This window comes from Nerophis ophidion, linkage group LG03, assembly GCF_033978795.1.
Source record: "Nerophis ophidion isolate RoL-2023_Sa linkage group LG03, RoL_Noph_v1.0, whole genome shotgun sequence".
In the NCBI taxonomy this organism is placed as follows: Eukaryota; Metazoa; Chordata; class Actinopteri; order Syngnathiformes; family Syngnathidae; genus Nerophis; species Nerophis ophidion.
The window spans coordinates 35,239,542-35,527,899 of NC_084613.1; the positions used below are offsets into that span (position 1 = coordinate 35,239,542).

At 40.2% G+C, this 288,358-nt stretch overlaps 2 protein-coding genes and 1 long non-coding RNA gene across 13 annotated transcripts; 1 reads left to right on the top strand and 2 right to left on the bottom strand.

Moving 5' to 3' along the window:
- Positions 1-19,820: 19,820 nt before the first annotated feature.
- On the bottom strand, positions 19,821-162,787 carry disp1 (dispatched homolog 1 (Drosophila)). 5 transcript variants are annotated; one of them, XM_061895030.1, is made up of 12 exons: positions 161,274-162,787; positions 137,530-137,605; positions 82,686-82,782; positions 67,551-68,010; positions 65,407-65,436; positions 63,989-64,112; positions 54,199-54,326; positions 45,605-45,699; positions 34,230-34,327; positions 30,474-32,057; positions 30,019-30,282; positions 19,821-23,445 (listed from the first exon to the last, which is right to left on the bottom strand). In XM_061895030.1, the coding sequence occupies exons 4-12, from the start codon at positions 67,970-67,972 to the stop codon at positions 21,313-21,315; spliced, it is 4,878 nt and encodes a 1,625-aa protein (XP_061751014.1). In that variant the 5' UTR covers positions 67,973-68,010; positions 82,686-82,782; positions 137,530-137,605; positions 161,274-162,787; the 3' UTR covers positions 19,821-21,312. The 5 variants fall into 5 exon arrangements, with proteins under 5 accessions (XP_061751014.1, XP_061751009.1, XP_061751011.1 ...); XM_061895025.1 differs by having other exon boundaries at positions 45,605-45,711; XM_061895027.1 differs by lacking the exon at positions 161,274-162,787 and adding an exon at positions 151,921-152,048 and having other exon boundaries at positions 45,605-45,711.
- Positions 31,842-35,171, top strand: LOC133549532 (uncharacterized). The gene is made up of 3 exons (XR_009806101.1): positions 31,842-32,045; positions 33,915-34,183; positions 34,281-35,171. It is a non-coding gene; the product is annotated as an uncharacterized LOC133549532 (long non-coding RNA).
- Positions 162,788-167,577: 4,790 nt separating the features above from the next.
- Positions 167,578-283,314, bottom strand: LOC133549533 (uncharacterized). 7 transcript variants are annotated; one of them, XM_061895031.1, is made up of 64 exons: positions 283,151-283,314; positions 279,528-279,637; positions 278,865-278,944; positions 278,725-278,782; positions 275,359-275,511; positions 261,449-261,613; positions 261,338-261,376; positions 261,229-261,273; positions 260,977-261,129; positions 237,984-238,154; positions 237,863-237,907; positions 237,631-237,783; positions 236,979-237,149; positions 236,851-236,898; positions 236,619-236,771; positions 236,342-236,512; positions 236,219-236,263; positions 235,987-236,139; positions 235,337-235,507; positions 235,211-235,258; positions 234,976-235,128; positions 234,700-234,870; positions 234,577-234,621; positions 234,345-234,497; positions 234,068-234,238; positions 233,944-233,991; positions 233,712-233,864; positions 233,435-233,605; positions 233,313-233,357; positions 233,075-233,227; positions 232,798-232,968; positions 232,672-232,719; positions 232,440-232,592; positions 232,165-232,335; positions 232,042-232,086; positions 231,804-231,956; positions 231,157-231,327; positions 231,035-231,079; positions 230,797-230,949; positions 230,521-230,691; positions 230,395-230,442; positions 230,163-230,315; positions 229,888-230,058; positions 229,766-229,810; positions 229,528-229,680; positions 228,881-229,051; positions 226,984-227,025; positions 223,289-223,348; positions 216,948-216,989; positions 203,169-203,207; positions 202,565-202,594; positions 191,113-191,219; positions 190,992-191,050; positions 190,781-190,920; positions 190,497-190,712; positions 184,446-184,646; positions 184,231-184,383; positions 183,976-184,154; positions 177,767-177,931; positions 170,292-171,692; positions 170,172-170,213; positions 168,392-168,457; positions 167,841-167,904; positions 167,578-167,762 (listed from the first exon to the last, which is right to left on the bottom strand). In XM_061895031.1, the coding sequence occupies exons 3-64, from the start codon at positions 278,940-278,942 to the stop codon at positions 167,692-167,694; spliced, it is 8,382 nt and encodes a 2,793-aa protein (XP_061751015.1). In that variant the 5' UTR covers positions 278,943-278,944; positions 279,528-279,637; positions 283,151-283,314; the 3' UTR covers positions 167,578-167,691. The 7 variants fall into 7 exon arrangements, with proteins under 7 accessions (XP_061751015.1, XP_061751016.1, XP_061751017.1 ...); XM_061895032.1 differs by lacking the exon at positions 203,169-203,207; XM_061895033.1 differs by lacking the exons at positions 202,565-202,594; positions 203,169-203,207.
- Between the last annotated feature and the right edge of the window lie 5,044 nt (positions 283,315-288,358).

Genomic DNA, 288,358 nt, shown 5'->3' on the forward strand with positions numbered 1-288,358 from the left:
TGCAGGTTTATAATTCGAAGAAGGCGAAAAAATAATAGGCTTGGGCGGGGAATGAGGCTTATAAGGTGGAATAGAGGAAACAGATGAATGAGACTGACTAGAATAAAAAGAAAAAATGTTCTGATAATTCTGTATCTTGTCATAAATGTTATTGTTATTAGAAAATTAATGAGAATTTGAATTACTGTCCACAATATAAAAATCTTCAGAAAAAATTCAACAACAGGGGCCGGTGTTGCATCACCGGTGGGCGTTCCCCAAATGTCGTCATCGCTTGTGTCAGAGAAAGTGTCATGGCGGCTGAAGGAATGATTTGAAAAAAAACAAGCCGCATTACCGGTAGTGGAAGGTGAATCCTGAATGGAATGACGTTTGCTGTGTCCATGGGGAGGAATAAGTGGTGCTGGAACATTACTGCCGCTTACGGGACCTCTCCACTGGATCCCCCGCCTCTTCGGGGCAGCGCGAACGGCTTCGGAGGAGACTTCAGGCCCACAGCCGAGTCTTTCCTGCTCCCAAGCCATGAGCTCCAACCACAGACCTAAGTCGAAGGGTTCCTCCCGTGGTTTCGACGCGGAAAAACATTTTGATGCTCGGAACCTACTGTGAGGACTCTTCTTCGGAATGGTAATGCCGGTGTGGTTCTTCCAAGGATGCGTCGAAGCAGAACACAGCAAGGGTATGATATAAATGGATTTATTAAATAATAAAAAGGCTAGGAACAAAAACACTGATGTAAAGAAAAGGCAAACAAAAGACGGTAGCGTGAAAGCTAGGATAAAACACTAGGAAACTAAAACTTGGCTCGAGAGCACAAACGAGAAAACAAATCATCAGTATGAAAACTGGAATAAACAAGTGGCATAGCATGAGAGTTACCGAGAAAATGCATACAGTAGAAAGATAGGAGTCGTCACGGTTGCACGTAGGCAAATTAGGATCCGAGGAAGACTGAACAGAAAAGGCTGGCTTATAAAGGAGGGTGATTAGCTGAAGCAGGTGTGCGGGACCGAGTGTAGCAGGTGAACTAATGAGTAACCATAGTGATGGACAAAAGAGGAAATAAACGGGTCAGGCGGAGAACGAAACAAAGATGGAAAATCAAACAACATGATCCAAGTCACGGATCGCAACACTGAAGTTTGTTTGACTTTTCTACAACTTTCATCTTTTATTAACAAAAAAACAAGTTAATGTTGACGCTAAAAGAATAATTTTGATTATTAATCATGAGACAGGATAAAGGTTTTGATACGCAATGTGTTTGTGTGTGTGTGTTGGAAAAGTAGGACACATGCACGTGTGTGTGTTGAAATAGGACACATGCACGTGTGTGTGTTGAAATAGGACACATGGGTGTGTGTTGGAAAAGTAGGACATGCGTGTGTGTATGTGTGTGTTTTGGAATAGTAAGACACAACAATCATCAATCAATCAAAGTTTACTTACAGTATAGCCCTTAATCGCAAATGTCTCAAAGGGCTGCACAAGCCACAACAACATCCTTGGCTCAGATCCCACATCAGGGCAAGAAAAAACTCAGCCCAATGGGAACAATGAGAAACCTCGGAGGGGACCGCACATGTGGGGACCCGACCACTGGGTGACCGGTGCAATGAACATCAAGTGGATATGTTTAATAATGTGAGAGTCCAGTCCATAGTGGGGCCAGCAAGGGAATATCTTGGGTGGAGACAAGTCAGCAGCACAGAGACGTCCCCAACTGAAGCACAGATTCATCATATTTCACTCCTTGCTACGTTTCTGTAGCAAGGAGTTTTTATGGGTTTGGCTTGCTAGCTCTAAGCCTAACTATTCTTTCCTACGTGTCTGTGTCCATGACGTAAACAAGTTGACAGATAGTTAACATGAAGGTCCCAAGGAAAGGGAAGAAAGAGTCCAGGCCTTTTATCTTTAATAAGCTTTAGTGGTTTTCAAAGAGAACGCACTTTTCTGTTTTTCTTGTCTAATTGTTCATTTCATTCTTTGTTTTCTCTTTTCCTTCTATTTATTTGTTTTTTTGTTTGTTTGTAAAAAGACAATGTTTCAGAGGCACTTGTGGGAAGAAAAAACAATCTTATAGCGCTGAAACAAGTAAATATGTATTGTGTGTAAACAAGTGAGCGTCTGACTGTCACGCAGAGATTACCAGAAACCAGAGGAGGGAGCAACTCACCTTCGAAATAAATGTCCCTTCTTATCACCTGATAATGTTACATCACACTCCCCGCTATACCACTATTTTGAACTGAAGTAGGAACATGCTTGATACAAATTAGAGCAGGGGTCACCAACGCGGTGCCCGTGGGCACCAACTAGCCCGTAAGGACCAGATGAGTAGCCCACTGGCCTGTTCTAAATATAGCTCAAATAGCAGCACTTACCAGTGAGCTGCCTCTATTTTTTAAATTTTATTTATTTACCAGCAAGCTGGTCTCGCTTTGCTCGACATTTTTAATTCTAAGAGACAAAACTCAAATAGAATTTGAAAATCCAAGAAAATATTTTAAAGACTTGGTCTTCGCTTGTTTAAAAAAATTCATTTATTTTTTTTTACTTTGCTTCTTATACCTTTCAGAAAGACAATTTTAGAGAAAAATACAACCTTAGAAATGATTTTAGGATTTTTAATCACATATACCTTTTTACCTTTTAAATTCCTTCCTCTTCTTTCCTGACAATTTAAATCAATGTTCAAGTATTTTTTCTTTTTATTGTAAAGAATAATAAATACATCCATCCATCCATCATCTTCCGCTTATCCGAGGTCGGGTCGCGGGGGCAACAGCCTAAGCAGGGAAACCCAGACTTCCCTCTCCCCAGCCACTTCGTCTAGCTCTTCCCGGGGATCCCGAGGCGTTCCCAGGCCAGCCGGGAGACATAGTCTTCTCAACGTGTCCTGGGTCTTCCCCGTGGCCTCCTACCGGTTGGACGTGCCCTAAACACCTCCCTAGGGAGGCGTCCGGGTGGCATCCTGACCAGATGCCCGAACCACCTCATCTGGCTCCTCTCGATGTGAAGGAGCAGCGGCTTTACTTTGAGTCCCTCCCGGATGGCAGAGCTTCTCACCCTATCTCTAAGGGAGAGACCCGCCACACGGCGGAGAAAACTCATTTCGGCCGCTTGTACCCGTGATCTTATCCTTTCGGTCATGACCCAAAGCTCATGACCATAGGTGAGGATGGGAACGTAGATCGACCGGTAAATTGAGAGCTTTGCCTTCCGGCTCAGCTCCTTCATCACCACAACGGATCGGTACAACGTCCGCATTACTGAAGACGCCGCACCGATCCGCCTGTCGATCTCACGATCCACTCTTCCCTCACTCGTGAACAAGACTCCTAGGTACTTGAACTCCTCCACTTGGGGCAGGGTCTCCTCCCCAACCCGGAGATGGCACTCCACCCTTTTCCGGGAGAGAACCATGGACTCGGACTTGGAGGTGCTGATTCTCATTCCGGTCGCTTCACACTCGGCTGCGAACCGATCCAGTGAGAGCTGAAGATCCCGGTCAGATGAAGCCATCAGGACCACATCATCTGCAAAAAGCAGAGACCTAATCCTGCGGTTACCAAACCGGAACCCCTCAACGCCTTGACTGCGCCTAGAAATTCTGTCCATAAAAGTTATGAACAGAATCGGTGACAAAGGACAGCCTTGGCGGAGTCCAACCCTCACTGGAAATGTGTTCGACTTACTGCTGGCAATGCGGACCAAGCTCTGGCACTGATCGTACAGGGAACGGACCGCCACAATAAGACAGTCCGATACCCCATACTCTCTGAGCACTCCCTACAGGACTTCCCGAGGGACAAGGTCGAATGCCTTCTCCAAGTCCACAAAGCACAAACTCCCATGCACCTTCAAGAACCCTGCCGAGAGTATAGAGCTGGTCCACAGTTCCACGACCAGGACGAAAACCACACTGTTCCTCCTGAATCCGAGGTTCGACTATCCGACGTAGCCTCCTCTCCAGTACACCTGAATAAACCTTACCGGGAAGGCTGAGGAGTGTGATCCCACGATAGTTGGAACACACCCTCCGGTCCCCCTTCTTAAAGAGAGGAACCACCACCCCGGTCTGCCAATCCAGAGGTACCGCCGCCGATGTCCACACGATGCTGCAGAGTCTTGTCAACCAAGACAACCCCACAGCATCCAGAGTCTTAAGGAACTCTGGGCGGATCTCATCCACCCCTGGGGCCTTGCCACCGAGGAGCTTTTTAACTACCTCAGCGACCTCAGCCCCAGAAATAGGAGAGTCCACCACAGATTCCCCAGGCACTGCTTCCTCATAGGAAGACGTGTTGGTGGGATTGAGGAGGTCTTCGAAGTATTCCTTCCACCTATCCACAACATCCGCAGTCGAGGTCAGCAGAACACCATCCGCACCATACACGGTGTTGATAGTGCACTGCTTCCCCTTCCTGAGGCGGCGGACGGTGGTCCAGAATTGCTTCGAAGCCGTCCGGAAGTCGTTTTCCATGGCTTCCCCGAACTCTTCCCATGTCCGAGTTTTTGCCTCCGCGACCGCTGAAGCTGCACACCGCTTGGCCTGTCGGTACCCGTCCACTGCCTCCGGAGTCCTATGAGCCAAAATGACCCGATAGGACTCCTTCTTCAGGTCGACGGCATCCCTCACCGCTGGTGTCCACCAAGGGGTTTTAGGATTGCCGCCCCGACAGGCACCAACTACCTTGCGGCCACAGCTCAGATCTGCCGCCTCGACAATAGAGGTGCGGAACATGGTCCACTCGGACTCAATGTCCAGAATCTCCCTCGTGACATGTTCAAAGTTCTTCCGGAGGTGGGAATTGAAACTTTGTCTGACAGGAGACTCTGCCAGACGTTCCCAGCAGACCCTCACAATGCGTTTGGGACTCCCAGGTCTGTCCGGCATCCTCCCCCACCATCGCAGCCAACTCACCACCAGGTGGTGATCGGTAGAAAGCTCCGCCCCTCTCTTCACCCGAGTGTCCAAAACATGAGGCCGCAAATCCGATGACACAACTACAAAGTCGATCATGGAACTGCGGCCTAGGGTGTCCTGGTGCCAAGTGCACATATGGACACCCTTATGTTTGAACATGGTGTTTGTTATGGACAAACTGTGACGAGCACAAAAGTCCAATAACAAAACACCACTTCCCAATCACGCCTCTCCAGGTTTCATTGTCGTTGCCAACGTGAGCGTTGAAGTCTCCCAGTAGGACAAGGGAATCACCCGGGGGAGCACTTTCCAGTACTCCCTCGAGTGTTCCCAAAAAGGGTGGGTACTCTGAACTGCTGCTTGGTGCATAAGCACAAACAACAGTCAGGACCCGTCCCCCCACCCGAAGGCGGAGGGAGGCTACCCTTTCGTCCACCGGGTTGAACTCCAACGTACAGGCTTTGAGCCGGGGGGAAACAAGAATTGCCACCCCAGCCCGTCGCCTCTCACTGCCGGCAACGCCAGAGTGGAAGAGGGTCCAATCCCTCTCGAGAGAAGTGGTTTCAGAGCCCTTGCTGTGCGTCGAAGTGAGTCCGACTATATCCAGCCGGAATTTCTCGACTTCGCGCACTAGCTCAGGCTCTTTCCCCCCCAGTGACGTGACGTTCCACGTCCCAAGAGCTATCTTCTGTAGCCGAGGATCGGACCGCCAAGTGCCCTGCCTTCGGCTGTCGCCCAGCTCACAATGCACCCGACCTCTATGGCCCCTGCTATGAGTGGTGAGCTCATTGGAGGGGTGACCCAGGTTGCCTCTTCGGGCTGTGCCCGGCCGGGCCCCATGGGAACAGGCCCGGCCACAAGGCGCTCGCCATCGTGCACCACCTCCGGGCCTGGCTCCAGAAGGGGGCCCCGGTGACCCGCGTCCGGGCGAGGGAAATCTGGGTCCATGATTTTTCTTCTTCATAAAGGTCTTCGAGCTGCTCTTTGTCTGATCCCTCACCTAGAACCTGTTTTCCTTGGGAGACCCTACCAGGGGGCTTTATGCCCCCGGACAACATAGCTCCTAGGATCATTGGGACACGCAAACTCCTCTACCACGATAAGGTTGCAGCTCAGAGAGGAGATAATTAATCAATGTATTAATAAATACACTTTAATTTAATTCTTCATTTTAGTTTCTGTTTTTTTGATGAATAATATTTGTGAAAAAAAAATTCTGGCAAATCTAGAAAATCTGTAGAACCAAATTTAAATCTTATTTCAAAGTCTTTTGAATTTCTTTTAAATTTTTTGTTCTGGAAAATCTAGAAGAAGTAATATTCTAACAAAGTGCAGATTGGATTTTAACCTATTTAAAACATGTCATCAAAATTCTAAAATTAATCTTAATCAGGAAAAATTACTAATGATGTTCCATAAATTCCTTTTTAATTTTTTTCTGAAAGATTCGACTTAGCTATAGTTTTTCTATTCATTTTTTTCGGTTGAATTTAGAATTTCAAAGAGTCGAAATTGAAGATAAACTATGTTTCAACATTTTGTTTTCATTTTTTTTCGTGTTTTCTCCTCTTTTAAACCGTTCAATTAAGTGTTTTTTTCATCATTTATTCTCTACAAAAAACCTTCCGTAAAAGGAAAAAAAATGTACGACGGAATGACAGACAGAAATACCCATTACTTTATATATATAGATTTATTTATTAAAGGTAAATTGAGCAAATTGGCTATTTTTGGCAATTTATTTAAGTGTGTATCCAACTGGTAGCCCTTCGCATTAATCAGTACCCAAGAAGTAGCTATTGGTTTCAAAAAGGTTGGTGACCCCTGAATTAGAGAAACCTAACTTAACTTAGTCTGCATCATTAGCTGCCAAGAGAAGGACTGTCTCAGAGACAGGCCTCAGAAAAGTCTTTGCAGATCCAGATCTTGTGACCTTGAGTTCTAACTTCCTGACCTTCCCGTCCTGGTCGGGGAAAGTCTTTGTGACAATAGCCTCTTAGCTTGATTGTCTTTGAGCAACACGAGGCCGCCCTCCTTCAGATTAGGCTTGACATCTTGCCACTTGCTACGATTTTGAAGTGTGGGAAGGTATTCACGCCTCCATCCGTGCCAAAAGGTGTTGGCGAGATGCTGCACGTTCCTCCACTGCTGGCGGTAGAGATCCTTGTTGTCAAACGTTCCAGGAGGGGCAGAGAGAGTGCACAACTTCTGCGTCAACAGCGAAGCAGGGGTCAGAAGGAAAGGAGATTCCGGGTCTGAGGAAATCGGTGTGAGTGGTCTGGCGTTAATGATTGCTGATACTTCTGCCATTAGCGTAGACAACACTTCATGAGTGAGATGTGATCGGCTGGATTCTTGAAGCATGGAGTCAAGAATTCTTCTGGAGACTCCAATCATGCGTTCCCAGGCTCCCCCCATATGGGAGGAATGAGGCGGGTTGAAAATCCACATACACCTTTCCTCACCCAAATACTTCCTGACATTGGGCTCTTTGGGATCTGTAAGGATCATGTGCAACTCCTTGCAAGCACCAATGAAGTTTGTCCCACAGTCGGAACGAATCTGCTTTGCGAATCCTCTCAGTGCAAATAATCGACGTAAATCCATTGATTCGATGAGTTCTATATGCACGGCAGGCGTGCTCATGCACTTAAAGAGCACTGCCCACCTTTTGCTTTCAGCTTGACTTCCATGAGTTCGTCTCGTGGTGACAGACCAGGGACCGAAAACATCAATTAATTAATTAATTAATTAATGGATTAGATTTATTTCGCGCTTTTCTATTGTTAGATACTCAAAGCGCTCACAGAGAAGTGGGAACCCATCATTCATTCACACCTGGTGGTGGTAAGCTACATCTGTAACCACAGCTGCCCTGGGGTACACTGATGGAAGCGTGGCTGCCAGTTTGCGCCTACGGCCCCTCTGACCACCACCAATCATTCATTCATCATTCATTCACCAGTGTGAGCGGCACCGGGGGAAAGGGTGAAGTGTCCTGTCCAAGGACACAACGGCAGCGATTTGGATGTCAATAGGTGGGAAGCGAACCTGCAACCCTTAGGTTTCTGGCACGGCCGCTCTACCCACTACGCCATGCCGCCCCCTGACATCAAGTCCCACATAGGTAAAAGGTGGCTCTGTGCACAGACGGTCAGGGGGAAGAACACCATTTTCTTTTCAGCAGTCCTCCCACAAAGTTTGTTGCAAACCACACATTTGCGGAGAATGCTGTTGATGCACCGTTTGGCACCAACGATCCAGTATCCTGGATCCTTCTGTGAAGACACGACCCCGATGTTTGACCGTTAGGTGGTAGTGTCTCACAAGGAGCTTCCCAATTTGGTTGTCGGCTGGAGTGATGATAGGGAACTGTTCTCCAATGTCCAGTGTGGCATGCCTGAGCCCTTCTCCTATCCTTAAAAGTCCCTTTTCATTCATGTAAGGGTCCAGCTTGCTTAGGGGACTATCTTTTGGAATGTTTTTCCCAGCAACCAAGCAGTCAAGCTCAGTTCAGTAAGTCTCTTTTTGCACACAACTAATTATAAGAGTCTCTGCTTTTGATAGTTGTTGGGCTGTACAGGGTTTAGTGACATCGGTGGTTGTGACTGGTGCTCTTTTACGTTCCAGCAGGTTGGTGATGGAAGCGATAGCCCGTAGTAGTGACTTCCATGTGGAAAATTGCTCAAACCGATGAGATCCCAGCTTAGAGTGAGGATTGAAGAGTGCTGTAGCATGGGAACGTACCTCGCTGTCAGTGTCTGGGTCGACGAGCTCGTGATGTTCCATTTCAAAGCTGGGAACTTAATCAGGCAGGTACAGAATCAGAATCGGAATCAGAAAAGTTTTTATTGCCATTGTTTGAGGACGGGTTCACAAAGTAGGAATTTTACCTGGTGCAATCGTGCAATGTATAACACAGAATAGAATAACATGAGCTGTAACTGAGCTATCAGATCTTGTTATTGTTCACGTGTCTGATGGCCGAGGGGAAAAAACTGTTCTGGTGGCGGGAGGTGTGGGTCGGAAAGGTGGGTCCTGTGAGCCATGTAGTGTTAGCAAGCTCCGTTGCAGGAACTGATCGTGTAGCAGCTGCCGTTGGCCTCCCAGTTTGTTGTGCAGGAGCAGTAATTGTCAAGTCTTTGGGTAGTTGAGCTGCAGCTGGCAGTTGAGGAGCTCGCGGAGTATATGTTTTGAGTGCAGGAGGCGCTCCATAGCTAGATTGTCGCTTTGTGTGTTGTTCAACATAGTCGTGCGTGCGTTGGTTGCAATTGCTAGCCAATCCAAAGTGGCTCATTCTACTTCCTTCGCGGCTCTCAAGCTAAGCTCCTTCTTCGAGGAATTGGGTTTTATCTAATGCTGCTGCTATTTCCTTCTCATGCTGCAGTGTTGATAACTCGGCTGCTATTCTGGACTCTCTAGCCTTCAATTATGCTTGTTTTTTGTTTGTTTATAATATGACAAGGTTTCCAAGGCACTTTGTGGCAAGAAACAACAAACTTAGAGCGCTGAAACACGTAAATATGTCTCGTGTGTAAACGAGTGAGCGTCTGACTGTCACGCGGAGATTACCGGAAACTAGAGGAGGGAGCAACTCACCTTCAAAATAAAGGTCCCTTCTTATCACCTGATAATGTTACATCACACTAACCTTCCACCATTTCTGTTTTCGGAAAGTTTTGGAGTTGACTTGTTAGTCCCCTCGCCGAGACTATTGTGTTCAAGGTGAGGGGTTAGAGCAGACATGGGCAAACTACAGCCCGCAAAGATTTACGGGTCGTTGAACTTTTTTAATTCGGCCCGCGGAACGTGTCCAAACTATTGAAGGGAAAAAACATAATAATAATATTTTGTTTTTTTACAAAAAACTATTATCAATGGTAAGGCTTCTGCCTCCCGTATGCGTTTTCAGCGCTTGACTATCATTAAGGAGGAGCCACCAATTAAATTCTATTATTGAATTTATTAAATGACATTTCATATTATTATCATCGGTACACCTCTTTTGTTTCACCATATCCCTGTAATACCGGGTTTCCCCACTACATAGTGCTCATTGACCTTTTTGGTCTGTGGGATATTACTCCCTTCTTCTCGTAAGCTTTGTCCTGTGAGCAATGTTCCCTCTAATTTTTCATGTGTGTGAGCAAACGCACAAACTCCCTGAGCATTCAGTGGAGCACATGTGAGCAACATCAGACGTGCACACTGTGGCCACACCAACGTCACACCCATCCCAAACCTGACATCATAACGATTAAAATGTTTCATTAAAATCATTTTCTGATTTAACTGATTTTGCCCTCTTACAATGACAATAACAAAACAAACAAACATGTTTTTCATGAACTATGTGCTAGTATTGTATGTCTGGCTGTGGGTCCTGCCTTTAAAAGAAATGTTACCCCTTTCAGACATTACATTTAGTTCCTGTAACTTTCTGTCTGTAAAATAAATCTTTTTATTAGCATTTATGAAATCTAGTGACAATATTTCATGAATAATATCCTTAGATTAACATTCTTAATTAATCACAGTAAAATAAGCACACATCTGATTGAGGACTCAGTGTTACAACCTGGCATTTACACATTGTGTGGCGCTGGGACTGTCCGACTTTTTGTGTGGCCATAAACGCAACACTGGCTAACTGCCATGAGTGCTTGTATTGGTGCAGGTGAGAGAGCGAGCGGCTTCTTTTGAAACGACGGATGACAAAGTTGGTTTAAGCCTGGTTTGTATGGCAGAAAATTACCAGTTTTTAAAGATAAAAGTTTTTTTACTCATGTTTTTGGTGTGGTTACAAACAGTTTTTCTCAATAAAGTGATTGATGGAATTCCTGTCCGTAAAGTGTCTCGACAGACGATAATTGAACTGTGTTGATAAAGATTTTTTTATTCAGCGGGGCCACTCTTGTCACTCATGGAGTTGCATTGCAAAATCATACAGACTAAATTGTAATGTGTTTATTTTGTTTAAAGTTCAGATGTGATTTTTGATTTTCTGCATGGCATTCATTTGCTGTGCGCAGAAGACGCGTGAGCAGTGCGCAATTGCGCAGACGCGCACCCTAGAGGGAACGTTGCCTGTGAGCCCCTCTGTAAAAATGAGCTTATCAAAGCAAAGAAAAGTGGACAGTGAGTGCCGAGTGTTTAATGCAGAGTGGACAACGAAATATTATTTTAATGAAGTCCGATCAAAGGCTGTGTGTCTGATATGCCAAGAAACTGTCGCGGTTTACAAAGAGTACAATATCAGCCGCCACTTTGCTACCAAGCATGCTAACTAGGCCAGCAAGCAGTCAACGCAAGAGCGAACAGCCACGTCCCAGAGGTTGGTTGCTAATTTACAGGCTCAGCAACATCTTTTTCACCGACAAACTGCGATTAAGGAAGTCATCCACCAAAGCAAGCTTTTTGCTGTCATTCAAAGTAGCCAAAGCTAGCAAGCCTTTCTCCGAAGGCGAGTTTTTATACGAATGCATGGTAGAGGGGGCAGGTATTTTGTGTCCTGAGAGGCAAGGCAAGTTTGAAAAGATCAGCTTATCATGCAGGACTGTGACTCGCCGTGTGGAACTGTTTGAGGAAGATATAGCCAGCCAAATAAACAAAAAGGCGGTGTCCTTTAAGCTATATTCACTAGCATTGGATGAAAGCAACGATGTAAAAGACACTGCTCAACTCTTCATTTTTATCTGTGGGATTAATGACAATTTTGAAATAACGGAAGAGTTTTTTGCCATGGAGTCTCTGAAGGGAACAACGCGTGGAGAGGATCTGTACAACCATGTGTCTGCTGCCATTGAAAGACATAAGCTACTTTGGAGTGAACTGGCCAATGTCACAACGGATGGATCACCAAATTTGACTGGAAGACATGCTGGGCTGCTGAAAAGAATCCAGGATAAAGTGAAAGAGGAAAACCCTGACCAGGATGTTATCTTCCTACATTGTATCGTCCATCAGGAATCACTGTGTAAGTCTACAGGTGCTGTTCATAGTATTAGAATATCATGAAAAAGTTGATTTATTTCAGTAATTATATTCAGAACGTGCAACTTACATATTATATCAATTCATTACACACATAGTGATATATTTGAAATGTTTATTTCTTTAAATTTTGATGATTAGTACTGACAACTACTGAAAATCCCAAATTCAGCATCTCAGAAAATTAGAAAATTAGTTACGACTAGTACCAAAAAATATTTTTTAGAAATGTGGGCCAACTGAAAAGTATGAACATGGAAAGTTTCAGCATGTACGGCAATCAATACTTAGTTGCAGCTCCTTTTGCCTGAATTGCTGCAGCAATACGGCGTGGCATGGAGTCGACCAGTCTATTGCACTCCTCAGGTGTTATGAGAGCCCAGGTTGCTTTAATAGTGGCCTTCAGCTCTTCAGCATTGTTGGGTCTGGCATCTCGCATCTTCCGCTTCACAATACCCATAGGTTTTCTATGAAGTTAAGGTCAGGTGAGTTTGCAAGCCTGTCAAGAACAGGGATACCATGGTCCTTAAACCAGGTACTGGTAGATTTGGCACTGTGTGCAGGTGCCAACTCATGTTGGAAAATGAAATATTCACCTCCATAAAATTGGTCCGTGGCAGGCAGCATAAAGTGTTCTAAAACTTCCTGGTAGACTGCTGCATTGACCCTAGACCTCAGGAAACACAGTGGACCAACACCAGCAGATGACATGGCACCCCAGACCATTACCGATTGTGGAAATTTGACACTGGTCTTCAGGCAACGTGGATTCTGTGCCTCTCCTGTCTTCCTCCAGACTCTGGGACCTTGATTTCCAAAGGAGATACAAAATTTACTTTCATCTGAAAACATAACTTTGGACCATTCAGCAGCAGTCCAGTCCTTTTTGTCTTGAGCCCAGGCGAGACGCTTTTGATGTTGTCTCTTATTCAAGAGTTGCTTTACACAAGGAATGTGACAACTGAAGCCCATATCTTGCATACGTCGGTGCGTGTTGGTTCTTGAAGCACTGACTCCAGCTGCAGTCCACTCTTTGCGGATCTCCCCCACATTTTTGAATCGGTTTTGTTTGACAATCCTCTCCAGGGCGCGGTTATCCCTCTTGCTTGTACACTTTTTTCTACCACATCTTTGTCTTCTCTTCGCCTCTCTATTAATGTGCTTGGACACAGAGTTCTGGGAACATCCAACCTCTTTGGCAATGACCTTTTGTGTCTTGCCCTCCTTCTTTAAAGTACCAATGGTCATCTTTTGGACAGTTGTCAAGTCAGCAGTCTTCCCCATGATTGTGTGTCATACAGAATCAAAACGAGAGACCATAAAGGCTTTTCCAGGTGTTTTGAGTTAGTTAGCTAATTAGAGTGTGGCACCAGGTGTCTTCAATATCTGACCTTTTCACTAAATTCTAATTTTCTGAGATGTTGAATTTAGGGTTTTCATTGGTTGTCAGCTATAATCATCTCCTTTTTGGCAACAAACACTTGAAATGTATCAGTCTGTTTGGAATGAATGCATACATTCTACAAGTTTGACTTTCTAAATGGAATTAATGAAATAAATCAACTTTTTCATGATATTCTAATAATATGACCAGCACCTGTATATTGCAGCTTGATCACGTCATGAAACCAGTGGTAAAACTAGTCAACTTTATACGCGCAAAGGGACTTCAGCATTGTCAGTTTATCGCGTTCCTGGAAGAAACTGATGCGGAACATCACGACTTGCTGTACCACTCTCGTGGTGAGTACCTTTGTCTTTCCTATTGTCACGTTTGTAACCGAGTCTAATGACTGCATCACATGAGCCCTATTTAAATAGGCTCAGAAAAGTCAACAGGTGTCGTCAATCACATGAAGTAAAGAGGCCATGCTATGAAGCTAATTTGATTTGATTGTAACTTTTCTACATCACCAACATTGATAATATACGTTGCTCTTTGTATACTTTTGACCCAGCAGATTTGGTCAGATTTTCAGTAGACCCATAATAAATTCATAAAAGAACCAAACTTTATGCATGTCTTTTGTGACAAACAAGTATGTGCTCCAATCACTACGTCACAAAAAAAATAAGAGTTTTAGAAATTATTGGAAACTCAAGACAGCCATGACATTATGTTCTTCACAAGTGTATGTACACTTTTGACCACGACTGTATACATTGTTTATGATCCGTGCTGACAGAGTGAAAAACGGTAAAGGAGACATTTTACTCATTAACAAATAAAAAGCATATATCAATTTGCATGCGATTGCGTAAAAATAATATTTTATGGATCACATACTGTACTTGTTTCTCTCAATGACATCACATATACTGTGCAATGTATTTTTAGCCACATGAAATATTTGTAATTGTTACATCTTTATTACATTCATAGCAAACAAGCTGAACAATTATTGGCAACAAAATGGAATCTGTTTAAGTTGACGCCAAACGACTTGCTGACAACAACATAACCCTTCCCCTTCGAACTCTCCTGGATAAACTGAAATTCTTGTTTCCAATCGTTCTGAAACTTGCAAGCATATTTCTTCATTTTGCTCGTCGACGGTGTAATATATTGGGTTGGAGTCAATAACCAGGCGACGTGATGAAGTTACGTCTCTTTACTGTGGGTTTCAGAACAGACTCCCTAATGCATGTTCCTGGACTGCACTTAAATGTAGAATGTATGTAGAATATATCTGCATTCTATTCTATTCTATGTACAGTAGATGGCAGTATTGTTCTGTTTAAGAGGGTCACAACATTGCTGAGTCAGGTTCTCATGGACCTGGAGGGGGCGTGGCCTCCAGCTCCACCTGAATTTGGGGAGATTTTCGGGAGAGGCGCTGAATTTTGGGAGTCTCCTGGAAAATCCGGGAGGGTTGGCAAGTATGATTGTGACACATACTTTGCACTCAACTAATAGTCAGTGTGTACATGTTTGAATGCTTTTATTGTGACCCTTACTTTGCTCTCAACAGGAAATCAGTTTATGCATGTTTTAATGCTTTCATTACGATGCAGCACAGTGGAACAGGGCTTAGTGCATGTCCCTCACAATAAGAAGGTCCTGAGTAGTCCTGAGTTCAATCCCGGGTTCGGGATCTTTTTGTGTGGAGTTTGCATGTTCTCCTCGTGACTGTGGGTTCCCTCCGGGTACTTTGGCTTTCTCCCACCTCCAAAGACATGCACCTGGGGATAGGATGATTGGCAACACTAAATTGGCTCTAGTGTGTGAATGTGACTTAGGGCTGGGCGATATTGCCTTTTTTCAATATCGCAATATTTTTAGGCCATATCGCGATATACTATATATATATTATGATATTTTGCCTTGGTCTTGAATGAACACTTGATGCATATAATCACAGCAGTGTGATGATTCTATGTGTGTACATTAAAACATTCCTCTTCATACTGCATGAATATATGCTACTTTTAAACTTTCATGCAGAGAGGGAAATCACAACTAAGTCAAGTGACCAAAACTGTATTTATTAAAGTTATAAAGCAGTGGCACAAACATTCAAGTCATTTCCAAAACATAAATTGCAAGATTGTCAGAGACATTTTAAATGTCAAATAAAAATTAGTTGCATAATAGGAAATCAAATAGCATTCGTCCTTCACTATGTGGTATGTTACTAAGATTATGAAATTCTCTTCATTCTCTAGCGAGTGACTTTACAAATGATGCTACATATTAGCAGTAATGCTATTTTTATAGCAACGCTTTCCCCCCCCCCACACTTGACAAATTACGGCTGTCTGTTCGACATATTCCCACTTGAAGCCAGACGATTGATTGATGGATTGATACTTTTATTAGTAGATTGCACAGTTCAGTACATATTCCGTACAATTGACCAATAAATGCTAACACCCGAATAAGTTTTTCAATTTGTTTTCTTGGGAATGAAGTCTTCCTTCATTTGTTACCAGATCCGCACCATCTTTCTCTCGTACGGCTACGTTAGCAACTAACGTTAGCCACGCTGCTACCTCTCTGCTCTGCGAGGGCGTGTATGGGACATATTTTGGCGCTGCTGTAGTGACTGCTGTTGGCAGGAACTCTTGTGTCATCCTTTTGTGTTTCCCTCTTGTTTTCATTTGTTATTATATTTTTTTGCCTTTTGGTCCGGGACTCTTTGAGACTGTGTGACAAGGGGTGGCACTTTCGTGACATCTGCGGTGCTTTTTTGTGGACTTCTGGATCTGCCTCCCAGGAGCCTTTTGTCCATGGAGACCAGCTGCTGGGTCTCTGCCACACCGGAATTTGTGTTCTTTGATGTTTTTCCTCTAAGAGGGATGTGTACTTTGGCTATGTGTTGTTGTTTTTTTCCCTTGGCCTCAGTCTGGACCCCCTCTCCAGGGCCCAGGCTTAGACCGATTTTTTTATTTTTTTTTATCTTATTTTAATCTTCTATTTTTTTCTCCCATCACCCCACTTGTTTACCTGTATCTCATCTTTTTTGTAAGGGGCGCTGGAAGCCGGCAGACCCGTCAGCGATCCCGTTCTGTCTCCCTGTAATGTTTTGTCTGATCTTGAATGGGATTGTGCTGAAAATGTTTATTTTCCTGAAAGAACTCTCCTGAAGGAATAAATAAAGTGCTATTTAATCTAATCTAATCTGACGTGACAGTTTGTGACGTAGGTAAGAATGTGCGCCTGCTTGTCTGTGAGGAGACAGAAAAGAGCGAGGAGAGCCTGAAGTGTACGCCCGCAGCTAAAAGTCCTGCATGAGAACGTATACTCGAATATTACGATATAGTCCTTTTCTATATCACAAACAGACGCACCCATATATATAAGGGGTCGGCAACCTTTACCACTCAAAGAGCCATTTTGACCCGTTTCATAAAATACAGAAGACAATGGGAGCCGCAACCATTCTCGCGGATATCTGTTGATCGTCACCTAGATAACAATATTGAGGGCGTGCTATGAAGCCATTGGCCTTGACTCCTTCTACAACATGTACAAACAGCTTTCGCAGATACGCGTACACAACTGCAAGGCATAGTTGTTCAACAGCCATACAGGTTACACTGAAGGTTGTGATATAAACAACTTCAACACTCTTACTAATATGCGCTACCCTGTGAACCCACACCAAACAAAAATGACAAACACATTTCGGGAGAACATCCTCACAGTAACAAAACATAAACACAAGATAACAATTACCCAGAATCCCATGCATCCATGACTATTAATGGCTATATTACATCCCCCCTACGTGCGTCGGTTGAGGTGGGCAGGCTTGGGGGCGCGGGGGTTTTATAATATAGCCAGGAATAGTCATGGATGCAACGGATTCTGGGTATCGGTTATCTTGTGTCACTGTGACGATGTTCTCCCGAAATGTGTTTGTCATTCTTGTTTGGTGTGAGTTCTCAGGGTGGCGCATATTAGTAAGGGTGTTAAAGTTCTTTATATCACAACCTTCAGTGTAACCTGTATGGCTGTTGACTAAGTATGCCTTGCAATCTCGTAGTCGTACGTGTGTGTGACGATAGAAGCAATGCGTCCGGCTGGCACGCAGATCGCATGACATGTTGAAGAGGACGTTAAAAGTAAAGCCATCACGGCACACCCTCAATATTGTAGTTTGAGTGAAAATTGGAGAATGTTAGCCCCGGGTTAAGTCCAGAAGAGGCACCAAAATCTGGAAACCCCCTGAAACAATCGGGGGGTCGGCGATTATGCCGCTGAGCCACATCAGAGTGACCAAAAAGCTGCAAGGGTGTTTCAGGGACTATGTCCCTTGCAGACTGTGTTATATATGTTGTGGGAACCAGCATTTTGGTAGCAGAAAGAAACAACCCTTTTTTGTGTGAGTGGGTGTGGCTGGGTGTGAATGGGGGAGGGAGGGGTTTTCTTTGGGGGGTAGATGCACTGATGGAAAGTGTATTTTGTGTGTTTTTGTGTTGATTTAATAAAAAAAAAAAAAAAAAAAAAAAAAAAAAAAGCTGCAAGCGGCTCCGGAGCCAAGGGTTGCCGACCCCTGGTATATATCGATATATCGCCCAGCCCTAGTGTGAATGTTGTCTATCTGTGTTGGCCCTGCGATGAGTTGGTGACTTGTCCAGGGTGTACACCGCCTTCCGCCCGAATGCAGTTGAGATAGGCTCAAGCACCCCCCCGCGACCTCAAAAGGCACAAACGGTACACTGTAAAAAATATCCTATTTCAATGGTTAATTTACTCTAAATTGCTACTGTAATTTTTCTATTTTTTTAAAATAGGTTATAAAACTGTAGAATTGAAGACATTATCTGTAAATAAACAAACTTCCTGTTATTTTAAGTAAAATGCCAGTAATGACAATCTATGTATATTTCTATTTTTTTTACAGAAAAATACCAAATTAAATATAATTTATTAATTATACATATCATTTTCTGTTTTCTCAAATTACTTTCAAATTCATGTAAAATTACAGTAATTAACTTTCATTTTATATGTAGCTTGTTATATAAAAGTCTATGTCCATACTAACAATCCAACAGTTTTATATGTAATTTTAAGGAAAATCTTATTTTTTTAATATTTATGTTTATTTTTATATTCAAGTTGAAAAATATTTGTAGCCTGTTATATAAAGGTTTATGCTCATACTAACAATATAACATTTTTCTCTGTAATATGATACATGTTGGTGACTGTAAGACATACTTGATCACAGCCAACAGCCATACAGGTCACACTGACGATGGCCGTACAAACAAATTTAGCACTGTTACAAATATGCACCACACTGTGGAGCCACATCAAAAAAGAATGTCAAACACATTTCGGGAGAACATCTTCACCGTAACACAACGTAAACACAAAAGAACAAATACCCAGAATACCATGCAGCGCTACTCAACAGACGCACGGAGGGGGACGGTGATGTGGGTTGGTGGTGGGGGTGTAGCCCGGAAGAGTAGCGCTGCATGGAATTCTGGGTATTTGTTGTTTTGTGTTTATGTTGTGTTATAGTGCGGATGTTCTCCCAAAATGTGATTGTCTTTCTTGTTTTGTGTGGGTTCACAATGTGGCGCATATTTGTAACAGTGTTAAATTTGTTTGTACGGCCACCGTCAATGTGACTTGTATGGCTGTCAATCAAGTATGTCTTGCAGTCGATATAGTAATTCCAATGAATCCTCGTACAACATGCGACTCTGTCGGCACGCTGCTTGTATGATGAATGAGCGAATATGACGTAAGGTGGACGAGGAAGGCAGTGCTGTCACGACACCCCTTTAAAATGCTTGTCCGGGCGACAAATCGGGTCGGGATTATCCTTCGCGAGGGTCAGGGCCTGTCTCTCGGTAAAATCGGAGGATTGGTAAGTATGTTGCTAGGTCGGGATAGCCAAACAAAGAAGGTGAATACACTTTCATTAGTTTCTGCATTCAGTGGCCCCTAGGTAAATTGAGTTAACAATTCGGAAAAAATCTGTAAAATAATGGTATTTTTCTGTGGAACTGCCAGTATTGTCACTTCATTAAAGTTGGTTGATCGTAATAATTTGGAAAAACTCTGTAGAATAAAGGTATTTTTCTGCAGAACTGTTTGCATCGTCACTTTATTAAAGGTGGTTGATCTTAATAGTTTAGTAAAAATCTGTAAAATTACGGTATTATTCCACCAGACGTTTCATGAAAATTTCTGTAAACATAATGTTTTTGATCATTATTGGGTTTACAATGTTTTAATTTAATTTTATGGTTTTCGTTTGGCAGCCGTAGCTGCCAGTAGATGGCCGTTTTTTTGCTGAATTTTTTTTACAGTGTAGAAAATGGATGGATGGATTTTGATGCTTACTTCGCACTAACTAGAAAGTTAGTGTGTGCATGTCTTAATGCTTGTATTATGACGCATACATTGCACTCAACAGGAAGTCAGTATGTGTATGTTTTAAAACTTTTATTGTGACACATACTTTGCACCCAACAGGAAGTCAGTGTGTGCATGCTTTAATTGTGACGCTTACTTTGCACTCAACAGGAAGTTAGAATGTGCATATTTGAATGCTCATGAGGCTTACGTTGCACCAAACAGGAAGTCAGTATATTGGTGTTTTAATGCTTTATTATGACACCTACTTTGCACTGAACTGGAAGTCAGTGTGTGCATGTTTTAATGCCATTTATTATGACGCTTACTTTGTATTCAGCAAGAAGTCAGTATATTTGGGTTTTAATGCTTTTATTATGACACCTACTTTGCAGTGAACAGGGAAGTCAGTGTGCACATGTGAATTGCTTTAATCGTGATGCTTACTTTGCACTGAACAGGAAGTCAGCGTGTGCATGTGTTATCGATTTTATTGTGACGCCTACTTTGCACAAAACAGGAAGTCAGTGTGTGCATGTCTTAATGTTTTTTATTGTGACACTTTGCACTCAACAGGAAGTTATGTGCATGTTTGAATGTTTTTATTGTGACGCTTACTTTGCACTCAACCGGAAGTCGGTAAGTTCATGTATTAATTATTTTATTATGATGTGTATCATGGTGAAATACTATGAATGAAGTGTATTATGATGAAGTATTGTGAATGATGTCTATTATGACACCCTATGAAGGATGTGTATTATGATGAAATGGTGTGTATATTATGATGAAATACTATGAATGAGGTGTATTATGATGAAATACTATGAATAATGTGTATTATGATTAAACACTATGAATGTGTATTATGATGAATTATGAATGTGTAATCAGATGACATACTATGAATTATGTGTATTATGTTGAAGTATTATGAATGGTGTGTATTATGATGAAATACTATGAAATATGTGTTTTATGATGAAATACTATGAATAATTATTATGATTAAATACTACAAAGGATGTGTATTATGATGAAATGTGTGTATTATGTTGAAATACTATGATGTCTATCATGATGAAATACTATGAAGGATGTGTATTATGATGAAATTTGTGTATTATGAAATACCATGGATGATGTGTATTTTGATGAAATATTGTGTATATTATGATTAAATACTTTGAAGGTGTATTATGACACACTATGAATGATGTGTATTATGATGAAATATTATGAATAAGATAAGATGTAATAAGATGAAATACTATGAATTATGTATATTATGTTAAAGTATTATGATGAAATATGTATATTTTGATTAAATACTATGCATGATATGTATTATGATGAAATACCATTGTGTATTATGATGAAATATTGTGTGTATTAGGATGAAATATTGTGTGTATTAGGATGAAATACTTATGTGTATTATGATGAAAAATTGTGTGTATTAAGATGAAGTACTGTGTATTATGATGAAATACTATGATGTGTATTATTATGAAATAAGTGTGTACTATGATTAAATATTGTGATGAACTACTATGAATGATGTGTATTAGCATAAGCTCTGAGAAGAGCGACTATTTATTACAACTGGAGAAAAACTCCTTTCACTCTTTGGCAAATTCAAGTCTGAAACAGAGTTCACTTTCAAACAGGAACGTGTCTTTGGCAAGTTTTGCTTGTCCACACTTTCACTTTTACTTTCTTTGGCACTTTCCCAGCGTGTGTCCTCCTGTGCTGGTGTGTGTGTGTTACCGTGACAATGAGGTGCGCGAGTCATCGTTGGAGTCCTTGGATTTTCGAGCATCTGATCGGACCGTAAACCATGACAAGGTTGGACTTTGTGGTTGCTCAAAAGTTCTGAGGCAGCTGCCATGTTTGCAGCGAGTGCTTGTTCGGGGTGCATCTCTCCTTCTGGCAGGCTACAGCCGTGCACGTGAGGATGTGGGAGGAGCTCTTCCGTGCGAAAGTTCTCCTTCGTCCAATGCTGTCCTGCCTCTGGCACCAGTTGAGGGTTTGAGTCCAGGAGCGTCCACTGAGGAGGACGTTCCCCACATGAGCAGTTTGCCTCGTGTGTGTGCCGGGTCTGGTGTTCAGGACCCGACCAGCAGGTGCTCTCCTTCACCTGAGTGGGAGTACTTTGCTGCTGTGACAGTAATTTATTACAAGTCTGACTACTATGCTGATCTAAGTGTAATCCATTACAAGTCTGACTACTTTGCTGCTCTGAGAGTAATCTATTACAAGTATGACTATTTTGCTGCTCTGACAGTAATCTATTATACGTCTGACTACTTTGCTGCTCTAAGTGTAATCTATTACAAGTCTGACTACTTTGCTGCTCTAAGTGTAATCTATTAAAAGTCTGACTACTTTGCTGCTCTGACACTAATTCATTACAAGTGTGACTACAATTCTGCTCTGAGAGTAAACTATTACAAGTGGGACTACTTTGCTGCTCTGGGAGTAATCTATTACAAGTGTGACTACATTGCTGCTCTGAGAGTGATCTATTACAAGTGTGAATATATTGCTGCTGTGAAGATCTATTACAAGTGGGAGTACTTTGCTGCTGGGAAAGTATTCTATTACAAGTGTGACTACTTGGCTGCTGTGAAAGCAATCTATCATAAATGGGATTATTTTGCTGCTGGGAAAATAATCTATTACAAGTGAGACAACTTTGCTGCTGGGAAAGTAATCTATCACAAGTGTGACTACTTGGCTGCTGTGAAAGCAATCTATCATAAATGGGATTACTTTGCTGCTGGGAAATTAATCTATTACAAGTGTGACTACTTGGCTGCTGTGAAAGTAATCTGTTACAAGCTGGAATACTTTGCTGCTGTGACAGTAATCTATTACAAGTGTGGCTACTTGGTTGCTGTGAAAGTAATCTATCACAAGCGGGAGTACTTTGCTGCTGGGAACGTAATCTATTCCAAAGTTCTTCATCCTCTTCAGCGTTCCGACTGGACGCCAGCGGCGCCAGCTCATAATTTTGTGCAGCCGCGAGACCGACGTCCGGACGATACTTCCCTCGGGCACCCGCCTCGGTGCCCCGGTTGAAAGGCCGGCACTTGGGGGGCAGCGGGATCTGCCCCCAGGCGCCCTGAGGTCCCAGGCAGCGACACAAAGACTGAAAGAAGAAGGTGGCGAAGGCCCAGCTGATGCACATGATGAGCATCATGAAGGTGCCCAGCTGCGTGTACGCCAGGACGGTGGAGGGCATCATCATGGCGCCCGCGATGAAGGTGGTGAGGGCGGCCATGGCAATGGCGGAGCCCATTCGGCTCAGGGAGAAGATCACCTTTCCCTCGCGCTCTGACTCCGGCGCCAGCCTGTAGGCCACACCGTAATGGACGGCGAAGTCCACTGCTAGTCCCACGGCCACAGAAATGGTGACCGACTCCAAGACATTTAACTCCCAGCCAAGGAGCACCAAGGAGCCCACGGTGACGAAGATGGTGCCGGCGATGGACAAGATGGCGTACAGACTGATGATGACATTCCAGGTGGTCAGCAGCATCACGCTAAAGGCCACGCCCACAGACAGTGCCATGGCGACCAAGGTGCCATCGGACAGACTGTCCTGCAGGTCGAAGAAGTCCAAGTTGCTGACAAACCAGCCGTGACTGAGGCCGGCCGGGGCGTGACGCAACTCCTCGCTGATCCAGGCGTCCACCTGCAGTTGCAACAAATCATGAGTCATCACCAAGGGAGTGTGTGCCACACTCAATAATTGAATTGACACACCAGCTGGAGACCATCAGGGATTCTTCAGTGCCGTGATTACAACCAAATATTATTTCAATTGAAATAATTAGTCATCAACATGCGATTGTGTGCCACACTCACTAACTCTAGAGATACACCAGCTGGAGAACATCAGGGATTCTTCAGTGTCGTGACCCAATATTGATCACAATATAAATAATCAATGATGTACACACGGAGGAGCAAACAAAAATGTCCTATCTAAAAGCAGCACCTGATTTTGAAAGAGCTCATTAGTTGGCCTAGACCATGTTGACGGAGGTATTTAAGTCTTAGGTTTTAACAACATTGGTTGTGACCTTGTAAAAGCTTTTTAACAGCGGATGATGTAACCCGGTATAAGACATTTTTTGCAGATGACCTGGCAAAAGATGTTTTTAGCAGATGGCCTGGTAGAAGAAGGTTTTTATCAGATTGCCTGGTAGAAGAGGTTTTTAGCAGCTGGCCTGGTAGAAGAGGTTTTTAGCAGATGGCCTGGTAGAAGAAGTTTTTAGCAGCTGGCCTGGTAGAAGAGGTTTTAAGCAGCTGGCCTGGTAGAAGAGGTTTTTAGCAGATGACCTGGTAGAAGAGGTTTTTAGCAGCTGGCCTGGTAGAAGAGGTTTTTATCAGATGGCCTGGTAGAAGAAGGTTTTTATCAGATTGCCTGGTAGAAGAGGTTTTTAGCAGCTGGCCTGGTAGAATAGGTTTTTAGCAGATGGCCTGGTAGAATAAGTTTTTAGCAGCTGGCCTGGTAGAAGAGGTTTTAGCAGATGGCCTGGTAGCAGAGGTTTTTATCAGATGGCCTGGTAGAAGAAGTTTTTAGCAGCTGGCCTGGTAGAAGAGGTTTTTATCAGATTGCCTGGTAGAAGAGGTTTATAGCAGCTGGCCTGGTAGAAGAGGTTTTTAGCATCTGGCCTGGTAGAAGAAGTTTTTAGCAGCTGGCCTGGTAGAAGAAGTTTTAGCAGATGGCCTGGTAGAAGAGTTTTTTTATCAGATTGTCTGGTAGAAGAGGTTTTTAGCAGCTGGCCTGGTAGAAGAGGTTTTTAGCAGCTGGCCTGGTAGAAGAGGTTTTTAGCAGCTGGCCTGGTAGAATAGGTTTTTATCAGATGGCCTGGTAGAAGAAAGTTTTTATCAGATTGCCTGGTAGAAGAAGGTTTTTATCAGATTGCCTGGTAGAAGAGGTTTTTAGCAGATGGCCCGGTAGAAGAGGTTTTTAGCAGATGGCCCGGTAGAAGAAGTTTTTAGCAGCTGGCCTGGTAGAAGAAGTTTTTAGCAGCTGGCCTGGTAGAAGAAGTTTTAGCAGATGGCCTGGTAGAAGAGTTTTTTATCAGATTGTCTGGTAGAAGAGGTTTTTAGCAGCTGGCCTGGTAGAAGAGGTTTTTAGCAGCTGGCCTGGTAGAAGAGGTTTTTAGCAGCTGGCCTGGTAGAAGAGGTTTTTATCAGATGGCCTGGTAGAAGAAAGTTTTTATCAGATTGCCTGGTAGAAGAAGGTTTTTATCAGATTGCCTGGTAGAAGAGGTTTTTAGCAGATGGCCCGGTAGAAGAGGTTTTTAGCAGATGGCCCGGTAGAAGAAGTTTTTAGCAGCTGGCCTGGTAGAAGAGGTTTTAGCAGATGGCCTGGTAGCAGAGGTTTTTATCAGATGGCCTGGTAGAAGAGGTTTTTAGCAGCTGGCCTGGTAGAAGAGGTTTTTAGCAGGTGGCCTGGTAGAAGAGGTTTTTAGCAGATGGCCTGGTAGAAGAAGTTTTTAGCAGCTGGCCTGGTAGAAGAGGTTTTAGCAGATGGCCTGGTAGAAGAGGTTTTAGCAGATGGCCTGGTAGAAGAGGTTTTTATCAGATTGCCTGGTAGAAGAGGTTTTTAGCAGCTGGCCTGGTAGAAGAGGTTTTTAGCAGCTGGCCTTGTAGAAGAGGTTTTTAGCAGATGGGCTGGTAGAAGAAGTTTTTAGCAGCTGGCCTGGTAGAAGAGGTTTTAGCAGATGGCCTGGTAGAAGAGGTTTTTATCAGATTGCCTGGTAGAAGAGGTTTTTAGCAGCTGGCCTGGTAGAAGAGGTTTTTAGCAGCTGGCCTGGTAGAAGAGGTTTTTAGCAGCTGGCCTGGTAGAAGAGGTTTTTAGCAGCTGGCCTGGTAGAAGAGGTTTTTAGCAGCTGGCCTGGTAGAAGAGGTTTTTAGCAGATGGCCTGGTAGAAGAGGTTTTTAGCAGATGGCCTGGTAGAAGAAGTTTTTAGCAGCTGGCCTGGTAGAAGAGGTTTAGCAGATGGCCTGGTAGAAGAAGTTTTTATCAGATTGCCTGGTAGAAGAGGTTTTTAGCAGCTGGCCTGGTAGAAGAGGTTTTTAGCAGATGGCCTGGTAGAAGAGGTTTTTAGCAGCTGGCCTGGTAGAAGACGTTTTTAGCAGCTCGCCTGGTAGAAGAGGTTTTTAGCAGATGGCCTGGTAGAAGAGGTTTTTAGTAGCTGGCCTGGTAGAAGAGGTTTTTAGCAGCTGGCCTGGTAGAAGAGGTTTTTAGCAGCTGGCCTGGTACAAGAAGTTTTTAGCAGATGGCCTGGTAGAAGAAGTTTTTAGCAGCTGGCCTGGTAGAAGAGGTTTTAGCAAATGGCCTGGTAGAAGAGGTTTTTTATCAGGTTGCCTGGTAGAAGAGGTTTTTAGCAGATGGCCTGGTAGAAGAGGTTTTTAGCAGCTGGCCTGGTAGAAGAGGTTTTTAGCAGCTGGCCTGGTAGAAGAGGTTTTTAGCAGATGGCCTGGTACAAGAAGTTTTTAGCAGATGGCCTGGTAGAAGAAGTTTTTAGCAGCTGGCCTGGTAGAAGAGGTTTTAGCAAATGGCCTGGTAGAAGAGGTTTTTATCAGATTGCCTGGTAGAAGAGGTTTTTAGCAGCTGGCCTGGTAGAAGAGGTTTTTAGCAGCTGGCCTGGTAGAAGAGGTTTTTAGCAGCTGGCCTGGTAGAAGAGGTTTTTAGCAGCTGGCCTGGTAGAAGAGGTTTTTAGCAGCTGGCCTGGTAGAAGAGGTTTTTAGCAGATGGCCTGGTAGAAGACGTTTTTAGCAGCTGGCCTGGTAGAAGAGGTTTTTAGCAGCTCGCCTGGTAGAAGAGGTTTTTAGCAGATGGCCTGGTAGAAGAGGTTTTTAGCAGCTGGCCTGGTAGAAGAGGTTTTTAGCAGCTGGCCTGGTAGAAGAGGTTTTTAGCAGATGGCCTGGTAGAAGAGGTTTTTAGCAGATGGCCTGGTAGAAGAAGTTTTTAGCAGATGGCCTGGTAGAAGAAGTTTTTAGCAGCTGGCCTGGTAGAAGAGGTTTTAGCAGATGGCCTGGTAGAAGAGGTTTTTTATCAGATTGCCTGGTAGAAGAGGTTTTTAGCAGCTGGCCTGGTAGAAGAGGTTTTTAGCAGCTGGCCTGGTAGAAGAGGTTTTTAGCAGCTGGCCTGGTAGAAGAGGTTTTTAGCAGCTGGCCTGGTAGAAGAGGTTTTTAGCAGCTGGCCTGGTAGAAGAGTTTTTTTTTCAGATTGCCTGGTAGAAGAGGTTTTTATCAGATTGCCTGGTAGAAGAGGTTTTTATCAGATTGCCTGGTAGAAGAGGTTTTTAGCAGATTGCCTCGTAAAAGAGGTTTTTAGCAGATGGTCGGGTAGAAGAGATTGTTACTAGGTTGCCTGGTAGAAGAGGTTCTTAGCAGTTGACCTGGTAAAATAGGTTTTTAGCAGATTACTTGGTAAAAAAGGTTTATAGCAATGGATGATGTGACCTGGTGAAACATTTCAACAGCGGATGACGTGACTTGGTAAAAGGTTTTTAGCAGCGGATGATGTGACCCGGATGGCAAGGTAGAATAATATTTAAGCAGATGATCTGGTAAAAAAATGTTTTAGCAGATGGCCTGATACAAATCCCAAAACCAGTGAAGTTGACACGTTGTGTAATTAGTAAATAAATACAGAAGACAATGATTTGCAAATCCTTTTCAACTTATATTCAACTGGATGCACTGCAAACACAAGATACTTAATGTTCAAACTGAGAAACTTGATTTTGTTTTGCAAATAATCATTAACTTAGAATTTAATGGCAGCAACACATTGTAAAAAAAGTTGGCACAGGGGCATGTTTACCACTGTGTTACATGGCCTTTTCTTTTAACAACACTCAGTAAACGTTTGGGAACTGAGGAGACTATTTTTTAAAGCTTTTCAGGTGGAATTCTTTCCTATTCTTGCTTGATGTACAGCTTAAATTGTTCAAAAGTCCGGGTTCTCCGTTGTCGTATTTTACGCTTCATAATGCACCACACATTTTCAAAGGGAGACAGGTCTGGACTATAGGCAGGCCAGTCTAGTACCCACACTCTTTTACTATGAAGCCACGCTGTTGTTACACGTGGCTTGGGATTGCCTTGCTGAAATTAGCAGGAGCCCATCCCATCCATCCATTTTCTACCGCTTATTCCCTTTCGGGGTCGCGGAGGGGCGCTGTCGCCTATCTCAGCTACAATCGGGCGTCCATGATAACGTTGCTTGGATGGCAACATATGTTGCTCCAAAACCTGTATGTACCTTTCAGCATTAATGGTGCCTTCACATCCCTACACCATACAATATAGACCACCATGCCATCACAGATGCTGGCTTTTAAACTTTGCGCCGTCTGTAAAACAATACAGATGGCTCTTTTCACCTTTGTTCAGGTATAAACAACTTCCAGTTTCCAAAAAGAATTTGAAATGTGGACTCGTCAGACCACAGAACATCAGTCCATCTTAGATGAGCTTGGGCCCAGTGAAACCGGTGGCGTATCTGGGTGTTCTTGATAAATGGCTTTCGCTTTGCATGGTAGAGTTTTAACTTGCACTTACCACTGTCATTAACTTGTAGTTACTGACAGTGGTGATATCCTTTACACAGTGATGTCGGTTTTTGATGCAGTATTGTCTGAGGGATTTAAGGTCACGGGCATTCAATGTTACGTGCAGTGATTTCTCCAGATTCTGTGAACCTTTTGATGATATTACAGACCGTAGATGGTGAAATCCCTAAATTCCTTGCAATAGCACGTTGAGAAATGTTGTTCTTAAACTGTTTGACAATTTGCTCACGCATGTGTTCACTAAGTGGTGACCTTCGCCCCGTCCTCGTTTGTGAATGGCTGAGAATTTCATGGAAGCTGCTTTTATACCCAATCATGGCACCCACCTGTTCCCAAATAGCCTGTTCACCTGTGGGATTTTCCAAATAAGTGTTTGATGAGCATTCCTCAACTTTCTCAGCCTTTTCTGCGACGTGTGCCAGCTTTTTTGAAACATGTTGCAGGCATCAAATTCCAAACAAGCTAATATTGGCAAAAAAAAAAGTTTTCCAGTTAGAACGTTAAGCATTTTGTCCTTGCAGTCAATTCAATTGATTATAGGTTGAAAGGGATTGGCAATTCATTTTATTCTGTGCTAACTTCACTGGTTTTGGGGTTTGTAAAAGAGATGACCTGGTAGAAGAAGTTTTTAGCAGATGACCTGGTAGAAGAAGTATTCAGCGGATGGCTTAGTAAAATAGGTTGTTAGCAATGACCTGGTAAAAGAGGTTTTTAGCAGATGGCCTGGTAAAAATGGTTGTAAGCAGATGACCTGGTAGAAGAAGTATTTAGCAGATGACCTGATAAAAGAGGTTTTTAGCAGATGACCTAGTAAAAGAGGTTTTTACCAGATGACCTGGTAGAAGAGGTTTTTAGCAGATGGCCTGGTAGAAGATGTTTTTAGCAGATGGCCTGGTAGAAGAGGTTTTTAGCAGATGGCCTGGTAGAAGAGGTTTTTAGCAGATGGCCTGGTAGAAGAGGTTTTTAGCAGATAAACTGGTAGAAGAGGTTTTTAGCAGATAAACTGGTAGTAGAGATTTTTAGCAGATGACCTGCTAGGAAAGGTTGTTAGCAGATGCCCTGGTAAAAGAGGTTGTTAGCAGATGCCCTGGTAAAAGAGGTTGTTAGCAGATGCCCTGGTAAAAGAGGTTGTTAGCAGATGACTTGGTAAAAGAGGTTGTTAGCAGATGCCCTGGTAAAAGAGGTTGTTAGCAGATGACTTGGTAAAAGAGGTTGTTAGCAGATGCCCTGGTAAAAGAGGTTGTTAGCAGATGACTTGGTAAAAGAGGTTGTTAGCAGATGCCCTGGTAAAAGAGGTTGTTAGCAGATGACTTGGTAAAAGAGGTTGTTAGCAGATGCCCTGGTAAAAGAGGTTGTTAGCAGATGCCCTGGTAAAAGAGGTTGTTAGCAGATGCCCTGGTAAAAGAGGTTGTTAGCAGATGACTTGGTAAAAGAGGTTGTTAGCAGATGACCTGGTAAAAGAGTTTTTTAGCAGATGACCTGGTAAAAGAGGTTTTCAGCAGATGGCCTGGTAAGAGTTTGTTAGCAGATGACCTGGTAAAAGAGGTTGTTAGCAGATGGCCTGGTAAAAGAGGTTAGCAGATGACCTGGTAAAAGAGGTTGTTAGCAGATGGCCTGGTGAAAGAGGTACGCAGATGACCTGGTAAAAGAGGTTGTTAGCAGGTGACCTGGTAGAAGAAGCGGTGCATGTTGTCGTAGGCCAGCGTGAAGAGGAAGGTGCTGTGGAACTGCAGCACGATGGCCCTGATGGTGTCGTTGATGTCAAAGCGAGGTCCAGGAGTCTTGCTGTCCAGGTGGTAGTTGGTGCTGCGGTCCAACTCCATGATGGCTCTCTTGATGCACAACTCAAACACGTCCTGTTTGTAGGGGAACACGGACTGACTGCAACACGGGAACACAGAAGCCTCCTCACAGTCTTGGTTGTCCATCCACTGTTGGAAACAAAAACCTTCACTTATCATTTCTCTATCACTATTAGTACTGTTAATATTTGTCATCATGTGTCCGTCTCATGGTTCTTGCTCATAGAGGAGGGGACGCTTTGTTTTAACTCATGCAACTTTCAGGATTTAGTTTGAAATATGTTTGAGAAAAAAACTAACAAATGTGAAGAAGAACTGACCTGTTTGAAGGTCTCCATGAAGCAGCTGGTGAAGTCTTGCTCGTCTGACTGAAAAATAAAAGTCTGGTTTCGAAGCTTCTGGCAGAAGTTGAGGATCCACAGCTGAGAATCTGGGCTGGCAATGTTGAAACTGCTGTCCAACATCAACTTGCCTTTGTTTTTGGGATTGAGGGGGTCCCCGTTATCCACATTGTTGATGCCCCAGATAATGGTGATTGGCATATGCAGGTCCTCTCCATGATGCACTCTTTCGAACATGAAAACTTTTTTGTACTCAGCATCGTAGCGCTCGAAAGGGTGTGAGGAACGAAACACTTGGAACTCCGCCAGCTCCAACGACGGGAGCTTCATCTTGGGATTGACGCAAACCACGTAGGCGCCGCCCACCGCGAGACCGAAGAACCAAAGGAGCCACAGGTAGCGCAGCTTGATGACAAGGCAGGGGAGAACTTTCTCAAAGAAGATTCTAGAGGCTTCAGAGACTCTAAACAGAAAAGTGTTGGCCTTCTGGCAAAGTCCCGCCAGAAACATCTGGATGCAAAAACCCCCGCGCTGGCGCGAGGGCTTTGGGCAAGGCAGCACATTTGGCAGGTAGCGCTCGTGCAGCACCACCACCGCCGGGAGCCACGTCACCATGAGGATGTAGTTGACTAAGATAGCCGTCCCTGCGTAGATGCCGAAGCAGCGGATGGCAGTGATGTTACTGACATAGTTGACGTAGAAGGCAGCGGCAGTGGTAAAGCTGGTGACAAACATGGACGAGGCGGCGTGCTGCAGAGTCACACTGACTGTCTCTGCCAGCTCAGCGTTGGGCTTGTCCACTTTAGTGTAATTCCACACGTCGCAAAGCACAAAAGCGTCATCTGCTCCAATCCCCACCAGGATGATGAGCGCCGTCAGGTTCATGAAGGGAAAGAAGTGGAAGTTGAACACCAGGCGGTAAAGGAAGTAGGACACTATGAGGGAGCTGATGATGGCGATGATGGTCATCAGGGTGATGAAGACGGAGCGCGTGTACAGACACATGACCAGAAGGACGATCGCCATGGCGATTGCCGGGTACACCGTGTCCGTCAAAAGGTAGTCCTGGAAGAGCTCGTGTTTGATGCCAAACTCTATGCCGGTCACTGTAGTGATGCCGTCTGAAGAGTTCCATTTCTCAAAGTTGTCCAGATAAATGTCCATCATAGACTCTCCTTTCTCCGTGGGCGAGAAGAGCATGCTGTACCTGAGCACAGGTGCTTCCATGCTCTTCGGGCTCAGGAAGTCCTTATCGACCAGGAAGTGCAGTATTTGGTAGACAGCATTGTACTTGGTGCACTTGCGAGGCACATTGCCACACTTAAGCTGATCTTTGCGTTTCAGCGCCACGTCCCAGCAGTCCGGCGCCAGAGTGCCGTTGTGGTAGTACTTGGCGCACGAGCGCAGGATCTTGAGTGTGTGCGACACGTCGCGCTCGGTGATCATCTGGCAGGAGGACCTGTTGGCGAGGACGGCGATGTAATTACCCAGAGTCCAACTGGGACAACAGGAAGCGTCGTTGGTGCGCTGACATAAGCTCCAATAGTCGCGGTGAGAGCGAACCTGTGGACACACGGAAACATTTCATCATTTCACAGATGTACCAATCATGGAAGTGCACTATTTGTGTTGTCCGACTACATATTGACCTTTGTATTCTCAGGGTATTTGATCCATCACAACTGAACTGTTTGGTTCGTCTTAGAAGATGAGACTGACTAGATGTCACCAATCTAAGTCTAAGACTAGATATGACCAATCTAAATCTATGACTAGATGTGAGCAATCTAATTCTAACAGTAGATGTGACCAATTTAAGTCTAAGACTATAGATGTGACCAATCTAAGTCTAAGACTAAATGTGACAAATCTAAGTCCAAGACTAAGTGTGACTAATCTAAGTCTAAGACCAGATGTGACCAATTTGATACTAGATGTGACCAATCCAGGTCTAAGACCAGATGTGGCCAATGTAAGTCTAAGACCAGATGTTACCAATCTAAATCTGACAATATGTGAGCAAACTAATTTTAACAGTAGATGTGACCAATGTAAGTCTAAGACTATAGATGTGCCCAATCTAAGTCTAAGACTAGATGTGACCAATCTAAGTCCAAGACTAGATGTGACCAATCTAAGTCCAAGACTAGATGTGACCAATCTAAGTCCACGACTAGGTGTGACTAATCTAAGTCTAAGACCAGATGTGACCAATTTAATACTAGATGTGACCAATCTAAGTCTAAAACTAGATGTGACTAATCTAAGTCTAAGACCACATGTGACTAATCTAAGTCTAAGACCACATGTGCCCAATCTAAGTCTAAGACTAAATGTGACCAATCTAAAACTAGATGTGACCAATGGAAGACTAGATTTGACAATATAAGTCTAAAACTATAGATGTGACCAATCTAAGTCTAAGACTAGATGTTACCAATCTAAGCTTAAAACTAGATGTGACCAATGTAAGTCTAATACTAGATATGACCAATCTAAATCCAAGACTAGGTGTGACTAATCTAAGTCTAAGACCAGATGTGATCAATTTAATACAAGATGTGAGGAATCTAAGTCTAAGACTAGATGTGGCCAATCTATGTCTAAGACTAAAGATGTGACCAATCTTAGTCTAAAACTAGATGTGAGGAATCTAAGTCTAAGACTAGATGTGACCAATCTAAGTCTTAGACTAGATGTGACCAATCTAAGTCTTAGACTAGATGTGACCAATCTAAGTCTAAGACCAGATATGACCAATTTAATACTAGATATGACCCACTAAAATATGAAGATTGAATTAGTCATTTAACTCTTGATTTTGATTGTATTCATTAATCATATCTAAAGTACTTACTGTTTACATGATATGACAGTATATTAATCACAAAGATTATTATTTATTGACCATAAAACTTAGTAAGGTCAGGCTGATTAGGAAAAGACGTACTACCCAAATATACTGCATTAGAATACTGCAATTTCTTACCTAAATTGTCAATAAAGTGAAAGTTCAACTAAAAATACAGCTTTTCCACTTTAGTCAAACAAATTGTGCTTAAGAAACTTCTCAATGACATTAGTGCCAGACCTCTTCTGTTAGTTTGATATTGTCATTACTGCCACAAGTGGTGGAACATTGTATCACCCCCGCGTACCATACGGACCATAGCTGAGAAACACATTTTTGGCGGCCTAAAAATGGGCCTTGGACCTATGGCTAAGAACCACTGTTCTAAGACATAAGACAGACCAAATAGTTTAGTTGTGATGGATTGATGAATGAGAACATCCACAGACTTCAGCTTTTGTTACAAGTCCTGTCTTGCATTTTAGCTTCATAGTCTCCCTCATCAGTCCCAAAGCAAGATTTCATCATGTCATGATCTCAAAATTCTTGGTTTGGTTGTTCGCTTGCAGGACGTGTATGGGGTCCATGAGGCGCAGTGACAACGTTCACCCACCGGAGGGAGCCAGTTTGGTCTGCATTAGAGCTTGCTGCCAAAGTGATTTTCTTCCTATGCAGTAAACACATTTTGTCTAAAAGCAGAAAAGATTTAACATGTTGTAATTCACTGACTTCATGTGAGCAACATGTCAAACCTTCAAGAGGAACTGGAGGACCACATCTTCGAGTCTGTCTTGGTCCAATCATCTTCGACTCCGCCAATAATTCAAAGTCCCTCCAGGTGACTAATTCATTATTTTAAATATGATTATGACTAGCCCACAAACCCGAGTGTTGTCCAGGTTGCACATGGATTTGATGGCCTGGATACTCCACAGGTTCTTGCCCTCGGCTGATGAGAAGACTAGCCTGGAGTAGCTGGAACCTGCAAAATGTTGAAGACTTTTAGTCAATGATGACAAGCAAGAGATGTTTATGAAAGGTTAGACACTATAAAATGTTGAAAGAGAGCAAACACATCAAGAGTGGAAAACATTCTGCCATACGTTAAAGTCAGACTGACTGGCTAGTGTCGACAACAGTGGTTGTCAACAGAAGCAAAGACAGCAAATATCATTGCATAATCCATCCATCCATTTTCAACCGCTTATTCCCATTTGCGGTCGCGGGGGGCGTTGGCGCCTATCTCAGCTACAATCGGGCAGAAGGCGGGGTACACCCTGGACAAGTCGCCACCTCATCGCAGGGCCAACACAGATGACAAGACAACATTCACACTCACATTCACACACTAGGGCCAATTTAGATATAATAATCAAAATAGATTTTATACAGCATTTTTTTAATGACTTAAAATACGTTGATTATTGACATGATACAAATACTGATAAATTTTTTTTAGAAGACACAATTTTTGTTTATTTGTGCACAAACTCAATGAATGCAGGTTGTTGCTCATGAAACCCTGTGTGAGAGGATCATCGTGACATTAGAAAGGATCGTCGGCCTTATCAGAAGCTTTGAAAATGTGTGAGAGCATCATCGTGACAGAAGAAAGGATCTTTGGTCCTATTAGATGCTTTAAAAACAAGGGAAAGGATCATAGACTTAAGCAGTTTGAAAGTTAAAAGAAGAACATGAAGGACCAGGACTAAGTTGGTCAACATAAACGGGTTATCATCATAAACATGTTGTCGACAAACGGGTTGTTGACACAAGCAGTTTGACGCCACAAACCGGTTGTCAACAAACAGGTTGTTGGCGTAAACGTGTTGTCGAAAAACGGGTTGTCAAAACAAGCAGGTTGACGGCGTAAACAAATTGTTCATATAAATGGGTTGTAAACATACACAAGTTGTCAACATCAACATGATATTGACAGACGGATTGTCGACATGAGCGGGTTGCTGACAACTACATGTTGACAGAAATGGGTTGTTGACATAAAGAGGTTGTTGACAGGGAGAGGTTTTCACCATAACAATGTTGTCACCATTAACATGTTATTGAAATAAACATCTGGTCGACATTAGCGGGTTGTCAACCTAAACATGTTAACGAAAACTAGTTGTCGACGTGCACGGGTTGTTGACGTGCATGGGTTGTCAACATCCATAAGTTATTGACATGAACCGGTTGTCAACATAAACATGTCAATATGAAAACATTTTCAACATAAATATGTTATTAACATAAGCGGGATGTTGACATACACAAGTTGTCGATATAGACATGTTGACAAACAGATTGTGGACATACACAAGTCCATCAATCCATCTTCTTACGCTTATTCGAGGTCGGGTCGTGGGTGCAGTAGCCAAAGCAGGTAAGCCCAGACTTCCCTCTCCCCAGCCACTTCGCCCAGCTCCTCCCGGGGGATCCCGACATTCCCAGGCCAACCAGGAGACATAGTCTTCCCAACGTGTCCTGGGTCTTCCCTTTGGCATCCTACCTCTCGATGTGGAGGAGCAGCGGCTTTAGTTTGAGCTCCTCCCGGATGACAGAGCTTCTCACCCTCTTTCTAAGGGAGAGCCCCGCTACCCGGCAGAGGAAGCTCATTTCGACCGCTTGTACCCGTGATCTTGTCCTTTCGGTCATAACCCAAAGCTCATGACCATAGCTGAGAATGGGAACGTAGATCAACTGGTAAATTGAGAACTTTGCCTTCCAGCTCAGCTCCTTCTTCACCACAACGGAATGATACAGCACCTGCATTACTGAAGACGCTGCACTGATCCGCCTGTTGACCTCACAATCCACTCTTCCCTCACTCGTGAACAAGATTCCGAGGTACTTGACCTCCTCCACTTGGGGCAAGATCTTCTCCCCAACCCGGAGATGGCACTCCACCCTTTTCTGGGCGAAAACCATGGACTCGGACTTGGAGGTACGGATTCTCATCCCAGTCGCTTCACACTCTGCTGCGAACCGATCCAGTGAGAGCTGAAGATTTTGGCCAGATGAAGCCATATGGACCACATCATCTGCCAGAAGCAGAAACTTAATCCTGCAGCCACCAAACCAGATACCCTAAACGCCCTGACTGTGCCTAGAAATTCTGTCCATAAAAGTTATGAAAAAGGTGACAAAAGAAGAAGTAATCAAAATTGTAAAAAATTGTAAATCAACCGACTGTCATGGAATCGATATGGTAACGATAAAAAAGGTTATAGAAGACAGGACAGAACCTCTTAAATATATCAGTAACGTATCATTTCTAACCCGCAAATTCCCTGACAAAATGAAAACTGCAAAAGTTGTACCAATTCATAAGAATGGAAACATACACCAGTTCACTAACTACAGACCAGTTTCATTACTTCCACAATTCTCCAAAATCATGGAAAAACTATTCAATAGCCGATTAAATAAATTTATCAACAAAAATGGGACGCGCGTGGAGAACCAATTTAGATTTAGAGCAAATATCTCAACATCCATCCATCCATTTTATACCGCTTATTCCCTTTTGGGGTTGCGGGGGGCGCTGGCGCCTATCTCAGCTACAATCGGGCGGAAGGCAGGGTACACCGTGGACAAGTCGCCACCTCATCGCAGGGCCAACACAGATAGACAGACAACATTCACACTCACATTCACACACTAGGGCCCATTTAGTGTTGCTAATCAACCTATCCCCAGGTGCATGTCTTTGGAAGTGGGAGGAAGCCGGAGTACCCGGAGGGAACCCACGCATTCACGGGGAGAACATGCAAACTCCACACAGAAAGATCCCGAGCCTGGATTTGAACCCAGGACTGCAGGACCTTCGTATTGTGAGGCAGACGCACTAACCCCTCTGCCACCGTGAAGCCCACGATATGGCATCAGAGGTTTGGTATTGAACTGGGTAAGAAGATATTTAACCAACAGGAAGGATGGGTGAAAATATGTCAACACGGTTGGATATATCGTGTGGTGTACCCCAGGGAAAAATACTGGGACCAAGATGGTTTAATCTTTACATAAACGACATTTGTAAAGTTGCAAAGTTGAAGTCAGTTTTATTTATTTTATTTATTAAAATGGGCTGCGCCTACAGACGCTCATGGTAGAAAGAGAACATTTGGCAAAAAATAACGGACAATTTTGCAAATTTCATGGCTGGCTTACAGCGTGGACACTCCTTGATCACTTACGACCGACAGACAATTCTGGATGTGCATAGATCGTGCCGTTTTAGACTGAAAGATGCGTGTACGTTGGACCACCTCGCTAGCGTGGGAATACTTCGCCGGCTACATCCAGCGACCTTTGACGCAGCGGAGTATAGTAACAGCGGGGACCGTCCGGAAGACACGTAAGCGGTGTGATACGGAAGCAAAAGCGCAGATGCCGAGCGGGGCTAACAACAAAGCAAAAGGCTAATCCCCACAGACAACCGCTTCCTTCCATCCTGAAGCTGGATTTAAATGGAAGACGCGAGCCTGCTAGTCTGGGTGGGGAGTCAGTTACGTTAGAACAAGTTTTTTCTGTTATGACTGTGTCAGAGTTGGACATTCGTTCTACAGAGATGGAAAATTATGATGCGTTAAGTTTATCGCAGCACCAAGCAAACAATCGGAAAATTCCCGTCATATCAATTCCTAGATATGGTCGTAATTATTTTAAGTGCACTACGCATAATAAACGCAACATTATTAATATTGCTACTACGGATAATTTGATCAAAAACTCCTCAAAACAGCCCACTACCTATAATATGGGCTTTTTAAACATAAGATCATTGTCTCCCAAAACGTTATTAGTTAATGAGGTCATTAGAGACAACAATCTTAACGTCATCGGTCTCAGCGAAACCTGGCTTAAACCAGATGACTTTTTTGCACTAAATGAGGCATCTCCTCCTAACTATACGAATATTGCTCGTCCCCTTAAAAGGGGTGGGGGGCCGCACTAATATGCAACGAAAACTTTAACCTTAGTCCTAACCTAAATAATAAATATAAATCGTTTGAGGTGCTTACTATGAGGTCTCTATACCTGGCTGTTATCTACCGCCCCCCAGGGCCTTATTCGGACTTTATAAATGAATTATCAGAGTTCGTTGCTGATCTAGTGACACACGCCGATAATATAATTATAATGGGGGACTTTAATATCCATATGAATACCCCATCGGTTCCACCGTGCGTGGCGCTCCAGACTATAATTGATAGCTGTGGTCTTACACAAATAATACATTAACCCACACATCGCAACAATAATACGTTAGACCTAGTGCTTGTCAGGGGTATCACCGTTTCCAAAGTTATGAGACTCCCGTATACTAAAGTAATGTCCGATCATTACCTTATAAAATTTGAGGTTCAGACTCATGTTCGGCAAGCTAATAATAATAATAACTACTAAAGTAGCCGCAACATTAATGCTGCCATAACAACAACTTTTGCTGGCCTACTGCCCTCGGTAATGGCACCATTCCCAAAGTACGTGGGCTCTATTGATTACCTCACAAACAACTTTAACTACGCCCTGCGCGAAACCATTGATACTATAGCACCGCTGAAGTTAAAAAAGGCCCCAAAAAGGAATACCCCATGGTTTACGGAAGAAACTAGAGCTCAGAAATTATCATGTAGAACGCTGGAACGCAAATGGCGCGCGACTAAACTTGAGGTTTACCATCAAGCATGGAGTGATAGTTTAATAACTTATAAACTCATGCTTACCTTAGCTAAAGCTAAATATTACTAAAATCTCATCCGCCTTAATAAAAACGATCCTAAATTTGTGTTTAGTACGGTAGCATCGCTAACCCAACAAGGGACTCCTTGCAGTAGCTCCACCCACTGGCAGATGACTTTTTGAATTTCTTTAATAAGAAAATTGAACTCATTTGTTGGACACTTTGTTCACCCAAGTGTCCAAAAACATGAGACCGCAAATCCGATGACACAACTACAAAGTCGATCATGGAACTGCGGCCTAGGGTGTCCTGGTGCCAAGTGCACATATGGACACCCTTATGTTTGAACATGGTGTTTGTTATGGACAATCTGTGATGAGCACAAAAGTCTAATAACAAAACACCACTTTGGATCAGATCCGGGCGGCCAATTTTTCCCAATCACGCTTCTCAAGGTTTCACTGTCGTTGCCAACATGAGTGTTGAAGTCCCCCAGTAGAAAGAGGGGATTACCCGGGCGAGCCCTCTCCAGTACTCGCTCGAGTGAATCCAAAAAGGGTGGGTACTCTGAGCTGCCATTTGGCGCAAAAGCACAAACAGTCAGGACCCGTCCCCCTTCCCGAAGGCGGAGGGAAGCTACCGTCTCATTTACTGGGTTGAACTCCAACGTGCAGGCTTTGAGCCGGGGGCAACCAGAATTGCCACCTCAGGCCGTCGCCTCTCACTGCTGGCAACGCCAGAGTGGAAGAGAGTCCATACCCTCTCGAGAGAACTGGTTTCAGAGCTCTTGCTGTGCGTCGAAGTGAGTCCGACTATATCTAGCCGGAACTTCTCCACCTCGCGCACTAGCTAAGGCTCCTTCCCCCTCAGCGAGGTGGCGTTCCACATCCAAAGAGCTAGCTTATGTAGCCGAGGATCGGACCGCCAAGTGCCCTGCCTTCGGCTTCCGCCCAGGTCACATTGCACCCGACCTCCATGGCCCCTGCTAAAGGTGGTGAGCCCATTGGAGTGGGGAGCCACGTTGCCTCTTCGGGCTGTGCCCGGCTGGGCCCCATGGGAACAGGCTCGGCCATCAAGCTCTCGCCATCGTGCCCCGTCACCGGGCCTGGCTCCAGAGGGGGGCCCCGGTGACCCGTGTCTGGGAGAGGGAAATCTGGGTCTTTCATTCGTATTCTTCATAGAGGTCATCGTTTATACACAAGTTGTCAACATACACAAGTTGTCGATTTGAACAGGTTGTTGACATACACAGGTTGTCAACATACACAAGTTGTTGATTTGAACAGGTTGTTGACATACACAGGTTGTCAACATACACAAGTTGTCGATTTGAACAGGTTGTTGACATACACAGGTTGTCAACATACACAAGTTGTTGATATAAACATATCGTTGACACAAACAGGTTGTCGACATACACAAGTTGTCAACATACGCAAGTGGTCGATATAAACATGTTGACATAAACAGGTTGTAAACATACAAGTTGGTGACGTACACAAGTTGTCGATATAAAAATGTTGGTGACAAATAAGTTGTCAATATAAACATGTTGACATATACAAGTTGTTGACATACACAAGTTGTCTATTAGGGCTGCAACTAACAACTAATTTGACAATTGATTAATCTGTTGATAATTACTTTGATTAATCGATTCATAGTTGGATAAAAGAGACAAACTTCATTTCTATCCTTTCCAGTATTTTATTTAAAAAAAACAAAACAGCATACTGGCACCATGTTCTTTCAATTTGCCAAATAAAACAAAGCAAATGTTACAAAAATGTTGTTTTTTGTAAATTGCACCATTGTCTTGCACAATAGCAATAATATTGCTTGGGGGAATTTCAAAACCTGGCTATTACCTATGCCAACCATTCTGCAATTTTGGATGCTAAATGTCTTTCCTCTAGTTACATGGTCGTAAGGGAGATTGACTTCATGTTCCATTCGTGTCCAATGTAATGGCAGACTCAAAACCTCCTTTGTCCCACACGCCATTAGACTGTACAACTCCTCTCTGGGGCGGGGGGTACTAGGATGACAGGGGATGCAAAACAATAACAGTGCAATTCGTTTTCATAACATGGTCACTACTGCCTACTTTGTCTTGTTATATTCTTATTTTACTGTTATAATTTTATTCCCATTGTTGCTTTTTATTTTTTATTCTTATTGTAATATTTCTCTATTTTGTTTCCATTTAAAGCCCCATTATTTACATTTTACTTTTTTTTAATTGATCTCAACACTGTACACTGTGGCTGGAATTTTAATTTTCCTGAAGGAACTCTCCTGAAGGAATCAATAAAGTACTATCTATCTATCTATCTATCTATCTATGTATTGCCAAGGTAGGCTTCCGTGGCTACACTTGTCCACACATCAGTAGTGAGAGCAATTTTGCCCTTGGTGGCTTTTATGTCAGTCTACACTGCTTGGAATGTCTGCTTGTACTTCCTCTCCATCACTTCAGTAAAATGGGTCCTCAAGGGTAGAGTTTAACCAGGGTCGAGGATGTGAATAATTTGTCTAAAACCTTCATCCTCCACCATTGATAGTGACCTCATGTCAGTTAGCAACATATTCAGGATACCATCACTCAATGCAGCCGTTGTATGTGGTGTGCAGACCTTCCTTTGTACCAAGTCGCTAATGCTGTCTTTTTTCTTTCTGAAATGAGAGAAACCATATACTGAACGTACAAAGTAGCATCATTTACATGTAACTTAATACATACAGTACCTAGTTGATTTAATTAATAATTTCTGACGTAAAAGGCAAATGCACCACCAAATTAAAAAAAAGCTAAATTAAATTATTGGACATTGGGGATGCAGCATACATCAATAATAACACAGAATTGTAACTCATTAGATATTGTACACGTTTCTGTTGTGAATAATAAAGGATTCATTTTCGGCTGCCTCTGAATAATAGCATGAAATATTCCAGCATCTTCATAACATTTAGTTATGAAGGTGGGAAGGCGTGGCGCATTGGGAGAGTGGCCGTGCGCAACCCGAGGGTCCCTGGTTCAATCCCCACCTAGTACCAACTTCGTCACGTCCGTTGTGTCCTGAGCAAGACACTTCACCCTTGCTCCTGATGGGTGCTGGTTAGCGCTTTGCATGGCAGCTCCCTCCATCAGTGTGTGAATGTGAGTGTGAATGGGTAAATGTGGAAGTAGTGTCAAAGCGCTTTGAGTACCTTGAAGGTAGAAAAGCGCTATACCCGTTTATCATTTATTTATATTATACAAAAGAGTCACTCAAATATAAATAGATAGCTTTATTGGGCCCAGCTATTTTGATCCATTATGAAAAAACCTTCGATATTTCTGTCAGCTACGTTTATTTCCAAATTGGTAACCGTGCGTTTTCTCTCTCAAAATGGAGTCAAATCTGCCGGAGACACATTATCAGCCCCGCGTTGCAACAAAGGGATAAAGTCCACGTTACTCACAAAAAAGCTGAACTCATGAATACCTGTTGCGACTCAGAACAACACAGAAAATGAAGTCGTCGCACTCTCTAAAACGTTCGTAACACTCTGAAGGTTAATACACAACAGGGGCTGTTGCGCTTCCTTAAAAAAAATCTTCTTGTTTACAAAAGATTAAAAACACAAAAAGACGGACACAGCGGATCACTATACCCGGACTATGGACTTAAAAATTTACGTACCCTGAGTTTTTCCCTTCATCCATGGCTTCCACATGTTTCCTTTTCAGGTGCTCCCGAAGCAATGTTGTACTTCCATGCCATACGAGGCAAAGGAGACAGCGTCGTCACGTGAGCTGGACATGACACATCATTGGCTGGCTTACCGGCACCTAATGAGACGTGGCCGCAGCACATAGCATAGATCCAACGAATCAATGACTAAATTAATCGCCAACTATTTTTATAATCGATTTTAATCGATTAGTTGTTGCAGCCCTATTGTCTATATAAACATGTTGCTGAAATACACAGACATAAACAAGTTGTCGACATAAAAACGTTGTCAACATGAACAAGTTTTCTACATACACAAGTTGTCAATATGAATATGTTGTTGACAAACAAGTTGTCGGTATAAAAATGTTGACATACACAAGTTGTTGACACACACGTGTTGTCGACATACATATGTTGAGCTACACAAGTTGACCACATAAACACGTTGTTGACAAACAAGTTGTCGACATAACCAGGTTGTCTATACAAACAAGTTGTCCATATAAAAAAGTTGTCGACATAAACAAGTTGTCTATACAAACAAGTTGACATACACAAGCTGTCGACATACACAAGTTGTGGACATAAACAGGTCGTCGACATAAACAAGTTGTCCACATACACAAGGTGTCGACATAAACAAGGTGTCTATATCAAAACAAGATGTCCGTATAAACAAAATGTCGACATAAACATGTCAGTATAAACATGTTGATACGGCTGGGCGATATATCGTATATGCGATATATTGCGGGTTTGTCTCTGCGCGATATAGAAAATGACTATCGTAATATTCGAGTAGACGTTATCACACAGTTGTTTTTAACTGCGGGCATTACACTACAGGCTCTCCTCGCTCTTTCATGTGTCTCCTCACAGACAAGCAGGCGCACATTCTTACATACGTCACATACTGTTACGTCATACGTCACATACGTATACGCCCTCGCCCAGCAGAGAGGTAGTGGCGTGGCTAACGTTAGCTGTGATGCTAGCGGGTTGTTGAGAGAGAAAGAAGGTGCGAATCTCGTAACAAATGAAGGAATAATTAATTCCCAAGAAAAACAGCACGGGGTCCATCGTCTGGCGGTGGTTCGGCTTCAAGCGGGAATATGTCAAATAGACAACTTTATGATGAACAAGAATGTTTTAAAGGGGAACATTATCACCAGACCTACGGTGGTTCGGCTTCAAGCGGGAATATGTCAAATAGACAACTTTATGATGAACAAGAATGTTTTAAAGGGGAACATTATCACCAGACCTATGTAAGCGTCAATATACACATTGATGTTGCAGAAAAAAAGACCATATGTTTTTTTAACCGATTTCCGACCTTTAAAAGGGTGAATTTGGCGATTGAAACGCCTTTCAATTGTTCGCTGTCGGAGCAATGACCTTTCACCCGTGACGTCACAACAGGAAGCAATCCGGCATTTTCTCAAACACATTACACACACCACGTCAAATCAACTCTGTTATTTTCCGTTTTTTCGACTGTTTTCCGTACCTTGGAGACATTATGCCTCGTCGGTGTGTTGTCGGAGGGTGTAACAACACAATCAGGGACGGATTCAAGTTGGCTTGCTGTATGTACATATTGCATCATTATGCCTCATTTGTAGCTATATTTGCATCCAGCCTTTCCCTCCACCCACGTTTAATGCAAAACAAACACATACCAATCGACGGATTCAAGTTGCACCGCACCAGTGGTCAAAAGATGCGAAAGTCCCTCGCACACTTTACCGGCGATAGCGATGCTACGACAGAGATGGCGAAGAGCTGAGTGGATATCCTGCGACACTCAAAGCAGATGCATTTCCAACGATAAAGTCAACGAAATCACAAAGGTGAGTTTTGTTGATGTTATTGACTTATGTGCTAATTATGTGCTAATCAGACATATTTGGTCATGGCATGACTGCCAGCTAATCCATGCTAACATGCTATTTAGGCTAGCTGTATGTACATATTGCAACATTATGCCTCATTTTTAGCTATATTTGCATCCAGCCTTTCCCTCCACCCACATTTAATGCCAAACAAACACATACCAATCGACGGATTCAAGTTGCACCAGTTGTCAAAAGATGCAATCGTTGGTTAGAAGGCGATCGCCGAATTCCACCTCGTTGCCGCAGTCTGTCGTGATATGGCTCAATAGCTCCAGTTACTTCTTCAATTTTGTTTTCGCTATCTGCCTCCACACTCCAACCATCCGTTTCAATACATGCGTCATCTGTTGAATCGCTTAAGCCGCTGAAATCAGAGTCTGAATCCGAGCTAATGTCGCTATATCTTTCTGTTCTATCTGCCATGTTGGTTTGTATTGGCATCACGCAGTGACGTCACATGAAAATGGACGGGTGGATATACCAATCGTGAAAATCAGGCACTTTGAAGCTTTTTTTCGGGGTATTGCGTGATGGGTAAAATTTTGAAAAAAACTTCGAAAAATTAAATAAGCCACTGGGAACTGATTTTCATTGGTTTTAACCCTTCTGAAATTGTGATTATGTTCCCCTTTAAGAATCACCATACTGCTGTGATTATATGTATCCAGTGTTCATTCAAGGCTAAGGCAAAATACCGAGAAATATATCGTATATCGCGATATGGCCTAAAATATCGCGGTATTATAAAAAGGCAATATCGCCCAGCCCTAGTTGCTGACATAAATAATTTGTCCATATAAACATGTTGACATAAACAAGTTGTCGATATAAACATGTTGACATAAAGAAGTTGTCGATATAAAGAAGTTGTCGATATAAACATGTTGTTGACATTAACAAGTTGTCGACATGATCATGTTGCGACCTGAGAAAAGCAAACAAATAATTACCAGGCACGTCACAGAAGAAGTCTTTCCTAAAGTCCCACTGAGCTTGTCGTCTCTCTCGCTCCACATGATCTTCACTCCACTTTGCTTCTTGGTGACTGCAAGCAAAACTATTATTATTGTTATTATTACTTGAAGGACAATATTTATATTCATATTTGTGTCAATGCAACAAAACAAATATTGTTATTATACCTTGCAGGACAATATTCATATTCATATTTGTTTCAATGCAGCAAAACTATTATTATTATTACTTGAAGGACAATATTCATATTCATATTTGTGTCAATGCAGCAAAACAAGTATTATTATTATTACTTGAAGGACAATATTCATATTTGTGTCAATACATCAAAACTTATTAAAATTGGTTAAACAACAATATTCATATTTGTGTCAATGCAGCCAAAAAAATATTACTTGAAGGACAATATTCAGAATCATAATTGTGTCAATGCAACACAATTATTATTATTATTATTACTTGAAGGACAATATTCATATTTGTGTCAATGTAACAAAACAGTTATTACTTTAAGGAAAATATTCATATTTGTGTCAATAAATCAATAATAATATTATTACTTGGAGGTCAATATTCATATTTATATTTGTATAAATGCCTAAAAACTATTATTACTTGAAGGACAATATTCATATTCATATTTGTGTCAATGCATGAAAACCATTATTATTATTATTAGTATTATTATTATTACTACTACTTGAAGGACAATATTCATATTCATATTTGTGTCAATCCAACAGAACAAGTATTGTTAATATTACTTGAAGGACAAAAATCATATTCATATTTGTGTCGAATAAACAAAACAATTATTATTACTTAAAGGAAAATATTCATATTTGTGTCAATGCAACACAACAATTGTTATTATTACTACTTGAAGGACAATATTCATATTCATATTTGTGTCAATGCAACAAAAAAAGGATTATTATTATTTGAAAGACACAATTGATATTTATATTTATGTCAATGCAGCAAAACAAATATTATTACCTGAAAGACAATATTAATATTTGTGTCAAATCCGTAAAACAATTATTATTATTACTCCTTGAAGGACAATATTCATATTCATATTTGTGTCAATGCAACAAAACTACTATTATTATTTGAAGGATGATATTCATATTTATATTTGCGTCAAAGCAGCAAAACAATTATTATTATTACTCAAACGACAATATTCATATTCATATTTGTGTCAAAGCAGCAAAACAATTATTATTATTACCGCAAGGACAATATTCATATTCATATTTGTGTCAATGCATCAAAACTACCATTATTATTATTTTTAGCTGAAGGATAATATTCGTATTCATATTTGAGTCAATCCAACAGAACAAGTTTTATTATTATTATTACTTGCAGGTCAACATTCATATTTATATTTGTGTCACTGCAACAAAAAAATTCTTCTTATCAATATTACTTGAAGGATAATATTTATTTGTGTCAATGCAGCAAAACTATTATTATTATTATTACTAGAAGGACAATAATCATATTCATATTTGTGTCAATCCAACAGAATAAGTATTATTATTATTACTTGAAGGACAAAATTCATATTTGCATTTGTGTCAACGCAACAAAACAATTATTATTACTTGAAGGACAATATTCATAATCATATTTGAGTCAATGCAACAAACAGCTATCATTATTATTACTTGAAGGAAAATATTCATATACATATTTGTGTCAATACATCAAAACTATTATTACTATTATTATTACCTGAAGGAAAATATTCATATATGTGTCAATGCACCAAAACGTTTATTATTATTACTTGAAGGATAATATTTATTTGTGTCAATGCATCAAAACTATTATTATTATTATTATAACTTGAAGGACAATATTCATATTCACATTTGTGTCAATCCAACAGAATAAGTATTATTATTATTATTATTACTTGAAGGACAAAATTCATATTTACATTTGTGTCAACGCAACAAAACAATTATTATTACTTCAGTGTTTCCCACAGGTCAGGCATCTATTTGTGGTGGTGTGGTCGAGCGGCGGGGGTATGGGGGGTGGCAGTGGCGGCGGCGATGACCAAGAAGAACGCGGAGTTGGAATATAATTACAACACTTTATGAACATATTTATATACATATTTATATAATATTTACATATTTATATACTATGTAACTACAAGCTTCATTCACAGACAGAGTCCCATTGCTTTTATGAAGCGGTCAAGCAAGTCAAAAGCCGAGAAAAAAAAAAAGAAAAAAAAATGTATATTTAAATACATATTTTTATTCTTTTTTATTTTTTTTGTGGCGGCTGTAATTCTTTCGTGGTGGGCTGCAACAAATAAATGAATGTGTGGGAAACCCTGTTACTTGAAGGACAATGTTCATAATCATATTTGAGTCAATGCAACAAAACAGTTTTCAATTTTATTACTTGAAAAAAAATGTTCATATACATATTTGTGCCAATGCAACAAAACAATTATTATTACTTGAACGACAATATTCATATTCATATTTGTGTCAGAGGAGCAAAACAATTATTATTATTATCATTACCTGAAAGACAATATTCATATTCATATTTGTGGTAATGCATTACAACTATTAATATTATTACTTGCAGGACAATATTCATGTTTATATTTGTGTCAGTGCAACAAAACAATTATTCTTATTATTACAAACCCCATTTCCGTATGAGTTGTGAAAGTGTTAGATGTAAATATAAACGGAATACAATGATTTGCAAATCATTTTCAACCCATATTCAGTTGACTGCACTACAAAGACAACATATTTGATGTTCAAACTGATAAACATTTTTTTTTTTGCAAATAATCATTAACTTTTGAATTTGATGCCAGCAACACTGACAAAGAAGTTGGGAAAGGTGGCAATAAATACTGATAAAGTTGAGGAATGCTCATCAAACACTTATTTGGAACATCCCTCAGGTGTTCGGGCTAATTGGGAACAGTTGGGTGCCATGATTGGGTATAAAAGCAGCTTCCATGAAATGCTCAATAATTCACAAACAAGGATGGGGACAGGGTCACCACTTTGTAAGAAAATTGTCGATCAGTTTAAGAACAACATTTCTCTACCAGCTATTGCAAGGAATTTAGGGATTTAACCATCTATGGTCCGTAAAATCATCAAAAAGTTCAGAGAATCTGGAGAAATCACTGCACGTAAACGACGATATTACGGACTTTTCATCCCTCAGGCGGTACTGCATCAAAAACCGACATCAGTGTGTAAAGGATATCACCACATGGGCTCAGGAACATTCCATAAAACCACTGTCAGTAACTACAGTTGTTCGCTACATCTGCAAGTGCAAGTTAAAACTCTAATATACAAAGCAAAACACATTTATCAACAACACCCAGAAACACCGCCGGCTTCGCTGGACCGAGATCATCAAAGATGGACTGATGCAAAGTGGAAAAGTGTTCTATGATCTGATGAGTCCACATTTCAAATTATACTAGGAAAGTGTGGACGTGGTGTCCTCCGGAGCAGAGAGGAAAATAACCATCCGGATTGTTACATAAGTTCAAAAGCCACCATCTGTGATGGTATGGGGATGCATTCGTGCCCAAGGCATGGGTAACATACACATCTGTGAAGGCACCATTAATGCTAAATGGTCCATACAGGTTTGGAGCAACATATGTTGTCATCCAAGCAACGTTATCGTGGACGCCCCTGCTTATTTCAGCAAGACAATGCCAAGCCACATGTTACAATAGCTTGGCTTCATAGTAAAAAAGTGTGGGTACTTTCCTGGCCCGCCTGCAGTCCAGACCTGTCTCCCATCGAAAATGTGTGGCGCATCATGAAGCGTAAAATACGACAGCGGAGAACCCAGACTGTTGAACGACTGAAGCTCTACATAAAACAAGAATGGAAAAGAATTCCACTTTCAAAGCTTCAACAATTAGTTTCATCAGTTCCCAAAAGTTTATTGAGTGTTGTTGAAAGAAAAGGTGATGTAACACAGTGGTGAACATGCACTTTCCCAACTACTTTGGCACGTGTTGCAGCCATGAAATTGTAAGATAATTATTATTTGCAAAAAAAAATAAAGTTTATGAGTTTGAACATCAAATAGCTTGTCTTTGTAGTGCATTTAATTGAATATGAATTGAAAATGATTTGCAAATCATTGTATTCCGTTTATATTTACATCTAACACAATTTCCCAACTCATATGGGAACGGGGTTTGTATTACCTGAAGGACAATATTCATTATTTTGTGTCAATGCATCAAAACTTTTATTATTAATACTTGAAGGACAATATTCATATTCATATGTGTTTCAATGCATCAAAATTATTAGTATTATTATTACATGAAAGACAATATTCATATTCATATTTGCGTCAATCCAACAGAATAAATTGGATCAAATAATTATTATTATTATTACATGAAGGACAATATTCATATTTGCGTCAATCCAACAGAATAAGTATTATTATTATTACCTGAAGGAAACATTTATATTTATAATTGTGTCAGTGCAACAAAACAATTCTTCTTATTTTAATTACCTGAAGGACAATATTCATATTTTCTGTCAATGCATCAAAACTTGTACTATTATTACTTGAAAGACAATATCCATATTTGTGTCATAACATCAAAACTATTATTATCATTATTATTATTACTTGAAGGACAAAATTCATATTCATATTGGTGTCAATCCAAGACAACACGTACTGTTATTATTACTTGAAGGACACAAATAATATACATATCTGTGTCAATGCAACAAAACAATTATTATTACTTGAAGGACAATATTCATAACCATATTTGAGTCAATGCAACAAAACAGTTATTATTATTATTACTTGAACGACAATATTGATTTTAATATTTGTGTCAATGCAACAAAACTACTATTATTATTATCATTATTATTACTTGAAGGACAATATTCACACTAAAATTTGTGTCAATGCAGCAAAACTAATATTACCTGAAGGACAATATTAATATTTATATTTACTTTAAAAAAAATATTCATATTTATAATCGTGTCAATGCAAAAAACAATTATTATTATTATTGTTAGTTGAAGGACAATATTATTCATATTTGTGTCAATGCAGCAAAACAATTATTATTATTGTTACTTGAAGGACAAAATCCATATTTATATCTGTGTCAATGCAACAAACTAAATTATTATTATTAATTGAAGGACAATATTAATATTTGTGTCAATGCAACAAATAATATTAATTATTATTATTTCCTGAAGGACAACATTCATACTCATATTTGTGTCAATGCAGCAAAACAAGTATTATTATGACTTGAAGGACAATATTCATATTTATATTTGTGTAAATAGATCAAAAAAAGTATTATTATTATCCATCCATCCATTTTCTACCGCTTATTTCCTTTCGGGGTCGCGGGGGGCGCTGGCGCCTATCTCAGCTACAATCGGACGGAAGGCAGGGTACACCCTGGACAAGTCGCCACCTCATCGCAGGGCCTATTATTATTATTATTATTATTACTTGGAGAACAATATTAATATTCATATTTGTGTAAATGCAGCAAAACTATTATGATTATTATTACTTGAGAGGCAATGTTAATGTTAATATTAATATTTGTTTCAAATCAACAATACAATTATTATTACTTGAAAGACAATATTCATATTTGTGTCAATGCAACAACACAATTATTAGTACTACTTGAAGGACAATATTGATATTCATAATTGTGTCAATGCAACAAAACAATTATTATTATTACTTGAAGGACACTATTCATACTTATATTTGTGTCAATGCAGCAAAACAATTAGTAATACTTGAAGGACAATTATTATTAAGACAATATTTATATTCACATTTGTGTCCATCCATCCATTTTCTACCGCTTATTCCCTTTTGGGGTCGCGGGGGGCGCTGGCGCCTATCTCAGCTACAATCGGGCGGAAGTGTCAATGCAGCAAAACCATGGTTATAATGATTATTTCAAAGACAATATTCATATTCATATTTATGTCAATGTAACGAAACAGTTATTATTATGACTTGAAGGACAATATTCCCATTTATAATTGTGTTAATGCATCAAAACACGCATTATTATTTGAAGGACATTATTTATATTTATATTTGTGTCAAAGCAGCAAAACAATTATTATTATTACTTGAATGACAATATTCATATTTATACGTATGTCAATGCAACAAAACAATTAGTAATACTTGAAGGACAATATTCATATTAATTTTTGTGCTAATGCATCAAAACTATTATTATTATTACTTGCAGGACAATATTCATATTTATATTTGTATCAGTGACAACATTCATGTGTATATGTATGTCAATGCAACAAAACAATTATTCTTACTTGAAGGACAATATTCATATACATTTTTGTGCTAAAGCATCAAAACGATTATTATTATTACTTCCAGGACAATATTCATATTTATATTTGTGTCAGTGCAATACAACAATTATTCTTCTTATTATTACCTGAAGGACAATATTCATGTTTGTGTCAATGAATTAAAACTTCTATTATTATTACTTAAAGCAGTGGTCCCCAACCTTTTTGTAGCTGCTTGATAATTTGTCCCGTGGCCCGGCGGGGGGGAATTTTTTTTGTCATGAAAAAGGGAGGTTTTTTGGGTTGCACTATTAATAAGTGTATTTTGTGTTTTTAATGTTGATTTAATTTAAAAAAATAATTAAAAAATCATTCTGCGGCCAGGTACCAATCGAGCAGCGGCCCGGTACCTCGGTGGTTGGGGACCACTGACTTAAAGGACAATATACATTTCCGTGTCAATGCATCAAAACTTGTATTATTATTACTTGAAGGACAATATTCATATTAGGGCTGGGCGATATAGCCTTTTATTAATATCTCGATATTTTTAGGCCATGTCATGATATACGATATATATCTCGATATTTTGCCTTGGCCTTGAATGAACACTTGATGCATATAATCACAACGTATGATGATTCTATGTGTCGACATTAAAACATTCTCCTTCATACTGCATTAATATATGCTCATTTTAAACTTTCATGCAGAGAGGGAAATCACAACTAAGTCAATTTACCAAAACTATATTTATTAAACCGTTATTAAGCAGTGGCACAAACATTCATGTAATTTCCGAAACAGAAAGTGCAAGATTGTCAGAGACATATTAAAACAAGCTATTAATGAACTTTTGTGAATGATGTCACTAAGATGACATATCCAAACAACACTAAATTAAAGTGTCCTTTTTGTACAGAACAACAATAGTTCAAAAGAAATAAAGTGCACTTCTGTGCATGATGTCAAACAAGATATTTCAATAACTGTCAAATAAAAATGAGCTGCATAATAGGTTCCTTCCGACGTTATCTCCTTCTGTCCTTCTTTCATACGGTGTTGATCTGGAAATAGTTGCTTCGGAATTGTGTTGGTGTGGCACTGAACGGAGATGTTGACAGGCAGAGTTTCAAGCATTTCTCATTCTCTAGCGGGATTACTTTTCAAATGATGCTACACATTAGCAGTGCTGCTACACATTAGCAGTGCTGCTACTTTTTGTAGCAACGCTTTGGCCGCATAAATGTTGAACATATTACCGCTTGTAGCCAAACCACCTCCGGACGATGGATCCCGTGCTGTTTTTTTGGGGTAATTAATTCTTCCTCCATTTGTTACCAAATTCGCACCTTCTCTCTCTCGTATTACCACCCGCACCTCACTGTTAGCATCACAGCTAACGTTACCATGTCACCACCTCTCTGCTCCGCGGGAGCTTGTGACGCTGCACACGTGACGTGGGTAAGAAGGTGCGCTTTTTTTAAGTCTCTGTGAGTTTATCGATATATCGCCCTGCCCTAATTCATATTCATATTTGTGTCAATGTAACAAAACAATTATTATTACTCGAAGGACAATATTCATATTCATATTTGTGTCAATGCAACAAAACAAGAATTATTACTTGAAGGACAATATTCAAATTCAGATTTGTGTCAATGCAGCAAAACAAGTATTATTATTATTATTACTTGAATGGCAATATCCATATTCATAATTATTCAGAAGTTGACATTTCTAACAAGCCACAAGCAGAAGATGGAAGCCGTATGAGGCTAAAATAGAAAAAGATAATGCCATTTATGAAAGAAACTTTAATTTTATGCTATTTCATCACAATTGTGTCCCAGGTATCAAATAATAATTTCTCTTTTCAACCTTTCAACTTGAAGAGGTGTTTTTTACAGCGTACAGTGAGACAGGTATCAATGTGTTTGTAAATATTGTTATTATTATTAAAAATATCGTATTGCCAACAATGTGTCTACTATTATTATTAATGTGTTAACCAATATTATTAATAAATATATGCTAATTATGTTACCTTTTGTCCTGCTGGTCAGCACATTTGAAGGGATAGTTGGCAAGTATTGGTTTGTATCCCATGTTCTTCACCATGTGTTATTATTATTATTATCATTATTATTATCATTAGTAGTAGTGGTACATGATAATTATGTTACCTTTTGGCCTGCTGGTCAGCATATTTAAAGGGATAGTTGGCGAGTGTTGCTTTGTATCCCGTGTTCTTCACCATGTTGTTCCATGTGACCAAGCGTTGACCAATAGGAGTCCCTCGAGGCTCGAAACCCTTTCAAAGAAAACAAGACCACACTTATGACTACAATTATTAATATTAATGTCCATATTAATGCTTAAATCAGCTCAAACATGTCTATGGTTATTTATGCGGTATGAATATTTAATCATATTAAAGTTATTGTGAAAATGTGATTTAAAAACTTTTGTACCTTTAAAAATTGTTATACCTTAAATATCCAACATGACGATTTAATTTAAATAATAATGATTACATTTTATTTCTATCGAAGCTTATTTATGTGATAATAATTCATACATTTAATACTTAATGCGTGTTAATCATTAAAAAATAATTCATATTTTGTGTTGTACAAAGAACCTGCCATGGTCAAAGTGACTTGTCCGTCTCTTGCTCAATGGGCTTCTGCACGTAAATTTAAAACTTTTTCAGACTTTTTTCAGAGCATAATGAATATAATTTAAGATTATTTCATAACCATTCGGACAAAAAAGTACAACAACAAAGAAAGATCAGAGGGCTCGTATGAATTGAAAATATATAAATTATTCAATGTTCTTTCGCATGATAAAAACTTAACGGTTAAAAACAACTAAATACAGCAGAGAACTATTGTAAACTCATTGAAAAATGTTTTATCATAACATACTACTACTGTCTCTATAGCAAACAGATAAAACATTTACAACAGAAGTACTGTATCTGTAGTAAACTGATAAAAACATGTACAGTATAACTACTGTATCTATAGTAAACAGATCAAAACATGTACAGTATAACTACTGTATCTATAGTAAACAGATCAAAAAAGATACGGTACTACTACTGTCTCTGTAGCAAACAGATAAAACATGTACAGTAGAAGTATTGTATCTGTAGTAAACAGATCAAATCATGTACAGTACTACTACTTTATCTATAGTAAACAGATCAAAACAGGTACAGTACTACTACTATCGCTGTAGCAAACAGATAAAACATGTACAGTAGAAATATTGTATCTGTAGTAAACAGATCAAAACATGTACAGTATAACTACTGTATCTATAGTAAACAGATCAAAACAGGTACAGTACTACTACTGTCGCTGGAGCAAACAGATAAAACATGTACAGTAGAAGTATTGTATCAGTAGTAAACAGATCAAAACATGTACAGTATTACTACTGTATCTGTAGTAAACAAATCAAAATATGTACAGTACTACTACTGTATCTATAGTAAACAGATACAAACATGTACAGCACTACTACTTTATCCGTAGTAAACAGATACAGTACTACTATTGTATCCTATTGTATCTCTAGTAAAGAGATCAAAACATGTGCAGTAGAAGTACTGTATCTGTAGTAAAAAGATCAAAACATGTACAGTACAAATACTATATATGTAGTAAACAAATCAAAACATGTACAGTACAAATACTGTATACGGAAAAAACTTGTACTTTTACTACTACTGTATTTGTAGTAAACAGATGAAACATTTACAGTACTACTACTATTGTATCTGTAGTAAACAGATCAAAACCTGTATAGTACAAATACTGTATCTGTAATAAACAGTTAAAACATGTACGGTACTAATACTGTATCACTAGTAAACAGATAAAACATGTACAGTACTACTACTACTACTGTATCTATAGTAAACAAACAAACAAACATGTACAGTACTCCTACTCTATCTGTAGTAAACATATGAAACATGTATAGTACTACTACTGTATATGTAGTAAAAAGATCAAAACATGTACAGTACAAATACTGTATATGTAGTAGACAAATCAAAACATGTACAGTACAAATACTGTATACAGAAAAAACTTGTACTTGTACTACTACTGTATATGTAGTAAACAGATTAAACATTTACAGTACTACTACTATTGTATCTGTAGTAAACAGATCAAAACCTGTATAGTACAAATACTGTATCTGTAATAAACAGTTAAAACATGTACAGTACTAATACTGTATCACTAGTAAACAGATAAAACATGTACAGTACTACTACTACTGTATCTATAGTAAACAGATCAAAAAAGATACGGTACTACTACTGTCTCTGTAGCAAACAGATAAAACATGTACAGTAGAAGTATTGTATCTGTAGTAAACAGATCAAATCATGTACAGTACTACTACTTTATCTATAGTAAACAGATCAAAACAGGTACAGTACTACTACTATCGCTGTAGCAAACAGATAAAACATGTACAGTAGAAATATTGTATCTGTAGTAAACAGATCAAAACATGTACAGTATAACTACTGTATCTATAGTAAACAGATCAAAACAGGTACAGTACTACTACTGTCGCTGGAGCAAACAGATAAAACATGTACAGTAGAAGTATTGTATCAGTAGTAAACAGATCAAAACATGTACAGTATTACTACTGTATCTGTAGTAAACAAATCAAAATATGTACAGTACTACTACTGTATCTATAGTAAACAGATACAAACATGTACAGCACTACTACTTTATCCGTAGTAAACAGATACAGTACTACTATTGTATCCTATTGTATCTCTAGTAAAGAGATCAAAACATGTGCAGTAGAAGTACTGTATCTGTAGTAAAAAGATCAAAACATGTACAGTACAAATACTATATATGTAGTAAACAAATCAAAACATGTACAGTACAAATACTGTATACGGAAAAAACTTGTACTTTTACTACTACTGTATTTGTAGTAAACAGATGAAACATTTACAGTACTACTACTATTGTATCTGTAGTAAACAGATCAAAACCTGTATAGTACAAATACTGTATCTGTAATAAACAGTTAAAACATGTACGGTACTAATACTGTATCACTAGTAAACAGATAAAACATGTACAGTACTACTACTACTATTGTATCTATAGTAAACAAACAAACAAACATGTACAGTACTCCTACTCTATCTGTAGTAAACATATGAAACATGTATAGTACTACTACTGTATATGTAGTAAAAAGATCAAAACATGTACAGTACAAATACTGTATATGTAGTAGACAAATCAAAACATGTACAGTACAAATACTGTATACAGAAAAAACTTGTACTTGTACTACTACTGTATATGTAGTAAACAGATTAAACATTTACAGTACTACTACTATTGTATCTGTAGTAAACAGATCAAAACCTGTATAGTACAAATACTGTATCTGTAATAAACAGTTAAAACATGTACAGTACTAATACTGTATCACTAGTAAACAGATAAAACATGTACAGTACTACTACTACTGTATCTATAGTAAACAAACAAACATGTTAAGTACTACTACTCTATCTGTAGTAAACATATGAAACATGTACAGTACTACTACTGTATATGTAGTAGACAGATCAGAACATGTACAGTACAACTACTGAATCTGTAGTAAACATGTTCGGTACTACTACTGTCTCTGTAGAAAACAGATAAAACAAAGATAAAACAGTACTACTACTGTATCTGAAATAAACAGATCAAAACATGTACAGTGCTACTACTGTATCTGTAGTAAACGGATAAAACATGTACATTACTACAACTGATTATGTAGTAGTAAACAGACCAAAACTTGTACAGTACTACAACTGTATCTTTGGTAAACAGATACAGTACTACCACTTTTTCTGTAGTAAACAGATCAAAACATGTACACTACTACTACTGTATCTGTACTAAACAGATCAAAACATGTACAGTACCACTACTTAGTGTTGGCGCTAGGAATCTTCAAAATGGGGCCTAGGGACCCCATAAAGTCATTAAAATGGGGTCCCACTTTTTTGTAACATATGAAAACAAACGATGAATGTATGCATTATCCTGTTACATCTCACGTTTTATATATTGTTTTGGAAAAAGGTTGTCATAAACGTTACTTAATTTATAAAAAAAAATATATAACACAAAAGATAAAAAATGCAGTATTTGTGATCGATAAAACTTTGGGCTAATCAAAATTTAAGAAACTGTACCGGAAAGTTCATTTCTTTGAAGTCGACCAATAATAAATAATTTGTAATATGACCCAGCAATTATACCGTATTTTCCGGAAGACAGGGCAACCGGATTATAAGGCGCACTGCCGATAAATGGTCTATTTATAATCTTTTTTCGTACATTAGGCGCACCGGATTATGAAGCGCATTAAAGGAGTCTTTCTTTTTTTAATTTTCTAAATGTAAAACACTTCCTTGTGGTCTACATAACATGTAATGGTGGTTCTTTGATCAAAATGTTGCATAGTTTATGTTTCACAGATTATCTTCAAGCCGCTTTCTGTCAGTCACTTCAGGATGCACCGTTTTGTGACGGTCTTATTTACGTGGCTCACCTCCGACAGAGTCTTCTCCCCCTCATTTTTGTTGTAGCTGTGTAGCGTGCAAGAAGTGTCAAAAGATGGAGCTAACTATTTTAATGACATTCAGACTTTACTTAAATCAACAACAGAGCAGCATCTCCTCATCCGGAAACAACCACACCGGAAATGTGTCCTGTGAAAAACCGTCCGACTGGGAGCTCTAATAACTAAAGTTCCTAAAGTTGTACTACAGATACAGTACTACCACTGCACATGTTTATCTACATGTAGTAAACAGATCAAAATATGTACAGTAATACTACTGCTTCTCTAATAAACATATAAAAGATGTACAGTCCTAGTACAGTATCTGTAGTAATCAGATCAAAACATGTACAGTACTACTACTGTATCTGTAGTAAACAGATCCAAACATGTACAGTATCACTACAAGATAAAACAAGTAGAGTAGTAGTACTGTGTCTGTAGTTAACAGATACAAACATGTACAGTACTACTACTGAATCTGTACTAAACATGTACAGTAGTAGTACAGTATCTGTAGTAAACAGATATGTAGTAAACAGATCAAAACATGTACACATCCCGTTTCCATATGAGTTGGGAAATTGTGTTAGATGTAAATATAAACGGAATACAATGACTTGCAAATCCTTTTCAACCTATATTGAGTTGAATGCACTACAAAGACAAGATATTTGATGTTCAAACTCATAAACTTTATATTTTTTTTTTGCAAATAACAATTAACTTAGAATTTCATGGCTGCAACACATGCCAAAGTAGTTGGGAAAGGGCATGTTCACCACTGTTTTACATCACCTTTTCTTTTAACAACACTCAGTAAACGTTTGGGAACTGAGGAAACTAATTGTTGAAACTTTGAATGTGGAATTCTTTCCCATTTTTGTTTTATGTAGAGCTTTAGTCGTTCAACAGTCCGGGGTCTCCGCTGTCGTACTTTAGGCTTCATAATGTGCCACACATTTTCCATGGGTGATAAGTCTGGACTGCAGGCGGGCAAGGAAAGTACCCACACTCTTTTGCTACGAAACCATGCTGTTGTAACACGTGGCTTGGCATTGTCTTGCTGAAATAAGCAGGGGTGTCCATGATAACGTTGCTTGGATGACAACTTATGTTGCTCCAAAACCGGTATGGACCCTTAAGCATTAATGGTTCCTTCACAGATGTGTAAGTTACCCATGCCTTGGGCACTAATACACCCCCATACCATCACAGATGCTGGCTTTTGAACTTTGCGCCTATAACAATCCGGATGGTTATTTTCCTCTTGGTTCCGGAGGACACCACGTCCACAGTTTCCAAATATAATTTGAAATGTGGACTTGTCAGACCACAGAACACTTTTCCAATTTGCATCAGTCCATCTTAGATGAGCTCAGGCCCAGCGAAGCCATCGGCATTCCTGGGTGTTGTTGATGAATGGCTTTTGCTTTGCATAGCAGAGTTTTAACTTGCACTCTGATGTAGCAACCAACCGTAGTTACTGACAGTGGTTTTATGAAGTGTTCCTGAGCCCATGTGGTGATATCCTTTACACACTGATGTCGGTTTTTGATGCAGTACCGCCTGAGGGATGAAAAGTCCGTAATATCGTCGTTTACGTGCAGTGATTTCTCCAGATTCTCTGAACCTTTTGATGATTTTACGGACCGTAGATGGTAAAATCCCTAAATTCCTTGCAATAGCTCGTTTAGGAAATGTTCTAAAACTGTTCGACAATTTGCTTACAAATTGTTGACCCTCGCCCCATCCTTGTTTGTTAATTACTTAGCATTTCATGGAAGCTGCTTTTATACCCAAACATGGCACCCACCTGTTCCCAATTAGCCTTCACACCTGCGGGATGTTTCAAATAAGTGTTTGATGAGAATTTCTCAACTTTATCAGTATTTATTGCCACGTTTCCCAACTTCTTTGTCACGTGTTGCTGGCATCAAATTCTAAAATTAATGATTTGCACAAAAAAAAATGTTTATCAGTTCGAACATCAAATATGTTGTCTTTGTAGCATATTCAACTGAATTTGGGTTGAAAATGATTTGCAAATCATTGTATTCCGTTTATATGTACATCTAACACAATTTCCCAACTCAGATGGAAACAAAGTTTGTACAATACTACTGTGTCTGTAGTAAACAGATACAGTAGTACTACTGTATTTGTAGTAAACAGATCAGATCAAACATGTACAGTGCCACTACTGTATCTGTAGTAAAGAGATACAGTACTACTACTGTGTCTGTAGTAAACAGATAAACAATGTACAGTACTACTACTCTATCCGTAGTAAACAGACAAAACATGTACAGTACTACTACTACTGTATCCGTAGTAAACGGATACAAACACATACAGTACTACTACTGCATCTGTAGTAAACAGATCAAAACATGCACCGTACTACTACTGTATCTGTACTAAACAGATACATACTACTGTATCTGTAGTAACCATGTAAAGTAATAAAACTGTATCTGCACAAAGTTAGAGCCATTGTCTATTAAAAAATATTCAGATTATGTCCTGCAAGCCTCAAAGACAATTAAAGGCCTACTGAAACCCACTACTACCAACAATGCAGTCTGATACTTTATATATCAATGATGAAATATTAACATTGCAACACATGCCAATACGGCCGGTTTAGTTTGCTAAATTGCAAATTTAAATTTCCCGCGGAGTTTATTGTTGAAAACGTCGCAGAATGATGACGCATGTGCGTGACGTCACGGACTGTAAGGAAATATTAGCACTGCACGACTCGCGGCTAAAAGTTGTCTGCTTTAACCGCATAATTAAACAGTATTTTGGACATCTGTGTTGCTGAATCTTTTGCAATTTGTTAAATTAATAATGGAGACGTCAAAGTAGAAAGATGGAGTTGGGAAGCTGTAGCCTTTAGCCACACAAACACACGGTAATTCCTTGTTTAAAATTCCCGGAGGTGAAACTTTACTATGGATCAGAGCGGTCAAGCGAACATGGATCCCGACCAAATGTCAACCGGCTGGTTTCGGTGAGAAAATTGTGTTAAAAAGTCGCCTCTTACCGGAGATCTGTGGAGTTTGCGCTGTCCTTGTATCTGCCGTCGACTTCCCTCAGACACTGGCCTCAAGACACCCGTGGACACACCCCTCCGACTATTAGGTACTATTAAACTCACTAAAACACTAGCAACACAATAGAAAGATAAGGGATTTCCCAGAATGATCCTAGTAAATGTGTCTAAAAACATCTGAACCCGTCCCAATGCAATCGCGTTTTTTTTTTTCTAGTCCTTCGATATCAATATCCTCAAACACGAATCTTTCATCCTAGCTCAAATTAATGGGGAAATTGTCGTTTTCTCGGTCCGAATAGCTCTTACTGCTGGTGGCTCCCATTAAAAACAATGTGAATATGTGTGGAGCCCTGCAACTCGTGACGTCACGCGCACATACTTCCGGTAAAGGCAGGGCTTTTCTATTAGCGACTAAAAGTTGCAAACTTTATCGTCGATGTTCTAAATCCTTTCAGCAAAAATATGGCAATATCGCGAAATGATCAGGTACGACACATAGAATGGACCTGCTATCCCCGTTTAAATAAGAAAATCTCATTTCAGTAGGCCTTTAAGATGTCAATCATGTGGATAACACACACATGTGATACTTTTCTATATTTGGAATAAATCATACGAAATAATAGAAGAGAATACACAATAAGAGGGTCTGGGTCCGATCCCCGGGCTCCGGGTCTATCTGTGTGGAGTATGTTCCCCGTGATTGCATAGGTACCCTACGAGTACTCCAGCTTCCTCCCACCTCCAAAAACATGCACCTGGGGGTAAGCCCCTCCCACCTCCAAAGACATGCGCCTGGGGTAGACACTTGTCTAGCTCGCCTCACATCCAAGTGCAGCTGGGATAGACTTCAACAAAAAATAATTGTTATAGTTTTACTGCTGTGAGTACACTACTAGCACAGAGAAATGTAATTGTGCAAGGGTTTTTGACACAGACTTATCCCAGATTTTTGACTTTTACATTTTCATTCCCGAGTGTCTACTTACTGTATGTTATATTATGATTTCACTAACAAACATCTCATATTGATCTCCTTGGACAGTTGGCGCCACATGCCCACTTACCCACAATGCACTCATTTGGGGGTTGACTTGATCCTTGTACAGTTGTGCAAATGTTTTTGAAACAGACTTATCCCAGATTTTTAACTTTTACATTTTCATTCCATTCAGTGCAATGTTTACAAACGCTTCTCTTTGGGTCTGAAACACTTTATACGTTTCCATCCATGCATGCAACAAATTGATGATTCTGGAGCCACAAATGGTCGGACTTGCACTTACTCAACTTATGCAAGTCATTGGACTTTGCTGTGGGTTGTGGGTAAGTTTTATCCGCTGCTATGCTAAGCTGTAAAAACACACCTGTGCGAGCACAGTAGTTGATTAATTCTGAATAGGCAGCACAAGTAGCCTCTTTTAGTTCCATTTTGTTTATTATTATTACTTGAAGGACAATATTCATATACATATTTGTGTCAATGCAAATTGATGTTGTCCTAAAAAATAAATTTAAAAGCAAGACTTGATTTTATGGAGTTTTTTGTTTTGTTTTTTGTTTTTTAACTAACGTTAATAGACCTTTCAAAACCGTATTTAAGATCTTTTATGACATTTTAGCATAAATTGTTTTACATTTTAAGGCCTTAAATTCAAATTGCTGGATTTAAGACTTTTAAAAACATGGCGGAAATCGCAAGTACGTCGTATTTGGAACTCAATTTTACTTACTAAAATTCACTTTCTATATGTGTACATATAATTATTACACATGAATTAACAGACATCACCATAATGCAAACACAAATATCACATTCACCAAGTCTGTTATCAATAAATGTTGTGTTATGTTCAAAACTTTTATGTTCCTAATAACTTTTCTGTTAGGTTCACAACTCTTGGTTAATAATAATGTTTGTTTTATGTTTAGAACTTTTGTATTGTTAATAACTTTTGTGTAATGTTCAGAACTTTTGTGTCATTAATAACTTTTGTGTTATGTTAATGTTGGTGTTGTTGATAACTTTTGTGTTTTGGATAAAACTTTTGTTTTGATAACTTTTGTTTTATGTTTAGAACTTTTGTGTTGTGTTCATAATCTTTGTGCTGTTAACTTTTGTGTTGGTGATATCTTTTGTGTTACAGTATGTTAATAATGTTGGTGTTGTTCATAACGTTTGTGTTGTGTTGATAACTTTTGTGTTATGTAGATAATATTTGTGTTGTGTTGAAAACTTTTGTGAGCGTATTAATACCGTGAGTGAGGTGTGGACTCACCAGAAGAGGGTCCGAGAAATCGGGCAGGTCAGGAACCAGAACTCCGACCAGCGCGCACACGACAATCAAAAGTGTGCACACGCCCAGAACCACCACCGGCCAATCAGCTATCAGCTCAGAATAACTGCAAACACCAATATTAAATCCATTTTTGTCATTTGTATTACAATAATGTGTGAGTAATGTAAAAATACTGTACACAATAATGTAAGAAATATTTTGCCTTTATTAATCCTGAATATATAATGTATGACTCATGTACAAATACTGTACAAAATGTAAGAATATTTTTGTCTTTATTCTGTACAAATAATGTCTGGATGATTTTGTCATTATTTCTGTGTGAATGAATACTGTACAAAAAAATGTATGAACTATTTTGTCTTTATTAATTTTGTATGAATGATGTAGGAATTGTTCTGTCATAATTGATTTTGTATGAATAATGTATGGAGAGGTGGCGCAAGAGAGGCCATTTTGAATTTTCATTTTCAGGACCCCAAAATACAATTTTTTTTCCATACTTGACATACCTGCAAAATATGGAGATTTTTGTGCATGTTAAGGAACTAAAAAAGGCATCCCAACGTATAGAAGAAAACAAACAGCAATTTCAATAGGGCACCTGCGGGGCTCTGCATCATCCCTGCGCTATTCGGGCCCAAATGATATATTAATATATTACATAATATTAAGTTAAAATTCTGCAAAGTAGGAGGAGCCTATTTGAAGTATTCTGTACTTTGGTGATTAAGAATTTTTTTTTAGCTTTGCTGCTCGACTTTTTATTAATAATCAGAATTAATAATAAAAACATAATACATCCCAGTAACTATTTTCTGTTGCCAACAACGAACTGATTATTAACATATTATAACCTAATAATAAATAATTTATGTTGCAATGTTTACAACATTGACAACATAAAAGCTGCAACAACACTGATTATTAACATTTCATAATAAATATATAAATGATTTCTGTTGCCATGTCAACAACTTTGATAACACAAAAGCTTCAACAACACAAATTGATTATTAATATTTAATAATGAATAATAAATATCCATCCATTCATCCATTTTCTACCGTTTGCCCCTCTTGTTTTTCTGTTGCAACGTCTACAACTTTGACAAAATAAAGCTTCAACAACACAACCTGATTTTTAATACAAATAAATAACAAAAAACTGTTAGATCATACAAACAGTTTGGTATTTTTTTCATTAGTTGTTCCATCTTTAGTGCACATTGTCTTTCATTAAAAAAGATAAATAATATGCGCAAAAAAAAGCTAAATACTGCCCAGATAGCAACAAATAACAAGGATGGATGTAAGACAGACTCATGAAGAAATAAAGCATTTTATATATTCCATAATATTAATATCAATATCGAGACACTTTGTGACAGGACTTACCTTTTTGGGAATCGAAAAGGCCGAGTGGGGCTGGAAAAACAAAAACAGACAAAAGTTACATTTTGATGTCAAAGTAGAAGCCGAATATTAAATACTTAGCTAAAAACTGTATAGTATATTAACAATTTACTAGTTTAGCCACAACTATTTCTAAGTGTGATTTAAAAGACAATTTCTCATCAATAACAATTCACACGTACTTAAATTTCAAGTTCAACCTTATGAGCACCTGATATTTTCTGGAATGTTCAATGGCAGTCATTTACCATTTAAAAATAACATTATTTTAAAATTCTCTGCTTTTAACACTAATTTCAGCTGAGTCCGCTTGGATTGAACAACATTGAAAGCTGACTGCAGGAGCTCAAAGGTTTGCACAACAGAGGTGGATGAAAAATATATGACTGCATCCTCTACATAAACGTGGAACGCAGCATCCGACACGTTATCACAGAGTAGAAAACAACAACGGACCTGATATGGAGCCCTGCGGTACACCCTTTAATACAGTGAGGAAAGACAAGGAGTAGCCAGCAAACTGGACGTATTGGGTTATATCAGATAGGTAATCAGAAAACCCCATTACAGCCTCAAGAGATGGATCAAATCTGTGTAGTCTGTCTGCCAAAACGATATAGTCGACTGTATCAAATGGTCGATAAAGAGAGCTTCACAATATTTTTTACTATTCAAAGCTTCAATAATATTCTTCACAACTTTGATAGCAGCAGTTACGGTGCTATGTTTAGGTTTAGCCCAGACCCTCACTGGGTCCAGTTTAGGAAGTTGACTTCTAAAATGTAGGTGAATAATCCAAGCCCAGATACATCTTTAAAATCACAAGTACTTCAAATCTGGACCAAGGTTAGATTGAACATTTCCTGACAAAAGGAGCAAACAACAATAAAACATTTCTTTTTCAGCAGCACTAATGAAGGTGGTGATTGAATATGTCCAACCCAAGGTTGAATTGCTGGATGACAACAGAGAGCTAACCACCAACCATGAGGACTAAAAGGTCAAATAAGGTAACGTCAATTCTTCAGTTAGGACAGTATCAGTCATGTTCCCCGTTTGTGTCTTTTTAAAGGGACTTAAGGATCATGATGCACATAAGAGGTTCCATGGCTCTGCAACGGGTGGAGCAAAGCCAAAAAGAAAAAAAAAACATGTTGATTCACATGAAGCAAAGAGCAGGAATATCCGAGTTTTTATTTTTTACCCTGTAGTAGATAATGACGTTGCATCACGTCACCTGTAATCAAGAACTTAACTGAGGTTCGACGAAGCAGCACAGTGAAAATCCACATCAAAATCAGAACGAGTCACGGTCCAAGACAGCAGGAAAAACAATTCCCAGAACCAGAAGAAAGAAGCGCCTTTCTTACTTGCCGGGCCTGGCAGATGTAGCAACACGGGGGCCCCAGCAGACAGTCACGCAGGAACATCTAGGTACTGAAGAAAACAGACTTGGATTCAGGACACCAGAGCAGCACTCAGCTCTAGCGTTCCCAGGCCAGGCAGATGGATCAACGCCATGGTCCCCAACAGATTGGCAGGAGACGCAGGTCACGACACTGGACCAAACCAGGGATCATGGCTGCATCAGCAGGCCTTGGCAAATGGTCAAGTGACCCCCGGACGGAAAAGTTCCAACCTGGATGGACAGGCCACCCCCGCCAGTTGGCAAATGCAGTAGCATGCCTCAGTGAGCTAAACACCGGACTCACAAAGCAACCCCACTCTTTCGAGCAAAATGTTTGTAAAATGACTAAAAAAGAAAGTAAAGCCTAAATATTTGTTTAATAAAAAGACTCACACACGCTGCCATCTTGGATTTGACGTCATGTGTCAAACTCAAGGACCAAAAATAATGCTGAAAAACGCCCTACTCAGTAAACTCGTGCAGGCCATGAAGAAAAGTCCAAAGAAAGTCAACTCAGTCCTGCCATTGCTCCAGCCGATGAACGCAAGCCGTCAGCAGGCAGAACCAGGGCAGCGGAGCAAAAACGCTCTGGCAGAGCCAGAAGGAGGTGGTGGGCGCCATGGCAATGTCCTTAAGTCCAATTTTAGCGGTTGTTTGGGAGTCCAGGTGGACGTGAATGAAGACTTTGACCATGAAAAAGTGAAAAACCAGAACTTACGTGAGTCCAGCGGGACGTGGTGGACACTGCACGTGTTGATGGTGGTGCAGATCACGGCGGGAGTAAGTACAAAATGAGCAGCTGGGCGTACCAGGTGCATGAGTCGCCAGGAGGGGGCAGCACAAGTTACACTGCTGGCAGCAGATGTGTGACGGACAGACACACTTGGAGGTCGTGCTTAAGGACACCGTCACAGGAAGTTGCTGTCCTTTGGTGGGGGGAGCGAGCGGACATGTCCTGTGGGGGCCGTTGTGTTGGCCAACTCCACCATTTTGGATTAGTCCGTTGGTTTTGTGGACAGGAAGGTCTTCTCCACAGGAAGCCGCTGAGACAACTTCCTGCTTCTTGCTGCGTGTTGAAGGTGCGTTGGTGTCGGCGCTGACAGGAGTGCGTCCTTCATGGCTGGCGTCGCTTAGGGCCATTGTCCTCAACAGTGGACCTACCTGGAACACTCACTTCTCTGAGGTGGAAGAAAAAAAGACAAAAACACAAGTTATCCATGTTCCTGAGATATTTGACTTTCATTTCTGTCAAGCATAAAGATGTGTACACTGCATCTGAATCTATTTAAATTGAGGACAGCTTTGACAAGCACTGTGGTTAGTATTTATGAGTATTGAAATATTGTAAACACTCTCTTATTGATCCAACTCAACAGATCCTACAAATGAAACTTATACAGTATGTAGGAATGTATAGTTAGAGTTTTATTGATAGCAATATCGATATCGGTATCAGTTGTATTCGGTCACGTGACTTTTGAACGGAAGTAAAAAAACGAGGTGGGGCACCAAACCAACATGGTGACTGTGTGAACTGAGTAGCTTATCACTAAAAGCAGATACCAGTAAAAAATTAAAAACATGTGTTTTAGGAACTTCTAGACAAGATAAAAAAATACCAACAAAAAAATTATAATAAATAACAAACAATACCAAGATAATACTTCAATGTAGGCCTGGGCGATATATCCTGAAAATAAAATCTACAATTTCTTTTCATAAAAAAATTGTGTTATGATTTTTTCCCCCTACATTTTAAAGAAACCAATCAATACAAATGACAGACAATATTCCAAGCAAGTTTTTTTTTGATTAAAAACTAGTAATTTCAATTTTACGCTGCATACAACACAATCTTACGCTTATTGTACTTTGCATTATGTTGTTCTTTTTAGACCAAATATAAATAGTGCTTTTTCTGCGATCAATTGCAAATAACAAAATTAAGAGCTTCCCCTGTGAAGCAATACTTCTGTCTTGAATTAAATACTTAAAAAGTAGCACTGCACATTTCATAAAAATACAGTAAATAATCATCTCCAACATTGAGATGAATACTTTAATTACCAGTAGAGTGTAAAAAAAAGTTGCCTCCATATTTAAGCTATTATCATATGTATCTGATTTATGACAACAAAACACTTCCAAAATTGGTGAGTTAATAGATATGATGAAATTAGGATCAATATCACGGATATTCCTGAGACATTCTGAGAGTTACTGCGGAAGCCAGTCACGTGATTTGTGACCTAGGAAGAGGAACCACAGATCCCTTCCCCATCAACAACAATGCTAATACAGCAGACATTGTGAGAGACAATTACTTTGAGAACAACTATGATCAAGAACTCGGAATGTATACAGAGTAGGGGTGTAACGGTACGTGTATTTGTATTGAACCGTTTCGGTACGGGGGTTTCGGTTGGGTTCGGGGGTGTACCGAACGAGTTTCTAAGCCAAAGTCTTAACAAGCTGCTTTGCTTCTTCTGCCTCTGTCTCAGCACCTAGCATTGTCCCACCCACACAACCATCTGATTGGTTACATATACAGCGGTAACAACCATTCAGCAGTGCGTATTCAGAGTGCATGTAGTAAATGCTTCTGCGTCGAGCAGATAGGTGTTTAGCACCTATGAGCATAAGGCAGCGTACTCTCCCCAAATGATAATAAAAACCTCCCAGTCAACTACTACTAACATCACAATGAGCCCGTTGACCTTCTAGAAACTTAAACTGCAGCTCAGCTCGCTCACAGTTCTGGCTTGAGGTGAAGGCTAATTAGCTTTTAGCGTAACGTTAGCTCAAATATTGCGGTGTGTGTGTTTGTTTTACGGACAGAAAAGCTTTGAATGGCAGGGTCCCTGTTATCACATGTTGATAAAAATATAACATTTACATAATAAAAAATCAGCTACAGGCTTCCCAAATGCTGTGATAAATTATACATGATTATCTGACTTGAAACTGTTTAATGTTGCACTTTTTATATGTAGAACAAAAGTTTTGTCATTTTATTTAATCTGAGCAACAATTTGAGGCAGTTTAATGTCGATTAACGTGGGCAGAAATATTATAGTGTTCCCAATGTTAAAAGGATAAAGCCATTGTTTACAAATTTGGAATATAAATAACCAAAAAAGTTTATAGTTTGTTGTTTTCTTACTGTACCGAAAATGAACCGAACCGTGACCTCTAAACCCAGGTACGTACCGAACCAACATTTTTGTGTACCGTTACACCCCTAATACGGAGTACAGGTATTTTTTAGTACTGGTTCCTAATTGGGTCAGTCCTCGTGGACCATCAAGCTTCTGGACTAACGGTACTGCCATCTGTATTTTTTTATCCAGCGAAGCATGGTTATTTTGACAAATCAGCTTGTAATAATTAAAAAGAGGAAGCAACACCTCCTCGTAGCCAACCATGAATCCACAGACTCATAATAATAACCCAACAATCCCAAGTAATACAATAATCCCTGAAGTTGCTTTGACGCAATATCAAGTCCGTTGACAGATGATGATGATACTCCATCGCGGCGCGTTTGCGACGTGGCATTGATCACACCTTGCTAAAATGTGTTGCAGTTCAGTGTGTCTCTTTACGCAAAAATCGGACCACTGAGGCTTTTTATTTGTATTGTCCGCGCGCACACACACGCACACACACAACACAATAATATGAACAATATGAATGTCATAATTACAAGTGAATGTGACTTATTACAATGATAAATGGACGTGGTTTATAATAAATACAAGTGAATATGATTTATCATAACTACGATTGAATGTGATTTATAATATGTTGTGTCCTTGGGCAAGACACTTCACCCTTGCTTCTGATGGGTCCGTGTGACCACCTTGCATGGCAGCTCCCGCCGTCAGTGTGTGAATGTATGTGTGAATGGGCTAATGTGGAAATACTGTCAAAGCGCTTTGGGCTCCTTAAAAAGGGGTACAAAAGCGCTCTACAATTACAACCCATTTACCATTTACAAGTGGATGTGATTTATCATAATTACAAGTGAATTTGATTTATCATATATAAAGTGGATGTGATGTATCATAATTACAAGTGAATATGATCCATCATAATTACAAGTGAATATGATTTATCATTATTACAAGTGAATATGATTTATCATAATTACAAGTGGATGTGATTTATCATAATTACAAGTGGATGTGATTTATCATAATTACATGCGGATGTGATGTATCATAATTAAAAGTGAACATAATTTATCATAATTACAACTCACTTGTAATTATGATAAACCAAGTCCACTTGTATTTATGATACATCACATCCACTATTTATAATTATAATCCACTTGTAATTATGATAAATCACATCCGCTTGTAATTATGTTCATATATGATAAATAGACCTGCGGTACCCAATAAAAAGTTGCCGCAAACAACCTCAACGACTATCGCCCAGTATAACTCACACCTGTCATCATTATGTGCTTTGAGAGGCTGGTCCTACACCACATCCAAACCTGCCTCCCCCCACCCTAGATCCACAGCAATTTGCCTACCGGGCAAACAGATCCACAGACGACGCCATAACCATGGCTCTCCACTATGCACTGAGTCACCTGGAACACCAGGGGAACTATGTCAGGATGCTTTTCATCGACTATATCTCCGCCTTCAATAACATCATACCAGACATCCTGGTCAACAAACTGCTGGACTTAGTATTGCACATCCACACCCACCTGTCTTTAGATTAAGGACTTCCTGACCAACCAACCCCGGACAGTGAAACTCGGCCTCCATCTCTCCTCCTCCCAAACACTCAGCATCGGCTTTCCACAGGCCTGTGTGCTGAGCCCTTTGTTGTATTCCCTCTACACCCATGACTGTAGTCCAGCCTACCGTGACGTATCATAATTACAAGTGGATGTGATTTAACATAATTACATGGGAATGTGATTTATCATAATTAAAAGTGAACGTGATTTATCATAATTAAAGGTGAACGTGATTTATCATAATTACAAGTGGATGTGATTTATCATAATTAAAAGTGGATGTGATTTATCATAATTACAAGTGAACGTGATTTATCCTAATTACAAGTGGATGTGATTTATCATAACTACAAGTGGATGTGATTCATCATAATTACAAGTGGATGTGATTTATCTCATAATAAGTGGATGTGATTTATCATAATTACAAGTGGATTTAAATTATCATAATTTCATTTGAATATGATTTATTATAATTGCAGGTGGATGAGATTGATCATACTTACAAGTAAATGTGATTTATCATAATTACATGGGAATGTTATTTATCAAAATTACAAGTGAATATGATTCATCATAATTTCAAGTGGAGGTGTTTTATCAATTACAAGTGGATGTAATGTATCATAATTACAAGTGGGTGTGATTTATCATAATTACATGTGATTATGAGTTATTGAAGTTGCAAGTGGATGTGCTTTATCATAATTACACGGGAATGTGATTTATCTCAATTACAAGTGGATGTGGTTTATCATAATTACAAGTGAATGTGATTTATCATAATTACAAGTGATCGTGATTTATCATAATTACAAGTGGATGTGATTTATCACAATTACAGGTGAACGTGATTTATCATAGTTACAAGTGGATGTGATTTATCATAATTACATGTGGATGTGATTTATCATGATTACAAGTGAATGTGATTCACCATCAATACAAGTGGATGTGATTCATCATAATTACAAGTGAACGTGATTTACTTTCTTACTGGCACTCATCGAGGGCGGACGCTCCCCTTTCCTCTCCTGCTTGCTTCTTTGTCTTGTCTTAACTTTCTTGTTGCCTATTTTTGCATTGCTCTCCAAATCTAAACATTGGAACTGTTTAACTGGCCTCAACGAAATTGACAAAATCTTGGGTTTGGAGGAACCTGCTTTTCTTGACGGAGCGGTTGTTGCTGGACACACAACGGACTCTTGGGAGAAAGAGTGCCACGTGCCTGACGACCCTTTCATTCGAGGACGTGAACATACCCACCTATTAGGAATTATGACAACAAGACATCTGCTGATTGGAGTAAGCGTTGCTCTGGTTTGTCGACAAATTGGAAGTTGCTGGCAGTCTTCAAAGTACCCCAAAGCGGCCACAAATGGTTGGAAGATGCGGGAAGAACTGTGGAAAGTTTTGTGATTTGGATAATATTGGACTGTCTGCCCTGTAGGATGAATTTTGCATTTTGAAGATTAGGCAAAGACAATTTAGAGTGAAAAGCAAATTTTATTTTCACTCGCATACAAAACCTTCTAACTTGGATTGTTTCCCTGGTTTTAAGACTCTCCCGAAGGACAGTGCGTCAAAGACACAAAAAACTACCTTCTTGTCTCTCATGGACACACCTGTTGTTGTTGACTTTGGACAAGACTATCGGCTGTAGGACACCAAGGCCGCCTAACAGAGAAACGCGGCAGGCTTACTCACACATATACATCCACAAAAATATACGACACACACACACACCCCACCCCACCCTCTATCCAACGGCCTTGACGCGAATGACTTAGGAGTGATGGACGGATGGGCAGAGCCTGAAGAGCTTCAGCCTGCTACCGTGACCCCACTCCCTCCCTTCTGTTGCTTGATATTCCGAGATGTATGTTGTAATATGTATATGTGCTTTGCTATGGAGGTTTTTTTCCCCACTCCAGACTGGGCCCCATTAGGAGCCCAGTCAAGGTTGTAGTTTTTTTATTCTTCCTTCTCCAACATTTACCTTTTTCCCAACTTTTACAGGCCGCCTTGTTGCGACCCATCAGCATTACTGTTGTGTAACCCTGTATACCGTTTGTTTGTCTAATCTTGAATGGGTTTGTGCTGAACAAATAAAGTGTTGTTGTTCTTGTGCAATGACAATGAAGACCTACCTTTATCATAATTACAAGTAGGGCTGGGCGATATGGCCTTTTATTAATATCTCGATATTTTAAGGCTATGTCACGATACACAATATTTATCTCGATATTTTGCCTTAGCCTTGAATTAACACTTGATGCATATCATCACACCAGTATGATGATTCTATGTGTCTACATTAAATCATTTTTGTTTATACTGCATTAATATATGCAAATTTTAAATTTTTATGCAGAAAGGGAAATCACAACTAAGTCAATTGACCAAAATTGTATTTATTAAACAGTTATTAAGCAGTGGCACAAACATTTATGTACTTTCAAAACAGAAAGTGCAAAATTGTCGGAGACATTTTAAAACCTGCTATTAGTGCACTTTTGTGCATGTCACTAAGATGACATATCAAAACAACCTAAGTTAAAGTGCACTTTTTCTACAGAACGCCACTACAATTGTTTAAAACAAATAAAGTGCACCTTTGTGCATGATGTCACACAAAATATTTCAATAACTGTCAAATAAAAATTAGCTGCATAATAGGAAATCAAATAGTGTATGTCCTTCGCTATGTGGTAGGTTCCTGCGGACGTTATCTGCTTCTGTTGTTGACTGTTTTTTTCATACGGTGTTGATGTGGAAATGGTTGATGTGGGTGTGGCACCAGCCGAGATGTTGACATGCAGAGTTTCAAGCATTCCTTACTCTCTAGAGAGTGACTTTTCAAATGATGCTACACATTAGCAGTGCTGCAACTTTTTGTAGCAACGCTTCTGCTGCATACTTGACATATTTCGGTTGTCTGTTCAACATCTTCCCGCTTGAAACCAAACCACCGCCAGTGTTGGAATTAATTCTTCCTTGATTTGCTACCAGATTGGCACCTTCTTTTACTCGTATTACCACTTGCACTGCTCCGCTAGTATTACAGCTAACATTACCCATGCCGCTCCCTCACTGCTCTGCGAGAGCGTATGACATTGCACACGCGACAGTATGTGACGTATGTAAGAAGTTGCGCTTGTTTTATGTCTCTGTGAGAAGGAGAGATAAGAAAGTGTAAGAAATGCCTGTAGTAGAATGCCCGCAACTAAAAGCAACTGCGTGAGAATGTATACTCGAATATCACGATATAGTCATTTTCTATATCGCACAGACAAACCCGCGATATATCGAGTATATTCGCTATATCACCCATCCCTAATTACAAGTGGATGTGATCTATCATAACTACAAGTGAACAGGATTTATCATAACTACAAGTGGACGTGATTTATTATAATTACAAGTGGACATGGATTATCATAATTACAAGAGGACGTGATTTATCCTAATTACAAGTGGAAATACCAAGATGGCGGGGCCCCGACGGGCTGCGGCTTGCAGAAACTCTTGGTAGAAATGGAACATTTGGCAAGAAAATACCGGACAATTCTGCAAATTTCATGACTGGCTTACAGCTTGGACCCTCCCTGATCACCTACGACCGCCAGACAATTTTGGATGTGGATAGATCGGGCCGTTTTGGACTAAAAGATGTGTGTACGTTGGACAACCTCGCTAGCATGGGACGACTTTGGCGGCTACATCCAGCGGCCTTTGACGCAGCGGAGTATAGTACTAGCGGAGACCGTCAAAGGAAGACACGCAAGCGGAGTGATCGGAAGCAGAAACGCGGATGCCGCGCGGGGCTAACAACTCAGCAAACGGCAAATCCCCACAGAACACCGCTTCCTTCCATCCTGAAGCTGGATTTAAATGGAAGACGCGAGCCTGCTAGTCTGGGTGAGTAGTCAGTTAAGTTAGAACAAGTTTTTTCTGCTATGACTGTGTCAGAGTTGGACATGCGTTCTACTGAGGTGGCAAATTATGAAGCGTTAAGTTTATCGCAGGACCAAGCAAACAATCGGAAAATATTGTCGTATCAATTCCTAGATATGGTCGTAATTATTTTAATTGCACTACGCATAATAAACGCAACATTAATAATATTGCTACTACGGATAATTTGATCAAAAACTCCTTAAAAAAGCCCACTACCTATAATATGGGCTTTTTAAACATAAGATCATTGTCTCACAAAACGTTATTAGTTAATGAGGTCATTAGAGACAGCAATCTTAACGTCAGCGGTCTCAGTGAAGCCTGGCTTAAACCAGACAACTATTTTGCACTAAAAGACGCATCTCCTCCTAACTATAAAATGCACATATTGCCCGTCCCCGTAAAAGGCGTGGGGTAGGGGTGGGGGGGGGGGGGGTGTCGGCGCACTAATATACAACGAAAACTTTAACCTTAGTCCTAACCTAGATAATAAATATAAATTGTTTGAGGTGCTTACTATGAGGTTTGTCACACCGTTGCCTCTATATCTGGCTGTTATCTACCGCCCCCCAGGGCCCTATCCGGACTTTATCAATGAATTCTCAGAGTTCGTTGCTTAGCTAGTGACGCACGACGATAATTAAATTATAATGGGGGACTTTAATATCCATATGAATACCCCATCGGACCCACCGTGCGTGGCGCTCCAGACTATAATTGATAGCTGTGGTCTTACACAAATAATAAATGAACCCACGCATCGCAATGGTAATACGTTAGACCTAGTGCTTGTCAGGGGTATCACCGTTTCCAAAGTGATGATACTCCCGTATACTAAAGTAATGTCCGATCATTACATTATAAAATTCGAGGTTCAGCTAATAATAATAATAACTGCTAATGCAGCCGCAACATTAATGCTACCACAACAACAACCCTTGCTGGCCTACTGCCAACCGTAATGTCGCCATTCCCAAATTATGTCGGCTCTATTGATAACCTCACTAACAACTTTAACTACCCCCTGCGCGAAACCATTAATAGTATAGCACCGCTGAAGTTAAAAAAAGGCTCCAAAAAGCCGTACCCCATGGTTTACAGAAGAAACTAGAGCTCAGGAATTATCATGTAGAAAGCTGGAACGCAAATGGCGCGCGACTAAATTTGAGGTTAGCCATCAAGCATGGAGTGGTAGTTTAATAATTTATAAACGCATGCTTACCTTACCTAAAGCTAAATATTACTCAAATCTCATCCGCCTTAATAAAAACGATCCTAAATTTTTGTTTAGTACGGTAGCATCGCTAACCCAACAAAGGACTCCTTCCAGTAGCTCCACCCACTCGGCAGATGACTTTATGAAATTCTTCAATAAGAAAATTGAACTCATTAGAAAGGAGATTACAGACAATGCGTCCCAGCTACAACTGAGTTCTATTAACACAGATACGATCGTATATACGGCGGATACTGCCCTCCAAAATAGTTTCTCTCGTTTTGATGAAATAACATTAGAAGAATTGTTACAAAGTGTAAATGGAATAAAACAAACAACTTGTTTACTTGACCCACTTCCTGGGAAACTTATCAAGGAGCTCTTTGTATTATTAAGTCCATCAGTGCTACATATTATAAACTTATCACTTTCCTCTGGCACTGTTCCCCTAGCATTAAAAAAAGCGGTTATTCATCCTTTCCTTAAAAGACCTAACCTCGATCCAGACCTCATGGTAAATTACCTTCCCTTATTTTGAAAATCCTCGAAAAAAGTGTTGCAAGGCAGTTAAATGAACACTTAGCATTTAACAATCTATGTGAAATGGCGTGGCGAAGTTGGCAGAGGGGCTGTGCCAGCAATCTGAGGGTTGCTGGTTCAATCCCCACCTACTACCATCCAAGTCACGTCCGTTGTGTCCTTGGGCAAGACACTTCACCCTTGCTCCTGATGGGTCCTGGTGAGCGCCTTGCATGGCAGCTCCCGCCATCAGTGTGTGAATGTGTGTGTGAATGGGCGAATCTGGAAATACTGTCAACGCGCTTTGGGCTCCTTAAAAAGGGGTAGAAAAGCGCTAAACAAGTACAACCCATTTTACCAAACCTTTCAATCCGGTTTCAGGGCAAATCACTCTACAGAGACAGCCCTCGCAAAAATGACTGATGATCTATTGCTAACGATGAATTTTGATGAGTCATCTATGTTGCTGCTCCTCGATCTTAGCGCTGCTTTCGATACGTCGATCATAATATTTTATTAGAGCGTATCAAAACACGAATTGGTATGACAGACTAAGTCCCGTCTTGGTTTAACTCTTATCTTACTGACAGGATGCAGTGTGTCTCCCATTACAATGTGACCTCGGACGACTATGTTAAGGAAACGTGTGGAGTTCCCCAGGGTTCGGTCCTTGCCCCTGCACTCTTCAGCATCTACATGCTGCCGCTAGGTGACATCATACGCAAATACGGTGTTAGCTTTCACTGTTATGCTGCTGACACCCAACTCTACATGCCCCTAAAGCTGACCAACACGCTGGATTGTAGTCAGCTGGAGGCGTGTCTTAATGAAATTAAACAATGGATGTCCGCTAACTTTTTGCAACTCAACGCCCAAAAAACGGAAATGCTGATTATCGGTCCTGCTAGACACCGACCTCTATTTAATAATACAACTTTAACATTTGACAACCAAACAATTAAACAAGGCGACTCGGTAAAGAATCTGTGTATTATCTTCAACCCAACTCTCTCGTTTGAGTCACACATTAAGAATGTTACTAAAACGGCCTTCTTTGATCTCCGTAATATTGCTAAAATTTGCTCCATTTCTTCCACTAGTGACACCGAGATCATTATCCATGCGTTTGTTACGTCTCTTCTCGATTACTGTAACGTATTATTTTTGGGTCTCCCCATGTCTAGCATTAAAAGATTACAGTTGCTACAAAATGCGGCTGCTAGACTTTTGACAAGAACAAGACAGTTTGATCATATTACGTCTATACTGGCTCACCTGCACTGACTTCCTGTGCACTTAAGATGTGACTTTAAGGTTTTACTACTTACGTATAAAATACTACACGGTCTAGCTCCAGCCTATCTTGCCGATTGTATTGTACCATATGTCCCGGCAAGAAATCTGCGTTCAAAGGACTCCGGCTTATTAGTGATTCCCAGAGCCCAAAAAAAGTCCGCGGGCTATAGAGCGTTTTCTGTTCGGGCTCCAGTACTCTGGAATGCCCTCCAGGTAACAGTTCGAGATTCCACCTCAGTAGAAGCATTTAAGTCTCACTTTAAAACTCATTTGTATACTCTAGCCTTTAAATAGACCCCCTTTTTAGACCAGTTTATCTGCCGTGTCTTTTCTTTTTCTCCTATGTCCCACTCTCCTTTGTGGAGGGGGTCCGGTCCGGTGGCCATGGATGAAGTACTGGCTGTCCAGATTCGGAACCCAGGATGGACCGCTCGTCCAGAGTCGGGACCCAGGATGGACCGCTCGCCTGTGTATCGGTTGGGGACATTTCTGCGCTGCTGATCCGCCTCCGCTTGGGATGGTTTCCTGTTGGCTCCACTATGGACGGGACTCTCGCTACTGTGTTGGATCCACTTTGGACTGGACTCTAACGGTTGTTTTGGATCCACTATGGATTGAACTTTCACAGTATGGTATTAAACCTGCTCGACATCCAATGCTTTTGGTCCCCTAGGGAGGGGGGGTTGCCCATATATACGGTCCTCTCCAAGGTTTCTCATAGTCATCATTGTCACTGTCACCGACGTCCCACTGGGGTGAGTTTTCCTTGCCCTTATGTGGCCTCTACCGAGGATGTCGTTGTGGTTTGTGCAGCCCTTTGACACACTAGTGATTTAGGGCTATATAAAAAAACATTGATTGATTGATGTGATTTATCATAATTACACGTGGATGTGATTAATAATCATTAAAAGTGGATGTGATTTTTCATAATTACAAGTGTATGTGATTCATCATAATTACAATTGGATGTGATTTATCATAATTACAAGTGAACGTGATTTATCAAAATTACAAGTGGATGTGATATGGATGTCATAAAGACCACAGCTGCTGGAGGAAAATAAATACTGATAGCTGAATAATTTTTCCAGAATCTTTACATTCCTCCTGAGACCTTTTTTTATGATACAGTAGCAGAGACCAAAACGTACTCACACTTTAACATGAAAGTACACACTCTGTACTATCATTTAGTAGAAGTACACACAATTTACCATGAAAGTATGTACCGTATTTTTCGAACTATAAGTCGCTCCGGAGTATACGTCGCACCGGCCGAAAATGCACGATTAAGAAGGAAAAAAACATATATACGTCGCACTGGAGTATAAGTCGCATTTTTGGGGGAAATTTATTTGATAAAGCCCAACACCAAGAATAGAAATTTGAATGGCAATTTAAAAAAAAAAAGAATAGTGAACAACTGGCTGTTATATGACATACAAATAACGAACTGAGAACGTGCCTGGTATGTTAACGCAACACATCATGGCAAGAGTCATTCAAATAACTATAACATATAGAACATGCTATACGTTTACCAAACAATCCGTCACTCCCGATCGCTAAATCCGATGAAATCTTCTTCCTCTGTGTCGCCTCTGGTATGCGCCCCGCTAGCGTCCTTTCTTTCTGATGCTCGATTGCTGTTCTCTGCAGCATATTTCACTACGTCCAGCTTGTAATCTGCAGTATATGATTTCCTTTTCGGTGCCATTTTAGTTCAGTCCTTCTCAGTTTTTATAAGTTACCGCCAATGTTGATGTGATCCATTTTATTAGCTCCGGCAGTAGCGTATAGCATATAGCAGTTAGCATATCATGACCCACAATGCACTTCTGCCATGACCCGCCCCCGCCGAATTCTTATTGGTTGGCGTGTGAGTGACGATTGCTGACGTGTGTGTGATGATTGCGGACATTGTCTTCGTCGCTCACGCGAATGAGATAAATAATATTATTTGATATTTTACGGTAATGTGTTAATAATTTCACACATAAGTCGCTCCGGAGTATACGTCGCACCCACGGCCAAACTATTAAAAAAACGTTAACTTATAATTCGAAAAATACGGTACACTGTACATAAAAAGTATGCACACTGTACCATAAAGGTACACACACTGTAACATGCAATACACATACTGTACCATCATGTCTTAAAAGTACACACTGTACCATAAAACTACATGCAGGGTACCATCAGGTCTTAAAGATACACACAGTGTCCCATCTTGTCTTAAAGATACACAAACACTGCATCATTAAAGTAAACACATTGTACCATCATGTCTTAAAAGTACACACACTGTACAATAAAACTACACGCAGGGTACCATCAGGTCTTAAAGATACACACAGTGTACCATCTTGTCTTAAAGATACACAAACACTGCACCATAAAAGTACACACACAGTACCATCATGTCTTACAGATACACATACTGTACCATAAAAGTATGTAACACACTGTACCATAAAACTACACACACTGCATCATAAAAGTAAACACATTATACCATCATGTACCATAAAATTATGCACAAAGTAGCATCAGGTTTTAAAGATACACACACTGTACCATCCTGTCTTAAAGACACACACACACACACACACACACACACACACACACACACACACACATTACATCATGTCTGCAAAGTGCACATACTGTACCATAAAACTACACACAAAGTACCATCAGGTTGTAAAATACACACAATGTACCATCCTGTCTTAAAGATACACACTGCACCAACGGATCTTATAAGTACACACACAGTACCATAAAACTACCCACAAAGTACCATCAGGTTTTAAAGATACACACACTGTACCATAAAAGTACACACACTGCACCATCATGTCATAAAAGTACACACACAGTACCACCATGTCTTACAGATACACAAACTGTACAATTAAAGTTCACACACTGTACCATAAAACTCCACACTGCATCCTCATGCCTTACAGACACACACTGTACCATAAAGTATACACACTGTACCATAAACTACACACAGCGCTATCATATCTTACAGATACACACACTGTGCCACAAATGTACATTCATCATAAGGATACACACTATGTACCATAAAACTACACACACTGTACCAACATGTCCTAAATATACACACACTCAACCACAAAAGTACACGTGCTGTACCATTAAACTACACACAATGTACCATAAAACTACACACACTGCACCATCATGCCACACACAGATTGCACCATTAAACTACACACCGCACCATCATGTCTTAAAAGTACATACACTGCACCATCATGTCCTAAAGATACGCACACTGAACCACAAAAGTACACGCGCTGTACCATAAAACTACACACAGTGCACCATAATGTCTTAAATATACACACACTGTGCCATCCTGTCTTAAAGACACACACACACCATAAAAGTACAGACACAGTACCATCATGACTTACAGATACACACACTTACCATAAAAGTACACACACGGTACACAGTACACACACAGTACCTCCATGTCTTAAACGTGCACGCACTGTACCATAAAACTACACACACAGCACCATCATGTCTTACGGATACACACATTGTACCATAAAAGTACTTACACAGCACGACCATGTCTTAATTGTACACACACTGTACCATAATACTACACACAGAGCACCATCACGTCTTAAAAGTACACACATTGCACCATAAAACTACACACACTGCACCATGCCTTAAAAGTACACACACCGTACCATCATGTCTTAGAGATACACACACTGTACCATAAAACTACACACACTGTACCACTATGTCTTAAACATACACACACTGTACCATATAAACTACACACAAAGTGCCATCCTGTCTTAAAGATACACACCCACACACACAGTACCACTATGTCCTAAACGTACACACACTGTACCATTAAAGTACATACAGAGCACCATCATGTCTTCCAGATACTAGCACAGTACCATGAAGGTACACAGAGTATAGCATACAAGTACAGCGAGTGTGGCATTTAAGTGCACATATTTTTTCATTGAAGCAGGCAAAGTAGAAAAAAAGAGGAAGAAACAAAAGCAACCGTTTCTTACCGTGCGTGGTTACGTTGTGTGTTCGGTGTTCGAATAACACGCGGCGTCCGAACGCAGACTCACAGCAAACCCAAGAAGGACAGCAAGAACTAGTCCTCTGTAGCACAAAGCACAGAATCAAACAAACAACTGAGAAAGTCCCAAGCATGTCCGTCACTGAATGTTTCTTTTCTGTGCAGGAAGGAGGCGGGCTGTACCTGCCAGGACCACAACTCACTGGCAGGACATGACGTCAAGCGTCGGCTTTAACCCTCTCACTGCCAAACAGCAGTTTACCGCTTACTCATGATGCATGTATTAGTATTACAATTATTATTATTATATTCTAATAGCGGCGACACCAGCCCTGTAATGTATCTACTGTAGGGACATGGTATCAGATTACTCTCTTTATTTAATGTAATGACATGGTATCAGATTACTTTCTGTATTCACTGTAAGTACATGGTATCAGATTACTTTCTGTATTTACTGTAAGTACATGGTATCAGATTACTTTCTGTATTTACTGTAAGGACATGATGTCAGATCACTTTCAGGGTAGAGTGTAGCAACACAACAACCACATTCATTGTAATTGTATATTTCAAAGAGCTGACATTGATAGGAATTTATTTATGATTGACAGACCTCCATGAAAAATAAAAACGAAAGACCCAGATTTCCCTCGCCTGAACACGGGTCACCCGGGACTGTCTCCAGAGGGACGTGGGGCACGATGGCGAGCGCCTGGTGGCCGGGCCTGTCCCCATGGGGCCCGGCCTGGCACAGCCCGAAGAGGCAATGTGGGTCCCCCCTCCAATAGGCTCACAACCCATAGCAGGGGCCATAGAGGTCGGGTGCAATGTGAGCTGGGCGGCTGCCGAAGGCTGGGCACTTGGCGGTCCGATCCTCAGCTACATAAGCTAGTTCTTGGGACGTGAAAGGGCTCCGGAACCAGTTCTCTCGAGAGGGGCTAGACTCTCTTCCACTCTGTCGTTGCCAGCAGTGAAAGGCGACGGGCCAGGGTGAAAATTCTTGTTTCCCCCCCCGGCTCAGAGCCTGCACATTGGAGTTCAACCCAGTGGGAGAGAGGATAGCTTCCCTCTGCCTTTGGTTGGGGAGACGGGTCCTGACTGTTGTTTGCGCTTACGCGCCAAACAGCAGCTCAGAGTACCCACCCTTTTTGGATTCACACGAGGGAGTACTTGAGAGTGCCCCCCGGGTGATTCTCTTGTTCTACTGAGGGACTTCAACGCTCATATTGGCAACGATAGTGAAACCTGGAGAGGCGTGATTGGGAAGAATGGCCCCCTGGATCTGAACCCGAGTGGTGTTGTGTAATTGCACTTTTGTGCTCGTCACAGATTGTCCATAACAAACACCATGTTCAAACATAAGGGTGTCCATATGTGCACTTGGCACCAGGACACCCTAGACCGCAGTTCCATGATCAACTTTGGAAATGTGTTATCAGATTTGCGGTCTGATGTTTTGGTACACGGGTGAAGAGATCACCTGGTGGTGAGTGGGCTGTGATGGTGGGGAAGGATTCTGGACGGACTTAGCAGGCCCAAACGCATTGTGAGGGTCTCCTGGTAACGTCTAGCAGAGTCTCCTGTCAGAGAGAGTATCAATTCCCGCTTCCGGAAGAACTTTGAACATGTCACGGGGAGGGGCTGGACATTGAGTCCGAGTGGACGATGTTCCGTACCTCTATTGTCAAGGCGGCCGATTGGAGCTGTGGCCGCAAGGTGCCTGTCGTGACGGTTATCCTAGAATTCGCTGGTGGACACCAGCGGTGAGGGATGCCGTCAAGCTCAAGAAAGAGTCCTATCAGGTTTTTTTGGCTCATAGGACTCCGGAGTCAGCAGACAGGTACTGACAGACTAAGCGATGTGCGGCTTCAGCGGTCGCGAAGGCAAAAACTGGGACATGGGAGGAGTTCAGGGAAGCCATGGAAAACGACTTCCGCCGCCTCAGTAAAGGGAAGCAATGCAATGTCAACTCCTTGTATGGTGGGGATGGTGTTCTGCTGACCTCGACTGCGGATGTTGTGCATCGGTGGAGGGAATACTTCGATTCCTGGGGACTCTGTGGTGGGCTCTCCTATTTCTGGGGTTGAGGTCGCTGAGGTAGTTAAAAAGCTCCTCGGTGGCAAGGCCCCAGGGTTGGGTGAGATCCGCCCGGAGTTCCTTAAGGCCCCGGATTCTGTGAGGCTGTCTTGGTTGACAAGACTCTGCAACATCGTGTGGACATCGGGGGCGGTACCTATGGATTGGCAGACTAGGGTGGTGGTTCCTCTCTTTAAAAAGGGGTGTGTTCCAACTATCGTGGGATCACACTCCTCAGCCTTCCTGGTAAGGTCTATTCAGGTGTACTGGAGAGGAGGCTACGATGGATAGTCGAACATCGGATTCAGGAGAAACAGTGTGGTTTTCGTCCTGGTTGTGAAACTGTGGACCAGCTCTATACTCTCGGCAGGGTCCGTGAAGGTGCATGGGAGTTTGCCCAACCAGTCTACATGTGCTTTGGCATCTGGTCAGGATGCCAACTAAACGCCTCCCTAGAGAGGTGTTTCGGGCATGTCTGACCAGAAGGGGGCCACGGAGAAGACCTAGGACATGTTGGGAAGACTATGTCTCCCGACTGGCCTGGGAACGCCTCGGGATCCCCCGGGAGGAGCTGGACAAAATGGCTGGAGAGAGGAAAGTCTGGGTTTCCCTGCTTAGGCTGCTGCCCCCACGACCGGACCTCGGATAAGTGGAAGAAGATGAATGGATGGATGATTTTGGGATTTGCTTGTAAATGTGATCGTTTTGTAAAGAAATTCAAGGCAAAACCACAACATGTCTACTAAAGATACTGTAATACAAAGTGTTGGTAACAGTATCAGTTATTTGCCCTGTCTTGACTTGTATCAAATAGACAACAAAATGTGTATCGGCCACACTTTTTGGCCCCCCTCAATGAAAATCAATAAAAAATAAAAAGCTTGATGTGGAAGAATGTTGTCCCTTCCAAGGTTTCTGGTTGTTCCCATTGGGTTAAGTTTTTTCTTGCCCTGATATGAGATCTGAGCTGAGGATGTCGTTGACCTAAATACATTTTGGTTGATTGATTAAGGGTAATATAAATAAACTTTGGTTGATTGATTAAGGGTTGTATAAATAAACTTTTGTGGAATAAGGGTAATATAAATAAACTTTGATCGCTTGATTAATGATTATATAAATACACTTTTGTTGATTAAGGGTTATATAAAACACTTTGTTGGATTGATTAAGGACTTGATAAATAAACTTTGGTTGTTTAGGTGTTACATAAATAAACTTTGGTTGTTTAGGGGTTACATAAATAAACTTTGGTTGATTGATTTAGGACTATAAAAAAAAACTTTGGTTGATTAAGGGTTATATAAATAAACTTTGGTTGATTGATTAATAGTTATATAAATAAACTTTGGTTGATTAAGGGTTATATAAATAAAATACACTTTGTTTGATTGATTAAGGGTTATGTAAATAAACGTCGGTTGTTTAAGGGTTGTATAAATAAACTTTGGTTGATTGATTAAGGGCTATATAAACCAACTTTGGTTCATTAAGGGTTATATAACTACACTTTGAATGATAGATTAAGGGTTATATAAATAAACTTTGGTTGATTATTGGTTGTATACATACACTTTGGTTGATTGATTCAGGGTTGTATTAATAAACTTGGGTTATGTTTAAGGGTTATATAAATACACTTTGGTTGATTGATTAAGGGTTATATAAATACACTTTTGTTGAATGTTTAAGGGTTATATAAATAACATTTGTCAAATTTAAATCAAAAGAAGGCTTGAAATATCTCGAGTTGCATGTCATGAGTCGATGACATACATGACTTTCAACTTGTAAATATAAACAAACCTTTGCCCCGTATTCGATTTTTTGGAGTTTCACCTGTATATATCATTGGGAGATGACTGGGCTGATAACAAATTTTACTCGACAAAATATTGATCTACACATAATTGCCGATAAACAATACTATTGCCATTATTATTTAAAGACCAAATTAACCACTCATGTAATGACAATACACAGTAATAATGGAAGTATTCCATTTCTAATGCAATTAACTTGTACGTCTTGTATATCTGAACGTTTTAACTAAGAATGTAAACTCTTTTAAATGCCAAGTTAAAAACAACAAACAATACAAATAAAATGTACTTGAAAATCTTGCACTTGAATAAAAATCACAACCACATCAATAAATAGATTCTGTACCTGCTAAAGAGGGGGCAGGACACCTTCAAATATGCACAACCAAACAATTAAATATAATGGCTAAATAAAGTTATTTTTGGCCAAAATGATCATTGTAATCATTATTATAGTGGTATTGTGCTGAAAAAGTATTATACACGCACTAAAATCTTTTAACAAAGTTTCTTAAAATAACTTAAATAAATAGACACAATATACTTTCAGGGCAGATGGAACATTAAATATTGTTCTGATTTCATTATAGCCATACGATTTTTATTTGTTTGTTTGAATAGGCTTATCTTTTATTTTCAATTGTAAAGGGTGATCAGTTGTTTCATTTCCGGTTTAGGTGACGTCACCTGAGTTCAGTTCCTGTTGAACGGAGTCCGTGTCCATTTGTTTAGACTAGACATTGTGGAGTTTATATCAATAACTTTGTGCAAAAACATACTTTATGTTCAAAGTGAATACTGTAGCTCACTTGTTTAAACAGTTACGTGTTTGTACAAGTTTAGACATGGGAATGTTGTTTCTTAATGGGGAAATGCGAGCGAGCATTTAAGCTGACTCGCAAGTCCATCCGTATCAAAGTGTAGCTATGAATGATGGTTCTTTGATGATTTTAATTAAATATGGAAATACTAACCACCGGAAGTAATAAATCGGTTATTATTACGACCGTTTATTTGTATCATAAACGTCCATAGCCACAGAAACTGATGCAAAAGAGTGACCGCTCTTGCTCACCGAACACGCACATTAAAAACACAAACCTCGATATGAACGTAAGTGCTGCGACCACGCCTCGTCTCACAAAGAGTCAAATCACTCGATGAAGGACAAGGTGATTCACCCTTCTTTTCATTCATTCCGCAAATAGCACAAATGCATGCAGCTGCTGAAAGTGAAGGAAAGCGTGAATGCTTTTGAAGCATACAAATGGTTGTTTATCCACGCTTGAAACCTTACCGACTTCATTGTCATTTATCGACGCTTAGTTGATTTATCGAATATCGGTCCAGGCCTATTTTTAGGTTTTAAAAATGTTACTAAATATACATTCTTGTGTAATTTCCACAGGTTTTATTTTTGTTAAATTCTATAAAAGAATACATTGTTTATTTTTATTTTTTTAAAGTATTATTTATTTATTTTATTATTAAAAAAACGATTTTCACTATTGGGCGGCTAATGCACAATAACTCTTATACTGGATGGACAGAAGCTCTCAGACCCTGCCGGCCTGGGTATCCCTTGAAACGGCAATCCCACACTTTTCATTACGTTCTTGCTTATGCTCACCGCTCCCTTTTCCATTTAAACTTGAAGGCGCAAACACCGTTGCATCGATCTCCATGAAAATATGGAACCAGCTAAGGAAACACTTCGGTTTTCAGGGCCCATCTATATTGACCCCGCGACTTAAAAAACAGTTATTTGTTATCTACCGAGGATGTTGTTGTGGTTTGTGCAGCCCTTGGAGACACTTGTGATTTAGGGCTATATAAATAAACATTGATTGATTGATTATTTAAACCTTCCTGTACCGACCCCGCATTTATGACTTGGCATGATCACGGTATCACCACTGTGAAAGACCTCTATACAGACGGAGTGTTCTCATCCTTCGCTGAACTCTCTTCCAAATACGATTTGCCAAACTCCCACCTTTTTCGTTTTTTTCAGGTGAGGAACTTAGTAAAGAAGCAGTACCCACACTTTCCAAATTGTCCTCCGGAAAAAGATAAAAAAAACCCGTTTCCATATGAGTTGGGAAATTGTGTTGGATGTAAATATAAACGGAATACAATGATTTGCAAATCATTTTCAACCCATATTCAGTTGAATATGCTACAAAGACAACCTATTTGATGTTCAAACTGATAAACATTTTTTTTTTGCAAATAATTATTAACTTTAGAATTTGATTCCAGCAACACGTGACAAAGAAGTTGGGAAAGGTGGCAATAAATACTGATAAAGTTGAGGAATGCTCATCCAACACTTATTTGAACATCCCACAGGTGTGCAGGCTAATTGGGAACAGTTGGGTGCCATGATTGAGTATAAAAGCAGCTTCCATGAAATGCTAAGTAATTCACAAACAAAGAAGGGGTGAGGGTCACCACTTTGTAAGCAAATTGTCGAACAGTTTTAGAACAACATTTCTCAACAAGCTATTGCAAGGAGTTTAGGGATTTTAACATCCACGGTCTGTAAAATCATCACAAAATTCAGAGAATCTAGAGAAATCACTGCACGTAAGCGATGATATTGCGGACTTTAGATACCTCAGGCGTTACTGCATCGAAAACCGACATCAGTGTGTAGAGGATATCACCACATGGGCTCAGGAACACTTCATAAAACCACTGTCAGTAACTACAGTTGGTTGCTACATCTGTAAGTGCAAGTTAAAACTAATATGCAAAGCGAAAGCCATTTGTCAACAACACCCTGAAACGCCGCCGGTTTCGTTGGGCCCGTGCTTACCTAAGATGGACTGATGCAAAGTGGAAAGGTGTTCCCTGGTCTGACGAGTCCACATTTCAAATTATATTTGGAAACAGAGGACGTGGTGTCCTCCAGAACAAAGAGGAAAATAACCATTCGGATTGTTATAGGCACAAAGGTTGAAACCAAGCATCTGTGATGGTATGGGGGTGTATTAGTTCCCAAGGCATGGGTAACTTACACATCTGTGAAGGCACCATTAATGCTGAAAGGTCCATACAGGTTTTGGAGCAACATATGTTGTCATCCAAGCAACGTTATCATGGACGCCCCTGCTTATTTCAGCAAGACAAGTGTTACAACAGCGTGGCTTCTTAAAGAAAGAGTGCGGGTACTTTCCTGGCCTGCCTGCAGTCCAGACCTGTCTCCCATCGAAAATGTGTGGCGCATAATGAAGCGTAAAATACGGACTGTTGAATGACTGGAAGCTCTACATAAAACAAGAATGGGAAAGAATTCCACTTTCAAAGCTTCAACAATTATTTTCTTCAGTTCCCAAATGTTTATTGAGTGTTGTTAAAAGAAAAGGTGATGTAACACAGTGGTGAACATGTCCTTTCCCAACTACTTTGGCACGTGTTGCAGCCATGAAATTCTAAGTAAATTATTATTTCCAAAAAAAAATTAAGTTTATGAGTTTGAACATCAAATATCTTGTCTTTGTAGTGCATTCAATTGAATATGGGTTGAAAAGGATTTGCAAATCATTGTACTCCATATACATTTACATCCAACACAATTTCCCAACTCATATGGAAACGGGGTTTGTACATTGTTATCTCTGAGCCCAAATCATAAAAAATTTATCTGCGTGATATATACCGCTTTTTTTAATTTTATTTTAATCTTCTATTTTTTTCTCCCATTCCTCCCCCTTGTTTACCTGTATCTCATCTTTTTTGTAAGGGGTGCTGGAAGCCAGCAGACCCGTCAGCGATCCTGTTCTGTCTCCCTGTAATGTTTGTCTGATCTTGGATGGGATTGTGCTGAAAATTTAAATTTTCCTGAAGGAACTCTCCTGACGGAATAAATAAAGTACTATCTATCCATCCATCTATCTATCTATCTATCTATCTATCTATCTATCTATCTATCTATCTATCTATCTATCTATCTATCTATCTATCTATCTATCTATCTATCTATCTACTGTATCTAAGCTCAGTTGCTCCAAACTCCTTATCAGTAATAAGAGCCTCGTGGGAGAGCGATTTTAACACCAACATATCTGATCAACTGTGGAACTCTGCCCTGAAACTGGTCCACTCCTCCTCGATATGTGCCCGTCATAGTCTCATCCAATGCAAAGTAATCCATAAAATTCACTACACTAATTCAAAACTATCCAAAATCTACCCTACTGTTAGCAATACATGTAATAGATGCAAACAATCTCTGGCTGATCATGTCCATATGTTCTGGTCCTGCTCTAAATTATGTTCCTTTTGGGAGGACATTTTTGACACAATCGGAAAGGCATACGGTCAAGACTTTCCCTCCAACCCATTATCAGCCATCTTCGGCATATGCCCTAATAACACGTGCTCTGTACCACTAAAACGCGCTGTGGCTTTTACGAACTTGCTGGCCAGGCGACTGATCTTGTTCAATTGGAAGCTGGCTCACCCCCCATCACACGGCCGTTGGATTAGAGAGGTTCTCTACAATTTAAAACTGGAAAAACTTAGGTTTTCACTATATGGCTCTTCTCAAGTGTTTGAAAGTTCACGGAGTCCCTTCTTACTGTATGTCAACTCTCTTGACTTATGTCCAGACGCAGATGAGGAATAATATCCCTTTTATTTATTAGCATCTCTTTTTTTTATTTTTGTTTTTTTTTAAATCTTTGTATATCTTTTTTTTCTCTCTTTCTCCTTTTCTCTCTCCTTTCAGTCTCTGTCCGTCTCTGGCCTTGTACGGGTGTGTATGTGTACATGTGTCTGTTTTTGTCATCTTACTTGTTGTTTGTTTGTGCCATGTGTCCCTGGTTGGTTTGACCTGAGTGGGGTGGGAAGGTGGTTGGGTGGGTTGTTTTAAGGGTAAGGGTGTGAAGAATTCACTGACTTTAAAATTGTACTGTTTCGACTTGTACTTTTTTTTCTGTCTATTTGAATAAGTCAATAAAAAAAGTTGGATTAAAAAAATATATTTTTCTATGCTGCGTATGTGCCTCTTAAAGGCCTACTGAAATCCACTAATACCGACCACACAGTCTGAAATTTTATACATCAATGATGAAATATTAACATTGCAACACATGCCGATACGGCCGGTTTAGTTTACTAAATTGTAATTTTAAATTTCCCGCGGAGTTTCTTGTTGAAAACGTCGCGGAATGATGACGCGTGTGCGTGACGTCACGGACTGTAGAGGACATATTAGCGCAGCACCATTTGCGGCTAAAAGTCGTCTCTTTTCATCGCGCAATCAAACAATATTCTGGGCATCTGTGTTGCTGAATCTTCTGCAATTTGTTCAATTAATAATGGAGAAGTCAAAGTAGAAAGATGGCGTTGGGAAGCTTTAGCCTTCAGCCACACAAACACACGGTGATTCCTTGTTTAAAATTCCCGGAGGTGAAGCTTTACTATGGATCAGAGCGGTCAAGCGAACATGGTTCCCGGCCACTTGTCAACCGGCAGGTTTCGGTGAGAAAACTGTGGTAAAAAGTCGCCTCTTAACGGAGATCAGCTGAGCTTGCGCCGTCCATGCAGCTGCCGTCGACTTCCCTCAGAGACTGGCCTCAAGACACCCGTGGACACACTCCTCCGACTATCAGGTACTATTTAATCTCACTAAAACACTAGCAACACAATAGAAAGATAAGGGATTTCCCAGAATTATCTTAGTAAATGTGTCTAAAAACATCTGAATCCGTCCCAATGCAATCACCTTTTTTTTATTTTTTTTATTCTTTTGTAGTCTTTCGCTATCAATATCATCATCCACGAGTCTTTCATCCTCGCTCAAATTAATGGGGAAATTGTTGTTTTCTCGGTCCAAATAGCTCTTGCTGCTGGAAGCTCCCATTATAAACAATGTAAGGACATGAAGAGCCCTCACCCTTATGACGTCATCGTCTGCTACTTCCGGTAAAGGCAAGGCTTTTTTAGCAGGACCAAAAGTTGCGAACTTTATTGTCGATGTTCTCTTCTAAATACTTTCAGCAAAAATATGGCATTATCGCGAAATGATCAAGTATGACACAGAATGGACCTGCTATCCCCGTTTAAATAAGAAAATCTCATTTCAGTAGGCCTTTAAGACTTCACTGGAGCCGTTGCAAGGTCATGTTAGCTTTAAACCAATGCAATCGCCTTTTTTTTAATTAACTTTTTTTAACTTTGCGAACTTTATCGGCGATGTTCTCTACTAACTACTTTCAGCAAAAATATGGCACAAATGATCAAGTATGACACATAGAATGGACCTGCTGTCCCCGTTAAAATAAGAAAATCTCATTTCACTAGGCCTTTGAGCCGTTGCAAGGTCATGTTAGCTCTAAACCAATGCAATCGCCTTTTATTTTATTTTATTACTTTTTTTTGTTGAATTTTTTTTTTCCAGTCCTTCGCTATCAATATCCTCATCCACAAATCTTTCATCCTCGCTCAAATTAATGGGGAAATTGTCGTTTTCTCGGTCCGAATAGCTCCTGCTGCTGGAGGCTCCCATTATAAACAATGTGAGGACGTGAGGAGCCCTCACACATGTGACGTCATCGTCTGCGACTTCCGGTAAAGGCAGGGCTTTTTTATCAGCACCAAAAGATGCGAACTTTATCGTCGATGTTCTCTACTAAATCCTTTAAGCAAAAACATGGCAATGTCGCGAAATGATCAAGTATGACTCATGGAATGGACCTGCTATCCCCGTTTAAATAAAAAAATCTAATTTCAGTAGGCTTTAAGACTTCACTGGAGCCGTTGCAAGGTCATGTTAGCTCAAAACTAAACTAAATTGATGTCAATCTACCTTTTTGTTTTCTTTTTTTTCCAAATATGACAGAATAAGATTTAATTTATACTGAAGAATATATGAACATCTTATATTTCTTTTCAAAAGAGCTTGTTTTTCTTTGCTATGTATGTGCAGGAATTGATCAACTCTAAATTTTACAAAATAATATATTAATTTTTTCAATTTATTTGAAAAAAAGAAGGTTTTTTTTCTATGCTACGGTTGTGCGTCTTAGACCTCACTGGAGGCTTTGTAAGGTGATGTTACCTCGAGCTAAACTAAATGGATGCTAATCCACCTTTGTGTTCTCTTTTTTTCCAAATAAGAAACGTTAAAATAATCAATAATTAAACCAATTAATTAAGCAGAATTGAAAGTGGACTCAAAACCGGAAAAATGTCCAACCCTTTTCCTGACTACCGCTGAAGGTCCTTGAGCAAGTACAGTTTTCCTACGGCCTCAAACTTCAGTTGATTCTTTTACCAAGAACTTGGTCTTTCCTTATTACATTTGGCTCAGTTACCATGGTTATATTGCAACCCTTTTAAGTCGACGGCCCTCGGTTTGGCTAACTGCCGTGGACATAAGCGGCTGTCTACATAACAGAAAGAATTTTGGACCACGTGAAGCATGCGTTCATTAATGGGCCGTTCTTTCTTCCGCTGGCTAACAACTTCTGCATCATTTTAGTTCTGGCGAAGGAAACAAAAGTTTTACAAACTTTTAATTTTCCTGAGGGAACTCTCCTTAAGGAATCAATAAAGTACTATCAATCTAAAGAATGAGAGGAAAGTCTGTCGCAAAGAAAAGGATCTTCATCCTATTGAAGCTTTGAAGGAACAATAGGAAGGGGATTCATATAGCCCCACTCATTACGGTTTACCTGACACATGAAATGTGACAAATTGGGTGTTGCACTATCCACTGCAGCCGCCAAATGCCAGTACAGTGTTTTGTGACAATTCCGACTTTGACAACAGCGTCAATTGCTATGTAGAGTGGTGCTTTCTATCATTTTCAGCAAACTGCATTGTGAAATGCAGTCTCCTGAAACTCTGCTCTTCCTCTCACATGAGATCCACCGAGGAATGGGGCAATAGGAATCCCCTCTCTACTGTACGAAACATTTACACTCCTGACGCCTTCCCACTCTTCTCGTTTCCTTTGATGCATTTTATATAGCACAAATCTGCCTTTGCAAAAACATGAGAAAGTTAAAAATGCAAAACTGAATCAGGCATATTTTTCATCCAATTGACTCCTTAGGGCAGGGGTCGGGAACCTTTTTTGCTGAGAGAGCCATACAAGCCAAATATTTTTTAAAGTATTTTCATGAGAGTCATATAATTTATTTATTTTTTAACACTGAATACAACTATATACATGCATTTTTAAGAAAGACCAACATTTTTAGAGTATAATAAGTCTTATTCTTTTTAATAACATTGTTATTCTGAGGCTAACCAAAAATAAATAAAATACTTCTTACCATTAATGCGACTTCTTGAACAGGTGCGGTAGAAACCGGATGGATGGATGAAAATGCATGAGAATGTTTTATATTTTGAACGTTATTTTTGACACTTAGATTATCAGCGGAAGTATTCATTACTTATCGTGTTAAGCAATTTCAGCTAAGATTTATCTGAGAGCCAGGTGCAGTCATCAAAAGAGCCACATCTGGCTCTAGAGCCATAGGTTCCCTACCCCTGCCTTAGGGTCTCAAATTTTTTGTCAACAAAAGCCGTCCAGCGTGAATGTGGCACTTTTCATGACGAATAAGAAGATGGAGATACAGGACTTGATGAGTTGTTTCCAGTGGAGTTACAACAAATCAATCCACTGGTGAGGCCATGTTTGCACCTGTAACTACAAGGAATTATGATGATGACGATGATTATTATTAGTGAATGTTCTGATGTTTCAAACACAGAACAAGCAGGAACGTTGGCAAGCATTACAGCGCATGAACACACTTGAGAGATCACATCCGTGTGTCAAATGTCTCTGCGGGCCTCTCAGGGCGGACATCTTTCTTTATGAGATCACATCCTGCTGGCAGAAACCTTTGGAAGTCTGACATACAGTGCTGGGGACTAAGAGAAACCTTTTGGACAGAGGTGGGAACAAGTCATTGTTTTGCAAGTCATAAGTAAGTCTCAAGTCTTTGCCCTCAAGTCTTGAGTCAAGACAGGCAAGTCCCGAATCAAGTCTAAAGTCAAGACTGGAAAGTCTCAAGTCAAGTCCCAAGTCCTGCATTTTGAGTTTCGAGTCCTTTAAAGTCCTTTTAAACACAGACTAATATATTTACACGGATTGAATATGCTTTTAAAACGCTGTATTTATATATTAACACAAGTGGATTTGAAATTACAGGAAAAAAATAGTGCTGACATTGCACTTCATAATAGCACTTTTAACCAGTCATTTTAAACATTTAACTCATTCCTTTACAGAATAAACACATTTGAAAAAACAAGTGCAACTGTACTTATTTGCACAAAGTGTTAACATTATACAAAAAAGGTTTCCATATGAGTTGGGAAATTGTGTTGGATGTAAATATAAACAGAATAAAATGATTTGCAAATCCTTTTCAACCCATATTCAATTGAATGCAATACAAAGACAAGATATTTGATGTTCAAACTCAAAAATTTAATTTTTTTTTCCAAATAATAATTAACTTAGAATTTCATGGGTGCAACACATGCCAAAGTAGTTGGGAAAGAACATGATCACCACTGTGTTACATCACCTTTTCTTTTAACAACACTCAATAAACGTTTGGGAACAGAGGAAACTAATTGTTGAAGCTTTGAAAATATAATTCTTTACCATTATTGTTTTATGTAGAGCTTCAGTCGTTCAAAAGTCCGGGGTCTCTGCTGTTGTATTTTACGCTTCATAATGTGCCACACATTTTCGATGGGAGACAGGTCTGGACTGCAGACAGGCCAGGAAAGTACCCGCAGTCTTTTTTTTACGAAGCCACGCTGTTGTAACACTTGTATTGCTGAAATAAGCAGGGGTGTCCATGATAACATTGTTTGGATGACAACATACAGTGGGGCAAAAAAGTATTTAGTCAGCCACCGATTGTGAAAGTTCTCCCACTTAAAATGATGACAGAAGTCTGTAATTTTCATCATAGGTACACTTCAACTGTGAGAGACAGAATGTGAAAAAAAAATCCAGGAATTCACACTATAGGAATTTTAAATAATTTATTTGTAAATTATGGTGAAAAATAAGTATTTGGTAAACCATTCAAAGCTCTCACTGATGGAAGGAGGTTTTGGCTCAAAATCACACAATACAAGGCCCCATTCATTCTTTCCTTAACACGGATCAGTCATCCTGTCCCCTAAGCAGAAAACCAGCCCCAAAGTATGATGTTTCCACCCCCATGCTTCACAGTAGGTGTGGTGTTCTTGGGATGCAACTCAGTATTCTTTTTCCTCCAAACACGACGAGTTGAGTTCATACCAAAATGGATACATGGATGATACAGCAGAGGATTGGGAGAATGTCATGTGGCCAGATAAAACCAAAAGAGACCTTTTTGTGTTGAAAATGATTTGGAAATCATTGTATTCTGTTTATATTTACATCTAACACAATTTCCAAACTCATATAGAAAACCGGGTTTGTATTTTTGGCATAATTTTTCCTGACTGCCGCGTTGTTTGACAGTTCTTCTTTGTTGGTTGTCCTGCAATTTGATTGGATGAATGCTATGGGATTAAAACAACGTGGATCTAATTTGATTGGATGTTGTACTGATAGGCAGCACACACGCTGACAGGCACACATGCTGACAGACAAACACATACACAATGAAAGCTACGGAGCGCTCCTGAATAACTTTTTAATCTTTGGGTTTTGGGGAAAGTAGCAAGTCTTGTTAAGTCAAAAGGCACAAGTCCAAAATGAAGTCACAAGTCATTGATGTTAAAGTCTAAGTTGAGTTGCAAGTCTCTTTACATGTTGTCTAGCTGAGTCTACAGTCATCAAATTCATGATTCGAGTCTGACTCGAATCCAAGTCATGTGACTCGAGTCCACACCTCTGTTTTGGAGGTCTGACATGCAGGGCCAGGGACTAAGACAAACCTTTAGGAGGTCTAACATGCATGGCCAGGGACTAAGAGAAACCTTTCGGAGGTCTGACAAGCAGGGCCATGGACTAAGAGAACCGTTTAGGAGGTCTGATATGCATGGCCAAGGACTAAGAGAAACCTTTAGGAGGTCTGACAAGGGCCATGGACTAAGAGACATCTTTAGGAGGTCTGACATGCATAGCCAGGGACTAAGGCCATGTTTAACCCCTTAAACAAACAATTATTTAGCCTAAACCCCATTTCAGCCACACTAACCCCTCCTCGGACAAATTTTTACATGGGTAAGTCAGTCAAGTAATTCTTGAATCTCCGGCACTTAGCTTTGTAGGGATTCATTGATCGTTTACAAAGTGAGTTCGGGGAGGAAGTGACGCCAGAAAGGCCGCGCCCACACAGATATTTACATCAGAATGAACGCGTCACAGCCAGTTTCATAATAAGGCGGTTTCGTAGCTCGGTGGTAAACACTGTAAATATGAAGGCGAGTCATCCAGACATCTTCTACATGTACAGTAGCTTGTGGAAATCACACATGAACACCTTAAGAGAGAGCGATTGCAGCTGTTTCGGATACAACACCTCTCAGACGGCAAGAGAACTTTCCAATGTCTAGGTCAGCTGTGAATTTACTTAGCGAAAATCTTTGTCCATATGTCCAAGGAGAGTCAACGAGAACGCGAACTCCCGTGGATGTGAAAAAAAAAGGTAGCGTGTGCTTTGCATTACCTGGCCGACGAGGGAATACTAACTACGGAAAATGCAGAATGCATTTGGACTGACAAAGCAGACTGTATCAGTTATTGTCCGCCATGTATGTCGCGGACTCAACAAACTCACCATCTTAACAAACTCACCAAAAACTAATGGACAATGAAGGTGAAGGCAAAAGTGTGAGGAGTGTCCTGACCAGAAATCTAAATCCCAAGATTTATTGTTTTAAAATGTTCTTTATCACATTGTTTACTTTCGTGTCCAATAAAAATGTGATTCATATATGATGGCTTAGGTGTGATTCACTACAATAGGGCACACTGGATTCCAGTTTATTGAAATACCGCAGCACTGGATGTGACTATGACGTGCGCATTTTCCGCGCATGCGTACTAGGACACGCTGCGCCGGTGGACGGAAGGGGGTGGGGTTCTTAAACGGCGGCATTGTTGTGTGTGGACACGGAAAAGGTTAGGTGTAATTTACCCTGGATACCCCTTAAACAGGGCCTAAGAGAAACCCTTAGGAGGTCTGACATGCATGGCCATGGACTACAATAAACCTTTTGGAGGTCTGACATGCAGGGCCAGGGACTAAGAGAAACCTTTAGGAGGTCTGATATGTATGGCAATGGACTACAATAAACTTTTTGGAAGTCTGACATGAAGGGCCAGGGACTATAAGAAAGTTTTAGGAGGTCTGACATGCATGGCCAAGGACTAAGAGACACGTTTAGGAGGTCTGTAATGCAGGGCCATGGACCAAGAGAAAACATTTAGGACGTCTGACATGCAGGGGCAGGGACTAAGAGAAACCTTTTGGAGGTCTGACATGCAGGGCCAGGGACTAAGAGAAACCTTTGGAAGTCAGGCCTGCAGGGCCAGGGGCTAAGATAAATATTTGGAAGTCTGACATTCAGGGCCAGGGACTAAGAAGAACCTTTAGGAGCTCTGACATGCATGGTCATGGACTAAGAGAAACCTTTAGAAGGTCTGACATGCATGGCCAGGGACTAAGAGAAACCTGGAGGAGGTTTGACATGCATGGCCAGGGACTAAGAGAAACATTTAGGGGGTCTGACATGCAGGGCCATGGACTAAAAGAAACCTTTAGGAGGTCTGACATGCATGGCCAGTGACTAAGAGAAACTTTTAGGAGGTCTGACATGCAGGGCCATGAACAAAGAGAAATCTTTGGAAGTCTGACATGCAGGGCCAGGGACTAGCAGAAAACTTTGGAAGTCAGAAATGCAGGGCCAGAGACTAAGAGAAATCTTTGGAGGTTTGAAATGCAGGACCAGCTTCACATAACTTAGCCCATCATCACTTAGCTCAGAGCTTCTCAAATCAGCACCCCCAAGTCCGAGTCCATGGATCTCACCTGGAAATGGGTCGAGTGCCATCTCCAAGTTGGGAATCTTGCCCCAAGTGGAGGAGTTCAAGTACTTGGGAGTCTTGTTCACAAGTAAGGGAAGAATAAATTGTGAGATCGACAGGCGGATTGGTGCAGCGTCTGCAGTGATGCGGACCATTTATCGATCCATCGTGGTGAAGAATAAGCTGAGTCAGAAGGCAAAGCTCTCAATTTACCTGTCGATCTAGGTTTCCATCCTCACCTATGGTCATGAGCTTTGGGTTATGAACGCAAGGACAAGTGACCCAAATAAAATGGTGGCGGGGCTCTCCCTTAACGATAGAGTGAGAAGCTTTGTCAATCAAACAAACAAACAGCATCAACATCGTCAGTATCCAGTCGCCGAGATGAGACACATTTTTTTTCGCTCCTGCTCTAGAATCCAAACAAAGGCTCGGATGATCCCACACTTCCTCCTCTTTCTATTGTGGATGATGGATTTGTATTTTAACGCGAAAAGGATGATCACTGTGATTTCTACCTACTCAGTAAAACATCGACGAAGCACCCGGGTTTCGGTAGTAATGTGATTCACTCATGCATCACAGCGGATTGGAGCAGAAGAAACAAGACCCTGACTGGATGGATAGACCAAAGATCAATGATTTTACTATTACTGCTACTCTCAGGAGACACTGAACTAAACCCTGGACCAGTAACCACCCGGTTAATGTTGTCTCGCCTAGCGAAGCCTAGCAGGGTCGTTGCTAACGACACCAAGAAACCCAGCTTAGCTGCGGGACCTCGTCGGAGCTATACTAAAAACATTAGCTCTCCAACTCTGCCAGCCCTTACATGCTCTTCTCGGCGGCGGAGGAAGACAGCCCAGACAGCAGTGAGGACAGCGGCTCTGCGGCGGACGGCGAAATGGCGGTCAACGACCCCCACGTCACGAGTAGAGACGGCGGAGCGGAGGTCCTCGCAGCCAACCCCCCAATCCCTGATGGACAACAGCGCAGCGCCTGGACCCCCCCCCCGGCCTACACAGGATTCAGGGGATTCTTTGTCCAGCTCTGTTCGTTGTTCTCGGCCTCACCAAAGCTTGCGAAAACCACTCCCCCTCTCCTCTCCTACTCCGCCCCTCCCCAATACCTGGAACCCCCAACACCTTGCAGACGAACAATGGGCCTCTCTACCCCTCCCCCAAGACTCTCCTACCAAACAGTGAATTGGACTTCACTTCAATAACAACTAACATGGCCATCCCATCATTTTCTGGACAATACCTCTCCCCAGCGGACTGTGATGTTCTCTTTGGTTCCAGTGGGCTACACATCATCCACCTTAATGTGAACAGCCTCTTTAGAACCAAACTCTACCAAATCAGAGAAATGTTCCACAACAACAAGGTAAAAATCCTGTGTTTCTCTGACACTAAATTAGATTAAAGTGTTTATGAATCAGAGATAGAGATAGAAAACTTCTCGGTTATCAGAAAGGACAGGAATAAACATGGTGTGGGTGTTTGTATGTACACTCACTAGGATATAAAATACATAACTCGCACTGATCTTAACCACAATGCCCTTGAATCTGTGTGGGTGGAAATCATATTCAAAAACGCTAAGCCGGTACTGATAGGGACTGTATACAGACCCCCTGATCAAAGTGATTTCTATGGGGCTCTCGAGGAGTGCTTAGCTAAGTTAGACAACATGGAGAAAATTATCACTGGAGATCTGAACACAGATATTCAACGCAGAGATGCGCCTGTCTTCAATTCTTACACTAAGCTTTGTAATCTGCACGGTCTCACCCAGCTAATAACACTAGCCCCAAGGGTGTGTGATTCCATCCAATCAACCACAGATCTCATTCTCACATCAGACCGGCCTAACATGAAAAATAGTGGGGTCATGATCTGTGGTCTTAGCAACCACCATCTAACCTTCTGCACCCGCAAAAGTGCCAAAACCAAAAACCAACGGCCACATAACAGCTAAATCCTTATCCCTTAAAACAAACTCCAGTGATAATTTCAACAAAAAACTAGGTGAGTGGGACTGGTGCCTTGTGGTCACAAGCAACCTGGTTGATGATGCTTGGGATCGCTTTAAAACAATGTTCCCAGCGATATTAAATGATATAGCTCCCGTGAGAACAGTCAGGATCAAAGCCTGGTCTCAACACGGATGAATCTGGACCTATTAGCTGCCATAAAAGACAAAGACAGAAAATACTCCGAATACCAAAAGTGCGAAGCCGAAGTAGATAAACAACCCAATAATAACCTCAAATCACTCCTTACAACACTCAAAAAGCGATGCAATAAATTAAGAAATAAGGCAAACAACCTGACTAAATCCTTTGAAAAAAAATACATTAACAACAAAATAGAGGAAAACACAAATAAGCCACGTGAGCTCTGGAAAACCCTCAACAACCACCTTCATGGCTGCAGCCTGAAACTTAAAATCAGACTCACCAACATCAACATCAAGGAGAGCGACTCCCTCATTACAGAAAAACTGGAGGTAGCAAGCAGACTTAACACCTTTTTTTTTTTACCAGTATACACACAACTCTATTAAACAAGCTGTCCCATCACTCTGGTCATTTTAGTGTAGAACACATTAAAACCTACTACAGAAAGCTGGGAGTATTCAACAACAATTTCCAATTAGAAATGGTCTCAGCTGACGAGGTGCTCAAAAAATTGAGCGCGCTCCACCTAAACAAGGCCACTGGCCTTGACAAGATCCCCTCCAGGTTCTTCAGGGACTCTGCCACCCCCATTGCCCCAATCTTTACACACATAATAAACCTCTCGATTAAACAAGGCCGAGTACTAAAAATTTCAAGATAGCAAGAGAAACTCCCCTTTTTAAAAAAGGAAGCAAATTACAACCTGACGTAGGGGTTTTGTGAGAGCTGGTAGACTAGGTGAGAACTTGCCAACATATTTCACCATTCCCATGAACCGGCGGACTTCCTCCACATTGCGAGGTTCTGGCATGTTTTTAATGGCGCTGATTTTGTCTGGATCAGCCTCGATTCCTGATGCGCTTATGTTGTGTCCAAGGAATTTCACTTTTTCCACTGAAAATTCACATTTTTCATTGAGAGTGAGGCCCGCTTTTTCACACCTTTTCAGTACTTCCTGCAGCCTTTCATCGTGCTCTTTTTTGTCTTTTCCATAGACTAAGATGTCATCTGCATGGCACAGAGCGCCCTTTGCTCCTGCGATTATTTGTGAGATTCTCAGCTGAAAATGCTCAGGCGCGGAAGAGATGCCGAAGGGGAGCCTCTGAAAGCAATATCTTCCGAAGGGGGTAATAAAAGTTGTTAAAGGCTGTGATTCTTCATGTAGAGGAACTTGCCAGAAACCAGATGTTGCATCTAATTTCGAAAATACTCTTGCCCCCTCAAGCTGTGCCAGTGTCTCATCAACTGCAGGCAGTATGTGTCTCTCTCTGCACACGCTGTCGTTAAGTCGGGTGAGGTCCACACAAATACGAGGTTTCTTATTTGGCTTGGGGACCACTACCATTCAGTTGGCTCCTCAATTTTTCTTATGACCCCCATTGCTTCCATCCTGTCTAACTCTTCTTTAACTTGTTCTTTCATAGGTAATGGAACTCTGCGCGGGGCCGAGAGAGCATAAGGAACTGCTTCATTCTTAAGTTTTATCTGGTAACTTCCTTGTAGCTTTCCAAGCCCTAAAAAAACTTTTGGGAACATAGCTCTGTATTTATGGCTCGCTTCTTGTTTATCTTCCTGTACTGAAGCTACCTGTTGAACCAGGTTCAGCTTTATTAAAGCAGGAAGTCCCATTAGTGGCATCACCAAGTTTGTCACCACATATACATCCTGCCTTATTTCTCTTTTTTCTGTTTTAATGTGTGCTTTCATGATGCCCAAAACCTTCAATGGACCGTTATCTGGACCTTTAATCTTCTTAGGTGGTGTCTTCAGCCTGCCATCACGTGGTCTCAAGTACATAGCAGATGGAATAGCTGTAACTGAGGCTCCTGAGTCCAGTTTAAATGTTACCTTATTTCCATTGACGCTGATTTCTTTTAACCATTGCTCTTCAATTCCTTCTGTGTTAACTGTTCCCATGAAAGCTATGTCTTCTTCTGTGTTACTGTCCACTATAGCTTCCACTCTTTGAGATGATCTGCAGACCGCAGCGAAATGTCCCTTTTTTTTGCATTTTCGACACTCGGCCTCTTTGGCTGGGCACAGTTTCCAGGGGTGTTGTAGCGCTTTGCCGCACCTTGTACATTTCTCATTATAGTATGTCTTGTTTACAGTGCTTGGCTTGAACGTAGACTGCTCTGGTCTGCGTGGGGGAGCTTGTCTATATTGTGCTTTCCCTCTGTTTGTGTTTATGGCATCCACATTAGCACCTTTAATTTCTGTGTGTCCCCCTCGTAGCAGTTGCTGTTGTTTCTTTATATCTTCCTGCTGTCTGACCTGGGTTATTGTTTTTGCCAGTGTTAGGTCTGGGTCTAACTAAAGTCTCTCTGACAGCCTGGAGTCTCTTATCCCGACCACTATGCGGTCTCTTATCATTTCCTCCTTTAAAGCACCAAATTTGCAGTGTTCTGCCAGTTTATGCACATCTGTGATAAAGTTTTCTGCAGACTCACCTTGTTGTTGCTGTCTGCTATTAAACTTTGCACGCTCATAAAGGACATTGTGCTTACCCACAAAATGTTAATCAAATGCTTTTGTCACCTCGGAATAGACTGTCTTCTGTTGGTCGCTTAGTGGTAACGTAGTGAGAATGTCGTCACTTTTTTCACCCATCACATACAGTAGAGAGTTGACCTGATAGCCGTCCTCTTTTCCGCTCAATCCTGAAGCCATCCTGAACCTCTCGAACCGTCTCAACCATTGCGGCCACAAGCTGGGCTCCTCGAAGTTGAAGCTGCAAGGAGGCGCGATGGAGAATATTTGATCTGTCATCTCCCGTCCTTATCCAGGCTCCGATGCGGATCCACTGCTCTCCGTAGCCTAGCGTGGCTTAGCCTGCCGCCGGCTAGGTAAACAATGACAACCTCAGCTGGACTATTTCAGCCACACTTCTCCCGACTACACCTACTTTTTACCCACAGTAGGTTCGCCTACTTCTGACACCATGTTGTGGTAGTGTTTATATGCGTGAAAGCAGACTCCAGAGACTTCATGTAACCTTCACACAGCTTCCTTTACTCGTTCTTCTTCATCCCCCTTCTGACACCATGTTGTGGTAGTGTTTATATGCGTGAAAGCAGACTCCAGAGACTTCATGTAAACTTCACGCAGCTTCCGTTACTTGCTCTTCTTCATCCCTCTTAATCCCCACAATACACTCAACGGCGCCCCCTCTGGACGCTATCTGATATTGTACTGAACATCTCTACAACATCATGCAAAAAAGTGCAATAATAGGTTATTTTAAAATGTCTCTGACAATCCTGCACTTTCTGTTTTGGAAATGACATGGATGTTTGTGCCACTGCTCAATAACTGTTTAATAAATACAGTTTTGGTAAATTGACTTAATTGTGGTTTCCCTCTGTGGATGAAAGTTTAAAATGAGCATATATTAATGCGGTATGTACAAGAATGTTTTAATGTATACACAGAATCATCATACTGCTGTGATCATATGTATCAAGTGTTAATTCAAGGCTAAGGCAAAATATCGAGATATCTAATGTGTATTGCGATATGGCCAAAAAATATTGAGATATTAGGGACATTATTCAGAATTACCTCTACACTACTGAAATGCTCTCACATAAACAACTAAAATTTTTTCTCTCACACACACTACTGAAACACTCTTATACACACAACTGAAACACTCTTATACACACTACTGAAATGCTCTCACATGAACAACTGAAATGTTTTTCTCTCACACACTACTGAAATGCTCTTACATACACTACTAAAATGCTCTCACATAAACAACTAAAATGCTCTCACATAAACAACTGAAATGTTTTACTCTCACGCACACACACACACCACTTGCAGGTGAGATAAAACAATTTTAGTATTATGTGTGCAAGGATTTCAGCTATATGTATGAGAGCATCTTACCAGTGTGTGTGAGAGCATCTTATCAGTGTATGCAAGAGCATTTCAGTAGTGTGTGTAAGCGACATCGCATTCCGGTTCCGGTCACCAATAATGCCCGCCCCTTTTCAGTTTTTTTTAATTTCCTTTTTTTAAAGCCAAGTATTTTGTGAACAAAATGTCTGTCTAACTGCCGACAAGTAGCTTAACCGAGGCAGGAGCTCTACTTCATAATTTGAGAGCTTCAGCGGAGAATATAAGAACACTTTCAATGCAACAAGGGTCGGGCTGCCGCCGTGGGTTGCACCTGCGTGCCGCGACACCTGAGCGGCCACTTTCTCCTCCCGACAGCCAAGCAGCCTGGAGCACTCGTTCCGTTGAATAGTGCACCGTCCGCAGCATTATCAAGCGCAACCTTCTACCTCATGGACATCGGGTCAAGATGAAGAAAAGGTAATTAGACATTATTTATTTCTAAATAACTGTTGAATCCCACGGAATGTAAGGCAATATGGCACTGTAGCCATGAAGCAGTTAGCCTTGTGTGCCTCCACTACAAACAAGTTAGCAACTAGTGTTTCTGCGGCTCCTAAGAATCTGACATTTATTGCAAACTTGCCGTTTGTCTCGGAGGACACGGAAAAAATACACTGTCGAATCAGCTAATAATGTTTGCAGAGTTGTTGCTATGGTAACATGTCAAAATGTGAGTCACATCGTGGTACGTCGGTAGCTGATCGAATAGTAATAATAATAGATTACATTTATTTAGCGCTTTTCTTTGGACTGGATAAGTGGTCCCCAAACTACGGCCCCAGGCCCGATTACGGCCCGCCAACGTCCAACATCCGGCCCGCTGAAATTGTTATTTTTTGTATTATTATTTTAAATCTATCTTTTCTCATCCATTTTTTGATGTCCCCTAGCCGCTCAAGCAAATCATATTGTCTAAAAATGCATTTTCCCGTATGACTTATATTGTCTTAGCTGTTTTCATGTGATCTGATTGTTACATTCTTATTTCAGAGTCACCACTCGTCCTTGTTGATCATTTCAACAAGGACGGAATACACAACCTCTGGATTCATGGAACTTCTCTGCACACAAATAGATTAATTGGAATATTCAATACATTTTACATAAAATATGAATCATCTTTTTTTTTTTGCTCAAAAAATTTTCCTAATGACTTATTATCCATATACTTTTTAATGTTTTTTGTAGTCAGACAATAGATATTGTTTATCTAAAAGTATAGTTTAAGTTAATGTGTTAATTTTTACACTTAACCCCTAACATAAATACAATAATTATAAGACACAAAATTGTGTAACACAAACGTTTGGGACAAGTTTAGGGAGATTTTGACTAAGTGTGTGTGGTGGTGGGGGGCTGGATGACATCACTAGTCAGAACATGTGTTTTAAAATAACTTAAAAACCTCAATGGTAGAAACAAGTATTTACAGCACAAACATATTGCAGTGTTATTTTTATGTTTACAATAATAAAGTGGGCAACTTCGTACAGGTCTGTGTAACAGGTTGTTTTTTATTTATTTTTTTACAAAATGTTTAAACAAAACCTTAATTTGCAAAATACACTGGACAAGTGAAGAAAACATTTTAACAGACCATACAATTCCCATGTTGTTCATTGAATAATGTGCAGAATTGAAGTGAAAATGTCTATTCCACAATTGCCATCATTTTCAAGTGGGTTCACTTGTTGAAAAATGTTCATTATCGTCTCACTAATGTTTACATCAATGTTTGGAATTACAATGTTATTATTTGTCTGGAGTTCAGGTAGGGGACCTTCTTCATCAATGAATACCCCATCGGACCCACCGTGCGTGGCGCTCCAGACTATAATTGATAGCTGTGGTCTTACACATATAATAAATGAACCCACGCATTGCAACGGTAATATGATATACCTAGTGCTTGTCAGGGGTATCACCGTTTCCAAAGTTATGATACTCCCGTATACTTAAGTAATGTCCGATCATTACCTTATAAAATTCGAGGTTCAGACTCATGTTCGGCAAACTAATAATAATGATAACTGCTATAGCAGCCGCAACATTAATGCTGCCACAACGATAACTCTTGCTGACCTACTGCCCTCGGGGATGGCACCATTCCCAAAGTATGTGGGCTCTATTGATAACCTCACTAACAACTTTAATGACGCCCTGCGCGAAACCATTGATAACATAGCACCGCTGAAGTTAAAAAAGGCTCCAAAATACCCCATGGTTTACAGAAGAAACTAGAGCTCAGAAATTATTATGGAAAAAGCTGGAACGCAAATGGCGCACGACTAAACTTGAGGTGCACCATCAAGCATGGAGTGATGGTTTAATAACTTATAAACGCATGCTTACCTTAGCTAAAGCTAAATATTACTCAAATCTCATTCACCTTAATAAAAACGATCCTAAATTTTTTTTTAGTACGGTATCATCGCTAACCCAACAAGGGACTCCTTTCAGTAGCTCCACCCATCTGGTAGATGACTTTATGCAATTCTTTAATTAGAACATTGAAGTCATTAGAAAAGAGATTAAAAACAATGCGTCCCAGATACAACTGGGTTCTATTAACACGGACACGACTGTATATACGGCGGATACTGCCCTCCAAAATAATTTCTCTCGTTTTGAGGAAATATCATTAGAAGAATTGTTACAACGTGTAAATGGAATAAAACAGACAACATGTTTACTTGACCCACTTCCTGGGAAACTTATCAAGGAGTTCTTTGTATTATTAGGTCCATCAGTGCTAAATATTATAAACTTATCACTTTCCTCTGGCACTGTTCCCCTAGAATTAAAAAAAAGTGGCTATTCATCATCTCCTTAAATGACCTAACCTCGATCCTGACCTCATGGTAAACTACTGACCGGTATTTCACCTTCCCTTTATTTCAAAAATCCTCTAAAAATTGTTGCAGAGCAGCTAAATTAACACTTAGCGTCTAAAAATCTACGTGAAACCTTTCAATCCGGTTTCAGGGCAAATCACTCTACAGAGACAGCCCTCGCAAAAATGACTAATGATCTATTGCTAACGATGGATTCTGACGCGTAATCTATATTGCTGCTCCTCGATTTTAGTGCTGCTTTCGATACCGTCGATCATAATATTTTACCAGAGCGTATTAAAACACAAATTGGTATGTCAGACTTAGCCCTGTCTTGGTTTAACTCTTATCTTACTGAAGGGATGCAGTGCGTCTCCCATAACAATGTTACCTTGGACTATGTTAAGGTAACGTGTGGAGTTCCCCAGGGTTCGGTCCTTGGCCTTGCACTCTTCAGCAGGTACATGCTGCCGCTAGGTGACATCATACGCAAATATGGTGTTATCTTTCACTGTTACGCTGATGACACCCAACTCAACATGCCCCTAAAGCTGACCAACGAGCCGGATTGTAGTCAGCTGGAGGCGTGTCTTAATGAAATTAAACAATGGATGTCCGCTAACTTTTTGCAACCCAACACCAAAAAAATGGAAATGCTGATTAACAGTCTTGCTAGACACCGACCTCTATTTAATAATACAACTTTAACATTTGACAACCAAACAATTAAACAAGGCGACTCTGTAAAGAATCTGGGTATTATCTACGACCCAACTCTCTCCTTTGAGTCACACATTAAAAGCGTTACTAAAACGGTGACACGATGGCGAGGCATAATGGATGCGTGTTGCTACCCCAGGGATGCAAGAGGACCAGGACAGGCAGGAGTTGCAGGTAAGATTAGATTTAATACAAAAACAAAAATAATACTGGTACAAAATGCAAAGAAAAGGCGTGCCGAATGCACGGAGAGCTATGCTAATAATTAGCAACGAGAGCAGAGTACAGGAATAGAGGTGCAGAGCGCACGCAAAGCTAAGGCGAGACTTAGCAATAGTGATTACAAAAATAAGAACCAACGTGCGTGTTGCAAGTAGCAAACAAAACAGCCAGGAGGAACTAAGGTAGCAGGTGGTCTTAAATACAACACAAATAATTCAAAACAGGTGTGCGTAATGAGTCCGTGCAGGAGGCATACTTAGGTTGCCATGGTGACAATACAAAACAAGGAAGTGCGCTAACAAACGGGATCGGTAGAGTCCAAAACATGATCAAAACATAGTAGGACAATACAAAAAAAGACAAACATGCTAGAGATGTGTGATCCGGAAGCCGGATCACAACATTACCCCCCCCTTAAGGGGCAGATCCCAGATGCCCCCAAAAAACTGCAATAAAGAGAACCCCCTCCCAAAACCAGAAAGTTCACAAACGAAGGGAGGGCGGAAGGAGTCCACGGTGGAGGGTCGCCAGATCGCATGTCCCCGAATCCACCGAGGACACATCATGTGGCGGCGGCGGGTGGAACGCTGCTGCCGAAAAAGTTTTGGCGGGCGACCTCGAAAAGGCCACATTAGTGGCCGCCTCGCAGGATGAGGTGCCCGGCGAGGCGGACGACCCGGGCACGGCCACATCCGTGGCCGACATGGAGGAGGGAGTATCTGGCGAGGAGGATGACCTCGCAGAGGCCACGCCCGTGGTCGACGTGGTGGACGACGCCTCAGCACCGAAATCCCAGCAGGCTTGGAAGCAGCAGACGAGGGTGCGGGGACTGCAGCCAAAGCAGGCCCGAGTGCAGCTGGCGAGGATGATGCGGGTGCTGCAGCCGCAGGAGTCGTCGGAGGCGGCCTGGGAGCCGCAGGAGTCGTCGGAGGCGGCCTGGGAGCCGCAGGAGTCGTCGGAGGCGGCCTGGGAGCCGCAGGAGTCGTCGGAGGCGGCCTGGGAGCCGCAGGAGTCGTCGGAGGCGGCCTGGGAGCCGCAGGAGTCGTCGGAGGCGGCCTGGGAGCCGCAGGAGTCGTCGGTGGTGCTGGTGTGGGCTCCAGCCCCGTCGTCGACGCTGGTGTGGGCTCCAGCCCCGTCGTCGACGCTGGTGTGGGCTCCAGCCCCGTCGTCGACGCTGGTGTGGGCTCCAGCCCCGTCGTCGGCGCTGGTGTGGGCTCCAGCCCCGTCGTCGGCGCTGGTGTGGGCTCCAGCCCCGTCGTCGGCGGTGCTTGGCGGCACGGAGCTGGCACCGGTGCTTGGCGGCACGGAGCTGGCACCGGTACCTGTCGTGGTGCTGGTACCGGAGTGGGCTCCAGCCTTGGAGTTTGTGCTGGTGTGAGAACCAGACTGGGAGTTTGTGCTGGTGTGAGAACCAGACTGGGAGTTTGTGCTGGTGTGAGAACCAGACTGGGAGCTGGTGTGAGAACCAGACTGGGAGCTGGTGTGAGAACCAGACTGGGAGCTGGTGTGAGAACCAGACTGGGAGCTGGTGTGAGAACCAGACTGGGAGCTGGTGTGAGAACCAGACTGGGAGCTGGTGTGAGAACCAGACTGGGAGCTGGTGTGAGAACCAGACTGGGAGCTGGTGTGAGAACCAGACTGGGAGCAGGTGTGAGAACCAGACTGGGAGCAGGTGTCGGCTTCAGCCGAGGAGCAGGTGTCGGCTTCAGCCGAGGAGCAGGTGTCGGCTTCAGCCGAGGAGCAGGAGTCGGCTTCAGCCGAGGAGCAGGAGTCGGCTTCAGCCGAGGAGCAGGAGTCGGCGTCAGCCGAGGAGCAGGAGTCGGCGTCAGCCGAGGAGCAGGTGTCGGCGTCAGCCGAGGAGCACTAAGAGACTGGCAGAGAGGAGGACTAGGACTACTATGAGGATTTAGACTAACACTAGGACTTGGGCTAGGACTCGGACTACGACTCAGTCTACGAGTTGATCTACAATGTTGGCCAGAAGTCGGACCAGGACTGGGACTAGGCTTGAACACCGGTGGTGGAGGGCGCACTGGAGGTAGTGGACTAGCGAGTCGAAAAGTCGGTGGAGGAGGTCTAGGTGGCCTTAGTGGCTTGACCGGGGGAAACACAGGTGGAGGAGGTCTACTAGGAGGAGCTAAGCGGAATATCGGTGGAGGTGGCCTCATAGGAGGCTGCGGTTTGACAGTTAGCATCTGAGCTACTTCCCCACCAAAGCTATAGGCCTTAGCCCCTCCCTCCAGACGGGGATCCCAGACCCGTTCCCTATGGTCAGGGACTGACCTTAAGGGAGGGTGGTGTGAGGTTTGGAGGTGGGCAGACTCCTCCCCTTTAAGTTGACCAACATGTCCTTTTGAAAAAGGAGAAAAAAACCCAGACTTGGGCGGGGAACGGGGCTTAAGAGGTGGAGGAAGAAAAGTAGGTAGCTCATGTTGCCTTAGTTTGCATCTAGAAATAACATCTGTATAGAACTTAGTTGTGTCTATAGAGTCCAAAAAATCATAGTCAATATTTGAAACAGGTTGAGAATAAGACTCAACAATATAAAAATCCTCAGAAAAAATATCATCGACAGGGGGTGGTATTGAGTCACCAGGGGGCGTTGACAAAATGACGTCACCGTGATGGACCGGTGGGCCGGAGGTATGCCCTGGCCTTACAGCCCAGTCGGAAGAGTGGTTGGAATATGGAGAAAAAACAAAACTTCCAAACCTCAGGGAAGAGTACTGGGCTGTTGTCTGCGCGCTGCTGTCCGGGGAAAAAGTCTTCGCGGCTTGGCGAAGGGAAGACTTTTGGTGGTCCACTGCGAGGCGGCGTTGTGCTGGCTGTTTTCTGACACGATGGCGAGGCATAATGGATGCGTGTTGCTACCCCAGGGATGCAAGAGGACCAGGACAGGCAGGAGTTGCAGGTAAGATTAGATTTAATACAAAAACAAAAATAATACTGGTACAAAATGCAAAGAAAAGGCGTGCCGAATGCACGGAGAGCTATGCTAATAATTAGCAACGAGAGCAGAGTACAGGAATAGAGGTGCAGAGCGCACGCAAAGCTAAGGCGAGACTTAGCAATAGTGATTACAAAAATAAGAACCAACGTGCGTGTTGCAAGTAGCAAACAAAACAGCCAGGAGGAACTAAGGTAGCAGGTGGTCTTAAATACAACACAAATAATTCAAAACAGGTGTGCGTAATGAGTCCGTGCAGGAGGCATACTTAGGTTGCCATGGTGACAATACAAAACAAGGAAGTGCGCTAACAAACGGGATCGGTAGAGTCCAAAACATGATCAAAACATAGTAGGACAATACAAAAAAAGACAAACATGCTAGAGATGTGTGATCCGGAAGCCGGATCACAACAAACGGCCTTCTTTCATCTACGTAATATCGCCAAAATTCGCTCCATTTTGTCCACTAACGAAGTCGAGATCAATATCCATGCGTTTGTTACTTCTCGTCTCGATTACTGTAACATATTATTTTCGGGTCTCCCTATGTCTAGCATTAAAAGATTACAGTTGGCACAAAATGGGGCTGCTAGACTTTTGACAATAGCAAGAAAGTTTGATTATATTACGGCTGTACTGGCTCGCCTGCACTGGCTTCCTGTGCACTTAAGATGTGACTTTAAAGGCCTACTGAAATGAGATTTTCTTTTTTAAATGGGAATAGCAGGTCCATTCTATGTGTCATACTTGATCATTTCGCGATATTGCCATATTTTTGCTGAAAGGATTTAGTAGAGAACATTGACGATAAAGTTCGCCCATTTTGGTACTTCTTGAAAAAGCCCCGCCTTTACCAGAAGTCGCAGACGATGACGTCACATGTTGATGGCTTCTCATATATTACACATTGATTCTAATGGGAGTCTCCAACAAAAACAGTTATTCGGACCGAGAAAACGACAATTTCCTGATTAATTTGAGTGAGGATGAAAAATTCGTGTTTGAGGATATTGATAGCGACAGACTAGAAAAAAAAAAAAAAAAACGAGTTAAAAAAAAACGCAATAGCAGTGGGACGTATTCTTATGTTTTTGAAGACATTTACTAGGATAATTCTGGTAAATCCCATATCCTTCTATTGTGTTGCTAGTGTTTTAGTGAGTTAAATAGTATATAGTATATATATATATATATAGTATATATACCACGTCCGGGTATATATATATATACAGTATATTTGTATACATATATATATATATACATACATATATATATATATATATATATATGTATGTAGCTAGTAGCAGCGGGGGGCCGTCTACGGAGCAGACGCCAGCGGTGTGATCGGAAACGCGGATGCCGAGCGGGGCTTAAAACAAAGCAGAAGGCTAATCCCCACAGAACACCACTTTCCTCCATCCCGAAGACGGATTTAGATGGAAAATGCGAGACTACTGGTCTGGGTAAGGAGTCAGTTAAATTAGAACAAGTTTTTTCTGCTTTGAGTGTTTCAGAGTTGGACATGTGTTTTACCGAGGTGGCTAACTATGATGCGTGCAGTTTATCAAAGCAACAAACAAACAATCGGAAAATCCCCGTTACTGAGGTGGCTAACCATGATGTGTGCAGTTTATCAAAGCAACAAACAAACAATCGGAAAATCCCCGTTACTGAGGTGGCTAACCATGATGCGTGCAGTTTATCAAAGCAACAATCAAACAATCGGAAAATTCCTGTCGTATCAATTCCTAGATATGGTCGTAACTATACTAAATGCACTGGGCATAATAAACACAACATTATTAATATTGCTACAACGGATAATTTGATCAAAAACTCCCTAAAACAGCCCACTACCTATAATATAGGTTTTTTAAACATAAGATCATTGTCTCCTAAAACGTTGTTAGTTAATGATATTATCAGAGACAACAATCTTAACGTCATCGGTCTCAGCGAAACCTGGCTTAAACCAAACGACTTTTTTGCGCTAAATGAGGCATGTCCTCCTAACTTTACACATGCGCATATTGCCCGTCCGCTCAAAAGGGGTGGGGGGGTCGCACTAATATACAACGAAAACTTTAACCTTAGTCCTAACATAAATAATAAATATAAATCGTTTGAGGTGCTTACTATGAGGTCTGTCACACCGCTGCCTCTACACCTGGCTGTTATCTACCGCCCCCCAGGGCCCTATTCGGACTTTATTAATGAATTCTCAGAGTTCGTTGCTGATCTAGTGACACACGCCGATAATATAATCATAATGGGGGACTTTAATATCCATATGAATACCCCATCGGACCCACCGTGCGTAGCGCTCCAGACTGTAATTGATAGCTGTGGTCTCACACAAATAATAAATGAACCCACGCATCGCAACGGTAATACGATAGACCTAGTGCTTGTCAGGGGCATCACCGTTTCCAAAGTTACGATACTCCCGTATACTAAAGTATTGTCCGATCATTACCTTATAAAATTCGAGGTTCAGACGCATGTTCGTCAAACTAATAATAATAATAACTGCTATAGCAGCCGCAACATTAATACGGCCACAACGACAACTCTTGCTGACCTACTGCCCTCGGTAATGGCACCATTCCCAAAGTATGTGGGCTCTATTGATAACCTCACTAACAACTTTAACGACGCCCTGCGCGAAACCATTGATAACATAGCACCGCTAAAGTTAAAAAAGGCTCCAAAAAAGCGCACCCCGTGGTTTACAGAAGAAACTAGAGCTCAGAAATTATTATGTAGAAAGCTGGAACGCAAATGGCGCACGACTAAACTTGAGGTGCACCATCAAGCATGGAGTGATGGTTTAATAACTTATAAACGCATGCTTACCTTAGCTAAAGCTAAATATTACTCAAATCTCATCCACCGTAATAAAAACGATCCTAAATTTTTGTTTAGTACGGTAGCATCGCTAACCCAACAAGGGATTCCTTCCAGTAGCTCAACCCACTCAGCTGATGACTTTATGCAATTCTTTAGTAAGAAAATTGAAGTCATTAGAAAGGAGATTAAAGACAATGCGTCCCAGCTACAACGGGGTTCTATTAACACTGATACGATGGTATATACGGCGGATACTGCCCTCCAAAATAGTTTCTCTCGTTTTGAGGAAATAACATTAGAGGAATTGTTACAACGTGTAAATGGAATAAAACAGACAACATGTTTACTTGACCCTCTTCCTGGGAAACTGATCAAGGAATTTTTTGTATTATTAGGTCCATCAGTGCTAAATATTATAAACTTATCACTCTCCTCGGGCACTGTTCCCTTAGCATTCAAAAAAGCGGTTATTCATCCTCTTCTTAAAAGACCTAACCTCGATCCTGACCTCATGGTAAACTACCGACCGGTGTCTCACCTTCCCTTTATTTCAAAAATCCTTGAAAAAATTGTTGCGGAGCAGTTAAATGAACACTTAGCGTCTAACAATCTATGTGAAACCTTTCAATCCGGTTTCAGGGCAAATCACTCCACGGAGACAGCCCTCGCAAAAATGACTAATGATCTATTGCTAACGATGGATTCTGATGCGTCATCTATGTTGCTGCTCCTCGATCTTAGCGCTGCTTTCGATACCGTCGATCATAATATTTTATTAGAACGTATCAAAACACGAATTGGTATGTCAGACTTAGCCCTGTCTTGGTTTAACTCTTATCTTACTGATAGGATGCAGTGTGTCTCCCATAACAATGTGACCTCGGATTACGTTAAGGTAACGTGTGGAGTTCCCCAGGGTTCGGTCCTTGGCCCTGCACTCTTCAGCATCTACATGCTGCCGCTAGGTGACATCATACGCAAATACGGTATTAGCTTTCACTGTTATGCTGATGACACCCAACTCTACATGCCCCTAAAGCTGACCAACACGCCGGATTGTAGTCAGCTGGAGGCGTGTCTTAATGAAATTAAACAATGGATGTCCGCTAACTTTTTGCAACTCAACGCCAAAAAAACGGAAATGCTGATTATCGGTCCTGCTAGACACCGATAATAATAATACAACTCTAACATTTGACAACCAAACAATTAAACAAGGCGACACGGTAAAGAATCTGGGTATTATCTTCGACCCAACTCTCTCCTTTGAGGCACACATTAAAAGCGTTACTAAAACGGCCTTCTTTCATCTCCGTAACATCGCTAAAATTCGCTCCATTCTGTCCACTAAAGACGCTGAGATCATTATCCATGCGTTTGTTACGTCTCGCCTCGACTACTGTAACGTATTATTTTCGGGTCTCCCCATGTCTAGCATTAAAAGATTACAGTTGGTACAAAATGCGGCTGCTAGACTTTTGACAAGAACAAGAAAGTTTGATCACATTACGCCTGTACTGGCTCACCTGCACTGGCTTCCTGTGCACTTAAGATGTGACTTTAAGGTTTTACTACTTACGTATAAAATACTACACGGTCTAGCTCCATCTTATCTTGCCGATTGTATTGTACCATATGTCCCGGCAAGAAATCTGCGTTCAAAGGACTCCGGCTTATTAGTGATTCCCAAAGCCCAAAAAAAGTCTGCGGGCTATAGAGCATTTTCCGTTCGGGCTCCAGTACTCTGGAATGCCCTCCCGGTAACAGTTCGCGATGCCACCTCAGTAGAAGCATTTAAGTCTCACCTTAAAACTCATTTGTATACTCTAGCCTTTAAATAGACTCCCTTTTTAGACCAGTTGATCTGCCGTTTCTTTTCTTTTTCTTCTATGTCCCTCTGTGTATCGGCTGGGGACATCTCTGCGCTGCTGGTCCGCTACCCTTGGGATGGTTTCCTGCTGGCTCCGCTGTGAACGGGACTCTCGCTGCTGTGTTTGGACTGGACTCTCGCGACTGTGTTGTATCCATTGTGGATTGAACTTTCACAGTATCATGTTAGACCTGCTCGACATCCATTGCTTTCCTCCTCTCTAAGGTTCTCATAGTCATCATTGTCACCGACGTCCCACTGGGTCATTATTGTCACCAATGTCCCACTGGGTGTGAGTTTTCCTTGCCCTTATGTGGGCCTACCGAGGATGTCGTGGTGGTTTGTGCAGCCCTTTGAGACACTAGTGATTTAGGGCTATATAAGTAAACATTGATTGATTGATATATATATATATATATATATATACATATACTATATATATAGGTATATATATATAGTATATGTATATATATTAATATATATATAACATACATATATAGTATATGTATATATATTAATATATATACATAACATACATATATACATACACATATATAATCTATATATATATATATGTATATATACACACATAACATATACACACATCAGAGGTGGGACCAAGTCATTGTTTTGCAAGTCACAAGTAAGTCTCAAGTCTTTGCCCTCAAGTCTCGAGTCAAGTCCCAAGTCAAGACAGGCAAGTCCGAGTCAAGTCCAAAGTCAATACTGGAAAGTCTCAAGTCAAGTCCTAAGTCCTGCATTTTGGGTTTCGAGTCATTTCAAGTCTTTTTAACCACAGACTATTATAGGTACACAGATTGTGTATGGTTTTAAAACGCTGTATGTATTTATTATTAAAAAAAAACAGTGCTAACATTGCACTTCATAATAGCACTATTAACCAGTTATTCTAAACATTTAACTCATTCCTTTACAGTATAAACACATTTGAAAAAACAAGTGCAACTGTACTTATTTGCACAAAAGTGCTAACATTGTATTTCCATGGAATATTGCATTGTAACTAGTTCATCAGCAGTTTATATCATGTTGTTACCTTATCTCATTGATCTCATCTCATACTGTATGTGTTTATGTGTGCGTACACATGAAAAACAACAAATACATGAACATAACAATGAACAGTGCTGTATTTGTTAGATGTCAGGCCTCTATGGAATATGTACACATATTCTTAATATAGTATACATTTCAACTGACCTTTATTTGACTATGTTTGTCTTTTTGTAGGTGGCTAAAATACGCGGTACTGCTGACCGCCGTCTAACGTTACGTTACTGTGTGTGATACATTCACTAACGTAACGTTATGTGTAGGTACCTCATGCAACCCTGTTTAAAAAAAATCACTTGACAAAAAGTATGAATAAGGTAGCGAACTGCAGTGGACGCAACCGATTGCCGTGTTTGCAATGACGTTATAACCATAGACATCATATAAGTAGATGCAGAATTGGCTGCTGTGACGCAAGCAATTTGGCCGCCATCTTGAAGTGGTGATGAGGAGCCGGCAAGCAGTCTAAACTGACAGTTGACAGGTAAAAAACAAAGATGCTGGGCTGGTATTCAGCGTTTTCCTGCTCAATTGAGCGGACTGTTGAAAATAGGAATTGGAGGATTACTTTTCACACGTAAGAATTTACATTAACATACTATTGGTTGTATTTTGTGAAAAGAATATTACCACAGAGTTAAGCAGGAGCAAAGAACTACAATATTTGTATGTGAAAATCACAAAGAAATCTTCCGGGGGAGGATGATCCCCCTACAGGTATTTGGTTTACAAACTTTCAGGCCCACCTAAAACAAAATTCACCAGCCGCCATTGATTATGATGCATTCTCATTTTATTGTAACCACAGATAAGTCTTCAAGTAACAATATTCAAATACTAACTTTGTTGAGTAAGACATAATTTGGTTTTATTCTGAATCCAGTTGACATATATATATATACATATATTTCCATACATACATACACACATACATATATATACATACGTATGCATACATACATATATATACATATATAAATATATATATATATATATATATATACATATGTATACATATATAAAGATATACATATATATATATATATATATATATATATATATATATATATATATATATATATATATATATATATATATATATATATATATATATATATATACATACATACACATATACATATTTGGAGGGGGCGTGGCCTGCAGACCTGCAGCGAAGCTGGAATGCCAGGACCGGCTTCGAGATCAGCGACAGGTGCGTAGATGGCCCACCTGGGCCTGGTTATCTAACCACCTGTCGCTCTGTTACAAGGCAGCAGCCGGGGAGGAGAGAGGTGGTGGAGCTGGAGCGAGAGCGAGAGATAGACAGACAGACCCGGAATGACAATTCCTGAAAAGCACAGAGACACTTTTTTGAAAAATAAAACAATCTTGTAACCCTGATCCGGGATGTTATGTCCATGCTTGGTGGTCTGGAGGATCCAAAGGACGGCAACCTCCACAATTTGGCGCCCAACAAAGCTGGACAACCGGAGGTGGAATACGCTGATCCCCTGACGGCTCTTGCGGTCCACCAACAGATGGCACGGCAGGGCCGAATAATGCAGGCGCTTGTGGAACAGATAGGAACTGCACGGCCAACATCAGCGGCCATCGTTGAAATGTTTGTGGCCACAGCAGAGGCATGTGCGTGGCCAAGGGAAGAGTAGGGGGTTCCACTCTTTCCACTGCTGATAGGGGAGGCAAAGAGAGCAGGGATCAGCCGACTGGCAGCCTCCCGAGTGCACTTCCCGGACCTGAGGAGGGCGGTGCTTGACCAGATCGGGTGCACCGCCGAGTACCATCGACGCCGGTTTCTGTCGAAGTGCCAGGGGAAAGAGGACCGCCTGTTCGTGCTTTGCCAACGGCTCCAGGAGGCGGCGACGCCCTGGCTGCAGCCGAGGGAGGGAGATGGCCGGTTTTTGGACCAGATCATATTGGTGCAGTTCGTGGATTGCGGCGTGGACGGCCACCTGGGTCCGGTATCACCGGCCCATGGACCTTGCAGCAGCGGTGAACCTCGCAGAGGAACACCTGGCTGTACACCGCGAGGTGCAACCGGCATCCACACCGCGCGGACAGAGCGCGCAATAGGAGGGGGGAGTATTGCAGATCCCGAGGCATGACCCATGTGACTCTCCCTCTGCGATTTCTCCGCAGGTCCCGGATGCTGCTTGCAAAACATCTCCCGCGCAAATGTGGAGGCGTGAGCAGCCCGGTCATACGCGTCAGGGACCTCCGCAGTCGCCTTAACAACAAAGAGCCGCCGCCTAAACTAAAGTTTTAACAAGCTTAGTTATGTCTCTGTCAGTAAATCTCTGCAGCACCCAGCATTGTCCCACCCACAGAACCATCTGCTTGGTTACACGCAGAGCGGAAACAGCCAATCAGCAGTGCGTATTCAGAGCGCGTGTAACAGCCAATCAGCAGTGCGTATTCAGAGCGCATGTAACAGCCAATCAGCAGTGCCTTTTCAGAGCGCATGCAGTCAGTGCTCCTACGGTGGAGTGAGCAGAAAGGTGTCTTTAGCAGTTTAGCAGGTGAGCATAAGGCAGCGGGCACTCCTCAAATTATAATAAACACTTCCAAGTCAACTACTGGGAAAATCACTAAGAGCCCGTTGACGTTCTAGAAACATAAGAAGCAGCTCAGCTCGCTCAGTCCTTGAGGTGAAGGCTAATTAGCTTTTAGCGTAACCTTAGCTCACTGTGCGTTGTGTCTGCGATGTGTGTGCGTGCGTGCGTGCATGTGTGTGTGTTACGGACGGCAAAGCCCTGTCTGTCTGAGAGAAAGACAAGCATTATTGACCCACCGTTAACAACAAAATTATTTCACTCTACCTTTTTCTGTGTTGATTGAGCTGTATTGAAGCAACAAAAAAAGGACATTATTTTAAATGAAGAGTTTCTGTCTCTGATAGTTGATATAATAAAGTAACTGCATCATAAAGCCTGCACGAACTCTATGGTGTTCAGGGATGAATAGTCCTTCCTATTGCTATTGTACTAATTTTTCAATCCATTTTCTACCGCTTGTCCCTTTTGGGGTTGTGGGGGGTGCTGGAGCCTATCTCAGCTGCATTTGGGCGGAAGGCGGCATCACCGGGCCAACACAGATAGACAACACTCACACTCACATCCACACACTAGGGCCTATTTAGTGTTGCCAATCAACCTATCCCCAGGTGCTATAGTTACATTAATCATTAGTAATGTAGCAGCCTAGTTTTGAATGACAGGGTCCATGCTATATTGATAAAAATATAACATTTACATAATGAAAATCAACTGCAGGCTTCCCAAATGCTGTAATAAATTAAGCATGATGAGTTGAGCATATGTCAGCGTGTGGTCCCACTTTGAAATCTTTTTTTTTCAAACGCTTATTGCAAACGCTTAGTTACAGTAAGTCATTAATTTGTCTTTGTAAGTCATTTAGACTTAGTAAGTCATTATTTTGTCATATTTTTACTTAGTAAATTAGTAAGTCATCATAATGACGTACTTAGTATCTCAGTTAACTAAGACTGTTTTGTTTTTACTTTACATAAATAATATCGAGATATATATCGTAAATCGCCATTCAGCAAATGGAGCGTAAAACAAAACCAAGAGTTGTAGGCTTCTTCACGCGACAAAGATGGCCTACTTCACCGCAGACTGTAGTCTATTGCCCCCAGGCTGTGGCGGTAGCAATGAGGTGGAGACGTGATGGCGACAGGCCAAGTTACACCGATCCTTACACTCACCGACCCCATTCCCCGGTCCCCTCCCCCTGGAAAGTCACCACCTTAACTAACACATTTTCTGGGGGAGACACTGTATGTATATATGTGTGTATATATATATATATATATATATATATATATATATATATATATATATATATATATATATATATATATATATATATATATATATATATATATATATATACCGTATAGGGCTTCACGGTGGCAGAGGGGCTAGTGCAGTCCTGGGTTCAATCCCAGGCTCGGGATATTTCTGCGTGGAGTTTGCATGTTCTCCCCGTGAATGCGTGGGTTCCCTCCGGGTACTCCGGCTTCCTCCCACTTCCAGAGACATGCACCTGGGAATAGGTTGATTGGCAACATTAAATTGGCCCTAGTGTGTAAATGTGAGTGTGAATGTTGTTTGTCTATCTGTGTTGGCCCTCCGATGAGGTGTACGCCGCCTTCCGCCCGATTGTAGCTGAGATAGGCGCCAGCGCCCCCCGCCACCCCAAAAGGGAATAAGCGGTAGAAAATGGATGGATGGATGGATATACCATAGTATATTACCAAATAGTAGCCCGGGCATTTATTTCACAAAATCTTATTTGGAGACGGGCGTTAAAAGAAGCAAGCGGTTATTTGCACAAGGCTTTTATTTATTTTTGCATCAGCCTGCACCAGGCCATTATTTGTTTACAATGGTTACTGTCCAGTATTTTTTTTTCGTATAAAAAACTTTAAATGTAAAAAATATTGTAAACATACAAACAAAAAAACAAGACTATCAAAAGACAATAGATCAACAAGGCCTCAACATGGCAGTAGTGCAACAATTGTCAAATAGAATACCAATACTGAAAATAAACACATTTTTTTTCAAAAGCACCCTTCTCGGAAAAATAAAATTATGGTACTCAAGTATAAAACCCACTATCAAAACAGAACAATAATAGTGTCACTTGAATAAAATAAAGGCTACAGTATTCCAAGTTTTAAATAAAGCAGCATACAGAAAAAATAAAATTATGGTACCAAGTACTCTATAAAACCATCAAAACAATAATACTGCAGCAAATGCAACCCCAAATGCAACTCATTATCCTCCCCCTCCTCCCCTTCTTCCTCTTCCTCCCACTCCTCTCCCTCACCCCTCTCATCATCATCCTCCTCTTCAATCACAGGTTCACTGATTCACTGAGGAACTGCTGTTCCTCATCACTCTCCTCCTCTTCCTGAACCACAGCAGCACCCTGCTGTCTAGCCCTCAACAGCATCTCTCTGCCTGCCTGACATGGCTGTCCCTCCTTGAGGCAGTAAATTAGCTGGTCCTCACTCCCATCAGCTGCCACCGTCAGCCCACACACCTTGTACAAACCCTGTTTCCATTTGAATTGGGAAATTGTGTTAGATGTAAATATTAATGGAATACAATGATTTGCAAATCATTTTCAACCCATATTCAGTTGAATGCACTACAAAGACAAGATATTTGACGTTCAAACTCATAAACTTAATTTTTTTTGCAAATAATAATTAACTTAGAATTTTATGGCTGCAACACGTGCCAAAGTAGTTGGGAAAGGGCATGTTCACCACTGTGTTACATCACATTTTCTTTTAACATCACTCGATAAACATTTGTCTTTACATCACGGACAACACCTTTAAACACAATGTAAGGCTTCAGCTTTGTCCTGTCTGCTTTGGCTGCAAGAGCCACCGTGACGCGTGCCTTCTCGTGGCCGGTGGTTTTGAGGCAGATGGAGAGGGCGCCGCTATCATTGACCGTACTAAAACCAATCATGTCAAACCAGGCGGCTGTTTCATCCATGGCGATGATATTCTTGGGCTGGATTTTCTCGGCCTCTATCTGTTTAGTAGAGAAAACGAGGAAGTTGACAAACTTCTCGACGGGAGCGTCCTTCTGTGCAACGGTTGTTCTCCTCCTGAGGGTAAAGTTGTTCCATTGCAGGAATCGATTAAGCCAGCCACTCGTTGCACCAAACACCACCCCGGTGTCTCTAGTGTCACTCGCGGTGGCATACAACTGCTTGGCCTTAATGTGGATCATTATGCGGGACACACGGTAGTTCAGTCCGCGAAGGTGATGTATCCACTGACACAAATTAGCATCAAGCTCGTCGCTCAGTTTCTTCCTACTTACGGCAGATAAGCGAGCCCGTTTTCCATCGATTGCCGATTGAGATTTTTGTTTCCATTCGCGTACACGTTTTGGGTCAACGTTAAACTACCTGGCCGATGCCAAACAAGAATTCTGCTCCGCATACTTCACAACCCCTAGCTTGAACTTTAAGTCAAACTTTATGTTCTTCTTCCCCCTTAAAGTATTGCCGTCTATCAGTTGTGGTGTACCGCTATACATGATCTATTATTAAGAAGAGGCGTTTAATTCACAAAATGGGCTCAGACCCTGGGCGGGTGATAGGACATGGGCGGTTATTTGCCCAAAGGCGTTTACTTGGTAATATAAAGTATATATATATATATATATATATATATATATATATATATATATATATATATATATATATATATATATATATATATATATATATATATATATATATATATATATATATATATATAAATATATATATATAGGTATATATATATATACACACACACACGCACAGTTTGGACACCCCTGCTCAATATATATATATATATATATATATATATATATAAATATATATATATATATATGTATATATATATATACACACACACACGCACAGTTTGGACACCCCTGCTCAAAGGCTCCTTCCCCTTTGAGACGCTCAGTGTTGTGTGGCTGATCAATATTTACTCTTCCCAGCTTGGCAGGGAAATAAAAGGAACTATTGTCAGACGCTGACGAGGCAGCGGGGTCTTTCCGTCCCCGCCGACATGTAATAGCTCAATACACCACATCAAGAGCGCTGAGGAGGATTAGAGGGGAGAGAAAGTGAGGGAGTGCTATGAGAGTGGGGAGCACACAAACAAGACAGCAGCGATGCTCCTCCTTGGACACTTGTTGTCTTGAGACACCACCAGTGGAAATGAGAAGACAACCATGTCGACAAAAAGAAAACATGCTGAAAGTAGAAGTCATTTATGTTTATGACTGATCCTTTTTTAAATCAGGGCTTCACTATTCAACTTTCAATTTGAATTGTTCAACTTCAGTTCCTTGGTTGTGCTGTAGAGAGGAAGCCGTTTAAATCGACAACCCTGGACTGGCTGACTCACGTCAACACAAGTGGTTGTCGACATAACCACAATGGTCCATTTACGCGTTTTCATATACTTTACACTCCAATCCAGGGCTAATCGCTGTAAAACAAGAAGGCTAATTCCAAAGGTAAACATCTAATACTAGTACAGAAAGTCTGTGTGGTTTATTGCTGGATAACGGGACAAGAGATATGTTTCACACTGCATCATGATAATGATAAAGTTAACAATACTACGACACATTTTTCATACAAATATTCACATCAACCGAAGTGGTCGACCATGTACTCGGTCATATTTGATATTTTTCTACATGTAACCACTTCCTTGTAGTCTACATAATATATATTGATGGTTGTTAGGTCCAAATGTTCCATAGATTATGTTTTACAGACCACCTTCAAGTTGCTTTCTAACCGTCACGTCAGAGTTCCTATTTATGTGCCTCCACTTCGACCCTGTCTTCTCCCCGTTAGCCATGTTGTAGTTTTTATCTTCCATATGGAGTCTACTGAAAGATATGTTAGAAGCAGAGGTGGGAACAAGTCATTGTTTTGCAAGTCACAAGTCTCAAGTCTTTGCCCTCAAGTCTCGAGTCAAGTCCTGAGTCAAGACAGGCAAGTCCCGAGTCAAGTCCAAAGTCAAGATTGGAAAGTCTCAAGTCAAGTCCCAAGTCCTGCATTTTGAGTTTCGAGTTCTTTTAAGTCCTTTTAACCACAGACTAATATATTTACACAGATTGTGTATGCTTTTAAAAAGCTGTATTTATTTATTAAAACAAGTGTATTTGAAATTGTAGGGAAAAAAATAGTGCTGACATTCCACTTCACACTGCGATGAGGTGGCGACTTGTCCAAGGGTGTACATCTCCTTCCGCCCGATTGTAGCTGAAATAGGCACCAGCGCCCCCCGCGACCCTAAAGGGAATAAGCGGTAGGAAATGGATGGATGGATGCATTCCACTTCACAATAGCACTATTAAGCAGTCTTTTAAAACATTTACTCATTCCTTTATAGAATAAATACATATGAAAAAACAAGTGCAACTGTACTTATTTGCATAAAAGTGTTAACATTGTATTTCCATGACATATTGAATTGTAACTAGTTCCAGAGCAGTTTCTATCCTGTTGATTGATCGATTGAAACTTTTATTAGTAGATTGTACAGTACAGTACATATTCCGTACTATTGACCACTAATGTCATGTCTTTAGATCATGTCTTGTTTGGCTATGTTGTGTTGGTTTTTGGACTCTTTTAGTTCCTGTTTTTTTACTCGCTTGTTTTGTCACCATGGCAACCCAATAGTTTTTACCTGTCCTCATGAGACTCACACACCTTTGGTCAATCATGACATCCAACCGTTCATCCATCCATCCATCCATTTTCCTCCGCTTATCCAAGGTCGGGTCACTGGGGCAGCAGCCTAAGCAGAGAAGCCCAGACTTCCCTCTCCCAAGCCACTTCGTCCAGCTCCTCCCGGGGGATCCTGAGGCGTTCCCAGGCCAGACTGGAGACATAGTTTTCCCAACGTGTCCTGGGTCTTCCCCGTGGCATCCTACCGGTCGGACGTGCCCGAAACACCTCCCTAGGGAGGCATTCGGGTGGCATCCTGACCAGATGCCCGAACCACCTCATCTGGCTCCTCTCGATGTGGAGGAGCAGCGGCTTTACTTTGAGCTCCCCACGGATGGCAGAGCTTCTCACCCTATCTCTAAGGGAGAGCTCCGACACCCGGCAGAGGAATCTCATTTCGGCCACTTGTACGCATGATCTTGTCCTTTCGGTCATAACCCAAAGCTCATGACCATAGGTGAGGATGGGAACGTAGATCGACCGGTAAATTAAGAGCTCGGCCTTCCGGCTCAGCTCCTTCTTCACCACAGCGTATCGATACAGCATCTGCATTACTAAAGACGCCGCACCGATCCGCCTGTCGATCTCACGATCCACTCTTCCCTCACTTGTGAACAAGACTCCGAGGTATTTGAACTCCTCCACTTGGGGCAAGATCTCCTCCCCAACCCGGAGATGGCACTCCACCCTTTCCCGGGCGAGAACCATGGACTCGGACTTGGAGGTGCTGATTCTCATCCCAGTCGCTTACACTCGGCTGCGAACCGATCCAGTGAGAGCTGAAGATCCTGGCCAGTTGAAACCATTAGGACCACATCATCTGCAAAAGCAGAGACCTAATCCTGCAGCCACCAAACCAGATCCCCTCAACGCCCTGACTGTGCCTAGAAATTCTGTCCATAAATGTTATGAACAGAATCAGTGACAAAGGGCAGCCTTGGCGGAGTCCAACCCTCACTGGAAACGGGTCCGACTTACTGCTGGCAATACAGACCAAGCTCTGGCACTGATCATACAGGGAGCGGACCGCCACAATCAGACAGGACGATACCCCATACTCTCTGAGCACTCCCCACAGGACACGGTCAAAAGCCTTCTCCAAGTCCACAAAGCACATGTGGACTGGTTGGGCAAACTCCCATGCACCCTCAAGGACCCTGCCGAGAGTATAGAGTATAGAGCTGGTCTACCATTCCGCGACCAGGACGAAAACCACACTGTTCCTCCTGGATCCGAGGTTCGACTATTCGGCGTAGCCTCCTCTCCAGTACACTTTAATAGACCTTAACGGGAAGGCTGACATATGACATATCTATTTAAACGTGGTTTTTCAGTTGTTTTTTCTGGCGTCATTGTTGTTTCATGCTCATTGTTCATGCTTGACTCATGCCGCTCATGTCTTGCCACGTAAGTTTTATTTGTTATTCAAGCCACAGTTTAATGCGTTGTTTAGTTCATGTTTTCATGTCCTAAGTTGTTTTTGTCTAATGGAATAACGTGGACTTTGGTGCAACGTGCTGCGTGGCTTTTGCAGTTTGCTGCAAGGGTTGTTTTCCCGGAATGAAAACGAACTGGACATGGCTTGAAGGTAAATACATGATTTTAATTTTAACTCAAAAGCTACAAAAAAAAGGCGTTTACAGTGGAGGCACAAAACTTATTGCAGGGAACAACACTGACACAAAGGCAGAACAATGAACATGAAACAAAAACACTTACGGTGACGAGAACTATGGCATGGACCGAACGAACACAAGAGATCCAACATGGGCAGAGCAAGAGATAAATGATGTCAATAGAGTAATATCGCCAGGTCGACTACCTGGCAACTACAGGCTTAAATAATAGTGACATGATTAACAACAGCTGCGATGAGGTGGCGACTTGTCCAGGGTGTACCCTGCCTTCCGCCCGATTGTAGCTGAGATAAGCGCCAGCGCCCCCCGCGACCCCGAAAGGGAATAAGCGGTAGGAAATGGATGGATGGATGGATGATTAACAACAGGTGCATGAGTTCAAACAAATGAGGTAGGTGAAACTAATGGTTGTCATTGTGACAAAACAGGAGTGCACAAAGAGTCCAAAACCCAACAGAACACAACCAAACAAAACATGATCACAAAGACATGACAAGTAAATGGTAACACCCGAATAAGTTTTTCAACTTGTTTAAGTCAGGGTCCACGTGAATCAATTCATGGTATGTTCTTACCTTATCTCATTGATCTCCTCTCATACTGTATGTGTGTTTATGTGTGCGTACACATGACTAACATAACAAATACATGAACATAACAATGAACAGAGTTGTACTTTTTAGATGTTAGGGCCCTATGCAATATGTACACATATACTTAATATAGTATACATTTTAAATGACCTTTATTTGACTATATTTGTCTTTTTGTAGGTGGCTAATTTACGCCGTGCTGCTGACCGCTGTCTACCGTTACGTTACTGTGTGTGATACAGTGACTAACGTAACGTTATGTATAGGTACCTCATGCCACCCTGGTTAAAAAAAAATCACTTGACAAAAAGTATAAATAAGGTAGCGAACTGCAGTGGACGCAACAGATTGCCTTGTTTGCAATGACGTTATAACCATAGACATCTTATAAGTAGACGCAGCATTGGCTGCTGTGACGTGAGCAATTTGGCCGACATCTTGAAGTAGTGATGAGGAGCCGATGAGCAGCCTAAACTGACAGTTGACAGGTAGAAAACAAAGATGCCGGGCTGGTGTTCAGCGTTTTCCTGCTCAAATGAGCAGACTGTTGAAAATAGGAATCGGGGTGTGGAGAGACGCAGCCGACGGGCCGACAGCGGGCTGAGAGAGACAGCCCTGGCCAGGATGGAGGCCAGGAGGCGGGGCATGCGGCGGCGAGGAGAGGCGTGACGCACGCGGAGCGGCACGAGAGCGGCAATTTAAGTCAGGTGCGTACACCACACACCTGCTCACAATCTTTCCATCTGCTGCTAGACTATAAGAGAGGCGAAGGGGGGCACGAGCAGAGGCAGCACGGAGGAGTAAACCACGGCCAGCAGACCAAAAGCGCGACAAACGACACCGAGAGCGAGATGACGCACCCCCGCAGCGGACGCAAGCACCGGACGCCGAAAGGCGTGCAACGGCGACAAGCAGGCACAACGCGCGCACTGAAAAGTGGCGTGACCAAAGGCAGGGTCGGCGCACTAGAAATGGGCGCGCCCGACTGGCCCGAAGACAGACCTAACGAAGCAATAAAGCTGAATCAAACCTGCTATTATGCGTCGTGTGTCAAGTGTCCCCGCAACCCACACGGTGATGGCAGGAAATCTGTCACACGGGGGATTACTTTTCACAAGTAGGATTTAACATTTGCATACTATTGGTTGTATTTTGTGAAAAGAATATTACCCCAGAGTTGAGAAGGAGTAAAGAGCTTCAATATTTTGTATGTGAAAATAACAAAGAAATCTTCTGGGGGAGGATGACACCCCTACAGGTCTTTGGTTTACAAACTTTTAGGCCCACCTGATTATAATGCATTCTCATTTTAGGCAAAATATAAGAAAATACTTTCTTAACAGTATGATTGTAACCAAGAATAAGTCTTCAAGTAACAATATTCAAATACTAACATTGTTGGGTAAAACAGAAATTGGTTTTATTCTGAATCCAGTGAAACAGATTGGTGGTTTTAGCTGATATAAAGACTTTCAGGTGTTTATACTGTATCTGTTTATGCTTAAGTATTTGGCAAGCGCTTTTATCCAAAGCGACATACATAAAAAATACATATAAAACAATCACTGTAAACATGATCATTTAAGGGATGAAAAGGGATACAAAATATCACTACAAAGTGTCAAGACAGAATAAACTCTCTGCTGCTGCAGCAACAGAGATACAGTCCATAGACATATAGATATCTAATGTATTCATACATTGTTTATGTAGGATATACATATGTATATATAACCTAATCATATTGTTTCTTCAACTTAAAAATAGCTGACCGTTTTCCCCCCCCTTCTCTGGGATTACATTCCCAGTTTTGATGTCAAGACGTCTGGTCACTTAAAGCATATAAGAATATTCTATTACTATGAATAATAAAACACGCCAAAACATGTGTCCTTTATCATAGTTACACGTATGACAAAAAAAGCGCGTGCAAATCAGTAGTATTCAGTGAGGTAAGATTACTTAAATGCGCTGACAGTTCATTGCTCCTGCCGAATGAATTGCACTGAGTGGAGCGGCCCCGCGTCTCGTCAGCGCCAGTAGACAGTAGCGCTCGATGCTGCGTACCCATGTAAGATGTCTATGGTTATAACGTTAGCAGTGAGTTTACAGCCTCACTGATTTAAGTAAACAGCAAATAAAAGTCACGTTACTTAGCCAATAAACTTACCCTTCTTTGTGCATCTTCAAATGTCGAACGAAGTTGGAAGTTGTGGCGTCTCTGTCTGTAATATTCTAACTGCATGTTTTGCATACTGAAATTCATTTTTTGTTGACCAAGTCGTAGATTTTATACCCGGCCGAAACCACCTTTGGCATAATTTTTTTCTCACTGGCACATTGTTTGACACTTTTATTTCGTTTGTTTTCCTGCAATTTGATTGGATTAATGCTTTTGGATGAAAACAACATGGATCTAATTTGATTGGCTGTTGTTCTGAGAGCTCACACGCTGACAGACACACACAATGACAGACACACGCGTACAAAATGAATGATACGGAATAACATTTTAATCTTTGGGTTTTGAGTAAAGTAGCAAGTCATGTCAAGTCAAAAGGCTCAAGTCCAAGTAAAGTCACAAGTCATTGATGTTAAAGTCTAAGTCGAGTTGCAAGTCTCTTTACATTTTGTCAAGTCGAGACTTATTAGACTTATTGTTAGTTGGTATGCGCGCTGTGAAATGAAGTAACAGTAATGCTTAAAATGACCAAAATACTGTAAATATAGGGTGAGCTATAAAAAAAGACAATCCATAAAAATGGTATTAAACCCTGCAAAGAAGCACCTGATACAGCTGTACGAGCTGGAATTTACACTCAAACTTGATTTCAAATATTAAGATAGCAGCATCTCTTTAGAGGGAAACTTATCTGCTGTGGGACTTCAACCTTAACCTAAGTGACCAACTTCCTGCATCTATTCTTGCTTTGAAAGGCCAGAACTTGTTCTGGAAACTGAAATATAGACACAAATAGTTACTATCTGTCTTCCAGTGGAAAGACAATGTTACATTAAAATTAATTTTCCCTTTCGGAAGATAGTTATCGATCCAACATCGTTTTAAAAGGATATACATTGATTTTATCGATACCAGAACAAGGAATACACTGGATTTACGAACAGCAGACTTTACATGAAGCACATTTAATGATAATGACGTTAAACCTTATTTAAGTTTGTCTGCCTGTTCGTGGCAGCATCAAAACAAAATGGTGGATAGCTACAGTGGTCAAGAAAGGTCACAACAAAAGCAAACGCTACAAAAAATATTTATTACAACAACAAAAAACATTCAGTTACCGCACGATTACAATGGCCACAACAAATACAAACCAAACAACTAAATTATTTAAAGTAGCAACACAACTTTAAGCCAAAAAGGACGTATAAGCGGAGCAAGTTACTACAACACACTGACTTCTAACAAAGCAACTGGTAGCCAAGGAGAAGTGATGAGAAATAAATGAATAGAAGAGATGGATAAAAAAGGGTCAGGGAAATTAGAAAGAGATACATAGAAGAAATGGATGAAAGAGGTTAGGGAATATAAAAATAAATATTAGAGATAGATCAATCAATCAATTAATCAATGTTCACTTATATAGCCCTAAATCACTGAAGGAGGTTATGGAAATGAGAGAGCCAGGGAGCAACATTGTCAACAGGATGAATGGGTACACATGCTTCCACACATCAGGGTGGAGAACAAAAACTGTTTGGCCTGGTCACAACTTTATTCAGCAGTTAAATCTACTGTTCAAATGTTGTACACTCTACGTTTTTTTGAAAATGTCTTGAATGTTGAAAATGTGATCAGAAAATGATTCCTTTTGTTAATTCAAGCTTAAGTGTTGCTTGCACTTTATTCAAATAGGATGTGAATGCTTTGTTTATTAATTGTTATTTACTTGTTTGTTTATGTCCATCATTCATTTATACATGATTACCTTACAAGAAATAACATTGTGGTTTAGCTGCTTGTTTGTATCCATAATGTATTCATACATAATTATAACTAACAGGATTGTAGAAAACTTAGTTTCCAATATTTATTTCATACAGACGCTGCTTGAATTGTTTTGATTTAAAATGTACCGAATTTATTTCAACTCACTTAATCGTATTGTTCTAAAAAATATAATATTGTCCCTGAATCATATCGGCAACCATAAATTCCAAATCAAATTTAATTGCAGTTAAAAAAAATCCCTACAACTCTATTAAAAAAACAATAACTATATTTAAAGAACATATGTGTACCCCGCCTTACACCCTAATGCTGCTGAGATAGGCTCCAGACCCCCCGCGACCCCAGAAAGGGACAATCGGTAGAAAATGGATTGATCGATAACATAGTCTAAAAAAAAAAGAACAATAATTAATGTTTCTTTTGCCAAATAATATGTTCTGAAAGTCTACTTTTTTGAAAATAAAACTGGATTAAAATATTTCAGTTTGTGTATATTTACTTTTTCAGCATATTCAACAATACCATGGTGAATTTAATAACTGTGATATTTTTGGTCACAATGGGTGAGATTTAATACTGTTACATCCTTAGTGCCCGTTTGGTAATACAAATCCAAAAACTCCCTTGACTGCTTTTAACATTTACAAGTGTTGCTTTAAGCCATTATAAATGTGTTCCAAATCACCAGCCATCAATTTCAAGAACAAGAATTCAGCTAAATGAAACATTCCTTTGTTTGCACAATTCCCTTATAGAAAGGAAGACACAAACAATCTGATGTTTCAATGGTGGAAGCCTTTCCTTTAAGCCGCTATTTGCTCGAGTAGTGATGACACAAGGAGAGGAATTTGAGAAATGCCTGTGTAAAGCAGACTCACTTCCTGCAGACAGACAAGATGCCAATGAAGTCTCCTTGAGACATGAAGCTCTGATTCTGTCACAGGACTAAAGTCTACTTGCATAAAGGACCAGCGCTTGTATGTTTGTCCATCCCTCCATAATAGTGTCAATAGCTCTTTCCATACCATTTGTTAATGTCTGGAATTCAGCTGCTTTTTTCCTTTGTCGCTGGTCAGTGTCAAAATACAAAAAGCCATTCAGGGTTCCAAGTCAACACACTCATTTGCTATCTCTGGAGGTAGTATCAGGCGGCACAAAACAGCTGCATGGCATCAGACTGAGAGTGCATGCTGCCATGCCAGGACTAGGGTATGCATTGAACACCTGAGACTCACTTCTCCAGTCGTGTTGTGTTGAAATCCATTGTTGCTTTATATAAATAAAACATGCCGGTCGCATGCTATATTCTGATCCCAGTAAGCCCTGTTGATGTGTGAATACGCGCACAAACAGAACGTACACACCCCGTTTCCATATTAGTAAGGAAATTGTGTTAGATGTAAATATAAACGGAATACAATGATTTGCAAATCCTTTTCAAGCCATATTCAATTGAATGCACTACAAAGACAAGATATTTGATGTTCAAACTCATAAACTTTATTTTTTTTTTGCAAATAATAATTAACTTAGAATTTCATGGCTGCAACATGTGCCAAAGTAGTTTTCTTTTAACAATACTCAATAAACGTTTGGGAACTGAGGAAACAAATTGTTGAAGCTTTGAAAGTGGAATTCTTTCCCATTCTTGATTTATGTAGAGCTTCAGTCGTTACACAGTCCGGGGTCTCCGCTGTCGTATTTTACGCTTCATAATGCGCCACAGATTTTCGATGGGAGACAGATCTGGACTGCAGGCGGGTCACGAAAGTACCTGCACTCTTTTTTTACGAAGCCACGCTGTTGTAACACTTGTCTTGCTGAAATAAGCAGGGGCGTCCATGATAACGTTGCTTGGATGACAACAAATGTTGCTCCAAAACCTGTATGGACCTTTCAGCATTATGGTGCCTTCACAGATGTGTAAGTTACCCATGGCTTGGGGACTAATACAGCTCCATACCATCATAAATGCTGGCTTTAGAACTTTGTGCCTATAACAATCCGAATGGTTATTTTCCTCTTTGTTCTAGAGGACACCACGTCCTCTGTTTCCAAACATAATTTGAAATGTGGACTCGTCAGACCACAGAACACCTTTGCACTTTGCATCAGTCCATCTTAAGTGAGCTCGGGCCCAGCCAAGCAGGCGGCGTTTCAGGATATTGTTGATGAATGGGTTTGGCTTTGCATAGTATAGTTTTAACTTGCACTAACAGATGTGGCGACCAACTGTAGTTACTGACAGTGGTTTTATGAAGTGTTCCTGAGCCCATGTGGTGATATCCTTTACATACTGATGTCGGTTTTTGATGCAGTACCACCTGAGGGATCTGAAGTCTGTAATATCATCGCTTACATGCAGTGATTTCTCCAGATTCTCTGAATTTTTTGATGATTTTACAGACCGTGGATGGTAAAATACCTAAATTCCTTGCAACAGCTCGTTGAGAAATGTTGTTCTAAAACTTTGCTTACAAAGTGGTGACCCTCACTCCATCCGTGTTTGTGAATTACTTAGCATTTCATATAAGCTGCTTTTATACCCAATCATGGCACCCAGCTGTTCCAAATTAGCCAGGACACCTGTGGAATGTTCCATTTAAGTGTTTGAGGAGCATTCCTCAACCTTATCAGTATTTATTGCCACCTTTCCCAACTTCTTTGTCACGTGTTGCTGGCATCAAGTTCTAAAGTTAATGATTATTTGCAAAAAAAAAAAACTATCAGTTTGACCATCAAATATGTTGGTTGTCTTTGCAGCATATTCAACTGAATATGGGTTGAAAATGATTTGCAAATCATTGTACAAACCACGTTTCCACATGGGTTGAGAAATTGTGTTATATGTAAATATAAACGGAATACAATGAATTGCAAAACATTTTCAACCAGTATTCAGTTGAATATGCTACAAAGACAACATATTTGATGTTCAAACTGATAAACATATTTTTTTTGCAAATAATCATTAACTTTAGAATTTGATGCCAGCAACACATGACAAAGAAGTTGGGAAAAGTGGCAATAAATACTGATAAAGTTGAGGAATGCTCATGAAATACTTATTTGGAACATCCCTCAGGTGTTCAGGCTAATTGGGAACAGTTGGGTGCCATGATTGGGTATAAAAGCAGCTTCCATGAAATGCTCAATAATTCACAAACAAGGATGGGGCCAGGGTCACCACTTTGTAAGAAAATTGTCGATCAGTTTAAGAACAACATTTCTCTACGAGCTATTGCAAGGAATTTAGGGATTTAACCATCTATGGTCCGTAAAATCATCAAAAAGTTCAAAGAATCTGGAAAAATCACTGCACGTATGCGATGATATTACAGACTTTTGAGCCCTCAGGCGGTACTGCATCAAAAAACAACATCAGTGTGTAAAGGATATCACCACATGGGCTCAGGAACACTTTATAAAACCACTGTCAGTAACTACAGTTGGTTGCTATATCTGTAAGTGCAAGTTAAAACTCTACTATGCAAAGCCAAACCCATTCATCAACAATATCCTGTAACGCCGCCGGCTTGGCTGGGCTCCAGCTCACCTAAGATGGACTGATGAGTTCACATTTCAAATCATATTTGGAAACAGAGGACGTGGTGTCTTCTAGAACACAGAGGAAAATAACCATCCGGATTGTTATAGGCGCAAAGTTCAAAAGCCAGCATCTGTGATGGTATGGGGGTGTATTAGTGCCCAAAGCATGGGTAACTTACACATCTGTGAAGGCACCATTAATGCAGAAAGGTCCATACAGGTTTTGGAACAACATATGTTGTCATCCAAGCAACGTTATTATGGACGCCCTTGCTTATTTCAGCAAGACAAGTGTTACAACAGCGTGGCTTCGTAAAAAAAGAGTGCGGGTACTTTCCTGGCCTGCCTGAAGTCCAGACCTGTCTCCCATCGAAAATGTGTGGCTCATTATGAAGTGTAAAATAAAACAGCGGAGACCCCGGACTTTTGAACGACTGAAGCTCTGCATAAAACAAGAATGGGAAAGGATTCCACTTTCAAAACTTCAACAATTAGTTTCCTCAGTTGCCAAAGGTTTATTGAGTGTTGTTAAAAGAAAAGGTGATGTAACACAGTGGTGAACATGCCCTTTCCCAACTACTTTGACACATGTTGCAGCCATGAAATTCTAAGTTAATTATTATTTGGGAAGAAAAAAAATAAAGTTTATGAGTTTGAACATCAAATATCTTGTCTTTGTAGTGCATTCAATTGAATATGGGTTGAAAAGGATTTGCAACTCATTGTATTCCGTTCATATTTCCATCTAACACAATTTCCCAACTCATATGGAAACGGGGCTTGTACATTGAGCTGGTTCATTGTTGATGACCCAGGTGAGTAAATCCAAGGACGACAGTTGCTGTACTGACTGTGGTGCAAACATTTTGCGGGAGCTCTTTATGAAAGTTAAACATGCAAAAGAAAATATAATAAAAAGCTTAGTGTAAAGACCAGTTTAAGTGTGCATCTTAACCCTTGGTGTTTGGTTAGTACTGGATAAGAAATGGCTGAAAGCCTACAGGTTTCCAAAGGGTTTCTGTTGGGCGCACTTCAGAGTCTGAATGAATTAAAATGAGCTGATAACCTGAAAAGAATTCAGATGTGATAAAGTCCAACTTGACAAGAAAATTCATTATGTTCAAAAAGTGATCAAAGCAAACGTTCTTACTTAAGAACAGAACCCAGAAGATCAGAAATAGTTGCAGTCCCTGGATGCATGGAACGTGTATCTACATGCTCTGCTTTATGCTCACCTCTTTGATTGATTTCCAGATAGGAGCACTTATTTTGAAAGTCACAACTCCAAGGGTCTGGGCCAAGGGTTTCAAGCTGTCAACAACAGGAAAATAAAAAATATATCAGATCGCACAGTGATTTCAAAATGACATATACACATGGAAAGAAGCAGTAATGAGGATAGACGTATTGGATAATTAAGAAATATAACACCTACTGACTACTAAAATGTGGGGGTATTCAAAATAAAAAAATTTACATCTGTCGTTTTAAATGATGAATAATGTATTTAAAAAATAATACTTCATGCAAAAAAAACCTCCAGAGGTCCAGTTGGCTTTGATTAACATTAACATTCACTATATGATCTTGACCTAGATATCTTACAATGAACACAAGTCAAATCAAAGACCCTTTAACATCACAAACTCGTGTGAAGCCTTTACAATTAAGTCTTTTCAAACTCGATGTCAAACTAAATCTACTTCTGTGACTAGAATGCTCTGAATGAACTGGCATGAAAAGATGAAATGAATGAAAGGACACAGTACCACAACCACAGACAAGTGCATACCCGACCAAACACACCTGTCCCCTCAAGCCTTGCATGGGAGACTCTGCCATGACAACAAGTTTCATGTTACCCAAATAAATTGGGTAGGAATGACAACAAAACATGATTGACAGCTAGTTAAATTAAGGTACAAATAGAAGCCAAGCATTACTACCAGCGAATTAGCTACAAGTCAACTGGTTAATCCGAGAAGAAAACAATGACCATTAAAAGTTAAGTAAAAACTCATCAGTGCAAAGTGCTCAAAGATAGCACAGAACGTTTCAAGTCCGAACATAGTAGTTTCACACCCAAAAAAGAAAGAAGGGAAGAGGCAAACAAGTACATGGCTGTAATTTCCATTATTCTTTCATGCAAACTGAAAAATAGGCATCCATAAGTAAAACAAGAAACATAATACGGTGGCCTTGCAGCTGTTCCAGTCCAATCATTTTCTTAATTCTTGGGAGAGTTGAGAGACATATGACTTCCAGGTCAGCCATGGACTTCATAAATTTCAACACAATAATGAGCTCCTATGCCATAGGTTACTTAAGAAAGAGAAGGATGGGATTTGTGTCAAACCCTGACTTTTACTTATTACCCATTTCTTGAACTCCCAATGAACATGGTTACGTGCCACAATCGTACGTCTGTCGTTGACGACATGTTCATTTGGAGTCCATTCCTTGACTTAAAAGTAGAAAGGCTGATGTAGAGGGAGACTTGCGCTTTTCTCTCCTGTATCTGGTTAGGGAGATTGCCATTTGTCACAGCCGAGGGTGGATTCCGGTCTATGGCATAGTTCTTGGATCACTGCAAGCTCATTAGCGTTTGCCAGCTGTTGCACTCACTCGAACCAGACACGATGGGCTGGAAATTCAAAGAAACTGATACGTTTCCTCGGATGAGGCGGCGCATGTTAATGACTTCCTGTATTTGCCAGAAAAATACAAGCACTAAGGAAAAATACACGGCCTATTTCCTGAAGAATAAATAATTACATGAACAAATATTTATTTTGTAAACATGAATATAAAACATGAATTGGAAGATGGGCAGAGGCAGTTTTATTTTCAAAATTTCAACCAAGACAACATTAAGATATCTTTGTACATGTCTATGTTACGAATATCGGGATAATTTTCTGGGTACAATTCTTCCGAGTTTGCCCTTGACTTCGTACTTCCTCCATGTGACAAAATGTCAAAGACCAAATATGTGAGAAACGTTAACAAGGAACATGAACCTGGAATATCCAAAACACAGGAACCCTGAACGAAACGTGATTGAAATTGTCAGCAGGTCGTAAAAGGTCCCTTCAAGTCAATATTATTATGAAACCTGAATATTAAGTACATTTCAGACAGAGCAATGACAGGCAACAGAGTGAATACTACATGAGCTGTATCTTGGCATGGACCCATAATTTATAAATCAATTAATTGAACGATAAATGAAAATGAACTTGATAACTTTACCAACATTGAAAAATTGCCATGGTCGTTTGTGGGGTAAATACATATAAATACAAATGTGTGTATATATATATATATACATACATATATATATACATACATAAATACATATACATACATGTACATACACATATACATACATACATATACATACATGTACATACACATATATAGATGTAAATAAAAATGGAATACAATCATTTGCAAATCATTTTCAACCCATATTCAGTTGAATATCCTACAAAGACAACATATACTGTATTAGGTTCAAACTGATAGACATTTTTTTTTGCAAATAATCATTAACTTTACAATTTGATGCCAGCAAAATGACAAAGAAGTTGGGAAAGGTGGCAATAAAGACTGATAAAGTTGAGGAATGCTCATCAAACACTTATTTGGAACATCCCACAGGTGTGCAGGCTAATTGGGAACAGGTGGGTGCCATGATTGGGTATAAAAGCAGCTTCAGTGAAATGCTCAGTCATTCACAAAAAAGGATTGGGAAACCGTCACCATTTTGTGTAGAAATGCGTGAGCAAACTCTCAAACAGTTTAAAAACAACATTTCTCAACGGGCTATCGCAAGGAATTTAGGAATTTCACCATCTATGGTCCGTAATACCATCAAAAGGTTCAGAGAATCTGTAGAAATCACTGCACGTAAGCGATGATATAACGGGCGGTTTAGCTCGGTTGGTAGAGCGGCCGTGCCAGCAACTGGAGGGTTGCAGGTTCGATTCCCGCTTCCGCCATCCTAGTCACTGCCGTTGTGTCCTTGGGCAAGACACTTTACCCACCTGCTCCCAGTGCCACCCACACTGGTTTGAATGCAACTTAGATTTTGGGTTTCACTATGTAATAAAGCGCTTTGAGTCACTAGAGAAAAAGCGCTATATAAATATAATTCACTCACTCACTCACTCACCTTCCTTCCCTCAGCCGGTACTGCATCAAAAAGCGACATCAGTGTGTAAAGAATATCACCACATGGGCACAGGAAGACTTCAGTAAACCACTGTCAGTAACTAAGTGCAAGTTAAAACTCTACTATGCAAAGCCAAAGCCATTTATCAACGATACCCAGAAACGCCGTCGGCTTTGCTGGGCCCGAGCTCAGCTAAGATGGACTGCTGCAAAGTGGAAAAGTGTTCTGTGGTCTGACGAGTACACATTTCAAATTGTTTTTTGGAAACGGTGAACGTAGTGTCCTCCGGACCAAAGAGGAAAAGAACCATCAGGACTGTTCTAGGTGCACAGTTGAAAAGCCAGCATCTGTGATGGTATGGGGGTGCATTAGTGCCCGAGGCATGGGTAACTTACGCTTCTGTGAAGGCACCATTAATGCTGAAAGGTACATACAGGTTTTGGAGCAACATATGTTGCCATCCAAGCAACGTTATCATGGACGCCCTTGCTTATTTCAGCAAAAAAATGCCAAGTCATTTGTTACAACAGCGTGGCTTCATAGTAAAAGAGTGCGGGTACTAGACTAGCTTGCCTGTAGTCCAGACCTGTTTCCCATTGAGAATGTGTGGCACATTATGAAGCCTAAAATATCAAAACGGAGAGCCCGGACTGTTGAACAACTTAAGCTGTACATAAAAAAAAGAATGGTAAATAACTCCACCTGAAAAGCATCAAAAATGTCTCTGCTCAGTTCCCAAAGGTTTATTGAGTGTTGTTAAAAGAAAAGGTGATGTAACACAGTGGCGAACATGCCCTTTCCCAACTACTTTGGCACGTGTTGCAGCTATGAAATTCTAAGTTATTATTTGTAAAAAAAAAAAAAAATAAGTTTATGAGTTTGAACATCAAATATCATGTATTTGTAGTGCATTCAATTGAATATTGGTTAAAAAATGATACAATGATTTGCAAATCATTGTATTCCGTTTATATTTACATCCAACACAATTTCCCAACTCATATGGAAATGGTGTTTGCATATGTGCAATACCTTTTGGTAGATAATGTCTACATTGTTAATATGGAAATTAAAAAGCTCTAATAAATAAATAATCATAAATCTGATCATTCCAGTATGTTTCTGATGCTCAAAAAACCTAAAATAATATGCCAGAAGTATCAAAAGTTAAGGTACACCTAATTTTTACGTAGCCGCCATCTTGGAACAATACTAATTAGGTGTCCAGACACACCCAATCATAAAGATGATTTTTCCATCATATTTTTAATTGTCAAAAAACATGCAATAGACACCAAGTTTGCATTTGTAGCTCATCTGGTTCAAATGTAGAGGCAAAGGCGTGTTCAGGTGGCAGCCATATTAGATCAGCCGCTGTGGCGACCCCAAAAGTCACTGGCACGGGCGCCCTAGACAAATTTTTTAAATATGCCCTGAGCTACAACTGTGCCAAATTTGCCGCTTTTAGACAAAAGTGAACGAACACACCCTAAAATCTCCCTAAGGGCCCCCACTACTCTAAATATTTGTGATTAAACTTAGAACTTAGGAAAATGGTGGGAGAGTAAAGTTGAAGAGAAAAGTTTATTGATTCACAAGAAGGTCTGGAACCATGTGCGTAATACATTAAAGAACCCAAACTAAAACCTTCACAGACCTGTTTTTTTTTTAAATCTGTGAACATCCTGTCCCTGTCATCTGTAATTACGGTATGTAGTGCACACCACAGAGACCATATAATGAGGACTGGGGATCTGCCAACACCACAGAAAGTGTCATTAGTAAATATACTTAAAAACACAAAGCAAAAGCTTATGCCAGAACAGTCAACCCATAGCAGTCAATCAAGAAGATTAACCATCAGACTGTTCATGGTCCCAATAAGCAAGTCTGATGGTTGCTTTGCGCTTAAATATGCTGCTTACGCCATAACGTCTGGGTAAAGGAGGACTGTGGACTTCCTGGACAGCTTGTATATGCTTAACGACGAGTTGAGTTTATACCAGAATGGATACATGGATGATACAGCAGAGGATTGGGAGAATGTCATGTGGTCAGATGAAACCAAAATAGAACTTTTTGGTATAAACTCAACTCGTCGTGTTTGGAGGAAGAAGAATACTGAGTTGCATCCCAAGAACACCACACCTACTGTGAAGCATGGGGGTGGAAACATCATGCTTTGGGGCTGTTTTTCTGCTAAGTGTCACGCTTTGATAAAAGGATTTGGACTCAGATGCAGAGTTGGGACTTTAGACAGGCTTTTATTTTGACATTTTCCTTTTACCTCCCGAGTCAAGAAAAAACATTATCTATAATCACAAAAATAAACTCGGCGAAAAGGTTACAGAAAAAGAAGGAACCGAAAATCACTCCGAACGGAGGAAAACACAAAAAGACGAACTATAAACAGTATTTAACAAAAGGCGCTCCAACAGGAGGACCAAAACAACATCTATGAAAATTTCTACACTAACTAATCTAATAAATTATTTGACAAAAATAGTCACTCAAAAAGTTGAGGAATGAATGAAAAACTTTTAACTGAAACTTACCACTGCGGCTGAATAACTAAATAATCAAAGTAACTCTGCTGAGGAGGAAGAAAGGAAAACTCAAAATATTCATAAAGGGGTTCAGGATCAAGGGACATAGGCACAAGACAAGGCAAGGCATGGACAAAGACATGGACGATAGAGTGCACGAATAAACGAGACGATCTGGCACAGAACAAAGGAAGGAGTGAGCTTATAAACACATGAAGGTAATAAGGAACAGCTGGAAACAATCAGAGAACAGGGATGATGTCAGACTGATGACACAAAAGGAAGGGCAAGTGACCTGAAACGAGAGGAGAGTTACTTTTCAAATTAAAACCATGAGACAAAAAAACCCAAAACAGACATCCCTCACCGCGGTGTGACACTAAGGGGACAGGACGATTGATCCGTGTTAAGGAAAGAATGAATGGGGCCATGTATTGTGAGATTTTGAGCCAAAACCTCCTTCCATCAATGAGAGCTTTGAATGGTTGACCAAATACTTATTTTCCACCATAATTTACAAATAAATTCTTTAAAATTCCTACAATGTGAATTCCTGGATTTTTCACATTCTGTCTCTCACAGTTGAGGTGTACCTATGATGAAAATTACAGACCTCTGTCATCATTTTAAGTGGGAGAACTTGCACAATCGGTGGCTGACTAAATACTTTTTTGCCCCACTGTATCAGTCATCACTAGGATTGGATGCAATTGGCCTTAGCTACGTATATCAGAAAAAGGGGTTGGTGTACTTTATGGTGCACAAAGGATATTGATATTGTCCTACAAGAGGCAGGGTAAATAGTTTTCCATTGGGTTGTTTGAGGTAAGCTCAAGGTTTATTGTGTAGCATGAAGTATCTAATAAATCCATGCTAACCAAACTTACAGTTGACAATAATATGTGGAGAATATGCACATCTGATGAAAATGATGGAAGTGTGCAACAGCAGTTAGGGTGTTCATGGAATAAAGGCTAAGCGCAAACTAGCTATTTATTTACAAACCCCGTTTCCATATGAGTTGGGAAATTGTGTAAGATGTAAATATAAACGGAATACAATGATTTGCAAATCTTTTCAACCCATATTCAGTTGAATATGCTACAAATACAACATATATGATGTTCAAACTGATAAACATTTTTTTTTGTTGCAAATAATCGTTAAGTTTGGAATTTGATGCCAGCAAAACGTGACTAAGAAGTTGGGAAAGGTGGCAATAAATACTGATAAAGTTGAGGAATGCTCATCAAACACTTATATGGAATATCGCACAGGTGTGCAGGCTAATTGGGAAAAAGTAGGTGCCATGATTGAGTATAAAAGCAGCTTCCATGAAATGCTAAGTAATTCACAAACAAATATAGGGTAAGGGTAACACTTTGTAAGCAAATTGTCGAACAGTTTTAGAACAACATTTCTCAACGAGCTATTGTAATGAATTTAGGGATTTTACCATCTACGGTCCGTAAAATCATCAAAAAGTTCGGAGAATCTGGAGAAATCACTGCACGTAAACGATGATATTACGGACTTTTGATCCCTCAGGCGGCACTGCAAAAAAAACCGACATCAGTGTGTAAATGATATTACCACATGGGCTCAGGAACACTTCATAAAACCACTGTCAGTAACTACAGTTGGTCGCTACATCTGTAACTGCAAGTTAAAACTCTACTATGCAAAGCCTAACCCATTTATCAACAATATCCTGAATCGCCGCTGGCTTGGCCGGGCCCGAGCTCACCTAAGATGGACTGATGCAAAGTGGAAAGGTGTTCTCTGGTCTGATGAGTCCACATTTTAAATTATATTTGGAAACAGAGGACGTGGTGTTCTCCAGAACAAAGAGGAAAATAACCATTCGGATTGTTATAGGCGCAAAGTTCAAAAGCCAGCATCTGTGATGGTATGGGGGTGTATTAGTGCCCAAAGCATGGGTAACTTACACATCTGTAAAGGCACCATTAATGCTGAAAGGTCCATACAGGGTTTGGAGCAACATATGTTGTTATCATGGAAGCCCCTTCTTATTTCAGCAAAACAAGTGTTACAACAGCGTGGATTCGCAAAAAAAGAGTGCGGGTACTTTCCTGGCCTGCTTCAGTCCAGACCTGTCTCCCATCAAACATGTGTGGCGCATTATGAAGCGTAAAATACGACAGCGGAGACCCCGGACGACTGAAGCTCTACATAAAACAAGAATGGGAAAGAATTCCACTTTCAAATCTTTAACAATTAGTTTCCTCAGTTACAAAATGTTTATTGAATGTTGTTAAAAGAAAAGGTGATGTAAAACAGTGGTGAACATGTCCTTTCCCAACTACTTTGGCATGTGTTGCAGCCATGAAATTCTAAGTTAATTATTATTTGCAAAAAAAAAAATAAAGTTTATGAGTTTGAACATCAAACATCTTGTCTTTGTAGTGCATTTAATTGAATATGGGTTGAAAATGATTTGAAAATCATTGTATTCCGTTTATATTTACATCTAACACAATTTCCCAACTCATATAGAAACGGGGTTTGAACAGTGTTCCGTCGCCACTTTGCAGTTCCCTTACTCCGGTCTCAGTACATCGTGGATTTGATAGTGTCATTTAGTAGATTGAGATTTAAGTACTCATTTATTGTCATACTAGCACACAGGAAATAAATAAGATGGCATGGAATTTAGTAACTTAGGTCCCAGATTTTGCCTGGGTACCACAGATCACCAGCATGTACATAATATTTTAAATACATTAGGATATAAATAAAGTAGGTTCTCAATAGCATAGGTTAATTAAGTATTTTAATGTTAAAATAATGTAGGTTTTAGAGTATATGAAGAAGGGTTCTACGTATAGTACCGCAATACCAATTAATCATTTTCGCTACTATACAGTCTCTGAAACGTATGGGTCCCGCACGCCATTGGTGGATCGACACCTAACATCCACTGTAATGATATCAAGTACAGCCACGTATTGAGTCGATACTACTATGATCACGTCGATATTTTTTGGCATCACATTTTCTTTCGTTTTTTTAAAATACGTATCATGTTTATAAATTTAAGAAATATGTCCCTGGACACATGAGGAGTTTGAATATGACCAATGTATGATCCTGTAACTACTTTGTATCGGATTGATACCCAAATTTGTGGTATCATCCAAAACTAATGTAAAGTATTAAACAACAGAAAAAAAAGGGATTATTACATTTTAACAGAAGTGTAGACAGAACATTTTAAAAGATAAAGTAAGCAGATATTAACACTAAATGAGCAAGCAGATAAAACAATTTAATTTTCTACTACTTGTCCTTGATAATGTTGACAAAATAATACAATGATAAATAACACAATATGTTACTGCATACATCAGCAGACTAATTAGGAGCCTTTGTTTGTTTACTTACTACGAAAAGACGAGTTGTCTAGTGTGTTCACAATTTTTTTAAAGGACTTAACTGCAATAAGAAACATATTTAATGTACCCTTAGATTTTTTGTAAAATAAAGCCAATAATGCATTTTTTTTGTGGTCCCCTTTATTTAGAAAAGTACCGAAAACTACTGAAAAGTATCAAAATAATTTTAGTACCGGTACTGGTACCAAAATATTGGTATTGCTACAACACTAATATGAAGACTATAGTAAGTCTTGAAAAGTGTGTTTGAAAGCTGTGTTGTCGGCTTAAAAAATTTGGGGGCAAGAGGTCTGAAATGCAACATAGAGTACACATTCATGTGCATTCATTGGATCACAACGTAACAGGACCTTGTTTTTCGGATTTTAATCTGCTGTTGAAATACTGTCGGGCTTCAAATTAATGGTTGTGTTTGTGATTATTCTAACATTTGACATCACAAAGCTTGGATTTACAACTGTATCCTAGAATGCAGTATATCAGTCAAATCTCAGCAAAATAAGCTTTGGTACTCTGGGGCCACATTGTCAGCTGATTATTATCAGTTACATAATTACTGAGCCAAAATTAGGATTTATGATGTCACAAAAATTGTCACGGCGCGGGCTCAAACCCGCTTTTCTTCTGCAACCTGGTCTGCCAGCCACTCTGCTGGCAGCACGCCAGGACACGCCCCTGCTCGCCCTGGGTGCTCCACGCCCACGCAATGGCAAAGCTGCAGGCAATCTTCAATCAGCGCACATGGGTCTAATCAAGACAAGCAGCGTAAAGACCAGCGGACCCAAGGAGATGACGCCGGAACGTAGTTAACTCTTTGTATTAAAGAATTATGTCTCTGGCTTCCCCTCCCGCGTACTAGCTATCTCCTGGTCTTTCTAGTTTCCCTCGTCTCATGTCCTTTGTGTCCTCCAAAGTGTCCTGCCTGTTTCCCCCGTGTTCGAGTTGTTGTACCTCGGCTTCCCCTTGGATTCCGGACTGCTTCCCTCGATCCTCGACTTCTGCTTGGACACAGACCTTGTCACTTCTCTCCTGCCCCTGACCACCTGCCTGCCCACGGATTACCTCTTTGCCTCACCCCTCTGGACTGACGAAGGATTCATCCAACACGCACTTACAACAACCCTGGTAACATTCACATTATTAATTATACACATCGTCTGGCACCACCACAGACTTATATTTTACAAATCCCGCACACTCATCAAAGGTTTAAATAAACCTGTTAACCCTACCTTCCTCATGGTGTTGTCTCCTTCCCCAATTGTACATAACACTAATAGATACCCATCCATCCATCCATTTTCTACCGCTTATTCCCTTTTGGGGTCGCGGGGGGCGCTGGCGCCTATCTCAGCTACAATCGGGCGGAAGGCGGGGTACACCCTGGACAAGTCGCCAGCTAATCGCAGGGCCAACACAGATAGACAGACAACATTCACACTCACATTCACACACTAGGGCCAATTTAGTGTTGCCAATCAACCTATCCCCAGGTGCATGTCTTTGGAAGTGGGAGGAAGCCGGAGTACCCGGAGGGAACCCACGCATTCACGGGGAGAACATGCAAACTCCACACAGAAAGACCCCGAGCCTGGATTTGAACCCAGGACTGCAGGACCTTCGTATTGTGAGGCAGACGCACTAACCCCTCTGCCACCGTGAAGCCACTAATAGATACGATACATTTAAAAATAGTTAGAAGAACCAATAAAAGACAATGAATTGCTCCAAGTCAGCAAAATTACCTGTACTTTGCTGTAGGTGGTTTGGGGTAAACAAATCAAACACCTCTTCCTGGTAGGAAGTCGTAATTTTCCCCTGAGCTGACAATGTAAACAAATATCCATAGTGTGGCACTTCTTAACTCCTTCAGAGGAAGACGTTGCACCTGCACCAAATGCCCTGCAAACACACTGCGAGGAGGAAAAAAAAAGGCTACCCGAACTGCCAGCATTGCCATGATGGTCCCCCAAAAACCAATGTAGACGCCTTCCACGCCAAGCATGCTGCCCAAAATCAGCTGCAAATGAAAGTCCCGAGGACGTTCGCTGCTTCCAGTGCAAATAGCCAGAAACGACACAAGAGCGAGTTTGTCTCTGTGCGATAGAGAAATGACTATATCGTGATAATCGAGTATAAGTTCTCACGTAGTGGTCTTTAGCTGCGGGCATTACACTGCATGCGTTTCCCACTCTTTCTAGTCTCTCCTTCTCACAGAGACTTAAAACAAGCGCACCTTCTTACATACGTCACGTGTGCAACGTCACACACTCCCGCGGAGCAGACAGGTAGCGAAATAGTAACGTTAGCTGTGATGCTAACGGTGCGGTGCGGTGCGGTTGGTAATACGAGAGAGAGAGAAGGTGCGAATCTGGTAACAAATGAAGGCAGAATTAATTCCCAAGAAAAACAGCACAGGGTCCATCGTCTGGCGGTGGTTTGGCTTCAAGCAGGAATATGTTGAACAATTTTGCAGCAAAACCGTTGCTACAAAAAGTAACACCACTGCTAATGTAGCATCATTTGAAAAGCCATCCACTAGAGAATGAAGAGTGCTTGAAACTCCGCAAACTAAACATCTCCGTTCGATGCCACACCAACAAAATGCCGAAGCAACTATTTCCATATCAACACCGTATGAAACAAATAGTCAACAACAGAAGGAGATAACTTCCGCAGTAACCTACCACATAGCGAAGGACATACCATGAATTGATTAACGTGGACCCCGACTTAACAAGTTGAAAGACTTATTCGGGTGTTACCATTTAGTGGTCAATTGTACGGAATATGTACTGTACTTTGCAATCTACTAATAAAAGTTTCAATCAATCAATCACTATTTGATGACCTATTATGCAGCTAATTTTTATTTGACACATATTGAAATATCTTTTGTGATATCATGCACAAAAGTGCACTTTATTTGTTTTATACTATTGTTGTGGCGTTCTGTACAAAAAGTGCACTATAATTTAGTGTTGTTTTGATATGTCATCTTAGTGACATCATGCACAAAAGTGCACCAATAGCTTGTTTTAAAATGTCTCTGACAATCTTGCACTTTCTGTTTTGGAAATAACATGAATGTTTGTGCCACTGCTTAATAACTGTTTAATTAATACAGTTTTGGTAAATTGACTTAGTTGTGATTTCCCTCTCTGTATTAAAGTTTAAAATAAGTATATATTAATGAAGTATGAACAAGAATGCTTTAATGTCGACACATAGAATCATCATACTGCTGTGATTATATGCATCAAGTGTTCATTCAAGGCTAAGGCAAAATATTGAGATATATGTCGTGTATCGTGACATGGCCTAATAATATTGAGATATTAATAAAAGGCCATATCGCCCAGCCCTAGTACAAGGTACCTCAAAAAGGCCCAAAACAGCATACCCCTATGCTGCATACCCATACCCATCATACCCACACCCATTTCATACCAGCATACCCATCTCACCCCGGACATTAACTTTTTGAACTGCTGCCCATGGGCAGGAGATACAGGACAATAAAATGCGGGTCAAAAAGGTTCCAGAACACTTTCCACCCGAGAGCGATAGTGTCGCTGAACACAATCAAAGCATAAAAGAGAATGACTGGGCATGTGAGTTGTGTGCTTGGTTTTTATAAAACATAGGAACCAATGTTCCTATGTTTTATATGTTTCATCTATGAATTTGCACTAACTGGGTTTGCTTGCAATTTCTATGTACAATGTACAATGACAATTAAGATCTATTCTATTCTATTTAAGCCCTATTGTATGTAGTAGGGATGTCATAATTAAGACAAATGTAAAGGTAGTTTTTCATGTCCACTTTGATAGAAATATTTCTTACTTCCAGATGTACACAAATTGAAATTTAAAAAATAAATATAAATATGTTATCAGAGTTAAGGAGCAGAAATGTATCTGTATCAGATTTTTTTTTTAAAGATAACACTAAATTGGCATAATTGGTGTGTGAATGTTGTCTGTTTACCTGTGCTGGCCCTGCCACGAGATGGATACTTGTCCAGGGTGTATCCGCCTTCCACCCGAATACAGCCCCGTGAACCCGAGAGAGACAAGCGGCAGCAAATGGATGGATGGATATTTTGAATTCCTACTTGTTACATAAGTAGAGTGCAAGGTAAAACCCTGGTTTCATGATGAAAAAAAACATCAGTAGCAGGCCATGGGAATTTTAGGGGTTAAGATAGTTTCACTAAGGTTTGGGGATCTCTGGCATGATGAAGAGCGGTAAACAGACACGAGAGTCTTGACCGTACATCTTAAAGACCATCATATCTTATCTGCTTTATGCTCCTCATTGAAACCATGCCTACTAATTTGTGGTTCTCTGACTTCAGATGACAGCTACTGCCTGGTATTCTTCAAATAGCTTTAGAGAAACAATAGAATAGAATAGAATGGACTTTATTGTCATTGTATTTGCATATAACAAGATTAAAGACTCCAACTTAGGGTGCGGTAGTGGGAACAAATATGGGCCGTGGCCCCGCCTCTCTGCTGCTAGCGATTAGTAAGTAAATTAATGTACCAATGACTGTCACACACACACGAGGTGTGGCGAAATTTGTCCTCTGCATTTGACCCATCCCCTTGTTCACCCCCTGGGAGGTGAGAGGAGCAGTGGGCAGCAGCGGTGAGATTTAAACCCCAATTCCAACCCTTGATGCTGAGTGCCAAGCAGGGAGGTAATGGGTCCCATTTTTATAGTCTTTGGTATGACTCGGCCGGGGTTTGAACTCCCAACCAACCGATCTCAGGGCGGACTGCTAACCGACGGGTAGAGCAGACACGCTCGCCAAACAACCAATGTCCTCTGTCTTTTGTATTAATCAAGCACAGAGTTTTGCTGAATGGCACTGCAGCTGTCAGCATTTGTATATCGGATATATTGGTGGATACCACAAAGAAACAGGTGTTATGTATTAGTACCACCCCCTGTAGTCAATAGACTTGTCAGAGTGTATCCTGATGAAATATGGCAGTCTGACTTTTACATTTCCTAAGGAAGGAAAGCGCTTTCTCAAGGAAATTGAAGACGCACAAAGGGAGAAAACAAATAAATGTGCTTCAGGTAGGACAGACTTCCAAGACACAGAAGAATCATTGGAATGTCTTGGAAAAGTGACCTTTTAGATCCTCACTGTGTCTTCTGGCTATTGTTGTGTTGAGTTTGTTCAAATACCAGCCACAGGTAGAACGCTGCATATTTGGCTTTGACAGTTTCATTTAAATGTAAGGAAGAAATATAATTTCAAACAATAAGATGGTATTTGAACAGAATAAACCCTATATTTAGGTTTCTTTAGGATATAAGCCATATTAACATTGTTTGGTATCTGAACCAACTATAACCCTTTAAAAGCGGTATAGAAAGTGTACTTCCAGAGTAAACTAACAGCCTGAGTGTATATTAACTAACCCTGAAAAAGTAGACATCACAGATCCAAGTGACTTCCCTTACCTTGACCATTGTGCGTTTGAGAGAGAATGAGAGCGTAGGTGAGCTGGTTACTTAATAGCATCTTCCCTTGCTTGTTTTGCTCGTTAGATGAATCCCTTAAGACACGGTCTGTTCCCCCCACAGAGCCCAGCCTCATTAGGATGTGTTGTACAAACACAGGAATGTTGACTGGCTGAGGGGGAAATAGGGCTTTCCTCCCACGAACACATGGTCTTTGCTGCAGCCCAACCTTCAAGTTATGGTGTGTGTCGCTTTGCATTTGGCTCATTTGACATGAAACCCAAATGTTCTGCACCCCTGGACTAACCCTAATGTTGCCTAAATGCTGATGAAGGAAATTAAATGAAACAAAAGGTGAAAGTGTGTTGAGGTAACACAGTGAACTTTGTGTTTTCCACCACTACATGGTTATAGTACTCGTACAAAATCACTCTCTCTCACAGCCAATCAGCCTAAAACCCCAATGTGGTGGATAAGCTATGATCTTCCCTCAAAAGGCAATGCTAACATGGCATGCGACTTAAGCACGCAGGAGGAAAGACAACAAACTTATCTTGGAGTGGCTCAGATGGTACAGCAACTTGGTACGAATTCAGCCAACCTAGTCGCATCCACTGTGTCACCCACACTGGGACAGATTCCTAATCTCAATAGGATATTTCTGGGTAAATTAAGGTTCAAATAATGCTGTGCTGTTAAAGGTAATAACATTATTCCCAAGGCAGACGCCTCTGACCAAGTTACTCTGTGCATTTTCTATATTTTGTAACCGTTTTTAGAGGCTCAAAAGCTGCTGGCTACATTCATATGATGTTGAGAAGCTATTGCAAGAGTATTAGCATGCTAATGCTTAAGAGAAAAACAATTCCAGGACAGACTTTCATAGCTATTAGAGAGAGGGTGGAAGAAGACAGAATATTGAAAAACTGCACAATATTTATTAACCATTTATGGAACAGTATTAATCAGAACATACAGTCTTGTATTAGTTATGAATTAGTGATTTGCCGAGCCATCAGCTGCCGATCAGTATCGGCCAATATTCATGAAAAAGTTTGCAGTACGTAATCGACATTGCCGATTATTGCCTTCTAGTTGTGATCACTAACGCCGATTACCTCTGGCTAACATTGTATTTATGTGGAGGCCCCCGGTTTACTGGCTGGCAGCGAATTGTGTACCTCGATAAACATTCTGAAAACACTATCTTAATTTGATCATAATCCTGCCTTTACAGAAAATGAACTGCGTTTCTTGTCGTTATCGAGTATCGTCATCAAGTATTTGGACAAGGATAAACTTACCAAGACTAAGCAGGAACAGACGCCCTAGCTAAGTTAGCGAGCTGTGAACATACCATGAAACAAGAGAAGAAATAGCTTTAAGAAGTGTAGATGGAAGCCTGTTACAACAGATATTACCAGAAAATAATAATAATTATTATTAAGTCATTGAGAGGATATTAGAGTAAAAACTGCTGGTGTGTCAGAATTGTGACAATCAGTACACCACATGTAAGATGACGATTGGTCCATTAATTGTTGGTATCGATACCAAGGGTAGTATCAGTATACAAACCCCGTTTCCATATGAGTTGGGAAATTGTGTTAGATGTTAATACAAACAGAATACAATGATTTGCAAATCCTTTTCAACCCATATTCAATTGAATCCACTACAAAGACAAGATATTTTGATGTTCAAACTCATACTCTTTATTTTTTTTTGCAAAAAGTTATTAATTCAGAATTTCAGGGCTGCAAGACGTGCCAAAGTATTTGGGAAAGGGCATGTTCACCTATGTGTTACATCACCTTTTCTTTTAACAACACTCAAAAAAACCTTTGGGAACTGAGGAGACACATTTTTTAAGCTTTTCAGGTGAAATTCTTTCCCATTCTTGTTTTATGTACAGCTTTAGTTGCTCAACAGTCTGGGGTCTTCGTTGTGATATTTTAGGCTTCATAATGTGCCACACATTTTCAATGGGAGACACGTCTGGACTACAGGCAGGCCAGTCTAGTACCCGCACTCTTTTACTATGAAGCCACGCTGTTGTAACAAGTGACTTGGTATTTTCTTGCTGAAATAAGCAAGAACGTTGCTTGGATGGCAACATATGTTGCCCCAAAACCTGTATGTACCTTTCAGCATTAATGGTGCCTTCACAGATGTGTAAGTTACCCATGCCCTGGGCACTAAAACACCCCCATACCATCACACATGCTGGCTTCTGAACTTTGCACCTAGAACAGTCCTGATGGTTCTTTTCATCTTTGGTCCGGACGACACAACGTTCATCGTTTCCATCCATCATCCATCCATCCATCATCTTCCGCTTATCCGAGGTCGGGTCGCGGGGGCAACAGCCAAAGCAGGGAAACCCAGACTTCCCTCTCCCCAGCCACTTCGTCTAGCTCTTCCCGGGGGATCCCGAGGCGTTCCCAGGCCAGCCGGGAGACATAGTCTTCCCAACGTGTCCTGGGTCTTCCCCGTGGCCTCCTACCGGTTGGACGTGCCCTAAACACCTCCCTCGGGAGGCGTTCAGGTGGCATCCTGACCAGATGCCCGAACCACCTCATCTGGCTCCTCTCGATGTGGAGGAGCAGCGGCTTTACTTTGAGTCCCTCCCGGATGGCAGAGCTTCTCACCCTATCTCTAAGGGAGAGCCCCGCCACACAGCGGAGGAAACTCATTTCGGCCGCTTGTACCCGTGATCTTATCCTTTCGGTCATGACCCAAAGCTCATGACCATAGGTGAGGATGAGAACGTAGGTCGACCGGTAAATTGAGAGCTTTGCCTTCCGGCTCAGCTCCTTCTTCACCACAACGGATCGGTACAACGTCCGCATTACTGAAGACGCCGCACCGATCCGCCTGTTCATCGTTTCCAAAAAACAATTTCAAATGTGTACTCGTCAGACCACAGAACACTTTTCCACTTTGCAGCAGTCCATCTTAGCTGAGCTCTGGCCCAGAGAACCCGGCGGCGTTTCTGGGTGTCGTTGATAAATGGCTTTGGGTTTGCATAGTAGTTTTAACTTGCACTTACAAATGTAGCGACAAAATGTAGTTACTGACAGTGGTTTTCTGAAGTGTTCCTGAGCCCATGTGGTGATATCCTTTACACACTGATGTCGCTTTTTGATGCAGTACCGCCTGAGGGAACAAAGGTCCATTGTATCATTGCTTATGTTCAGTGATTTATCCAGAATCTCTGAAACTTTTGATGGTATTACGAAACGTAGATGGTGAAATTCCTAAATTCCTTGCAATAGACCGTTGAGAAGCGTTGTTCTTGAACTGTTTGACAATTTGCTCACACATTTGTTCACAAAGTGGTGACCTTCGCCCCGCCCCGTCCTTGTTTGTGAATGACTGAGCATTTCACGTAAGCTGCTCTTATACCCAATCATGGCACCTACCTGTTCCCAGTTAGCCTGCGCACCTGTGGGATGTTCCAAAAAAGTGTTTGATGAGAATTCCTCAACTTCATCAGTATTTATTGCCACCTTTCCCAACTTCTTTGTCACGTGTTGCTGGCATCAAATTCTAAAGTTAATGATTATTTGCAAAAAAAATTTTTTTATCAGTTTGAACATCAAATATGTTGTCTTTGTAGCATATTCAACTGAATATGGGTTGAAAATGATTTGCAAATCATTGTATCTACATCTAACACAATTTCCCAACTCATATGGAAACGGGGTTTGTATGATTGGTATGAGAAAGATTAGGTCGATTTTTTTTTCCTTAAAATGCATTTTTGTTGTTTTGGTTATGTAGGGAATAATTCCTTGGACACAGGAGGACTTTGACATCAAAAATAATTTGACACACTGTAGTAGTTTTAAATTTTGTTTAGTTATTGTGTATTTTTGACTTTGTTTAGCTTAAACTATTCTATGTAACAAAAATAAAAAATAAAAATGTTAACAACAGTTCGATATTGTCACATTGTCAACAGCACATATATTAATTGGAAAAAAGCTTCAGTTAAACATGCAATCGGTGTCGGACAATCTCACTCATGGATGATCGGTATCAATATCAGCAGCATAAATCCCAGATCAGAACATCCCTACTATAACAATATAACCTTTGCCGACAAATCCAGCCCATTGAACGACTCTTTCAAGTAAACGATAGGAACAAACTCGCAGTAGCGAGTCTTGGTTTGCGAAATGTTTATCTATGCAAATTTCTCATGCTGCCTAAACGTGCGTTGCGTCATCACCACATTGGAGCCACAGTGACGGAGGAAACGCAAAATGAGCCACAATAGTTGCAGCAGCATTTGGCGGCACTTTTCTGAAGTATTACTCTGATGCCCATGTGTAAAGTACTTCAAGGGCAGTACCACTTATATTATATGTACTTATATGTGCTAAATTGTATCCTAGTATAACCATCTATATCTGTTATAGGGTTGTCTCGATACCAATATTATATTACAGGTATCAGTACCAAATGCATTTCAATACTTTTTGGTACTTTTCTTAATAAGGGGGACCACAAAAAATGGGCATTATTGACTGTATTTTAACAAAAGATCTTACGGTACATAAAACATATGTTTCTTACTGCAATCGAAGAAAAATGTTGTCCTTAAATAAAATAGTGAACATACCAGACATCTTATCTTTTAATAGTGAGTAATCAAACAAAAGCGCCTAATTTGTCTGCTGACGTATGCAGTAAAATATTGTGTCATTTGCCATTCTCTCAAAATTATGAGGGACAAGCTGTAAAAATTTACTATTAATCTACTTGCTCATTTACTGTTAAAATCTGGTTATTTTCTATATTAAAATGTTCTATCTACACTTCTGTTAAAATGTTATAGTCACTTATTCTTCTGTTGTTTGATACTTTACATTAGTTTTGGACGATACCACAAATTTAAGTATTGATCCGATACCAAGTAGTTTACATGATCATATATTAGTCATATTCATATTGTTTACATCCAGGTATGCTAGCTTGCTGTTAGCTATCATATCCTCCTATGGTGTGCCGTGAAGCATGTTTAGCTATTCCTCGTCCTGCAGGGATGATACTTGGAAGAAACCCACTTTATTTGTCGCCATGGAGGAGAGGATCAGAAGTTGTTAAAACACTGCTGACTGCAGATGGACGTTCCCTGCTAGCTAGCTAGCTATGTCTTAAAGCACCTCTTCCTGAGGGCGTTTCAGTGTTATAGCATTACCGTTATCGTTAGTTTTTGGGCCAAAATGCGTCCATTCTCCTTTTTCTGTCTACACATTGTGTGTGCTTGAAAGTACTCCGTGATTGTGCGCTGCTGAACATGCTCCTCTGCTCGTAAAACCAGCAATCTCACCATGCCTGAGAACCGGTACTTTTCAAACAGAGCATAGTGACGTTTTTGATTCAGTATATATATATATATATATATATATATATATATATATGAAGGGTTCCCTCAATCATCAGATGATCTCCTGATGATTGAGGGAACCCCTCATGAAACAGTTCTGTAGAGATGAAGTAGTCTTGTGATTTTTTTTCCCCACACATACATATATAGCGCTCTACCACGGTATTGAGCACTATTTTCTGGATGTTCTAATTAAGACGTATACATATATATATATATATGAGGGGTTCCCTCAATCATCAGGAGATTATCTCCTGATGGTTGAGGGAACCCCCCATGAAACAGTTCTGTAGAGATGAAGTAGTCTTGAGATTTTTTTCCCACACATACATATATTGCGCTCTACCACGGTATTGAGCACTATTTTCTGGATGTTGTAATTAAGACATATATATATATATATATATATATATACACACACACACGCACGCACGCACAGACACACACACACACACACACACACACACACACACACACACACACACATACTGTATATGTATATATATTAGGGGTGTAACGGTACATGTATTTGTATTGAACTGTTTCGGTACCTGGGTTACGGTTTGGTTGCGGAGGAGTACCGAACGAGTTCCCCACGAACATATGAAGTAGCCGCCTATGCTAAAGTCTTAACAAGCTGCTCCGCTCCATTCTGCCTCTGTCTGTACACAGCACCCAGCATTTGCCCCTCCCACACAACCATCTGATTGGTTAAAACCGTAGCGGTAACAAGCCAATCAGCAGTGCATATTCAGAGCGCATGTCGTCAGCGCTTCAGCGTTGAGAAGATAGGTTTTTAGCAGGGGAGCAACGGACTCTCCTCAAATTATACTAAACACTTCCAAGTCAACTACTTTCTAAACATCACTATGAGCCTGCTGACCTTCAAGAAACAACTGCAGCTCAGCTCACTCGCAGTCCGGGTTTGAAGTGAAGGCTAATTAGCCTTTAGCGTAACTTTAGCTCATTTTGCGGTGTGCGTGTGTGTTACGGACAGTGTTGATTGAGGTGTGTTGAAGCAGCAAAAAAGGACATTATATTAAATGAAGAGTTTCTGTCTCTGATAGTGTATATAATAATGTAAGTGCATCATTAGACCTACTCAGTGGCCTAGTGGTTAGAGTGTCCGCCCTGAGATCAATAGGTCGTGAGTTCAAATCCCGGCCAAGTCAGACCAAAGACTATAAAAATGGGACCCATTACCTCCCTGCTTGGCGTCAGCATCAAGGTTTGGGATTTGGGGTTAAACCACCATAAATGATTGCCGGGCGCCACACCGCTGCTGCCCACTGCTCCCCTCATCTCCCAGGGGGTGATCAAGGGTGATGGTTCAAAGGCAGAGAACAATTTCGCCACATCTACAGTAGTATTTGTGACAATCATTGGTACTTTAAAGCCTACATGAACTCCATGGTGGTCAGTGATGAATAGTCTCTCCTATTGCTATTGTACTATTTTTTCAGCTATAGTTACATGAATCATTAGTAATGTAGCAGCCTAGTTTTGAATGGCAGGGTGCCTGCTATCACATTTTGATACAAATATAACATTTACATAATAAAAAATCAACTACAGGCTTCCCAAATGCTGTAACAAATTAAGCATGATGAGTTGACTTGAAACTGTTTAATGTTGCACTTTTTATATGTAGAAGAAAAGTTGTGTCATTTTATTTCATTTAAGCAACAATTTGAAGCAGGTTAATGTGGATTAACGTTGGCAGAATTATTGTAGTGTTCCCAATGTTAAAAGGATCAAGCCATTGTTTACAAATTTGGTAAATAATTAACCAAAAAATTTATATTTTGTTGTTTTCTTACTGTACCGAAAATGAACCGAACCGTGACCTCTAAACCGAAGTACGCACCGAACCGAAATTTTTGTGTACCGTTACACCCCTATACATCCATCCATTTTCTACCGCTTATTCCCTTTTGGGGTCGCGGGGTGCGCTGGCGCCTACCTCAGCTACAATCGGGTGGAAGGCGGGGTACACCCTGGACAAGTCGCCACCTCATCGCAGGGCCAACACAGATAGACAGACAACATTCACACTCACATTCACACACTAGGGCCAATTTAGTGTTGCCAATCAACCTATCCCCAGGTGCATGTCTTTGGAAGTGGGAGAAAGCTGGAGTACCCGGAGGGAACCCACGCATTCACGGGGAGAACATGCAAACTCCACACAGAAAGATCCCAAGCCTGGGATTGAAATTAGGACTGTGGGACCTTCGTATTGTGAGGCAGACGCACTAACCCTTCTCCCACCGTGAAGCCCTATACGGTATATATACACGTGTGTGTGTATATTATATATATATATATATATATATATATATATATATATATATATATATATATATATATATATATATATATATACATTTCTTACTTATTATTGTATATTTTTCCCTTTCCATTTTTTTTAAGCCAACATTTTGTAGTTCAGAAAAATTTCAAAGGGATTTCATTGTCAATGCATGGCGATACAGCACCACCTTGTGGCATGTTTACAACTGCATGGGTTCCCTCCGGGTACTCCGGCTTCCTCCCATTACCAAAACAACATGCATCTGGGAATAGGTTGATTGGCAACACTAAATGGTCCCTAGTGTGTGAATATGAGTGTGAATGTTGTCTGTTTGTCTGTGTTGGCCCTGCGATGAGATGGCGACTTGTCCAGGGTGTACTCCGCCTTCCGCCTGAATGCAGCTGAGATAGGCTCCAGCACCCCCTGCTACCCCGAAAGGGACAAGCGGTAGGAAATGGATGAAATTGTAACCAATATTTCAGAATCTTTTGCATCAATCATGTTCACGGTGGAACAGGGGTTAGTGCGTCTGCCTCACAATACGAAGGTCCAGCAGTCCTGGGTTCAAATCCAGGCTCGGGATCTTTCTGTGTGGAGTTTGCATGTTCTCCCCGTGAATGCGTGGGTTCCCTCCGGGTACTCCGGCTTCCTCCCACTTCCAAAGACATGCACTGGGGATAGGTTGATTGGCAACACTAAATTGGCCCTAGTGTGTGAATGTGAGTGTGAATGTTGTCTGTCTATCTGTGTCGGCCCTGCGATGAGGTGGCGACTTGTCCAGGGTGTACCCCGCCTTCCGCCCGATTGTAGCTGAGATAGGCGCCAGCGCCCCCCGCGACCCCAAAAGGGAATAAGCGGTAGAAAATGGATGGATCGATGTTCATGAATTGGTGTAAATCAGATCCAAAGCATATCTCATAATTATGACCAGTCATTGTTTCCTTGATAAAAAAAGTTACTGTATTATTTATAATTATAAAAAATACAATAAGGAAATACAAAAAAAAGAACGTATTTTGAATGACTCCTTGAAATAAATGTCTCCCAAATTTCTGACTCCAATCAAAAAGCCATTCATCTAATCTCAAATAGATTGCATTTGAAGGAATATATTGTCGTACATTTCTTGCCTTGATTAATATTTGACATTAATGTTGATAATGATGTAAATAATAATTCATATACGCTTATTAAGACATGCAACCATTTATTTTACCGTAGCCTTGATATGTTGCAAATAATTTGGTTTACATCTGCAGAGGGGAAAATACAGTCGCCCACTAATGACGTCACCAATACAGCTTGCCACGTCACCACAGCTGGCCAGGAAGCTAATGGTAGCTGGTGCTAACCTGAAGTAATAGTCACGCGTTTTATTCATCACTTTCAACAACTGTCCAAAACACGCGCATTTTAAGTGTAGAAAGTCTCAATTAACGGCGCGTGTGACGTGTTCCGACGGTTGTAGTCGCCCAACACCATGTTAGCTCGGTCAGGCTGCAAGCTAGACTTGGCATACATCGGTTAGCTTGTTCAAGCTCCAAGCTAGTATTAGCACACAGCTGTTGGCATAACAGCTGGCTGAACAACATGCCAGCTTTGTTTCGTAACAACAGATAATGTGCGTATATACATACTCACGTTCATAAAGCAAACGTGCTCATTTTATGTTTGACGACACAAGTATCTCCGTCTTGTAAGTTGTTGCCGGATGATGAAGTCTTCATTGATAAAAACTCGCATGTTGGTGGGCGGAAACACGCAAATACATTGATATCAAAAACGATATCGGTATTGGACCGATATATTTCAGTTAGCTTCTCTGTTTTTTCGACTAAAATCTGCTTTTTTGTTTTGTACATTTTTTTTAAATGTGGTAATTATAGTTTGTACTTGCTTATTGTTTGCAGATTTTGTATGCCCTCGTCTGCGTCCCCCAGAATAGCAATCGGTTTTCGTGCACTGTTAACCTGAATACAACTATGGTGTGTAGTAAAATGACACAACAGTTTATCCTCGTGGATATGAATTTATCGCCTTCCATTTTTGTACATAATTATTTATTGGTAAATTGTTCAAATACGTCTGCGATATGGTGGCGACTTGTCCAGGGTGTACGCTGCCTTCCGCCCGATTGTAGCTGAGATAGGCCCCCCGCCCCTTGTGACCCCAAAGGGAATAAGCGGTAGGAAATGGATGGATGGATGATCAAATACATTTGTAGACGTGTGTTTTGTTTGTTTGCCTGAAATTGTTGCACTGTAGTTTATTCTAATAATAATCGTAATCAACATATTAAATGAAAAATCACAATATTTTTAAGGTTCTTTTAAAAACAAAAACAAGTCAGGTTAAGTTTCTTGCTATCGTATACCAACATCTGCAATATATCAACCATCCACAAGGGGTTTGGGAAAAAATTTATTCGAATACGAATTGAATCGAGTACGTTGTGCGATTCAGAAACGATTCTCATTTTTTTCTTAAATCGATTTTTTTTTTAATTGTATTTTTTATTTTTTCAATCTAACAAACCACTACACAGCAATAGCATATCAATGCAATCCAATTCCAAAACCAAACCTGACCCAGCAACAATTACAACTGCAATAAACAGATCAATTGAGAGGAGACACAAATACGACACGGAACAAACCAAAAGTAGTGAAACAAAAATAAATATTATCACCAACAGTATCAATATTAGTTATAATTTCAGCATATCAGTGATTAAAAATCCCTCATTTACATTATCATTAGACATTTATAAAAAATGAAAAAAATAGTACAATAGTGTCACAGTGGCTTACACTTGCATCACATCTTGTAAGCTTGACAACACACTGTGTCCAATATTTTCACAAAGATAAAATAAGTCATATTTTTGGTTATTACAATCAGTTCATAAAACATTGTCCTTTACAATTATAAAGGCCTTTTTTTTTTTTTTAAATCTACTACTCTGCCAGCATGTCAGCAGACTGGGGTAGATCTTGCTGAAATCCTATGCATTGAATGAATACAGAATTGTTTTGATTCGGAAAAATATCGTTTTTGAATCGAGAATCGCGTTGAATCGAAAAAAATCAATATATTATCAAATCGCGACCCCAAGAATCGATGTTGAATCGAATTGTGGGACACCCAAAGATTTGCAGCCCTAATATATGTATATATATATATATATATATATATATATATATATATACATATATATATATATATATGTATGTATGTGTATATATATATATATATATATATATATATATATATATATATATATATACCTCCAAAGACATGCACCTGGGGATAAGTTGATTGGCAACACTAAATTGGCCCTATTGTGTGAATGTGAGTGTGAATGTTGTCTGTCTATCTGTGTTGGCCCTGCGATGAGGTGGCGACTTGTCCAGGGTGTACCCTGCCTTCCGCCCGATTGTAGCTGAGATAGGCGCCAGCGCCCCCCGCAACCCCGAAAGGGAATAAGCGGTAGAAAATGGATGGATGGATGGATATATATATATATACATATATATATATATATATGTATGTATGTATATATATATATATATATATATATATATATATATATATATATATACGTATGTATATATGTATATATATATGTATATATATATATATGTATATATATATATATATATATATATATATATATATAGTGTGTGTATGTCACTCTCCATATATGTGTATATATATATATATATATATATATATATATATATATATATACTGTATATAAGTATATACTCTCTCTCCATGTGTGTATATATATATATATATATATATATATATATATATATATATATATATATAGTGAATAACTCATGTAGTCTGACCGATTTATCAGCCATACGTAATTATCTCAATTGAACATTTTATTTCCTCTCTTTTTTTATTTGACTCCTTATCGCCACATCCAAATCAGCCAAATGTCCGGACGTTTTACATGTCACCATCCCTTCATACCTCCATAGCTTATACATTCAAGAGAGCCTTGAAACAAGTGGCTCCTGGTAAATCTGCAGGTGCTGACAAACATGAGTCCTTCTTTTTTAAGTCAGCCGTCAACTTTATTGGAGAACATCTTACGAATAATTTTCATCTTTCTTTGTCCAGTAATGAAATTCCTAACATTTGGAAATTTGACCTTTGTTGAAAGGAGGACATCTCTCAACTGTTGGTAACTACAGACCAGACCTGGGAAATTTCCATCCCGCTAAGCTTTTCAACCCCAAATATCAATAGTATTGTTGTAGTACCAGTATCGGATAGCTTGATTGCAAGATATTTTACTTCTATGTTTATTTTGACAAAAAGCTGTTGTGTTCATGTCCCTTCAATATTGTTACATTGTCTTCAGGAATAAGTGTTTATTAAAAAAAATTTTCTGCCTAATATTGTTTTTATGTGTTTGATTCTGATCATATTGTTAATCTACTTAAAATAAAAAAACACAAAATTAGTTAACAATTGAAACAATTTATCAGATACTAGACCAGTGTATTGGTTTGGTTCGATACCAACATGTGCAGTGTTGCCCTCTTCTACTGGAAAGTCAAACATATTTGAGGTTATAAAGTATTAAATAATACAATGTCATGTTTTTATGTTGTGCAAAACTTCAGCATACTTTATAAGATTAGGTGCAAACTCTTTGCATACAGAAAACGTTGCACACGTTACCTTTTTTACATTAAAGTTGCTAAAATACATCAAATATAAGCTGAACAAAACAATGGTTGACAATTGCAAAAGAGTGTAGAATGAAATAATACATCTTAATATTACTAAATGACATGTATTTTTCGAACGATAGAAAACTGGACACACTTCGGACATGTGACTTGGGCTATAAGGACAAACTGCAAGGTTAGCTTTTTCTTTGTCTTTCCACACTTGAGACACGCCCCAAAAGAAGGAAGCAAGACTTGACCAATTCCACTGTAAAATATCTCAATACTGATTTTACAAATCTGAAGTCAAGAAGTTTGAACGTGGACATAAATCATAAGAGCACACGTCCTAAATGTGACTGAGTTTTCAACTTTAAAAAGTGCAGGAGCTTTGGCTGTGTCTTTGTTGCTATGGTAACTGCCCCAATTAGTGCTTCACATGTGGAACACAAGACCAGCATATGTCAATAACTTCATAACAAAAAACACTAACATGAAAGCTAACACTAATCAAACATCTTTATTAGAAGATGTGGTTGATATTTTTCATTTTGTACGAAGACGTTTCTGCATCTCAGCTTCATGTGACAAAACGTATCATTAATATCATAACACACCGTATTTCCTTGAATTGCCGCAGAACATATAGTATGTGCCTGCCTAGAATTACTGCCGGGTCAAACTCGCTTCCCAAAATAATTAGCGCATGCTTAGTGTTACCGCCTGGTCAAACTCGTGACGTCACGCGTGACACTTCCCCTGTCATCATTTTCTAAATGGAGGAGGCTGATTTCAATACCGGTAATTTGAAATCGCATAAAGGGAAGAAGATTAAGAGCTATTCAGTAAGATTTAAGGTCCAAGCTTACATCACACTCAAATTTTTAATGCATACCTTTGGTAAGTGCCGTAGTGAGAAGAGGTTTTAAAATGATTAGCGCATGCTTACTTTTACCGCATGTCTTTGGTAAGCGCAGAAGTGACAAGAGGTTTTAAATTAATTAGCGCCCCAGGGGCAATTCAAGGAAATACGGTAAGTGCAATATCATCTATCCATCCATTTTCCCCAATTGTTCCTTTTGGGGTCGCAAGGTGTTGGAGGGAACTTATGGGGCTGGAGCCCATCCAGCTCCTTGATTTGAAAAAATATTATTAATATCATGACATAAAAAGTGAAATATCAATGATTTAAAAATGAATCACTATTATCATGACATAACAAGTGACATATCAATAATTTAAAAACATCCATCCAGCCATCCATTCATCCATTTTTCTACCGCTTATTCCCTTTGGGGTCGCGGGGGGCGCTGGTGCCTATCTCAGCTACAATCGGGCGGAAGGCTGGGTACACCCTGGACAAGTCGCCACTCATCGCAGGGCCAACACAGATGGACAGACAACATTCACACTCACATTCACACACTAGGGCCAATTTAGTGTTGCCAATCAATCTATCCCCAGGTGCATGTCTTTGGAGGTGGGAGGAAGCCGGAGTACCCGTAGGGAACCCACGCATTCACGGGGATGACATGCAAACTCCACACAGAAAGATCCAGAGCCCGGGATTGAACCCAGGACTACTCAGGACCCTCGTATTGTGGGGCAGACGCACTAACCCCTGTTCCAGCGTGCTGCCCGATTTAAAAACATATCGTTATTATGAAATAACAAGTGACATATCAATTATTTAAAACATACTATTTTTATTTTAACATAAGTGAAATATCAATGATTTAAAAACATCAGTGTTAACATGAGATAAGTGAAATATCAAGAACTTAGTATAAAAGTGCATTGTTGGCTAGTTTACCTCGCATGTGCTAAACACTAATCTAGTACAGTAGTTTCACTTGTTGAATGTTACAGTCTAGTTGCATCGGTGCCATGTGGTCACTGACTGACCCCGTTCAACAGAAAGGCTGCGGGAGCCATTTTGACATTTTAATCTTCGGAAAAGGATAATTCATCCTTTAAATGCAAATAAGTTAACCAGCATATTGGTATCATTGGTATTAGTATCGACATTTCAAGTTTTTTGCAAATTTTCCGTCTTTTCTTCTGTAGTTTTCTTGCTTTATTGTATTTTTAGTAGAAAACTAGCTGTCATCTGCAAATGGACTCCGAGCCGCACATTGGACACTCGTGGTGTTTACTAAATGTAAATTGCGTTAAGACACTGGTATTGTGGACTTCTCTACATTTATATATAGTTGAGACACTGGTATTGTGAACTTTATCGTCGAATTTACTAAATGTAAATGGAGTTAGGTCACTGGTATTGTGAACTTTACTAAATGTAAAAGTAGTTGAGACACCGGTATTGTGGACTTTACTAAATGTAATGGAGTTGAGACACTGGTATTGTGGACTTTGCTTAATATAAATTTAGTTGAGACACTGATATTGTGAAATTTATTATGATATTGTGAAATTTATTATATGTAAATGTAGATGAGACACTGGTATTGTGGACTTTTCTATGTGTAAATGTAGTTGAGACACTAATATTGTGGACTTTACTAAATGCATATGTAGTTGAAACACTGGTATTGTGGACTTTACTAAATGTAAATGTAGTTCAGACACTCGTATTGTGGACTTTATTGTGGACTTTACTATGTGTAAATGTAGATAAGACACTGGCATTGTGGACTTTACTATGTGTAAATGTAGTTGAAACACTGGTATTGTGGACTTCACTACATTTATATGTAGTTGAGACACTGGTATTGTGAACTTTATCGTGGAATTTACTAAATGTAAATGGAGTTAGGTCACTGGTATTGTGAACTTTACTAAATGTAAAAGTAGTTGAGACACCGGTATTGTGGACTTTACTAAATGTAATGGAGTTGAGACACTGGTGTCATGGACATTGCTTAATGTAAATTTTGTTGAGAAACTGATATTGTGAAATTTATTATATGTAAATGTAGATGAGAAACTGGTATTGTGGACTTTTCTATGTGTAAATGTAGTTGAGACACCAATATTGTGGACTTTACTAAATGCAAATGTAGTTGAAACACTGGTATTGTGGACTTTACTAAATGTAAATGTAGTTCAGACACTCGTATTGTGGACTTTATTGTGGACTTTACTAAGTGTAAATGTAGATAAGACACTGGCATTGTGGACTTTACTATGTGTAAATGTAGTTGAAACACTGGTATTGTGGACTTTACCAAATGTATATGTAGTTAAGACAATGGTATTGTGGACTTTACTAAATGTAAATGTAGTTTAGACACTCGTATAGTGGACTTTATTGTGGAATTTACCAAATACAATTTAGTTAAGACACTGGTATTGTGGACTTTGCTAAATGTAAATGTAGTTCAGTAAGTCAGAGTTGGTTGCATTTAAGTGTTGGAGTAGGACTGGGAGCCGCTGGAGCTGCTTGAGTTCGCAACTTCTGACACATGGTAGATATCTGAAGGACAAAAAAAAAAAAAAATCATACTTTTCATTAATGACATTCAGGGAATATTCCAAATAAATAAAAACGTACTTCTTTGTTGGAGTCTGCTGATCCATTTTAGTCCAACCATTGAAGAAATGCCACGACTTGTACTCTGATGGAAAGAGATACATGTCAACAATCCACATGAGCTTCTAGTGTACTGTAATCTACTGTACTGCACTATACTCTGCTGTATTATACTGTAATCTACTGTACTGCACTATACTCTGCTGTATTGTACTGTACTCTACTGTACTGTACCCTACAGTCCTGTACTGTATTACATTGTACTTTACTATACTGCTCTCTAGTCTACTGTACTGTACCTTACTGTGCTGTACTGAACTACACTGTACTCTACTCCACTGCTCTCTACTCTGCTGTACTGTACTCTACTACACTGTACCTTACTGCGCTGTACTGTACAACACTGTACAGTATGTACTTTGTTGTACTGTACTCTACTGAACAGTACTCTACTCTGCTGTACTGTACTCTACTTTGCTGTACTGTATTCTGCTGTTCTGTACAGAATACATGAAATGAAGCCACCATGAGAAGTTGAATTCATGAAGAAATAAAAAAAAAAGATGACTAACGGCAGTTTGATTGGAGCTGGAGCCGCTGCCTGAAGTCGGCAGCTTTCTGGAGAGGATGGCTCGGATCTGCAAGGAGAAGCAAATTAACGTTCATTTCAAAACCAAGATGCTTTTAAACGTTCAGGTGTAAACTCTAAACTTTGACATTTTTCAATACCTTTTACTCAACTTGTTGTTCCCTGACAAGCAAAGAAGCCGTCATGTATTTGACACTTGGAGATGAACTTAAAAGCACAAGTTGCTCTTCTCAACGAGCAACAGGTGCTGCTATGCCCCGCCCACACACCATCGACCACTCTGTTTGGCTTGTCAACTTTGTATTTCTAAACACATCTATTTTACTTTTCATGCCTTTTTCTTTCTTTTGTCAAAGAAACCCCAATGGGTTTTTAGGAAAACTAGACAATGAAGACCACCCCTTAATAAGCAAGTCTGACATAGGCAAGTTATACTTCTGGTTTTTGAAAGATGAATAAAATATTTCAGTTTTTATAGTAGCTATATGTTAGTTGGCTAGTCATTACATTTGTATGTAATTGATGGAAAAGCTAAAAAAGCTAACATTTCTCGGATACTGTAAGTCCAGGGATCCCGCAGTGCTTTGTTGTTAAGGCGGGCGCCTTAACATCAAAGAGCCACCGCCTAAACTAAAGTCTTAAATATATATATATATATATATATATATATATATATATATATATATATATATTACAAAAGAGAAGTTTAGGATACTTCTCTTGTTGCCTTGCTTGTATTTGACTTTATTAAATTTATTTATATTATCATTGGGTGCTAAACTGAAGTCTTAACAAGCTGCTCCGATTTGTACTGCCTCTGTCAGTACATCTCTGCAGCACCCAGCATTGTCCCACCCACACAACCATCGGATCGGTTACACGCAGAGCGGTAACAGCCAATCAGCAGTGCATATTCAGAGCGGTGACAAGCAATCAGCAGTGCGTATTCAGAGCGGTAACAGCCAATCATCAGTGTGTATTCAGATCACATGGAGCCAGTGCTCATGGCAGAGGCAGGCAGAAAGGAGAGACGGTGTGGGTTAGCAGAAAGGTGTTTATCAGGTGAGCATAATGCAGCAGACTCTCCCCAAATTATAATAAACACATCCCAGTCAACTACTAGTAACATCACTATGAGCCCGTTGACATTATGTTAAATGAAGAGTTTCTGTCTCTGATAGTTGATATAATAATGTAAGTGCATCAGCATACATAAACTCCATGGTGTTCAGGGATGAATAGTCTCTCCTATTGCTATTGTACTATTTTTTTCAGCTATAGATGCATTAATCATTAGTAATGTAGCAGCCTAGTTACCCTGCTATAAAATATTGATAAAAATAGAACATATACATATTTAAAATTAACTACAGGCCTCCCAAATGCTGTAATAAATTAAGCATGATGAGTTGAGCATATGTCAGCATGTGGCCCCACTTATAACTCTTATTGCAAAAGCTTATTTACAGTATATCATTAATTTGACTTAGTCATTATTTTTGTCTTAGTAAATCAATATATACTAAGTCAAAATAATTACATAATTAGTATCTCAGGTAACTAGGACTGTTTTGTGCTTTGTTTTTACTTTAGGTAAAAAAATATCGAGCTATATATCGTACATCGCCACCCAGCCCCTTTACCCGTCCATCCGCCTGTCCCAGGCGACGTCCCCTTGCCCGTGGAGAGACGCCACCTTAACTAACAAATATTCTGGGAGAAACACTGCAAATATTTTGGGGGAAACACTGAAGTCCAATTACCTTTGAATCCCACAGTGTCCCAAAGACTAAAATGAAGAATCCCTAAGAAATGGAAAACAAAAAGACATTACACAATTTGACAGAATATAAAAAGTCACAGCAGTGTTTGAATATTTTTACCTGCAGTGAGTTGAAGAAGGCAAATGCAATATGGATCCCCTCATTTGTGGGTGAGATCATGGTCCCCACTCCCAAAGACCAGGTCAACCCAAAGAGAGGAGTCAGAATGATCACACATCTGGCAATGACAACCAGCGTATGCTTTTCATCTGTGGCGTTTGCTTCCCTTACACCTCTTCTCAGCATTTTGAACAAGACCACGATTACAATCAGAATGTTTATGACAACGATGATCAGAGCCGGTATCACTAAGGCCAGCAGGGCCTTGGTCTTGACCCAGTTCAGCCAGCATGCATCGTTTTCTCTGATATATCCTTTCCCCGGGGCTGTGACAGCAACAGTGATAACAGCTATTATAAGAGGGCACACATAGCCAAAAACAAAGCCAATGGCCAACATGGCTGACTTGGACATGTGGGAGAAGACCATGACGGTCCGGTAGAAGAGGAGAAGTCCTGACACCAGCATCCAAAAGAATAAAGCCAGGTAAAAAAAGTGCATAAAAAATGTTGCTGTACTACACGGTCCCAAAGGAACTTGATGATCTTCTCCTGGGTTTTCAAGTGGGTTCTTGGCAAAGGAGGCAGCAATAATGAAGCAAATGTCCGCAATCAACAAAGACAGGGCAGTGTTGATAATGGAAACATGGCGCATGAAGGCAGTGCTGTTCCTGGTCATGGCTTTCCAAACATATGCTTCAATGATGAGACAGATGACAAGACTTGCCAGAGATATTCCAACTCCAACATATGTGATGACATCCAGAGCAACTCGAATTGATTCCGGGATATTAGTTGCCATCAAGATGGAGAATGAGGTGAGGTGGTTGCAGTTGCAAGTCACAGTGTTGTTGATATCGGAAATTAAAGTGCAACCCTCATCATCCCAGGCACCCAAGTTATCAAAAAGGGTAAAGTTCCAGAAGACGCACTGCGGGTTATTTTCCAAAGAGTTGTTCAGTTTTTGGAAGCTTAGAGTAACATTCTGAATTTCTGCACTCACTCTGACAAGCATCACCTCAGCATTAATGGTGTCATTAAATTCAACAGATGTTTCTGAGGTTTGGACGAGGGTGTCATTAAAGCTGGAGTTCCGAGGTGGAAGGACATTATCAAGAGTGGAGAAGACAATGGTGGTGATGGACACGTTGTTCAAGTCGGTGCTAGAAATGTCAATGACAACGCTAGAGTTGAAGTCTGCCAAGAAGGAGTCATTGAACGATGTTCTATTGAGCAGAATCGACCCAGTTCTGATGAGGAACTCTCCAACCAATCTGTCGGAGAAAATCTCCATCGAATCCAGTAACTGTGAGCTCGCATTTCGAGTGACGTTCTCTCTCAGAATTTCCCAGGACTCTCTGGCATCGTCAGCAATGATTACATCGACTGTTTCCAGCACATTCTGCAAATAAACAAAGATGTCAAAGTGAGGTTCATTCTTGTACGAGGACACTTTGCTCCAGTGGACTCCTTTCATGTCCACACCCCTCAGACCGGCTGAATAATGTTGATACAAGCAGTTGGCGACATAACTGAAACCAGCCATTGATTGCAACTTGATCTTATTTAGCGACCGAAGGAAAATCTGCCATTGTTGACATGGTTTTCCTCTATTTTTGTGTGTTTTCATTTGATATTTGATTCTCTTTTGATTACAATAAATACTTCCAACATACACTAATCTTTCTTCCTATGGTTTCTGGGCTGTCGACATAAACAGGATTTACTTAAAGGCAACCTATTACGCAAATGCAACTTTTCTTACCTAATGGCACCTGTGTTTGTGTATATGGGATCTGAATGAGTCTTGAAAATGTGAAATCAAAACAGAAGCATGTCATAAATATTTAGAAAAAAACCCCTGTCTTCCTTCATACTTCCTCCGAAAGAGCCATTTTGAATTAGCACAATTTTGACGTTTTTCCCAAATGTGATATGTGGGACTAAATAATGGCTAAATGGGGATATGTGATTAAACATCCATGTGTGGAGGTTGCCCTTTAGTGGGTTCCCCTGATCACGACAGCTCTCCTCGTTAGCCCGGTAGTCAGGTTTAACAATGGTTTTACATCCGCACACGTGCCGAGACAGCACACTGTTCTGCGACTTTTCACTCTTTTCTGCTTGCTCTCTCTCTCTCTCGTCTTGGCGTGGTCTTGCATGCGTGTTAGTGTGTCTTGCTCCAACTCCAACTGACAGGTGATTGGGTTAAGCATGACAGGTGATTGGATGATCATTCCCAGCTGGGCAATCCAATCACCTGCCAGCAGTGCCTCAAAGCTGGTCGTTACCCACCCCACTCCTGCAGCAGGCGCGCCGAACACATCCACCTCCACATCCACCTCCACATCCACCTCCACATCATGTGTGATAGAAATGTATCCACAGTGCTTTGCACGGCTCCGCCATTGTAGTTTGTGCTGTAGTCAATAAGCTCCTTTTTTCTCTATCCTCTTGTTGTGGGGCAGACGGGCTCATACATGCACATGCATCCTACGCTGTTGCCATTAATCATACAAAGTAGTGTAAAGTTCTAACTTACATCTGTCAGTAGACTCCATATGAAAGATAAAAACTACAACATTGCTGACAGGGGGAAAAGACAAAGTTGAAGTGGAGGCTATAAGAGCCTCCACAAAATGGCAAACATAATCTATGCAACTTTTTAAACAAATAACCACCATTACATGTTATGTAGACCACAAGAAAGTGTTTGAAATGTAGAAAATAACATAATATGACCCCTTAAAATGGGTTCCACTGTATAAATGAAAACGGTAGTTTATCTTAAATCCGTGCATCATTCCTTCATTTGTTTTTTGATACCAACACAAAAAAGCTGATAAATGTAAGACATTTTTAATAGGTAATTAGTGAAAAAGTCCAATTTTTTTTTTTTGTATTTTACTATTTATTAGTTTAATCAAATGTATAACTAACTTAATACAAGCATCAAAATCAAATTTTTACAATCCCAAATGAGTTTATCCAGAAGTAGACGTGGATTAGGACTTAAAAGATAAATAAATGATAAATGGGTTGTACTCGTATAGCGCTTTTCTACCTTCAAGGTACTCAAAGCGCTTTGACACTACTTCCACATTTACCCATTCACACACACATTCACACACTGATGGAGGGAGCTGCCATGCAAGGCGCCAACCAGCACCCATCAGGAGCAAGGGTGAAGTGTCTTGCTCAGGACACAACGGACGTGACGAGGTTGGTACTAGGTGGGATTTGAACCAGTGACCCTCGGGTCGCGCACGGCCACTCTCCCACTGTGCCACGCCGACTTGGAGGTAAACAAAAGTCTCCTCTTTGAGCTGCCACCATATCGTGGTAGGAGTTTGCGTGTCCCAATGATCCTCAAAGCTATGTCTTCTTGAGGATTCTATGCCTTCTGGTAGGGTCTCCCAAGACAAACAGGTCATAGGTGAGGGACCAGACAAAGAGCAGCTCGAAATTCAAATCAAAGGACCCAGATTTCCCCCGCCCGGACGCGGTTACCGGGGCCCCCCTCTGGAGCCAGGCCCAGATGTAGGGCTCGATGGCGAGTGCCTGGTGCCCAGGCCTGTCCCTAATGGGTCCGGCCAAGCATAGCCCGAAAAGGTAATGTGGATCCGCCTTCAAATAGGCCTACCACTCATAGGAGGGGCCATAGAGGGGGCATAGAGGTTGGGTGCATTGTGAGCAGGGCAGCAGCCGAAGGCAGGGCCCTTGGCGGTCCAATTCTTGGCTACAGAAGCTAGCTATTAGGATGTGGAACTTTAACTCGCTGGGGGAGAAGGAGCCTGAGCTAGTGCAGGAAGTGGAGAAGTTCCGGCTAGATCTAGTTGAACTCACTTTGATGCAATACAAGGGCTCTGGAACCAGTCCTTTCGAGAGGAGCAGGACTCTTTTCCACTCTGGAAATGGAAACACTCAAAGGTGACGGGCTGGGGTGCCAATTCTTGTTATACTCAGGCTCACAACCTGCACGTTGGAGTTCAACTCAGTAGATGAGAGGGTAGCTTACCGCTGCCTTCGGGTGGGGGGATGGGTCCTGACTGTTTTTTGTGCTTGTGAATTAAACAGCAGCACAGAATACCCTCCCTTTTTGGATTCTCTCGAGGGAGTACTGGAGAGTGCTCCCTCGGGTGATTCCCTTGTTCTGCTGGGTGACTTCAATGCTCACATGGGCAAAGACAGTAAAACCTGGAGAAGCATGATTGGGAAGAATGGCTACTAAAGTGATGTTTTGTTTCTGGACTTTTGTGCTCATCACAGACTGCCCATAACGAACACCATGTTCAAACATAAGGTTGTCCATATGTGCACTTGGCACCGGGACACCCTAGGCTGCAGTTTGATGATCGACTTTGTAGTTGTGTCATTGGATTTATTGTCTCATGTTTTGGACACCATCTGGCCATGAATTAGCTCTGATGGTGGGGGAGATTGCCGATCAGATGTGGCAGGCCAAAACGCATTGCGAGGGTCTGCCGGGAATGTCTAGCAGACTCTCCTGCCAGAGAGAGTTTCAATCCCCACCTCTGGAAAAACTTTGAATATGTCACGAGCAACGTTCCCTCTAAGGTGCGCGCTTGTGCAATTGCACACTGCTCACGCGTCTTCTGGGCATGGCAAATCTAGGCCGCACACAATATTGAATAAAAAAATAACCTCATAACAGTGTGCACGTCTGCTGTCGCTCACATGTGCGCCACTGAATGCTCAAGGACTTTTGGCGTTTGCTCACACATGAAAAATTGGAGGGAAAACTGGCGAGTGGCGGTGGACATTGAGTGGACCATGTGCCGTACCTCTATTGTCGAAGCACCCAATCGGAGCTTTAGCTGAAAAGTGGTCGGTGCCTGTTGTGGCGGTAAACCCAGAACCTGATGGTGAACACCAGTGGTGAGGGATGCCGTCAAGCTGCAGAAAGAGTTCTATAAAATCGGACATGGAAGGAGTTTTGCGAAGCGATGGAGAGAGTATTGGGTATTGGACCGGCTGATTGTGGCGGTCCACTCTCTGTGAGATCAATGTCAGAGCTTGGTCCGCATTGCCGGCAGTAAGTCAGATCTGCTTCCAGTGAAGGTTGGACTCCGCCACGGCTGCCATTTCTCTCCGATTCTGTTCATAACCTTTATGGATAGAATTTCTTTGCACAATCAGGGCTTTGAGGAGATCCAGTTTGGTGGCTGCGGATTAGGTGTGTGCTTTTTGCAGATCATGTGGTCCTGATGGCTTCATATGGCCGAGATCTTTTACCCCCATTATTTATTATGTAATTTTTAAATGATATCTCAATTCTGTACACTGCTGCTGGAATTTAAATTTTCCTGAGGGAACTTTCCTGAAGGAATCAATAAAGTACTATCTATCTATCTATCTATCTATCTATCTATCTATCTATCTATCTATCTATCTATCTATCTATCTATCTATCTATCTATCTATCTATCTATCTATCTATCTATCTATCTATCTATCTATCTATCTATCTATCTATCTATCTATCTATCTATCTATCTATCTATCCATCCATCCATCCATCCATCCATCCATCCATCCATCCATCCATCCATCCATCCATCCATCCATCCATCCATCCATCCATCCATCCATCCATCCATCCATCCATCCATCCATCCATCCATCCATCCATCCATCCATCCATCCATCCATCCATCCATCCATCCATCCATCCATCCATCCATCCATCCATCCATCCATCCATCCATCCATCCATCCATCCATCCATCCATCCATCCATCCATCCATCCATCCATCCATCCATCCATCCATCCATCCATCCATCCATCCATCCATCCATCCATCCATCCATCCATCCATCCATCCATCCATCCATCCATCCATCCATCCATCCATCCATCCATCCATCCATCCATCCATCCATCCATCCATCCATCCATCCATCCATCCATCCATCTATCTATCTATCTCTGCTCTCTCTGCATTTGTTCGCAGCCGAGTGTGAAGCGAGTGGGATGAGAATCCACACCTCCAAGCCTGAGTCTTGTTTAAGAGTGAGGGAAGAGTGGATCGTGAGATCGACAGGCCGATCAGTGCGGCATCTGCAGTGATGCACACCCTGCATAAATCTGTCTTGGTTAAAAAGGAGAGCCGGAAGGCAAAGCTCTCAATTTACTGGTTGATCTACGTCACTGTCTTCACCTATGGTTATAAGCTATGGGTTTTGACTGAAAAGACAAGATCAGAGGGACAAGTGGCCGAAATGAGTTTCCTCCGTCAGGTTGTGGGACTCTCGCTCAGAGATAGGGTTAGAAGCTCTGTCATTCGGGAGGAGCTCAGAGTAAAGCCGCTGCTCCTCCACATCAAGAGGAGCAAGATGAGGTGGTTCTGGCATCTGGTCAGGATGCCCCGCGAACGCCTCCCTGGGGAGGTGTTTAGGGGGCCAAGGGAAAGACCCAGGACACCTTGGGGAGACTTATGTCTCCTGGTTGGCCTGAGAATGCCTCGGGATCCCCCAGGAGTAGCTGGACAGAGTGGCTTGGGAGAGGGAAGTCTGAACTGTTGCAAAAGTAGCTTTTAGTAGGCTGTTAACATTAGCCAGGCTAGCTGCAGGCGACAAAAAATGTGAAGCATTTTGGAAAAAAGCATGTTGTCGGTTTACTTTTAGTCATAAGTAAGCATCTAATTGAATGGGTATTATTTTCCGAGAGATAGCGCAGTGATCAAAGTATTTAAAAGTAATAATGTTATGTTTTTTTATGGAAACCTGCTCATGAAATGAGGTCGGGACACCACACACATCTCAGAAACATAAAAGATGAAATCCGTAGATTACAGACAATTTGGAAAAAAAGACAGACTTTGCAGTCTGAAATTCCTCACAGGTATTAGAGTTGAATACGTTGACAGTTAAGTTTGGCGGCACTTTTACGTACTTCAAATCTCTCGTCCATTGGACGTCTTCATAGCTCATATGAGTGAATTCCACCAATTCCTATAATTTTTTCGAGGCAGATACGTCTTTGTAAAATGGTACAGTTTGTCTTGGTACGGTCCTTTGTTTTTTTCATTTTGTACGATCCATTTTTATCCAGATTGTTGCCCTCTCTCACATTGTAAAGAAAGCCCTTATCCAACAAAACAGAACCCATAATGTCAAAATCAAGTGTCCTTTAGAGCCCTATAAAACTGAGGAGGATCAGGAGAATCAAATTACCCACAAAAGTACCATATCAAACTACTTCTGGGTGGCATTGAGTTTACAGGCTTGATATTTTTAATTTACTAGATTGATAATACTAAATGAAAAATTTGAATATATTTGATTGTAGCTGAGATAGGCGCCAGCGCCCCCCGCGACCCCAAAAGGGAATAAGCGGTAGAAAATGGATGGATGGATGTTTTTTAATCTTTGTTTGTAAAAACTGTTTGTGTTGTTTTAGTAATGTTGATTGGAAATGCAAAAGGAAATGAATGATAGTTGGATTATCTTACCTCCATCACATCTCGATTCACGTCTTGTGAAACATTTGCAAGTGTGCTCAGGATGCCAACAATGGCTGAGATGGTTGCAGATGAATTGGAAATTTCTTCTCTTTCCTCCTGTACAACCTGACTAAGATTTGCAGCAAATTGTGGCACATCCTCTTCAATCAAATCCTAAAAAAGCAAAATATGTGGATATTTGTGAAATTGTTAGTGTAAGCTAAAATATACATTGCCCCACATTTTTGTGATTCAGCTGTGGCCTATCCCAGAAGACTATGGTACACCATGGACTGCGTAATGATCAATCACAGCGTTCACACACAATCGATTAAACTCAAACTAAAATGACCCCAAAGAACCGAAAAATAGTAATGGTAAAAAGGGTCTGGCGCAAGGTAATCCAATAAAAACTGTACACACACACACACACACACACACACATATATATATATATATATATATATATATATAATGTTGATATTTACCTCAGAAGGCTGCAAATAGAAAAGAGGCATTCATTTTTTAAATTACATTTTATTTAATATACCACTGATGTTTTTTCGTTTGTTTTTTGAAAGTTGATTTTGCACTATTACGTTATATAAGCTTTGCCTGTTCCATGGGAGGAAGCCGGAGTCCCCGGAGGGAACCCACGCAGTCACGGGAAGAACATGCAAACTCCACACAGAAAGATCCCGAGCCCGGGATTGAACCCAGGATTACTCAGGACCTTCGTATTGTGAGGCAGATGCACTAACCCCTGGTCCACCGTGGTGCCCTTTTTAAGCCTTGCTTGTTCAATATTTTTTGCAAAACTTGTTTGGGTCCCTATTAAAAGGTTAATTTGTTCAACCTTGGCCCGCGGCTTTGTTCAGTTTTAAATTTTGGCCCACTCTGTATTTGAGTTTGACATCCCTGGTCTAAAACTTGTCCCTGTCTAAACGTCTTTTTGTCTGAAACTTGTCCTTGTGCCTAAAACTTGTTCCTGTCTCAAACGTGTCCTTGTGTCTCAAACTTGTCCTTGTGTCTGGAATTTGTCATTATGTCTTAAACTGGTGAGTCTGGTGTGATGATCGTTGTCATTGATAATAATCCATAATAGATGATGATCATTACCATTATTTAGACTGACATACGTTTTCTTTTCGCCGGACATGTCCTCTTTTGCTGGGCTGTCCGGGCGGGGTTTCTTAAATGCCTCAAATGTCCGGCATTTGGAGTCAGGGTTGTGTGTATTTTTAATGTACGTTCAGGGATAAGAAGGAGTTAAAACAAAACGAATTGTTAAGGCTCTGCTTTTTATCGATAGATTTATCAGATTTAATGTTTTATTATCTACAGCAGGGGTGTCAAAAGTGTGCCCCGGAGGCCATTTTTGGCCAACAGCTAAAGTTTTAAAGGCCCACGGCATATTCTAAAAATACTATTAAAATACACAAAAACATAACAAAAGTGAAATAAAAATGCTTAAAGGTGAAATGTATTTTATAAAAAGTTGCAATGTTGACTAATAAAACCAAGCCGTTTTTTTTTTCTTTCAATCTGTCATTGCTCAAACATAATAGTGAATTAAAATCATTGTTATTATGAATAATTGACTTATCCAAGGTTCCGATTACTTCACATGAAATATTCCACTTTCAAAAATATTTTTGGTGCAAGATTTTGCATATTTTGTGAGTTTGCCATAAAAAATATAGTTTTGTTTGACAAAAAAGGGTGGAAAACAAACAAACAAAAAACATAAAAAAAACTAAAACATTTTGAAATGAGGGATAGATCTGAAGTTGATGTGGACTCCAGATATTTAAGCGTTAAATATAAAATGTTTGTATGCCCTGGCACACCGTTATCATCATTTCATGACCGAAGCAAAACACTTTTATACGGAAAATAAATACACCGACAACTTATTAAATAAAAATATAGAAAAAACTACAAGTAGCGGTAAAGTTTAGATCCATGAAGGAAAGAAGAAAGTGCATGAATGTTTATAACTGAATACATTTACATATGTATATAAATTTGTTTTCTTTTTTTATAGATTTTTTTAATGAATTACGTAACGTTTATGACAACCTTTTTCCAAAACACAATAATGCATACGTTTATCCTTTTTTTTTTTTTTTTTCAAAACGCTTACAAAAAAGTAGGACCCCAAAAGGTTTGTGAGGGACCCAATTTTGACAATTCCAAGCGCCTACTCTGCTATCAACAGAGGAGAAAAAATGCTTTATTAAAATAAATATATTATTTATAAAGATAGTTCGAGTATCATTGGCAAATTTTCACCCGCCTTGTCACGCATATATGTGTCCTCTTTTTGGGATATCAGAAATGGTCAGCCTACCATAATTAATAATCTAGAATAGATGATGATCATTACTATTATTAATAATCCATAATGGATTTGATTATTACACTTCCTATAAGGCACCCTGTCATTTATTCATTCATATTTTACAAACTATTTTTTTTGGGCATCGGTGTCTCATGAGTAAGGGTGGCGTGTGGAGTTACAAACAAACAAACTCCAGACAGCGAGTCCATTCCTGCAACCTGCGCTCTTCCTGGTCCGATAAAACGTTCTGTAAACTACAAGCGTAATATTACAAAATATTATAATTATTATCACCAGTTTGACACCAAAAATTTTTAGATTACCAAAAATATCTCCAGTGATTAATCTCGATGTGCCTTTAAATCCAAGTTTACTGCTGATTGGTCGGCTGCTGCATGCTGTCAATCATTGTCACCTTGGGAGGAAGGCAGCCAATCAGAGAGCTTGTGGGCGGTCCAATTGGACAAACTGAAGATCATTTTAGGATTTACGATTAGTTTTCCATCGGATGTCCTTCCTGATGCAACCCTGGCTAGGAATCAGATTTACGATGATGATCGTGAGTTCTGCCATTAATGCGTGTAGTATTAATATTTTCTACAAACCCCGTTTCCATATGAGTTGGGAATTTGTGTTGGATGTAAATATAAACGGAATACAAGTAATTGCAAACCATTTTCAACCCAAATTAAGTTGAATATGCTACAAAGACAACTTATTTGATGTTCAAACTTATAAGCTTTTTTTTTGCAAATAATCATTAACTTTAGAATTTGGTGCCAGCAAACACGTGACAAATAACTTCGGAAAGGTGGAAATAAATACTGATAAAGTTGAGGAATGCTCATCAAACACTTGTTTGTAACATCCCACAGGTGTGCAGGCTAATTGGGAACAGGTGGGTGCCATGATTGGGTATGAAAACAGCTTTCCAAAAAATGCTCAGTCTTTCACAAGAAAGGATGGGGCGAGGTACACCCCTTTGTCCACAACTGCGTGAGCAACTAGCCAAACAGTTTAGGAACAACGTTTCTCAAAGTGAAATTGCAAGAAATTTATGGATTTCCACATCTACGGTCCATTATATCATCAAAAGGTTCAGAGAATCTGGAGAAATCAATCCATGTAAGCGGCATAGCCAGAAACCAACATTGAATGACCATGACCTTCGATCCCTCAGACGGCACTGTATCAAAAAACGACATCAATCTCTAAAGTATATCACCACATGGGCTCCCGAACACTTGAGAAAACTACTGTCACTAATTACAGTTGGTCGCTACATCTGTAAGTGCAAGTTAAAGCTATTCTATGCAAAGCGAAAGCCATTTATCAACAACATCCAGAAAAAAACGCCGGCTTCTCTGGGCCCGAGATCATCTAAGATGGACTGCTGCAAAGTGGAAAAGTGTTCTGTGGTCTGACGAGTCAACATTTCAAATAGTTTTTTGGAAATATTCGACATCGTGTCATCCGGACCAAAGGGGAAGCGAACCATCCAGGCTGTTATCGACGCAAAGTTCAAAAGCCAGCATCTGTGCTGGTATGGGGGTGCATTAGTGCCCAAGGAATGGGTAACTTACACATCTGTGAAGGCACCATTAATGCTGAAGGGTACATACAGGTTTTGAAACAACATATGCTGCCATCTGAGCGCCGTCATGGACACCCCTGTTTATTTCAGCAAGACAATGCTAAGCCACATTCAGCACGTGTTACAACAGCGTGGCTTCGTAAAAAAAGAGTGCGGGTACTTTCCTGGCCCGCCTACAGTCCAGACCTGTCTCCCATCAAAAATGTGTGGCGCATAATGGAGCGTAAAATACGACAGCGGAGACCCCGGACTGTCGAACGACTGAAGCTCTACATTAAACAAGAATGGAAAACAATTCCACTTTCAAAGCTTCAACAATTAGTTTCCTCAGTTCCCAAAGGTTTTTTGAGTGTTGTTAAAAGAAAAGGTGATGTAACACAGTGGTGAACATGCCCTTTCCCAACTACTTTGGCACGTGTTGCAGCCATGAAATTCTAAGTTAATTATTATTTGCAAAAAAAAAATAACGTTTTTGAGTTTGAACATCAAATATCTTGTCTTTGTATTGCATTCAATTGAATATGGGTTGAAAAGGATTTGCAAATCATCGTATTCCGTTTATATTTACATCTAACACAATTTCCCAACTCATATGGAAACGGGGTTTGTAAAATGATAGATTGACAATAATAATGATCATAATCATCGTCACCCTGACAGCGCTCACGTGCTTTTATCAATCATCAGGTCATGTTTAAAACAATGAACTGTATGTTTTTCTTTCAAATTGTGTTCAAGTTATTGATTTGAATTATGTTTACTTCATATATAACTTGCTGAGGTCAATGAAAAAACAAGAACATGTTCCAAAAAAGTTAACATATTCAAATTAGTATACATGTTTTTTTTTGGTTTTGATTCATATTTCTGAATGTGAGGGAATGTGTGAAATGTTTTTTTTATGTCCTGTAAGTTTCTAGAAAATATGCATTTCTCTTTTGTACACAATATAGGTTATTGGGCATCACACAATTCGATTCGATTCTTGGGGGTGACGATTCGATTCAGAATTGATTCAAAAGCAAAACATTTTTTTAATAACATTGGGTGCCATTCTATGATTAACTACATTCCTCCATAAAATAAACAAACAGGTCTGATAAATGTCTATATTACTTAAGGGAAAACTGGTTTTGTTTACTAAAATTCGACCAATTCATCTCATAATTCAATTACAAATAAGGCAACAAGAGAAGTATCCAACACTTAAGTATATGTGTACAGCAGATATTATCATCTACATCAACAATATGATTTGTCTGCGTGGCTGGACACGAAGACGGATTAAATATATGTATATGTCTACATATATATATATATATATATATATATATATACACAGTATATACACTGTATATATATCTATATGTATATATGTGTATATGTATATATATATATATATATATATATATATATATATATATATATATATATATATATATATATATACATATATATATATATATATACATATATATACATATATATATATATATATATATATATATATATATATATATATATATATATATATACAGTATATTTATATGTATATGTATATATATCTTCCATCCATCCATTTCTACAGCTTGTCCCTTTTGGGGTCGCAGGTGTCTATCTCAGCTACAATCGGGCAGAAGGTAGGGTACACCCTGGACAAGTCGCCACCTCCTCGCAGGGCCAACACAGATAGACAGACAACATTCACACTCACATCCACACTAGGGCCAATTTAGTGTTGCCAATCAACCTATCCCCAGGTGCATGTTTTTGGAGGTGGGAGGAAGCCGGAGTACCCGGAGGGAATCCACGCAGTCATGGGGAGAACATGCAAACTCCACAAAGAAAGATCCCGAGCCCGGGATTGAACTCAGGACTTTCAATTGTGAGGCAGATGCACTAACCCTATATATATATATAAATATATATATATATATACATATATATATATATATACATATATATATATATATACATATATATATATATATATATATATATATATATATATATATATATATATATATATATATATATATATATATATATATATATATATATATATATATATAAATTTTTGATTGTTTAATCTATTATGAATTTTTACAAATAAGAATAGCGAGTCATTCGACAATACATTTTTTTTGACACCCCTAGAGATCATCATCATCAACATGACTCTTTATATTCGAGCTTGATTGTATGAACTATAAGAAAGATGACAATGAAGGGGTTTGATGTCATGGAAAGCGTGGATGAATAATAAGCGGTGATTGTTACCTCGGAAATGACGAGCAAGTCCTTGATCTGGGCTACAATGCAGTTATCTTCCAGAAGACGCCACAGTCCCGTGCTGCTGCATCGTGCGGTCCGGCTGCCCTCCTGACCAGCATCGCACGCTGCAGTTGACAAGTCGCCGAGTCGCCCGCTCCCGTACACATCGTTGTTACATAAAACATCTCAAGAGGAAAGTTGTGTTTTCACAACTGACCATGAACACCAAGATGCATGATAATACGCAGGTGGAATACTTACCATCAACAAAAAGGATCATGGTTAGGGTCTTTTCAAAGCCGCTTGGTGTTTCCACTCGACATACAAAACGTAACGATTGTGTCGTGAAAGAGCTGCAGCCGGTTATTCGGTGCCTGTGCGTGATGCAGTAGCTTCCCCTTTCAGTACTGATGTCTGTGGACGTTTTAAATGAATTGCTATGAAAATGAAAAGTTGCATTTCTGGGTGTCACTCACCGGAACTTAACTGCAAGTTGTTCTGGAACCAGTGCACGACATATTCGGACTGCACACAGCACTGAATGGGCTGCGTCGCTTCCTCTGAACATTTCACGTTGACCTGACCCGCGAGTCGAATATTTGGAGCTTGGTTGATGTTAGCTCTTCCATTTTGTACAAAACTCATAACTTCGCTCATCAGACTGCATTCATATAACCCTGTTGAAAAGACAAAGAAATAGATTTTGTCATTTACAGTCCACCTTGTTCAAGTCCTCTATGCTGACTAGCTCAGCAAGTCCAGTCCACGTCTTTTTCCTGTGACTGCTTAAGTCATTGCCGACATACACGGCTGGCCGCTTTTGTCGACATAACATTTAGGACCCAAGTGGGTCATTTCTCAGAAAAATGGGTGCCTTAATGTCTACGTGTTTGAAATATATATGTTTTACTGCTAAGCAGCATTAAGCATCATCAACATACCACAACAATAAAAACATGCCCTTACTGAGTTCCTGTTCAGTGCAAAATTTGCTTTAAAAAGCCATACAGTATTTTAAAAGAGCAAACAACTATTTTTTTAGGTTGTTGGCACTGAAAGAAAGATTTAGACTTCATTCTCATTGTTGTCCAAACATTCAACAAAATAACCTAGCAGCTGTTAAAACATCATATAAAAACACATATAAAACATGCACTTTCCGCCATTCCAGACACTGCCATTTTGTCCTTGAGCAAGACACAATGGCTCCTAGTGCCAACCACACTGATTTAAGTGTAGCTCAAATGTAGAGTATGGCTTTCACTATGTACAGTAAAGTGCTTTGAGTCTCTTGAGAAAAAGCGCTTAATGAATAAAATTCACTTCACTTCACTTCAAATCTTAAAAACCAAATGTACTTCTATTTTTGTAGTCCTGGTCAAAAATAAAATTTATAAACATTATAGATTCACCTACACAATGAGATCGATGCAGAGATGCATAAAAAAATCAGTTTAATCAGTATTTACTACATTTAATTTTGCACGTCTGTGTTATTTTGCAAAGATTTTGCGAATAACACTTTATCCTTCTTTTTATTGTGTTTAAACTAACCAAGTTGTAGTGTCACAATGTTGCCGTCTTTTTCCGTCAGAGTTTGGCTAGTCCAATTTTGGCTTAAAGGTCGTGGTCAAATAAATGTGGATGTATTGATTTTTTAGTATCGGTTTTACAGACATAGAGCAGGAGGGAGGGCATGAAACGAGAAGGAACATACAGAAGCACTCTCGCTCATCAGAGTTTTGCCAACACGGCATGGCCAAGAATGCTCATTCTCAGTCCACCTCACAGTGACATTACAATGTAGCTAATCCTAACAAAATTCTGTAAAAAGGGCTTCCAGTGGAGAGGGGGATGGAGTAGGCCCCACTTTGACCTGATAAAACTGAAGTTTTCATAACCCGCACCTCATCTTAAGTAATCTATTGCTGACTTTATGCCTCATGGCTTCTGGAATCAGGATGACAAAAGATAAAGACTAAACTGCCTTTCCTACTTGCAGAAGGAACACCAATATTCAATGTCGCTAGCGCTTTCTGCCCAATTCAAGTCGGCGGTGGCGTCGCTCGAAGTTGAACTTGACACATTGCAGACCTCCATGACTGTTTTTGGTGAGATAATCTCAAGCTCTAAGTACGTCACCTAGACAACCAAAGAAAGCCTTCGGGCTTTGAAGGCACTTGGCGCTACATTGTCTAAAGCCTGTGCTAAGATCAAATCTAAGGCAGAGGACTGGGCAAAGTTGGCGGAGCAACATTAACATCATTAGCTTAGCAGTGTCTGTGGAAGGTCCCTGGCCCACATTCTTTTTCACCGAGGTAATGAAGGAGGTATTTGGCGATGAGAGAGTTACGATGCCGCCGGATCTGGAAAAGGCCCACCGCTCCCTTGCCACAAGGCCACAGAGGGGCTATAAATCCAGACCGATGATTGGATGGTTTCATCGACATCAAACTAAGGAGCTGATCGTCTGAGAGGCCCGCAAACAGAAGAACGAGCGGAAGTACCGAGAACCACAGGTTCGCATTTACCAGGACTACACCGCAGACTTCTTGGACCAACGCACGGCCTACTGAGAAGTCATGGCCAGTCTCTCCAATCTAGGCCCTAGATCGGCTATACTCTGCCCAGCAAGGCTTCAAATCATCAAAAAAGACGGTAACAAAAACATTTTGTTTGAGTTGAGGAAGCCTCAGCTTTCCTGTCATCCTTACCAAACTCCTGAGGTCACTGAACTTTCCATTTTTCAAAAGTTGGAGCTCAGGCTAAGCTAATGGTGGAAAACAGAGGAACACATTTAAGACACATGAAGAAACAAGGGTAGCTTTAAGACACAGACAGATTTGAGAAACAGGAAGACACAGGGACAAGTTTGAGAGACAGGAAGACACAGGGACAAGTTTGAGACACAGGAAGACACAAGGACAAGTTGGAAAAAAGGGACAAAACTCCTTAGCCATCTCTGCTAGTTTGACAACTGCATCTTCTCTTAGTTTCTCCCAAACGACTGAGGTCCAAAACTAATTTTAGTGTTCTTTACTTCAATGAACTCACATGGCACACACACGCACCTGTACTCCACGACCAGTGTCTCAAACTTCAGGCAGAGTTCAACCTGTTGTCAACATCGAAGGTCGAACCAAAAATGTTAAAAACCAGTCAACGTTATTTTGAAACTGGTGATTTGGCCGTAAGCTCCTTTCCCACCAGGCCCACACTTCAGCTTTGTCACGCTTGATCCCTAGGATAAGGCTACTATCCGGTGCAGTAGTGGCCGAACTGTTGGACGACACATTTTTAGATTTTCTTTCAAAGCTGTATGTCCCTGAGCACTCCACTCACCTGAAGCCTGGGAGAACCACAACCTACTCAATGCGCTTGCATTTCCCATAGTCGAACGTGGTCTGAGTGTTAAAATGGGCACACAGATTTTGATAAAGAAGGCATGAGAGGCAATAAGAGAGCTACAAAAACGGAAAATCCCCCAGCTCCAACGGTTTTGTTCTAGAATTTTACAAATTATTTTCATATGTAGTAGCTCCTTAACGTTTATAATGAATCCCACTCTTAAAAAACCTAATCTTGATCCGAGGGAGCCTATAAATTACCGGCCCATATCAAAACTTCCCTTCATGTCAAAAATTTTTGAAAAAGGTGTGGCTAAACAGCTAACCCCATTTTTGAAACAGCATGATTTTTATGATAAATACCAATCAGGTTTTAGGTCATTTCATTCCAGCGAAACTGCTCATTTGAAAGTTTTCAGTGACCTGATGATGGCCACTGACTCTGGTTGCTACACAGTTTTGGTTGTACTCGATTTGACATCTGCCTTTGATTCTGTGGACCAAAGTATACTTATATATTGCCTCAAATCTGAGATGTTTTTTTATGGTGCTGTTCTCCTGTGTTTTACTTCTAATATGGAATAACTTTTAATGTTGGTTTTAATGATATAATGTCCAATGTGTCCAACCTATCATGTGTTGTGGCCCAGGGTTTTGTTTTGGGGCCTGTTTTATTTTTGTTGTATCTGATACCACTTGGGAGGTTGATCAGTAGTGTCAAAAATGTTTCTTATCATTTCTATGCAGATGATATTGAACTGTATTGCTCTATTAATGATTCAGAGTTTCACTTTTTAACTGAGTTCTTGGAATGTGTACCCTGTATCAAAAACTGGTTGTCCTCAAATTTCCTCCAGATAAATTCTAACAAAATGGAAAATGATAATTGCTCCCGATAAAAGATCCCCCTGATCAAGAACTCCTTTGGTGCTTTGGGTGCATCTGTTAAAAGCACTCTCAGAAACCTTGGGGTTGTTTTTTAATCACCTCATAAATATGTTTAAAGTGAGAAATTTGCTGTCAAAATTGGATTTTGAAATGATCATTCACTCGTTCATTTCATCTTTTACTGACTATTGCAATTCTCTCTCCACTTGTTTTACCAAGTCAACGCTAAAAAACTTCAGACGGTACAAAATGAAGCTGTCAAACTTTGGACCCGTGCACCCAGAACAGCCCATATCACCCCCATTTTATCCAGTCTTCATTGTCTTCCAGTCAAATTCCGCATAGAGTTTATGATTTTAGTCCTGACTTTCCGTGCGTTGCATGGTGGGGCCCCTGAACATCACTGACCTGTTATGCCCCTACTCTTAATGGTGCAGGCTCAGGCCTTCAGGCCAATGTCTTCTAAAGATCCCAAAAATTCATATTAATAGACGTGGAGACCAGGCATTCCAAACTATAGCTCCCAGACTCTGTAAAATCTTGCACTGGTCCCTCTGTGATCTTGACTGTGTTGACACTTTAAAGAAACATTTGAAGTCTTCTCTTTTTAGTAAAGATTGTAGTTAATGCACTTTTTAACTATAATTTTTAATTCACTTTGTATCCTTTTTATGATGTTGCTCCTGTTGTTATAATTGAATTGTTGTTTTACTTCACCTATGTTTTGTATGGCGCTTTGTGATTTTATCTGTGAAAAGCGCTTTATAAATAAAATTTACTTACTTACTTACTTGCTGGCTGAAGACTACCACCGACACTGTCTGAGACCAACATTTCACTCTTGTAAAAAGAAGATAAGGACCCCCTTGAGTGCAGCAACTACAGGCCCATATCTCTTTCAAACATGAACCAAAAGATACTCGCTAAGGTCCTGGGGGGCGGCATGGCTCAGATGGTAGAGCAGCCGTGCCAGCAACCTGAGGGTGAATGTACCAAACTCAAAACCAGTGAAGCTGGCACGTTGTGTAAATCGTAAATAAAAACAAAATAGAATAGATTTTAAAATAATTTTCAACCTATATTCAATTGAATACACTGCAAAGACAAGATTTGTAATGTTGGAACTGAGAAACTTTTTTTATTATTTTTTAAAATATTAGCTCATTTGGAATTTGATCCCTGCAACATGTTTAAAAAAAGTTGGCACAAGTGGGAAAAAAGACTGACAAAGTTGAGGAATGCTCATTAAACACTTATTCAGAACATCACACAGTTGAACAGGCTAATTGGGAACAGGTGGGTGCCATGATTGGGTATAAAATAAGCTTCAATTCAATGCTCAGTCATTCACAAACAAGGATGAGGCAAGGGTCACCACTTTGTGAACAAATGCATATGCAAATAGTCCAACAGTTTAAGAACAACAATTCACAATGAGCAAGGAATTTTAGGGATTTCACCATCTACGGTCCGTAATATCATCAAAAGGTTCAGTGAATCTGGAGAAATCACTGCACGTAACATTGAATGCCTCAGACAATACTGCATCAAAAAGGACATCAGTGTGTAAAGAATATCACCACATTAGCTCAGTATCTGTCAGTAACTACAGTTGGTCGCTACTTCTGTAAGTGCAAGTTAAAACTCTGTTAAAGCTCTGTTGAACAACTTAAGCTGTACATCAAACAAGAATGGGAAAGAATTCCACCTGAGAAACTTCAGAAATTGACCTCCTCAGTTCCCAAACGTTTACTGAGTGTTGTTAAAAGGAAAGGTAAAATTGCCGCGTGCCAACTTTTTTGCAATGTGTTGCTGCCATTACATTTAAGTTAATGATTATTTGCAAAAAAAGTGAAGTTTCTCAGTTCGAACATTAAATATATTGTTTTTGCAGTGTGTTCAAATGAATATAAGTTGAAAATGATCTGCAAATCATTCTATTCTGTTTTTATTTACTATTTACATAATGTGCCAACTTGGGTTTTGTAAAATATATATTGTTTATTTTGGTTATTTATATCTGTTAAAAATTTGACATGATGTGTGTAGCCTCTGGCTGTCGTTTGCATTTGCACACATAAAACAAGGAATACTCTACCTCTTCTGAGGAGTCACTATGATCGGTATGTTTTTAAAGAAAATCCAAATAAAAAAAAGTTGTGAATATAAATTTTAAAAAATATATTGTAAGAGCAGTGGGCAGAAACATCCTAAACTGCATGAACCTAATGATTTTTACCACAATTATCTAACATTGTAACAACTTTGATCATTTACTGAGTGTTGGCTTACCTGCATCCGCCAGAATTACGTTCCCAATTGTTAAGTCAGACTGTCGTTCGGATGTAGCTATTCGAAATCTTCTGTTCTCTTTGATATCCTGTCCGTTCAGATACCACTCGGTGTCTGTGATGTTGCCCAGATTAATGCTGGCAGGAATGGGACCACATATAAGCCTCATGGAGCTGTCAGTATACGTCACAGCCGGGGATAGGATTGCCGTCCCACCTTTGGTTGGACAGACATGAAGCATTAGTTCCCAGCTATGTGACGTTAAAAACAATATTTGGACTTACTGTTGTAAAGTGTCCTAACTGTGCCGATAACGTTGCCGATTGGTTGCATTGCTTCAGGGAGTCTTTGATTGACAGCAGCCAATTCCTGATGATCAACTTGTGATGTTCGTAAAACAAAGTCTGTGATCACACTTCCTGGGCTATGAGAGGAAACATAGGTTGTAGTCAAAATGAATGATGCTCACTTTTAACTTCATGCTAGCATGTTTACCTGAAAGCTCTCGCATTAACACTAATGAATCCTGTTATTGTACTGTACTGTTCACTTAACTGCGGATGAGAGACAATGTTAGGACCTGGACCCCTGGAAACACATCTTAGATAGAACTTACCACAGGTGAGATTTGAGACGCCAACTCTTGGAAAGCAGCACTTGTTGTATCGCCCAATTCTGCCGAGTATTCCCTGTCCAATCTGATTGACACTTCCAGCTCAAATTCTGTAGAGATCAAAGAAAGATGACACTAAGGTATCCAAGACCTAAATATAAATGTACCTTATTATTGAATCAATATTTCAATATTCAGTCATTCATTTTCTATCCAGCTTATTCTCTTTAGGGTTACAGGGAGACAGGCCCCTTCTTTGGCCACTTTTAAGACCCTTCTTAAAACCCATTTTTATTCACTGGCTTTTAACCCAGCATGAGACTTTAAACTGCTTTTAAGTTTTTTAACTGTTTTTAACTGTTTTTTATATAACAAATTATTCTTAGGCTAATTTGTATTTGCTTTTTCAATGTGTATTTTACTTCTTTTTTAAATGTTTTTTTAGTCTGTCCTTTGCCTCTATATCTTAGTGGTGTACATTCCTTTGTTCTTCAACTGTGGTTGTTCTTAAAAGGGCTTTATTAAGTTGGTATGGTATGATATGGTACAGGCAAACTGGAGTCTGACCCAAGTAATTTACATAATATATAAATACATTAGACTTAACATAAGACAATGTATTCCATAAGAATTCAGAACTACTTGTGCTCCAAGTAAAATGACGGAGAATATACTTATGGACGTAATTTTATGGATAGATTGGGGGTTCCTAAACTTGTTTTTCTGCCTTTTTGCCAACGTGAAAATGATTGACAGCCAGCAGCAGCTGACCAAAACAGTCAGATGCCATTTAAGAGCAAGTTGCGTTCAATCACAGAAGATATTTGCGATAGATATTTGTGATATGTGTTGCTGTTAGACTACTGAGTGAGATCATATTTTTTTCCAAGACAATGTAATGTAATTCGTGATATTACTGTTGTGGTTTACAGAAAACTATATCGGAGCAGGTTACAAAACTTTTGTTTTATTTAGCTCAATGCACCGCTCTGATGTGTGAGACAACGATGTAAAAATAGCTTGTAAAATTTTAATTAATAAATGGCAGGGTGCTTCACATGAAATATAATAACAAACTCAGTCGCCGCTGTTTAGCAGCCAGGTGTATCATAAGTGGAAATTGCCATGAATGACAACACTTCAAGCATTTCACAGAATATAAGGATGAAGATTGATGAAGATTAAATATATTCCTTTGACAGTGTTTCAAATACCTCAAGCAAGTCGAAGCAGTTATAAGTAGATCCACTACTTCAATACTTCATCAGCCAGAAGTACTGTATATCCACTTCATCCAATAATTCCTCAGCCAGAAGAAGATCCACTACTTCCAATACTTCGTCAACCAGAAGGAGATCCTCTTCTTGCAATACTTCATCAGCCAGAAACAGATCCACTGCTTCCAATAATTCATCAGCCAGAAACAGATCCACGTCTTCCAATACTTCATCAGCCAGAAACAGATCCACTACTTCCAATAGTTCATCAGCCAGAAACAGATCCATTACTTCCAATACTTAATCAGCCAGAAATAGATCCACAACTTCCAATACTTCATCAGCCAGAAACAGATCCACTACTGTGAATACTTCATCAGTAAGAAACAGATCCACTTCTTCCAATACTTCCTCAGCCAGAAGTAGATCCACTTCTTCCAATACTTCCTCACCCAGAATTAAAACTGAGGCTGGAGCAGCTGCTCTTTTAGTTCGGCAAAAAGTGACAAAAGTAAAGACATGCTTTAGCCAAGCAACAGGAGCTTTTAAGTCGTAAGAAGGATGAACTGGGTTTGGACACGTAGATGGCTGCATCCATGGCAAAAGTAAACGTGTTAAAAGCTGCAGAAAGATCCTGTGCGTTTAGCATTTCTAATAAATCTGATGGCATGAATTCATTTTATGAAAGACAAACTCCATTATTAAATGCTGCTGCTGAGCTTTTTGTTTCTGTGCACACAAGACATACATCTTCAAGAGGCGCTGTGGACCGTGGCTTATGTTTGTACCATGTTGGCGTTGGCCTAAAGTAGTAGAGGAGCAACCTCGTGCCACAATATCACAACCTTTTCAGCCTGCATCACAACATGTGTTAGTACAGTGCTTGGAGCCAACTGCACACATTACTCGTAACACCTCTGATCGATCACTTAATTTTGGGAAAGCAAAATGAAATCACATATTTATTGGTGGAACAACAATCTCTTTTACTTTTACCTAACCAAGTGTTGCGGATTTTTGATAGAAATCCAATGCAATATCATACGTTTGTGTCATGATCCGTGACAATACAACGACCTAACATCTGGATTCCCATCATGCATTGCTTACAACTACGGCAAGTTGCGATGTCCAAAAACATAACAAGGGTCATGGCATGATTTATGCTTAATACCTTGTTTCCTATTTTTTAGTCTGTTTCCTGGGTGCACCCTATTTCCTATTGTTTACAGTTGGTTTCCATGACACTAATTCTCCACACCTTTCCTTGTTTAGTAATTAGTGTTCCCACCAGGTGTTTTGGTTAATCACTCCCCTTTAAAGTTCTCAGTCACCCAGCACTAGTTGCTGGGTCAATGCTCGCTAGACGCGACAATTACGGTTTTTGTAGTTTTTTCCCACCGCTCAAGTGTTTTTTCCGCACTCTATAATTTTTCGCTGTTCATCTTTGGTGACATTTTGGTTTTTGGCTTCACGCTCGTTTAGCGTCCGAGTGTTTGTATTTTTCGTCCTGCTTTCAAGAATTAAAGCTCAATCCAACCTACACACTGCTCCTGATTGTCTTCTGCATTGGAGGGAACACAACCACCCATATCTACAGTACCCATACTTTGTTGCACATCTACAGTCACCATACTTAACTACATATCTACAGCCACCATACTTGGCTACATATCGACAGTCACCATACTTTGCTACATATCTACAGTCACTATCCTTTTTTACATATCTACTGTCACCATACTTTGCTACATATCTGCAGTCACAATACTTTGCTAAATATCTACAGTCACTATACTTTGATACATATCTACAGTCACTATACTAAGTTACATATCTACAGTTACCATTTGTTGTTACATATCTACAGTCACCATACTTTGCTACATATCAACAATTACTATACTGTGTTACATATCAAGAGTCACTCAATCAATCAATCAATGTTTACTTATATAGCCCTAAATCACAAATGTCTCAAAGGACTGTACAAACCCCTACGACTACGACATCCTCGGAAGAACCCACCAAAGGGCAAGGAAAACTCACACCCAGTGGGACGCCAGTGACAATGATGACTATGAGAAACCTTGGAGAGGACCTCAAATGTGGGCAACCCCCCGCCCCCTCTAGGGGACCGAAAGCAATGGTTGTCGAGCGGGTCTAACATGATACTGTGAAAGTTCAATCCATAGTGGCTCCAACACAGCCGCGAGAGTTCAGTTCAAAGCGGATCCAAGACAGCAGCGAGAGTCCCGTCCACAGGAAACCATCCCAAGCGGAGGCGGATCAGCATCGTAAAGATGTCCCCAACCGATACACAGGCGAGCGGTCCATCCTGGGTCCCGACGAGCGGTCCATCCTGGGTTTCGACTCTGGACAGCCAGTACTTCATCCATGCTCATCGGACCGGACCCCCTCCACAAGGGAGGGGGGGACAGAGGAGAAAAAGAAAAGAAGCGGCAGATCAGCTGGTCTAAAAAGGAGGTCTATTTAAAGGCTAGAGTATACAAATGAGTTTTAAGGTGAGACTTAAATGCTTCTACTGAGGTAGCATCTCAAACTGTTTCCGGGGGGGCATTCCACGGAAAACGCTCTATAGCCTGCAGACTTTTTTGGGCTTTAGGAATCACTAATAAGCCGGAGTCTTTTGAACGCAGATTTCTTGCCGGGACATATGGTACAATACAATCGGCAAGATAGGATGGAGCTAGACCGTGTAGTATTTTATACGTAAGTAGTAAAACCTTAAAGTCACATCTTAAGTGCACAGGAAGCCAATGCAGATGAGCCAGTATAGGCGTAATATGATCAAACTTTCTTGTTCTTGTCAAAAGTCTAGCAGCCGCATTTTGTACCAACTGTAATCGTTTAATGCTAGACATGGGAGACCTGAAAATAATACATTACAGTAATCGAGACGAGACGTAACAAACGCATAGATAATGATCTCAGCATCTTTAGTGGACAAAATGGAGCGAATTTTAGCAATATTACGGAGATGAAAGAATGCCGTTTTAGTAACGCTTTTAATGTGTGACTCAAAGGAGAGAGTTGGGTCGAAGATAATACCCAGAGTTTTTACCAAGTCACCTTGTTTAATTATTTGGTTGTCAAATGTTACAGTTGTATTATTAAATAGAGGTCGGTGTCTAGCAGGACCGATAATCAGCATTTCCATTTTTTTGGCGTTAAGTTGCAAAAAATTTGCGGACATCCATTGTTTCATTTCATTAAGACACGCCTCCAGCTGACTACAGTCCGGCGTGTTGGTCAGCTTTAGGGGCATGTAGAGTTGGGTGTCATCAGCATAACAGTGAAAGCTAACACCGTATTTGCGTCACCATTTGTTGTTACATATCTACAGTCACCATACTTTGCTACATATCGACAATCACTATAGTTTGCTACATATCGACAGTCACCATACTTTGAAACATATCTACAGCCACCGTACTTTCATACATATCTACAGACAAGGAAACAAGTTTGATTCAGGCTTACTCAAGCTCACAAGCGACTGGAGGAGGTGCCGTAGTTTCTGTACAGTCCAGTGGTTTAACTGGGGCCATCAAACAACACTGTACACGTTCTACATAACCCGTGAAAGTAAATCTCAAGAAATAGTAAATGGGTTGTACTTGTATAGCGCTTTTCTACCCCCTTTTAAGGAGCGAAAAGCACTTTGACAGTATTTCCACATTCGCCCATTCACACACACATTCACACACTGATGGCGGGAGTTGCCATGCAAGGCGCCCACCAACCCATCAGGAGCAAGGGTGAAGTGTCTTGCCCAAAGACACAACGGACGTGACTAGGATGGTAGAAGGTGGGGATTGAACCAGTAACCCTCAGATTGCTGGCACAGCCACTCTACCAACTTCGCCACGTCTACCCTCTATTTCGACAGACCATTCACTAAATTCTGCCTTCTGCAGGAAACGGATGAGAAATACATGGACAAAAACTTTTTTTCCCTCCTTTTTACTTTTGAGAGACTTTTGAATTTTTCAGAATATGGATTTTTGTACAAATGGGATTGAAGCAGTATTGGACCTTTTTGTTGCATGGTGTCTGTCTACTCCATTTATAATTTTGATTTTTTTATTATAATAATTGGGGGTCGTAATGTAGGAGCTCCACTTTTTAGTTGTGTGTGTGTGAATATGATTGACCGCCTTGGCACTAAACAGATTGATTGGTGGTTGTACTGTGGGCGGGGTGTTTTAATTATAGTAAGCACTATCACCTGTGGGAGGATGAACAAGGGAAGAAAAGTTTTGTTGCCTGCCATCTTTTACAATCTTCTACACTCATTAGTCTTTTTCATCATTTTGGTATATTAGGTATTCAGTCATCTTCTTCATCATCATACAAAGTAGATGGCTGTTTCTATATCATGTGGAGCTATAAACCCCTCATGTACACATCATCAGAAAGTAGATTAGATCGATGTGTCTGTCAGAATAATATTAAGGAGCCCACAGTCATTTCCTTTGTTGCAGACCTGGCCAACTTGGGGCTGGTTTCATGCGGCTTTTAACTCTGTTATGAGAGTAGCGTATGTGTGTGTGGCCCTTCAAGCATGTGAGGTGAGTGATATCAGTGAGTGGGTGGGCGAGAGAGGTGAGGGAGCGGTAACAGTGAGTGTGTGCAGGTGCTAGTAGCTTGGTGGATGGCTGCATGCAAGACACCAATAAAGTCACAAAGATGCCAGTCTGGAGCTGTAAAGACCCAAGTGAAGGGTGTTACCCCCGAAGTACATCGGCCCTGAGGAATGTTTCCCCTGCGCACCTCAACTACGGTCTGGGAGCCGGAAACAGGAAATGTGTAACAACTCTATTAGTGCCTTAGTGTTTACTATCAAGCCTTTATTTTGACAGCCCCTCGTGGTAAACTTGTTTGAGTGCAAACTGAGGCAGTATTTGTCATTGATAAAACTTTCGGCGAATCGAAATTTATGACCAATTAAAACGCAATGAACGCGTACGGAAATTTGAGCTGGCAAATATAAACAAAAGAAAACACTGACGGAAAGTGATAATCGAGACAATATAAAAACAAGCTAACCGGGCGAAAGGTAAAAAAAAAAATCTGCGTCTGGGTGACACGCGGGCTTCAGGAATTGCGAGTCCTTTCTGATTTCAATGCGTAAAAAGACACAAAAAGTGCGGTAACGCCAATACTGCTTGACAGTATAGCAAAATAAGTCACACTTATATTCTGTAACATTCACAGTTTTTGAAAAAGTGCAGAGGTAAAAATATTACAAATAACCTCTTGTATACAATATAAACATAAATAACGCCTCAAAACGCCCTGCACAGCTGTTTTGTGCTTTGTAGTGCTGTGCCGCTCCCTCACGAAAGCTGCTGCTTGCGCTCGCCTCCACAATTGGTTTTGTTTTTAACCCGTTCTTAACCCTGGAAGTACATTGAAAATACACGCAACCCTGCCTCACATTTGAGGCATTTAAGAAACCCCGCCCGGACAGCCCCGCAAAAGAGGACTTATCTGGGGAAAAGAGGACGTATGGTCAGTCTAACAAGAAGAAGCCAAAGCCGGTTTGAGTGAGGTCAAACTTGCATGTGCGTGAGATCACAGTGGTAAACAATTTGAGTTCTCTCTCAAAATGCCAGGGAAACAAAGCACAGCAAAACAAAAATATGAAGAAGAACACGGGACATTTTTTACAGCGTGGGAGGGTTTATATTTGTGTGTTGAACGTAATGGCAAGCCATTTTGCCTTATATGTCAGGCATCATTAGCGCATTTCAAAGCTCAACCAAAAACGCTTTGCTCTGATTAGGGGGTACTTGAATTAAAAAAATGTTCACAGGGGGTACATCTTTGAAAAAAGGTTGAGAACCACTGCTCTAAAAGCCGTAGATGTTATTGTCACATATGCATGCACAGTAGATGGCAGTATTGTCCTGTTTAAGAGTGTCACAACATTGCTGTTTACGGCAGACAAACTGCTTTACGGTAGACGAAAACGTGACTGCTGTTGTTGTGTGTTGTTGCCGCGCTGGGAGGACGTTAATTAGACTGCCTAACAATAAACCCACATAAGAAACCAAGTACTCTACTCCAATATCATCAAAAATAGCCCTGGAAACTCCAAGCCACTTTTCTCCACCATAAATCAACTCCTCAAACCCCAAACTCACCTACACTCGGACACCACACAGAAGCAATGCAACAATTTCATCTATTTTTTCAGGACTAAGGTAGAAATTATCCGCTCCTCTCTCTCCACCCCCCCTACTTCCCCAGTCCCAAGTGTCAACTCTCAGCCTGGGACCACTCAGCCTCTCTGCTGCTTCACAGACATCATGCAGAGAGAAGTTGAGAGCATCATGAGGAAGATGAAACCCTTCACCTGTATCCTGGACCCCTTTCCCTCAGCCCTGGTAAAAACGCACAACCCTGCCATAAGTCTTTTGATCACCAAAATCATTAACCACTCCCTCCAGGCTGGTCAGGTCCCCACTGTCGTGAAAACTGCAGTCATCAAACCACTCCTCAAAAAGCCCAGCCTAGACCCAGAAGTACTGGCCAACTATCCACCAATCTCCAATCTTCCATTCCTCTCAAAGGTGCTGGAATAGGTAGTTGCTGCCGAACTTCATGATCATCTTAAAACCAACAACATTTATGAAAAATTCCAGTCTGGTTTCCGCACCGGCCACAGCACGGAGACTGCTCTGGTCAGGGTTACCAATGACCTGCTGATGACTGCTGATGATGGTTCACCATCTCTTCTCATCCTCCTTGACCTCACTGCAGCATTCGACACTGTTGATCACCGCTTCCTCCTACACCACCTACACTCCACCATCGGACTCTCTGACACTGCCCTTAACCGGTTCACATCCTACCTCATCGATAGAACAGAGTTCGTCTCTCTAGGAAAGGCAAAGTCGGACACACTCTCTGTCACCTGTGGTGTCCCTCAAGGATCAGTCCTCGACCACACCCTTTTCACACTCTACATGCTCCATCTTGGTCGTGTCATCAGCCAGCACGGAATATCATTCCACTGCTATGCCGATGACACTCACCTCTACCTGAAAACAAACACAAACCCCTCTGCAGCCCTGCCATCTTCCACACTTACCAACTGACTGGAGGAGATAAAGGCAAAACACAATTTTCTTCAACTAAATAGCTCCTAAACTGAAGCCATTCTAGTTGGCGCCCCACATCAGAATCAGTCATACACCATCACCAGCATCACCTTCTCCGGCCACGACATTCACCTGTCATCCTCAGTCACTAATCTGGGTGTTAAAATGGACCCTCACCTGACCTTTGAGGCTCAAATAAAACAACTGTGCAAGACCTCCTTCTACCACCTCAGGAACATTACGAAACACCGCTCCTTCACTCACTCTCTCTGATGCCGAGAGGCTCGTCCATGCCTTTGTCTCCTCCAGGCTCGACTACTGCAACACATTTCTTGTCGGGATCCTTAGCAAGAACATCCAGAAGCTGCAGTACATACATAATAGTGCTGCGAGGATCCTGATGAGAGTGCTGAAACATGACCACATCACGTCAACTCTCAAATCCCTTCACTGGCTTCCTGTTCCATTCAGGGTTGAATTCAAAATCTCCCTTCTAACTCACCAGTGCCTCCATGGAAATGCCCCCCTCTACCTCAAGGAACTGCTCACCACCAAATCCTCCACATGACACCTCCGCTCCATACAGGCTAACCTCCTCCAACCTCCACGGACAAAGCTTCGAACAATGGGATACCGGGCTATCTGCTCCGCTGCTCCTAGTCAGTGGAACGCTCTCCCTGACCACCTGAGGGCACCTCAGACTGTGGATGCTTTTAAAAAAGGCTTAAAAACCCATCTTTTTAAAAAAGCCTTTTTATAGACACGCATGCTGGTTCTAGCTATTGGGCTGTTTCTAGTTTTTATATTTAATTTATTTTTATTATCTATTATTATTATTATTATTACTATTTTTTTACACTGTGGCACATTGAGGTTGTTTGCTCAACGTAAAGTGCTTTTTACAAACAAGATCTATTATCATTATTACTATTGTTATTATTAAGTCACCCTCAATCATTCTACAGTTATAACGTCATTGGGCAGGCACTCTGTTTATATTGTGGGAAAGCAGACGTGAAAACAGGCTGTCGACACATCACCCGGGTCCGCATGGAGCTGGAAGGTGTGTGGCTTCCAGCTCCGCCTGAATTTCGGGAGATTGTCGGGAGAAAATTTGTCCCGGGAGGTTTTCGGGAGAGGCGCGGAATTTCGGAAGTCTCCCGGAAAATCCGGCAGGGTTGGCAAGTATGTTTATTGCATTTACTATAAAATAATAATTAATCATGCATTCTTAAAAATCCATCACGTGCATCTTGTCATGAATCTCATGACAGGTTTGGATTTCATTTACTTTGTTTGGTATTGTTTTCGCCTTCCCCCCGAATGCAGCTGAGATAGGCGCCAGCGACCCTCTGAGGCCCCAAAAGGGACAAGCGGTACAAAAGTGAATGGATGGATGGTATTGTTTCCTTTCCAGCGCTCTTATTTTCAGTTCTACTTGCTGTTTGCCTCTGCCTTTCCTTTGGCCTGAGCGCTGTCTCCCTCACCGGTCCCTGATTGGAAGTCAGGGAACACCTGCTTGAGGTTGCTAATCAGGTTTCTTTATATGCTAGCCTGCCCTGCAACCATTGCTCGATCATTGTTACTTGTTGTTTTGCTTTTGCTTGTTATGTGTGACTATCGTTGTGACTTTAACTTTAATTGCATTTTTCCTGTGCACTTCCTAGCTGCACTATTCTAAACTTGTATTTGACATCAAATATATTCCTACCTGAACGCCATTTCCTGTCTCTGCATCTTGGGGTTCAAGATCGTCAGACTGTGACACATTTAACGCTCCAAACCCCGCACCCATAAACAAGCCAATTGTTGTTTTTGAAGTGCGAGCTGCTTCACAAACTTATATCTTGAGGAATTACTGCACTTGATTTGTAATATTTTGTCTATTTGTAGAAAACTCCTGTGGATGTACTAACAGTCTGTGGTTGCCAGTGTTCTGTTCTACATGGTAGTGTGCTGGGGGGGGGGGGGGGGGGGGGGCAGCACATCTAAGAAGAACAGCTCCAGACTGGAAAAACTGATCAGGCGGGCCGGTTCTACAATCTGAATGAAACTGGACTCACTGGTGACGGTGGCAGAGAAGAGGACTGTGGAAAGACTATTGAGCATCCTGGATGATGCCAGTCACCCTCTGCATACCGTTATCAGTAGCCAGAGGAGTCTGTTCAGTGCTAGACTGCTTCATCCCAAGTGCAGGACTATCCATCCATCCATTTTCTACCGCTTATTCCCTTTTGGGGTCGCGGGGGGCGCTGGCGCCTATCTCAGCTACAATAGACTCAAAAACTCCTTTGTCCTACACGCTATTAGACTGTATAACTCCTCTCTGGGGAGGGGGGCGGGGAGTACTAGGGTGACGGGGATGCATAACAATAACAGTGCAATATGTTTTCATAACATGGTCACTACTGCCTAGTTTCTCTTGTTATATTCTTTTTTTACAGTCATATTTTTATTCTCATTGTTGCGTTTTATTTTTTATTTTATTTTAATATTTTTCTTTTTTGTTTCCATTTAAACCCCATTATTAACTTTTTACTTTTTAGAATAGAATAGAATATATCTTTATTGTCATTGTACATCGTACAACGAAATTGTATGCAAAAACTAATTTAGTGCAAATTCATAACACATAAAAACATAAGAACATAAATAAATAGATAAAAATAAACAAAATACACCAAGCATACAGCTCACATGCACAGTCATTATTGTCATCTTGTGTTCAGCGACACTATGGCTCTCGGGTGAAAAGTGTTATTAAATCGTTTTTTTAAATTGATCTCAACTCTGTACACTGCTGCTGGAATTTTAATTTTCCTGAAGGAACTCTCCTGAAGGAATCAATAAGGTACTATCTATCTATCTATCTATCTATTAAACACGTTTAATTTTAGCACATACTGAGATAGGCTGCAGCCTATCTCAGCTTGGGTGCTGGAGCAAGCGGTATAAAATGCTGGGGACAAGCGGTAGAAAATGCTGGGGACAAGCGGTAGAAAATGAATGGATGGATGGATGGATTAAAATTATTCTTATGAAATACTTGAACATAATGCATTAGTCAGTATTTATTACTGCGTAAAAACCTCTTCATGGATTCACCTGTTGATGGAGACACCGTAGTTGAAGGAGCTGATTTTGGAGAGAAAAAAATAATTATGAACAAAAAAAAACACACTTTAGAGTTTCATTAAGATGGAAGATAAACAAAATGCACAAAAAAATTAAATGTTTAAAAACAAGTGTTTCAAATGAACAATAAGTGTCGTACTGGTAGTAACACATCTTGTATTTTTAAGTGCAATGACAAATGAAACATCTTTGTAGTATTGGTAGTGGTATTATTGGTAGTAGTAGTAGTTGTAGTAGTAGTAGTAATATTGGTAGTAGTATTAATAGTAGTATTATTGGTGGAAGTTTTACTTGTAGTATTGGCAGTGTTATCAGTTGTAGTATTATTGGCAGTAGTATTGGTAGTAGATAGTGCTATTATTGGTAGTAGTATTATTGGTAGTAGTTTTGCTCGTAGCATTGGTAGTATTAATGGTGGTAGTATTATTATTCACAGTGGTTGTTTGGGTTGCAGCTTGTTAAGTCTGAGCTTAATGAGAGAGATTACTTTCATAATTATATTACCTGCAAATGTTAAACAATTGATTAGTTTAATGTTAGTGCATGTTCAAATTATATCTATTTCAATATTTACCTGTTGTTGTTGTTGTTGTTGGAGTTGCAGGTGAGGGAGCTGATTTTAGAAAAATGTAATATTGACAAAACATCACAAAACGTTTACAAAGGTAGAGAAATTAGAACTTTCTCAATAAATAAATATTTTCAATAGAAAACAAATATAGCAGTCAAGCTGAAGATCTACACTTTGTGTAAATGACTGCTTACTTGTGGCTGTTGTTGCGCTGTGTGTGACTGTTGTTGTTGTTGCAGTTGTTGCACTGTTTGTGACTGTTGATGATGTTGTCGTAGTTGTTGTACTGTTTCCAGCTGTTGTTGTAGTTGGGGTTGTTGTACTGGTTGTCACTGTTGTTGTTGGTGGAGCTGTTGTACTATTTGTGACTGATGTTGGTATTGCAGTTCTGGTACTGTTGGTTACAATTGTTGTAGTTGTCGGATTGTTTGTAACCGATGTTGTTGGAGTTGTTGTACTGTTTGTGACTGAAGAGGTTGAAGTTGTCGTACTGTTTGTTACTATTGTTGTTGGAGTTATTGTACTGTTTGTGACTGAAGATGTTGAAGTTGTCGTACTGTTTGTTACTACTGTTGTTGGAGTTGTCGTACTGTTTGTGACTATTGTTGGAATTGTCCTATTGTTTGTAACTGTTGTTGTTGGAGCTGTTGTAGTGTTTGTTGTACTGTTTGCTACTATTGTTGTTGGTGTTGTTGTACTGTTTGTCGTACTGTTTGTGACTGGAGATGTTGAAGTTGTCGTACTGTTTGTTACTATTGTTGTTGGAGTTGTCGTACTGTTTGTCGTAGTGTTTGTGACTACAGATGTAAAAGTTGTCGTACTGTTTGTTACTATTGTTGCAGTTGTCCTATTGTTTGTAACTGTTGTTGTTGGAGCTGTTGTACTGTTTGTTGTACTGTTTGTTACTAATGTTGGAGTTGTCGTACTGTTTGTCGTACTGTTTGTGACTGGAGATGTTGAAGTTGTCGTATTGTTTGTTACTATTGTTGTTGGAGTTGTCGTACTGTTTGTCGTACTGTTTGTGACTGCAGATGTTGAAGTTGTAGTACTGTTTGCTATTGTCGTTGGAGGTGTTGTACTGTTTGTCGTACTGTTTGTTCCTATTGTTGTCGGAGTTGTCATATTGTTGGTCGTACTGTTAGTGACTGGAGATATTGAAGTTGTCGTACCATTTGTTACTACTGTTGTTGGAGTTGTCGTACTGTTTGTCGTACTATTTGTGACTGCAGATGTTGAAGTTGTAGTACTGTTTACTATTGTCGTTGGAGGTGTTGTACTGTTTGTTCCTATTGTGGTTGGATTTGTCATATTGTTGGTCGTACTGTTAGTGACTGGAGATATTGAAGTTGTCGTAACATTTGTTCCTACTGTTGTTGGAGTTGTCGTACTGTTTGTGACTACTGTTGTAGTTGTCCTATTGTTTATAACTGTTGTTGTTGGAGCTGTCGTACCGTTTGTTGTACTGTTTGTTACTATTGTTGGAGTTGTTGTACTGTTTGTCGTACTGTTTGTGACTACAGATGTTGAAGTTGTAGTACTGTTTACTATTGTCGTTGGAGTTGTTGTCCTGCTTGTCGTACTGTTTGTTCCTATTGTGTTTGGAGTTGTCATATTGTTGGTCGTACTGTTAGTGACTGGAGGTATTGAAGTTGTCGTACCATTAGTTACTACTGTTGTTGGAGTTGTCGTACTGTTTGTCGTACTATTTGTGACTGCAGATGTTGAGGTTGTAGTACTGTTTACTATTGTCGTTGGAGGTGTTGTACTGTTTGTCGTACTGTTTGTTCCTATTGTTGTTGGATTTGTCATATTGTTGGTCGTACTGTTAGTGACTGGAGATATTGACGATGTCGTACCATTTGTTACTACTGTTGTTGGAGTTGTCGTACTGTTTGTGACTATTGTTGTAGTTGTCCTATTGTTTATAACTGTTGTTGTTGGCGCTGTCGTACCGTTTGTTGTACTGTTTGTTACTATTGTTACTATTGTTGGAGTTGTTGTACTGTTTGTCGTACTGTTTGTGACTACAGATGTTGAAGTTGTCGTACTGGTTGTTACTATTGTTGTAGTTGTCCTATTGTTTGTAACTGTTGTTGTTGGCGCTGTTGTACTGTTTGTTGTACTGTTTGTTACTATTGTTGTTGGAGTTGCTGTACTGTTTGTCGTACTGTTTGTGACTATTGTTGTAGTTGTCATATTGTTTGTAACTCTTGTTGTTGGAGCTGTTGTACTGTTTGTTACTAATGTTGGAGTTGTTGTACTTTTTGTCGTACTGTTTGTGACTGGAGATGTTGAAGTTGTCGTACTGTTTGTTACTATTGTTGTTGGAGTTGTCGTACTGTTTGTCGTACTGTTTGTGACGGCAGATGTTGAAGTTGTAGTACTGTTTACTATTGTCGTTGGAGGTGTTGTACTGTTTGTCGTACTTTTTGTTCCTATTGTTGTTGGAGTTGTCATATTGTTGGTCGTACTGTCAGTGACTGGAGATATTGAAGTTGTCGTACCGTTTGTTACTATTGTTGTTGGAGTTGTCGTACTGTTTGTTGTACTGTTTGTGACTGGAGATGTTGAAGTTGTTGTACTGTTTGTTCCTATTGTTGTAGTTGTCGTACTGTTTGTCGAATTGTTTGTGGCTGCAGATGTAGAAGTTGTCGTACTGTTTGTGACTATTGTTGTAGTTGTCCTATTGTTTGTGACTGTTGTTGTTGGAGCTGTCGTACTGTTTGTTGTATTGTTTGTTATTAATGTTAGAGTTGTTTTACTGTTTGTCGTATTGTTTGTCACTGGAGATATTGAAGTTGTCGTACTGTTTGTTACTATTGTTGTTGGAGGTGTCGTACTGTTTGTTGTACTGTTTGTGACTGGAGATGTTGAAGTTGTCGTACTGTTTGTGACAATGTTTGTTGGAGCTGTCGTACTTTTATTCGTATTGTTTATGACTGAAGATGTTGAAGTTGTCGTACTGTTTGTTCCTATTGTTGTTGGAGTTGTCATACTGTTTGTCGTACTGTTAGTGACTGGAGATATTGAAGTTGTCATACTGTTTGTTACTATTGTTGTCGCAGTTGTCGTACTGTTTGTGACTATTTTTGTTGGAGTTGTCGTACTGTTTGTTGTACTGTTTGTTACTATTGTTGTAGAAGGTGTTGTACTGTTTGACGAACTGTTTGTGACCGAAGATGTTGAAGTTGTCGTACTGTTTGTTACTATTGTTGTTGTAGTTGTCTTATTGTTTGTTACTATTGGTGTTGGAGGTGTCATACTGTTTGTTGTACTATTTGTAACTGGAGATGTTGAAGTTCTTGTACTGTTTGCGACTATGTTTGTTGGAGTTGTCGTACTGTTTGTCGTACTGTTTATGACTGAAGATGTTGAAGTTGTCGTACTGTTTGTTCCTATTGTTGTTGGAGTTGTCATACTGTTTGTCGTACTGTTAGTGACTGGAAATGTTGAAGTTGTCGTACTGTTTGTTCCTATTGTTGTTGGAGTTGTCATACTGTTTGTCGTACTGTTAGTGACTGGAGATATTGAAGTTTTCATACTGTTTGTTACTATTGTTGTCGCAGTTGTCGTACTGTTTGTGACTATTTTTGTTGGAGTTGTTGTACTGTTTGTTGTACTGTTTGTTACTATTGTTGTAGAAGGTGTTGTACTGTTTGACAAACTGTTTGTGACCAAAGATGTTGAAGTTGTCGTACTGTTTGTTACTATTGTTGTTGTAGTTGTCTTATTGTTTGTTACTATTGGTGTTGGAGGTGTCATACTGTTTATTGTACTGTTTGTAACTGGAGATGTTGAAGTTATTGTACTGTTTGCGACTATGTTTGTTGGAGTTGTCGTACTGTTTGTCGTACTGTTTATGACTGAAGATGTTGAAGTTGTCGTACTGTTTGTTCCTATTGTTGTTGGAGTTGTCATACTGTTTGTCGTACTGTTAGTGACTGGAGATGTTGAAGTTGTCGTACTGTTTGTGACTATTTTTGTTGGAGCTGTCGTACTGTTTGTTGTACTGTTGGTTACTATTGTTGTAGGAGTTGCCATACTGTTTGGCGTACTGTTTGTAACTAAAGATGTTGAAGTTGTCGTATTATTTGTTACTATTGTTGTTGGAGTTGTCTTAATGTTTGTGACTGAGGATGTTGGAGTTGTCATACTGTTTGTTACTACTGTTGTAGTTGTATTGTTTGTAACTGTTGTTGCTGGAGCTGTCATACTGTTTGTGACTGTCATTGTTGGAGTTGTTGTACTGTTTGTAACTATTGTTGTTGTCCTATTGTTTGTAACTGTTGTTGTTGAAACTGTCGTACTGTTTGTTGTACTGTTCGTGACTGGAGATGTTGAAGTTGTCGTACCGTTTGTGACTATTTTTGTTGGAGCTGTCGTACTGTTTGTTACTATTGTTGTTGTAGTTGTCATACTGTTTGTCGTACTGTTTGTGACAGGAAATGTTGGAGTTGTCGTACTGTTTGTTACTATTGTTGGTGTAGTTGTCGTATTGTTTGTAACTATTGTTGTTGGACGTGTTGTTGACCTGTTTGTTGCTATTGTTGTTGGAGTTGTTGTAATGTTTGTCGTACTATTTGTGATTGAAGATGTTGACGTTGTCGTACTATTTGTTACTATTGTTGTTGTAGTGTCCTTATTGTTTGTAATTGTTGTTGTTTGAGCTATCGTACTGTTTGTCGTACTGTTTGTGACTGTCGTTGTTGGAGTTGTTGTACTGTTTATGACTGGAAATGTAGTTGTCGTACTTATTGTCGTACTGTTTGTGACAGGTGATGTTGTAGCTGCCGTACTTATTGTCGTACTGTTTGTGACAGGAGATGTAGTCGTTGTACGGTTTGTGACTGGAGACGTTGTAGTTGTCTTACTTATTGTCGTACTGTTTGTGACAGGAAATGTTGTAGTTGTCGTACTTATTGTTGTACTATTTGTGACAGGAGATGTTGTAGTTGCCGTACTTATTGTCGTACTGTTTGTGACAGGTGACATTGTAGTCGTCGTACTGGTTGTGACAGGAGACGTTGTAGTTGTCGTACTTATTATAGTAATGTTTGTTACAGGAGATGTTGTAGATGTCGTAATTATTGTTGTACTGTTTGTGACAGGAGATATTGTAGTTGCCGTACTTATTGTAGTACCGTTTGTGACAGGAGATGTTATAGTTGTCGTACTGTTTGTGAAAGTAGACGTTGTAGTTGTCGTACTTATTATAGTAATGTTTGTTACAGGAGATGTTGTAGATGTCGTAATTATTGTTGTACTGTTTGTAACAGGAGATGTTGTAGTTGTTTTACTTATTGTCGTACTGTTTGTGACAGGAGATGTTGGTGTTGTCGTACTTATTGTTGTAGTGTTTGTGACAGGAGACGTTGTAGTTGTCGTACTGTTTGTGACAGGAGACGTAGTTGTCATAATTATTGCTGTACTGTTTGTGACAGGAGATGTTGTAGATGTCGTTCTTATTGTCGTACTGTTTGTGACAGGATATTTTGTAGTTGTCGTACTTATTGTCGTACTGTTTGTGACAGGAGATATAGTTGCAGTACTTATTGTCGTACTGTTTGTGACAGGAGATGTTGTAGTTTCTGTACTTGTTGTCGTACTGTTTGTGACAGTAGATGTTGGAGTTGTCGTACCCATTGACGTGTTGATTGTGACAGGAGATGCTGGTGTTGTCGTACTTATTGTCGTACTGTTTGTGACAGGAGACGTTGTAGTCATCGTACTGTTTGTGACAGGAGACGTTGTAGTTGTCGTACTTATTTTTGTATTGTTTGTGAGAGGAGATGTTGTAGTTGTCGTACTTATTGTCATACTGTTTGTGACAGTAGATGTTGGAAATGCCGTACTTATTGTCGAACTGTTTGTAACAGGAGATGTTGTAGTTGTCGTACTTATTGTCGTATTGTTTGTGACAGGAGATGTTGGTGTTGTCGTACTTATTGTCGTACTGTCTGTGACAGGAGATGTTGTAGTTGTCGTACTTATTGTCGTACTGTTTGTGACAGTAGATGTTGGAGTTGCTGTACTTATTGTCGAACTGTTTGTAACAGGAGATGTTGTAGTTGTCGTACTTATTGTCGTACTGTTTGTGACAGGAGATGTTGGTGTTGTCGTACTTATTGTTGTACTTTTTGTGACAGGAGACATTGTAGTCGTTGTACTGTTTGTGACAGGAGATGATGGTGTTGTCGTACTGTTTGTGACAGGAGATGATGGTGTTTTCGTACTGTTTGTGACAGGTGATGTTGTAGCTGCCGTACTTATTGTCGTACTGTTTGTGACGGGAGATGTAGTCGTTGTACGGTTTGTGACAGGAGACGTTGTAGTTGTCGTACTTATAGTCGTACTGTTTGTGACAGGAGACGTTGTAGTCGTCGTACTGTTTGTGACAGGAGACGTTATAGTTGTCATACTTATTGTAGTAATGTTTGTGACAGGAGATGTTGTAGATGTCGTAATTATTGTTGTACTGTTTGTGACAGGAGATGTTGGAGTTGCCGTACTTATTGTCGTACCGTTTGTGACAGTAGATGTTGGAGTTGTCGTACCCATCGCCGTGTTGTTTGTGACAGGAGATGCTGGTGTTGTCGTACTTGTTGTCGTACTGTTTGTGACAGGAGATGTTGTAGTTGCCGTACTTATTGTCGTACTGTTTGTGACAGGAGATGTTGTAGTTGCCGTACTTATTGTCGTACTGTTTGTGACAGGAGACGTTGTAGTCGTCGTACTGTTTGTGACAGGAGACGTTATAGTTGTCATACTTATTGTAGTAATGTTTGTGACAGGAGATGTAGATGTCGTAATTATTGTTGTACTGTTTGTGACAGGAGATGTTGGAGTTGCCGTACTTATTGTCGTACCGTTTGTGACAGTAGATGTTGGAGTTGTCGTACCCATCGCCGTGTTGTTTGTGACAGGAGATGATGGTGTTGTCGTACTTATTGTCGTACTGTTTTTGACAGGAGATGTTGTAGTTGTCGTACTTATTGTTGTATTGTTTGTGAGAGGAGATGTTGTAGTTGTCGTACTTATTGTCGTACTGTTTGTGACAGTAGATGTTGGAAATGCCGTACTTATTGTCGAACTGTTTGTAACAGGAGATGTTGTAGTTGTCATACTTATTGTCGTATTGTTTGTGACAGGAGATGTTGGTGTTGTCGTACTTATTGTTGTACTTTTTGTGACAGGTGACGTTGTAGTCGTCGTACTGTTTGTGACAGGAGATGTTGGTGTTGTCGTACTTATTGTCGTACTGTCTGTGACAGGAGATGTTGTAGTTGTCGTACTTATTGTCGTACTGTTTTTGACAGTAGATGTTGGAGTTGCTGTACTTATTGTCAAACTGTTTGTAACAGGAGATGTTGTAGTTGTCGTACTTATTGTCGTACTGTTTGTGACAGGAGATGTTGGTGTTATCGTACTTATTGTTGTACTTTTTGTGACAAGAGACGTCGTAGTCGTTGTACTGTTTGTGACAGGAGATGATGGTGTTGTCATACTGTTTGTGACAGGAGATGATGGTGTTGTACTGTTTGTGACAGGAGATGTGGTGGAAAGTAGTGTTGTGTCTGAAAAAGATTGTGAATGACTTAAATAATTGTCTGAAGAAAAGAGGTAGGAGTCCACGACAATAATAACAAAAACAAAAACAATGGTCATGATGATAATAATGACAGATTTATAAAAGATTAATGTACAGCTATGATTTCTAATCATATCAGAACATATCGTATTAGCTGATGTTGTTCTATTGTTGTTGTTGTTGTTATTGTTGTTTTTGCTCTTGTTGTTTTTGTCTCTCTGTCTTATCCCCCACTTGTCTCCACAATTTCCCCCTCTGTCTTCCTTTTTTTCTCTTTCTATCCCCTCATGCCAGCCCGGCTGCACCAAATGATAATATAAATACATTTAATAAAGTCAAATACAAATAAGGCAACAAGAGAAGTTTCCCACACTTCTCTTTTGTAAAGTAAATCTGAACATGGGCATTTACATCAACTATATGATTTGCCTGAGAAGCTGGACAGAACAAAAAAAACCTATAAATGTTTGTGAGTAATGTGGCAATGCCCACACTGGTATTTGTGCCTTTCATACAATATGCATTTATAAGTACATTTGTATCGCTGCTTTTATTTATTCAATGCTTTTTACTGAAGATGCACACCTGCTGCTTTAATGTGACGTTAAATAATGCCTTTTATACTGTAGTTTCTTGTATTGTAGCTAATTGTATGCCTACTTAGACGCTGGCGTCTGCAACACGGCTTGATTGATTGATTAAATGATTGATTGATTATTATCCAATCATTTCAAGTCCAGATGAGAGATCTTGCACGGAAACTTGACCACTGTGCCATGAAATATAGGAGTTATTCCATCATCAAGACTTAACTTGCGTATTCAGTATATGAAGAGTTCTGGGTTTATTACGGATTAACGACATTTCGCTGGTGTGTGTCACACCTGGGTGAAGTCTTGTCCGGGTTGTGTCTGGTTTCATGTTGTCTTGTCTTTTTATTTTTTTATTTTTTAAAGGTTAACTCTCCCTCTCGTTTCAGGTCACTTGCCCTTCCTCCTGTTTCACCGGTCTGATGTCTCTCCTGATTGCCTGATTGTGCCCACCTGTGACACCCTCCCTCATGTGTATAAATGTCTCGTCCTCTTCTTGTCTTGTGCCAGATTATATCGTCTTGCTACGTACCTCCAGCCTTGTCCACAGGCTTGAATCAAGTTTTGCTAAGTATTGCCTTGCCTTATTTATTGATTTCTTTATATCCTCTGAGAAAGAGTAATTTTGTTTGCTAAAGTTTTTGGTCAAGATTTTCGTGTGTTAAAGGCCTACTGAAATGAGATTTTCTTATTCAAACAGGGATAGCAGGTCCATTTTATGTGTCATACTTGATCATTTCGCAATATTGCAATATTTTTGCATAAAGGATTTAGTAGAGAACATTGACAATAAAGTTCGCAAATTTTGGTCACTAACAGAAAAGCCCTGCCTTTGCCGGAAGTCGCAGACGATGACGTCACCCGTTGATAGCTCCTCACATTCTCACATTGTTTTTAATGGGAGCCTCCAACAAAAAGAGCTATTCGGACCGAGAAAACGAGCGAGGATGAAAGATTCGTGTTTGAGGAAAGTGATAGCGACGGACTAGAAAAAAAATAAATAAATAAAAATCAAGTTTAAAAAAACAAACAAACACGATTGCATTAGGACGGATTCAGAGGTTTTTAGACACATTTACTGGGATAATTCTGGGAAATCCCTTATCTTTCTATTGTGTTGCTAGTGTTTTAGTGAGTTTAATAGTATCTGATAGTCGGAAGGGTGTATCCACGGGTGTGTTGACGCCAGTGTCTGATGGAAGTCGACGGCAGCTGTACGGACAGCACAAGCTCAGCTAATCTCCGGTAAGTGGCAACTTTTTACCACAATTTTCTCACCGAAAACTGCTGGTTGACAAGTGGTCGGGATCCATGTTCGCTTGACCGCTCTGGTTCATAGTAAAGTTTCACCTCCGGGAATTTTAAACAAGGAATCACCGTGTGTTTGTGTGGCTAAAGGCTACAGCTTCCCAACTCCATCTTTCTACTTTAACTTCTCCATTATTAATTGAACAAATTGCAAAAGATTCAGCAACACAGATGTCCAAAATACTGTGTAATTATGCGGTTTAAGCAGGCGACTTTTAGCTGTGTGTGTGCGCAGAGCTAATATTTCCTAACAGTCCGTGACGTCACGCGTACACGTCATCATTCCGCGACGTTGTCAACAGGACACTTCGCGGGAAATTTAAAATTGCAATTTAGTAAACTAAAAAGGCCGTATTGGTATGTGTTGCAATGTTAATATTTCATCATTGACATATAAACTATCAGACCTTGTGGTCGGTAGTAATGGGTTTCAGTAGGCCTTTAAATTTCAGTGCTTTGCCTTCTTTTTTTTTCCTCCTCTTGGAGTGCTTTACTTTGTAGTTATCACCAGCTTTTTATAGCGTACTTTTTGTTTAAAGTTTATTTTGTCTCCTCTGCGTGAGTGATTTACCTTTTTTAGATAATCATAGATTGTTGTTCTTTTTGTTATTAGATTCGTGTGTATTTTTGCTATTGTGTTTTTCCTCCCTATGGAGTGATTTTCTGTTTATTGCGTTCTGCCTATATGTCTTTTGTATCATAGATTCTATAGCCGTTTTGTATTAATCACTCTGTTCAAAGAGATTTCAAAGAAATCTGTTAAATAAAGCCTGTGTCAATCGTCCCCCTTCTGCACCTGAGTCCTCATTCTCGCCAAGGTTTAACAGTATACTCTGGCCAGTATGGACTCAGCAGAGGCTAAACAACTGACGGAAATCCTGCGCACCCAGGAATCACGGCTTGCCCGACAGGAGGATTTTCAGACGGCAATGGCAGCAAACATGGGTCACCTTTCCTCCCAGCTACAAGGGCTACTTGAGCAGTTTGCTCGACCGGGTCCGGCGTCCCAGCCCCCCACGCCACCCATTGCTCTCACTCTGTCTTCACCTCCTTCCGGAGCCGGGTGCAAGCTGGCCCCTCCAGCGGCATACACTGGCGCCCCCGGTTTGTGCAAAACCTTTTTGATTGACAGTGCTATTCATTACTAATTGATGCCCCATCCATTTCCCACTGATCGTTCCAAGATTGCTTTTATGATTTCCCATCTTACGGATAGAGCCAAGGCGTGGGCTTCTGCTGAATGGGGGCGGAACTCATCACTCTGCCACTCGTTTACAGACTTTCAAGCTGCTCTAACAAGAACTTTTGACCCGGTGTACTCTAGCGGAGAAAAGGCACAAGAACTAAGTAGTTTAAAGCAGGGCAGCGGTTCTGTTTGCGACTTTGCCATCCGCTCCTGCACGCTGGCAGCTTAAAGTGGGTGGGACGACATGGCGCTCTTTGATGCTTTCTTAATGGCCTTGGAACTTCCATACAGGACCTCCTCATTCCCCTGGACCTACCCGATAACCTCGATGCCCTCATCGCGCTAGCCATCAAGACGAACAAATGACTAGCCCAGCTCAAACGGAAGCTGCAGGAAGGACCACCTGTCCTTTCGCACCTAGCTGGTCGAGGACTCGGCGCCCACCTGCGGAATCTACTTCCTCACCTGCGCACAAATGGGGAGGAGGAACCCATGCAGCTGGGGAAAGCCCGGCTGACCCCAGAGTAGCGACGCAGGCGGCGAATGGAGGGAAGATAATTTTATTGCGGAGAGGGCGGCCATCTTGTCATTTCGTGTCCAACCAAGGGGTCCCAGGCGGTGAGTCATGTTCCGGCTGTTCCTCAGATGCCACGTATTCTTACCAATATCACGATAACCCATCACACGACCACAATGCTAGAGGCGCTAATAGACTCTGGGGCAGATGAGAGTCTGATGGCCTGGGGTTTAGCTAGGAGACTAGGACTCAAGTCAGAACCACTAGCTAAACCCATTAGGGCCAGGTCTCTAAATGGTAAGGAGCTTTTCACATCACACACATCAGTGAACTTTTCCAAATAAACATAGACGGCCACCAGGAACAAATTTGTCCATACCTGATTATTCCCCCCTCTCATTTGCTAATCTTGGGGTATCCATGGCTGTACCAGCAAAACCCTCGTGTTGACTGGAAAACAGGGAAGATCTGTGTATGGGGAAGGGAATGTACCCAGAAATTTAATTTTTCTACAGTCCAAAAGAAAAATGTCAAGGAAATTAATCTTTTCTCTGCCAATCCTGCCACAAACTCAGAATTTCCGGACTTGAATTTTGATCCTCCGTGCTACCACCACCTACGTCAAGTCTTCAGCAAAACTAAAGCTCTGTCACTTCCACCCCACCATTCCTACGACTGTGCCATTGATTTACTGCCCAGGGCCACTATTCCCAAGGGGCACCTGTACTCTGTCTCTGGTCCAGAAAGAGCAGCCATGAATGATTATATCTCTGAATCACTGAAAGCTGGCTTGATCCGTCCATGCCATGGTCAAACGTTGTCACAGTATCTGGGAAACCGCCCGCGAGGTATTGAATAAACAAGGAGATTGGATGAAGCGGGCGGCAGACCGCAAGAGACGGCCTGCCTATCAGCCAAAGACCGGCGCCTCAAGGTTCCATCAAAGGAACTGGCACATTTTGTAGGCCCATTCCCAATCAACAAACTCGTCGGACCTGCAGCGGTGCGGCTTCGTCTTCCCCGATCCCTCCGCGTCCATCCTACCTTCCACGTCAGTCAGATCAAACCAGCCAAAGTAAGCACTATGGTCTTAACCGCCATGTCCCCTCCACCACCTGAAATGATCGAAGGTGGACCAATATACAAGGTTAAACACTTGTTGGCAACCGGGGGCGGGGAAGACAATTCCTGGTGGATTGGGAAGGATATGGACCCTAGAGAGACAGTGGGTTCCGTCCCGCCACATTGTCGACCCCACTCTCATCAGGGACTTCTATAGACTCTGTCACACCTGGGTGAAGTCTTGTCTGGGTTTTGTCTGGTTTCATGTTGTCTTGTCATTTCCTGTTTTTATTTTGACAGGTTAACTCTCCCTCTCATTTCAGGTCACTTGCCCTTCCTCCTGTTTCACTGGTCTGATGTCTCTCTTGATTGCCTGATTGTGCCCACCTGTGTCACCCTCCCTCATGTGTATAAATGTCTCCTCCTCCACTTGTCTTGTGCCAGAGTATATCGTCTCGCTACGTACCATCCAGCCTTGTCCACAGCCTTGAATGAAGATTTGCTAAGTATTGCTTTGCCTTATTTATTGATTTCTTTGTTTCCTCTGAGAAAGAGTGATTTTGTTTGCTGAAGTTTTTGGTCAAGATTTTATTGCGTTAAATTTCCGTGGTTTGCCTTCTTTTTTTTCCTCCTCTTGGAGCGCTTTACTTTGTAGTTATCTCAGCTTTTTATTACGTACTTTCTGTTTGCAGTTTCTTGTCTCCTCTGCGTGAGTGATTTAGCTTTTTTAGTTAATCATAGATAGTTCTTTTTGTTATTATATTCGTGTGTAATTTTGCTATTGCCTTTTTCCTCCCTATGGAGTGATTTTCTGTTTATTGTATTCTGCCTATATGTCTTTTGTTACTCAAATATATCATAGATTCTATAGCCACTTTGTATTAATCACTCTGTTCAAAGAGATTTCAAAGAAAACTGTTAAATAAAGCTTGTGTCAATCCTCCCCCTACTGCACCTGGGTCCTCATTCTCGACAAGGTTTAACAATATGAGCTGTGAGTACTCGCAGATAGTTAACAGTATTCTCCGCCCTCCTGATAAACTTACAGTATCTTTGGTAATTTACTCTTTGAATATTCTTTTTTAGTTACCAAATTGACAAAAGACATGCACCTGGGGATAGGCCGCCCCCACCTTCATAAACTTGCACCTGAGTATAGGCCTCATCCACCTTTATAGACATGCACCCAGAGATAAGCCCCTCCCACCTTTATAGATATGCACCTGGAAATAGGCCCCTCTCACTTTTATAGTCATGCACCCAGGGATAGGCCCCTCCCACCTTCACATACATACACATGGATTTAGGTTGATTGGCAACACTGAATGAATGTGTGTGAATGTTGACTGCCTATCTGTGTAGGCCCTGCCATGAGGTGGACACTCGTCCAAGGTGAATGAATGCAGCTGGAATAGGCTCCAGCACCCGAGAGGGAAAAGCGGTAGGGAGATGGATGGATGGAAGTTACCTAAAGAAATGTAACTTAGTAAATGTAGCGTGTTAATACCCACCTCTGACATGCAGTACTTACTTGTTGTGGTTGTTGTTGTTGTTGTACTGGCAGTTGTTGTATCTGGAAAGAAAACGTGATCATTAGGAAATATTTCAAAGATGATGTTTTATGAAAATACATTTTGTTTACATTAAATCCAACAAACTTCATTAAAATTGAATACATCTGCAAAATATATAAATGTGTGCTCATTTGTGAAAAATCTGAATTAGACATTTGCAGAAATTTTACAAAAAGTGCCGCTCGCACTGGTGTATGAATATGAATGAATGTCTGGTGTATTAATAGATGAATGTTTGGTGTATGAATATGAATAAGTGTCTGGTGTATGGATGGGTGAATGTTTGGTGTTTGAATTAATGAATGCCTGGTGTATGAATGTTTGCTGTATGAATATGAATGAATGAATGAATGAATGAATGAATGGTGTATGAACATGAATGAATATTTGGTGTATGAATATACAAACCCCATTTCCATATGAGTTGGGAAATTGCGTTAGATGTAAATGTATATGGAATACAATGATTTGCAAATCCTTTTCAACCCACATTCAATTGAATGCACTACAAAGACAAGATATTTGATGTTCAAAATCATAAACTTATGTTTTTTTTGCAAATAATAATAAACTTAGAATTTCATGGCTGCAACACGTGCCAAAGTAGTTGGGAAAGGACATGTTCATTACTGTTTTACATCACCTTTTCTTTTAACAACACTCAATAAACATTTGGGAACTGAAGAAAATAATTGTTGAAGCTTTGAATGTGAAATTCTTTCTCATTCTTGTTTTATGTAGAGCTTCCAGTCATTCAACAGTCTGGGTTCTCCGCTGTCGTATTTTACGCTTCATAATGCGCCACATATTTTCATTTGGAGACAGGTCTAGACTGCAGGCGGGCCAGGAAAGTACCCGCACTCTTTTTTTACGAAGCCACGCTGTTGGTACACTAGTCTTGCTGAAATAAGCATGATAACGTTGCTTGGATGACAACATATGTTGCTCCAAAACCTGTATGGACCTTTCAGCATTAATGGTGCCTTCACAGATGTGTAAGTTACCCATGCCTTGGGAACTAATACACCCCCATACCATCACAGATGCTGGCTTTTGAACTTTGCGCCTATAACAATCCGAATGGTTATTTTCCTCTTAGTTCTGGAGGACACCACGTCCTCTGTTTCCAAATATAATTTGAAATGTGGACTCGTCAGACCACAGAACACCTTTCCACTTTGCATCAGTCCATCTTAGGTGAGCTCGGGCCCAGCCAAGCCGGCGCCGTTTCAGGATATTGTTGATAAATGCGTTTGGCTTTGCATAGTAGAGTTTTAACTTGTACTTACAGATGTAGCGACCAACTGTAGTTACTGACAGTGGTTTTATGAAGTGTTGCTGAGCCCATGTGGTGATATCCTTTACACACTAATGTCGGTTTTCGATGCAGTAACGCCTGAGGGATCTAAAGTCCGTAATATCATCGCTTACGTGCAGTGATTTCTCCAGGTTCTCTGAATTTTTTGATGATTTTACGGACCGTAGATTGTAAAATCCCTAAACTCCTTGCAATAGCTCGTTGAGAAATGTTGTTCTAAAACTGTTTGACAATTTGCTTGCAAAGTGGTGACCCTCACCACATCTTTGTTTGTGAATTACTTAGCATTTCATTGAAGCTGCTTTTATACCCAATCATAGCACCCAACTGTTCCCAATTAGCCTGCACACCTGTGGGATGTTCCAAATAAGTGTTTGATAAGCATTTCTCAACTTTATCAGTATTTATTTCCACCTTTCCCAACTTCTTTGTCACTGTTGCTGGCATCAAATCATAAAGTTAATGCTTATTTGCAAAAAAAAATAATGTTTGTCAGTTTGAACATCAAATATGTTGTCTTTGTAGCATATTCAATTGAATATGGGTTGAAAATGATTTGCAAATCATTGTATTCCGTTTATATTTACATCTAACACAATTTCCCAACTTATATGTAAACGGGGTTTGTAAATTAATGTTAGGTGTATGAATATGAATCATGTCCGGTGTATAAACATGAATACATGTTTGGTGTATGAATATAAATACATGTTTAGTGTATGACTATGAATGAATGTTTGGTGTATGAATATGAATTAATGTTTTGTGTACAAATATGAATGAATGTTTGGTATATGAATATGTCTGAATGTTTGGTGTATGAATATGAATAAATATTTAATGTATGAATATGAATGCATGTTTGGTGTATGAATTAATGAATGTTTGGTGTATGAATATGAATGAATGTTTGGTGTATGAATGGATGAATGACTGGTGTATGAATATGAATGAATGGTTGGTTTATGAATATGAATGCATGTTTGGTGTGTGAATATGAATGGTGTATGAATATGGATGAATGGTTGGTGTATTCATGTGAATAAATGTTGGGTATATGAATATGAATGAATACTTGGGGTATGAATGGATGAATGTCTGGTGTATGAATATAAAATAATGTTTGGTGTATGAATGACCGGTGTATGAATATGAATGAATGTTTGGTGTATGAATATGAATGGTGTATGAATATGGATGAATGGTTGGTGAATTCATGTGAATAAATGTTGTGTGTATGAATATGAATGAATTGTTGGGGTATGAATGGATGAATGTCTGGTGTATGAATATAAAATAATGTTTGGTGTATGAATATGAATGAATGTTTGGTGAATAATATAAATTAATAGTTGATGAATGAATGTAAATGAATGTTTGGTGTATGAATATGAATTAAAGTATGGTGTATGAATGGATGAATGTTTGGTGTATGAATATGAATGCATTTTTGGTTTATGAATATGAATGAATGTTTAGTGTATGAAAATGAATGAATGTTTGGTGTATGAATGGATGGATGTATGGTCCATGAATATGAGTGAATTTTTGGTTTATGAATATGAATGAATGTTTAGTGTATGAATATGAATGAATGTTTGGTGTATGAATATGAATGGTGTATGAATATGGACGAATGGTTGGTGAATTCATGTGACTAAATGTTGTGTGTATGAATATGAATAAATTGGTGGAGTATGAATGGATGAATGTCTGGTGTATGAATATAAAATAATGTTTGGTGTATGAATATGAATGAATGTTTTGTGAATTAATATAAATTAATAGTTGATGAATTAATATAAATGAATGTTTGGTGTATGAATATGAATTAAAGTATGGTGTATGAATGGATGAATGTCTGGTGTATGAATATGAATGCATTTTTGGTTTATGAATATGAATGAATGTTTAGTGTATGAAAATGAATGAATGTTTGGTGTATGAATGGATGGATGTATGGTCCATGAATACGAGTGAATTTTTGGTTTATGAATATGAATGAATGTTTAGTGTATGAATATGAATGAATGTTTGGTGTATGAATATGAATGGTGTATGAATATGGATGAATGGTTGGTGAATTCATGTGAATAAATGTTGTGTGTATGAATATGAATGAATTGGTGGGGTATGAATGGATGAATGTCTGGTGTATGAATATAAAATAATGTTTGGTGTATGAATATGAATGAATGTTTTGTGAATTAATATAAATTAATAGTTGATGAATTAATATAAATGAATGTTTGGTGTATGAATATGAATTAAAGTATGGTGTATGAATGGATGAATGTCTGGTGTATGAATATGAATGCATTTTTGGTTTATAAATATGAATGAATGTTTAGTGTATGAAAATTAATGAATGTTTGGTGTATGAATGGATGGATGTATGGTCCATGTATATGAGTTAATTTTTGGTTTATGAATATGAATGAATGTTTGGTGTATGAATATGAATGGTGTATGAATATGGATGAATGGTTGGTGAATTCATGTGAATAAATGTTGTGTGTATGAATATGAATGAATTGGTGGGGGATGAATGTCTGGTGTATGAATATAAAATAATGTTTGGTGTATGAATACGAATGAATGTTTTGTGAATTAATATAAATTAATAGTTGATGAATTAATATAAATGAATGTTTGGTGTATGAATATGAATTAAAGTATGGTGTATGATTGGATGAATGTCTGGTGTATGAATATGAATGCATTTTTGGTTTATGAATATGAATTAATGTTTAGTGTATGAAAATGAATGAATGTTTGGTGTATGAATGGATGGATGTATGGTGTATGAATATGAGTGAATTTTTGGTTTATGAATATGAATGCATGTTTAATGTATGAATATGAATGAATGTTTGGTGTATGAATATGAATGGTGTATGAATATGGATGAATGGTTGGTGAATTCATGTGAATAAATGTTGTGTGTATGAATATGAATGAATTGGTGGGGTATGAATGGATGAATGTCTGGTGTATGAATATAAAATAATGTTTGGTGTATGAATATGAATGAATGTTTTGTGAATTAATATAAATTAATAGTTGATGAATCCTGGGTTCAAATCCAGGCTCGGGATCTTTCTGTGTGGAGTTTGCATGTTCTCCCCGTGAATGCGTGGGTTCCCTCCGGGTACTCCGGCTTCCTCCCACTTCCAAAGATATGCACCTGGGGATAGTTTGATTGGCAACACTAAATTGGCCCTAGTGTGTGAATGTGAGGGTGAATGTTGTCTGTCTATCTGTGTTGGCCCTGCGATGAGGTGGCGACTTGTCCAGGGTGTACCCCGCCTTCCGCCCGATTGTAGCTGAGATAGGCGCCAGCGCCCCCCGCGACCCCGAAAGGGAATAAGCGGTAGAAAATGGATGGATGGATGGATGAATTAATATAAATGAATGTTTGGTGTATGAATATGAATTAATGTATGGTGTATGAATGGATGAATGTCTGGTGTATGAATATGAATGAATGTTTGGTGTATGAAAATCAATGAATGTTTGGTGTATGAATGGATGAATGTCTGTTGTATAAATATGAATGCATGTACTTTACAACCTGTGTAATGTATTTCATGTTTGTGGGACATCATTGTTTTTGCTAATTGGACTATAAATTTAAGAACATCTTCCTGAAATGCTCTGACTCACCATGAAAAAGGGGGCACACTTTTTGAGCGGAACGGAGGAACCCCCTTTGACCCAACTGTTAGCTGACTTTTGTAATTGTTTTTATTTACAAATTAGAATGCATAAAAAAGAAAAACACATGTGTCCTTGACTTTTAAAGGGATTGTGAATAACAGACAACACAAGTCTTTCCAATATGATCAGAGTGCAGAAGTGTTCCTTTGTGATGTCATCCCACCTTGAATCTACGGAGAATGCCGAAGACATTCGGAGCGGAATATTCAAAATAGCCGTCTGCCATTGTAGTATTTTGTGATGTTTAGACGGTATTTTCACAAACTTTACGGATTGGAAATACAATTGGAAATGCTTTACGGATGCAATGAAACGCAAATCAGTCCTTACAGTCAACCGGTTTTATTCCACTCCACTGCTACTTTAATAATATTTATTAGTAATATTTATTAGTAGTTTAGTAAAATTTATTTATACGAAGTTTAAAATTCTAACTCCAAAGGCATCAATACCTCACCTGGCTAGGATGTCATTGCATGTCACTGAGTAAAAATTATGTAAAATATATTTTCTATCTAATTAATTCTTAATTTATATGTTTTTTTCATGAAAACTAGAATTATTTTCTATAAAAGTGTTATGTAATTTTAAGTGTCCGAAACTGCTGGTTGATCCTGCCAGTAGCATATGCTTGTCTCAAAGATTAAGCCTTGCAAGTGCAAGTGCAAACGAGTTTGACAGTGAATGAATTTCCAATGGGAAAAAGTTTTGTTTTTCATATAATTCAGTTTTCGTTAGAACGGATTAATAACAACAACAACAGACGTTGTAATACAGTATCTTTGGTAATTTACTCTTTGAATATTCTCTTTTAGTTACTAAATTGACAAAAGACATGCACCTGGGGATAGGCCGCCCCCACCTTCATAAACTTGCACCTGAGTATAGGCCCCTCCCATCATTATAGACATGCACCCAGAGATAGGCCCCTCCCACCTTTATAGATATGCACCTGGAAAGAGGCCCCTCTCACTTTTATAGTCATGCACCCAGGGATAGGCCCCTCCCACCTTCACATACATACACATGGATTTAGGTTGATTGGCAACACTGAATGAATGTGTGTGAATGTTGACTGCCTATCTGTGTAGGCCCTGCCATGAGGTGGACACTCGTCCAAGGTGAATGAATGCAGCTGGGATAGACTCCAGCACCCGAGAGGGAAAAGCGGTAGAAAAATTGATGGATGGAAGTTACCTAAAGAAATGTAACTGAGTAAATGTAGTGCGTTAATACCCACCTCTGACATGCAGTACTTACTTGTTGTTGTGGTTGTGGTTGTTGTTGTTGTTGTTGTTGTTGTACTGGCAGTTGTTGTATCTGGAAAGAAAACGTGATCAATCATTAAGAAACATTTCAAAGATAATGTTTTATGAAAATACATTCTGTTTACATTAAATCCAACAAACGTCATTAAAATTGAATACATCTACAAAATATATAAATGTGTGCTCATTTGTGAAAAATCTGAATTAGACATTTGCAGAAATTTTACAAAAAGTGCCGCTGGCACTGGTGTATGAATATGAATGAATTTCTGGTGTATTAATGGGTGAATGTTTGGTGTATGAATATGAATGAGTGTCTGGTGTATGGATGGGTGAATGTTTGGTGTTTGAATGAATGAATGTCTGGTGTATGAATGTTTGCTGTATGAATATGAATGAATGAATGAATGAATGGTGTATGAATATGAATTAATATTTGGTGTATGAATATACAAACCCCGTTTCCATATGAGTTGGGAAATTGTGATGGATGTAAATGTATATGGAATACAATGATTTGCAAATCTTTTCAACCCATATTCAATTGAATGCACTACAAAGACAAGATATTTGATGTTCAAACTCATAAACTTAATTTTTTTTTTGCAAATATTAATTAACTTAGAATTTCATGACTGCAACACGTGTCAAAGTAGTTGAGAAAGGACATGTTCACTACTGTGTTACATCACCTTTTCTTTTAACAATACTCAATAAACATTTGGGAACTGAAGAAAATAATTGTTGAAACTTTGAAAGTGGAATTCTTTCCCATTCTTGTTTTATGTAGAGTTTCCAGTCATTCAACAGTCTGGGGTCTCCGCTGTCATATTTTACGCTTCATGATGCGCCACACATTTTCATTCAGACTGCACGCAGGCCAGGAAAGTACCCGCTCTCTTATTTTACGAAGCCACGCTGTTGTAACACTTGTCTTGCTAAAATAAGCAGGGGCGTCCATGATAACGTTGCTTGGATGACAACATATGTTGCTCCAAAACCTGTATGGACCTTTCAGCATTAATGGTGCCTTCACAGATGTGTAAGTTACCCATGCCTTGGGAATTAAGACACCCCCATACCATCACAGATGCTGGCTTTTGAACTTTGCGCCTACAACAATTGGAATGGTTATTTTCCTCTTTGTTCTGGAGGACACCACGTCCTCTGTTTCCAAATATAATTTGAAATGTGGACTCGTCAGACCACAGAACATCTTTCCACTTTGCCTCAGTCCATCTTAGGTGAGCTCGGGCCCAGCCAAGCCGACGGCGTTCAGGGTCTTGTTAATAAACGGGTTTGGCTTTGCATAGTAGAGTTTTAACCTGCACTTACAGATGTAGCGACCAACTATAGTTACTGACAGTGGTTTTATGAAGTGTTGCTGAGCCCATGTGGTGATATCCTTTACACACTAATGTCGGTTTTCGATGCAGAAACGCCTGAGGGATCTAAAGTCCGTAATATCATCGCTTACGTGCAGTGATTTCTCCAGATTCTCTGAATTTTTTGAGGATTTTACGGACCGTAGATGGTAAAATCCCTAAACTCCGTGCAATAATAGCTTGTTGAGAAATGTTGTTCTAAAACTGTTCGTCAATCTGTTTGCAAAGTGGTGACCCTCACCACATCGTTGTTTGTGAATTACTTAGCATTTCATGGAAGCTGCTTTTATACCCAATCATGGCACCCAACTGTTCCCAATTACCCTGCACACCTGTGGGATGTTCCAAATAAGTGTTTGATAAGCATTCCTCAACTTTATCAGTATTTATTGCCACCTTTCCCAACGTCTTTGTCACTGTTGCTGGCATCAAATTATAAAGGTAATGATTATTTGCAAAAAAAATAATAATGTTTATCAGTTTGAACATCAAATATGTTGTCTTTGTAGCATATTCAACTGAATATGGGTTGAAAATGATTTGCAAATCATTGTATTCCGTTTATTTTTACATCTAACACAATTTCCCAATTTATGTGGAAACAGGGTTTTTAAATGAATGTTAGGTGTATGAATCTGAATCATGTCTGGTGTATAAACATGAATAAAAGTTTGGTGTATGAATATAAATAAAAGGTTTGTGTATGAATATGAATGCATGTTTGGTGTATGAATAGATGAATGTTTGGTGTATGAAATTGAATGAATGTTTTGTGTATTAATATGAATGAATGTTTGGTGTATGAATGTGAATGAAGGTCTGGTGTGTGAATATGAATAAATGTTTAGTGTATGAATATGAATGCATGTTTGGTGTATGAATTAATGAATGTTTGGTGTATGAAAATGAATTAATGTTTGGTGTATGAATGGATGAATGACTGGTGTATGAATATGAATGAATGGTTGGTTTATGAATATGAATGAATTTTTGGTGTATGAATATGAATGGTGTATGAATATGGATGAATGGTTGGTGTATTCATGTGAATAAATGTTGGGTGTATGAATATGAATGCATTGTTGGGGTATGAATGGATGAATGTCTGGTGTATGAATATAAAATAATGTTTGGTGTATGAATATGAATGAATGTTTTGTGAATTAATATAAATTAATAGTTGATGAATTAATATAAATGAATGTTTGGTGTATGAATATGAATTAATGTATGGTGTATGAATGGATGAATGTCTGGTGTATGAATATGAATGAATGTTTGGTGTATGAAAATGAATGAATGTTTGGTGTATGAATGGATGAATGTCTGTTGTATGAATATGAATGCATGTACTTTACAACATGTGTAATGTAGTTCATCTTTGTGGGACATCATTGTTTTTGCTAATTGGACTATAAATGTAAGAAAATCTTCCTGAAATGCTCTGACTCACCATGAAAAAAGGGGGCATACTTTTTGAGCGGATGGAGGAACCCCCGTTGACCCCACTGTTAGCTGACTTTTGTAATTGTTTTTATTTACAAATTAGAATGCATAAAAAAGAAAAACACGTGTCCTTGACTTTTAAAGGGATTGTGAGTGACAAGTCTTTCCAGTATGATCAGAGTGCAGAAGTGTTCTTTTTGTGACATCATCCCACCTCGAATCTACGGAGAATGCCGAAGACATTCGGAGCGGAATATTCAAAATAGCCGTCTGCCATTGTAGTATTTTGTGATGTTTAGACGGTATTTTCACAAACTTTACGGATTGGAAATACAATTGGAAATGCTTAACGAATGCAATGAAACGCTAATCTGTCCTTACAGTCAACCTGTTTTTCCACTCCACTGCTACTTTAATATTTATTAGAAATATTTATTAGTAGTTTAGTAAAATTTGTTTATACAATGTTTAAAAAACTAACTCCAAAGGCATCAATACCTCACCTGGCTAGGATGTCGTTGCATGTCACTGAGTAAAAATTATGTGAAATATATTTTTTATCTAATTAATTCTTAATTTGTATGTTTTTTTCATAAAAACTAGAATTATTCTCTATAAAAGTGTTATGTCATTTTAAGTTTCCGAAACTGATAGATTGCTTTTACATTGCGTCCAATGGGAAAAAGTTTTGTTTTTCATACAATTCAGTTTTCGTTAAAACGGATTTATAACAACAACAACAGACGTTCTAATACAGTATATATGCAATCTCCAAAGGGGGTGGAACAATTGTCAAAACCTGTTAAACTCGATATTCACGTTTGCAAAAACAGACAACATGTGCTTCCTTACTTACGTGTTGTAGGAAAGGTGGTTGAGATGGGACAACCAGATGTGTCTTTAAAAAAAATGGTTAAAAGATTTCAGAAAAAGTACAATCTTCATTAAATAACAGTCAAAAATTCGGAGACATTTTCCTATTTAATTGCATTCAAAAGCTTATAGTTGTGGTGCAAGTTTATTTGGAACATGCAGTTACATCACATATTTCCAGTACATGCCCGAAAAGGAGTAGGAAGAAGCAGAACTTATTTAATCGGAACCTTTATCCATTTAATTGCAATGGCTAACACAATTGTTCACTTCCTGTTCTAAATCTGTACACAATTTACACAAAATAATAATAAATATTAAGTGATACAATTCTCAATAATTATGTAAATAAATTGTGATTTACATAATTAGATGAATAAGATTATATATTGTTTTTAATAAAGTTTATATCGTTTACCATAATGTTTATTGGCATTCTTCTTCTTTGTACTTTGTAAGCACTTGTAGTTTGAACATTTTTCTTAAAGTGGATCATATTAGTTCATTGTTTTATAAGCCAATCCATAATTGAATTCCACATACTGATATGCTAAAGGTTTTAAGTGTTGTACATGCAGACACGTGTTTTAAATGGGATTTTTCTCAAAGGTTTCATTTTCCCTCTTTTGTTGAGAAGAATTGTTGTACATTTTTGGGTAGCAGGTTATAGTTTGCTTTGTACATAATTTTTGCAAGTGCACAAAATTGTTGAATTTCAATATTTTTGATTCAATTAAAAAAAAACTTTTCTGTAACACGGTTAGTGAATGACATGTTCTTTTATAATTATTATACCATATTTCTACACAAAAACTCAGATATGGTAACACAGGCAGTGGATAAAATGCACTGAATTATTTTGTCCAAAACACATTTTTCTTTTTTCATAATTCAAATATTTATTGCCACATTATGTTTAATATGAGATTTCAAGGTCAATTAATCATGTATTATTACACCCAAAAATGTGATTTATTTAACCTCTTCAATGTCTACTCTGTCTATATGTGTTTGACTTTCTCTTTTACTGTTACAAAATAATGTTGTTTTTTTTAGTTTTACCAAGATTCTAACATATTCTGTTTTTGTCAAACCTTTTTAAAAAAAAAAAATTTCTGTTATTATTTGTATTAGCTTATGTGTGTTCTCTCCTGGAGAATACACAATGATGTTGTCTGCAAATAATACTAACTTTAAGTACTTTGTAACTTTAAAAATGTTGATTGTATAAAGATTAAACAATGTTGGTCCCAATATTGATCTCTGGGGTACACCACAAGATATATTTAGCATTGTAGACATGTGCTCACCTAACTTCACATATTGCTTCCTGCTAGTTAAGTAGCTTTTTTGCCAGTTCAAGGCCAATCCTATGTCAAACCTAGAGTTGCGTAAAAATAGGTTTAAATATGTCTACAATGCAAAATATATCCTGTGGAGTACCCAAGGGATCAATACTAAGACTAAAATAGTTCAATATTTATACTAACGACATTTGTAAAGATATACAGGACTTAATGTTTGTATTATTTGCACACAACACTTGTGTTTTGTTCAGCAGAGAACAAACAGAAGCTAAGATAAAAAATAACAGAAAAAAATGAACAAATGAAAAAGACTGTCTTTGAATGGCAGTAAAACTAAAATAAAGGTATTTTGTGACAGCAGAAGAGAATGTCGATGAGTTTGAATTAGTCCAATCTGTTGTTAAACAAATTATCTATTTTTTTAGAACATTCTTGAAGTAAGGAAACAGGTCTACAATGTACATTAGAGGTTCGACATTATATTCAGTAATTTATTTTTATTGTTTCCGTATCACTGCAAAGCATCTCCAAACTTTTGACTGATACTTTATATTAATCCATTCAGCAGCTTACTGTATTGATCAATAGATAGACAATATTGTCCATCAAAAGGAATGCTGTTGATACATCCACATGTGTCATTTGCGATGGTGTCACATGATCCAAACTGGAAACACCGGTCACATGACCAACGATGCTGATCCTCACATCTGCACTGAAAACCATCACTGCTTGGACTGCAAACTGTGGATAGAAACAAAGACCCATTTTTTGTGTACATTTTGTAACATTTTTGCAGATATGTTTGCAAAATTGATTGATTAAAAAACATCTCTCAGAGGCTCCTAAACACATCATCAGGGATTTAACCAGGGGTCCTCAGGTGTTTGGGTCTTTTGAAATCAGACCCTTTGCCCACTGTAATCTACTTAAGGTTGATCAGACCCTGGAATGTGTTCAGGTGGTATTTTGTACAAATGGGCATCCACTTCGCCTTCCAATCGAGCATGTGGAAGTCAATTATACTCATTGACATTCATACACCAGTGTGAGTGCCACGGAGAGTAAGGTGGGTGAAGTGTTTTGCCCAAGGACACAACGGCAGTGACAAGCATGGCGGAAGCTGGATTTTTACTAGTAACCCTCAAGTTGAACGTCCACTCTAACATTTGAGCAACGCCGCTCCCTTGACTAATTGAAAAATACTAATTTGAAATTACCTGTAGTTATGTTGATGTCAGAGATTTTTGAGTAGTTGTTGATGCTGAGGGGGTAACTGTTGTTACCCAGAATGTCCTTTAGCAGTTGTATCACGCTCATATCTGTGGTGTTCAGCTCAACAGTGATGATAGATTCATAAACAAATGGAGGATCTGTAGAGACGTTAAAAAGAAACAGGCATAAAAGAACACAACCCCCATCAGTACTTTTAGATACAACACTGTTTGTGAATCTTACGTGTTGTTGTTGTAGAAGGTGTTGTAACAGGACAAGATGTCAAATCTGTAAAAAAACAGGGATTAAATATTTGTAATAAACATAACTGTGTGTTTTGGTACCATTGGATGCAAACTGCTTACTGTATTGATCAATACATTGACAAAATTGTCCATCAAAAGGAATGCTGTTAATACATCCACATGTGTCATTTGTGATGTTGTCACATGATCCAAACTGGAAACATTGTTCACATGACCAACGATGCTCATCCTCACATCTGCACTGGAAACCATCACTGCTTGGACTGCAAACTGGGGATAAAAAAACCCTTTTTGTTCATTTTAGTTCACCCTTCCCAAATATATCATCAATATGCCAATAATCAATCAATAACATCCATGAATCTTTGACTTACCTGTAGTTATGTTGATGTCAGAGATTTCTGAGTAGTTGTTGATACTGATGGGGTAACTGGTGTTTCCCAGAATGTCCTTTAGTAGTTGTATCACGCTTATATCTGTGGCGTTCAACCCAACAGAGATGATGGATTCATAAACAAATGGAGGATCTGTGGAGATGTTAAAAAGAAACAAAACAGTAAATTGTTTGCTATTGTCCTTTTTGACTGATTTATGTGTAAATCTTACGTGTTGTTGTTGTAGTAGAAGGCGTTGTAATCGGACAATATGTCAAATCTGTAAGAAAGACGGAGGTCAAATATTTTTAATAAACAAAACTGTGTGTGTTGGTTTCATTGGATAGAAACTGCTTACTGTATTGATCAATAGATTGACAATATTGTCCATCAAAAGGAATGCTGTTGATACATCCACATGTGTCATTTGTGATGTTGTCACAGGATCCATACTGGAAACATTGGTCACATGACCAACGATGCTGATCCTCACATCGGCACTGGAAACCATCACTGCTTGGACTGCAAACTGGGGCCAAAACAAATACCGTTTAGTTCATCTTAGTTCACCCTCTGCAGACATATCATCACAATGCAAACATCAACCAATAACATTCAGTAATATTTGACTTACCTGTAGTTATGTTAATGTCAGAAATTTCTGAGTAGTTGTTGATGCTGATGGGGTAACTATTGTAACCCAGAATGTCCTTTAGCAGTTGTATCACACTCATATCTGTGGTGTTCAGCTCAACAGTGATGATGGATTCATAAACAAATGGAGGATCTGTGAAGACGTTAAAAAGAAACAGCCATAAAAAAACACAACCCCCATCAGTACTTTTAGATAAAACACTGTTTGTGGATCTTACGTGTTGTTGTTGTAGAAGGTGTTGTAACAGGACAAAATGTCAAATCTGTAAAAAAACAGAGATTAAATATTTGTAATTAACATAACTGTGTGTTTTGGTACCATTGGATGTAAACTGCTTACTGTATTGATCAATAGATTGACAATATTGTCCATCAAAAGGAATGCTGTTGATGCATCCACATGTGTCATTTGTGATGTTGTCACATGATCCAAACTGGAAACACCGGTCACATGACCAACGATGCTGATCCTCACATCTGCACTGAAAACCATCACTGCTTGGACTGCAAACTGTGTATAGAAACAAAGACCCATTTTTTGTGTACATTTTGTAACATTTTTGCAGATATGTTTGCAAAATTGATTGATTAAAAAACATCTCTCAGAGGCTCCTAAACACATCATCAGGGATTTAACCAGGGGTCCTCAGGTGTTTGGGTCTTTTGACATCAGACCCTTTGGCCACTGTAATCTACTTAAGGTTGATCAGACCCTGGAATGTGTTCAGGTGGTATTTTGTACAAATGGGCATCCACTTCGCCTTCCAATCGAGCATGTGGAAGTCAATTATACTCATTGACATTCATACACCAGTGGGAGTGCCACGGAGAGTAAGGTGGGTGAAGTGTTTTGCCCAAGGACACAACGGCAGTGACAAGCATGGCGGAAGCTGGATTTGTACTAGTAACCCTCAAGTTGAACGTCCACTCTAACATTTGAGCAATGCCGCTCCATTGACTAATTGAAAAATACTAATTTGAAATTACCTGTAGTTATGTTGATGTCAGAGATTTTTGAGTAATTGTTGATGCTGAGGGGGTAACTGTTGTTACCCAGAATGTCCTTTAGCAGTTGTATCACACTCATATCTGTGGTGTTCAGCTCAACAGTGATGATGGATTCATAAACAAATGGAGGATCTGTAGAGACGTTAAAAAGAAACAGGCATAAAAGAACACAACCCCCATCAGTACTTTTAGATACAACACTGTTTGTGAATCTTACGTGTTGTTGTTGTAGAAGGTGTTGTAACAGGACAAGATGTCAAATCTGTAAAAAAAACAGAGATTAAATATTTGTAATAAACATAACTGTGTGTGTTGGTACCATTGGATGTAAACTGCTTACTGTATTGATCAATAGATTGACAAAATTGTCCATCAAAAGGAATGCTGTTAATACATCCACATGTGTCATTTGTGATGTTGTCACATGATCCAAACTGGAAACACTGGTCACATGACCAACGATGCTCATCCTCACATCTGCACTGGAAACCATCACTGCTTGGACTGCAAACTGCGGATAAAAAAACCCTTTTTGTTCATTTTAGTTCACCCTTCCCAAATATATCATCAATATGCCAATAATCAATCAATAACATCCATGAATCTTTGACTTACCTGTAGTTATGTTGATGTCAGAGATTTCTGAGTAGTTGTTGATGCTGATGGGGTAACTGGTGTTTCCCAGAATGTCCTTTAGTAGTTGTATCACGCTCATATCTGTGGTGTTCAACCCAACAGAGATGATGGATTCATAAACAAATGGAGGATCTGTGGAGATGTTAAAAAGAAAAAAAACTGTAAATTGTTTGCTATTGTCGTTTTTGACTGATTTATGTGTACATCTTACGTGTTGTTGTTGTGGTAGAAGGCGTTGTAACCGGACAATATGTCAAATCTGTAAGAAAGACGGAGGTCAAACATTTTTAATAAACAAAACTGTGTGTGTTGGTATCATTGGATGGAAACTGCTTACTGTATTGATCAATAGATTGACAATATTGTCCATCAAAAGGAATGCTGTTGATGCATCCACATGTGTCATTTGTGATGTTGTCACAAGATCCATACTGGAAACATTGGTCACATGACCAACGATGCTGATCCTCACATTGGCACTGGAAACCATCACTGCTTGGACTGCAAACTGGGGCCAGAACAAATACCTTTTAGTTCATCTTAGTTCACCCTCCGCAGACATATCATCACAATGCCAAAAATCAACCAATAACATTCAGTAATATTTGACTTACCTGTAGTTATGTTAATGTCAGAAATTTCTGAGTAGTTGTTGATGCTGATGGGGTAACTATTGTAACCCAGAATGTCCTTTAGTAGTAGTATCACACTCATATCTGTGGTGTTCAGCTCAACAGTGATGATGGATTCATAAACAAATGGAGGATCTGTAGAGACGTTAAAAAGAAACAGCCATAAAAGAACACAACCTCCATCAGTACTTTTAGATACAACACTGTTTGCGAATCTTACGTGTTGTTGTTGTAGAAGGTGTTGTAACAGGACAAAATGTCAAATCTGTAAAAAAACAGGGATTAAATATTTGTAATAAACATAACTGTGTGTTTTGGTACCATTGGATGTAAACTGCTTACTGTATTGATCAATAGATTGACAATATTGTCCATCAAAAGGAATGCTGTTAATACATCCACATGTGTCATTTGTGATGTTGTCACATGATCCATACTGGAAACACTGGTCACATGACCAACGATGCTCATCCTCACATCTGCACTGGAAACCATCACTGCTTGGACTGCAAACTGGGGCCAGAACAGATACCTTTTAGTTCATCTTAGTTCAGCCTCTGCAGACATATCATCAATATGCCAATAATCAATCAATAATATCCATTAATCTTTGACTTACCTGTAGTCATGTTGATGTCAGAGATTTCTGAGTAGTTGTTGATGCTGATGGGGTAACTGGTGTTTCCCAGAATGTCCTTTAGGAGTTGTATCACACTCATATTTGTGGTGTTCAACTCAACAGAGATGATGGATTCATAAACAAATGGAGGATCTGTGGAGATGTTAAAAAGAAACAAAACAGTAAATTGTTTGATATTCTCCTTTTTGACTGATTTTTGTGTAAATCGTACGTGTTGTTGTTGTAGTAGAAGGTGTTGTAAACGGACAATATGTCAAATCTGTAAGAAAGACAGAGGTCAAACATTTTTAACAAACAAAACTGTGTGTTGGTATCATTGGATGGAAACTGCTTACTGTATTGATCAATAGATTGACAATATTGTCCATCAAAAGGAATGCTGTTGATGCATCCACATGTGTCATTTGTGATGTTGTCACATGATCCATACTGGAAACATTGGTCACATGACCAACGATTCTGATCCTCACATCTGCACTGGAAACCATCACTGCTTGGACTGCAAACTGAGGCCAGAACAAATACCTTTTAGTTCATCTTAGCTCACCATCCGCAGACATATCATCACGATGCCAATAATCAACCAATAACATTCATTAATATTTGACTTACCTGTAGTTATGTTAATGTCAGAAATTTCGGAGTAGTTGTTGATGCTGATGGGGTAACTAGTGTTCCTCAGAATGTCCTTTAGGAGTTGTATCACACTCATATCTGTGGTGTTCAGCTCAACAGAGATAATGGATTCATAAACAAATGGAGGATCTGTGAAGACGTTAAAAAGAAACAAAACAGTACATTTTTTGATATTCTCCTTTTTGACTTATAGTTGTATGAATATTACCTGTTGTTGTGGTAGAAGGTGTTGTAAACGGACAATATGTCAAATCTGTAAGTGAGACAGAGTTTAAATATTTCTAATAAACAAAACTGTGTGTGTTGGTATCATTGGAAGGAAACTGCTTACTGTATTGATCAATAGATTGACAATATTGTCCATCAGAGGGAATGCTATTGATGCATCCACATGTGTCATTTGTGATGTTGTCACATGATCCAAACTGGAAACACTGGTCACATGACCAACGATGCTGATCACCACATCTGCACTGGAAACCATCACTGCTTGGACTGCAAACTGCGGATAAAAAAAACCCTTTTTGTCCATTTTAGTTCACCCTTCCCAAATATATTATCAATATGCCAGTAATCAATCAATAATATTTATGAATCTTTGACTTACCTGTAGTTATGTTGATGTCAGAGATGTCTGAGTAGTTGTTGATGCTGATGGGGTAACTGGTGTTTCTCAGAATGTCCTTTAGGAGTTGTATCACACTCATATCTGTGGTGTTTAGCTCAACAGAGATGATGGATTCATAAACAAATGGAGGATCTGTGGAGATGTTTAAAAGATGCAACCATATAAGAACACAACTCCAATAACTACTTTCAGATTAAAACAGTACGAATCTTACATGTTGTTGTTGTAGTAGAAGGTGTTGTAACAGGACAAGATGTAAAATCTGTAACAAAGACAAGTTATATATTTATTTCACAAACAAAACTGCGTGTGTTGGTTCCATTGGAAGGAAACTGCTTACTGTATTGATTATTGGATTGACAATATTGTCCATCAAAGGGAATATTGTTGATACATCCACATGTGTCATTTGTGATGTTGTCACATGATCCATACTGGAAACACTGGTCACATGACCAACGATGCTGATCCTTACATCTGCACTGGAAACCATCATTGCTTGGACTGCAAACTAGGGATAAAAAAATAGACCTATTTATTGATTTGTCTACATGTTGGAACATAATGGAAATATTGACATGTTTGCAAAATTCATTGACAACAAACATCTCTCAGAGCCTCCTAAACACATCATCAGATATGTAACCTGGGGTCCTCAGGTGGTTTGGGTCCCTTGACATCAGACCCTTTGCCCAGTGCGATCTAGCTAAGGTTGATCAGAATGTGTTAAGGTAGTATTTTCTACAAATGGCCATCCAATTATCCTTCTGGCCGAGCTTGTGGAAGTCAATGATACTCATTCACATTCATACACCAGTGTGAGAGGCACTGAGAGTAAGGCGGGTGAAGTGTCCTGCCCAAGGACACAACGGCAGTGACTAGCATGGCAGAAGCTGGATTTGTACCAGAAACCCTCAATTTGGAAGTCCACTCTAACATATGAGCAAAGCTGCTCCATGGCCTAATTAATACAGACTCATTTGAAATTACCTGTAGTTATGTTGATGTCAGAGATTTCTGAGTAGTTGTTGATGCTGATTGGGTAACTGGTGTTTCTTAAAATGTCCTTTAGTAGTTGTATCACACTCATATCTGTGGTGTTCAACCCAACAGAGATGATGGATTCATAAACAAATGGAGGATCTATAGAGACGTTTAAAAGAAGCAAAACAGTAAATTGCTTGGTATTCTGCTTTTTGACTAATAATTGTATCAATATTACATGTTGTTGTGGTAGAAGGCGTTGTAACAGGACAATATGTCAAATCTGTAAGAAAAACAGCGGTTAAATATTTTGAATAAACATAACAGGGTGTTTTGGTATCATTGGATGGAAACTGCTTACTGTATTGATCAATAGATTGACAATATTGTCCATCAAAAGGAATGCTGTTGATGCATCCACATGTGTCATTTGCTATGTTGTCACATGATCCATACTGGAAACATTGTTCACATGACCAACGATGCTGAACCTCACATCTGCACTGGAAACCATCATTGCTTGGACTGCAAACTGCATATAAAAACAAAAGCTTTTTGTCCATTTTAGTTGACCCTTCGCAGACATATCATTAATATGCCAATAATCCACCAATAATATGTATTTATCTTTGATTTACCTGTGGTTATGTTAATGTCAGAGATTTCTGAGTAGTTGTTGATGCTGATGGGGTAACTGGTGTTTCCAAGGATGTCCTTTAGTAGTTGTATCACACTCATATCTGTGGTGTTCAACTCAACAGAGATGATGGATTCATAAACCAATGGAGGATCTGTGAAGACGTTAAAAAGAAGCAAAATAGTACTTTGTTTGATATTCTCCTTTTTGACAGATTGTTGTATGAATCGTACATGTTGTTTTTGTAGTAGAAGGTGTTGTAACAGGACAAGATGTCAAATCTGTAAGAAAGACAAAGATTAAATATTTATTTAATAAACATAACTGTGTGTGTTGGTATCATCAGATGGAAACTGCTTACTGTATTGATCAATAGATTGACAATATTGTCCATCAAAAGGAATGCTGTTAATGCATCCACACGTGTCATTTGTGATGTTGTTACATGATCCATACTGGAAACACTGGTCACATGACCAACGATGTTGATCCTCACATCTGCACTGGAAATAGTCACTGCTTGGACTGCAAACTGGGGATAAAAACAAAGACCCATTTGTTGATGTGTGTACATAATGGAACATTTTTACAGATATTGACATGTTTTCAAAATTGATTGATTAAAACACATCTCTCTGAGGCTCCTGAACACATCATCAGATATGTAACCTGGGGTCCTCAGGTGGTTTGGGTCCCTTGACATCAGACCCTTTGCCCAGTGCGATCTAGCTAAGGTTGATCAGAATGTGTTAAGGTAGTATTTTCTACAAATGGCCATCCAATTATCCTTCTGACCGAGCTTGTGGAAGTCAATGATACTCATTCACATTCATACACCAGTGTGAGTGCCACTAAGAGTAATGTGGGTGAGTTGTCTTGCCCAAGGACACAATGGCTGTGACTAGCATGGCGGAAGCTTGATTTGTACCAGGAACCCTGAAGTTGGACGTACACACTAACACATGAGCAACGCCGCTCCATGGAATAATTGATACAGACTCATTTTAAATTACCTGTAGTTATGTTGATGTCAGAGATTTCTGAATAGTCGTTGATGTTGATGGGGTAACTGGTGTTTCTCAGAATGTCCTTTAGTAGTTGTATCACACTCATATCTGTGGTGTTTAGCTCAATAGAGATGATGGATTCATAAACAAATGGAGGATCTGTAGAGACATTACAAAGAAACAAAACAGTAAATTGTTTGATATACTTCTTTTTGACTGAATATTGTATGAATCTTACATGTTGTTGTAGCAGAAGGTGTTGTAACAGGACAAGATGTAAAATCTGTAAGAAAGACAGGTTAAATATTTTCAATAAACATAACAGGGTGTGTTGCTATCATTGGATGTAAACTGCTTACTGTATTGATCAACAGATTGACAATATTGTCCATCAAAAGGAATGCTGTTGATGCATCCACACGTGTCATATGTGACGTTGTCACATGATCCATACTGGAAACACCGGTCACATGACCAACGATGCAGATCCTCACATCTGCACTGGAAACCACCACTGCTTGGACTGCAGACTAAAAATAATAACACACATTTTAAGATTACTTATGTGAAATACTTGGGGCCTGATTTGCTAAGATCCCGATACCACACACTAAACAGTCAGTGCCATCCATAAAATATAGTGTGTAAACCGTAAACAAAAATGTTCACTTAACTTAACTCAGTCAGGACATCTTGTTGCTTTGACTAAATTAAGTTGAGTCAACTTGTAGTGTTAAGTATAATACACTTCAAATCATGAGTTGACATTCAGTCTGATGTAAGATTAACTTAAAAGAATGTTAAAATAACTTTGAAATAAGTTGGTTCAATATATTTAACAGGTTTGTACAACTGTAAGTCAAATAATCTCAACGTGGTAAATGATCTGTGTTTACACAGCACATCACTGTACCTGAGCCTGTCTATCTGTATACATACAGTATATACATAATCACTTTCACACACAGACACACACAGACACACACACACACAAACCCTCACACGCACACACACACACACACACACACACACACACACAAACCCTCACACACACACACTCACAAACCCTCACACACACACACACGCACAAGCACACACGTACACACGCACACACACACACGCACACACACACACACACACACACACACACACACACACACACACACACAGCACTAATCACAAGATATCAGGAGCAGGGAACCTCAACATGAGTTTGAGCAAGCAGGTAAGCAGGTATCAAACCGGTAACTCTCCGTTTAAAGACTACTTTTTTCTATAAGACAGCCATTCTGCGCACAAAGCCATGGCACCCATCTGGAGACAGTTGATGCTACTCATAATTTTTTCTGTATCATGTAATTGCCACCGCTAAACATTACTTAAGACATTTTAAAAAAAGATGTCGGTTGAACTTTTTTTAATCACATTTTCAAGATTCAACATGGGACGTCACAATGCTGGCGCATGAGTGTTGGTTGAAAGGCCCAACTTGATTTACTTTCTGAAGTTAACTCAAGGTTCAAGGTTCAAGTTTATTTGTCACATGCAGACTACACCACAATGAAATGCTTTTTTCCATGCTCTTCAGATATTGTGTACAATGGGATCCAAACATTAGTTGCAGAATCAAATACACTAAATACAAAAAAAAAAATCTTAGATAGAATAGCTCGGATGTACATTAATTACAAGACAATTAAGTTGCACAATAAGTCACAGTAGTTAAGGTAGAAGTATCAGTACAAGTAGAAGTACAGTAGTCGAATACAGTACCAGTGCAATATCAAATAGTGTAACAGTATGTACAGTATAGGACGCAACAAATATGAAGGTGTCTACAGTTCTTTGGCAGTTGAGTAGTGACAGTAGTATGAACAAAGGTAATGGAACAGTATGACTTCTTTATACTCTTGTTTTTACATTATTTTTACATTATTTACAATCATTGAATGAAGTGTATTGTAGTCCGGTAATTACAGTGGTAAGTAAAGTGTTTTTACCATATTTTTTACTTTATTTACAGTCATTGAATGAAGAGTATTGTGCGGTGAGTAAAGTGATTCTTGTGCGTGCGGTTTTGTGGAATTGTGATGAGTGTTAATCAGCGGAGCAGTTGAGCAGTCTGATGGCTTGGGGATAGAAGCTCCTCCTGAGTCTCTCCGTGTCGGCCTTGAAACCCCGGTAGCGCTTGCCTGACTGAAGCAGTGAGAAGAGGCAGTTGCTTGGGTGACCAGAGTCCCTCACAATCCATTTGGCATTGGATCTACACCGCCTGGTGTAGATGTTGCAGATGGTTGGGAGCACACCTCCGATGGTGTGCTCGGCTGATCTGGCCACTCCCTGCAGTCTGTTGCGGTCATGTGCGGTGCTATTCCCATGCCAGGAGGTGATGTTTCCAGTCATGACACTCTCTGTTGTGCATGAGTAGAAGTTTCTGAGGATCTTTTGGTTTAGCTTAAACTTCCTCAGTCTCCCGAGGAAGTACAGACGCTGTCGTGCCTTTTTCACCACTTTGTTTGTGTGTGTGGTCCAGGACAGGTCTTCTGATATTGTCACTCCAAGGTATTTGAAGTTGTTCACTCTCTCGACCGGCGTCCCGTCTATGCTAAGGGGAATGTAGTTCCTTGCCTCCCGTCTCCTAAAATCCACTATGATCTCCTTGGTCTTGCTGACGTTCAGGGCGAGGTGTTTCTCCTGACACCACAGTGCCAGGTTCTTCACTTCACTCAGGTAGGCCGTCTCATCGTTTCTGGAGATCAGGCCCACCACAGCTGACGACACAGCTGTGGTGTTTTTGGCCACACAGTCATGTGTGTAGAGTGAATAGATGAGGGGGCTCAGAACACAGAGCTGGGTGGCACCGGTGTTGAGTATAATGGGTGATGAGGTGCAGTTCCCTGCTCTCACCACTTGTTGTCTGTCTGTCAGGAAGTACAGGACCCACCGACAGAGGGTTGAGTTTAAGCCCAGGTCCTTGAGCTTGATGACAAGTTTGGATGGGAAAATGGTGTTGAATGCTGAACTGTAGTCTATGAACAGCATTCTCACATAGTTCCCCTCCCTTTTGTCCAGGTGTGTCGTGGCGGTATGCAATACGTGTGCGATTGCATCGTCAATTGACCTGTTTGGGCGGTATGCAAATTGCAGGGGGTCTATAGTGGGCGGAAGGGAGGAGCATATGTGGTCTTTGATTAGCTTCTCAAAGCACTTCATGGCAATGGGGATGAGGGCTACGGGGCAGTAGTCGTTGAGGCAGGCTGGGGCAGATTTCTTTCAAACAAGGACAATGGTGGATTTTTTCAGACAGGTGGGGATGACGGACTGTTCAAGGGACAGATTGAATATGTCTGTTGGTCAGCACAGACTTTTAGGACACAACCGGGGATGCCGTCTAGCCCTGTGGCTTTCCTGGTATTCACCCTCTTAAAGGTTCTCCTCACGTCATGTTCTGTTATTCTGAATGCTGAGTCACCATTGCCAGTGGCCATACCCTCTTTTAAGATGCCATTAAGGCTGCTGTTGTAATTTGCAGCCTCAAACCGTGCATAAAAGGTATTTAGCTCATTTGCCAGGGAGACTTCAGCATTCACCATGGGGGGGCTGCCTTTATAGTCTGTCATGGTTCTGATTCTTTGCCATACGGCTCTGGAGTCAGCCTGCTGAAATTGAAACTCCATTTTGTCCCTGTATCTTCCCTTTGCCTGCCACACCGCGCGCCTGGCGTCATAGCACGCTGCCTTGTACGCGTGTATGTCGCCGGTCGCGTGCCCTCTGCTGTAGGCTGAGGTGCGCGCATTCAAAGCCTCTCGGACCGATCTATCAACCCAGGGTTTCTGATTTGGAAAAACCCGTACTGTTTGCCAACAAAATCCAGCACAGTGTCTGTACATTCGTCAATGTTGTCTGTGCCCTCGCGGAACACGCTCGAGTCTGTACAATCTAGCGCATCCTGGAGCGCGCACTCTGAGTTCACAGACCAACGCTTGACTTCTCGCGTCACCATTGGTGCGCGCTTCAAAATTTGTTTATACACTGGTACGAGATAGATGGCTGAGTGATCTGATTTACCAAAGGCTGATAAAGACTGTGACCTATAGCCGTATTTGAATTGCGAGTAGCAGTGGTCGAAACTAACATCATCCATGCACTTCTGAATGTATGCGGACACAGACTCTGCATACTCCTCCACACAGTGCTAAATATTATAAACTTATCACTTTCCCCTGGCACTGTTCCCCTAGCATTCAAAAAAGCGGTTATTCATCCTCTCCTTAAAAGACCTAACCTCGATCCTGACCTCATGGTAAACTACTGACCGGTGTCTCACCTTCCCTTTATTTCAAAAATCTTCGAAAAATTTGTTGCGGAGCAGTTAAATGAACACTTAGCGTCTAACAATCTATGTGAAACCTTTCAATCCGGTTTCAGGGCAAATCACTCTACGGAGACAGCCCTCCCAAAAATGACTAATGATCTATTTCTAACGATGGATTCTGATGTGTCATCTATGTTGCTGCTCCTCGATCTTAGCGCTGCTTTCGATACCGTCGATCATAATATTTTATTAGAGCGTATCAAAACACGAATTGGTATGTCGGACCTAGCCCTGTCTTGGTTTAACTCTTATCTTACTGATAGGATGCAGTGTGTCTCCCATAACAATGTGACGTCGGACTACGTTAAGGTAACGTGTGGAGTTCCCCAGGGTTCGGTCCTTGGCCCTGCACTCTTCAGCATCTACATGCTGCCGCTGGGTGACATCATACGCAAATACGGTGTTAGCTTTCACTGTTATGCTGCTGACACCCAACTCTACATGCCCCTAAAGCTGACCAACACGCCGGATTGTAGTCAGCTGGAGGCGTGTCTTAATGAAATTAATCAATGGATGTCCGCTAACTTTTTGCAACTCAACGCCAAAAAAACGGAAATGTTGATTATCGGTCCTGCGAGACACTGACCTCTATTTAATAATACAACTTTAACATTTGGCAACCAAACAATTAAACAAGGCGACACGGTAAAGAATCTGGGTATTATCTTCGACCCAACTCTCCCCTTTGAGCCACACATTAAAAGCGTTACTAAAACGGCCTTCTTTCATCTCCGTAATATAGCTAAAATTCGCTCCATTCTGTCCACTAAAGACGCTGAGATCATTATCCATGCATTTGTTACGTCCCGCCTCGATTACTGCAACGTATTATTATTATTTTCGGGTCTCCCCATGTCTAGCATTAAAAGATTACAGTTGGTACAAAATGCGGCTGCTAGACTTTTGACAAGAACAAGAAAGTTTGATCATATTACGCCTGTACTGGCTCACCTGCACTGGCTTCCTGTGCACTTAAGATGTGACTTTAAGGTTTTACTACTTACGTATAAAATACTACATGGTCTAGCTCCATCCTATCTTGCCGATTGTATTGTAGCATATGTCCCGGCAAGAAATATGCGTTCATAGGACTCCGGCTTATTAGTGATTCCCAAAGCCCAAAAAAGGTCTGCGGGCTCCAGTACTCTGGAATGCCCTCCCGGTAACAGTTCGAGATGCCACCTCAGTAGAAGCATTTAAGTCTCACCTTAAAACTCATTTGTATACTCTAGCCTTTAAATAGACTCCCTTTTTAGACCACTGGATCTGCTGTTTCTTTTCTTTTTCTCCTATGTCCCACTCTCCCTTGTGGAGGGGGTCCGGTCCGATCCGGTGGCCATGTACTGCTTGCCTGTGTATCGGCTGGGGACATCTCTGCGCTGCTGATCCGCCTCTGCTTGGGATGGTTTCCTGCTGGCTCCGCTGGGAAAGGGACTCTCGCTGCTGTGTTGGATCCATTATGGATTGAACTTTCACAGTATCATGTTAGACCCGCTCGACATCCATTGCTTTCGTCCTCTCCTAGGTTCTCATAGTCATCATTGTCACCGATGTCCCACTGGGTGTGAGTTTTCCTTGCCCTTATGTGGGCCTACCGAGGATGTCGTAGTCGTTTGTGTTGTGGTTTGTGCAGCCCTTTGAGACACTAGTGATTTAGGGCTATATAAGTAAACATTTATTGATTGATTGATGATTATCGGTGGCGGCTGCCTTGAACATGTCCCAGTCTGTGGTTTCGAAGCAGTCTTGTAATGCTTCCATTGCTCCCTCTGGCCAGGTCCTCACCTGCTTCACTGTAGTTTGCTTCCTGATCAGCAGGGGCTTGTATGCAGGAATTAGCATCACAGATAGATGATTTGAGGAGCCTAGGTGGGGGCTTGGTAAAGCATTAAACGCGTGTTTGATAATGCTGAACACCATGTCCAATGTGCTTCCACCCCTGGTTGCAAAATTCACATATTTATGGAAATGAGGGAACACAGTTTTCATGTTTGCATGGTTAAAATCCCCTGCCACGATGAAAACTCCCTCTGGATGTGTAGATTGCAGTTAATTGATGGAGCAGTACAAAGCATTTAAAGCTTCTTTGGTGTTAGCACTGGGAGGAATGTACACTGCTGTGAAGATCATAGCACAGAATTCCCGGGGTAAATAAAATGGCCTGCATTTTATAGTTAATATTTGTACATCGCGAGAGCAGTGACATGAAACTATCGTCCAGTTGTTGCACCAGTTGTTATTGATGTATATACCAACACCACCTCCTCGGGATTTACAGCGAGAGTTCTGCTCCTGTCCGACCGAAACATAGTTAGCCCCTCGATGCTAACTTTCTCGTTCGGAACGGATGGTTTCAGCCACGTTTCTGTGAGAAATATGGCGCAGCAGTCTCTCATCTCGCGTCTTGCATATAAATCAAGCTTCAGGTAGTCCAGTTTGTTCTCCAGGGAGCGGACATTTGAAAGCAGGATGGAAGGAAGCAGCATTCTGTGAGGATTATTTTTTAGCTTTGTTGTTAGCCCCGCTCGGCATCCCCGCTTCTGCTTCCGATCACACCCCTTACGTCTCCTCTGTCTACAGTCCCCTATGGTACTAGGCTCCGCTGCTTCACAGGCCACTGGATGTAGCCGGCGTAGTATTCCGATGCCAGCGAGGAGGTCCAACGTATAGGCATATTTCAGTCCAATACGGCCCGATCTATCCATATTACGATATTACCACCACCATCCCTTGCACTAAGAGGCTTCTCAAAAAACTGGACGAGATCATCAGTTGGGCTTGTATGAAGATCAAACCATCCAAGTCACTAAGCATCTCAATTGTGAAGTGAGTGCTTTCAGACCTGAAATTCTTCATCAGATATGACCCAATCCCAACAGTTTCTGAGAAGTTTGTAAAGAGCTTTGACAGCTGGTATGACACAAGCCTGAAGAACAAAGACCAGGTGCAACAACTGCGTAAGGATACCAGCAGTGGCCTACAATCCATCAATAACACCCAACTGCCTGGAAAGGTAAAGGCCTGGGGGCTGCACTTCAGAATCCTACCCAGGATACAGTGGACCCTCGCAGTTTATGAGGTCCCAATCTCAATTGTGGAGAAGTTTGAAAGAGGAGTCACAGGCTAAATCAAAAAATGGCTCGGAGTTCCACGATGCCTTACCACCATAGGCCTCTATGGAGATGGCATCCTCAAGCTGCCCCTCACCAGTCTCACAGAAGAGTTCAAGTGTGCAAAAACAAGACTCCAGATGACACTGAATGAATCCAGAGACTTGGTACTGAGCAACAATGCACAGACCTCGGCAACAGAGTGCGAATTGAGACCAGCCAAAACAGTGGAAGAAGCAACAGCAGCCCTCGGACATGCTGACATTGTGGAGGAGGAGGCTTTGGGTTAGTGGACAAAAAGGGACAGTGTGGAGAGGAGGAAGATCAGCTGGAAGGACATGTGGGCCATGGAAGTGAGCCAGTCAAGCTTTGTCATCAGAGCTACATACGACAGGAAAGACCCCTGCTGGAACCCCAAGTAGCAAGCCAGGAGGTATGCAGTCAGCTTAGGCTTGACTCAGGGAAAAGGACACCCCTGCCATGAGAAGTCTGCTGCTCAACCCCAAGCAACTCATGATGAATTTGGATTGACACAAGCCACTCAGAAATATGTGCCAGCACAAAGGAACTTACAACTTATCCTGTGTTTAGTAAACTTAGTAACTACTAAGTGACATCAAATCTAATCATTTTTATTTATATGGCATCATTTAAAACTTCTTAATGGTTGATAGTACTGAATAGTAATAGAAATAATCTTTTAAGAGCCAGATACAACTAGACACAACCTTAAACCGGAACCAGCCGTGTCACTTTGAAATTATATACAAATAAACAAAAAGATTTCGTCCGTCTATCTATCTATCTATCTATCTATCTATCTATCTATCTATCTATCCATCTATCTATCTATCTATCTATCTATCTATCCATCTATCTATCTATCTATCTATTTATCTATCTATCCGTCTGTCTGTCTGTCTGTCTATCAATCTATCTATCTATCTATCTATCTATCTATCTATCTATCTATCTATCTATGTATCTATCTATCTATCTATCTATCTATCTATCTATCTATCTATCTATCTATCTGTATGTCTGTCTGTCTGTCTGTCTGTCTGTCTATCAGTCTATCTATCTATAGATAGGTAGATAGATAGATATATCTATCTATCTGTCTGTCTATCCATCTATCTATCTATCTATAGATAGGTAGATAGATATATCTATCTATCTATCTGTCTGTCTATCCATCTATCTATCTATCTATCTATCTATCTATCTATCTATCTATCTATCTGTCTGTCTGTCTGTCTGTCTATCAATCTATCTATCTATCTATCTATATATCTATCTATCTATCTATCTATCCATCTATCTATCTATCTATCTATCCATCTATCTATCTATCTATCTATCCATCTATCTATCCATCTATCTATCTATCTATCTATTTATCTATCTATCTATCTATCTATCAATCTGTCTATCTATCTATCTATCTATCTATCTATCTATCTATCTATCTATCTATCTATCTATCTATCTATCTATCCATCTCTCCTAAGGGGTTAAAAGTCAAAAGAGTAAAATGTGTTTTAAGAGATGATTAGACTTAAATGCAAAGATAGGAGGTGGCATTTAGCGCGACAAAGGGTAAAAGGTCTGAAGCTTTGAAAAAACAGCAGAGAAAGTACATGTGATGCCTTCTGGATGTTATTCTAGTCTTTGGGACGACAAGGAGAAATTAATCAGCAAACCTCACAGACTATTTGTGGGTGTACATTTTGAAGAGGTCGAAAACATATTGAGGTGAGGAAAGCAATATAAAAACAGTACAATACAATTTCAAGATAATTCTTAAAGTAAATTTGTTACTGATGGGAATATGTTGGATTATGGTAACGTGGTCACCTTTTGATAGTTCTTAAAAGCAAGTAACAATTTGTACTATGTTCAATCCAACCTAAGGTGAAAATTGAACAAATTAGTAAATAGATAAAAGCAGAGACTACACACTCAACATTTGGTACATGATAAAACGTGTTTGATGTTACCCAACAGGCTAAAAGGATAAAAATGGATTAAACAACAAAATTAATTCATTTGTCGAACCTGAAACCAAAATTGTGTCTGTGTGGATTAAAGGAGTATTTGGGTGTTTGGAGAACCGCTTGAAGTCACGGTTGGACCGATTAATATAACTTTAAGCTTGTTACAGTTAAATTAAGGAAGCTAACAAAGCTGCTAAGTCCTTGTGTCGATTTAAAAAGTGTTTTTGGAGAGGTGTCACCTTTCCTTTTGACGTAAGGAGAATATGACATAGTGTAATTTGTTTCTAAAATAAAGTGGGACATGTTTTTATTTTTCAGTTAACATAAGGGCACTAATATAAGACACAGGGAGAAGCGTATTGGATTTTAAGAATCACATTGAGAAGGCGCGCTGTGATGAGGTGGCGACTTGTCCAGGGTGTAGACCGCCTTCCGCCCGAATGCAGCTGAGATAGGATGCAGCGACCCCCCGCGACCCTGAACGCGACAAGGGGTAGACAATGGATGGATGGACATTAAGAAGGACGATTAAAAAATAAGTTAAAGTTAAAGTATCAATGATTGTAACACACACACTAGGTGTGGTGAAATTTGTCCTCTGCATTTGACCCACCCCCTTGATCACCTCCTGGGAAGTGAGGGGAGCAGTGGGCAGCAGCGGTACCGCACCTGGGAATCATTTATGGTGATTTAACCCCCAATTCCAACCTTTGTTGCTGAGTGCCAAGCAGGGAGGTAATGGGTCCCATTTTTTATAGTCTTTAGTATGACTCGGCTGGGGTTTGAACTTACAACCTACCGATCTCAGGGCGGACACTCTAACCACTAAGCCACTGAGTAAGAGCAATACGTGTTGTTTATCTAACGTGTACCACTAGTGGGCAATAATTGAACGTTTTGATAGAATTGATAATTTTTGCAAGACCAGGAATTTGAAGTTTTAGTGACCTACGGGGCTGTCAACATTTTTATCAGATTCAAAACAACAAGGTTTTTGAGAGGTTATTTGTTCAGTGACAAATATACTATACTTTATTAGAATTTGACTTTTAGGAATATCCGCTAAAAGTAATGATCCGTGAAGACTACACTGACTTACAGTGGCTCAAACTAATTTCTGACCATATCAGAAATGGCCTTAGGACCCCTTTGAAAAGGAGGTGCTGCATCTCAAGGGGCTATCCTGAATACATTGAAATTGTGTATGTATTTAAAGTATCTAAATGCCCTCCACATCCTTTGACTTTTCAGTGATGGGAAAAATTTAGACATGCCCGTTGTAAAAACTCCAGGGAGTGATTAGGACAATAAATAGTTGTCTTTGTTCCGGGAAAGGGAGGTTGACGGTTTAAGGAGGTCCACGGCCTTCCACCTAAGGTCAGCTGAAACACTTTCTTGTTCTGTAGTGACTCAAAGCAGGATAAATACTAAGAAACTAATGTAGGAATGGATGCAAATATGTACTTAATAAGCGGTCAAACATACGTCATTTAGTCAGATGTTGTTTAAAATAATGTGCAAGTAGGATTTATGTAAGAAGATAACTGGAATATTATTAGTTTAACATGTTGATTGCAGCAGTGAACAATACACTGCACCTCAAATATTACGTTTGTTTTCAATTTATCAGTGGTAAATAAAATGAGATGTTCGAGGTACTTGTGGGACAAATAATTTTAATAAAATTATAATAAAATGAACGTCAAACTTCAAGCAATTAAAGAAATATTGATTAGGCATGCAACATTATATTACATGGTTTGTGGAACAAAGTGTTTGCCATTTGCACCGTTAATCATGAGTAAGAAACACCCAATTGGTAGAAGTAATGAATGTGCAATAAAATAGTGCAGACAAAAACTAGGCAGCATTTACATAATACACGATAGATAAAGAGTCAAGGCTGTCAAAACATTCACCAAAATAATGGGAAAAATGTTGAATATGGAGCATAACAAATACATTTCGGGCTGTCCAATTTGAGTCCTGTCACTAATCACAAAAAATTAGAGCATTAATCGTGAATGCACTAAGATTATCCAGGCAATTAATATGCATTATACAAGCTCCTTCACCCTAACTGCTCTACGGTCAGTGATCAAAGTCTAATGAGGAGAGTCCGAGTGGTATGCTCGCTGAAATATTACACTCCAAAATACAGCCTGAAAGAGATTTAGATAAAACAATTACAAAGTTGCTTGTTAATAGATGATCCATCCATCCAGTTCCTACTGCTTGTCCCGTTTGGGGTGTGCATTTATATTGAATAGTCCTGGAGGACATCCTGAAAATGAAATTACATTTGGTTACAAATATTGGGGTCTTTTTCTCAAACAAATTTTAATTGGCCAAGCAAGTAATCACCTGTGATTACTGATTAAAAACATTACATTAATCATTTGATAACATTATAAAACTGGTACTGATAGAGCAAAATTAAGCAGATTGCTGTAGATAGGGGGCAAAATGGCTATGTTGGACAGGCTTTTAAAGTGTATGTCCAAGTTCTATTCATTCAGGCGCAAAAGAAAGCAGAGGTGTCATGGAGCCGACAATCCAAGTGGGGGACCACAGCCTGCGGACAGGGGCTGTGTGAAAGGCCCCAAGTGAAAGGTCGCAAAAGACCCAGGTTGAACTAGGGGTTGTGTCGGCCGCCTGACGGTCCGAAAAGGCCTACACCCCACTACACATGACTGTTGGAACACCAAACTGATCAACAGTAATAAACAACTAACAATAATGAAAAGAACACGGTGGCTAGTGGCTAGATTAGTTGTACGCACAGGAAAGGTTGCTCAGAAAGCTACAAAAGCAGGTGCCACCATGAGAGTCAACTCATCTTTATGTCAGAGATTCGACCACCTGGTTCATCGAATTTTACATAAAGGTATTTTCATAGGATAAGGTACTGAGGGTCTCGTCAATAACATTGCATCTTTTATAAAAATGCTTGCGGTAAGCTGTGTCTGGTGGTAACCTAGTGGTAATCGGTGACACAGGTTTATAGAAAGATCGTTCACACTGATATTTACTGCCCGGTCACAATAGTCAGCATAGAAGCCAGCTACAACATTGCAGATAAGACATTCTTACGACAGGCAAAGCACATATCACGAAAGGGAGTGGATGAAGGTCAACAAGGTTGAATTGAAAGTATTGCAATATACACACATGAAGAGGCCGTGGATAGTTACAATCCAAATAATAAAGTGGCTGCTGACCAGGCTGAAATGGACTTTGCAAAGAGTAGCAATGACTTGTAACAACTGAAATTTTTAATCTTGCAAGCCAAAAAACAAAAAGGACTGCCACCAATAGCGAGAAGCAAGCTGGCTGAAGCGGGTTGGCGCAAATTCATTACAAAATGTGTTCGAATAGATCAAGGGGCAAAGCAGGACAAGCTCAGAACAGTGGCATGACCAGGGAGAGCAAGCGCAGACAACGCTCTCAGACGTGATCGAGAACTGCCGACAGCTAACAACAAGGAGAGGAACCGGCTGTGGTGGTCTCTGCAGGTGCAGCCCAACCACTAACTGTCATGATCCAATTGGAGGCCAGCCCTCCGAGGAACAGTGTTTACTGAAGGAGGAGGCGACTAAGGCAATGGAAGTGGCGATCAAGCATGTTGCATGTAGATGCTAAAGGGCGCCTCATGCGACCAGCGGCAATGGATGATACAAAGACAGTGGAGTCGTGTTACTGTCACAGGTGGTGTTACTAAAGCTGTGGACAGATCTGCAAACCTTGCTGGCTAGAATCCCTCCTGACGCAAAACATGTTACCCAGTTAAGTGGGTGTATGAGATATTTCCGTGGGTCTTTTCCTTAACGCTCCATTTTACATATCAGGGAAAGTTTAACGATATTTGAATTTCACTAGTGTTCAAACATAGCCTTTAACGGTTCAGTTAGGTGTTGTGAATAGGATGTTGAGGGTAAAGGTCAATAATTGTATGGCACAGTTGTTCATGGGGTAAATATTCTTATCAAAAGTAAAGAAAATATGGAGCGGTCAATTAAGGCGCACAGGATGAAGCCCGTGTGCAAGGGGGAAAGGTAAGATAAAGTTCAAAACAGTGCATATTTTTGGGGAACCATCATTTTAAATTTTAATTATATATCAAATTTTAAGCAAAACACAGGCAAAGGTACAACAATATGTTATGATGAGATAAATGTTCTTTCTGTTTATAAAGTTCATTAGCAAGTGCAAACTTTCATATCAAATAGTATAGAGAAACAAAAAATTGCTGACCAAAACGAAAGTTATTTTACATTTGGTTAGTAAACAATAATCAACAAATACCAGGGGAAAAAATGGAGATATATGGATAACGGTAATGTGAAACATAAAAAAATATACATCCGCTAAAATAAGTTTTACAATTTTATAGAAAATCCCATTTACATTGTTTACATGTCATTTGAGCAAGTTTACCAATCATAGTATAATGTAACATGAATTAATCTCAGGTGGAATGATGCCGGCGTTTTAGATGTCAACGACTGAAAAGTGTCAGAAACTGTCCCGCTGGAAGACTAGTATACAATGAATATTTGACTACGCTATACAAAAGCATATTCACATATTAGAGATGCGAGGTTAGGCAATTATATCATCCGCAACCGCATCACCAAAGTCGTCGTCCAACATTTTAGCAGAACCGCAACCGCCCGCCACCCGCCCGCTGAAATACATCAGAGGTCGGCCACCTTTACCATTCAAAGAGCTATTTAAACCCGTTTCACAGAGTAAAGAAGACAATGGGAGCCGCTAACGTTCTCGCGAATATCCAATGGTGTTCATCCTGATGACAAGAATAAGGGCGTGCTGTGAAGCCATTGCCTTTGACACCTACAATATCCGACACCGCTCCAGGCACCTTTTCCTTAAACTGTTTATGACCGAGTGTAGCAGCTGTTTATGACCCCCCTCCTTTTAGAAACAGCTGCAGCCATGTAATCAGGAAATGCCCAAATACATGAGAAGGCGTGGAGCTCCCTCCTCAGAGCGTGGGATGACACTGTACGAGGGTACAGGTCGAAGCGCTCTTCTCAAGAGTTAAAGTGAATAATGTGTCTGTCTGATTCCTTGATTCTTGTCTTGTCTGATAAATGTCATCGGTGTTTGAACCTGACATCGTCTTGGTCCTTCGAGCCGGATTCCAACACATCTGACGATTCCAGAAGGAGAGGTGAAAAAAGACAGACCGTGGCCACGGCAACCATCTCCCCATTGAGAAGATGTTTTTTTTCTCTCCGGCTGGGTTCTGAAGATTGATGGGAAAACCGAGGACAAGAGGGAGGAACGCAGAGTTCTGTGAGTACGTTTTGAATCACAAATAAAAAAGCGTGTGACTAACGGTTACGACGCATAGACAAACCCTGTAAATCCTAGGCTCTAACAGGTAAAAAGGCCAATAATCAGAAGGATGACGGAGTCCGCAAAAATCAAAAAATTCGTAAAAATCAAAATTGAAAATAAGCAAAAATAAGGACAGCAGGGTCCACACAAAAAACGAACATTCTAAAACTGATGAGGCCAATATTCTGAAGGACGGCGGAGTCCACAAAAACAAGTGTGAAAGGTGTGACCGTGAGAGTGTGTGGAAGTAATCGCCATTAGGTTATCACTCCATATAACAGTTGTGAGAAGTAATAGTGAGACAAAAGTGGCTTTTAGACAGCGAGCAATTGCATTTTTTTACTGTGCCTACAAGGTGCTTGTGTATTTCCTGCTTTTTGTGGGACTAATTATCGTCTCAAGGGAGAAAATGAAGTTAAAAAATTAACTCATATTATGTTTTGCATATGGTGAATGTTTATATCCATCTTGGAAAAAGCAAACCACCAATTTAAATAGAATCTATTTCAATTTGGGCACATAATAACGTAGAGCCCTTTAGTATTGACATTTACGTGTGGTTTGGATTACTTCTTGCAGAAGAAAAGGCAATAAAATTGGACCTCCATATGCAAAGGTGATAGACCGATCCGTGAGAAGAGACTACATGTTTAGCTTAATGCCCACATTTAAGTTACTGTCGGCATCTGTTGTCTTTCCAGACACTTACACACACATCTCTATTTATGGTCAGGCTCTGCTATCCTGACTTAGCACACACCCAGGGACAGAAGGGAGGAATATAACAACTGATGGTTTGGCTTCTCCAAGTTAGAAGACTTGACCTCCTTAAGGAACTGCAGTCGTGTATAATGACGCTTGCAATAAAAACAACTTTCAGTTTATTAAAGGATCTCCAACGTCTCTTTTGATCCAGCCTCACTGCTGAGTCATCTTTCTGTATGGACGAGAATGACGAGACTAGAAATAAACGCACAAAGCGGATGTAAAAAAAAAAAATAATAATAATCTCCTCATTGAATTTCCTTTAATCAACCCCTTAAGTAAACTATCAGCTATTAATTTACAAAAGGTTGTTGCTGAATGGACAATATTTTTTTTCTTCTGATAATCCAATTTTGTTGGAACGTACACGTAGCATGGAGGTTTTTTGTCCGTTTGTCTTTGCAGCGCGAGCAGTCCTCTCTCACAGTTGTGTTCATAACTGTGTAATTTTGTGTGTCCTTTTCAAATGTGCTAAATAAAATGCAAAATAGTGCTCCTAAAACGGTGATCAATGTTGATAAATCAGATTTTACATGCTGTTTCCGATATTTTCATCGCCTTTACCGAGTATTTTGGGAGTTTTGGTGATCAGTATATATATATATTTCCATATTGATGAAGACAGAGGTGCAAAATTAATTGCACGACTTATTCTGCTCACTTAACAAATGCAGACCACTTTGGGGGCTGGAGCCTATCTCAGTCGCACCTGGGTGAAAGGCAGGTTACACCCTGGGCAAGAGCCAATTCATCACAGGGCGAACACAGATAGACAAGCAACCATTAAACAAACAAAAACAAATAGCCAGACAGACAGACTGACCCCAGTGAATGTGCTGTAACCTATCCAGGAGAGTTTGAGTGGGCAATGTTTAGGTTCCTTTTCTAAACACATCCCTAGCTGGAGTAAGCAGTGTGGTCCTAAATAGAGCTGCTCAGACACACAGTGATCTGCCAGGAATAGCTGCCAATCAAAATCTTACCTATTGGTGATCATTATAAACTTATGCTGCTACTATGCAGGGGCCCGACTGGGGGCTTCCAGAGCATTCAATCCTGTCCCCATCACCAGGCACACCATCGCCAGTAGACCTGATATGGTGACTAAGTAGCAGATACCTCTCAAGGTGTGCTCCCCTAGCCTTTGCCATCCTAGACTTACCACAATGCCAGGAAATGTCCACTCCATGCGGGCCTGTGCATTAGACCTCTGGGGATCCCTGCTGCTCCAAGAACCTCTGCAGTTTGACCTGGGATCGCAAAGTACCCAATTACCATGTGTGGCTGTGAGGAGGCACTGTAGGGGGCTTGGCAATTGAGAGCCTGTGTGACGGCAGAAGGAGGCTAACACACTCTGCTTCTCCTTTTCGCCCTCTTGAAAGAGGGCTAGCCGACGGCAGTAGTGTTTTCACTGACACATCGCGTTGCCCAATACACACACACATTTATCCATACATACACATGTACATACACAGACAAATTTATATGTATATATATATATATATAATTTTTAATAATAATTATATACATGCACACACACACACACACAGACATAAGCAGACATGGCCTGCTCAGTGACCTGGTGCTTAGAGTATCCGCCCTGAGATCGGTAGGTTCGTGAGTTCAAACCCCAGCCGAGTCATACCAAAGACTATAAAAATGGAACCCAATACCTCCCTGCTTAGCACTCAACATCAAGGGTTGAAATTGGGGGTTAAATCACCAAAGATTATTCCCGGGCGTGGCCATCGCTGCTGCTCACTGCTCCCCTCACCTCCCAGGGTTTGATCAGGGGTGATGGGTCAAATGCAGAGAATAATTTCGCCACAGCTAGTGTGTGTGTGACAGTCATTAGTTCTTTAACTTTAACTTAACACACACACATATAAACAAACAAATCCACACACAGGCCGGCAGAGTAGTGATCCAGCCTCCGGAACACACCAAGAACCAGCCGATCACTTCACCCATACTGCCCACAGGTTTGGCCTCGCACTCCCGTCTCCCTAGGGACAGCCCTTGACAAGCCCGTACCAAGACGACGGCACGACACCGGGCGTGAAGAATGGCGCGGCAGATTGCGAGGGCAGGTCTGTGCCGACGCCCGACAAGCCAACCAACACAACAACAAATGAGAAACAAACAAGAAAAAACAGTCACAATAGATTTGTTAGACACTAAACACTAGAAACCATGGCAGCATTCAAGTCTGAATTATGTGCTCAGGATTGGGGTGAGGTTAATACCTTCAGAGACTCAGATGAGGCATTGGAAACCATCTTTAACATTGTCTTAAAACTGTATGACAAGCACTGTCCAATTAAAAAATGTTACATTAAGGACAGCACTGGTAAGGCAAAACTGTGGATCACTAGGGCAATACTGATGTCCTGCAAAAAGAAAAAACTATCTATACAGACAACATTTAAAACACAGAACAATAATAAAGTAGAGCGAAAGAACATATTTATGTAACCTATTAGAACCACACAAAAATAGCATCCAAGGTACGTGGAAAGATTAAAATGGTATTATCAAATATACTTGAAAAATAAGATCCATCTCTCTTGAGGTCATCCTCAGACGAGCCTTCCATTGTTGTCTCCAGTCATCCCGGTTCTCCATACATTTGGCCAGCTCGTTGGTGCTTTGTGCTCCCGCATCATTCTTGAGTACATACACATATGTTACAGTGGGACATCCTCGTGACCGGTGCCCTTGTGTTGGCTCCCACAGTACCAGTTTGCTGGCTGGCAGCTCATGGTGCCTTTGGCAGTGTCCTGCTAGTCTCGTTCTCCTGGCTGCTATGTTGTCGCTTAGTCTGTCCATTCCAGCATACAGATTCTCGTTGGTAACATGTGTACTCTTGCTTACTAGAGACTTCTGCAGGGTTGGCTTCAGGGTCCAGCATTCAGTGCCATAGAGGAGAACGGATTCCACAGTCACGTAGAAGAACCTGAGTTTGATTTGTCGGGGGAGTTTGTGGTTCCACATACTGGCCATGCTGTTCAGGGCCCTCCATGCAAGTGCCTTCCTCACTTTTAGATCCTGCTCTGTTGAGTTGACCCATAAGCCCAGGTACTTGAAGTCATTGACTTCCTTCAGAACAGTGCCTCCTGTTAATATGAGCAGTGGGTATTCCGCTTGGTTGTTTTAAGTGATCACCTCAGTTTTACTTGGCGTTCAGCCGAAGGCCAACCTTGGCGCACTCTGACTCCACTCTGCTCAAGAGCTCCTGTGCTTGCTCCATGTGGTTGGAGAGCAGGCTAATGTCGTCCGCATAGACAAGGTCTCTCAAGACTACTGCAGGGTTTCTTCTTGACCTCCTTGGTGTAATGGTAAGGCCAAGATCCTGCTCATGCCCATTGGTGGCCTTTTTGAGCGTGTAGATAGCAAGATAGTACTTTATTGATTCCTTCAGGAGAGCTCCTTCAGGAAAATTAAAAAGTAGTAGTAGTCCAAGACTATGAAAAAAAAAGGAAGGGGGCTAGGGTGTCTCCTTGCACCCAAGATGTCAGACTTCTCACTGTCACCATCTGGGGACACCACCTTGGCCCGTGTTCTTGCATCTGACCTATTTCATAGAAAATAACCAAACAATAAATAACCCGAACGGAATATTGAATGCATTTAACATCTTCTTTGTGAATGTTGCACCCAATTTAGCGAATTAAATCAATCAAAAACACTGTCAAATGTATTTAACAAATCATTCAACACCAGACACCCGGGCCAACACCCAACAAGCCAACCAACACAACAACAAACGAGAACGAAGCCGGCAAGTTCACCAGCACCGACAACAACAATGTCCACGCGCTGCCACAAGCCAAAGCATTGGCCACCCCACCCGCACTGGACCAAGCAGCCATGGGTGCCTACACCACAGACAAACGGCAGCAGAAACATTGTCTGCAATACCCAAGACAACCAGCACCTCTTGATCAAATCAAAGCGACCCAAAAACCGCAACCGACAACCACACACTAATCGGACCATTGAGACCAGCCAGCGCCAACTCGCCATTCAGCCCGAACGCCAACACGCAAACAAGAGACATTAAAATTCCCCCATTAATATACTCCACTCCCCAATCAAAACCCGCACAAGCACACCACCGCACAAACAACCGAGACACAGCACCCACACCAAACAAGAGTGTGGCGCTATCCCCGCAATAGCCACCGACACAGTACCCACCGCGCAAGGCTGGACCATACGGGCACGGACCCCGCCCAACATGAAACGCAACCCGCGCGATGCCACACAAAACATAAAAAGAAAAACCTCACACCCCCAGCGAGGTCTCTGCCCGGGAATGGCAGGCCTCCAGAGCCCGCACCAGCCAAGGAGGCAATGAGGAGCACGCCGCACCCCTGAGCCCCAACCCATTCGTGCATGTTATGTGGGAGTGTACAAGGCCCCCAGAGTTAGGAAGTCAGCCATTACAGCTGACCACCAGTCCGTATTGAGGCTATGAATAAAACCTTTGAATGGTTCAAAACAAAAATGCTACTCACCAGTGTTGTTAATTTCTTGAATAGAAAGGATGCATGTAGATCTTTCCTCTTGGCAAACTTGTCAGTAACCCATCTTTCAAAGTCCAATAGATAGATAGATAGATAGTACTTTATTGATTCCTTCAGGAGAGTTCCTTCAGGAAAATTAAAATTCCAGCAGCAGTGTACAGAGTTGAGATCAATTTAAATAAAAGTAAAAAGTAAATAATGGGGGTTTAAATGGAAACAAAAAAGAGAAATATTACAATGAGAATAAAAACTAAAAAGCAACAATGGGAATAAAAATATAACAGTAAAATAAGAATATAACAAGACAAAGTAGGCAGTAGTGACCATGTTATGAAAACGTATTGCACTGTTATTGTTTTGCATCCCCAATAATCCATGAATGAATGAATTTTCAATGGACAACATAGCCAGTGCATTTAATCTCTGCTGCTCCATTGTGTTTCTGGTAAATGTCTTGATCCTCTTCAGTATTGAAGAGTTTCTCTTAAACTCAGCTGTGGTCATTGGTGTTGTGATAATATTTTGAGCAGTGACACAGTTTCAAATAAGGCATTCTGTAGCTTGATGTCATAAATCAACTGCAGCAGAGATGTTGCACTCAACATGCAACTCTGAGTGACGGTACAGAGACTTCAACTCAGGTTCTAACTTAACTTTATTTTCGATTGGCCAGATTTCATTTGCTGCTTTAAATTCAGCACAAGGAAATGTTTTGCTGAACTTACTGAAAAGTGTTGACTACCGGTTTTTATTCTCGAGTAGTTCTAGAATAAACACCAGTAGTCCATATTATGATCAAAGTCAACAACAAAACCTAAATATGGTACATAAATACTGCTGGAAATATAAGTCTTTGTACATAGTATATTATTGATACTAGTGTTAACCAACATGTATTACATTGTAGTACATGTATCCATGTACTACAACATGTAGTACATGAATATTACATAATTGCTAGTGTATGTATTTACTGTGTATTTATTTGAACAGTTTTTATGCTGTGTACAAGGTGGATCAGTAATATGTTGTGTAAAAAGTTTTAACATGTCTGCGAAGCTCAAGATCAGAGCCTAATGTCTCCTGGTTTTACTACATCTTGTATTTGACTTGGCTATAAGAGTTAGGCCAAATAAGTACTACATTTCAGCCTGAACCCTTTCAGTCTATAAAATTGTCAATTTATAGATGTAAAATTGTTGACCACTGACCGAAGAAATAATAAACTAAACTCTGTATGTGTGCATTGCCCAACATGTGCCTCTACTCGTACGACCATCGACTACTGTGTGCTGTCATGTCCGGACAAAAAAAAAAAGAAAAAAGTACCGGTATTTTTCAGAAGTAGTAAGGTAGCATTTTTACTTAGTACCGGTACAACTAAACTTCCCTACAATGGTTGCACTGTGGGCTACTACATGGTGACAGGGGCCCCCAAATCTAGTCACTTCCTTTCCCATGGCAATTTCTGACCAATTCCTAAAAGTTGTATTTAAATCTGCTTTAGGAGATTTAGCAGAAAATATTAGAAGTTATATTGCAAAAATACTAACTCTATCGAGCACAAAACCTCCTTATAAAGGTAATCAATGAATAAGACAAATACAGACAATACAAGCAAGTGTGGCCTAACTGGTCCAACACCTGCCAGGTCCTCCCACTGAGTCCTCTGAATGAGTGTGAGAACGGTAGCCATGGAGCTGAAAGCCCAAGCTGTCAACTCAAGGTCTAGCAAAAACTCTTAAGGCTGGTGATAGGCATATCAAACATGGACTCGTGGAGACGATTGGCTGTCACGGACAGACCATCGACTGCTGGGGAGTGCCACAAGAGCCACAAGGACAAAATAAAGAAATTTGCCATCATATTCTTAGAAGTGACGAAGAGGGAAGACTTTTAAATGGAATTTTACATGCACTTCTTCACGAAAAACGTGGCGTCCTCATGAATTGTGGAGCCCTACACACAGCGCATGTTTTGCGTTTAGACCAGGGCCGCCTTGGCTGTGAACGTCAGACAAGTACACTCAAAAGAATCCAATAAATATCCCGTCAGATATAAAAATCTTTTTTCGGAGCACTGACAACAGACATCAATTTGCATTTTTAAATGAATTTGAAAAAAGGTCTCCATCAGAAATGGCACTTTTATAATATAGGTTCAAAGGGCAGGTGCTGGAGCACCACTTAGGGCCTCCCTGTACATGTGGCTGGAGGTTAGCCTTAGCACTGTTAGCTCCGCATTGGAAGGTTACAGCGTGGAGTGACAGGTGGTTGTTAGTGCTACTTAATAAAGCGACTGAACGCGTGTCGGGGAATGTGTCTCTTTTTGTCCACTATCAGGCTATTGTATGATTACATGATGAACAACACTTCATTATTGTCCTGTAGTAGCAGGAGCAGTTGTGCGAGTGTGTACTTACAAGTTGTGTGTTAAATTTGCTGTGTGATGTTGCCTGGGATAAGGTGGCAACTTGTCCAGGGTGTATCCCGCCTTCCCCCTGAATGCAGCTGAGATAGGCTCCAGTACCGCCGAACGGGACAAGCAGTAGAAAATGGATGAATGGGTGTGATGTTGCCTTTTCCCATATGATATCATGTTCATTTGGAGCACAATGGCAGCTGTTGCTTAAAGAACTATTGCCTTCCCGTTAAAAACACTGTTCGACATTACCAGAATTGTGTATTAATTACCAATTCATATTGAATTGTTCAGACTGTATGCACATAAAGTATTGTCAAATTTTGTACTTTTTGTGCACGGTCCTTGTTGTAGATTGGTGCAAGTTTTGGGTTTTTTATTTGAAGTCGCACTGCAATTCATGCAATGCCTGCATGTTCTTAATTAGGATTATGGAAATGTAGTTGTGTCTACCTGAGCGTGCATACCTATAGAAGGAATCTTTCACGCGAGTACAATCTTTAGCATGTAAACAGTTTACCACACCGCTTTTGTAACTGTAGGAGCTCACCAGCCGGGTGCCGACCAGTTAAAAAAAGCAAAAACCACATGTTTGGGACATCTCTAAAAAACACAGTTTTTGGACAATGTATGAATGCTTTCCACTTTTTAAGTACCAGTTTGTGGCCTATTTAAGCACCGACATTGTTTAAAAAGAGTCAATGTTGCACCGGAGTCGGATATAATGCAAATATTACCAAACCTCAATCATGACACGACCATAAACCAAGACTAAAGAACAGTATTTTTACCTGTAGTCATGTTGATGTCAGATATTTCTGAGTAGTTGTTGATGCTGATGGGGTAACTGGTGGCATTCAGAATGTCCTTTAGTATGTTTATCACACTCAAATTTGTGGTGAGCAGCTCAACAGAGAGGATGGACTCATAACCAAATGGAATCTCTGCAGGGATGTTTAATAAATGATATTTACGTTCAGTAGCATTCGCATTCACATTGCAGTTACATCAAAGTACAGCACATTGTAGAAAGTACTCCTTACTTGTTGTTGATGCTTGAGTTGTAGTGTTGGTAAACAGTGTTGTGTCTGTAAAAAGTGTCTGTATTCATGAAATAATTACATAAACAAACATCAACATTTTAACTCTTACTTGCTTTTGTTGGTCCTGAAGTAGTTGAAATGTTGGCAACTGTTAAAAATGTGCAAAATTAATGATTGCCAAGTTAAAAAATATTGAAAACATTCCAACGGTCAAATGTACCTCTTCTGGATAGGCAGTATTGCCCGTCAGACGGAATACTTGAGATACAAGTACAGGCGTCGTTGATGATGGCCGCACAATTTCCATATATCACACATTTGTCATAGGACCAAACAAAGTCCTGCTCACATCTGCATTGGAAGTCGCTCCCATTGGAGTAGCAGACTACACAAGAACAAGAATTGGGAATAAAGATGAGAATACATGCGACTAAGGAAAAGTGTTCCTACAAAATATATATATATATATATATATATATATATATATATATATATATATATATGCCATAACCCTAACCTTAAATAGCTATTTATAGAAATATGTAGTGATTGCATTTATTTGCATGTTTCATTGTTTTTACAAAGAAAATATCAAAATGTAACTTGAGTTGCAGGTTTAGACTAAGAACTGCAAATTCCTATCATTTCTTAAAAAAATAATTCATTTATTTTTTTCCCCCCGTTTTAAATTAATATGCTCTTATTTCATCATCATCTAAGATATTGTTTAAAAATGACTGTTATGGCTGGTAAGTTATGTTTCTCTTCTTTTCAATAAAGACATTTCAAAATGACACATTTTAAAGCTGTGACTATACAACCATAGTGCTGTAGCGTAAAACTGATGATGTGACATTTTGATCTAAGCCCATGCTTAATCATAACACAGATTAGCTCGCATATTAATATTGTTTTCTCTGGTTGTCGTGAAAACAAACAAAACGGATGCCGTGGGAGACTTCCTTTACTTGATTTGATAACAGATTGAAAGAGCCGGTTTGTTAGGTTTTTGCCAGGTTTGCACTAACTGGCTCATGCATATAAGCGCTGCCAAAAAAGTTCAAACAAGTTGAATAAACTTATAACAAAAACACAACATTAGACTGAATTAGTTGACAACCACCATTCTAAATTTACACAAAATGCATGTTTCTTGTCAAGATGCAAATAATCCTGAATGCTTCTACCCGCCATTAATTAGCCTAATGTTCTCCAAAAAAAAAACCTTCATTCTCCACTATGTATTGTTAATGTACACGAGGAAACCGTTATTAAACATTTCGGTTTCAGGCACACATTTTAATCCCTAAACATGCCCGCATGCCTCTGCCTCTCTCTCTGAGGCCGCTCATCCTGCAGCTCTTGATAATGCGGCCACACCCCCGTCCCCTCGCTTAACCTGCTCATCACGCAAACTGACATGACATGACTTGTACAAACATGATGGAGCTGGAACAATGCGTTAAGGCTGACTGTTGTAACAAATCAGACATTTTGTAGCGTCCAAATTCAGACAACTCTTCCCTCAACCACGACCATCATTGCTCGCGTACGACGGGAAGCTAACACCAACTAGAGTCAGTGAACATTGCTCCAAAGTACAGGGTTGAATTTCAGGACAATTGGACAAGTGACACATCTTCAGTAGTGTGCCCTTGCATCATTGGGTGTTTCGGCCTTCAAACATCATACACCCTCCATAAGGGTGGCCCGCCGCAGGATGATCAGTCCTCAGCTTGTGTCCCGTGCTCAACTGTTCACAAAATTCACCCTGTTACACTGGTGTTTTCGGGGCCCAACCAGGGTCCTTCCGCTTGAGCCAAATCCACTGGCTGCTTCTTTCAGATGCCTCTGAGACTGCTCTGATGGTCCGCCGCAGAGCCTGACCGTGGCTGCCGAGTTCCCTCAGCAGTCTGATGGTAGATAAATAAATGATAAATGGGTTGTACTTGTATAGCGCTTTTCTACCTTCAAGGTACTCAAAGCGCTTTTGACACTACTTCCACATTTACCCATTCACACACACATTCACACACTGATGGAGGGAGCTGCCATGCAAGGCGCCAACCAGCACCCATCAGGAGCAAGGGTGAAGTGTCTTGCTCAGGACACAATGGACGTGACGAGGTTGGTACCAGGTTGGATTTGAACCAGGGACCCTCGGGTTGCGCACGACCACTCTACCACTGCGCCACGCCGTCCCCATGATGATGCCACAAATCCTCTGCATCCCACTTCAATTGGATAGGCTTTGGTGTTCCAGCCACATTGCCTCGCTTCTTCCGCTAGGTCTGAGTAGCGTAGCTTCTTACGTTCATAGGCCTCCTCCAGAGTTCTCCCATGGGACTGTGAGCTCTATGATGTAAGCAGTCTTCACCGAAGGGGACCAGAGCACCAAGTCTGGCCTGGGGTTGGTAGATGCAATCTCGGGTGGGAAAACTAGTTGTTTGACGATGTCTGCCAGCATTTTCCAGTCGCGGGCCATGTATAGGTGTCCTGCTTCTGGTTTGGTGGAAAGCTGTTTGGGTGTTTTCCCGCCCTCTCGGAGAAATGTTGTTGTCTTCAAGGGATTGGATACTCTTGGTGGCAAAGAGTTGATGGCACTATGCATGGTCTCCGGGGCTGATGCCAAGCTCTTAGGGACCTGGTTGTGCCGCCGGGTGTATCTCCCCTGTGTGAGGCTTGTCTTGCATCCTGTCATGATGTGTCTACGTTGGGCGGAGGGCACAGATTGGATCCTCACCGTACCACTGATGGAGAATTTTTGGTGATGGGAGCGCATCATACGTTGCTCTGATGATGAAGCTGATTGTACTTGCTTCCATCTGCCATAGCTCCTTCCAGGTTATCTTTCTCCTCTCCACTCCTTCCCACTGCATCCATTGCCCCTGTTTGGCGAGAGAGACGGCCTTCGCACTCCTCAAGACCTCCTCCTGGCGACACATCTCCTTCACCACCAGTGTCCTCTGCTCTGATGTTGTAGCCTTTTTCCAAGATGGTTCTCTTGCAGTCAGGCCAAAGTCTCCTATTCCCTGTTGGACCTTTCCCACGATGTCTTTGTGCCTCAAGGCTGCTGTAGCTTGAGGCACAGCATCAAATGGTGTCCACCTGCGCCCAGTTGCCAGGGGCAGCTGACATTTATTATTTATAGTTGGTTATTTACTGCTGAAATGGACAAATAAGGATTCACCTTTTTTATGAACAATTCGGGACACTTTATATTCCAAGTCATAATGTTTTGTATATTATTGCATTGTATTTCATTTACTGACTTTTTAGTAAAACAACTGTGACTTAAAATTGTCTGTTAATTTACATACATAATCAGCCTGATTTGTGCAAACCACACTCTTCTACAGGAACTAGGGGTTCCAGGAACCAAAAGAATGAACTTTTAGTGGAAAAGGGCCTATAGACTCAAACTCCCCTGTGTCACTGAACAGGATAAACAAGAAAATGGATAATTGGATGTCAAGCACACCAAGAACCAGTCTCTTGATATATATTGACAAAGACTGAAAAACACAATTTCATTTAAGTGCCGACCTCTGGTAACATTTAACTATGATTTAACATTGATGTTACTGCCTAGGGTGACATTTAAGTGACATTTAACATTTAAGTACATACCTGTGGTGACATTTAAGTAAGATTTAACATCTAAGTGCCTACTTGTAGTGACTTTTAAGTAACATTTAAGTTACTACCTGTAGTGACATTTAAGTAACATTTAACATTTAAGTACCTACCTATGGTGACATTTAAGTGAGATTTAACGTTAATAATAATAACAATAATAATAATAATAGATTGTATTTGTAAAAAAAGCACTTGACGTTGAGCAAACAACCTCAAAGTGCCACAATGTAAAAAAATAGTAATAATAATAATGAAAATAAAAAATAAAATAAAAATAAGTAAAATATAAAACTAGAAACAGCCCAATAGCTAGAACCAGCATGGATGTCTATAAAAAGGCTTTTTTTTTTTTTTTAATTGATTTTTAAGCCTTTTTTAAAAGCAGCCACAGTCTGAGGTGCCCTCAGGTGGTCAAGTGGGCGTTCCACAGACTGGGAGCAGCGGAGCAGATAGCCCGGTCTCCCATAGTTCGTAGCTTTGTCCGTGGAGGTTGGAGGAGGTTAGCCTGCGGAGGTGTCGTGTAGCGGATTTGGGGGTGAGCAGTTATTTGAGGAAGGGGGGGGGGCATTTCCATGGAGACACTGGTGAGTTAGAAGGGAGATTTTGAATTCAATCCTGAGTGGAACAGGAAGCCAGTGAAGGGATTTGAGAGTTGGTGTGATGTGGTCATGTTTCCGCACTCTCATCAGGATGCTTGCAGAACTAGTTTGTATGTCCTGCAGCTTCTGAATGTTCTTGCTGGGGATCCCGACAAGAAATGTGTTGCAGTAGTCGAGCCTGGAGGAGACAAAGGCGTGGACGAGCCTCTCGGCATACGAGAGAGTGAGTGAGGGGCAGAGTTTCGCAATGTTCCTGAGGTGGTAGAAGGAGGTCTTGCACAGTTGTTTTATTTGAGCCTCAAAGGTCAAGTGAGGGTCCATTTTAACACCCAGATTAGTGACTGAGGATGACAAGTGAATGTCATGGCCGGAGAAAGTGATGCTGGTGATGGTGTGCAACTGAGTCTGATGTGGGGCGCCAACTAGAATGGCTTCAATTTTGGAGCTGTTTCGTTGAAGAAAATTGTGTTTCATTCACGCCTTTATCTCCTCCAGGCAGTTGGTAAGTGTGGATGATGTCAGGTCTGCAGAGGGGGTTGAACTTGTTTTCAGGAAGAGTTGAGTGTCATCGGCATAGCAGTGGAATGATATTCCGTGCTGGCTGATGACACGGCCAAGAGGGAGCATGTAGAGTGTGAAAAGGGTGTGGCCGAGGGACACCACAGGTGACAGAGAGTGTGTCCAAAGTGCGTAGCTTCTTACGTTCATAGGCCTCCTGCCCTAAACATGAAGCAGTTTAGGGCAGTGTCAGAGAGTCCGATGGTGGAGTGTAGGTGGTGTAGGAGAAAGCGGTGATCAACACTGTCGAATGCTGCAGTGAGGTCAAGGAGGATGAGAAAAGATGGTGAGCCAGCATCAGCAGTCATCAGCAGGTCATTGGTGACCCTGACCAGAGCAGTCTCCGTGCTGTGGCCGGTGCGGAAACCAGACTGGAATCTTTCATAAATGTTGTTGGTTTTAAGATGATCATGAAGTTGGGCAGCAACTACCTTTTCCAGCACCTTTGAGAGGGATGGAAGATTGGAGATCGGTCGGTAGTTGGCCAGCACTTCTGGGTCTAGGCTGGGCTTTTTGAGGAGTGGTTTGATGATTGCAGTTTTCAGGACAGTGGGGACCTAACCAGCCTGGAGGGAGAGGTTAATGATTTTGGTGATCAAAGGACTTATGGCAGGGTGTGCGTTTTTACCAGGGCTGAGGGAAAGGGGTCCAGGATGCAGGTGGAGGGTTTCATCTTCCTCATGATTCCCTCAACCTCTCTCTGCGTGATGTCTGTGAAGCAGCAAAGAGGCTGAGTGGTCCCAGGCTGAAGGTTGGACAGTTGGGACTGGGGGATCAGGGGAGTTGGAGAGAGAGGAGCGGATGTTTTCTACTTTAGTCCTGAAGAAAGAGATTAAATTGTTGCATTGCTTGTGCGTTGTGTCCAAGTGTAGGTGAGTTTGGGGTTTGAGGAGATGATTTATGTTGGAGAAAAGTTGCTTGGAGTTTCCAGGGCTTCTTTTGATGATATTGGAGTAGAACCGGGACTGTGTATCACTGAGGGACTTTGAATAGGCCTTCTGGTGTTCTCGATAGGCTATTTTGAGACCATTGAGTCCTGAGTCCATAAAACGACGTTCAAGGACACGTCCCGCTCTCTTCATCTTCCGCAGCTCGTCTGTGTACCAGGGGACTGAGCGCATGAAGGTGACTGTTGGGGTTTTGACAGGGACATGGAGGTCTAGGAGGCTGCTCACTGAAGTATTATAGAAGTTTACTGACTCAGTGACCGATGGGAAGTTGACAGAGGAGAGATGCTGGAGGCCAACGGCCAGGGTGTCCGGGTAATGTTTTTTTGTATTCCTGAAACTGATTTGGCGTTTGGGATTTTCAAGGGGGGACATGAGCGGCAGCTCCATTGAAATGGCCTTGTGGTCAGACACACCCAGGTCATATACTAAGAGGTTGTTGATGGGGACAGAGTTGGTGATGACCAGGTCAAGAGTGTGGCCCCTGCCGTGTGTTGGAACATCAACATGTTGTGTCAAGTTGAGGCAATCTAAAAGATGCAGGAACTCAGCAGCAGAGTGGCAGGGGGGGGGGGGGGGGAGGGGGGGGGGGGGGGGTTGACATGAATGTTAATATCTCCAAGTATCATAATATTGGCTGACGTTGTGCAGGGTGTGGTGAGAAGGTCATGAATCTCTGGTATGAAACCAGAGTTTGTTTTGGGGGGTCGGTAGATCAGGAGGATGGTCATGGAAAAAGGGGGTTTGCATTTAAATGCGATTACTACCTGTGGTGACATTTAAGTAACATTTCAGTGCTTACCTATGATGACTTTTAAGTAACATTTAACATTTAAGTGCTTACTTGTTGTGACTTTTAAGTAACATTTAAGTTACTACCTGTGGTGACATTTAAGTTACTACCTGTGGTGACATTTAAGAAAGATTTAAGTTACTACCTGTGGTGACTTTTAAGTAACATTGAAGTAACGCCGGATTGTTGGTGCTGGAGGCGTGTCTTAATGAAATTAAACAATGGATGTCCGCTAACTTTTTGCAACTCAACGCCAAAAAAACGGAAATGCTGATTATCGGTCCTGCTAGACACCGAACTCTATTTAATAATACAACTCTAACATTTGACAACCAAACAATTAAACAAGGCAACACGGTAAAGAATCTGGGTGTTATCTTCGACCCAACTCTCTCCTTTGAGGCACACATTAAAAGCGTTACTAAAACGGCCTTCTTTCATCTCCGTAATATCGCTAAAATTCGCTCCATTCTGTCCACTAAAGACGCTGAGATCATTATCCATGCGTTTGTTACGTCTCGCCTCGACGACTGTAACGTATTATTTTCGGGTCTCCCCATGTCTAGCATTAAAAGATTACAGTTGGTACAAAATGCGGCTGCTAGACTTTTGACAAGAACAAGAAAGTTTGATCATATTACGCCTGTACTGGCTCACCTGCACTGGCTTCCTGTGCACTTAAGATGTGACTTTGAGGTTTTACTACTTACGTATAAAATACAACACGGTCTAGCTCCATCCTATCTTGCCGATTGTATTGTACAATATGTCCCGGCAAGAAATCTGCGTTCAAAGGACTCCGGCTTATTAGTGATTCCCAAAGCCCAAAAAAAGTCTGCGGGCTATAGAGCTTTTTCATTTCGGGCTCCAGTACTCTGGAATGCCCTCCCGGTAACAGTTCGAGATGCCACCTCAGTAGAAGCATTTAAGTCTCACCTTAAAACTCATTTGTATACTCTAGCCTTTAAATAGACTCCCTTTTTAGACCAGTTGATCTGCCGTTTCTTTTCTTTTTCTTCTATGTCCCACTCTCCCTTGTGGAAGGGGTCCGGTCCGATCCGGTGGCCATGTACTGCTTGCCTGTGTATCGGCTGGGGACATCTCTGCGCTGCTGATCCGCCTCCGCTTGGGATGGTTTCCTGCTGGCTCCGCTGTGAACGGGACTCTTGCTGCTGTGTTGGATCCGCTTTGGACTGGACTCTTGCGACTGTGTTGGATCCATTATAGATTGAACTTTCACAGTATCATGTTAGACCCGCTCGACATCCATTGCTTTCCTCCTCTCCAAGGTTCTCATAGTCATCATTGTCACCGACGTCCCACTGGGTCATTATTGTCACCGATGTCCCACTGGGTGTGAGTTTTCCTTGCCTTTATGTGGGCCTACCGAGGATGTCGTAGTGGTTTGTGCAGCCCTTTGAGACACTAGTGATTTAGGGCTATATAAGTAAACATTGATTGATTGATTGATTGATTGAAGTGCCTACCTGTGGTGACTTTTAAGTAAACATTTAAGTGCCTCCCTGTAGTGATATTTAAGTAACATTTAAGTTACTCCCTTTGGTGATGTTTAAGTGACATTTATGTACCTACCTGTGCTAACATTTAACAAATATTTAAGTTACTACCTGTGGTGACATTCAAGTAACATTGAAGTGCCTACCTGTGGTGACGTTTAAGTAACATTGAAGTGCCTACCTGTGTTGACTTTTAAGTAACATTTAAGTGCCTACCTGTAGTGACTATCAAGTAACATTATTCCATTTAAGTGCATACCTTTAAGTAACATTTAAGTAACATTTAAGTTACTACCTGTGGTGATGTTCAAGTAACATTTAAGTGCCTACCTGAGGTGCCTTTCAAGTAACATTTAAGTGTCTACCTGTAGTGACATTATTTAAGTAACATTTAAGTTACTACCTGTGGTGACATTTAAGTAACATTTAAGTTACTACCTGTGGCGATGTTTAAGTAACATTTACTGTAAGTGCCTGCCTGGGGTAACAATTAAGTAACATGTATGTGCCTTCCTGTGGTGACATTTGAGTAACATTTAAGTTACTACCTGTGGTGACATTTAAGTAACATTTAAGTTACTACCTGTGGTGACATTTAAGTAATATTTACGTTTCGACCTCTGGTGAGATTTAAGTAACATTGAATTGCCTACCTGTGGTGACTTTTAAGTAACATTTAAGTGCCTACCTGTAGTGGGATTCAAGTAACATTATTCCTTTTAAGTGCCTACCTGTGGTGACATTTAAGTAACGTATAAGTTACTACATGTGGTGACATTTAAGTAACATTTAAGTTACTACCTGTGGTGACTTTTAAGTTACTACCTGTGGTGACATTTAAGTAATATTTAAGTTACTACCAGTTGTGAGATTTAAGTAACATTGAAGTGCCTACCTGTGGTGACTTTTAAGTAACATTTCAGTGCCTACCCGTAGTGAGATTCAAGTAACATTATTAATTTTAAGTGCCTACTTGTGGTGACATTTAAGTAACATTTAAGCTACTACCTGTGGTGACATCCAAGCAACATTTAAGTTACTACCTATGGCGACTTTTAAGTAACAATTAAGTGCCTACCTTTTAAGTGCCTAAAAAAATCCCAACTCAAGAGGAAAAAGTTAAAAGTTGTAGCGATTAATGAGACTTTAGACCAGGGGTGTCAAACTCATTTTAGCTCAGGGGCCACATGGAGGAAACTCTATTCCCAAGTGGGCCGGAATGGTAAAGTCATGGCATGATAACTTAAAAATAAAGAAAACTTCAGGTTGTTTTCTTTGTTTTACTTTGGCTGAAAAAATAGAACAAGCACATTCTGAAAACGTACAAATCAAAAATAATCCTCTGGACAAAACACTTCAAATTTGTTGAAAATTCTGAGGAAATTGGTGGCGCTTCAAAAAAACAATGCGCTTAGACTTCGTCTCAGTGTATCTACAAAGCCAGGATCAAACTTTAAGTCACAGTCTTTCTGGGATTGAACAACAACACAACATGTAAACTCTTCTAGGTATCATTCTTTGTCATGTCCACGTATCAATCCACAGCTAACTCAACAAACCATAGGAAACGGAGATAAAAACTATTCAAAGGGGTTAAATTCACTTTTCTCATGTTTGACAGAGACATTTTGGGGCAACGAGGGTGCCAAATGATGATGTGTTCGAAGCAGAAGACATAAAACGGCAGGATTTAAATTTCATGGTCGGGGAGGAATAGCCACAGTCCCCCTTTACTGCATACCTCTTGCTTGGCACCTGTATAAACCGTTTGCTAGCCTAACAGAATTGCTATTGTGACATCCAGTGGACACATTTAGAACAGCAGTTTCTTTCGTTTGAAAAAAAAAAAAAAAAGCTCATTTTTATACTTGGCAAACTCACACACGGGCCGGATAAAACCAGTTCACGGGCCTGATCCGGTCTGTGGGCCGTATGTTTGACACCCCTGCTTTAGACAAACACCAATTTACAAACTATGGACCTTTTTCTTTACATTACTTTACTTTACTTTACTATAATTTTCAAAAATTATTTAAAAACTGTTTAATACCAGATTGGACAAATGTATAAATACATATGAGTATGAGTATGAGTATGAGTATGAGTTTATTTCGAACATGCAAGCATACAACATGATTCATCATAATTTTCAGTTTCTCTTTTCAACATGTTCGAAAAGGAGTAGGAAGAAGCAGAGCTTATTTAATCCTACCCCTTGTCTTTTACATAACAGTTGCTAAACTTTTGTTCACTTCCTGTTCTCAATGTCTTCACAATATACTCCATAAGTAATTACATTAAATAACTAAATAAATAAATAATTATTGAAGTTTTATTCCATACGATGAGATAAGTAAGATTATTTTGAGAATGAAATAATGAATGGGTGAATAAATTCAGAATGTTTATCATGATTCTTCTTCTTTGTACTTTGTACACAGTTTGAAGAGTTTCTTGAAGTGGATCATATTAGTACATTGTTTGTATGCTTTGCTTAATCCATTCCATAGTTTAATTCCACATACAGATGTACTGAAGGTCTTAAGTGTTGTACGTGCGTACAAATGTTTTTAAGTTACATTTATCTCTAAGATTATATTTCTCCTTTTTTTGTTGAGAAGAATTGTTGTATATTCTTGGGTAGCAGGTTTTAGTTTGCTTTGTGTATAATTTTAGCTGTATGAAAATCCACTATGTCTTGGAATTTCAGTATCTTTGATTCAATAAATAAAGGATGCGTATGTTCTCTATATCCAACATTATGTATTATTCTAACTGATCTTTTTTGTAATACTGTTAGTGAATGAAGTGTACTTTTGTAATTATTTCCCCATATTTCTACACAGTAACTCAGATATGGTAACACTAGTGAGCAGTAGAGAATCTGAAGTGATTTTTTGTCTAGAACATATTTAGCTTTATTCGTTATTGACAAGTTTCTTGCAACAGTTGCAGAACACCAACGAACCAATGACAATGTCAGGCTTGCAACTAACAGTTTGGTCATGTTAGTGTTTTCCTGTGTTTGGTGTTTTAATTTCAGTCCGCTACTCTTATTTCCAGTTTCTATTTCCTGTGTTTAGAATCACATCCTGTGCTGGCGCTCAGTATGTCCTGTTCAGTCTCTGCATTTTGAAGCACCTCCACTTTCTTTTTGTATGTCTCGCCAGCACACCTGATTCTCATTAATTAGTTCTGCTTCATTCCACCTGGGTCCCTACTGCATAGTTGGATCAGTTTGCTTTGGAGACTGTTTCTTGGTGTGATGTAATTGTTCCCCACTTCCTGTGATAAATTACTATTAATTGGATTCCGCCATTCCATCCTTGGGGTCACGCTGCGAGCAATGTTGACCAAACCGTGACATACAGAGCTAATATTTCAACATCGATGGACTTAATTGAGATAATGAAGGGTATTACCAATGCAATAGATAGTAAACAATGTAGCGACTGTTTTTATGGATGTAACTAAAGCATTTGCCCCAATAACCATAATATTTTAATCAAAAATTAGAGCGGTACGGCCTCGGGGGATTGGGCTTGAACTGGGTAAGAAGCTACTTAACCAACAGAAAGCAATAGGTGAAACCAGGCAAACACATGTCTACAACAATAAATATTGATTGATTGAAACTTTTATTAGTAGATTGCACAGTACAGTACATATTCCGTACAATTGACCACTAAATGATAACACCCGAATAACTTTTTTAAGTCGGGGTCCACGTTAATCCATATATCCTGTGGTGTACCCAAAGGATCAATACTGGGATAAAAAAATGTTTGATCTTTAGATAAACGCCATTGGCAAAGTTACAAAGGACTTAAAGGCCTACTGAAACCCACTACTACCGACCACACAGTCTGATAGTTTATAAATCAATGATGAAATCTTAAATTTGCAACACATGTTTAGTTTACTAAATTACAATTTTATATTTGATGACGCGTATGATGACGCGTGTTTGTGACGTTATTGGTTGGAGGAGACATATTAGCTCAGCACCACTTACGGCTAAAAGTCGTCTCTTTTCATCACGTAATTACACAGTATTTTGGACATCTGTGTTGCTGAATCTTTTGCAATTTGTTCAAATAATAATGGAGACTATAAATAAGAATACTGTTGGTGGAAAGCGGTGGATTGGAACTGCCTTTAGCACCGAAACATAGCCGGCCGGTGTTTCTTTGTTTGTTGTGAAGCTTTAACACAGAGTGGTCAAGCGAACATGTTTCTCTTTGTCAACCAGCAAGTTTTTGGATGGGAAAATTGTGATATTAAGTCAGCTCTTACCGGAGACTTGAGTGGATTACGCGACCTCATCCTGCAGCTCAAAAAGGCAGCTGTGATCTTGGCTCCTCGGCTTCTCTCAGAGACACTGGCGTTCACCGCAGCCATCCGACTTTCAGGTATGACTTCATAATCTCACTAAAATACTATTAACACAATAAGCAGATAAGGGATTTTCCAGAATTATCCTAGTAAATGTGTCTAATTACATCTGAAACTCTCCCACTGCCGCCGCCTGGAGCCGTCGCCTTTTCTTTTTTTTTTTGTGCTTCACTCTAACTTTCCTCATCCACAAATCTTTCATCCTCACTCAAATTAATGGGGAAATCGTCGCTTTCTCGGTCCGAATTGCTCTTACTGCTGGTGGCTCACATTATAAACTGTTGTGATCCGATGGTCGGATCTTCACATATTGTTGCTTTGTTCCTTTTTTCACATCCTGTTGTTCTGACTTCCTTATTTCCTGTTTGCTTTGTCACCATGGCTGCATATTGGTTCCACCTGCTACTCTCGGTTCCCGCACACCTGTTTCTACTGATCACTGCCTTATATAAGCCTGCCCCTTTTCGTTCTTCTGTCTCGGATCCTAGTTTGCTTACACGCAACTGTTGATGACTTACTTTTCATGCTATTACTCACTAACTCTCGCGCTGCAGTTTATTTTATTCCTAGTTTTCATGCTAGTAGTTTTTGATTTTCCTTTTTGTGCCTTTGTGCCAAGTTTAGTGTATCTGTTTGTATTCCTAACTTCCATGCTAGAGCCATTTGTTTCCCTTTCTGCTTAACACCAGTATTTTTGTTCCTAGCCCTTTTTATTAGTTTAATAAATCCTTTGTTGCTTACCTTACGCTGTGTTCTTGCCCGATGCATCCACGGAGGAACAAATCCAGCATCGTTATGCCACACAAGCGCCACAATAAACAATGTGAGGATCTTAGGAGCCCTGACACCGGTGACGTCACGCGCACATCGTCTGCAACTTCCAGTACAGGCAAGGCTTTTTTAGTAGTGACCAAAAGTTGCGAAGTTTATCGTCGATGTTTTCTACTAAATCCTTTCAGCAAAAATATGGCAATATCGCGAAATGATCAAGTATGACACATAGAATGGACCTGCTATCCCCGTTTAAATAAGAAAATCTAATTTCAGTAGGCCTTTAAAGTTACTATCATTTGCAGATGATACAACTGCATTTTGCTCAGAGGCAAAAACACAGAAGCTAAAACAAATAGCAGAAGAAATGAAAAAATTAAAAAGATGCTTTAACAAAAACAGACTACCCTTGAATCTCAGTAAAGCTAAATTGATGGTATTGAGTAAGAAAAACGTTTCATTTAAAACATGTGTACGCACGTACAACATTTAAATCCTTTAGCATATCAGTATGTGGAATTAAGTAATTAAACAGTGTACTAATAGGATCCAATTTAAGAAACTGTTCAAAGTCAAAGTGTTTGCAAAGTACAAAGAAGAAGAATCATGACCAACATTCTGAACCCTTTGATAATGTTACTCATCTCACTATTTGAAAGACAACTTTATAAATAAATAATATATAGTGAATTAGTTATTTTTTAGAATGTTATTATTTCTGGAGTTAATCGTAAACAAATTGAGAACAGTAAGTGAACAAAAGCATTACCAATTGCTATGAAATGGAAAAGGGTTGAAAAGAGAAACTGTAAATTGTGATTCAGCATATCGTAATTGTATGCATGTCGGAAATAAACTCAAACCGTAAACCATAACCTGTGGTGGCATTTAAGTAACATTTCAGTGTCTACCTGTGGTGATGTCAATGCGTGTCACATTTGCAGAGGCACTCAAAGAAAAGGATGAGCTATTGTTGTCCAGCAGGCTGCGAAGTAAGTATATTGTGTCAACACTGGTCACATTTAGCTCGATGGACACTTGGTACTCATAGTGGTCAGGCAGTTCTGTAAGGAAAAAACATTTTAAACTTAATGATGTTGACATTTTTTTACAGCCCCAAATGAAGAACATCTGAATGATGGCTGGATTTTTCCCAATCTACGTATACTTTGCATATAGAGCAGGACTTTTACTAAGTCAGTTCTATCACTCACCCAAAAACGTCTTCCAGTAAACCTGAGGGGTGTTGACATACATATACATACATTCTACTATAGCAGGGGTAGGGAACCTACATGGCTCTAGAGCCAGATGTGGCTCTTTTGATGACTGCATCTGGCTCTCAGATAAATATTAGCTGACATTGCTTAACACAGTAAGTAATGAATAATTCCACTGGCAATCACAGTGTCAAAAATAACGTTTAAAATATAAAGCATTCTCATGCATTTTAATCCATCCATCCGGTTGGAGAAGTCGCATTAATGGTAAGAAGTATTTTATTTATTGTTGGTTAGCTTCAGAATAACAATGTTATTAAAAAGAATAACAGACTTATTATACTCTGAAAATGTTGGTCTTACTTAAAAATGCACAGATTTAGTTGTATTCAGTCTTAAAAAATATATTATATGGCTCTCACGGAAATACTTTTTAAAATATTTGGCTTGTATGGCTCCCTCAGCCAAAAAGGTTCCCGACCCCTGTACTATAGGATACAACAGAACAGATAATGCTATGTTTACAACCATAGTGTACTTGCGTGACATGTAAGAATGTTAACAAGTGAGATGCCTGAGATGCATCTCAGGCCATCGATACAGTATTGTTTATAATTGCTGCTTTTACGCAACCTCACATCCTGATGCAGAAAGCCTTTTTGAAGCAAACAAGCGTATTCCCAGCAGGAAGTCGAAGAATAAAAATGCCGCATACATGCACTGTTCTCACCTATAGGAATATTTGGATTTTGGTAAAAGTTATAAAAAAAATACCTAGGATAGTCCAACATAGAGGGACAAAGGTTGTAAAATGTGTCTTTCACGGACACGATCAAGAGGGCCGTTACCATGTTATCAATGTCTGTTTGAACTTGAGGATGAACTGTAAAAAAGCCTGTTTGTGATAAATTTACTTTTCTTATTCTGCAAATACTTATATATGAACACTTCTTGAAGGGGACCTACACTTTTTTGGGAATTTTGTCTATCATTCACAATCCTTGTGGTAGACAAGAAGACAAAGTGGTGTTTTTTTTTATTTGCTTTCAAATTTTTTGTAAACAGCTCATTCCAGGTGGATGGTAATGCTCCTAATGGGATCAATTAATTCTGCCAAATTAACCCGAATACTTAATAAAAGTATATTTATTTCTGCCTTTGCAATTGCGATGAAGGGTGACATAAATAAACTTTGATTGGCTTGATTGAAAAATAATACGTTGGTTTGGAGTTGATTTTTGCTACAAATATTAGTCTCATCTACAATTCATGTCTGCAGTTGTTTTTATGGTGTGAAGTTCATATTGTGTCTCAATTAGCTATCAGTGTTGGCCCTCGGATGAGGTGGCGACTTGTCCAGGGTGTAGCCCGCCTGCCGCCCGATTGTAGCTGAGATAGGCTCCAGCACCCCAAACCCCAACCCCCCCCCCCCCCCCCCCCCCGCCCCGCGACCCCGAAGAGAATAAACATTAGAAAATGGATGGATTGATGGATTTTTGATAGCAATGTCAAGATTTAGTATATGCTGTTGAAGTTATCAGAGATTTTATTCATCCATCCATTTTCTACCGCTTATTCCCTTCGGGCGGAAGGCGGTATACATCCTGAACAAGTCGCCACCTCATCACAGGGCCAACACAGATAGACAGACAACATTCACACTCACATTCACACACTAGGGCCAATTTAGTGTTGCCAATCAACCTATAAATAAATAAATGGGTTGTACTTGTATAGCGCTTTTCTACCTTCAAGGTACTCAAAGCGCTTTGACACTACTTCCACATTTACCCATTCACACACACATTCACACACTGATGGAGGGAGCTGCCATGCAAGGCGCTAACCAGCACCCATCAGGAGCAAGGGTGAAGTGTCTTGCTCAGGACACAACGGACGTGACAAGGTTGGTACTAGGTGGGGATTGAACCAGGGACCCCCGGGTTGCGCACGGCCACTCTTCCACTGCGCCACGCCTATCCCCAGGTGCATGTCTTTGGAAGTGGGAGGAAGCCGGAGTACTCGGAGGGAACCCACGCAGTCACGGGGAGAACATGCAAACTCCACACAGAAAGATCCCGAGCCCAGGATTGAACCCCCCGGCTACTCAGGACCTTCGTATTGTGAGGCAGACACACTAACCCCTCTGCCACCGTGAAGCCCAGATTTTATTCATCTAGTTTATTAATACTATTAAGGATATTTTCTTGATGCCAACAAATAGAACCAAGACACTATAATGTGGTCATCCGTGTCGAATAAAGCACTTGGCTTTATGGCACAACAACAGCTTTTAATTTCTGCTGTGAAAATTAACAAAGAAAATACAGTAAATTGGACCACCAATCCCAATATTCAATACTAGGACTTAACATGATGGTAGTTTATTCGCACAATCGGACATTCCTAGTTATATTTAGGCATAGGAAATACAAAAGAACACATACTAATTCGAGTTCTTATCCTTTTTTACGTTTAGTTCTGCTCTGAAACACTAATATATTCGAGAATGAGTTAGACATTTGTATGTGAAATGTTATATTATGCTGCAGTGTGTGTGTGAAGGGTATGATAAATGGTTACCATTCAAGTGTCCTATTCAAATTGTCTGCTATTACAATCGTGCAGTGCTAGAGTGAATGTGCATATTATGAATTGTTTGCTCGTGCATTGCATTTGTGCTGCTGACCAGTGTGATTTATTTAATTGGTACTTTTTGCAACATAACGTTTCTCTTTTTGTCTTGTTAGTGTACCAATATTACACATTTTATAGAAGTACCTTGCTACCTAATGGTCTTGTGAAAATAGGCAGTCACACACTATATAGACACTGTTAATTTACATATTAAGCTATATGGTACGTCATTGGGCTAATGATAACATAGTGTCAGTAAAAGAATCTGGCCGACGTTCATAAGCCATCAAGTAAATGAAACAGGCCTTATGTGTTATTTCCATGGTTTATGATGGAAATATTGTTTTTCAACAAACAAATCCAAGGTTCATCTCCTGAGGTTCCAGTTTTTCAACGTCAATTCAAATTAATTTCACTCACCATCTCCTGTCACTCTCTTGATGATGTGTCGTTCCTCTGAGTGTAATTGACCATTTAACTAAATGAAATTTAACTTACAGTCAATGACACATTTTTATTTGGACATACATCAAAATGCATTGTAAAGCACATTGGCCTACCCATTTGATGACATTCCCTGTTTTCAGGATACAAAGCGTTGCCAGGAGAATGATCAGGCCATTCTTATATTTTGCCATTCCTATATCAAGAAGGAAAAGACAAACAAAGAATGGTGAAGATTAAATGCATTAAAATGTATTTCCTTTAGTACCTTCTGGACTTCTGAGTTTTCTCTACTCAGTGGCCGAGTGGTTAGAGTGTCCAGCCTGAGATCGGTAGGTCGCGAGTTTAAACCCCAGCCGAGTCATACCAAAGACTATAAAAAGGAGACCCATTACCTCACTGCTTGGCACTCAGCATCAAGGGTTGGAATTGGGGGTTAAATCACCAAAAATGATTCCCGGGCACAGCCACTGCTGCTGCTCACCGCTCACCGCTCCCCTCACCTCCCAGGGGGTGAACAAGGGGATGGGTCAAATGCAGAGGACATATTTCACCACACCTAGTGTGTGTGTGAGACAATCATTGGTACTTTAACTTTGACTTCTCTCTCAAAGAGAATTTTTTTTTTTTTTATCTGCTATATAAATGAATGCATCTTCGGTCAGTTCAAATTAGTTCAGTCAGCAACTTGTATCAATGCTTTTAGAGCATTTGTTTCGTAAGTGAACTATAAAGTGGCGAGGGAACACTCTACCTGTGCTTTATTGCAATTTACACACCTTAAGTTGTCTTTGAAATATTTTCCACCAGCCAGAAAAACATCTGCATTATGTTTGTTTGGTGGGCATAAAGTCCAGCAGAAGGGAATCGTTGTCAGAAGAATAAAGACCTATGGACAAGAGTTGGAAAAAAAAAAAAGCAGTTGATTTGTATTCATTAGTACTGTAAAACTACAAAAAATACCTTATTAGAAGATCCATTCCAATCATTCCACCCATACTATGAGCTGTATTAAAATGTTCCTACTTAAACTTTGTCATCCATCCATCCATTTTCAGAGAGTTTTAATTTAAACTGCATGGTTTAATTCTGGTTGTAGCTTGTAGCTTGACTAATATATACTGGATGTGTTCACATGCGTGCAAGGTGAAGCATGAACCTGAATATATTTGATGCTTTTGCATTTTGTAACACAACTTTCCAGCATTGTAACAACATGTATAGGTCAGAAATCGGCAATCTCATCAAAGGTCTCCTATAAATGTACTTTTTCAATAGTTTTGCCGTTTGTGATGCAAAGTGTTGGAACACAACTCTCAAGTCACTCCAAATATATGGTGTGAAAGTGCAGCCAGTGCAAACAGAAAGGGGTTTTAACTTTCCTGTAGCAGGTTTACCTTGAACATTTCATACTTTGCATATAAAACATGTCATGCAGAAACTTAAACAGGGTAAAAACTTATTTGCATCTCCAAACTGAACTGCATAATTGAAAAGAACTTGAACAAAACCATGCAGGAAGAGACTTCGGCGTGTCTAGTAATTATAATAATAATAATGATTATAACAGTAATTTTTAATGACAACAATAAAGTGATGGAATGTCTAGTTTTGCCCTGACACAATTATTTGTTTAACTTGACGCCTCTTCCAAATGCCTGACATGCTGTAGAAGAGTAATTAAAGTCTATAGGCTCATGTTCAAGGAAATGTTGTATTATTTACCGTACTTGTTTTTAACTTGAAAGTTTACTCAAAAGCATATTTTTTTTCTATATTCATCCGCCAAATGAGTCAAGGTTGGTTACTTATTGTCAAAGAAATAAAGGTAAATGCCATCATCTGGACTATTGTTAAAAATAAAAGTCACAACATACTAACAAAGAATGACGCAGTCTGACGGGTAATAAAATCATCAACACCACAGTACAAAACAATTAATTGCTGAACAAGAAGAACGTGTTTACCACACACAAGAATAAGTTGTCAGTGAATAATGATATTCATTATTCCAATTATTCATCCTAACAACCAGATGTATGCCAATTTCAAATATATCAAGCGATATACAGTATGTCCTTCATTTATCGTTAAGGTGTTGCTCAATCCATATCCTGTACTTAAGTATGGATGTACTAATAATTTAACAAATTTATCTAAATTAATTTGATCTAAAAGTATTTTCAGAATCAGAATCAGAAATAGTTTATTAATCCCAGGGGGGAAATTAAAATGTTCCGCACAATCCCATTCAAGATCAGACAAACAATACAGGGAGACAGAACCGGATCGCTGACGGGTCTGCCAACTTCCGGCGCCCCTTACACAAAAAGGTGAGATACAGGTAAACAATGGGAGGAGGGGGGGGGGGGGTAAGAAAAAAAAATGTTTAAAAAATTTTAATAAAAATAAAATACAATTATTAATGTATATGCATTTTTATTTACTCTTAATTTAGCCAATGTTTGGATTGCTTGTATGTAGGGAGGTGTATCGAGACTCTGTACCATTCATGACAGTAAAGACATTTAAAAATTGGCTGAGCATCAGGAAGAGCATCCGGTACAAAAATTCAGCCAAATTCATTATGCCATTGTCCTACGATTGAGTTCAGTTCAGTGTCAGTTTATTTCCAACATGCATACGATACAATGTTATGCGTCACCTATTTCCAGTTGTTTCATGACCGCACGTCCAAAAAGGAGTAGGAAGAAGCAAAGCTTATTTAATCCTACCTCTTTTCATACAATAGCAATTTGATTCCATTTTGTTGTTCTCTATTTGTAACACAACAGTGAATCAACAAATAATAAATAAATAAATAAATAATATACCATGGTAGGTAAACAAATAGCAAATACATAAATAATCATTATCTCAAAAAAAAAAAGTTTAAGATGTTCATCATAATTGTTCTTCTTTGTACTTTGTGAAAACTTGTAGTTTGAACAGTCTCTTAAACTGAATCATATTGGTGTTTTGTTTTTAATATCTTGGGTTAATCCATTCCATAATTGAATTCCACATACGGATATGCTAAAGGTTTTAAGTGTTGTATGCGCAAATAAATGTTTTCAATTAGATTTTCCTCCAAGGTTATATTTCTCCTCTTTTGTTGAGAAGAATTGTTGTACATTCTTGGGTAGCAGGTTATAGTTTGCTTTGTGTATAATTTTTGGTGTTTTCAAATGCACCAAATCGTTGAATTTCAATATTTGTGATTCAATTAAAAAAAAGGTTTTGTATGTTCTCTATAGCCAATGTTATATCTTATTCTAATTGATCATTTTTGTAACAACAGCGCACATTTGTAGTTGATTCCCCATATTTCTACACAATAACTCAGATAATGTAACACATGCAAGCAGTAGAGAATATGAAGTGATTTTTGGTCCAAAATATATTTTGCTTTCTTCATCATTGAAGTATTTATTGCCACCTTATGTTTTATATTTTTTATATGAGATTTTCAGTTAATTTTATCATCTATTATTACACTGACAAATCTAGTTTATTTTACCTGTTCAATGTCTACTTTGTCTATTTGTATTTGTGTTTGCCTTTCACTTCTACTGTTACCAAATAACGTTATTTTAGTTTTACTGAGATTTAAAGATAGTCTGTTTTAGTCAAACCGTGTTTTTAATTTGTTAATTTCTTCTGTTATTATTTGTATGAACTTCTGTGTTTTCTCTCCTGAACAAAACACTGTTGTATCATCCGCAAATAATACTAACTTTAAGTGCTGTGGTTACCCATGCTGTGATAAAGGCTTAGTTTTATTACAATAGTATTTCTACACATTCTTTTCTCTTCCTGTCAAAAAAAGGTAATTTTTAATACAGGAAGTAAACAAACTTGAACAGAAAAAAGTAAGCATATGAGTTACGGTAAGTGTGGACATATAAAGGACATAATGTTGTAGATTGCTAATTAAATTGCTGACACATGAAGGTTTAGGATTAAGTAGGCGCAGCTATTTTCTCCTATTTCTGGGGGGCTTAATGAATTATGTGGCTGTGATGTTCCTCAAGCATGTCCAAAACAAATGTTCTTGACCAGATACAGTTTCTGACCTACTTTCTATTATTGGTTTAGTAGCAATAATCATAATTTGGGACGAGTTCTGGACAACTCCAATCATTGGGTTTTGGCGCCTTGAACAAAAATCCAACCCATACAGTCTGTACTTTGGCTACAAAAATAGACTATGCCACTAGAGACAGCTCATTATCTCTATCCATCATGATAACTCATTTTACACACCAATTCAGTACAATCCAAATTATTAGAGATCGTTATTATTATCATTGATTTGACTCATTCTAGTATGCGAAAGAAGTCTACCATTCCTGTAGAAAAAGTAACGAATTAAAGAGGGGGAAGTCATCCGTTTTCTTACCGTGGTTCAAATGTCACACCTCTCCTGCTGATAGACCAACAATAACTTGTTTGTCTGCAGCGAGCCCATTTCATAATAACTAGCTCCAAGTTAGTGAAGGGAAGAAAGCTGCTAAACCCGTATACTAAACAATGGGAAACATGCTGATGAAAATCAGTCCGGGTCTCTCTCTCTCTCTCTCACACACACACACACAGACACACACACACACACGAACACACACACACACGCATGCAACATTTTCCCTTTTGTTTCCGTGTGTGTGTGTGTGTGTTTGTGTGTGTGAGTGTGTGTGTGCATGTGTGTGTGTGCGTGTGTGTGTGTTTGCGAGCTTGTGTGTGTGTGTGTGTGTTCTTGTATTTCTATCCTTCCTGAGACATTAACAAGGAAAAGTACCTTTCATATGAAGACCGATGAACAAGTTAGGCCATAAATCTGTAGCCCCCCCTAAAATATTCTTAAGCCCCCCCTAAATCAATTTGTGTTGTATTAAATTTTTTTAATTTTATTTTTTTTACAAATACATGCCGAAATATTCAGTTTAAAGTGGCCCGAATATGAGTTTAAATAAATGATAAAATAACCTGTCATTATTCACTCACTTTCTCCTCAATGCATAGCGTAAAATAGATTGCCTCTTTAGTGTGTCGGTATCCAATCCATTCCCCTTTTTTTGTCACTTCCTGTTTGGAGTTCGCGCGTGTCTGACTGTGTAGTTTAACGATTACTTTGTGCAAAACCAGCACATCTTCTTTGCTTTTTTGTACTTTTTTTGTAATTTTTTGGTTTCACTGTGTCACTGTGCCATGACACTCTGCTGTGTGTGTCGATCAGTGCTGCGGGCCAGCACACCGAAGCCGGCTAGCATTAGCAGCCTGACATACAGGTGTGGATCTCTTTTGTTGCTGGATGCTTCGGCATATAGACCATCAGAATGCTTCCACCAAGGAAAATATTAAACAAATCTGGCTAACAAACTGTAAGATCTTCATCAAACTAAATGGGACCACTGGAGGAAGCAAAAGGCTTGGTGGTGAGAAAATTAGAAGATTTTGATAAGTCTTGACATTGATGCAGTACTTGGTGTCAATGTAGCTTTGTGACTTTTACATCATCTCAATGCTACCCACACCAAGAACACACACCACACCAAGTATTGATATGGACATGTTACAGAAGATCCTACATCTTCATAACTGGAAATGTGTGAGTATCAAGAGCACGCCACAACAGAGACTGATATGGAGATAGACCCTGATAAGAATTTTTTTCTCTGCTATTGTAAAAAACTAATTATTTTACCTGTGAACAATATGAAAACAGTGTAAAATCAGAAGATAGTTTGTCAATAATACATTTCAATAGTCCAAGCATGTACACTAACTTTGAGGCTATCAAGGAATACTTGAAAGAATTTAGTCATCCATTTAGCATTATTGCAATTACTGAAACCTGGTTCAACAATGATAAAGGTATGGATTTTGGTCTGAATGACTATGAATTAAGATACATAAACAGAATAAATAAAATAGGAGGAGGGGTCGCATTGTACATTCATAAATCTGTTATATTTAAAGTTTTAAAAAACATGACCATAGCAGTCGATTGATTATTTGAATGTTTTTAACAGTGGAAATCCTAAATGACAAAAAGACAAATATCTCCATGAGTTGTTTATACCGGGCACCTGGTTCAAGCATAGAAACTTTCAATGAATAGATGACTAAACTATTTTCCTCTGTGAACCATAAAACCATATTTATCTGTGGTGATTTTAACATTGATTTGTTAAACTCAACCAAGCAAAAACATGTTGATGACTTCATTGACACAATGTAGAGCTTGTCTCTATATCCAACCATAACCAAACCAAGCAGAATAACAACACATAGTGCGACATTCATCGACAACATTTTTACTAACATTATGGGAAATCAAATCACCAGTGGCCTATTTATATGTGATATCACTGACCATTGACCTGTTTTTACTTTATATGACTATCATCTCAAGAAAACCAAAGACACTATGGCAAACATCTTTAAACGAATAACAACTGAGGAACAAATCTGTGCCCTAAACAATAGTTTAGCAGTTCAGTATTGGACTTCAGTTTGCAGAGAACTAAATGTGGACAGTGAGTATTGTAACTTTTTAGATATCTTTACTTCCCTGCATAATAAATACTGCCCTGTGAAAGAATATTTTATAAAAATAAAAAATTTAAATAGCCCTTGGGTCACAAAAGGTATAATTAATGCCTGTAAAAAGAAAAACAATCTCTACAAACTGTTCATCGAAATAAAAACTAAATAAGTCGAACAACATAACAAGAAGTACAAAAATATATTAACTGATATTTTAAAAATAACTATATGAAAACAAAAACAATATAAAAGGAACTTGGGATGTTTTGAATAGTCTAATCCAACAAGGATATTCAAAGTGGACTTATCCTGATTACTTTATATATGAAAACGGTGACGATTATAATACGAGGAATGTAGTTTTTTTCTAAATATTGGTCCAGTTGGCTGTTGATGTCCCAGACAATGGAGTTACAAAATCAACGATTGAACAAAATTCTTCGTCATTCTTCCTCTCAGCTACAAATGAGCAGGAAGTGACAAACATTGTGCGGAAGTGTAAAAGTAAGTGCTCCACTTACTGCCATAATATCAACATGATATTCGTTCAAAAGGTTGTACTGAATATTGTAAAACTCTTAACTTATATATGTAACCTATCATTCCAGACTGGCCGATTTCCAAGTCAAATGAAACTAGCTAAGGTAACTCCTCTCTTCAAAAGTGACAGCAAACACGATTTCACCAATTACCGACCAATCTCTCTTTTGCCTCAGTTCTCAAAAATCTTAGAGAAACTATTTTTCCCAAGAATCCAAGATGGCGGCGCCCGGACGGACTGCGGCTTGCAGAAGTTCTTGGTAGAAATGGAACATTTGGCAAAAAATACCGGACAATTATGCAAATTTCATGGTTGGCTTACAGCGTGGACACTCCGTGATCACTTACGACCGCCAAACAATTCTGGATGTGGATAGATTGGGTCGTTTTGGACTAAAAGATGTGTGTACGTTGGACCACCTCACTAGCATGGGAATACTTCGCCGGCTACATCCAGTGGCCTTTGACGCAGCGGAGTAGATTACCAGCGGAGACCGTCAACGGAAGACACGCAAGCGGTGTGATCAAAAGCAGAAGCGCGGATGCCGAGCGGGGCTAACAACAAAGCAAAAGGCTAATCCCCACAGAACACCGCTTCCTTCCATCCTGAAGTAGGATTTAAATGGAATACGCAATCCCTCTAGTCTGGGTGATGAGTCAGTTAAGTTAGAACAAGTTTTTTCTGTTATGACTGTGTCAGAGTTGGACATGCGTTCTATTAAGGTGGCCAATTATAATGCGTTCAGTTTATTGCAGCACCAAGAAAACAATCGGAAAATTCCCGTCATATCAATTCCTAGATATGGTCGTAATTATTTTAAGTGCACTATGCATAATAAACGCAACATTATTAATATTGTTACTATGGATAATTTGATCAAAATCTCCTTAAAACAGCCCACTACCTATAATGTGGGCTTTTTAAACATAAGATCATGAGCTTCCAAAACGTTATTAGTTAATGAGGTCATTAGAGACAACAATCTTAAAGTCATCGGTCTCAGCGAAACATGGCTTGAACCAGACAACTTTTTTGCACTAAATGAGGCCTCTCCTCCTAACTATACAAATGCGCATATTGCCCGTCCCCTTAAAAGAGGTGGGGGGGGGGGGTTGCACTAATATGCAACAAAAACTTTAACCTTAGTCCTAACCTAAATAATAAATATAAATCGTTTGAGGTGCTTACTATGAGGTCTGTAACACAGCTGCCTCTATACCTGGCTGTTATCTACCGCCCCCCAGGGCCCTATTCGAACTTTATCAATGAATTCTCAGTTTGTTGCTGATCTAGTGACGCACGGCGATAATATAATTATAATGCAGGACTTTAATGTCCATATGAATACCCGATCGGACCCACCGTGCGTGAAGCTTCAGACTATAATTGATACCTGTGGTCCTACACAAATAATAAATGAACCCACGCATCGCAACGGTAATACGATAGACCTAGTGCTTGTCAGGGGAATCACAGTTTCCAAAGTTATGATACTCCCGTATACTAAAGTAATGTCCAATTATTACCTTATAAAATTCGAGGTTCAGACTCATGTTCGGTAAGCTAATAATAATAATAACTGCTATAGCAGCCGCAACATTAATGCTGCCACAACGACAACCCTTGCTGGCCTACTGCCCTCGGTAATGGCACCATTCCCAAATTATGTGGGCTCTATTGTTAACCTCACTAACAACTTTAACTACGCCCTGCGCGAAACCATTGATAGTATAGCACCGCTGATGTTGAAAAAGGAGTACCCCATGGTCTACAGAAGAAACTAGAGCTCAGAAATTATCATGTAGAAAGCTGGAACGCAAATGGCGCGCGACTAAACTTGAGGTTTACCATCAAGCATGGGGTGATAGTTTAATAACTTATAAACGCATGCTTACCTTCGTTAAAGCTAAATATTACTCAAATCTCATCTGCCTTAATAAAAACGATCCTAAATTTTTGTTTAGTACGGTAGCATCGCTAACTTAACAAGGGACTCCTTCCAGTAGCTCCACCCACTCGGCAGATGACTTTATGAAATTCTTTAATAAGAAAATTGAAATCATTAGAAAGGAGATTAAAGACAATGCGTCCCAGTTACAACTGGGTTCTATTAACACAGATACGACTCTATATACCACAGATACTGCCCTTCAAAATAGTTTCTCTCGTTTTAATGAAATAACATTAGAAGAATTGTTACAATGTGTAAATGGAATAAAAAAAACAACATGTTTACTTGACCCACTTCCTGGGAAACCTAGCAAGGAGCTCTTTATATTATTAGGTCCATCAGTGCTAAATATTATAAACTTATCACTTTCCTCTGGCACTGTTCCCCTAGCATTCAAAAAAGCGGTTATTCATCCTCTCCTTAAAAGACTTAACCTTGATCCTGACCTCATGGTAAACTACCGACACCTTCCCTTTATTTCAAAAATCCTTGAAAAAATTGTTGCGGAGCAGCTAAATGAACACTTAGCGTCTAACAATCTATGTGAAACCTTTCAATCCGGTTCCAGG

Coding starts and splice junctions, on each gene's coding strand:
- disp1 (XM_061895029.1), bottom strand. CDS start 67,972: ATGGCCCTAAGCGACGCCAGCCATGAAGGACGCACTCCTGTCAGCGCC. Junction 45,712..54,198: donor GCTGACCAGCAGGCCAAAAG/GTAACATAATTA, acceptor CAATAATAATAG/TTTTGCTTGCAGTCACCAAG. Junction 32,058..34,229: donor GCAACCTGGACAACACTCGG/GTTTGTGGGCTA, acceptor GTGTGTCCACAG/GTTCGCTCTCACCGCGACTA.
- LOC133549533 (XM_061895031.1), bottom strand. CDS start 278,942: ATGGCAAAATATAAGAATGGCCTGATCATTCTCCTGGCAACGCTTTGT. Junction 237,784..237,862: donor ACCTTCTGCTACAACAACAT/GTAAGATTCATA, acceptor ATGTCTCTACAG/ATCCTCCATTTGTTTATGAA. Junction 234,239..234,344: donor TGACATTAACATAACTACAG/GTAAGTCAAATA, acceptor TTCTGGCCTCAG/TTTGCAGTCCAAGCAGTGAT.